At 40.4% G+C, this 262026-nt stretch overlaps 5 protein-coding genes across 7 annotated transcripts in view; 4 read left to right on the top strand and 1 right to left on the bottom strand.

Annotated features, from left to right (window-relative positions):
- Positions 1 to 26358: 26358 nt before the first annotated feature.
- CDK19 (cyclin dependent kinase 19) lies at positions 26359 to 147359 on the bottom strand. Of its 2 annotated transcripts, none has more exons than XM_058020844.1 (13): positions 147178 to 147359; positions 128212 to 128287; positions 100612 to 100722; positions 90385 to 90525; positions 61932 to 61989; positions 60570 to 60701; positions 45478 to 45621; positions 45144 to 45213; positions 43907 to 43979; positions 40202 to 40299; positions 38628 to 38706; positions 33380 to 33646; positions 26359 to 30568 (listed from the first exon to the last, which is right to left on the bottom strand). In XM_058020844.1, exons 1-13 carry the CDS (start codon positions 147264 to 147266, stop codon positions 30437 to 30439), a joined length of 1470 nt encoding a protein of 489 aa, XP_057876827.1. In that variant the 5' UTR covers positions 147267 to 147359; the 3' UTR covers positions 26359 to 30436. The 2 variants fall into 2 exon arrangements, with proteins under 2 accessions (XP_057876827.1, XP_057876826.1); XM_058020843.1 differs by having other exon boundaries at positions 147128 to 147331.
- A 30386-nt stretch (positions 147360 to 177745) lies between these two features.
- Positions 177746 to 195403, top strand: AMD1 (adenosylmethionine decarboxylase 1). Its single transcript, XM_058021361.1, has 9 exons — positions 177746 to 178269; positions 187838 to 187924; positions 189172 to 189298; positions 189772 to 189874; positions 190690 to 190732; positions 190818 to 190962; positions 191967 to 192059; positions 192145 to 192300; positions 193241 to 195403. The coding sequence occupies exons 1-9, from the start codon at positions 178139 to 178141 to the stop codon at positions 193379 to 193381; spliced, it is 1026 nt and encodes a 341-aa protein (XP_057877344.1). The 5' UTR covers positions 177746 to 178138; the 3' UTR covers positions 193382 to 195403.
- A 17327-nt stretch (positions 195404 to 212730) lies between these two features.
- GTF3C6 (general transcription factor IIIC subunit 6) lies at positions 212731 to 219205 on the top strand. 2 transcript variants are annotated; one of them, XM_058020778.1, is made up of 6 exons: positions 212731 to 212798; positions 213747 to 213827; positions 216095 to 216158; positions 216708 to 216752; positions 216890 to 217000; positions 218565 to 219205. In XM_058020778.1, exons 1-6 carry the CDS (start codon positions 212733 to 212735, stop codon positions 218858 to 218860), a joined length of 663 nt encoding a protein of 220 aa, XP_057876761.1. In that variant the 5' UTR covers positions 212731 to 212732; the 3' UTR covers positions 218861 to 219205. The 2 variants fall into 2 exon arrangements, with proteins under 2 accessions (XP_057876761.1, XP_057876760.1); XM_058020777.1 differs by having other exon boundaries at positions 216887 to 217000.
- Positions 219206 to 221101: 1896 nt separating this feature from the next.
- Positions 221102 to 232198, top strand: RPF2 (ribosome production factor 2 homolog). The gene is made up of 10 exons (XM_058020776.1): positions 221102 to 221179; positions 222075 to 222207; positions 223001 to 223038; positions 223698 to 223737; positions 225532 to 225613; positions 225704 to 225780; positions 226100 to 226199; positions 230332 to 230434; positions 231347 to 231491; positions 231792 to 232198. The coding sequence occupies exons 1-10, from the start codon at positions 221157 to 221159 to the stop codon at positions 231969 to 231971; spliced, it is 921 nt and encodes a 306-aa protein (XP_057876759.1). The 5' UTR covers positions 221102 to 221156; the 3' UTR covers positions 231972 to 232198.
- Positions 232199 to 254702: 22504 nt separating this feature from the next.
- SLC16A10 (solute carrier family 16 member 10) overlaps positions 254703 to 262026 on the top strand; it is a 61620-nt gene continuing 54296 nt past the window's right edge. The window contains exon 1 of the mRNA XM_058020789.1: positions 254703 to 255066. Coding sequence (XP_057876772.1) covers positions 254703 to 255066 — 364 coding nt within the window. The remainder of the gene's footprint in view (positions 255067 to 262026) is intronic.

Below are 262026 nucleotides of genomic sequence, written 5' to 3'. Positions count from 1 at the left end.
TAGGCAGTGGTGCAGAAGTTATTTTTATCTGCTAGAAAGTAAACTAAGGCGCTATAAGCCATTTACTTTGGCAGTTTGGAAGTCTTGCAATGACACTGCAGTAGCTTGTTCATCATTTTACATTTAACAGACTTACAAACATGGTTAGCAGTGTAGCAAGCAGGCTGATAAAGCAGATTAGCACAGGTACCCAAGTTAAGCAAAAACTTTTGAGATTCTTCTGAGCTACAAGGAGGGAAATTGGCAATTCCCTGATTTCTCAGGAGTCCAAGCACTGTCTCATCAGTCTGGAAGAACCAGAGCTGTAGCAAGGTTGATGGGAGAGTGGTTTGTTGGCAGCTGCTGCAAATATGCTCAATATACCTTGTTTTCCTCCCTGCTGCTGCTCAGAGCAGGCCAGGCAGGCACGAAGCAGTGGCAGCAGCCCAAAGGCATTCACTATAGCTTTGACTATATTTTTTCTTCCACTGTGTCCTGGACAGAACTCTGGAATAATCATGAGAGGCTCCCCTAGAGAACTCACTCAGGATTTGCATTCAGTGCAATAAAGGCCCAGACAGGATTTTGAAAGCCCAGAGAGTGTCTCCTAGCTGTACAGTGGACACCCACAAGGATACACCCAACCGTGGTCCTTCAGTGTGCGCCACTTCAGCTTCACATTTTCAAAAGCTCTCCCTCCAGACTGTGCTTTTGTATTTAGTTACTGCAGCCATGCAGATGTTGAATGGATATGAAAACAGAGTGTTTCATCATGGAAACTTTCTTTACTGGTTCAATATGAATAAACACCTCCCTTGAATAATCCTAAAATCATACAGAAATTCAGAAAAGCAAGTTGAATGTTCAGAAAAGCAATGAAATCTTTACAGGTCTTTACTCCATCTCAAGTCTCTGGGGTAACAGAAGCCTGTTAGTCTGTAAGGAAGATGACAATGAGAATTTATCTGAATATTGTTTCAGTTTTGGACTACATCTACAGGATATACACATGGAGTTTGGCTTTTAGGGAAAGTAGAAGCTAAACTCCATGATAACTTCACAACAGAGCTCTTCAGGAATATCATATGAAAGACAGAGAAATTGAATAGGTATCATAAAAAGAAATTTTAGTAGAAGTTTAAAGAGAAATTCTGAAGAGGGTGCTGTAATGAAACAAAACACAGCACACTCAATATCCCACCTTTGATTTTTACTGAATTATTAGGAAAGAGGGCAGATCTGGATTAGGAATTAGGAAGAAATCCTTTCCTGTGAGGGTGGTGAGGCGCTGGAGCAGGTTGCCCAGAGAAGCTGTGGATGTCCCATCATCCCTGGCAGTGTTCAAGGCCAGGTTGGATGGGGCTCTGGGCAGCCTGGGACAGTGGAGGGTCTAGTGGAAGTGCTGTCCAGAGCAGGGGGAGTGGAACTGGATGGTCTTTAAGCTTCCTTCCAACCCAAACCATTCTATGATTCCATCATTATTCCTGTGTTACCAGTGATCCTGCACAGCCCCAGAGAACACACCAGCACACACAGGCTCAGTGGCAAACATTCTCCCAGTTCTGTCTGCTCTAAGGTTTTCACCACAACTTCCTGGACACTGATGTGACCATAAAGTGACAATGTGGCCTTGTGAGCTCCCTAGAGACCTCCTAAAACAGCAGCACTGGCTGCTACAGCAGTGTTAGCAGGGCCACCAAATTATTCTTTGCCAGTCTGTATTTAGTTGGGGAACTGAGAAGCCTCTTTAGAATATGTATCCTTCAGAACACTCTGCATTTTATGGTGGTTGTATTTGGATCTTTAGCACCTTTCCTACCAAAATATATAGATAAGAAAATGCTTCAAAGAGGGTGACGGGAACTCACAGTTCAATTTTGTAATCTTGTTAGAAGGAAAACAAAGAAGTGACTAGAATTTATGCTGCATTAGAACCCAAATAAGGAAAAAATACAATAACCAAATGGCTCTAAACACTAGCAGAAGCAGAGCTAATATAAACTAGAAGCTGAAGGTTTAAGCCAGATTCATTAAGCAAGAAAATAAGGTCCATGGCCATAGCAGGTGTTGTAAATAATTACTGAAACCATCAACCAAAGGAACTGATGGATTCTCCACTCCTTGAAATTTTCTAAACATTATCAAATTAGATGTTTTTCTCTTCCATGGATAGACATCTGTTTGCTATATAGAGATATTCTCATATACATAAATATTTATCAAATGAGTTATATAATAAACCAAGTTGAAAGTCTGTATCTTTCATTATGCAAATGATCAGACATGCAAGAAGTGCCTTCTAACTACTTACAAATATATTCAGTGAGAAAACTGATGAGGTGAAATTTTTGTAGCAGCTGCTTAGTAAAACCACGCTGGCAATTACTGAATTCCTTTCACTGCTGCCATGCCAATGCTTGGAGCTCTTTTGGAAAACTGGACTTTCTTTGGGACCTCAAGGAAAAGCATTGTGGCTCCTTAACAGTGCAGAAAAAACAGCAGCACACTGTGTTAGCTTAAGCTCTTTAGCATGATCAACCAAGGACACAGAACTGACAGAGTTAGGAGAAGTGACTGAGGATGATACCAGTACCAGGTGTCTGCTCTGTGCCCTCAGCAAATATATGGTCTGTGAAACAGCCTGGATGAGGTTCAGATTTCATATTATTTGGCCCTCTCTCTGTTGGCAGGAACATGGGCTGGAGCTGAGGGCCAGCAGTATCTTAAACCCCTGCATTTGTACTCCCAGATCCTGCCTGCTGGTGGGCTCAGCAAGGAGGAAGTGGCAGCAGAGATTTCAGAGCAGGGAGGACGCCAAGAACAAGCACCTCAGGGATCTGGAATGCATCCTGTGTGTACTGTACACTGCAAAATAACACCCTGGCTACTAAAGCAGACCATGTGTCAACAGGAGCTACTTGTTTTCTAATGCAATATGACTTTAACATATGGTAAAGAGTAATGAAGAGTAACTGAAATTTTTGAGAAAAAGTACTTCCTTAGAGCAAGAAAAGTACCAAAAACAAGAGACACATTTTATGTATGTCTCACAAAAATCAGATGGAGGCTATGTGTGGATATGCAGCCAGATGTTGTCAGATACTCTCACCAAAAATTCTACTTTGAAGTCAAAAATTTTAGACAACTTTGTCAACAGATTAAAAAACTATTGCCACACACAGTTATAGAAGCACAATTATTCTGCATACCATTTAGGGACATGAAATGCCATGGGTGAATTTGCATTCATTGGGCTGCTTGCATTTAGGCTATGAAGAGTCAAAGAAAAAGGAGGCTGACTTTCCAAAGACACATGCAAGCATCCCTCACTCAGAAAACCCAATCTCAGGCTGATGTTGGCTACATAAACACTTAAAGGTTTGAATTTTGCTGCAAAGCTGAGCCAGGTGAAATCCACAAATGGCTAGAAAGCAAATTCAAACTCTAATTTTACAACCCCTTGATGAAGCACAGCCTCATAGGAAACCTTGTGCCAAGTCCTGTGGCCACATCCACTGTTTCTTAAGAGGGATGGAAAAGCCACTCTCATGGAGCAATACACAAGATGGGTTTTTCCATGCAAAAGTAGAACAAGGGAAACAGAAGTAGGTGAAGATAATGCCAAAGCCAAGCGGCACAGATGGATAACACTGCAGCAAGGACCTTCCAGGAGAAGCCCTACCAAGTGATGGTCTTGTCTGTCCTTGAAGGCACACCACCACTCCTTGACAACAGAAGCAAGAAAAATTACATTGTTTGTAAATTCATTGGAGCAAACTTTGGCTATTATGCACTTAACTGTAACTGATTTCCTGTACAAGGCAATTTATATCTGGGTAGAGAATCCCACAACAGATGTCATTTCACACTCTGTAGCACACACACCCTGCTCCAAAAAGCCTTTGCATTTCCTGTGCCTCCCCTCACTGAAAGGAGCTACCAACAACCACTGCTAGCTTAACCTGATACAGCTGAAGCTGTCCTTCCTTTTCAGTTCTGGAACTGGCATGTGTGACTGTTCCAGATTTGCAGGGTCCTGTGTTCTTTAGACAAATATGAAAGTACAAATGAACTTTGCTGACATGCTAGAGAAGCCAATATCCTACCCAAGCATTTCAGCTGCTTTGCTTTGACTTTGATACACTCAGCTCTTCAATCTCACAGTGAAAATTACCCAGACCACACCAATTGTATTTTTTCCAGTTACTTTAGTCCCAGCTGACCCAGTTTATTCCTTTACTGGGTTTCTGATGCCTGCTATATGCCGTAAGACCACAGTGAGGCAGGTATGCTCAGCAATTCCTGCCAAGCCTTTGGGATTAACAGTTTGTTTAGTATTCCTCCTACACCCTGTCACGCTGGCCTGGGTGAGATTTCAGGCAGAAAGCAGTGATTATTCAGGATGCTGCTCCTGTTCCTTTTGAATTTGTTTGGCTGCCTCGAGAAGGACTGAACCAAGACTGCACAGGCTCGAGGACTTCCAGTCCTCTCAAGGCAATTATTTTAAGGTACTAAATATTGTTTCTGTTCAAAACAAATCACAGAGGATACACTGTGATGTGACAATAATGACCTTTGGAAAACTCAGCTGAGTTTTCCAAAGGGCATTATTGAAATGCACTTGATTTTAATACCAAATCAAACCGCTCAGTGTTCTGACAGCTCAAAACTCAGCAACTCAGAAAACTAAAGGAGTGATTTTGTGTGCTTACTATGCATCATTTGCTTCTCTAAGATTCCCCAATATACACACAAAAATCATCCCAGGACAGTTACTCCTAGCATAAGCTTGGCTAGATGGAAAAATTGGGTCCACCATCCTACAACACTACTTCAATTCAGATGGAAAAAACAGGGAAAGAGTTGTGAATAGGGACAGGGAAAGAAGTAAAATAGTGAGGCTCTGCATTTTCTTCCATTTGTTTGAGAAACATCAAGCCATGATTAATTTAAAGCATACATGAAGAAGATAGAGGGGACCAAAAAAAAAGGAAAATTTGTGGCTTTGGATGTGTTACCAAAGTTCTTGTTCCAGCAAGCTGGATCTCTTCCTTGGCAAAGAGAAATGAGCTGAATTTTTTTTTTTTTTCATTAGAATTTGCCAATTCAGTGATGTTGAAATATCTTGTGGAAAGGCTATGACTTTGGCAAAGTTTCAGAGGAGCCCACACTTGTCCTAAGCAGTCACTCAGCACCATTCCCTGGCTGCCCAGGACTCATCAGCCAGCAACACAATTTGCTCTATTTTCAACTTCTCAGGAGCCCACAGGCTCACCATTTCCAGTGTGTGAGACTTGCTGCTTTCTCCACTGCCAAGGTTGCAAGTCCCTTCCACAGAAAATCTGATATATTGGAGTTTTGCAGCTCGGTGGAACAAGACCAGAATTTTCAGATGCACCAGAATTTTCAGATGCCTTGTGACGGTGTCAGAGGATGCTCCCAGCCTGACAAACTCCTGACCCAGCAGTTGCTCCATTGGCAACAGGCACAGGAGTGAGCAACAGGCATTGCTGTGGCACATTGCAAGTGCCAAGAATGGTAGATTGAAGAGAGAGAAACAGCAGTGATGGATGGACAGAGAGGCTCACCCTGAACAGCGTTTCCTTGAAATGTGGAGGTGTTTCTCACAGCTTTACTGTGGCTTTTTGCAAATGGGGAGGGGAGATGATGGTGCTTAAAGAGAATTTATAATGTCCTCAGCAAGAAAAAGCATAAAACAACTATGGGGTAGCTCTTAATACCTCTTATCTCTGACTGCCTTTTAACTGGCCATCAGAAGCAAAATCAAGAATAAGTGGACAATGATGGTATCTACCCAAGAAGTCCAGCAGATCCATCTGCTGGGTGCTGCTGGTAGTAGGAATTCCTTTAAGGAATATTCAACACAACAGGTCCAAGTAGCTTGGGAAGAAGAGACACATCTCCTGTGCACCTTTACTGACAAGAGACACAGAGCTATGCGCAGACGGTTTCTATCCCACTGTCTCAGCAGAGACTGTGTCCATGCTAAACCCTGGATGCTGGCAGCAGCAGCAACACAAAACTCAGGCCCAGCTTCCAATCCCATCCAGAAAGCAGGGAATGAATGACCATGTAGGGAATAAAGCCGTGTACATTGTACTGTGACTTCCAGGGTGGTTGCCACCTCAACACTTTGCTCCCCGTGTGGACCAAAGGCAAGGTTTTGCCAGCAGAACAAGTCACTCGAGTATCTTGAGGAAACAGAGCAAGAGCTGCTTCTGCTGAAGGAGATCCCCCATGAAATCCTTAGGGGTTCTCCTCTCAGTTTCCCAGCTGCCTCCTGATACCCCTTCACTCTGTTTTCTCCCATCATCTCCCTTTCTCCTCTGCTCCATCTCCCTCACATCCTGAAGGAGCTGGTGGGCACTGGCCAAAGACCAGCTAGGACTTGTGAGCAGCTCTCAGAGGAAGCTATCCCAGGTGGGTGATGCCCTGCATGCTGCTGGTGGTCAGCTCCATGGTCTCCACTCTCTGACAGGTGCAGCTCAGAGCCGCTGCCTGTACACCACCACCTCTCACTGGCTGCAGTGGCTGGAACTCCATGGCTAAGAGCAAAGATCCTGTTCCTAGCAGGGTTCCCTCTGTGCTCACCCATGCCTTCACCTGCATGGGCTGTGGGCCCTCGTACCTCTGCTGAGGAGCGCAAAACAAGCCGTGGCTGTGCTCTCCTCCGCTATTCAGGCAAGAACAGCAGCAAGGCTGTGAGCTGTGAAACACCCCCACTGACAGCAGGAGGTGACCCCCACCTCCCCCCTGTCCCCTGGGTCATCACAACTTGCAACATGCCTGGATGACCTCAACAGCCTGTCAACACATTTGAATCAGAGCAGCAAATAGCATCTTCCTGCCTTCACACACCCCTGCTCTGGGTTCATGGGTTACTTTGCTGCAAAGGGCATAGCAAAACCAGGATCTTTTCTGCTCATGACACCTGGCTTTGACAGCCTGGAAGATGTCCAGCTGGCTGGAGCCTTTCACAGCCCAGGGACTTGAGCCCGTATCCTGTGGGACCTGGCTCTCTCCTGGGGCAGCCTAGTTCATGGGCTCACCCTCAATTCTCATTTCCAGGCAGTGAAGCCACGACTGCTTCAGCCCATCATTTATCACACAAACCCAGGGAAAACAGTGCCACTAGCACCAACCTTTCCTGCACACAGGACCAATACTGGCACTGCCACAGCGAGGGGAAATGAGGGATTACCTGCCAGGCTTCAGCTGCTCTAACACAACCGAGGAGGCTGTGACCACCTTCCCTGTCCTTGGAGCAGGAATCTCTGCATCATCTCACACCTGTACCTGGCAAAAGCACCATTGCCTTCCAAAATCTGCCGTGATGCTCCCAGCCGCCAGTAGATGGTGATGCTTTATCTCCATCCGACATGCGTGCACTGCAGTCAGGGAGGCAGCACCACAGACGCTCTGAGAAGAGATTAAAAAATAAAAATAAAAATAAATGCAAAAGTCAGGCTACAGACAACCTTCTGCTTGTGCAGATGCTGATCTTTACAGTCCATCTAATATCCCAAACCTCACTTGGGAACCCTGGCTGGATTTACAGAGCTGAAAACACGGCAAGTTCAGCTATGGCACTCGTTTCCTAGTGTGATCCTTTGTATGCACCTGAGTGGGCACATGAGAGGAGTGCTGAAGGCAGAGCTCTTTATCGAATCTGCATGGTCTGGGCACCAGTGAGATGAAGAAAATGTATTTATCTCTGAAAATGCAAATAACATCCTCCTCATCTCTTACAAAGCAAAATCCTGGAGGTGTTTAGTAATCACTTTCTCTCCAAAAACTCCCTTTATTTAACAGAGTTCTCTTCCCACTGGTGATGAAAAATAGTGTAAATCACTGATCTGCAGAGTCCTCTGTGGAAAATCTGCTCTCATGCTTCCATCTCTTCACAAATTGCCTTCAGAGCCACATTTGTGCAAGAACTGACTGACCATAAAGAAAAAATAGAACAGATCTGGCTGAAGGCTGCTTGAAATTGAAATGGCAATATTTTTGTCATTCCTGATTTATTCACATATCATTTACTTTGGGGCAAGACTGATGTGGTTGTGAGGGATGCGGTCCTAAGCACAGGCAAAGGGTGGCAGGATAAGAAAGCCCTGCCCAGCACAGAGCTGCATGGCCAGCCTGACACCTCACAGGCACACTGGGAATAACTGACAAAATATGGACCGCAGCAGATCTTTCCCTTTTATTGCTCCAATTACAGGCCTGATCTTCCTTTCTCAGAAGCTATGTGGGTTACACAGGTGATCATTTTGACTGTCCCAAAACCATTGCTAAAACACTCTCACGCATTTAGCTGTGAGCCACTTTTTGGCTGTTCCCATCTCCATTGCCAGAAGAAATTAGTTTGCAGTCTCATCAGCTCATCCTTGTTCAGCCTGGACCCACTCCATAGGTGTTCCAGGTTGTGGCATCAGTGCCACCAGGCTGCACAGAATTCCACAGCTTGGGAATTGTCTGGCTCATGACCAATGAAGGGCAACAGCAGACACCAAACTTCTGGACACCTCACAGTAGAGAGGGCAGGGTGCAACTCAAACTAAAGAGGCCGGGCTTGGTTTGGTAGTTTGCATGAAGCTTTAAGATTCTATAGGATCACAGAATGGGTCAGGCTGGACTACAAAAGGTCCAATCCCCCTGCCCAAGTGAGGTTATCCTAGAGCACAAGGCACAGGATTGTGTCCAGGCAGTTCTTGAATATGAACATCATGAGGGAGACTCCACCAGCTCTCCGGGCAGCCTGTTCCAGTGCTCAGCCACCTGCACTGTGAAGAAGTTCTGGCTCATGTTCAGGTGGAACTTCCAGTGCATCAGTTTCTGTCCATTGCCTCTTGTCCTGTTGCTTGGCACCATCAGGAAGAGCCTGGCTTCATCTTCTTGGCATCCTCCTGCAGATACTGATGGACATTGATAAGGTCCTCTGTCAGTTATTTCTTCTCGAGGCTGAACAGGCCCAGCTCCCTCAGCCTTTCCTTGTAACAGAGATGCTCCAGAGCATTCTTGTTACCTTCAGCTAGACCCGCTCCAGGAGCTCCATACCTCTCTTGTCCTGAGGACACAGCACTCAAGATGTGGCCTCTATAGGGCTGAGCAGAGGGCTAGGATCTCCTCCCTCAACCTGCTGGCAATGCTTTTCCTAATGTACCCCCAGATGCCATTGGCCTTCTTGGCCACAAGGACACACTGCTGGCTCATGAGCAGCTTGTTGTCCACTGGGATCCCCAGGTCCTTCTGCTCAGAGCTGCTTTCCAGCAGGTCAGCCCCCAGCCTGTACTGGAGCATGGGGTTATTCCTCCCCAGGGCCAGGACCCCGCATTTGTCTTTGTTGAACTTTGCACATCTCTCCAGCCTGCTGAGGTCCTGCTGAAGGGCTGCCCAGCACCCTGGGGTATCAGCCTCTCCAGATTTGTGCCATCAGTGAACTTCTGAGGAGGCATCTCCCCTTCATCCAAGCAGTGGATGGATTAATTAAACAATACTGGGCCCAGTATTAATCCTTATGGGCACCACCAGTGACAGGCTTCCAACCAGACCCTGTGCCACTGATCACAACCCTCTGGGATCTGCTGTTCAGCCAGTTCTCAATCCTCCTCACTGTCCACTCATCTAGGCCACACTTCCTGAGTTTGCCTGTGTGGATGTTGTGAGAGACAGTATAAAAAAATCCTTGCTGAAGCTGAGGTAGACCATATTCACGGCTCTGCCCTCATCCATCCACGTAGTTGTCACGTCACAAGAGGCATTCAAGTTGTTCAAGCAGGATTTACCTTTAGTGAACCATGTGGACTACTCCTGGTGACCTTCATATCATCCATATGGATAGAGGTGGATTCCAGAATGAGACTCTCCATCACCTTTCCAGGGACTAAGGTGAGGATGACAGGACTGTAGTCCCCTGGGTACTTGTTCTCACCCTTTTTGAAGACCAGGATGACATCTGCTTTCTCCTCAGGGTCCACTCTTGATTGCCACAGCCTTTCAGAGATGATCACAAATGGCCTCACTATGGTGGCCACCAGCTTTCTCAGCACTCATGCATGCATCCCATCATGCCCATGGACTTGTGTATGCCAATTTTTCCTAGGTGTTCTTTAACCCAACCCTCCTTGACCAATGGAAAGTCTTCCTTCCAACAGTCCTTTGCCTTGGTCTCCTGGGTCAGAGATTCCTAAGGGATGTTCTTGTCAGTGAAAATTGAGGCACAGAAGGCATTCAGCAACTTCAGCTTTCCTCAAGTCCATGGATGTAATCTTACTTGCTACCCTGCTTCCTCCTCACCCAATTCCAAACTCCAAAGTATGACCCAACAACATTGTTGGCAACTGCTGATATGAGCCCATAACGTTATTATGAAATCAGGGATCTAAAATCAGTCCATTTTGCAGTCCATGTAGCCCAGCAAAATGGGCAAGCATCTGAGGAGAAACTGGCTTGAGTAAAATCAAGCTTGAGTAAAATCAAGTTGGAAGCCTCAGCTGGCTTCCAACTTCCCTTCTGCACAGTTAGCAGCATGTTTCTCCCCTCAAAGCACAATTTTCAAACAACTAATTTGGACTCAAAATATCTTTCCCTCTCCCTTTAGGGTTTGAGAAGACAGAAACACAAATTAAAGAGGAACTGTTCAGATTTAGCAAGAGGCTGTAAGCATTTCACCCAATGAAGAAAATAAACACCAGCCAATAATTTTAGAATCCCATAAAACGAGGCAAAAGCCACCCAGGCAGACCTCAGAGAAAGACCTCCAAAATACATGTACAGAAATAGGAGATAAAACAACAAAGAGCAGTCAGCTCCCAGAGGCTCCTGGCCAGAACAGTAAGGATGAGTTTGTGCTGGCCAGGCCAGGAAGGAGGGAAAAGAGCAGCTGGGACTCTGAGGGTACCCTGGGAAGGAGCAATCCTGTCACCAGCCCCAGCCTGTGCATTTCTCACCTTCTGTGAAATGAAGCCCTAGTTTGAGCCTCTTCTAGGTGGGGAATGGCTGACTGCAGCAGCTGGCAAATGGCTCTGGAGAGAGTAGTAAAAGGCATTGTTAAAATTAAAAAAAAAAAAAAAAAAGTGATATCAACAGATACATTTGACAGAAAAATCACATCAGAAGCAGGTTATGGGGAAATGCCTGTGGTGAAATTGCAGCTTTGGGCTAAAGAGGCACCTGCTGTGCCCATGGTTAATTAATTGCCAGGGCATCAGAGGCTGCCAGAAACTCCTCACAGGGGCTGTGGCACGTGGCCATGTTATGAGATGGACCTTGCCTGTGAGCAACCACCCCTCAGAGCATCCCTCCAAGCAGCTTGCTGGGGAACAAAACCCCTTTAAGCCATCTGGTGGGATAAACACTCCCAGCTAGCTTGGATCCTGCAGTCCTGGGACAGGTGGAGGTTCAACAGCCTGTGCTCAGGAGTCTTCAAACCTTCATGACCTTAAGCTGGTGGCCCTGAGTCAGCCACAGGAGGAGCTGCTCATAGGAGATGTTTTCCATGTAAAGGTTCCACAAGGTTTTCATATTTTCTGCACCCCTCCTTTACAAGATTTTGTCGTAGAGCTGGGCCAGCCAGGAGCTGGCAGCATCTCCTCGCAGCTCTGTACAAGGCTGTGAAGGAGAAATGTGAGTCCCCAGACCAGGCACTCAGACACAGACCAGCAGCACCCACTTCCCTGGAGGCACAGAGAGGTTGCACCTGCCAGGCAACAGCTCCTGCCTTCCCTTCATGCTGCCTCCCAGCCTGCCATCAGTGGCGGCTCTGTCCACCCCTTTTCCCACTCCCCAAGTCAGGTTCCATCCTCCCATCCCATGAGAGAGCTGCAGGGATTCCACTGCCCGCAGCTCCATCCTTGTTTATCCCACTCTGCATCCCGCAGGCACCGTGTCCTCACTGTCCCTGCCCAGACGGGACCAGGAGTGTGCAAGGGGTGAAAAGCCTGGGCCAGCACTGCTTGAGGATGCTCTGTCCCAGTGCAACATCAGAAGCAGCACCAGGCCTATGAATCCTTTGTCTTTCTCTCTCTCAGCACTAAAGTTTTTCCTTACTTCCATGCCACCCCTCTTATCTCTCAATTTTAGCCATGAGTGTCCTGTCCCCATTTGTAAAATATCCTCAGGAAGCTATGTGCCACAAGAACAGCTTCCATTCTGAGCCCCTGCCACATTCCAGGGATGCAGACAGCCCTAACTCCGTGGCATTTCAGCATCAGATTTATTATTAATTATTGGTGTCATTATTACACAGCACCTAGGAGCCCTGGCCGCCTAGCAAAACCCTGCACTGAATATTAAAATGCTAATTTCCCTCCGAGATGAGAACTTGCTGGTGTCTCTCTGCTCATTTGTTTGCAAATGCCGTTTTCCTGTCGAGGCTGTATTCCCAGCAGGCATGGCAAGGAAATGCTTGCATAAACAGCCCCTGTTTAAGAAACCTTGTATCTCACACATTCCTGCATTACAGCCCTAATCGGGATTACTGTGACACCATAAGAAAAACGTTTCATTTTGTCTGAGGCCTTTTAAAGATTTGATGGGGCCTTCAGAGTGCCTCGGTGCAGCAGTGGCATGAGGATAGATTGTGGGAGATGCGATTTCCTCCTGCAGAGCACGGTTTGGGTGGCTGTAAGGGGTTATATTAAGGCACAGCTCATTTTTGTGGCCCTGTGTGAGCCCCCAGATGGTGTGCTGGTGTGTGACTGCTGCAGCTGTCCTGGCTTTGCCCTGGTGTTGGGTTCTGCGTGAGGAGCGGGTGGCAGCGCTGGCTCTTGGCAGTGCCGGCTGTCCTGGGCCAGGTGCCAGCACCCACCGAGCCCTCAGGAACCCTACACTGCTGCCAAAGGGCTCAGGCTGACACCCTGCTGGCACAGCACAGAAACCTCCCTGTTTTGGATTAGTAGGGTATGGCTAAAACACTAAAGACAGCTTGGTGGTGAGGGGCCTTGGGAAAAGCGGAGTACAAGGCTGCGGCTTGAAGCAAGAAATGCTGCTACTCCTTCCCACCCTGCACTGAGTGGCTCCTCACATGCAGCTCTCTGAGGAAAATCTCCTGAGCATCACCTTCCATTCTCACTGAGGAAGTATCTCTTGAAAGCACCTGAATTCCCTTCTCCTCAGCTGAATGTTTTCCAGTAGTTGGTGCAGCACGGGAATTCATGCTACATTTTAAGGTAACTAAGCCAAGCATTCAGTTATATGGCAGAGGGAGCTACAGAATTTGGCAACACCAAATGCAAGTACAGCTGAGTATAGCTCAGCTTAAAACAAACAAACCAATGAAACCGGGATCTCTCCCTGCAGGTATTTTTTGTGAGAGACTGCCACTATTATCCCTCTGCCATTGAGCAAGCCTGGCAGCCTTATCTCAGGTTGTGCAATACCCTGAAGATTTAGATCTCTTTCAACAGCTCCATACTGGGGGAATACAGACACACAGCCAGAAAGCAGCTTAGAGAGCAAGATGGACAGTTTGTATAGCCTTGCAGTGATAGTCACACACATGCACAGCACCTGCCATTTCATTAAGCTTCTTTTTATAATCATGGTACCCACCCCATTTACAAATACCTGCCTTATATTTAGGGCCATGTGTCTGCCTTCAGGTGCTGATACACAGTGGGGCTTGCTGCTCCTAGACAGGATTTCTACATAACCAGTAATAATCCCCTCCCCAGGTTAGGGATTCAATCATCTTTGCAAGTGTTTAAAAGTTTATTACAAAAAAGGCATAGCTAGCACACCTGAGTGAGACAAGAGAGTGAAACAGAGTGGGAAAATTTTGTGGGTAAAAAAAAAAATCAAAGCTAAGATGTAGCAAAAATCATTGCAGGTATTGGCTCCTGTAACTCTCAAGGCTAAAAGAAGTCACTGTCCCAGGAGCCAGAGGTGATTCCTGAGAATGCCTGTGTCCTGGCACCAGAACTGCTCCCAGCCTCATTTCTGAACTGCCCTCACATAGCTTTAATTCAGGAATGTTCAAAATGTACAAAAGGGTCTGAGCAGACTTACTGCCTGGTTTTGCACAGATAGATGTGCTGGAATGCCACAATTTCTCAGGAAAAAACCTGCCAAAATCTGTCTCACACAATTGTCCCTGCTCACAACGAGGGTCTGACACTACTCCAGCCTGCCCAGCCACAAAACTCAGCCCAATCTACTCCTAATGGATACAAAAAGAAAATGAGTAGGGAAATAAAAAAAAAGAACCACGCCCAGGATGGGCAATGCAGAGCAGTTTATTCCAGCCCAGCTATTCACAGAGGGGAAGGAAGGGCAGAGAGAAGGCAGGCTGAGCCATCAGCACAAAGAGCCCCCCTGGGCAGGTCCGTGCTCTCCTGCAGAAGCCCATCACATGCTGCCTGGGCTGCCCGGTGTCCTCACTGCCCGTGGGATTCACTGTCTGCAGCCAAGGGGCAGGGAGCTCAGAGCAGGGATCAGCTGCAGCAACCCTTGGCATGAGGGCCAATCTGCCGCTCCTGCTGATGGTGCTAATGGTGCTTGACCCAGCAGGCTGGGTGGGCCCTCACCGTGCCTCTGCTCTGCACACTAACTCAGCCTCCAGCATTATCTGACAGCTCAGACATGAAGAAGGCAAAATACCTGTAGAGTAATCTGGAAAACAGGTTCCCTGTGCAAACAGCAAGGCTCAGGCAAAACAGTGCTTATCTCCATGGCAGAGACAGGGGAGGGGAGGCACTTGCTGTAAATCACAGCGTTGCCCTTTCTGCCCCAGGAGCATGTACACATCCTCTTTGCCTGCTTGCCTGGGCCTCAGACCACAGGAGCACTCTGGCATGTGAATAGAACCAGGCACTGCTACTCAGAGGCACAGAACTCCCAGCTGGCCACTCTGAACTCACCATCATCTGCCCCATTGTGTCACTGCAGTGCCCAGCTGCCTGCTCCCCCTTGCCCACACAGACCCCGCTGCTCTGCCTGCCCCAGCCGGGCACTTCAGCAGCTCCTCCTTGCCTGCAGGGATCACCCTTGGCTGTGGTGCTGGTCCCGGCCTGGGCAGGTCCTTCTTCTCTTGTGGTCTTGCCCTGCTGACCCCACATCCAATGCTCCCCTGTGGCATCACCCTCATCTCATCCTCCTGTGGGCCTGAAGGAAAGGTCCTGGTGATGCCTGCTTTGGCAAGAGAGTGCCACAGCCCTGATCCAGCACAGCTCAGGGCTACAAAACTGCAGAGAACAGGCTGAGTCTGGGATGGGGGTCACTGCAGGCCCTGGTGGTGCTGGACAGAAGCTGGCATCACACAGAGAAGGTGCTGGCATCAGGATGTATGTCAATGCCAGGCAGGGGCAAATCAGGAATTTCAGGGCTCCTTTTTGAAGGTTTTACACCTCTGCAACCTGTCCAGAGCAATGAGGTTATGGAACTGGACAATAATGCAGTCTTCAGTCTCACCAGCTGGAACAACACAGTGATGAACCCTCAGCCCTTGATCCTGTCAGAAATATTGTCTCTGGACAGAGCAATACTATCTAACCACAGCAACTTTCCCTTTGCAGCACTCTCCTGGGCTCTGTCCATCCCATGGGATTTGCCAGCAGATGGCAGGCAACCCCTGGCAGAGGTCCTCAGCAGCCAGTCACAGAAGTCTTGGCCAGCTGCTTTTGGCTACTGAACTCCTCAGTAGTACAATAGAATACAAGTACAGTACCTTTCTGAACAGCAGAAAGGTCTCCTCCTAGCTCTCTGGCCCCTTCCCAAGTTCTATATTTGAGGAAGAAGAGGCCCATTGTCAAACACTCCATGCCTACACCAAGGAGCAAACAGATACTGCGCCACAGACTGCAGACTCGGGGCCCTGTACCTGCCCACTCTGGTCACTGCCCAGGACAAGGGCCAGCACAAATCACTTTCACAAATCCTTCATGACACCAGGGAGGGTCTCTGCTGGCACAGACTCTTGCCCAGCACAGCAAGCTGAAAATGGCAACAGCTGGGACAGGCATTTCTTTTTCAAGCCTCAAGAAGCTGTTAGCAAAATCAAAGCCAGGATGCAACAGTTTTGCCCTGAAAGCTCCCAGAGGAACCAGGGACAAGCCTGCTGTGAAAGGTCCTAGGAAAGGAGCTGGCTCAGAACTGTGTTCAAATTTTTTTGTGGTTTATGTGTTAGAGAGCATTTAGCTAAAGTCTTGTAGAGAAATGTGAATTTCACATTTGACTGTGGGTGTCTTAAGAGGGGAAAACCCACCAAAAACCCCCTAACAAATACACAGCACCCTCTTCCTGACAAGCCACCCCTCCACTGGCAGGCCTGCAAGCCCCAGCTCTCCCAGGCTTATCAGAGTTGTGGCTCTGGTGGGACAGAGCTGGCCCTGTGGCCATTCCAGATCTGTGGGCTGCTGGGCTAGGCAGCAGGGCCTCACGGCTCTTCTCCTTCCTCCAGCTCGCACCACACTCTGACCAGCTGCCAAAGGCTGTCACACATTCCCTGTGCCTCATTCCTGCTCTGGCAGCCGGGATGGGCAAGGCCTGGGCACATCCTGAGGTGCTTCTCACTGCAGGTCCCCATTTGCAGGTGCACATGCAGCAGCTCAGAGGCCACATCTCTCAGTGGACACAGCAGACTGCTGGATTTTTGCCCTCCCATTGGCATCACCAGGAGCCAGCTGGAGTGTGAGGGGACTGCAGGGCACAGCACCCACTGGCCTGGCTGCCTCTGCCCTGTTCACACACACAGTTTGCAGCATGGTGTGCACCCAGCATGGTTGAAAGGCTGCTCTCCTCTCCAAGAACATCAGGAGCTATGGCACAGCCCTCACAGGGCCAGCTCTGCCCTCACAGGGCCTGTGCTACCCCGTACCTCTCAACTTCCATACATGTTTTCCCAGGGCCTGCAGCAGCTGCTCCCAGCCAGGACAGCCATCACTCCTATGAGCAAAGCTAGATTTGGGTTTTGAGACAGTGACAGATCTACTGCCCAGATGCCTGGTTGTTGTCAACTTATTTCAAAAGTTCCATACCTTCTCAGTGATTTCTCATGGGCATCTCCTCACAGCACTGACCCCACCATCTTAACAGCACAGCCAACAAACTCCAACCCTCTTTCCAGTACAACCAACTAACTCCAACTCTCTCCTCACCCAGCTGACCCACTCTTTTGTGGCACTCGGCTTCTTACTGGACACAGCTGTGGCCTATTAAGGGCAAGCCTGTTCCTAATCTTTGGTGATTAGTACAGCTGCAACTCCTCAGGGGTGAGACTACCTTCTGCACTATTTTCTTACATTCTATCCCTCCATAACTGGTCCTGCTGCAGCCCCAGCACTGGGCAGCCCTATACCTTGTCTGCCTGTGATGGTCCTGTGCCCTCAGGCCAGTGGCTCAGAGAGATATCAGGCCCTTTCAGGGCTCTTATTCTGGGACCAATGCTCTTCAAACTCTTCATCAAGAACATAGAAAATGGGGTGAAATTCATCATTGGCAAATTTGCAGATGACACAAAGTTGAGCACTGCAGTTGGCACAACAGAGGGAAGGGATGCCATCCAGAGGAACCTGGATAAACTGGAGATCTGGGAGCATGAGAACCTCATGAGGTTCAAGAAGGCCAGGTGCAAGGCACTGTAGGGTCAGGACAATCCCAGAGGTGAGTACAGACTGGAAGAAGAACAGAGATCAGCCCTTGGAGAAGGATTTGGGGTTCTCATCGATGAAAAGCTGGACATAAGCCAGCTGAGCACTTGCAGCCCAGAAAACCAAACACATCCTGGGCTGCATCACAAGGTGTTGTCAGCAGGTCAAGGGAGGTGATTCTGTCCCTCTGCTCTCTCAGTCCCCACCTGGAGTGCTGCATCCAGCTTGGGTTTCCAGCACAAGATGTGAGCCTGTTAGAGGGAGCCCAGAGGAGGCCATGAAGATGATCAGAGGGATGGAGCACCTCTCCTGCCCAGACAGGCTGAGTGAGCTGGGATTGCTCAGCCTGGAGAAAAGAAGGCCACAGGGAGACCTCCTTGTGGCCTTCCAGTACCTTAAGAGGGCTTACAAAAAGAAGGCAGAGAGACCTTATGTGGGCAGATAGTGACAGAACAAGGGCCAATAGTTTTAAACTGAAAGAGGCCAGGTCTAGATTAGATATAAGGAAGAACTCTTCAGTGTGAGGGTAGTGAGGCACTGAAACGTTGCCCAGAGATTTGTGGCTGTCCCATCCCTGAAAGTGTTCAAGGTCAGGTTGGACAGGTACTTGAGCAACCTGATCTAGTGGAAGGTGTCCAGGGTGAACTGGATGATCTTTAAGGTCCCTTCCAAAACAAACCATTCTATGATTCTGCAGGTCAGTGGTGACAGTAGCACTACTGAGGTCCAACAGCAGTGACTGCTATAGGCTCATGCTGCCCAGCTACAAAGCAAAGAGAGAAAGCGCACTGGTGTTCCAAGAACCCAGTAGAGGAGTCAAAAAAGGGGTCCTGATCCCTCACTGGAGAGCCTTGTGTAAAAAACAAGCAGTGAGAAACTCCTGTGGAATGGCATTTGCTCACACTTCATAATACCACAGTTAACATATCATAAAATCTTAGCTTCATTTAGGTTGAAAGAGACCTTCAAGATCAGTAAGTCCAACTGTAAGGCAAACACAGCCAAGTCCACCAAGCTGAGGCAAAGTCAGCTGAGCCCATTCCCAGCAGGTTGGCTGGGTCTGGCACACACCACAAATACCCACACGCACGCGGCTGTTAAAGCAAGTTCTGATGACAGAGAAATGTGGGGTGATTCAAGAGAAAATAATGAAGCCACTCCCACCCTCCCGTGTGAATGTGACTCATATGGGCTCAAACCCCAGCCAGATACAAATCAAGGGTTCATAAATGAAATATAAAAGAGCACCCCCTGAGGCCTAGCAGCTTGCCCCACCTCTCTCCCCCTGCTGGGATGTCAGTCTCTCTGATGGATTCTGTCAGGGTTTGTTCAGATCCTCCCTAAATGACCCTGTCCTTGTTCCCTGCCAGCATCTCAAAGGGAAGCAAAAACGGACATTTTCAAGGGTTTCCTGGAAGAGGGTCTAGCTCTCACCCTCTTCTCCCCAAATGGGAAAGTCATTTGAGTCATTAGCTGGGAAGTCATTAGCTGGGAATCTTGCTCCAAAGCAGCTGCCACCTGGGACTTTGGGGCAAGGTCAGACTAGAGAGAGAGGAGAGCAGGATGATGATGCTGGTGGGTGCTCCGGGTCCCACTCTGCAGAGCACGGGGTGCAGCCAGTCCCCTCCTTGATGTCTGAGGAAATGATCATCCTTTAGCCCTACAAAAATATGCTGGAGACCTGCTTCTTGCTTCAGACCCTCTGCTACCTCCCTTCTCTCTGCAGAGGCTGACTGCCTGCCCACCAGATGATTTAAGGAGGCAGCAGCTTCCTGCTTGCACAGGGCTTGCACAAACCACACCTTGCCTAGTCCAGGTGGGCCATCTGGAGCCCCACACAAGCATAGTATCTGGAGAATTCCTTTTGCCCGCCATGGCCAAGGAATCCACGTTTCCATCAGCCCTTGCTCTTTAACTTGCAGGTCAATGAGATGGATTTCCTCAGCAAGACCTGTGTTCTGTTCCCCAAGTAGAGGATCCAGCTTCATGGCAGATGATGCCTGCCATACTGCTGAACTGCCTAACTCTGCCCAAGTAGGACTATTGTCTTCTTCACAGCTTCCTCAGTCGTCTCCAATGAGACACACCATGCTTTAATCCACAATGGTATATCATATGTAAGAAAATTTGAAGACTATAATCCCAAGAGGGCTCAGACTGTGCTCTGAAATACATACTGTCATGTTAGATATCCTGACAGACAATATCCAAGCTGTCAGACAGTTCCCCAGGACAGCAGACAGCACTGACAGCAGATATCCTCCCTGGCAGTAAAGTGAAAAAAACCATCCAAGGGCCCTCTGAATACGCCTTTTTTTTTAAATTCATCTGCCATTAACCATAAAATGGTCACCTCAGGTACAGATTGCCATGTCTCTGGACAAGAGAGGCTTTGTGTAGCACTGGGCAAAGCTAAGTCATAATATGAAAAAGGGAACTTTTGCCAAAGCTTAGAGCAGCCCTAGCAGATGAGAACAAAGCAGGGAAAAAAGGGATTGGAAGGGATCAAACCTTCCTCAAGTCCACCCAAATCCAGTGAACTGTCAGTTACTCTGAGACCCTCCTGTGGGACAGCACAGCAAAACAAGATCTGTATCTGGGGTTCTGCAGAGTAGCAGAGCATGCTTCCCAAAACTTCCCAAAGTCCTACCCTTACCCACACGTGGGACTCATAAGACTATCCAAAAAATCTCAGGGCCAAAAACATGTTGGAAGATGGGTACCGCAGCCCCACTCCATGGAGGCACGCAACCTCGGAGCTGGGCACCCCAGTGTGTCACCCTCCCAGGCAGGAGTGAGCTGCTCTGCACGTGGCACCTTCCTCTGCTCTCCCCGGAGGCCCTGGGGAGCGGCGTGCGTGGGGGGAAGCGATGCACAACATGCCCATGGCTGCTGTGCTGTGCTGGCACCTTGCTGCTGGCACCGGCCTTCTTCACACTTCCAGCTGCTCGTGCCCCACTTTGCAAGGCTGGCATTTGCCATGGGGTTCAGGAGGCCCAGCGAGTTTCTAGGAGGCACCATGGTGTTTGTAAAGTGTCCATAAGAGAGGAGCCCGGTGCCAGAGCCCCTCTGTCCCAGACAGGAGTGGCACACCAGCAGCACTACCCGCTTCCAGGCCGCCCCAGGTGCTGCCGGCACCGTCCCAGGACGCCCACTGCTGCAACGTGTGCGGACAGCTTGCACAAGGTGGGCATGCAGGCTCCTTCCTTCCCATCTCTGCACGTGGGCCCTGCTTTGGAGCCGCTCCATGGTGGCACGTTGCGTTCACCACCCCTTGCATGCACCACCAAAAGGGGACCTCTGCGCCCACACCAGAGCCCAGCGCACCAACCCAACAGCTCACATCCATCAACAGCAGCAAACCTCCACATCAGGTCTGTGCAGGGGCTGAGGGACCTGCCCATGCCACACACCACCTCCCCTTGCAGAAGGGATGGTTCCAGCTGGGAGGAGGTGGGTCAGGGAACTGCACTCCCAGCCAGCAGCTGCCAAGGAAGCTGTTCACATTACACGGTGGGGATGTCTGGCCCTGAACATGCCAGGCTGCCATACGTGGGGTAAACCTGAACCCTGCTCTGTGAATGCTCAGCACTGTTATATTTAGGATGCATAGCTATGCTGGCTACACAGGGTATCCTGTTTTCTCAGGGCATTTTTGGGAAAGCAGTTATTCCTTAGCTCCACATTTGGATATGTGCATGAGAGCAGCAAGGCATAGGAAACTTTCTTAGGTTTTTTGGTTTAAGAAATGATAGCAACTATCAATGTCAACATAGTTTCACTAATCACGCTGATCTAAACAAACTTAGGACATATCCCAATAATTTAAACCTGCATAATCCTGGAATTCACCTGTAGAGTAAGATCCTGAAATTCCAAAGCAAAAGTGTGTTTTGTTTTCATATTCACACATAGCATATCCAGAAATCATCTCTAATCTCACAGAAACAGGCGTAATTCCCACTTTCTTCCTGTGTCCCCTCTGTAAGCATGCCATGTTGCATGTACTGGAATTTCAGCCCACACAAGGACAACACTGAATGCTGCTGTGGTGCTCCTTTGAGTTCATTTCCAAGGTAATGGATAGGCTATCCAGAGTCAGGGCCACTGCATTGCTGGTCTCCCCACAGCCACACATGAAACATCCCAAAGGAGTTAGGCAGAATACAGATGGATTACCACATCTCTGATGCACGAGAAGCAGCAGTGATAATGCAGTCCTGGAATAACACAACCACTGTGTATTAATAAAAGCATGACGCACTGCGACTGATTTATGAGCTTGGCACGTTAGGTGGGAAGAGAATATGCCTGGTTCTGATAGAGCTGGCAGGTTGTTCCTTACATCCTCCAGCACACACGATCCACTGACAAGTATTTAATAAGATTTAAGTTAGCAAGTCACAGCTGAGCATGTCTCCACAGACAATATATGTAAATGTTATCGTGCGAGACTGAGTTCTTGGAGTTGGAAGTGTATGGCCACTGTTCAAATGATACATGTCACAATCTCAGATGACTCAAATGCACTTAAAATACCTCTAATATTGCTCTGGATGATAAGAGAAGCTGCTTTCTTCCTACTTTCCAGAACCAACTGTTTCAAAGTCACAGGGGACTTCAGCTTTCATCTAGCAGCAGCATGATGTAGTAGCAACTCTTGATAATCCCCATTGGGACATACCACCAGGGTGTGTTAGTAGATGTCCCCATTGTTTCTTAAATGAGTAGGGATTTATTTCTGTGCTTGTGGGATACTGCAAGCTACAAGAAAACTTTCAGATGCTTAAAGAAAAGCTCCATTATTACCATTACTCTGAAACCACAAACTATGCAGATTTTCATGCATTTATGGGTAGGTAAGACCAAAGTCTATAAAATTCTTCACATGATCAAGTCAGTCTGCTTGCTATGTGCAGGGAATTTCGTAAAGGTGACTCGCATCAACTTTGCTGAGTACACTTTCTACAGTTGTGATGATGCACTCATAAATATTTCTTTCAAAAGCAAGTGTTGCAGTTCCTACACCATGTCACGGTATGATCTGCCTCCTTGAATGTCCTCAGCTGCAGTGGAAGGACTGACACCAGCAAGGGAGATGCCTGATCTCCTTTGGGTCCTCTTCCATTGCAAATTAATGTTCTGAGTTTTACTGCCAAAACCAAACTACTGGAAACTGTCCTTCTTTCTTCTGTACCACTGCAAAAAAAACAAGTCATACAATTACAAAAGGTTGAAAACTGAAAATCATAATTACACTTTCACAAATTACTCATTCCACGTCATACTAGATAATGGCAAGATGTTTTAGAACAATAGATGTTTTAGAACTGCACAGCCTTGCAGCAATTATATGATCTGATAATTTACAATCATCTCATAATACTGTCTGTCAAACAGGGGGGCCACAGGAGCCTTTTGAATAAGACTTTAAGCCTTTAATTTTGCGGTGCTCTGGCTCACCTTTCAGCTAAGGAAGTGTGTTTTCTGTAAGAGCTGATTGCTTTTCCACAAACCTGTGTGGCCTGAACTTACAGGTTAAAGTTCAGTGTCCACCTGTGTAAATTGTCTGCAAGACTGAATTAACAACCGTGCCCCTGACCAGGTCATGAATGCACAGCTGAGGTTATCTTTTCAGAGCAGGGCTGTACCACATTGCCCAGACAAAGGCAGAAAACACTTTTAACAAATGTTAAAAATATATACTTAAAAGTATTTAGAATTTCATTATGAACTGGAGAACTTCAGATACCTAAATTTGATAGCATTAAAACTTTTTTACAAAATCTAAAGGCTGCATGCTTCCCACTCCTTTTCCCTCCACAACATCCCAGGGAATTCCTATTTGTGGATACAGGGAAGAATCTTACCAATGTAGGCTTACCTGCAGGACACAGAAAGGATGTCTGGACCATATCTCATTTGGCATATTTGGTTCATAATTAAAACTCTGTCTGCTGCTGATAGGTATGAAGAATTCCTTTCTTCAGTGCTTCACATATCAGGCTTTTTGGTATTTGAGACATTATATTTTGTGGGATGGAGATGGCATAAAATATATTATTGCTGGCTATCACATCATATCCAAGATTCAGTAGCAAAGAACTAATTTTTTAAAAGTAGTGTATAAATATTTTCCTTTACTAATTTATTTACTGTGTTTACTGACAGTGCAAGCAAAAGCAAAATTCCATTCTGGGAATGCACTGGGGCAAAGGTGTCCTTTCTGTAATGATTTCATATACCAGCTTTTTCAAACAACTTCTTATTGAACAACATCATAAGACATTTTAGCTAAGAGAATGTATTGCTGAATACTTCATCCAGCCACATTTTCTGTGCGTGCAATGCATATGTAGAAGTTAAATACTCTCAGGCTGTCCTCTTCAAAGGACAGACATAAGGCTTCAAAGAACACAAAATAATCATAGAAATTGCTTGTTACAGACCCTACAATACACATAGCAGTGTGCCAATACACCAAGCTGGAAAAATTGATCCTATTCCAAGGCAAGTACATTATATAAAAAAAATATTAGGTAGGTTAGTATTACTTTCTGACTTGCAATAATAATGATAGTAATACTAACAATAATAATTTTTTAAACACCTATTCTGGATTAACTTGGCAATCTGTTACATAACAGTTGTGGTACTCCCCCAGCAATTTCAGCAGCTCAGTTATGACTGTACACACATCTTTCACAACCTTGTTGGCGATTCTAATCTACCTCAACAACTGCTGTTCTAATAAATATTTCTTGCAAATGAAAAAAATCATTGTAGTAATTATGCCATAATAATTTTCTAAATTACTATAAACCCACCAAAATAAGCCAAAGCTTCTGGTTTTTTTTCTGTGATCATAATCAAGGATATGAAGCTCCCTGGAAAGTAAAAAAGCAGAACCTACTTATTAAAACAACATTAGAAGAACACCATCATTAACTTTTGCTAGCTATTGGAACACTGCTTGCTCAGGTTCTGTGATTAGCCAAATTAAATTGGTGTTTGGCACTAACATGATGCTTCTTGTGTTGAAAAAGCACATGGAAAGTGGCAACACTACTACTGTGTACTGTCCAGCAGTAAAACACCATGATATTACAGTGATTATTATTCATATTCCAGAGTGCTGCAAGCCCCAGTCATGAAACTACTGTATCAGAACAAAATGACTGTTCTTGTCACAGGGAGCTTGCAAGGGGCATGCAGGGAAGTGATGGATGCAGACAGACTGGAAGGTAGAATGAACACTGGAACAGTTTTCATGTACACAATAGATATGACTCCTTGCACAGCAGTAGTGAAAAATACTAAACTTCTGTATACATCAACACTGGGGGGCTTTAATGAGGGATGCAGAAGACACCAAGGAGGGAATTTTTCAGAATTTTATGCAACATCTCTTCAGAAACAATGAACAATTGGAAACAGAGGCTTAAAATGCTTATTTAGAAGTCTGAAAATGAAGGGTGCAGAGGCTGACCTGGTGGGACAATGAGACCCAGAGATAACTTACATAACGCCTTGTTTTGAGTAAGAGGGATGGTGTAACAGCAGGCTTTGGCAGTCATGAGCAAGTGAAGAGAGAAGCTTTACAGCTAATGCAACAGAGATGCCAGAGCCAAGGCAATAACACAAGGCAAGAAGCAACAAGTCAAAGCAAAAGACTAATAAACAACCCATTCTGCAACTTTCTCAGTGGCTGTGAAATCAAAGTTGTTTAGCTGTCAAGGACAAAAAAGGGACACCATTAATTCAGATCAGTATGATCAGGCTGGATTAGACTGTAAACCAAATGACCAGGCAGGAAAACCAGAGAGAGATGTGCTGTAAAAGAATGGAGACTGAGACAGAGCTGGCATAGGAGGTTTCAGAAACATGAAAGTCAAAGGTGTTTACTAAGCACAATCATATCAACAAAAGGACAACAGAAGCAGAAACCCTGAAGTTTACAGAGTTGGGAATATTCAGTTGCAGTGAGGCTGTCTTGAGGTGTCAGAGATGCAGACTGAGCTTTTTGTCAAAAGGCCACTCCTATTCCTACCCTTGTGTAAAAGGCATATCAAAAAACAAAGCCTCTTTCTTAACGCAATGGGCAGTGCAAGTAAATCTCAACCGTTCTTACCCATACAACTGTTACGGAAAAGACAAGTAGAATTTTTGGAAGAAGTTCATCCATCCATCCATCCATCCATCCATCCATCCATCCATCCATCCATCCATCCATCCATCCATCCATCCATCCACATGCAGATCAGCAAAGCACACAAAATCTCACTGCAAAAACCCACCAATAATGCTCTAGCTCATACTTTCCATGTTGCCACCTGAAATACTTGAAATGCTCCAAGATCCAGCAGAAGGAGAAAGCAGGAAAGCCTTTATTTCCAGAACAGAGTAAACCAGCTTTCTTTTTCAGAAGATGCATCTACAGGATTGTCATGCAAGTAATAATGAATCTCAACGAGTGCCATCAGTGTGGCATACCCGCACGCTTACAGGCAGAGAGCAAAACCTAAGAGAACACTCCATCCCATTCTGCTTTCCATAAGGCTTCATTCTATTTTGATAGACATAGCTGTGAATATCCTCGTGGGCATTTTAAAAACTGTAATTTCAACTCTGAGGTTTTGCAAGCTTTGTTTTCTGTGGTGCATGATATCATAAACATCCTGAATATAATTACAATTGCAATTTTGTGGGCTGTATTTTCCTTACTGGTAGCCCAAACTTGACGTTTACAAAAACTCTTCTGCACACTTACTTGATTTGAACTTTTTATTATTATTACAAATGTATATTATTTTATTAAAAAAATTCACACTGAAGCAAAGTCAATTCCATTTCATTACAACCAAGAATATAAAATAAATGCAATGAACTCATAGCTTAGTTTTAACAGTCATTTCAAGAGTGACATCAGGACAACTTAAAAGCAGTAAACTCTCAACTCTAGAATGAGAAACAAGTATTTTGCTTCGTGGTTTTGGTAGCCCATTGGCACGGGCACTACTGAATGTGGCCACCACAGATCTAGAGCGGGAAAGTTTTGTGGCAGCACCAGGCGCATACACAGTAATTTCTAATGGAAACTACAAAAATGAAAGATGCGTGCATGAAATTATTAGGAAAAAAAATAACTGAGTAGAGACAGGCACACTTCCACAAATAGTAAACATGGGAATATACAACTAGAACAATTTGAAAAGTTACTACCTTACATATATAAAAAGTTCTTTAAATTGCTGTTAAAAAGGACACGTTCTGTCCAGATTTTGTGTAATACTTTTTAGTGTCTACACAAGACAAATTTTTAAAAAAATTAAATAGCATTAATTTACTACTAAATATTTAGGAGATAACAGTGCATTAAGGACTTTTTTCATATTGTAATACACATCGCTCCTGTCTGGCGACATTTTTAGAAGATTACGTATGGCCTTATGTACAATACATTTATTTAATCCTAAAACAATTCTTTACTTAATGGTGTTAAAGTACCATTCCTGAAGATTATGAAGGGGAACTAAGCTTATTATGTTTATATAAAATATCATACATATTTGAACACTTCTAGCTTCCCGCCACCCCTCCCGCTACGAATGCACTTCCCTCCCCCTCCCCAGATACAGTGTCACAGATACAGTGCAGGAATCGCAGCTTTCCCTATATTTTTCCTTCATTGTGCAGTTTGTGCTACATAAACTTCACCAACGTGGACCAGGCTGCTCATCCCATTAATTTCCCACGTGTTTGTTTCCTCTGAGCCACAACATGAAAAGCTGTGCTCAGCAGCCTGTTCTCCCACCAGGATGGAGAAGACAGCTCTGTGCCTCTCAGTACAGGTGTGAAACACTTTCCTGAGGGTCTATAGGTTATGGGCAGAGACAGAGCTGAATAATAAAGAAACTGCACAGGCAAAAAAGAAACCCATAAAAATGACATGGTCCTGGTTTCCCACAACAAACTGCACAATTCACTTCTGAAAGCGGAGAGATTTTACCTCATGGGATAACCCCTAGGCAGCAAGGCTTCTTCCAATATGACTGCTACCAACCCTGGCAGCATGCATCAAGCTCCTAAGAAAAGGCAAATTATTTCACCCCAGTGAAGAAACTACAAGAGTGTGCAGAGCCTACATTTTGCAGCCAGTGCTGTTGCTTTTATTCCCTCTCCTCCTGGCTGTGAATTTTGGAGGAACAGAGGAAGACACCTCAGTTTCACCTGTGCACATAAAAGCTAGAGAGGAGTGGCATGTGGTCATCTATCAACCCAACCAGGACAAGAAATGCAAGTGCAGCTGAGAGAGGTTGTGGCAGTCACTCTAGAAGCTGGAAGTTCACTCAATTAAAGCACCTTACACTGCTGTGAAGTTCCACACTCTACATACAGATTAATCTACACCATGATTTTGCCTTATTGGCACAAGAGCCCACCTTAATTAACCAATGGTCCCCTGCCACCTCCTGATCTTGTATGAATTTTGATGATTAGCTGCAGGTCACAGCAGGGAAAAGAAATGTTAGATAATTGTAGTAGAAAAGACAAAATAATTTTGAGAGAACAGAAGGATGAAAAGAACACGAGGGGACAAAAATCACTCTGCCATAAGTTAATTGCTGGAAATGTGACATTCAAATCGCAGAAGCATAAAAGAAGCATTGGCCAAATACCCATTTGATCAAAAGTACCTCATCTTAACATCAGTAAGGGGGGAGACAGAAAGAATGTTACCCCACAGTCACTGAAATAAAGGAACAATTAAAACCTGTCCTTTCAGAGCACTACAGTAGGTATAAAATGTAGCATTTCAAGGGTTATACACTGAAAGTATCCTTTGGGAGATTATTTTTCCCCAGAAAGAATTTTTCCCTTCAATTGCTTCATTTAGTTTTTCACCACCTTCTTATCCATTTGATGACAAAAGCAGGTTTTAGCTGCTTTTCTGGAGCAGCTGGGTGTTGTCAAAATCACATGATGGTAGGTATTGCCAAAGCAAGCCAACTGCTCACACAAAGCAGGAAAAAAGCACAAGTTTGAGGAGGAAGGGGGCACTAAAGACGACTGGGAGATCAAACCAGTAGAACATATATGTGATGAAAAGCATTCTCCTCAGAGCAAACAGATTTACTCATCTTGCTACATCTGATCACAACTTCAGTGTGAATGTGCACAGGCACACCTTTTTTGTGTGTGGGCACAGGACAGGGAAGAGAACACTCTGCAGTATAAAAACCTGTTACCACTGACCATTTACACCTGAACTCCTGTCACCTCTTCTCTGGACACCAGCTGCAGAAGCTCTCTGATGTTACACTGCCAGTAGCTCTCTAAATGCATTCCTCCAGGTTTTCTGCCACAAGAGCCAGCCTTATTTCTGAAGGCTGAAGCAAAAACGAAGCTGTCCCAAATTACATATTGTGTCTCTCTGAATAACTGTGGTTCCAGAAGTTGGACAATAATCCTCTGATTATGCTTCTGAACTCTTGCTTAATTACTAGGGATTTTCTGCCAGCTATCCATCCACTTACAGTCCCTTAGGCACAATCAAAACATGTTTGCTCTAGGGAAAAAGAAACATTTCAGTGCAATCAAGCGCATCTGGTGTAACTAATCTGGTTAATCACAGCAATGCGAGGGACACAGAATATGCATTATAAACAAGAAAAAGGAACAATTTTCAAACTGCACAATAATTTCTCTTAATTATAAATTCCAGCATAAAATGATTAAATGCATTTGTTTTTGCAAGTCTTAGTACTTCTGTCACCTTTAAATTTTGAGAACTGACTCAGGAATGTGAAAGAAAGCTAAAATTTATAGAACTCTCACACACATTAATAAGCTACTTTGCAGAAATACAGAAAAAGCCCATCATCCACATTCCTACTGAGGCTTGAGGGCAGTAAATACTTTTTCCTGACTATTTTGGTGTCCAGCCTGGGAAGACATTCCATTCTTCTGTTCCAACAGATCCTGAAAGCATCTCCTTTTCATGTGACTGTCCTGGTTTCATTTAAAGTAATGCTTAATTTAAAACTAGTCAGAGCATGATCACTGTGATTTCAAGAATTCAATGTGAATGAGTTAAGAAATATCAGCAATCTTCTGTTTGGCGTTCAGTCCAGTAGCATGAAGCATATCTGTCGCTGCAGAGACTTGGGTGGGGTTTTTTTTTCTTTTTTCATTTTTCTTTTTTCATTTTATTAATTTTTAAAATTTTTTATTTTTAATACTTTGCCTGAAAACTAGACTAATAAAAACAGAATAGTAAAATACTCTGGAACAGTAAAATTTTGCTGTTCTTGACATCCATGAGCAAAACAGTAATATCCTGTGAAAATAACATAGTGCTTTAAAAAGGTGCAATATACCTGTATAGCTAAACTGGTTCGCCTAGTATAAAACTAACTATATACAAGCTTGAAAGCCTGGGAGTTCAAGATTTTAAAACTTTAAAATCCCATCAAAGAGATTGAAAAGACAGATTTATGGCAATCACTACAGCATAAGGAAGGTGCACCAGGAATCCTTCAAAATTCCAAAGGTTAAAGAAGTTAAGTGCTGGGTTCAGATCAGAAGGGTTCATTAGAGTAACCACAATGGAGCACATGCAAGGGCAGGAAGGAAGGAAAACTTCACAAGAATCTCCTTTATGGCAATAAAGGGATGGGGAAGGGATGGGGGAAGTCTTCAGTGAGTGAAGTTTTCCTTTTATCATCATGAATTTTAATTCTGCATCATAGTTTGTATTTTTGGTCTTCTCATCGTTATGAACTTCATATTGCTGGAGTCTTCTGGCTTCTAGTCCATTCCTTTCTGAGTGCAGCCTGGCAGGCCCCTCAGTACCTGTGAGACTGATGAGATTGGTGATACTGAGAGCTCTGCTGAGACGATGTGGAATAGCCCATTGTACTCTGGGACTGAGAAGATCCCTGAATGTTGCTTTGGTAACTCAGGCGCGAGCTGGAGTGCTGCAGGAAAAAAAGAGAGGGATCAAAGGAATGATCATCACAGGTCCAGCCTGCTAGGACTGTGCAGCTCAGGAAATTTTTAACTTCTCTGGTGCTCACTAAAATATGATTGTTGGGGAAACTGACTAAATAGTGCTACTTTTTAGGATCCCATAAAAGCCTACTCATCATTCTGATCTGCAATCAGCTTTAACACAGGACACAAAATCTACAAGAACCCTTGGAGACACCTAAAAGTACAGCATGTACACACCCATTTTCTAAAGAAAAAATACACAAGAGACAAAGAGAGCAGACTCCCTTTCAAAATTCATCTGTTTCTTAAACTTATATCTATCATTATTGTAAATGCTATTAATTCAAATGCTGTTAATGCTAAGGCTACAAACATCCGTCTCAAGATAGGCAATACTAAGTGTTATAAACATTTTATTCTTTTCTGAGAAAAAGGCAACCATGACTACTACTCAATTTATCTAAATGAAAAATTGTCCATTAAGATTAAATAATATAATATTAAGTGAGTCTTTTAACCTGCTACCTAACTACTGCAAACAAGGACAACTGCTTAAAAATGGGTATGGGTATGTACATAACCTAACATTCATTTTTCTGAGTTTTTTTTTTTCCCCTCCACAGTTTGGGACTGCAGCTTAGTGGACTCCAACCTCAGCAAGACAAATTTGTGGATCTTGCAGTCTCCAGCCCGCTGAATTTGCCCTTTCATTATCATAACCATTTCCCATCCAGAATTAATTGTGAGCTGCCCAATAATGCAAGATGCAAAATCACTTGGCATGAGAAGTACTGCTCAATGGACAGGAGACTGTCCAGCAAGGCAAACCCCACCACAATCCCATGATAAGGCTGGTTGTGTTACACAGTGCCTGAAACATGAAATTTTTCTCAAAATTCTAGGAAGTTTTTCAATTTCTAATGGAAAAAAAAAGAATTGTGACAAATTCTATGATTTTACAGGTGCTCTTTCTGGATGAAAAGCACCAGCTCACCATGGCAAGCAAAATACCCAAGGTCACATAAGGAAGGCTCAGTAAAACTCAACAAAGAGCTTTGCACTGTCATTTGTGGAAGCAACAGATGCTGAGGTTGGTGAATGACAAAAAAAACTTCAACAGAGACTTCAGACCACAAGCTAAATGAAACTCAAAGCAAAGAGAATCTTCCAAATAAGATAAAATTGAGTAAAATTACTGCCTTAAGACTAGAAGAATGCTTTAACTTGCCCATGCTTATTTTTGTTTCACATAGGAGAACTTGTTTTTAATAAAGTCAGACTTGGACAAATTGCAGACATTCCTTTCTGGAACAGAAGATAGTCAGCTAGAAGTTAAAGGCAGATAGTCAAACACAAGTGTAAAAATGGATAATCAGCCCATACAATTTAGTGCATGACGTAAAAGAAACATACAGATGATGATTTTGAAGCCTGTGCTGTTTAAGTTTAGAAGGAAAGCATCACAGAGGGCAAAAAAAATCTGAAAAAAAGAATATTTAGACTACTAGCAACTTGTAAGAGGGAAGTTTGCCAACAATTCAGAGAACTGGATAAGAATTCTATGATGGATATCATCAAATGCAGCACACCAGTCCTCAAAGTATAGACCAAGCCAGACCAGCCATAAATACTGTGCAGTCAGACAGATGTACTGACCTGTCCAGGCCTCAAGCCTGTCTGGAACTTTTCAAAAAAGAAACCTAGTTGTCTTTCCCCTTAAATTGCCCTCAATGCCTTCATGACAATTTGTAACTAAAGGAGTTAAACAAAAATGGGAGAAATATGTCTGGCACTGAGTAATCAATTGTCTGTGGAGAAGATCTGGAGGGCTAAGTCAAGACAACTGTAGAGCTGGTGTCTTAAACCCTACTTATTTTAACTTTAAAGCAGCCTGAAAAGACCATTCTCCAAAGCAGGACCCTCTTGGAGGCTAGGAGCCAACAGAATCCCCAGCATAATTTAAAATTTACCCTTAATATCTAACTTTTTTTTTTCTTTCAACTAATTACTGCTCCAGCAAGTATAAACCTTGAAGTACTGAAGATCCTGGAAAGTTCAATGCTTTCTATATTTAATGTAAGTAACTTTTTCAGTAGAAAATATAATTCTAGTAATCAAAGACAAATATGCTAATTCAAAAAATATTCAGTGACAGTGCTTTCCTAATTAATGCTACTGTACCAGAAAACATGAAATCTGTTCTACTTTGGTCACATCAGAAACAGTGCATGTCTTTGTGCCCTAGTCTGGCATGAATCAAATGGATGAACTGAACCAAATTGTCATTCCTGTGCTTACGTGCATTTTTTTTTTCTTTAACATTAGAAGTAGTCTTAGAAAGATACCAGAATAAACTACAGAACCACTTCATACATGTGACAATAGGAAGAATGAAATGGGAGAGCCTGGTTCAAACTTTGTTCCTTCTTCTCAGGATTGTCTCACATCTGTGCCTCACATGGGATTTAATATTGCCAAGACTCAAGTATACTGAACTTGATGCAATGCAGCATTTACATCCACTGGCTTCAGCAAGATTCCTCTAAAATATAAAGTTAAGCAAATATTTAGGTGATTCCTGGAGTGGACTAGTCCTCAACACTTTACAGGGTGCAGTGCAACTCAAACTGGTATTCTATTGAGAATTACTAATCACAGAACAAAACCTCAGCATGCCTCAGGTTACATCTAAAATTCATTAAAACGCTATCTGTTCTTGCAGCTGGGAAGCGGTGAAAATGACATTTTGGCCCTCAGCCCTATAGCATCAGAAGCAGCAACATTTCCAGAGGTACCTGATAATCTGAAGGCATGACAGGCCCGCCTGAGTTAGCGCCTGAAGGCCCTATGCGTGGTTTCTTGTTGGGAGGCACCTGGCTGAGGCCGGAGTCCTGGCTGTGCTGGAGCCCCGCGCCCGCGCCCCCCGCGGCCGCGCCGGCGCCCGCCGCCGTCCCGTTGGTCTGGCTGCTGCTCTGCTGCTGCGGCTGCGGCTGCTGCGGCGCTGCCTGCGCCTGCTGCTGAGGTGCTGCTTGCTGCTGATGCTGATTCTGCTGCTGCTGATTCTGAGGGAAGAAGCCACACAACACGGTCACTTGCTGTGAGCTTCATGGAGCTGCCAACCCCCTGTCACCGAGGGGGAGGCAGACCCTCATGTGATGGGAAAACACAGCAAGGCTGAGTGCTGGGAGAAGTTCACCCCCAGTACAGACCTGCACACCTGTGGGGTGTCCCACTTGTGATCATTTTGCTTTTTTTAATGAAACAAGCAGGACTTAAATTGGAAGGACAGTCAAATGCCTCTTACAGCTACCTAGGTGTCCTGGGTTGCAAGATGTGGGTGGAGTTGTATATTCTGTTATCATCTGCTAGAGGTGGGGCAGTTATCTTCTGTTAATTGTGCAGTTTTTCTTTATCCCTTTCACAACCAATCCTCCCCTCTGGGGAGACATCTGCTGTCAATGGGCCATTGAGCCTCACTGATGAAATTACATCATCCCATTGTGAGATGCCCAGCACAGGGGGAGGAGCTAAGCATTCCTACCTGGATATAATCTGTGATTTGGAACACCATAGGCAGCCTTTTCCACTGGATTCCAAGAGGAGCAGCTTTCTTCTCCACGGGATTCCCAGAGGAAGATCAGGCCCATCTACACTACCACTGAATGTTCAGAGGAAAACTACACCCTTCTACAGGATCACTGTTTCAGCAGAACCACACCTGTCACTGCAAGAGAGCTGCAGCCACCATTTAGTCAGACTGCTACCAACACCCTGACCAACAGGGTGTCAGGTCATATTCTAACTCTGTCAGTGTTGGGGGTTTTTTGTTTGTACTATTGCATTTGTACTTTTATTTTTCCTAGTAAAGAACTGTTATTCCTATTCCCATATCTTTGCCTGAGAGCCTCTTAATTTCAAAAATTTCAATTATAATAATTCAGAGAGAGGGAGTTTACATTTTCCATTTCAAGGAAGGCCCCTGCCTCTATTAGAGGACATTTATCTTTTTCAAACCAAGACACCAAGTGCTCAAAGAGGATAAAAGGAACCTTTTATAAAGCAGTAATAACCTAATGAAATAAATCAAAGCACCCAGAATTTCACTAGTGCTCAGTGGCAGACATGGGGAACCCAGAATAAGTTGTTCTAAGTGGTTCAATGGCCTTGTTCACACAGAATCAAAACCACATTTCAAACTTTCACTTTTCACCTGAAGAAGGCTGACAGCATTACTGCCAGAAAGGTAAGCACATTGAGACCGAATGAATTTTATCATATCTTCCTGGTTGCAAGGAAATTCTGTGGCAAAACCAGAAACAGGTTTCATTACCATTTTCGTTTCCCATGCTTTTAAGCACCTTGTAAAGAGTGCTGTACTGGGAAGGGGGCCCAGCATAGTGCACAACATATACGATCAGAAAATCTTACTGAAATAGCAGAAAAGTGAAAATAAACCAGAAATTTTGAAGACAAAAGAGGAGGAAACCACTGAAAGAAGAATCTGGCAAGGGAAGGAGGAGACTAGCAAAGGAAGAGAAGCCAGATAATTAAGATGACACTGGTTCCTAGAAGGAAAATAAACAGAGAAGAGTGTCACAGAAGGGAAAAAAAGGTTGAGAGGAAAAACACAAGAACAAAAGATATTGAGAGCCCTTCTGGCTTCAGAAGGCTACAGACTAAAAGGAGTATTTGAGAAAGTGGAGGGAAGGTCAGAAAATGAACTGAGTGCAACTCTGTCCTCCATGGTTGCAGTTCTGGGAGAGATGTCACTTGCTCATCATGACAAAAACCTTCAACTGACATGGATTGAATTAAAAAACCTTGCTATCTTTCCCCAAACATACTGTAGGGAACATTCCAGGATAGGTTTGGGGTTTTTTTCTGTAGAATATCTGCTTATATAATGACCAAAGTTTTAGTATGGCAGCCTTTTAATTAAAACCTTACTTTATTAGTTTCTCAGAAGTTTCTCAGCCAGTTGCCACTAGCAGAAAATTCCTCATGTCCCCTTCACCTTGAGGCTTTTAGTTACCTCAGATAAATGACATAAAAGATCTGCATCTATCCATTCATCACAATAGTCTCCCAAGATACATTCCAACAAAATTTGCAGTGATGTGTTCATTTAAGACTATAAAGAAGACTTGCATCTTCAAGAACTAAAGAGATGGCCTGAAATTCCATTTCACATTTAGCAGAACCTATAATGTATCCTCCTGCATGCAGTCTTCAAATCCCACCTCACTCCAATTCTACTTCCTGGGAGATTTAGACCTCAGTAATCTAAAAAGTTAATGAAACTAGCTTGTAAAAAAAAAAGCTATCAAGAAGCAATTTATTTTTAATAATGGTTTTAGCTTCACTTACGCAAACAAAACACCAATAACTAAGGTATATTTGTGTTACAATTCTGAAATTTGTGTATTCATAGTAGTGTTTGGATGCAAGTAAGTTAGTTACTATTGGGTGTGGCATTCACATTCTCTGAACAGAGAGAGACAATTTTCTCTCTCAGGGCTTTTTCCTGGAGAAGCACAGAGAGAAGAAGAGAAACAATTCTTATCTCTACTTGCTGCTCCTGTTGTTTTGCACACGTGGAATGTTTTGGGCAGATTGTTTACCTGAAGTGATTTGTCAATTGGATTCTGCTGAGGATTGTTTTGTTTCCTTGGCCAATTGGCTCAAAGCTGCATCCTGGCTGTCCCAAGACAGTCACGAGTTTTCTTTAGTATTCTTTAGTATTCTTTGTAGTATAGTTATAGTATAGTATAATGTAATATAATATAGTTTAATAAAGCAATTGTTCAGCCTTCTGAATCAATGGAGTCAGATGCCAATAATTCCCTGAGTCCGGGGTGCCCTGTTTTTGATAACTGTATGAGATAAAAAACTTCAATTTTTTAATGTGTAAACAGATATTGAAGGGACTCACAATTAAAGGCAAGAGCTTGTTGCAGGTCCCAGGTTTTGTGCTTCAAATTTTAGCACAAAATTTAGTTGACTAGCTGGAATTTGCTCTTGTGTGGAACTACTACTGCTACTGCCTGGCTAGAGACTGACCTGCCCTGTCAGTCTCCAGCTGAGGCCTGGCTGCACCACCTAACTGCACAAAAAATGGCTTTTTTGACAAGCAACAACCTCATCCTCAGGTCAGTCTGGTTCATGGCAGTTCCTAAATGACTAAAATCATGAAAGGCCTACACTTAGCAACTCATTGCCATATGTCACCTCTCAGGCATAAATTACCAAAATGAAATTTCAGTCCTAGCTAGAAACAAACCTAGCAGAAACTTGCCTAACAGAATTTAAATGATAAAAAAAAAAAAAATTCACTTTGTTTCACAAACCCTCATTTTAGTCTTGCTAACTAACAATTAACCATTTTGAAGAATGGATGCTTATGCTAAATGTTATTTAATTCAGATGAAAGTTCCAAATAAGCAGAGACAACTTCTCCAGGTTTCCAAATGATTGTACAGATATTTTCAGTTTTAAAAACAAACCAGTAACAAACCAGTCTAAAAAAATAAAACCTTTCATTTACAATAACATCACAAAGCAACAAAACATGGAACAGATTCAACTTTCAGAATAGCCTTTACCTCCACATTTTCTACACTGAGTAATCTACATTTCTACATTCAATGAGTAATGTGGGACTTGTATTACCTAAATGGTTTAAGAAAAAGTTTGATTTGGAGTGCATATAAATACCTGACTGTCCTCAACAATCTCAAAGATCATTTATATATTGGCTGTTTTAAATATAAACATGCCATTGTCATCACCCCTGCAACATTCGCAGGGAAAAGACAGATATTTCCTTTCAAGTACACTGACTTAAATATAAAAAAGCCAGAGTAATTTTAATTCATAAGGTTTCTTTTGTTTTTTGAGGCTGTGAGAGTTGAAGCAAAACTAGTAGCTAAATTACAATAAAATTAGTATCATGAATTTAATTTTATTTTTGTTCAGGGGTCTGTTTCCTCCTCTGAAAAAAACCATCTGGACACAAAAATCATGGATACTAACACTTGTTCCCAGTAAAGAAGAATCTGCAATATCGGTTTTGAAAACAAAATACAGGTTTAAACTCAGCTAGTCACGCTACGCAGAAAATTGAAAACAGAATATTCATGTCCTCAAATGGTTTCTCTGAAAGACAACAGCCCTTCTCACATAGTTCTCAGATAACTACAGTTCAAGACTGTTCTCTTCACATTTGGTTAGCTATACATCACTGTTGGTGCCTCATTGTGCCCTGTTCCCTGAAAATAACACGCTGTTTCCTACACTGTGGCACCATTGTCCGGCCTTCCCAGCACTATGGGACAATGGCTGTGGTCACACAGCACAGCTGAGCTACACACACCAAGCAGAGCAGATTATGTTGCAAACACCCCAGAATTTATTATGCACACAAACAAGTTCTCGCTCATGTCTATGGGGCTATGGAAAAGAGAATATTCAGAGCAGATTGTTGCTACCAGAACAGTTCAGAATCCTTATTACTCCTTTGTCTGAGGGCCCTTAGAACACGATCAGGAAACTGCATGCAGATGGATGAAATGTTCTGATGTAGTGCCAGAAGCAAGCTGCCACTATTAATTTGAGACCCCGACAGCCATCTACATTCAAATGGCTGGATGGATGCCAGTCATACAATGAAAATGCCATTCTTTTCATATGCTCACAATGTATTTTCTTCATGCGATGCTGCAGGAGGCAGCAAGGTCTTCTTGGAACACAGCAACTGAGAGCAGGCTGCAGCTGACCAACAGCCCATCCAGCTCATTCCCCACAGGTCAGGACAAACCGTGCTGGTGATACTACCTGAGACACCCCGAGGCATGTGAAATTCTTCAACTGTCTGAGAAGCAGTTTTAATAGAGCTTTGCCTGGGAAACACATTTTTGTTAATTCTTTATGTTTCATTTTTGGTTAACTCTTCGTGTTTCATTAGTTTTCATTTGGAACCATGATGCTTTCTTATTGCATACTTGAAAGTAAAAAAGCCCCAACCAAACAAGAAGTTTACTATACCTTATCCCCTTTCTCTTCAGGTTCATCTTCATTGAGGAATTCTCTTTTCGGATATGGAATCTGGCAGCCAGCAAACACACTGAAACACAGTAAACACTCCACAAATATGTACACATGGCATACATTTACTTAATACTGTGTTAAGAACAAGTGCGTACAACACAACTTCATTTCTTGTATTTGACAAACCTTGTTTCCACAAGTGAGTGGCAGTGTGAGCACCCAAAGTAGGTGTTGATTGTAATGTCAGATCTCTTTGCTGTTGGCACAGGGCTGTCATTTAGAAATCATGGCATGGTTGAACATGTCCAAATGCCAGAACGACCACTTGTTGATCCAGATGGTAAAATGAACAACCACAGTGTCAGAGGTTCCACAACACCCAGTTGGAACATGCATGGCTCACTGAATGAAGGGACTGATCCAAAGAGTATTAGTGTCTTATGAGCCTGCCTTGGCTTACAACAGGCTTCAATATGTTTGCCAATCACAACTGCAGAGTTACTTTCCCTAAGCTTCTCAGGTCTTGTTTAGGAAAAAAAATCACTTTAAAATTCATCTGACCAATGGAATTTGGAACATTCCTTAATGTTTATGGCAGAGATCTTACCGTAATGTTATCCTGTAATCCACGGGGAGCTACAGTTCTCCACAGGATAGCATCAGATAAACACTAAGCAGAAAATTACTGGTAGATCTTGACCAGTATCAGTTTCTTACATTTCTGTGCCAACATTCAGAACACAATCAACATGACGTGGTCTTTAAAAGGGTGTAAACAGTTGTGTAAAAGGGTGTAAACTTGTTGCTACATAGTGTTTCATTTTTTCAAACAGAAAAAGAAGTATTAAAACCCCAACTAGTATCAACGAGACTCCTTTTTTATTCCAGTGACTGTTCCTTCCTTTTGGTGTTGCCTGCTAGTTGAGGAAACAGTGAAAGCAAAGGTAGAAGTCTACCTGCATCAAGTTCATACAGATCATAATGCCATGCACCACCATGCTTCTGAAAACTGGGAAGAGAAACTGACAAAGTCTGCCAGCTGGAACTGAGTATGTCATCTGAGCTTTTCATGACAACAAAATATTCTCTCAAGCCTTCTGAACAAGGGATTTGTGGGATTTTAGACAGTCATTTATCTCTTCACTTTTCTTATACTGTTACCCTGTGAAAAGAGGGCATGAGAATGGGCTGTAGGTGAGAGAACTGTCCCACTGCTAGGGAGAGGCACAGTCAACCAGGCAGTGGAGACCAGTGCTCTGTGAGGCTGTGTGAGGCAGAGATTGATTCACTAAATGCTGCAGTAATGTTGTAACTCTGGCTTTGGTAGTGTGTTCAGAATTACAACACTACTGTGGTACTGGGTTATTTTTCATGACCACTCAGTTCTGACAGCAGTACATACAGACACTTCTGTACTACACTTGTAGTTTTTACTGAGCATGGCTGAGCTGTTACTTCTTGTGTACATAGGTAGGTATATATGTGAATTTTTCAGCTGTCATGTCATTCCAGGGACTAGCATATAGCAGAAAGGAGTCACCCCAGATGTTCATAGAAGAGGGAATACATACTCTGATGTAGGCAGAGGATCCTCTTGAAAGTAGGGGTCCTGCAAAGCCTGCTCTGAGGTAATTCTCTTTGTAGGGTCCATAGTAAGAAGCTTCTGAAGCTGCAAAGCATAACAATAAAAATAGCAAAAAGCTTATCAAACTATCATTTTTCAAACTATGACTTGTATGTCTTGGATCGTGGATTACTAAACTATTTCTGGCTTGTCCAGACAGGCCTAAGTTAGCATTGCTTGTTCAGTGAAGTTCCCAAGAACTGCAATGCATATCCATCAAAGTACTGTGGTTGTGAAGTACTTCTCATGTAATAAACAGTTAAGTGTAGCAGTATTAATTGCTCAGGCTGAACCACTGCACTAAAGCAATGCTAAATTCAGCTATTACAGGTTGATAAAACATTATTTCTAAATAATAGCTTTTTGTTGTGGTACATGTATAGCTTTTATACTGTTCTACACTGCTGACACAAAAGGAAAAAAGTGTTAGAATGGACTGAACACGACTGATAGCTTTAGGGAGGGAAACAATAAATCTTCATTTCTTGCACTGGCAACATTCCAGAATCAGAGTACTCTGCTACTCATGCAGCTCCCAAACCCACTCTAATTGGTACAAAAATGAGAAGGAACAGACCCTTCCTAGTAACCTTTCTTCCTTGCTAGGGGGAAAACAAGCACAAATTTATTAGCTAGAATTCTTCTGACCGCAGCAGGCTATGAAAGAGGATTATAATATATTAGTAGTATAAAATAGGAATTATAGACATAGCACATCATTTAAAATAGTTACTTATTTATCACATTCTGATAAACTTACAGCAGGAAATTTGGGTGCTCACATTATACAGCATCCTGCTCTCACACAATACTCTTTCAATTCAAGCCAGTAGTGAAAATAAATTTCCTTCTGTAAAGGACATCTCAGCTCAAACTCTCTTTCAGGTCTCCAACAAAAACTGCCTGGATATTCAACAAAAGAATGTGATTTTGGCATGAGTATTTGGGGCTTTTTATTCCAATAAATTAAAAACCTGACATACAATTCTATATTCTATACATAGATGTGACAGTAAACAGCCTCAGTAAAAGCACTCACCCTCCTCAAGAAAGGAAACACAAGGAATTTTTCAATAGTTGAAGTTAACCCTACTTGATAGAATAGGTCTCAAAACTCTCTGTACTTTTGCCATTTCCTTCCCAACACTTATTCATATACTTTATGGGCCACAAACCTCAAAAGACTCACAGCAAAACAGAGCCATTTGGGCTGTCTCTCCACCCATCAGTTCATTTGCAACTAGCTCCTAAATGGGTTTCTGCTGCTTGCCTAGAGATACAACTCAAGTTATTCCTGCATTGTATACACCTGGAGGGTTTGAATGGGCACTTATTTACTGTATTTTTGTGTGGTCAGATAACTCTTAACCTTACATTTTCTCTGCATCTAATGACATGTTAGCTCTCTACATAGTGACCTCACACAATACAATACAGACAAGAGTTTGGTACTCAGTATCTTTACTTCAAATCACCTTTCCCTACATGAAAAGTTTTTGTCAGCTAGAGCTGGCTCCATTACAGGTTATACAAATTTCCGAGTTCCTCCACAGTGACTTGTAGAGACAAAAATGCATAATCTGTACAAGGTCACTCCTGGTACCAGATATCATCGTTGACAGAAGAGCACAGGGCATCAGCCTCTGCCCCCTGGACTCCTTCCCTTAGCATTCCTGCTTCACTCCAGAGGATACAATCAGCTAGCCCATTCCAAGTAATACCACACACAATATCACTCCCAGCAAGATAATCTGCCTATTGCTGATGCTACTGTGAACCAACTTGGAGAAAATCTGATTATCTATAGCTTCTGGGAAAATGAATTTTAAAAAAGTCTGGAGACAATTTGTTTTTAGGGCAGCAGCTGCTAAGACAACATAGGAAACAAAACCAATGAGACTAGATTTCATCAAAATCTCATACTTCCCAGCAGGTCTCAAGCTCTTAGGCTCCACTGGCCTGACATGACAGCTATGAATACTATGCTTGTAACTCTTCCAGGACAGCAAGAACAGATGCATCTTCTTGAATGGAAAACATTCTGCCTTTCATGTAGACCTTATCATTCAATGTCAATCAGCAGAATGGCATAATATCATTCTCTTTGTCAAGAGTCACTTGCTATCCTGCACTGATCTACTTGATGCCATCTGTTCCCCACGAACCACACTTCCTCTACTCATTAGCACAGTCACAATCAATGACTGCTACAAAGCAAACATCTTCAGAGGTCACCCTGCAAGATGGAGATCATCTCATAAAAATAACTACCTTGGATATGAACAAGGAGTTTTAAGGAGTCTGCTTCACAATATATGTACCTCCAATGTACAGCAATGAGATATCAGGAAGGTATCCCATACTAGTGGGCATTCTTATTCAGAGCTTTGGGAGACTGACCTATTTGAGATCAGCCTCTGCAGCTGATCATTAAGCCACCCTTATTCACTCCTTGAGCTGTGAGAAAAATATAACAAACTACGTTACTTAGAGAACTAAGTCTTTGTCACGATGTTCAGAAAGAAGGGCAAAGTACGGTTTTGTTGTTCTTCAGAGATCTGCTTAATATTTCCCCAAGGAAAAGCAGCCAATTCACCCAAGATGATTCTGAACTCAGTGTTCAGCCTTAGAGAATCAGTAAAATAAGATGACAGCAAGCAGGTTTTCTGGTGGACTCCACTTTTGGTAGGAAAACATGGAAATTCATGTGCTAACTAATGATGTCTCTAATTGTCATCTTTTCAGTTAGGCTTACCCTCCAGGTGATTCCAATGTGTGCCCAGTAAGCTGAGTTTAAGAAATTTTAATTCATTTTTCTTCAAGTTGCACTGTTCTTATGGAAATTCTTCCCTTCCACCTACTTGGGACCAACCTATTCTGTTTCCACAGCTATTTGTGTCATCATCCAGCAGCAACTAATGAGTCAAAGAGCAAATCTTTGCCAGGATGTAGAGAGATGATTGCTATGCTGAATTTGTAACTGAAAACAGACCACTGAAAGTCAAGCTGCACCAAGAGCCTCATTACAGAGCTCCCTGTACACAGCATTAGCAAAGTCACTTTGAACTTCATTCCTAAATTTAGACAGCACTAAGTCATCACAGAGACATCCAGAAATTGTGCTGTATTAGACAGAGCAACCCTGTGTTGGCTGACAATGCATGACTCAACTAGGCAACCAGCAAATATATGTTTAGGGATTTTGTTTGGAATCATCCCCAGAACAGTGGTGGACTACTGTTAGAGGGAAGAAAAAGAAAACCAAATCACTACAGGAAATAAATTTCTCCTTTCCTCTTCCCTTTCTTCACAAAACTCTGTAGATTTTGGGGGCTCTTTAGGTCTCTGAAGCCATACAGAATCAAGACACATATTAAACTCACTCTCTTATTTGCACAGCAGGCCTAAAGGTAAGGCTGGGTATACAAGTGTCTTGCAGATCTTAACTAGAGAAGATTCTCAGATCTTCAATTCCAGCAGTTTAAGCAATTTGTGTATGAAGAAAACACATTTCAAAAATGGCCAGTTAGTGATAAATAGCTTTCTTTAACATTGGTGTTCATTAGAACGAGATAGGAAAACAGACACAGATATTACCCTCAGAAATGCAATTTCATTCCTGTCATCACAGCAATTTTCAAGTTGCACCTACCAAAAGAAAAACTTTGCTGTCAGGCTTGACTTTGTGTTTCTCCATGTATTTTATGAGGCTACTATTGGCATATCTGAAAAATAGGTTAAAGAAAAACATGTCTGAAATAATAGTGCATTAAAAACATGGAACTCTATCAAGTGACCACAGAAACATCTCCCAACCCTCAGGAAGTAAACTGTAAAAAGAACTGCTATCAGACGACATGTCAGATATTCATCTAGCAGTTGCACACATAAAGTGTGTTTTTCACCAGCAAGAGTGCTATCAACTGTGTAAAGATTATCTCCATGAAACATGCAACTTTTATGTTATATGGATAAGCTGTTGATAAGGACAATGACAGAGACACAACTTGAAGCTGATACTATATTTTTCCAAAGCAACTCTGCCACAGAAAGCATTCAGCAGCTCATCACAGCTCAACATTTAAGCTATTGTTTCTGGTTAGAACTTGGCAGAACAGCTAGATTACCATTCTGTCTCCCCAACCTCCAGAAAACCATATAGTCCTTACAGATCCCAAGCTCAAAACTGCCCTAAATACCTATGACACGTGCCTTGCCTTTAATTCACAGCTCCAGAGGTTATCTGCAGCCACTTTCAAAAAAAAGAAGCTTCGTATTTTGTGTAAAGCCAGTGTAATGAATCCTTGTCAGAGCTGGAAACAGAATCCAAAACTCCCAAATCTATGTCCTCTACCTTACTTTAAGGAGTCCATGTGACTCATTACCAGCTCTGATCTATTATCACCACTTGACTGATTTAGCCAAAGCACCAGGAAACAGTGAAAGTGGAACATTCTCAGATCCTGGACAGGCTTTGAATGGCAATCTATGTTACCTTCAATAGAAATTTCTGTCCAATACATTGCTGTCCCCACATATCCACTTGTCAAAAATACCAGTGCTTCCCTATTCTTCTCACACAAAATGAACAACACTGTCTTGAATATGTAATAGAAATGGATTAAGGAAGCTCATTTGTCTGTGCCTGTCATAGATTAAATTACACTTATAGCAAATCCTTCCAGAGAAATGAGGAGGCCACTCAGTTCATGTTCTTAACAAGCAGCTGAGGGAGAGAACACCATTCATGTAAACCAGCTAATTCAAACAGGACAGCTGCCACAGTGTTAGAACCCAAATACTTCAAAATCCCCAAGAAGTCAGAGCATAGGAGCTGATCTCTGCCTCCCCCACATTCAATGAACTGTTGTTACATGATCATCACTTACGTTGTTCTTCTAAAATCTTTCTGAAGAGTTGGATATTCTGGCATCTTCCTTATGTCTTCCCAGTCTTTATCTTCAGTAGTGTGGAAAAAAGAGAAAACATTTACAATTCTGAATGTGTTGGTTAAGTAATACTCAGGAAGAAATAACTAGAGGAGTTGTTTGACTTTCTGTTTGTTGGCCAGTGCTATTGTTCTTTAATTGCCAGCATTTCCAAATCCATCAAACTGACAGTTTCTTCATACCTATACAAACAACTAGCAATTTCCTTTAGGAAAAAAAACACAACAAACAACTCACTAGCATTATGCCTGCTGCTTTAATGAAAATAAATTACCTGCAGGGAATCCCATTACACTGAAAATGCGGTCTAGCTGATCGTGATGAAAAGGATTACTTGTTTTGATGTCCTCCTGGCGACAGTGAAATATAGGTTCTGAAGTCAATAGTTCAGCAAATATGCAGCCAATAGCCCAAATATCTACAAAAGAGGGAGGATAACTAGTGAAAATTTGCTGTACTCAATTGTTCTATTTTTTGTTTCTGCAAGATTTCTCAACCTGTATAACCACATTAAGACAAAATACTTCACATTTAAAAACAATGCATTAGCATAACACATTAAAAAGGGTAAAATCTGGAGATATGCTTTCTATAAACCAAAATTAAACTCTCAAAATCCAATTTGCACCCTGGCAGCCCAGCACTTAAAATATTCACAGTTATGTCAGAAACCTACACAATATTTGCTTACAACATAGCTTAAAGGGCATTCAGCTGATCAAAGATACATTGCAATAATACTACTACCACATATTTCAGAACAATTCCAAACAGATAACTGAGAACCAAATAAATACTAAGGAAAAGACTAATGGCTCATATGTTTAACCAAATGGTGCAAGCTAGTTAAAATGAGGGAAAAAAGGTTCTAATTTTAATCAAGTGTAGAAGAGTGAGTACAAAACTTTGAAAAAAATTAAAATCCTACTCGACAACTGACTCCCACAGCAACAATACTTTAACTGTATCATCTACATCTCATGTACATAAAGAAAACAACAGCATGATATCTGACAGTTGGACTTGATGATCTTAGAGATCTTTTCTACCTTAAAGATTCTATATACTGAAAGAAAAAAACCCAAAACTTCTATTTCATAAAACTCTCATTAATATATACTTTTTTAGATTAAATCTATTGTGGACCAAAACATTAATTTACGAGAGAATAGTTTTTCAGATTACATGCATGCATTCTAGTTACTGCTCATTACCATTCTAGTTACTGCTCATTACCATTCATCCTAGTGTTCTGTATGACCCAAATATGGATTTACTGTGCATCTTAAAATGAAAGTGTGAATTTGACAGTGAGAAGAAGGTTTTTTTTGTCAAAAAAACCAAACTAAAACAGAAAAACCAACCAAGCAAGCAAACAAAAAAAACCCCAAAAAAAACCAACCCAAAACCAAGAAAAAACCAAAAAAAACCAACCCAAACCAAACCACCAAAAAAAGGATTTAAGGATTTGCTACACTGATAAATATGTGTCTGGGACACTTTGGAGATGGTCTTGAGAACAGATTAATAATAAGCATAGTCTGCTGAAGACAAGAGTGTGGAGACTTGAGTAGTAAGTGAAGTTAAATTAGATGACCCAAGGAAAACTTTTATATTTTTTTCTAATTTAACAGAATAAATGCAAAAAGCAATTTAATTTATAAGTCTAGGAGATACAAAATTCTTTAAACAGAGTTTAGTTTACTGGATTCAGACTGAAGAAAACAAGAAAAGCCTCTTGGTTGTTGCAATTAATCTGAGACTCCAAACCCCACTTGCTGTCAATGGTGGTGTCTAGCCCATGCTGCCTATGAGACACAGGGTCTCCTTAAGAAAAAGCACTGCTCTCCTTATGTAGGAAATAAAGAAATGAGCCATCACACTCTATTTGCCAAAACTGGTCAGCTCCATTTCCATCCTGTTACAGGTGTGGAGCTTGAGGTGTCCCAATACATAACCCTTTCTTCCAAGCTCCCTTACAGGAAAATCTGATAACATTTCATTCAGGCTTTACAGTTTTGACAGGGTATAACTTGCTCTGTGCATTACATCACATTCTCAAGGTTTTATCTTCCTTTGATTTCCCTATTAGCCTTATCTGCATGAAAACAAGATCTTCAGCTGTTGAGATTTTATCTACTCAGGCAACTAATGCAGCATATTAATCACAATTGCTGCCTGGGCAGTAGGCATAAATTATCTACTCCAGAATGGAAATTACTTATTAATTGAAGAATGAAATCTTCATTTAACAGTATCTCTTCACTCATTTTCATATGATAGCAAATCCTTTTGGAGATGGCTTATCTAGAGGCCAAAAGAATTGCAGCTCTTTTAGTTTTCATGGCTTTCTACAGTGCTCACTATCCATCACATTGTGAGGGAGAGGCTGGGCCACTGCTCATTATGACATTATTAACTGCTCTATCCAGACTGACCTTTTCCTCTTAATGAAAAAAAAGGTAAAATCTAGTAATCTAGTATTCTCTCTGACAGCAAACTAGGAAATCTCCCTGATGTGACACAGCAAACTTCAAAACAGTTTTTCCTTCATCACCCGCACTGTGTGAGAGAAGAGCCACTACAGAGTGTATAGAGAGTGCATTTTAAACCCTCTGAGAATTCAATTCAGAAAGACAAACATTGTACCAACTGGATGTTATATCTGTATAAACACTGGAAACTCCCAAGATGGTGTTATAATTTTCTGTGGGATAGCATTACTGGGCAAGTCAAACATGATACTACTTTAACTCTGACCAATTGTTATATTCTCTAGCAGTTCATATGGTGGGGTTCAACCCTTTATGTTTCCTGCCAGATATTCTTAATCTCTGAAGAATTAATATAAAGTAACCCAAAAGACTTGGTACAGAAAACCTGAATCTTTAATTTATGCAAGAAAATATTAAATATATGGAAAAGGCCTTGCAGCCATGCAGCTCAAGCAGGTCAGGGTCTTCTCTTCATGAACCTTTTATGTAACCTGATCTGGAACACATCCTTGGCATATATTGATACCATTCACAGTTAATGATTTTCTGCCAAGATTAGCTAGTCCTTTTGTTTGTTTCTTCTAAAAAACATTCATAATTTGCAATAATAATGTACCACATTGTGGCACTTTTCCTAGCAGGAATGCTTCAATAATTCTGCTATGTTTAAGCACTTCATAGATACAAGCAATCTTAATAGGTATTTATATCCTACATTGTTCAAAGTAGTCAACCAAATACATGTTTTAGGTCTAACTATGGGAAAAAAGTCCTTGCCTAGTGCCATCTAAGGTTTTCCATTTATGACCCTTAAAAATTAATGATTATTACATCTACTTCAAATATATTCCAAGTAGCACCTACTACTCCTCAGTAGTGGACACTGAAAGAGCAAACCTTAAAGTACACAAGTAATATTTTTCAAGTACAGTGTTTTATTATTCTAATGCACATCATCTGTCTCTAGCACAAAAGGAGCTTCTTATAATGTTATATTAAAAAATTAATTATAAATAAAACTTTTTTTAAAAAGTAAGCACCAATATAAGTGGCAAAAATTATCCAACAATTAATTCTGTCCTCTCCCCTCTACTAATGATCAAGATGGTGAGCGGCCTCACTGCTCCTGAGCCAAAGCTAAAACTACTGAAGGTGTCCATCTGTAATGTCCCAGACCCACTGAAAACTGGGACACAGAAGTCCTACAGAATTGCACTGGGTACTAATTGTTTTCCCATCTTGGGAGGAAATGTTTTCCCATCCTGATGTCTTGGGGGGATGCTAATAAGTTTACCAGAGTAACACAACCGTTCCTGTGAAGATGGTTCTATTTCCTACAGTCTCTTCCACTGTCAATAGGCTTCAGGACTGATCCATGGTAACTGGATCACTGGATCCATGGTAACTGGATTTTTACTGTCTGTTGGGCTGTGTTGTTTTGCTGATGTTCTCCTCCACCCCCAAGACTTACAAAGTCCTCACTTTCCTCAAGTTTACACTGGAGCCCAGTGCAAGCCAATTTTGTTCTCTGGCTCTGGAAAGAAGGGTAGGAGTGACTCTTAACCACACAACATCCTCAGGTTGCATTCAAACCTGTTCTCCACTGAAATATCCTTCACTATGACAATACTTCTCAAGTACCATATAATTTTATGAAAAGAAATAAACCGCAGCCTTTTATGGATGGACACTTGTGATTGGTAAACAGACTTCCTATATAAATGGCTGTGTGCACAGATTATTAAAATATTTGTATGGCTGTCTATGTCCCAGTTTTAAAATCTGGGACTCTGACAGCTTTATAGGTCAGCTGAGAAAATCCTGCATGTCCTGCTCTACTCTAGCACTGTAGCCAAGAAGCAAGAACAAAGGGATGCTGTTTCAATGATAGGGCTGATTAAGCAGACAAATGCTCGTGCATTCTTTCATTTCTATGGAACAATAATCTCATTTCTGTATTTGTTCCAGTATCTTGGAAACATTCTTTGAGAACAGGATGACCACTTAAAACAATAAGACAATTTATTAAGCAATAGCCTTGACTCATAAAAGGAAACATCTTTTCCCATGCATATTAAGCAAAACTTTTCAGTGAACACAGGACAGAATCCAAGATTAAATACATCATAATTCTTAACTACAACCAAGAAGAGAAATGAATAAATGGTCTCTTAGTCTTATAGAACTTTAATAAAATTCTCTTTTAAAAAAGCAAGTAAAGACTTGGAAAACATCTATTTAGGTGCAATCAATCAGAGGAATTCATCATTAGGTAGGTTTAGCATAATAGCATCAGTACTCAACCAAAGTGCTTTTTTCCTGTTGTTGTTTTGAACGTTTTGAACACAAAGTCTACACTCTTGGGCACAAGTGAATGCTGGTAAAGGCAGTGAAGAGCAGAAGGACAGACAGCAGAATACAGGTTCCCTGCACCTGCCAAGGGCTAATGCAACAACCAGGCTCCCCAAGAGCTAGTTAGCAAGACCTTAGCCCAAAGAGGGCTTTTCAGGCCACCTGTAAGAGCCACAGCATTTACTTAAGATCCTCCAAAACTTTCCATTCAAGGCAAGGACATCAATCACCAACGGACTGGAAACCTAAAATGAGGCTGTACAGGCAAATGTGTCTAAGTTTTTCAAATAGCCATCAATTGGTCTAATGAAAAGATAAAACCTCTTATTAAAAAAAAATTCCATCTCATGCTGAGCACAACAGCACATTCTAGACTTACCTGGAATCTTTATACGCAAGAGTCTAGGAGCACAGAGATAGTATAGAAAAATAGTTTATTAATTTTTATGCTGGTTTTAGCATTAGAAATTAGATTTAAGAAAATAATACACCCTTAAACAGGGATTTCTTTGGTCTGGTAAAGTGTACAGAACATGCCTGTTACATATGTTCTGTTATCATACATATACACAAGAGAAAGACCTTCCCATTCATACATTAAGGTCCCAATTTTGATGTGCTTCATTTAAACTTTAGTCAGCAAAACAGAAGGTTGAGGAAGTAGTTACCAGCTTTTTACACTTGACACCTTCTATGAAGAACTGAAAATGGGGTCAAACATTTTCATGTGACAGGCTTTTCAAGGGGAAGCAAAAATGTGCCAGTGGTTAAAGGTCAGAAATTTGCTTTCACTCATTGATGTTAGGAAATGTTGACCAACATACTGCTACTTTTGTTTCAGCAATAGCCATGCTTATACCTCCAAGGGTACAAGAGGTACCCTGGCAAGCTTCATGGAAATGAGGGAAAAAAGAAAAATGGCCTTTTAGTGACAACTCTTCAAAAGCCTGAGGAACGCAATGGATGACAAAAGGCAGCTTTGTAGCTTCGGGGCAACTTCCCACTACCAAGTATCAAACTGCAGCAAGTAAAGGAAGTATGAAAACTTACTGCAAAGGTCATGAATCTCTCTTATATTGCAAAGTATTAGGCAGGTCTAATACAGAAACTTTTAATATTTCCTCCTACAATGATGACAGACTAAAGAACAGGCAAGATTAGCCACTGTTAGGTAAAATGGTATTTACAAAAATTTTCAGGAAATATTCACAGCTCTGTATTTCATAAAATAATGTGAAAAAATTACTGACAATAACAAATAAGAAAGCAGTACATATTCTTTGAAAGGCAAATATACTTTTTTCTAATTAAATGCAAAAAATTTTAATAAACCAGCTTTTTTGTAGACAGTGGAACTCTTTGCAGGTAACTCCGCGCTAACTAAAGAGGAACAGTGAGTTTGTTATCTGTTGTGTGCTCTCACTTGGCTTGTGTCTTTAACTATTACAACTTTTTAATAGATCCAATGTGTCAGCACCTTCAGAGCTAACATAAGGTGAGCAAAATCACTGCTATCTGGTAGATTGAGTTGTAACAAGGAACATCTCTGAAGAATACTTTATTGGACTGTTTCAATTCACAAGCCATGACAGTCTTTTGCAGAAGTTATCAAAGCTTTTGAGGCCAAATTTATTTCAGTTAATGGTGAGGAATGGGCATGAAGAAACCTTGCCTCCCTGACAGTACCACTGGAGAAGCTTCTTTGTCCTTCCAAACAGAGTGTTTTACTTTACAATATCTTAACATGTTTGTTACTAAGGTTTTCAGCCTTACAGCTATTTCTAGTAAGGCACTGACAATAACTCCAAAGCATAATAAGCAACTCCATTGGATAATACATGAAACAAACTGGTGTGAAGAGCTATTCTGCTGTCAATCACAGTTATTGACAAGAAGTCAACATGTGAAGCAATCACACCTGTCCTGAAAACCAGTCATTCTACTCAATCAGTGCTGTAATGTTGAAAGTTTCAGTTGATATTGCTGAAGTAATTATGCTTGATGATCAAACTGAAGGATCAGCTAAAACAACTCCTCTGCACCAGAAGTATGCATCTTGCTAGGACAGCAGGCATTTGGTTTTCAGCCAAAATCAACTTTGAGGAGCCAACTTTTCAGATTTGGTAGCAAAAAGTACACTCATTATTGCATAGTACAGTGAAGGTAACATGTTCATGAAACCAACTTTCATGAGAAAAACTGTCTTCCTTCCCTAAGTAATCTTTCTTTTAAAAAAAATCTATTTTTTTTTAAACTGAGTTCACGGCATATGTTGCTCAGGAAGATTAGAGAATCAACATGCAGCTGCAAAGCTCATCTGTCTGGTAAAGGGCAAAGTCAGTGAGATCCTAGGGAAGAATAAGCTTACCCATGTGAGTTCCTATGGTTATTAACAGTTTGGAAGAACACAAAGCTGATACTTGGAGGGAAAAACAGTTAGAAGGAAAAAAGACATGGAACTAAAACTATGACCAGTATGGGGGATTTTTGGCCCACAAATCATTGATGATTCTTGATGTACATGGGACTAAGTGTAGACAGATTTTTAAAGGCACCTCTTGGTCAAAAGAGGGGTTTTAACTCAAAGCTATAGAAGACTAAAGCTATTGCTATAGAGGATATTCTGCCTTCTGAGTATTTTTATATTATTTTTCCTGCTCTAAAATAAGCCATATACAGTTAAGTCACAGTAATCATCATGTAGCAGCAAATCTGTCAAAATAGTAAACCAAATGGCAAAAACATCCTGTATGTCCCTTTCTAAGTGTTGCAAGGGGAGAGAGTCATAAGAATAGAAAAAGTAGTGAGTAACCAGATGTGGAAGTTTACAGGTCAATTTATCAAGCAATCCAAATCAGGACAATTAGCAGACTGTAGCTTTGTTGAAGATTTAGTGGTTTTGTTTTCCTTTTCTTTCCTTTTTGTTTTTAATGTCCAGAACGTGTAAATTTCTCAAGTTAATTGCAGATGCCAAGTGACATCCCAGGTTCTCAGACAAACAATCCACTCACTGAGTTAACAAAAACAATTTACAGCACGCTTGTACTGGAGTTCCTTATTATCCTTAACTGACCTTATCTTCAGGATAATACAACACCATTAAGTAGTGTCCTCATTTTATAGATAATGAAACAACACTAGGGATGGAATAAATTAAATGTGGCCAACTACACAGAACCCTTGGGACTGAATCAGTATTTAAAGCCAAGTCTTTTGAGACCCAGTTTACTGTTCTAAGAAATGAAACAGCCTGGCTCACATTACAGTACATGCATTGGTCTTACACCAGCAGAGACAGGTCAAAGTCACAGCACTGTTCTCATTCTTTTCACTGTTAAACTACTACACACCTCTCAGACTCTTCAGAGTTGACAATGACCACCAACTAATTGCCAGACTTAACATATAACATATTTGAGAAGCAAGATTAATAGAGGAGTAAAAAGAAGGAAGAACTAAAGCACGAAACAGTCAATGGGTAAAGTGTGCAACAATCCTGCAGACAGTATTCCTTGAGTTGCTGTCAGCATCCCAAGCTTCCCAAAATACTAATATAGTTTAAAAATGTTCTATTAGGTGATCTAATAATCCTTTACATAACTTCATATTTCTTAGATTATTGTAGTAGAAAATGCTTTCTATTTTTTTATAGAAGAACCTTTTATATTATTTTAGACATATTTTGTTATTTTAGAGAACAAGAAGAAAAAACAGCAGTAAATCATCCAGTACCTGCAATAACTAGATAACAGAGCAACAATTAATCCTTGGTATTGAAATATTTTGCCTCTCAGAAAAAGTATAAGAACAACTTTGATAATCAAAATTAAGAAAGTTTACCACATGCCAAAACAAGTTTACCACAAAACATCATCTGAATCCAATTACCCCTCATGTTGTATAACAGTTCCGAGGGCATGAACAAGGCTTCCTTCTTGGTGCAGCCTGAGATTTTCTTTTCAGCACACATAAATGAATATTTTCTAAATCTCTCTAATTTACTTTATTTTTCTAGTTTTTCCACAACTCCTTCCTCAAATCACAACCTCTCACAAACAAGACTGTAGATTCCTATGCAGCAATCAAATGCTGACTGACTATGGATTTCTTCTTAATATTTCTCATGGATGCTTAAAAGCAGTCCCCTGCTCCTGTGGCTCCACAGACAACAGGTGAGAATCTCCCCTTTCTTTTTTTCTGAAGAGTTTTCAGTTTTCTGGCTGATCCCACCTGTAATTTCTGGCTTACCAGATTTTCCAGATAGGTCTTATTTTTTTTTTTTTCCTTCCAACCCTCCCAGAACATGAGACCAAAAGAGCTTCAGGCATCAGTCCAAGATTTCCAGAGGCCCCACAGGCTGCCCAGCATGCCAACAATCTGCGCATGCACAGTAGGGACATCTGATGCACTCGGAATGTGTAGGACTCACTGCATAGGCAATATGGAACACATATGCACATATTTCCATCCTAAATCCTACATAATACACCTCAGAGATTTCCCTCTCTTTTATTCCTGCATGAGGTCAAATGGTATTGTTCAAACTCTGACGGATCCCAGCATACATTATAAATTCATTCCTTCTGATACACCAAATATTTTCCTGTGACATTTGCTTCCAAAGGCATTTTGGTATCTGCTTACACCTTTCACACATTTTCAGCTTCCATAACTGCATGGTACTCTGGAAATAGAATGAGGTGACAGTGCACTACCCAGGCTTTGAATTACAGTTTCTCTACACCTAAGTCTCATTTGGGTTGGGAAATGCAGTTACCACAGGGCCATTACTGACATTTCTGATGGCCTATAATTTACACAAGGGCAAAAAGGTACCTAAGAAATGGGGATTTCTCAGGTTTCCAGGTTTATTTTTTCACTATAAACAAGCCCATCCTTCTTTTTTTTTTTGGTTCAGGACAGTGTTTTAGCCTTGCTTAATGGGTGGCTGAATGATCACTTTAAAGAATTCTTTTGTCAACAAAATCCAAACCATCTAAAATACTATAAGTCATCTGATGACATTTATCAAACATGCTATTGCTTTAATTAAGGCAAGCAGTAAAGAGAGGTAAGATAACAGGCTTGTTTGATAGCACTGATAACTAAACAAGCTGCAGCTTGATAAAAACAAGTCATAATTATGTTATTACCTTGATAGGCTACAAGATGCCCCAGAATGAATCACATTGGAGACTGCCACATGTTTTCCTAAAAACCTATGATGAAAGAGTTCTTACTATTTGCTTTACCTACTAAAACATTCTTTTCTAATCTGATGTTCCCAGAGTGAAAAAATCCACTCTGATTAATGTCTCCTTTCAAGCTCAAAGTCAGCTTAACTTTTCCTTCATTTTAGCACAGTCATTTCCTTGAGTTTCCTTAAAATTAAACTGCAGAAGTCTTTGCCCATACATGAAAGGAGCACTGTATCTTGCCACTTACTTGAACCTTATTTTTTAAGTATTTTGAGTATTTTAAAGTATTTTCTGTTGTGCTGGACTTTCTAGTTGTTCAGTAATTTTATTAAAGTTTCCATGTTCGCAAGGAATTACATTTTTGCAGCTACTTGGTTTCACCTGAAGCTTGTTCAAGTTACTTTTGTTTGCAGGTTTTACATTTTTGCTAAAGTATGAAGACCTGATGAACACAGAGAAACATATTCTGGTTTTGAATTTTGATGCAGAAAATGCAGGAAACCTTCACAGGCTATAGTGAATTTAGTACAAATTCATATTGCAGTAATGGAATAAAGAATGAACTTTGGCTTCTACAACACCATTTTCCCAATTTGCATTCATCTGGTAAGTTACTTGTAACTATGGTACCAGGTATTACATGTGTAATATTACTTATTAATATTACTTTTAATACATTTACTTTTAATATTTCAATACATTTACTTTTTAACATTATTGTTGCTTTTATTAACAAGTAGGGCTTACATTATAAACATTCACAATTCAGGAAATGAAATATTCCTCTCCATGAAACCCTAACATGGGCTTTTTATTATCCTTTTAACACGCAGAAAGCAAAAGCTTTTTCTATTGTTCAACAACAGTATTTTCCTGATTCCTATATCTCTTTAAAAGATGATGTTATATATAGGATGAACAACTATCTGTTCTGCAAGGAAATAAATTAAAAGTAGAATATTTAATTAGTAGGAAGAGACAAACTGAATAAAGGACAAATATCACTGACAAATCACCCCTAAAATAATAAAATATGCTTATGTATGGTTTTGTGTAATATATAGCACTTTCTAAACAGATTTATTTAATTTTCCCTAAAGTTAAAGTATTTACTTTAATTTTCCCTCAAAGTTAAACCCATAAAATGTAACTAAGATCAGGTCCAAAAATCAAAGAAAAAAATCCTGAAGAAGTCAAAAGTCAAATTCCAATTTCAGTCTTTGATCTTGTATGAGAATTATTCCCATGCAAAGAAGCACACCTAAAGACTTTATTACAAGAATAAAACCAAACTGGACACTATAGTAGACAGTACCTAGGATATTTTGAATACACTGCTAATAATTAAATATATGTGAAACCAAAATAAGGAAGAGAGTATTACATGTAGAATACAAAAAATACATTTAAAATAAAGTAAAATCAAGACAAAGTCAGTAAAAACCTAAGCAAACATCTGAATCACTCTTGGATAATGTTGCAGAAGAGAACTGATGACAATGATTTCCTAGTAAATTCAAACAAAAATATTTCTCAGTTTGACAAAACTGAAAGAGAAAATTCTACTTTCAGCCTTATCTTATTTGTATTTATTAATCAATAAAAGTTATGTATTAGACACGGGAGAATAGCTGTGGAAAACAAGTAGCTATACTAAATAATCTTTTTTTCCCATAATTTGCTATATCTAATCACCTTCCTTCTAAATTATTGTTTCCAACTCCAGAGCAGTTAAATCTTTCTTAATTTCTGAGTTATTACTAAAAGCAACACATTAGACTTCCTGAGAATTGCATAATATTAAGAGATCTAAAAACTGTATTTCTTCCACAGAGATTTAAGAGAAAGTTTTAAGAGTTGCATCTTTTGCCAAAAACCATTAGCATTTGAATTAAATTCTCACTAGCATGCTTAGCTCATGAAAATGGCCTTATTTTAAGTGCACATAGTGCTGGAAGCAAAATACAAGTCTGGACTCAATAAACTGCATGAACATCATCACTACTGTCATTTTCTTACTCACTTCTTTGCCTTAAAGCTGCACATAGATCAGCCCCATGTGCCTTTTTGCTTTTCTCTTCTCTTCAATCACACACTCCTCTAATCCTTCAGTCAGCCTACAAATCTCAACTTGCAACTCTTCTTGTTGTCATTTCCTTATTTTTATTTTACTGCCCAAATAGTTTCGAGTCCCCTCAGCACTCACGCTGCATGCCAGGTACTATGTAACCATTCCCACCCCTCCTGGGTGACTCACTGGTGTGATACAAGAAATAAAAGCCTCAGAAATAATAAACTACTAGCAAAACCAGATCTCTCCAAAGTACCATCATCCCCTGAAGTTTCGTAGGAACTTCTTGCCTGTGTTTTAGTATAGACTAGAGATCCCTCAGGGCAAGAACCAAGTTATTTATGACATAATTAAACAAACAACAGCATTATACTAATTCACCCTTCAAAGAGATACCCTGAGATAGTGGTACATATCACTCACCCAAATCTCCAAACAATATGCCATCTATCAAAAGCAGGTAGCTGTCAGCAGAGGTAACTTCCCTGTACCACACACGCAGGTCACTCAGTAATCTGGTCCCTTCACATCAGTGTTTTCCACTATGAACATAGGGCAATTTAAGCAGCTAATTTGCAGGTATTGGAGGCAATCCCCTAGGTATTTTCTTTAAAACACTCCAGCAAACAAAGACTTAGTAGTTAGCAGCCCATTCTGCATAGTGGGAGATGCAAAGCAGGCCCTAAGAGTTTGCTCCTGTCACCATGGGACTGTGCTGTCTCAGGGTCTCTCGCTGGTCAGAGTGACCCCAAAAATTGTTAGAAAGTCTCTTTTCCCAGCCCGGCGCTTGAAGAAGGAGGCAGAGCTCTTCAGTTCTTGGTCTCAAGGTTGTTTATTGTTCCTTATCTATAAAATATTTTCTCCTGTCCAGCTGAGGTACACTCAGCAAGACAGTCCAGGCACTCTGCCTGCCCCCGGGGCAGTGTTATATCTTTATACTAAAAATATTGTATACTACGTATACAATGTTTACAATTACTTTCCAATACCTATCACCTATGTTAGACAGTGAGCTTCTACTCTAAACCAATCACAGCAGAAGATGGAAGCCAACAAGAAGAAGGAGAAAAGCAGGACACACCCACATCCCTCCATCTTGCTCCCCTGAACCCCCATTCTAAAAAACCCCAAAATCTACTTTTTCACCTCATGATAAATTCACTATTATTCTACTTAATTTGTCATGGCTTGCTGATCTTCATCTAAGGTTGGTAGCTTGCTCCACGGGTCATAATCAAAACCACAGGCGTTTTGGGCTCTGTGCCAGGGTCTCTGAGCCCCCTGGCAGGGGTCTTGGCTGCTCAGGACAGCCAGAGGGATGTCCTGGGTTTCAACACTGTGCCAGAGGCATGCAGGGGACAGGGGCATTACAAGGCTCCATCCCCAGCTCCCACTGGAGCAGATCCCCTGGGATGCCTCTGTCTCAGGTGAGGTAGAGCGGCAGAGGGAGTGTGCTGCCATGCAGGAGTCAGTCTGCAAGGTGACACTGGCCTCACACTGGGAGAGACACTCTGGTTGGGGCACGGGGACACGAGCAAAAGGAGCTGTGGGAGGAGGTGAACAGACCATGGGGCATCATGGAGAACAAACAGAACATAAACAGGGTCACTTCAGGGATACTGAAAAGATTTCTAGTGGACTTGGGGGTAAACTGTATGTGTCATCCCTCAGATCTGCTGCTGAGGAAGAAGAAGAACCTGGTTAGGGATATGATAATCAATGGCAGCCTTGGCTGTAACAACCATGAAACAGTGGAGTAACAAAGGCAAGAGGCAGAGGTACCCAGCATGGTTAGAAGCTGGAGAACCTGCTCCAGGAGAGGATAATGAGGGACATAGCTTGTTCAGACTGAAGAGGAGTCTAAGAGCAGCCCCACCAGAACCTACACAGAGGTGACCATGATGATGGAGCTAGGCTCTGACAATGGCATACAACAGGAGAGAGAGATATTATCAGCATAAACCAAAACAAAAAGTTGTAACTAAGTATAAAAAAAATTTCTTTGCTATGAGGATGATTTTGCAGTGGAACAGGTTAACCAGAGAGGGTGTGAAATCTTTGTTCTTAGAGGTTTTCAAGACATAGCTGGACAAACCCGCCAACAGACCAGGCAGAATACATAGTGGGCATCGTTTTGAACAGGAGGATGAACAAGAAACCTCCCAGGGTCCCTTTTGACCTGACTGAATCTGTCTGCAGTTATTACTTCTCTTTGGACCAGGTTTTTTGTTTTGAAATGGATCAGATTTTCCACACTTCTGATACTTCAGCTTTTGCTGCAGAGTTCTCCTAGAGTTCACAAATAAATTCCTGCACTGGAGAATTCCAAATGGAAGTTGAAAAGCAATAAAGAATTGGCAAATGCAAGTCTACATCAAAAAGTCAGGTATCAGTTCATTAATTCTCCAAACCTTTTGCTGTATATGGTAGCTGAATAAATAGGAGTTTTAAAAAAAAAACACCATGAGCCTTAAAAGTGCTGGTCCACCCAAGAGAACACTCAAACTGAGCTGCCAGTACAACACAGTATTTTGTAACTCTCTGAACAAAGGCCCACAAAGCATCTCCAAAAACTTCTGCAACAGAAAAATGCCTGCCAAGAAAGCCACCTGTGTACTCACAGGAATGATTTAACACTATTAACAAAGGGTCATGTTTTCTTTGCAGTTCAATATATAATCCAAGCATGCCTCCCATGCACTTCAATGCTTTAATTCTCCAAACAGCTGGGCACAGAGGCTGATTGTGCTTCTGGAACTTACTAGGGCAGAAAAGAACCTGGCTACCAGCATTTCCTGAACATGGAGCTTTGTAAGTCATCAGGAGGAAATGATTTGCAGATTATGCACAGCACAGGAGTCCAGCCTTCTGCTTATCAAGACATACATTTCATGGAAACATCTGGACATGAAACACTCTACAAAAATGCCACAGTTCTTTCCCTTTTGAAGTTTTACAACATTACAAGATTTCTAAATCAATAATAAGAAAACATATAAACCAATTCAAAGGATATTTTTGTTTCAAAACCAAAACAAACTAGATATTTAAAATGCCTAGGTTATATTGAAAATAAAAGCACAGACCTCAAAAAGTTTTCATCTTGATTAATCCTTTATGGATGGGATCATCTGAAGCTACTTCAGTGAAAAAACCTTAAAACTAGCTGGCCAGCTGACCATCCTCTGTATTATAAGGATACTGTCCTTACAGAACTTGCAGGCAAGTGTCTTTCTTCAGGACAACTCACCAATGGCCTTTGTGTAATGCCTGGCCCCAAGTAACAGCTCTGGAGCTCTGTACCAGAATGTCACCACAACAGGATCCAAGTCTGCCAATGGCTTCAAAGGTGAGTTAAACAATCTTGCAAAACCCATATCAGCTGAGGAATGGGGAGAAAAAATGAGAAGATTATTTAAATTCTAATACAAATAAATCAAAATTCAATAGTATTGTCCAAAGCAATTACAACAACAGCTCAAAATCATTAAAAATTACAAATCAAAGTTTCTAACAAAACAAAAACTACTTACAACAATACTGGATCAAATTTTTCTAAGGCTAAATTCAATTTAGTCCATTCCTAAAATGAAGGATAACATCTGATGTGTTTTGATCATGGTATTGTAAAACTTTACATAACACAGATGCCTGTTCATTTTTTTGAACTCTAACAGAAACTTAACCAAAGTCAACAGGTTAGTAGATCTCTAATGTACATTTTCTCCTTTATTTTTACATATGCTTACAAAACTGTGAGTCCTTGTGACAGCTATATATTTACCCAAAGTGCAAAATTAAAATGACTGCAGTGTAAATTGTTTTTGCACTATTTTTCAAGGCATGCCTCCTACATGTTTTGGAGGAATGAGCTCCAGAGTCAGTCAGCGGGCACTGTTACAGAGGTGTATTTTAAAACTAAGCATTCATTCTATGGAACTCAAAAATTCTCCTCAGAATGAGCCTGGTAAGTAACAGTAAGAAATGCTAGATGGGAAAGCACAAAATTTGGTACATTGTCAAACCCACACATTTTAAATCCAATTGAAATCTGAAACTTTTCTTTCACACAAACTTCAGCATTGCCACATGATTTATTTAAAAAAGGTAATATCCACATCACTGAAACTGAGAAGGGAATTAGATTTTGGATAAAGACCATCACAGCTACATATGTTACTCACCTTGACACCAAATAACTTTTGCATAACAAACCTTTGTATCTCTACAAACATGTGCAGTAATGTCATTTATATAAAAAATAAAAAACCAAACACCATTTATAAGTAACGATGCTAACTTATGCTAACTAATCATAGTAGAAGTCTAAAGAACCCTGGTCATCACCACTGTTCTCTGTAGTTATTACTTTTTTGTTTCATACAGATGCTTTTATGTTTCATGTTATACCCTTGGCAAGTTTTGAAAAGCCTAACAATATATTTGGAATTTCTTAAGTCTGTAAAGTCAGAGATTTTAAAACTGAACTAAAGGTTGTAGATACATACACTCAAAGAATACTGAAGATCCGTTTCTATCTTACACAGAAGATGCATTTTTTCTATTATAGTAATGTCTTAGCTGCACAATTAAATTTTCTCAAAAAGTTTACCTATTTTGACTCTTCCTCTTTCAGGACCTTCACCCATTACCAGAATGTTTGCTGGTTTCTGGAAAACAAAAGCAGAATTTTTAGCTGATCAGCCTTTGATGATTATTTTTGAGAATAATATAATATATACATTTATTTTATGATGAAAACATCTCTGGAAACATCTTTAGAAGTCTGAAAGTACCATACCTTTATCTTGCTGACATTTAGTTTTTATTTCTAGCTACCAATTTCACAATTAGAAAACAGAAACATACTTTGACATTTCACAGTAAGAAACGCCATCTTTAAGTAAATGTGCATTTCTATTGTTACTAGAATAATTCTAATCACTGGAGAGATTTTCTTCTAGAGGAAAGTTTTACATTAGCTTAACTTTTATGCTACACATTAATAATCTGGCAAGAACCACTTTTGCTGGTATAACTTATTTCAAGTGATGCCAAATCTTGGTATACAAATGCATAGTTGAGAGCCACTTTTGTTTTCATCCTATATAACTACATTTTAGAGCTGTGCTTGTTTTTAGTGTATGAATGATAAAAATCACATGGGTAAAAACACTTTTTTCCCCACAAAGTTGATTTCATGCTATGAGAATTCTCTTGAAACAGGAGTATTCACGCACAGCTACATCCCAAAAGGTTTTGATAGTGCAGACAGCAGCTTTACAAGTAGAACAAAACCTTTATAGGCATTTTTTGCAATCTATTTGTTTGCAACCAGCTGTTTGTGAACACCACATAAAATCTGCACATGACATCACAGCAATTGTTCTGCAATTAGGATCTAGGTTCCCTCAAACATCAACAGTCATTCCTTGGAAGCTTTTGTCCTATTGTGTTAACAGCTGTAAAAAGTAAACAAGATTGAAAACATTAAGTGATTTGAATGAAGAGATGCATAACAAAGCTTCAAAGCAGGATTTTTGGAATATTATTCAAACAATAATTATATCTAAATCCTTAATGCCTGCAGAGGGGTCTGCTCAAGCAGGATTTGTTCAAGAATCTGAAAGAGATTCAGAAAACCAATGTCAGAATCTCACTTAAATTCTCAGTTCCTTGCCACTATTTACCTGAAACGAGACACTCAAACTAGGGTTTCTAATTTGACTCAAAATTACACACCTTTAGCTTTTTTGAAAAAGGAAACAAACAAAAAAAGCACTCTACTTCACCTATTCTTTTTCCTTCCCCCAGGAAGCTGTTCTTCCCATCCCACACCCAGTGCTTACTTTGGTTCTTCCCTGGCTCCAACCACTGCCTCTCTTTCCAGATGCCTCTTTTATTCTTCCTTTTTTAATCTGTAATTCTCAACACCATCACTGACTTTTAATTCCCCAACATATACTGGAACCATTCGAGAGGCAATATGCACTCCCTTCTTGGAAAACACAACTGATTTCAACTGACTTTGAGCAAACACTCGCCAGCAAATCTAGGAAAGAGAAAGATGAAGCTCGCTCTGGGCTAATATTTAATGACAATAAAATCAACACCTCAAGGCAATTGTTGAACTCTGGTTGTACATTTATGTATTACCCTGAATTGAATATTCCAGAGAACAAAATAATCACTTTCTGCATATTCAGTAACCAGGCAGCAAGAGATGCATGCAAGTTCACATTTTACCTCTGTTAGAAATCATATGGATACAACTGTGCTAACCAAGAGAGCAGAACTCCAGTTTTCTTGATGAACTTCTTCCTAAACTTCTGCCTAGCAACTGATTCAGAGTTGGGTATCGTAAGTTTGCTGGATTGATGTGCCAAAGCCAAATGTATGAGGTTCAACAAGTCAAAGTGCTGATTCCTGCCCTTGGGTCACAACAATCCCATACAGGGCTGCAGGCTGGGGAAAAGTGGCTGGGAAGCTGCAGCTGCAGGCATTGGAACAGGCTGCCCAAGAAACTGGTAGAATCACCACCCCCAGAAGTGTTGAAAAAAATGAGGATTTGCACTTGCAGGCACGGTTGAGTTATACACATGGTGGTGGTGGTGTGAGGTTAATCTTGGACTCAATCTTAGTAGGACTTTCCAATCTTAATGATTCTATGAATCAAAACTACTTCAACAGACCTTTACACTCAGGATTGGATTTTAAGCACTATAAAAATGCATTTACTTGTCAAGTGAAGCAAGCTGATAAAAATGATTTTACTGCACTGATTTATAGGTGAGGTTGTTTCTAATAAAAGAATTAGGTTGTAAGAAATAAACATTCTAACTTCAGCAGAAAGGACTTTCAGAACAACTCACAAGAACCGTATTTTATCTCTGGCAATATAATATTCTCCAAATAGCAATTTATTCACAGAAAAAAAGCTCCCAACTCTTTAATCTGCTGACCTTATCCACAATATTCACAGAATATTTCAGGTTGGAAAGGACCTCTGGAAATAACAAGCCTAAAGCAGGGTTACAAATTACAGCAGATTGCTCGGGCCTGAGCCAAGTTGGGTTTTAAACTTCTCCACAGATGGAGACTCTCTCTGAAACTTCAGTGTTTGACCCCTGTGACAGTAAAAAAGGTTTATCAGTAGAGTATATTTACATCTACTGCCTCCTGTTCTACCACTGGATAGCACTGCAAGGAGTCTGGCTCACTTTCTTTATTCACACTTATCAGGCACATATACACATTGATAAGATCCCACATGAGCCTTCTCTTCTGGAGATTGAATAGCTCCAGCATCTTCAGCCTCAGAAAGATTCCCCAAAGCCCTAGGAGACTTAGTAGTCCCATGAGTACAGGAGATACACTAGGTCAGGGTCTATGGAAGCAAGAGATTTGTCCATTTATATATTTTTGAAGCCAGAATGTTTAGAAGAGATGTTGTTCTGATTAAAATTTAAATCTGTTCTAATATATAATCCACTGAGGATCGGAACCCTCCTTAGGCAGCCAGCAGAGAAACTAAGTGATTTATGAACTTAGCAGATGTCACGTTCATTAGCTCTTGTGAACCCCTCTGAGAGAGTCAGGGGCAGGGGAAACAGGGAAGAGATTAAATTGGAAACAATTAAAAACTTTAATTGAGCAAAAGAGCAAGCACTTCTCCTGAGGCACCACCCCCAGTGTGAAGACAGCAGGGATTTCATGGATGGCAACCTGATGCCTGCAGGATCCCCGCTGTGTCAGTAACACCTTTCATTGTGGCACCTTCCCGAGAGGTGAGAAGTCTTGGTTCCAACCTGTTTCTTAAGTAACAAGAAGCCTACATCCCAACTTCTTATTTCCCACATAAGCAAATTAACCACTTGATAATCTACTAATCAGCACTTTCTAAGTTCCTCTTGCTAATCAGAGCTGTTCTGGCTAGGAAAGGCTTTTCAATGTACATATGCTAAACCAGATGGGACCCATCTTCTTGAGATGCGATGTATAATATCCAGTTCCTGTGCCCATGAATTTTTATTTAATAAAAATAAGCAGCTTCAGAGGAGCTTAAAACATAGGTCAAATATTTTGTGGTTGTTTTATATAATAATGGCTTGAATATTGTAAAACTCTTCCCAGAGCCTTCACATTGCACATACCATGGTGAGAGAAACACAACCCTTTGGCTAAAAAAGAGGCACCAAGGCAGAGCAGCAGAATTTCAGGTATTCGGGTATCGAAGAAAGCTTTTGGTTTACTTCAGAGGGAATAATTTGGCACCAGAGATCCTCAGGAAACTATGTTAGGAAGGTTTCCATCATGAGGTAAGAGAAAGGACTACTGAAGAAGAATTCTAATGACCTCTGCGTCTTGGAGAAGGTAGAACATGTTAGCTCTACCTTAGTTCTTAGTAATCTCTGAAAATGGAAAATGTAGCATTTAAATATTAAAACATTTTACTCCAAGATCATCACTTAGATGACAATAAAACTACAGCCTAGTATACTATAGTCACTGGACAGCTGCAAAAATCAGACTAAAAAGCAGGAATGAAAAAGCCCCACACTTCATTTATGTTCAGCTATATATAAGTCATAAGCACCAGTCTGGTTCCTGACACAAATCCTACTGTCAGCCATTTGATGAAGAAAAGAGTGTTTTAGCTGGAAGGAACCATCCAGAACCAAGCAGCAGCTAAAAGACCAAAAGCTGGCACATACTTAAGAGTAAATTGTGTCTGTATACAAGAGGACAAAATTTTAATAAACAAAGTTTGAGAAGCCCTGCTTAAAATCATTATCTAACTCCTCTAGGGTAGTAGTTGGGTGAGACAACCCAACAAGGAGTACACTTTTCAAGCAGTTACATTCTAATTGATCCTCTATTTTCCTCATACTCTCCCCCCTCACTGAGAACACAAACACCAGCTGGGAAGCAAAGTGATGCTGCTGCATCTCCCCCTATCTAGTTGCTATAGGAACAACAGAAACAGTAAGAATTAGGAGTCTCACATTTAATATAAGCTATAAAAATGAACAGGCAAATCCCTGCTGAGAAATTCAGTTGAGGTTTGACTGTCTAAAAAAACATTTGCAAAAAGAGCAAGGTTAACAGTAACAAACAACTGAAGCAAAAATCTGAAATATTTGCAAAAAGGGATGAAGATGACGATTCTTTACAAGTCTTTACAATAGGTTCAATAAGCATTGATAATAACATTTAGTTTTCTACATTAGTGGGGGAGAGGGAATAAAGGAATATTAAAAATCTTGATGGGAGAGAAATTAAAATGTTGGATTAACAAGTGTGTTTTCACAATTACAAGAAGAGTCACAACTGGGACTCATACAGACATTTATGTGAAGATACACTTCTAATTTTAATATTTAGACAGCAAAACAGAAGAAAGGTTGAAAGAAAAGAAACCATCTATGTTATTAAAAGATTATAATAGTTCAAAACAGGAACAACAACCTAACAATAGATGGCAATACCTCAGTTTTAATGGTTGTTGTGATCTCCTTAAGTACAGCAGTGACACAATTCATAAGAGATTTGGTGCAGAATTACAGTCCTATGAAAAAATGTCCATAGGGATACACCAGTTTCCATACACAATTCTTTATTGTTTATATCCAAACAAATGTGTTTCCCTTTTGGAATGTGCCACTGGAAAAAGAATAATATCAAATTAGGAGGCTTCTATTGTAAAAGATTGCAAGCCTTACAGATAAAGGCTCTCCCCACAGTTACTGACACTGCCTTGCAATGAGGTCTTTTCAAGTCTCCATTATTTAAAAAAACAATTGTAAACAGCCCAGTGTTGATACATAAAGACACTTTCATTTCACAAGCCAGAGGAGAGCAATAATATTTTTGTCTCGGCTTTCAGCATGCTGCTCCCCAAATGACAAAGGTCCTGAGTGAGATGGCCATGTTCCACTCTGCAGGCACTACTCCAAATACAACTGAGTCTCTCAGTTCAAGGGTAAGAGGGAGACACTGATTGTTCACTGAAATTTGTAAACAAAGCTTTTGATCTTCTCAACTGTAAGGAAATGTAGTCATTTCCCTGCCTTAAACCAACGCTGTTCAAAATCAGACTTTGCTCAGATCAATAAATTCCCACATAGGTACTAACACTGCTGCTAACAATTGAGCTAATTAAATTTAATTTTAAAAATGAAAGGTTCTTAAAATATTTTATTATGCACTGCAAATCTCCAAATCATTACCACTTCCATTTAAAATATTTCCATATATTGAAATGCAGGTAGGAAAATTGTTATCCCCACTTCTCTTTTTTTTAAAAAAACTGTTTGATCAACATTTTTCTGATACTGAAGCACTAGACAGAAGTATAAAATATACAGTAAAATATCTTCACATCTGCTTCTCTTTAGCCTTACACACTGCAAACTCATATAAGAGTCACTACTCTGATTACATAACATCACTTTCAGCTTGGTTTTTATCAGTTGTTATCCTTAATGTTACAAAAACCCAACCATATTTCATTACATCTTTGGCCTAGGTTTGTAATTCATACAATTTTCTTCCACTATTTCCCTATTCTGTTGGAATGATTGACTTTGCAAAGTAGTATCTTTAGCAAATTACTTTAACAAAATAATATCTTTAACGTCAAGATAATTATAATTTCATTTGAATCAATAATGTAATAACACATATTATCAAATTATCAAAAGGCCAAACATAAAGCTGATTACAACAGCACATGATCTAAAGAGTTAGAAAAATCTCAAGGCATACAAAATGCTTTGAAATGGTAGATTATTCAACTGAACTCAAAACTTATTTAAATCTGAAAAGGAGGAAAAAAAAAAAGAGGTAAATACATTAAGTAAATAAAAAGAACACAGGAAACAAGGAGTACCACAGAATGCTTTTATCCCATCAAGCAGAGTGCTTGTGCCTCTGGGATAACAGATTTTAAAAGGAAAGAAAATGTTATTGCAGAGAAGTAATTGAGGTCGGTCTAGAGAATTTCTCTATAAGAGAAATTCTGCAGACACCAAGATCAGTGAAGAAGGAGGAGCAGGAGGCGATCCAGTCTCTGGAGCCAAAATTCTCCTGCAGCCTGTGGTGCAGACCATGAGATCCATCTGTAGCCTGTGGAGAAGCCCACACTGGAGCAGGTGGATGCCCAAAAGACAATTGTGACCCAGGACTTGTGATCCCATGGGGGACCCATGCTGGAGCAGCCTGTTCCTGGAATGCTGCACTTCATGGAAAGAAAAAAAGGAAGGACTCATGCTGGAGCAGTCTGTGAAGAGCAGAAATCTGTGGGAAAGACTCCTCAGAGAAGTTCACGGAAGAGTGCCTCCCGTGAGAGGGACACGGCAGTGGAGCAGGGGAAGGACTCCTGCCCTGAGGAGGAAGCAGGGGCAGAGCCAACACGGGATTAACTCGCTGCTAACCCCATTCCCTAGCTCCCTGTGCCCCTGAGTGTGGGGAGGAGGTAGAGAATTGGGAACAAAGTTAATCCCAAGCAGGAGAGCAGGGGATATGGTTTTAGGATTTGTTTTACTTCTCATCATCCAGCTCTGATTTTGACTGGGAATGAATTCAACGAATTTCCTTAAGTTAAGTCTGGTTTGCCTGTGATGGCAACTGGTAAGTGATCTCTCCCTATTCCTTTCTCTCACCCCATCCGCCTTTTTTTTCCTCTTTTCTCTCTCCTGTCCAGTTGAGGGCGCTTTGGTGGGTACCAGGCATCCAACCCAGGTCCAACCACCATAAAATGGCACACAAAATTTTACAGCTAAGTGTCATCAGACTGTGTCTCTAAAAAGTTCCCAAAATTAATTTTATTGCCATTAGAGGAATATTAGTGACAACAGATACAGATTTAAAAACGCATGGTTACTTTTTATCTCCACTCTTGGTCCTTCTGAAATAATTTTAAAATGAAATGTGTTCAGAACTGATAAGGAAAAAATGCTCTTGCGGGATTCTCAGATATGAAACTGCATATTCAGGCACAAACCATGCTGTCAGATTATGGTAGTGACTTATGCATTTCATAGCAGCTGAACAGATGCGGTCAAAACAGTCATTTCACTCCAGCTACCATGAATTCTATACCAACTACATTTGCAGAACTTACCTGAGACTGATGGCAAAACATATTACTAACTAGGAGTAGGAACAAAATGTACAGAATATACCTGAAATATTTCTTTGGAATGCCTTAGGTAAAGATTTTGGTTAAACATATTCCTTGCTTGTACTCATTATGTGTTGAAAGGGGAAATGTGCTGTTTTCATATAGAAGCTAGTTATCAAAGAAACCTTTTCATGTTTATATACTCTTATAAAACCTGGCATAAAAAACAAAGGTAAAGGAAAGCAGAAAAAAGCAAACTTTGGCCACAGTGCAACCATAGATCTGCATTTTATTTTTTTTTCAAAGTCCATGAATTAAGCTTAAGGTGATGTATCCTTCAACAAAAGCAAAGATGTCACTACACACGCTTCATTACAGACTGATTTCAACAGCCCAAGAATCCGGATATTCACCTGGAGGATCAGCCAAAATCATAGAGTGCTTTGAGCTAGATAGGACCTCTAGAGGTCATCTGGACATTTTGCAGTCCAAAACAAATCCAAATTTGAAGCTGCATCAGATTGCTCAGTATCATGACTAAGGGAGCTGCAAGTCTCCAACAGTGGAGGCTACCAAGCCCTTCTGGTGGGGAACACCTGGCACTGTCTGACAAAAAAAAATTGTTTCCCAGCACCTAATCAAAATGTCTCTTGTTAAAACATGGATCTGGTTCCTTCTCCTCCTTCTGCATATTCCCCTTAAGAGAGCTTCACCATTTCTACAGCCCTGGCAGCTCGAGTCTCCTCAAACCCCTCATGCTGCCTAGCTGCATGGTAGGACAGCTGAGGCTCAGAGAGCCATCTCTGTCACCCTGCTGTAACCAAGCCTACTGCACCTTTGGCTGAACAGCTCCAGAATCACATGTTTAGCCACAGAAAAACATATCTGAGATGACAGTGTCAGCCTGGAAGTCCAGTCTCTAGAACACACTCACTGCTGAAGTATCTCACCAAAGGGAAAGACAGACTTTTCCACTCTGCCTGCATTTTAACCAAATCACACACAGATATACATTCTAATTAAGTTGCTGCTTCTTCAGTTACTCTCATATATACACAATTAAATCAGTGGTCAGGTAGAATATTCATGTCTCTGTTTGACTTGATTTTTCGTAGGTCAGATGTTCTCTTGAGATGTAATTAAGCATATACTTCAAGAGACATTAATTCTTTAAATTCACTCCCCTCATTTCTATCTAGACCTTCCCCAGAAATGGCCAAAATATCCATGCTCCTTAGAAGAATACTCTGGTTTAAAATCCCTTTAGAACAATGGTTTCTTAGGCAATTTCTAGAAAAAATATTTGATTTATAAACTCAACATGCTTTGCTGAAGCAGGAAAAGACTATTCACCAACTCTATTCCCTGGTTAACCAATGGATAATATAGTTGCACCTATGCCATTGGAAAATTGACTGTACACACAAGGGGAATATGAAATAAGAATAATCACAAGAAGAGAATATAATTTTGGCCTGCATAAAAGTTCAGAAATGCAACAATCTTCCTTTCATACACCATTTCAGGTTTCTTATGGCTGACAGGGTGTTAAACTAATGCAAGACAAAAATGAAAACTCCAGACAATTTTGGATGCTGGGCATTGCTTTGATTAAAACAATCTTCACAATGTTCCAGTATACCAAGTTTCACCCCAATCGATGGCAATGCAGTTTAAGTGAAAAAGAAAAGGATGAAAAAAGTCACATTTGGAGAATGCCAAAACATTTGACACAAATTAAATTTTATGTTGCTATGCAACATTATCCAAAGCATTCTGCTGTTACCAGGGCTGCAATAGCATACTTGAACTTAAAATGTTACATGTAACCTTGAGAAGGACAAAGAAGGGGGAAGTCAGAAACAAAGACACAAATATGATCATAAATTTTCAATGAAAAATAAAAGGTCATAAAGCAAATGTTCAAATAATATGCTGAATTCACATTGTCCCTGGGATTTTCAACACATTGCAGTACACACTCCAGCAAAATTCCCATGAAGATACCCAGCAACCATCTAGGCCTTGTTTTCAGACCTTGCCTGGGCTCTTTGGGAGCACCAAGCATAGCACAGGTCAAGACAGGTTGTCCAACCTCGCTACCCCATTTCTGAACAGTAAGATGTGCAGGCCCAGAATGCCTGAGAACAGAAGAAAGACTCACCTCAGGATTACTTTGGAAGAATGTTCTGCTTTTAATGCATTACAAAAAAAACCCCAAAAAACAGAGGGGATAAATTTTGTTCTATAAAAGCACAGTCAAACTCTTCCTCTGCTGGGCCTTTAAAATACATCCTAAATGCCCCAAGATACTGTGGTCAAGCCAAGTCTTTGCATCTCTGCTATCAAGTTCTCATAACACATTCTTCACACATAATCTTTACTCAGAATAATAACCCAAAGGCAAATAAACTGAGAAGATACACGCACACATGAAACATTACCAACACTGCCATTTTCTTCACCTTTTTAAAGGCAAAAGCCAGGAGACAGTAAGTCTGACAGAACACTAACATAAGAAAGCCTATACCTGTATTGAGATTAGGACTAGAATTTAAGAGAAGGGGGAAATGACACGATGCAATTCTCACCTGTTCCTTGCATTACTTTGTTTCTGTTACAGCAGCATGAAAATTAGATACCATAACTGCTAATTCTTTCAGTTCAGGCACTAAATTCCACCACAGCCAAAATCTGTTATTTGTTTTATATTCTGACAACTCCTCTTAATTTAGTAGGGTTATTAAGACAGAAGCATGAAGCCACTATCCAATCAAACAATAAATGACAGAAAGTGAGACTGGTGACACCATCATAAAACATTTTCTTAACTGCCTTTCACAAAGTATTTTTGGCAGTAAAATTCCAATACCTCCATTCTCCCAAGAGTGTGGTAGAGTCAAATACTCAACAAAGCCTTTCTGACTGCAATAAATAATATAGTACCAAATGAATAGATATAAATGTAATCCATTTTCATTACAAACAAGCTTCTGCTTGGATAGCTTAGATTGACTGAATTAGGTTGAAATATTAAAAGCCCTTTAATGGAAATTTCAAAAGAGGAAAAGAATAGGGTAGCATGATTACCTGAAGTGGTTACTTCCATGCTGAGTGGGTCTTAACAAGTCCCCTTTTGTCTGCCTATGGGCATGAAAATTTAGCTGAAGGGACTCAGAACTATGGAATACATTTTTTTATTATTAGAGTATAAACTTGGCAAGATTTAGAAAAGCAATAAAAACATTTTACAGAACTTCAACAATCAAAGGTTTAGGTCTAATAATATTTAATATATTTTCATTAGCTCTTGTCAGTTTCTTACATGTGAAATTTTGCAGCATCAAACTACCTTTTTTAATCCATTTTCACATATGCTGTTTTTCTATGCTCATTATCTCAAGAATAAAAAAGTGAAATGCCATCTCTTCTCTCCTCCTTCCTTGAAGTTGAGTCTAAAGACTAAAACTAACCCTTACCCACATGAGCAATTCAAATGCCTGTTATACTGTAGCATCAACCTTCTTCTCTGTATGAAAACAATCTAGATCAGTGATTTATAATGTAAGCCAAATCCTTATACATAGTCTTTATTACAATATCTTAAAGCAAGTTCCCAGATTCCACTATTTGCAGGGCTAGGTTAAGCGTCTCTTTTTCCTCATGATTTGTCCAGCAGATCAGTTTTCAGGTTTCAAGAAGAAATTTTATCACCTAAATACAAGCCTTGTTCCTATAGCAATACTGACTGGGACTTAACAGTCCTCTGGACCTTAAGGTCTCAAACTCACCATCCAGTTACCATGTTTAGGCAATTAACTCATGTATCACTTGAGGCAGCACAACCTCAGCTGTCTTGCAGTAGAATAAAAGCAAATGCAGACCCCAAAGCAAGCAGATAGTACCACTGTTCAGCTGACATGTGCATTACAAACAAAGCTAAATAAAACATAACCTTTGAAACCCATCCTAACAGAAACTTTTTTGCTATTTTATCACCATCAGCCTGTTCACCTCAGGACTCAGATCAAATATCTCTTTATCTCTCAGTCAGTTCTCAGCTTCCTGACTTCTGGGAGACCTTCAGGCTCATGAAGACTGACTTTTAAGAAGACAAGCATCAATGGCCAGCTTCTTCAACAAAAGTTCAGACCTAGTCTTGCAACATTAAGTTAGAGAAGTCTTGTGCTCCTAGTTTTCTCTTGGAAGTTTTCCAAAAGTGTCTCCACATGAACAAGCAGCTATGAAGTCTTTTAAGTAACCAGTAAATGCAGCCAGCCAAATGGCATGCTAAAACAAGGTCACAGATAGTCATTTCCACTGTTCTTCAAAAGAGCACTTCTTTCACAGCATTAACCAGATTACAGGAGAGCAGAATCCCCATTCCATCTCAAGAGTTGTTCTGCCTCTGCAGCCCACATCTCCATTACTGTACTCCTCAAGGCAGGGTCCCTGGATAGCTGCAGTGCTCATCCCTGCTCATGTGCTCAAGGTGCTCTGTCATGGACGGGCCTGCAACAATTTCCTTGGATGAAATGACACTGATGAGATTTTATGAGGCAGTGAACCTCACAGGAAACACAGGAAAACATTTCTGGATATACTGCTATAGCAGCATTCAGTATTAGACTTCAATATTACAAAGTTAGTAAACAAGATAGGATGATTATCTGAAATCTTTTTAGGGTCTTTTCTTGTAGAAGAAAAAGTCAGAAAGAGGTAACAAAGGCTAAGTTTGCAGATAGATTCATAAGTTATAGTATTTCTACTTGTTTTTTCTGAAGTCTGGGATGGATTCATTACCTGCCATTACTCCCACACACAGATGAGATTAAGAGATACTAAGTAGCACATCTGCATGTGTTTACACTCACGATATCTTGGTAATGTTTCTCAATACAAATGCACCCTAAACTTTTGAATAATACTGCATTCCCTTTTTTCTCATTTTATCAGGAAATGGTAGGGAAAGGAGCTTAATGTTCAGCTGGGATTCAAATTTGTATGGTGTTCCTTTTGTGGCATAAGCTTCAATCATTATAAATTCAGTGTAACAATAAAGGTCTAGATGGTCTAGATGTGAGGACCTGAAGACCTAACCCTTAAATCAGCACTAATTCAGAACTATCAGCAGCTCAAAACAATTTAAAAGCATCTCATCACAACAATTATTCACATAAATTAAAGGTCATCTGTGTTTGGAAGGTTTTCCACCGATTAAAATAATTTTCTAACAGGCCAGGCAGGAACAAGCACAAACCCTTTCAATACAGAATGTACTTCCCAAAATTACCATAAACAACTGAAAGGCATAGATCTGGAATACTGCTATTCCAAACATGAGTGAACACTGCCTACACAACAACCCAATTCAAGTGTTTGTTTGTTTGTTAATGCAGCCTTTCTTGCACAAAGGGCACAATATCTAAAGTACTGAAAAACAGCTCCTGCTTTGGAAAGCTCGAGGCTGGGAAAGGCCGGCACTGGCGCAAACGGAGAGCAGCCCACGCTGTGTAAGGAAGACACAGCTGCACCTGCACAGCTCAGGGCTTTGGCTTCAGGGAGGGACAGAATTTGAACAGCAACCAGAGAGGTGTTTTCAAGCAAAGACTGACACATAAAACATTGAAACTGGGAGGAGCAAGGGACAGAGACCAAGGAAGGCTTCTCCAGCCACAGGCATAGCTGGTGAAGGCTGTGAAAGGTGTATAAGAACGAAGCAGAAAAAAGGCTCTGAATACAGAGACTGAAAACCTGAAATCGGTTGAAGAAAATGAAAACTATTTAAAGTTAAGATTTAATATGCCAATTAAAAAATTATGGAGACCACAAATTATCTTTTAAGACTCTTGAGCACTTATCCCAGCTATTTAGCTACTGTAGGTATAGTCCAAGATTGCTAAATTTTCTTGCCTTGGAAAAGGAAAATACATTCCTTTCCCAGATACCATATTATTTACACAGCTTGATAAATATTTATATTTTAAAAGCTATTATTGAAAATCACAAAGTTTCACTTTAAAGAATGACATTTGTAATTTGCGTTTTAGTATCAACTAAACAGTCACAGCCTCAAAGCAAAGGCTTTAAGTAGTTATGTACCCTGCCACCTTGGGCATTTTTGCCTGTTTATCCAGTTTCCAGATTTTCACACAGATAAACATCACTTATTCAGAAGAGTCTTTCCACAGAATACTTGCAGCCATTCATTTCAAACCAGCACCTCCAAAATTTCAAAATAAAGATGCTGCAGCAAAGTATAGTGGACACATGCAAGGAAGGTTCCTAACTCCACACCACCATGACTTCAGAGCTGGTATCACTGCTCCCTCCTTTCAGTCTATGCATCTGTTGCTAGCAATGAGATTGTGTTTGAGGGCCAAAAAACTTGACAAGAGCTTAGACAACCTGTTTTTGAACCTAATAACTCTGGCCACAAAGAGCTCTCACTGCATTTCTGTGCTAGTGGAAAGCTGCCAGGACCCCTCATATATTTGCTTGAATAACCAAAATCGGTAGGTTTTCAATGGCAAACTTCTCCGTAGCATAAATGAGTGAGATCCCACTTAAAAATTGTTCATAAACACATTTATTAAACATATATTTACAATACATTAAACAGTTTTGTTACATTCTTCGTATTTGTAATAGGCATTTTCACATGCAGAGTAACACATTTGGAGTAGCCTTAGATATTCATGCAGCTAGATGAACAAATCAGGCTAAATGAAAGCAGGAGCTGTCAGCAGCTCCACCTACATGCAGGTAACTGCCATGGGCATGCTCTTATCATGTGTGGCATCTTGCATTAAGCACTAAGCAACCTACTCCTTTTCATGGAGGCATAAACATTTCTTGTATTTACCACACAATACCCCTGGTAAAAAAACTGTGCTCACAGGCAAGTAGAGCAACTGAAGGGCTTTGAGTTCATATTCCCCATCTCACACAATAACATCTCCTTCAAGAAAACATGCTTATACTCTAAACTGCAAGTCTCAGAGCAAGAGGTTCCTCAGGTTAGAGACTACATTAATAGCTGAAATGAAAACTGAGGTGCAGCAGATCAGTGATGAAATCTCTCCAGATTAATAATGAGTTTATCCACCTGACCCAATATCTTACAGTGTTTATGAAGCCAAGACAGGATTGAGGTGATGACACACTGTCAGATGCATGAGTATTCCATCTAGGCTTCCATAACACATATGGAAGCTTTTCAGCCCTTAAATTTAAAATAACCTAGGTAAATAAAGAAGAATGTTTGTATTGAACATACCTGATACAGTGACTTGAAGTGTTAATGGAAATTACTACAGTTTATTAAAAGCTGCACAGTATCTAAAGCAAAATGCTAATCTTCTGTCCTAAAAACATCTTGATTTATGAATGCAAAACGAGGAAAAAAATATATTTGAGGAAGCAGTGATGGCAACTAGGCTGGAATAAGTTATACAAGAAGCAAGTTGTTTCTTTATCTCCTTTCTTCAGAAGTGTAGAAGAGCTTTTTTGGGGGGAAAGAAAATACAATAAATATATTTACATAGTGTAACATACAAATGCTACAACACGGCATTTCAGATTCTTAAAATTTTGTTTCTGTAGTATATTGCCAGAATCTTCATTTTTTATTTTACTACCTAACAAAAATGCAACAGAAGACAATTATGTTAAGAGATGCTTTCATGAACAAATGCATCAGGTATTAGTATTACTTGTCCTCATTAATGCAAACCAAAAAGCATTTCTTGGCAGGATATTAATGCGTGATGCTTAAATATTTTAGATGAACCAGCTTAAGACAAGACGTGAGAGTCTGTTAACTACTTTTGAAGATTAGGCTCTTTCCAAATGACACATATAGCACAAAACAAAGAAATCATTAAGTCACCTCAGAAAAATTTAATTTAACACATTAGCATTTAAATAAAGCCTCTTTAATGTCTCTGGAGTTATTTGCAGCAGTTTTACAATAGTTTTGTAGTGAGCATCAAGACGCCTTTTACACACTGAAGTAGCTGTGCTGTATCTAACACCACGTGGAATGGCTGATTAATTATTGACTTGGAATGCCTGCAGACAAGTTTACAGCACCAACTACTAAAAGTTTTTTCAATCAATTGTCAATCAAGGCTGATTCTAGATTGAAGTCTGTGGTTGAAGATTCTCAACTTTCATGCAAAAACCTTGCAGTCAGTAATACATATACTTTTGATAATATAAATATCACAAACATTTCTGGGAAGTTTGATTTTTTTAAGTGTACTGACAAAAAAGTTATTTGCTGTTTAAAAAAATAAAGTCTGCCAAATCCAAAATGGATAAACCCCCTTTTATTTTGTATACTATTTTCCCAATGATTTCCAAATGTTTTAGTTTAGAAGAATTGCATAAAGACTAAGACATATCAGAACTATAGATTGTAGCAGTTTAAACATATATGACTACTTTCACACATAAAGCTACTAATGGAAGCTAAAAGCTAGAAAAGATAGGGATAGAAGATTCAGTACATATAATTTTGAGTGGGGAAACACAGAAAGCTGTTTTGGGAAAGAAAAGCCTTAGAAAAGTCAGTCTCAACATCTTTTCTGAGGCAGAACCACCACAGTAAGGAGTGTCACTGAATTCAGAATCCAGAGACTAAGTTTTAATGAGTGGGTAAAGTTTTTGTATGAGCATGGTACTTTTAATGAGAACCTAAAACAAAGGAGAGTCACTCCACCTGGAATGTGTGAGCTTTTCCTGCATGGGGGTCAAGTTATGAAACACAGCATTGTACCTGTACCAGCCACAGGACTCAAAGTTACAGAGGCCAAAGGGAAGAGCGATAATTAAGATTGTGAAGGTGAGATAGAGGAGTATTTCAGGAAAGTCAAAGCTGAGTCAAGGTTATATGAGTAATGTTAAAGAAGTGGCAAAAGGCAGATCAACAGATATGGAACGTGGGCAGAGGAGAAGGAAGTTGGAAGCAAATGAAAGATTTTTGTCAAGAAAAAAAACCAGAAGAATAGTTGTGAAGGTTCTACGTGCCGAAAACAAAATCTGAAGTAGTTCAGAACTAATTATAATATTCTTCCATTCAATAATTATGCACTTTCAAAAAATGAAAAACAACCTGCATAGACATGCAATGGCTGTGAGATTCCTGAGAAACATTGTGATTCATGTCAAAAACATGAGCACGTTAAAGAGTGGCAGGTCAAGCTGCTCTAATGTTTTTAATTTTAATTTTTTTAAAATTAGACAACTCCAAACACATACCACACTTTTAAAGTAAGACACAACTGTACTTACTACAGCAAATTTGCCTCAGTTTACTAGATAAAATAACTATGTTTTCAGTGCTCAAGTCTTAAGATTTACCTCACTGTTGATGTTCCCAATAAGACTTTAGATATTCTCACAAAAATCAAGTTGCTTAAAATGCAAACAAACTCCCTGTGGAAATTTTTATTTTCTTTTTTCAAACTGCATAAGCAGGCTAGACACTCAAGTCCTGTTACTCAAAGCCAGATTATGACTTTTGAAAAGTTTACTGTGTAACAAAATGCCTTTGAGAAAATCCCTGGCTTTCAGAACACAACATCAGAGCACTTTATACTTCCTGTTAGTCTTTCCCATGTTTCGTATTGTCTATGCTCATCAACTGAAATTCTTCTCTATAAACTGCAACATCAATTTTGAGAATAGTCACAAACTTAGGACCAGGATTAAAGTTTATGGAAGCTTTATTTGAGGCAATAATAATTTTGATAAAGATTTAATGGCTGCAATGTTCCTACAATTAAAAATCCCAAAGCCATCAATACATTTAACAACTTGAAATCTAACATTAATAAGATTAAAAGAGACACTCACACCTTCAATTCTGAACAAAATTTTTTCTAAGACTGAAGTGCTACTTGCACACTGAAGCCTAAACTAGACATACACTGTAGGAGAACTGTGCCCAAAAGACTGCATTGTTCTACAAGCTCAGCATATGGGTACCAGTCAGAAAAACTCAATATCATACTGTCATTATTACTACACTGACATCTTAGTCACTTGCATTTAATAAAATCACTCTCAGAAACAATGTAAAGCACTTGGAAATTAATGAAATAGCTGTCCAGTTTTAATGCTAGTAAATAGGACAATTTTATATCACCTTATTAAGGAGTGAAATATCAAAGAACTATGCACTTTCTGCAGAATAAAAACATGCAGGTGAGCAGATACTACAGATCACCTAACGCAGAGTAAATCCACACCCTAGACTACCTTGCTGTAACTTGTTCATGTAGTCATACCCTCTGCATTAGTTTCAGGTTTTCAACTACATTAAAACTACAAAAATCCTAAAAATGGTTCCACATCATGTGCACCAAAAAAAACAGCTGTATAGTTTAAAATGTTGCTGCCTCTAACAGCCCACGCTGTCTTGCTGGAAACAATCACCCAGGCAGCAGATGGCTGGAGTGGATGAGCTCCTCTGCTGCAGCACTCCAGTCCACTTTTAGCACCTCAAAGGCAGCACTGGGACCATGGGCTGGGTCACACAGTGGAGAAGCACCCTCACCTCACTGAGCACCCAGCATTGCCCCCAGTGCCGCAAAGAGCTGGGCAGGGACACCGCTGCCATGCACTGGAACAGCTGGACTGAGCACAGACCCCTTTCAGAACAGCCAAACTGGTACTTTCCACACCACTCAGAAGAGCCACACAACAAGTTTAATGCAGTTTAGCTAATCTAGTTCAAGACTTTATGCATACTTTCTTGAGTGTCCCCATGAACACCACCCATGAGAGTGAAGAAGCGAGATTAGCATCTAGTATTTTTCCAATGAAGCAAAAAGAAAAGTCCTGAAGTGAGCAGAACTGTGGGGAACAGCACTTCAGTAAGCTACAAGTTATAAAGGAATTTAAAAAGGAGTGTAAAGGAATAGGAACACATATCCCTATAGAGAGGGGAAAAAATAAGAATCAAAACTTCACATTGCAGAAGGAAAAAAAGATCTTTAAATGAGATAAACAAGAAAACAGCTTGACCTCACATTTTTTCAAACATATCAAACCACTTGCAATGTACACTCAGGCACTCTTCTGGCAGATAGAAAAGATCACTTTTAGGTCCCCTAAAAGGCTTACTGTTACTGCAAGCTCTTCCCAATGCACCACGGAAACTGGCACCAAAGAAGAGCTCCCCACCAGAGCAAGGAGATGTGCACAGAGAAACAAACTTAAGTAAATCATGCATCCTAGAAAAGAGCAGCAGCCAGCCAGTAAATACATTTGCCGACAGCAAGATTACTAAGAAGCCACTGAAAATGTATTATATGATCCAGCTATAACCAGAATTTCAAGGACATGCCTTACCCAAAACCTAAATGGGTCTGCAATTCTACTTGGTTTAGCTATCAAGAACTCAAATTAATATTTACTTGATAAACAGTTTTAGGGCTGAGACTAGGATTCACACTCAAGAAACAAACTGAACTTTAAACATCTTATTTAAGAAATTGTATTTCATCTGAGCTGGCAAATAACTAATCATTAACTCACAGTTAAACAGCCAAAAAATCAGTTTTTATAGCATTAAAAATGAGCATCAGTTCATTAAAATGTGTCCTACTGGAGTTTGCATTTATTTAATGATTCTAACAGTCATCATCCACAACTGTTACATCAAAAGTAACTACTTGAAAGGTATATCAAAGTAAAAATGTACAAGTGCATTTCATGGATTAGAGAAGAATGCAGAACAGAAGACACACTTCTGAAAAATCTCGTATTTGGCAACAACTACAGTGTAAGACAAAATGGCTTGAGTAGCTGAAATCCCCCATTCCAAGAGGATTTTCAGGAATGCAAAATATTTGCTATGGAATTGAATTTTATTTTTCATTAGTTATGTTTGAGAACACCAGCTACACAGAACATTACCATGCTAAATTTTGGGATTTGGGCTCAGTATTTAAACTAGCAAAACAAGCAGGCATAAAATCCTAGTACAATCTGACTTCATTTTTATGACTATTTTTTTTGGTTAGGTAAAACACTTCAAAAAAAACCCCACAAACACTATCCCCAACACACCAGAATTGGTTAAGTAGAAATAAACTAATAGAAAAATAGCCTCAACTTATGTTCAAAGATTATTACAGCAGTAGGAGCCCAAATGTCACAGATGGAGGGCTAGCTTAGGGGTGGCAGGTAAGGGTTGCAGGAAAATATAATTAAGTCCAATATAAAGAACATTTTTCAGATGCCACCAGCTAACTTACACAGAATAAAAGAATTTCCACAGTTTTCAACTACTTCACATGGTAGCACACAAAAGTTACTGAACTGCTTGGAAGTGCTTCTACAAGCCACTCAGGGGAAACCAGAAGGTGACCTGTGCTCTAACACCACTGAGGTGCTGAACAAAGTGGAATGGGGTCTGTCAAAACAACTGTCATATTCACATGGGCTTTAGCTTCCAGAGGGAAGGAAAACAACAGAGATTAGCAGTTTAAAAAATTCTGTTAGTACTGAGGTTTGGTATTCAGAAAAGTGTGTATTTGACTACTTGCACTGTGAGAAGCCTTTTTTGTCTTGAAAGCTTTGCTGCTTCACTGTTAAAAGAAGTGACAGAATAATATAAGTAGTTTACCAGTGGTCCAGATATCTTGAAGGAACTCTTCCTGCATTAAATAAAATGTCTTGAAATTTTAATTCCGAGATGGCTTTATGTGAAATTCAGAATCCTCCCTAAAGATGAATCTGAAGGCCTAATGCCCAGTTTCTGAGAGGATCACTTCACACAGTAGGGTCACTTGACAGATTATGCAAAGAATTTCCTTTGTTTTAAGTGACATAACTGCGGTATTCGGTCTTAAGAGCTACCATAAAGCCAGTGATTTCTAAACATTTCCAGGCAGCATGGAGGCTGGAGAAGACAGAGGTCCTGAGAGAAGCCATCTGGGAAACACCAGCTGATCAGTCATTTTCTGCAGCACAGCCAGCTTCTTTGACAAAGTTCACACGTAGTAATATAAGAAATAAACTAACATCCTCTGCTAGTCACTGCAGCTTCCTGGATCATTAATCAAAGATGCTTAATTTAAATGCAAGACAATCTGCAATGTTACTGCAACTGCTTAGTAGAGGAGCAATAACTACAGCATATCTGCAAATGAAGAGAAATGCACATGAGAAAGCACAAGATGGCAAGCAACATGGAGGAAAAAAATGCCTTTTTTCTTTTTGTTCTTGATAAGTTGTTACATGAGTTGTATTCACTGATTGTAACATACTTTTCTTAAGCATTCTAATTTCTATTACTATAAAACAACATGATGCCAACCTCTGTAGCCTTATTCAGAAGAGGTAATGATTCCAAACAGAAATAATTCCATAAATGCACTTGCAGCCAATCCCATTATCCCAAGGGTACTTTCAGAGAAAAGTAGAGGAAAAAAAAAAAAAAAGAGAAAACAGAAAAAAATAGTAATAAATAGTAATACTTTTATAAAAGAAAAACTTCTAAAAGCAGCTTCTAACATTTGCATTTTTATTTAGAAGGCAAAACTCGGTTTGCTCACTCTAAACAGCCTGCTGCAACAGTAAGCTAAAATACATCACGTATTTACTAGAAACCTCCTTATGGCAGATGGTAAGCTAAAAAGGGACTATTAGAAAAGATGACGTTTTCAATCTGTTTATTCTGTATCAGGAAAAGAAAACCAAATAAATTCTAAAATTATTTTAATACTTTCACTTCCTTGTCATCCATTTTCCATCTCAGGAAAAGAGATAAGTTCACAGGCCATATGTCATCTGTTGACTTTAGCAGCAAAACATAGCCAAAAGAACATTAAATCAGTCCCTTTGTCTCTTCTGACTCATCTGAATTTATATCCAGTCAGAGTTTTATGAGCATAAGCTTGTTTCAGAACCTGAGGTAAAGCATTTCTCTTCAACCGTAATTATTTTTATTAGTAAAAAATAATCTACAAACATCTTAATACTCTTGCCACAAACCAAAAGGTATGCATTAGTCAGCCATGGAAAAATTGCTGTTTCCATGTACACAACACAGGTAACGATCTGCACATCTTCACATACTCTTTTTAATCATGTAAAGATTAGTTTTTACGACTGAAGGACAACAGCAAAGTTCCAAGTAATGAGAAATGCACCATTTTTAAGAAGTGCCCTCAATATACGCTCAGGATTAAAAAAAAAAAAAAAGGATATGCTGATAAAACTCAGTTTGTTAATCAGCATGTAAAATTTCTGGTTGATTTATCTATCTAGAAGCATGTAGAGACACATGTATAGGCACCTACATACTGCCTTTCCTCACTAATAAATAAAAGAATTTATCTTCTCTGTAACCAGATATGAAAGAAGAAAAATGTGTTGACCTTTCAGTTAGTAAATTCAAGTCACTTTCTAAAGTCATCAATGGAGTCTTATTTCTTGAAATATGTGGGTTTAGCCTGCATTTTCTTTCTTTTGGGAAATCTGCAAGCTGAGTATGATCATTCATATGGTTCTCTGATACTGTGGAAAGTGTCCTCCATTCCAAAGAGATCATGCAGATGGAAAAATAAATGATTGGAGTCCTGAACCCAAACACAGCTTGGGAAGAATACGAGTGAGGAGTGCATGTCCGGACATATTCCAGCACCCTTCCCATGCACGCACACACACGATGACACAGAATGGTGGGATTACAATTACAGTGGGTTTGAAAAGTTTAAAGAAACTGGTAGACAGGTTGACTCGATATTTATTCATAAGAGTCATGTGCATGCTCAAATGGGTGCAACAGGGCCAAGAAGCTTTTCAAGCCAGTACAAAATTACTGGCAGAAGGCAGGACCCAACAGTTCTACATTCCGACACAGCAGCTGCCTGTCAAGAGAGGGATGCATGAACCTGGACCTAAATTTACTTTTCATATCAGCACATAAAAATCCCATTTTAGAATTGCTAGTAAAAGGGGAGTTTCCCACACTCATCCATTTACATTTTATTTTTCAAACCCACAGTTTGCTTGCATAGCAAAATGCAAGTGAGAAATTTAAAAGCCACTTCAGTGCTGCTTTTTGCATAACTTTTCTAATCATTTACTGGAAAATCTTGGGAGCGCACAGGGAGGAAGTGGGGGAAATATTTAAGTGACATAAACTAGTAATAATGAGCATTTATTTATCAAAGGCTTTGTAAAGAAAGCATAAAAGCAGAAGCAAAAAGTGAATATCTATCTTATGGTGCCTTCAAACAACATGCAATTATTTTTATTTTTAGAAGAAGACCAACACACAGCAAAAATAATCACCTATATAAGCCATACCATACTAAATCAATTCCATAACACATTAAGCAGCGAGTTATGAAATAGACCCATAAACAGGTAACAGATTGGGAAACAGAGGCAAAGACAGGTTAAGTGAGTTGTGTAATGTGGGAACAAAGTTTTAGAGCAGAGTCCAAGTATAGGTCCACGGTAAGAGACTCCATATGTACATGCTGGCTAGAAAAGGATTACTATGAGAAAATGACATTTTTTTTTCCTAAACTAGAAGTCAATCAATTAAAAGCCTGAAAACTGTTAGAGCTTTATGGAACTTGATATAATTGAATTACTGAAAATGTACTAAAATGTTGATATTCTATAGAAACATTGTAATGGGTCATTTAAAATGCTTATTTTGAATAAACAAAAATATTTTTTTAAAACCCCATAAATTATCAGAGTTAGATGATGAAAATCCATTTAGTTCAATCATTTCTGAATAGGCTGTGCTTGTATGGAGACAGAACTTGCAGATTGCCACAGAAAATTATTTGTTTGACCACTTCAGTTTGGGCTTTCCCTTTGTGCTTTACTTCTGACAGAGAAAACCCAGGTTCCAGATGGCTGCAGTTTCCAGAAAACCCAGAGAGACAGTAATACTGCACTGTCCACTCTGCACAGTTCCACGAGAGATGTGGAGCAGGACCACTGGAGAAGACAGCCTGCCCTGAGTGCAATCACAGCCAGCTAGAGCCACACACCACACCGGCATCTCTTGGCTCTGCTCAAAATTCACCCTTGGAAAGATACCTTTGGCTTCCTGTTCCTACACCAGCTGGGTATCTGGTTAAGAAGCCAGAATCCAAGAGCTCACATATCTGAGCACCCTAAAGGCTGCATATAGATATTTACTATACAGACAGACATGCGGAGTCAAAATTACGACAGCCTCAATTTTCTGCTATGTCCTTTCACCAAAACTGCCCAGATTAGCTCTCCATAAATTCAGAAGGTGGGAGAAGCACACAGATCCTTCTTAATCCACCCCATAAAGAAACAGAAACCACTTAGCTTAAGCACACAATGAAAATAGCTTCTCCCAATATAGATGACATAGTGAAACAAACTACAGAACACAGATATTATTTCATCCTTCTTTAAGAGACAAGGAGATGGTAATAAAAAAAGCTGAATATAGGAAATCAGTAGCAAAGTCTTTACTATAACTTGATTCCTCCTCCCTCTCCTTAGTGAATTAGTGAAATTAGAGTGATAAGATTGGAGAGAATGGGTTACACTGAGAAAACCCCACACAGGCATAGATGTGCCCAGATTAATGTTATATAATATAAATACTTAAACAACTGCTCATTTTACAAAGTTACTTTATATGACCATCACAAGCAAGTTTTCTATTTCAGAATCCTTAGAGCAACCATTTAACTCCCTGGGGAGGGAAGAAGAAATCTGCATTTCTCTGCTGAGTTTGATTTCCAACATTCGTTTTTTAACCAGTCATTTTAATATTAAGCAATAGTCTAAAGAAATGCCCAAGGTATGTAAGTGGAATCTTAAATTAATTTCTCCATTTGGATTCTGTGCACTTCAAACATCCCACAGATAACACCTCCCTTCAGGAAAATACATTCTGTTACAAATAGAAATAGCTTTTATCAGGTTATAAAGGATATGGTCTCTATCTGCTTTTGACCTTAAGCAACTAATCTACACAAGAATTTCTAGAACAATAAAGTGCTCAAACCCTTTCGGTTGCTAACATGAACAGACATTGCAAACACTATATGGAAGATCTCCATTTTTTGACATCTTGGCAAGCTAAGACCTTTGCTGAAAATCCTGTATAATCTAAATATTTCCCTTCTAGGAGAGGAGGGGACAAATACCTCAGAACACTCTGAAATAGTGTACTTCAAGTGCTTGCTCTTACCTCAAGGTATGGAGGAGCACTGGTTAGACACCCTTTAAGCAGACAGCCCACAGTGTATATAGAGTATTTTAAAAAGCCAAAAGCATAATACTCAAAGGTTTTTTTTCTCTAATATCTATCTCTATTAACCTCTTGTTCATAATGAAACACTCCAGCAGCTAGCAAAGCCAGCAAATCCTCCCTCCTCTTGCACACAGCTTTCAGGAGCACTGCTATGCTGAAAAGGTAAAATTATCATTGCCCAATGACATGCAATTCAACAGCAAAATCCCACTCAAAGGGGCTCACAGGAAAACAAATGTATGGATTTTCACAGATTTAAGGCAATTCCAAGGTGTATAAACTGACACAAGGCTATTCAAAGAAATCAGTAACCCAGTGTTTCTGTCCCATAGTCTATACTTGTTTGAATCTTGCCAAAAAGGCTGAATGGTTTTTAACTGAGAGAAATTAAGAGCTTAGCTTAAAAAAAATACCTTAGCACCTTACAGCTACTCTCAGGATACAAAAGCCAGACTCAAAATAACCCAAATACTACAAACAATTGAAAGATACACAACACTAAATTAGTTTCCAATTTCTTGAAGCATGAGTACAAGTCTATTTGGTGTTTGCCTCAATTTGAGCACTTTCCTTAAACTGAACTTGCATTGGCCCTCTTAAACTGCTGTAAGTCTTGCATTACAAAGTTTCACCAATTTAATCTTATAAGAACACCTGCATTCCCTCTTAAGAATCAAAATAGTGCATTTTAACAATAAAATACCCAGATCTAATGACAGGTGATGCTGAACGGCCTCTGTTGAGCTTTCTGCCACCACCTCCTGCCTCACGTGGCCTCTGCAGCAGCTCCTGCACATCCAGCTAAGCCCCCAGTGTGGTTCCTCTGTGACCTAACCCTGCAGAAAACAGGCTCTGCAGGTGAAATGCTTCCTGTGACACTTGGTGTGGGTTTAACTCCCTGAATGAGCTCACCAGGAGCCAGGTGAGTGTCCCCTGCCAGGCAGTGAAGAGGGGAAGGAGATTGTGTCCTTGTGGTAACAGCCGTCCATGAGCTCAGCCCAAGGAAAGGACACATGGCAAGTTCACATTGTTCACCACTTTTATCACCCTGTCATGCACTTGCCTGCTACAGCTGATCTTAAAAATGATTTAACTAAATATCTTAGTAATTCTAAAGTTTTTAAGCAATGAATTTGGTATTCCAGCTTCTTCAAAAACCTCTTTGATTTAAGGCAGTAGTAAATTAAGATTTAAACAATGTTCTTCAAATACCTCTAAGCAAATACTTAACCTCCCAGGTTTCTGGTTTTTCACAACAACATTTGTTAAATCAATTACAGAGATAATTTCCATGGCTCAGGAGAATTTGACTAATATTATGATAAATATTCTTGGAGAATCTAATTTTATTGAGCAATGAAATAAACATAACATGACTTTTATGGATGTCACCACTTTTGGTCTTCATCCAAATAGAGGTTAAAAATAGTAAGAACAGAGTTATATTAAACCAAGGAAGCACAAGGTGTTTTGATGCAAAACTTGGTTTACATAACATAGAAAAATATTTTTTCCAGCAGCTGTAAATTCAAACAGCTAAGAGAAAACCACCAGAAAAACTGTTCCACATCTTAAGAAGACACTGAGGAGCTGGTATTTATGTATTATGCAAGGAACTGATGCCAGTGAAACTGTATCTGAGTATCATTCTTAGTAGCAAAAATTACAAGCATGAGCATACAAATAAAAATTAAAGATAAAAAAAAATAATCTTGGTTAATCCAGGATTTAAACTGGTTGCTAGTTATATTAACCTCTAATTTCAAGTGCAGACACAAGGACACATCCAGAATAACATTTTTTCTTGGTCAAGATATAACTATTTGACGTACCTGAATTCTTCAGAAATCCAGAAAAAAAAATTTAAAAGGCAAAGGATTCTGATTATACTTTTAAATCATTAGAATATCAAAGCAATTTTTGAAATGGTTTCCTTTGTCTTACTGGGGCATCCTAGAATCCATCAGCTTACATTTACTTGCAGACCAAGAACACACTAAGACTTCACAAATTACTATTCTTCTCCCTTCTCAATAATGCTAACATCATTCAAGCACTATAATTTCAGAACCAAAAAATAGTCTTTTTCACAGTGGAAACCATCATCTCCCAACATTCCAAAAGAAAAGACAAAGATATTAGACAACAGCTTTGCTGCAAGTCATCAGCAACAGGTAAGAACTGCAAAGCAGCAGCACCAGTCATGCAAAACACCTGGTGCTTCAGGCTGAAAATAACAACACCAGCAAGAAAGTTCTCAAGGCTATTTGTTGTTATTATCTTAAATACTATCTCATATTTCCTATCAAAATAACAAGTTCATGTATGGCATTTAAGTGTATATGTAATTAACAGTTCCATGAAGAGGTGTGTCACCCTTAGAGCTGGATATAGACTTCCCAGGTGTTACTTCTCAAGCTGGAGCTAATCACAGCTGAGCACTCTGCCAAAGCAGCACCTGACTCTTTAGGAGAGTAGTAATTGTAACGTGAATATCAGAGTTGTTCATGCTTCCTGTTTTTTGGTCCTGGCTACTATTCCAAAGGCAAACCACACCCCCCATCCCTCCCCAAATATACTAACATCTGGAATTTAACAGAAAAAACAATGATAAACAACCAAGGAACAGAGTGAAAAAAAAAAAGTTCCATAATGAAAACAAACCTGCTCTGGCCACTGTTGTTGGGTATCACAAAAAAATTAAATAAAATTCTGTTCAAAAAATGTTTGTCACTTGCATTGCAGGCCCTGCCTTACTTTTTACTTATTATTAAAAAAAATTTGGTCTACAACTAAAGTCCCTACTTACTATCAAAAACTCAAGAACAATTAGTGACTGTAAGCTTCTGGACGGACAGCCCTATTTTGACATGCTGGGGCAATTATGAAAAACCAAAAATAACCAAAATAAAAGCAGTGACTTCATACACAGGTTACCATACCTAACAGCATGGTTTGGCATATTAACCATCACATTGCTTTATGCCAAACATTCCAGTTAGAATGCAAGTGGAAGCACACCTGTATTAGTATTCTTTTCATAAACCACGGTAGCACTTCACGTAATTATGACAAGCGATGGAAAACTTTTAAGGGGAAAAGGGGAACTAAGACAAGGCAACTGGCTGCCCTTGTAATCTGTAATCAACTTCAAGAGCTACTCCAGGTCATGAGAAACTTCAAGATGATAACTCTTTTATAGTTCTCTTCCCACGGTCAGAAAAAATACCACATGGAAAAGAAATACTCCATGAAAAAACTACTCTTTCACTAGCTTTTATGCTAAGTTGCACGTAAGCCAAACAATGTAAAAGGGTATCAATCACTCTCCTATTTAGATGCCTTTTCAAAGTCATGTGAAAAGTTGTAAGAATGTTCACCCAACATGTATCAGCTGTCTCACGTACTGTTTTTGGATATTGATATCTGCAATTCCTTTACTGGATCTGGCATCATTGTCCGAGCTCAGATGACTCAGATAAAAACAATGTGAAAGCATAGTTTGTTTTCATGTTTAAAGTCACAACTGGGCTCCTGCAACAATAACAGGAAGAGCTGTAGGGATCGATACGCCAGATTACGAACAGGGCTTTTCTTGTCCTCCCCAAGGACACGCACGTGGGGCGCTCTGGGACAGGTGTCACATGCCACACTTACCAGGTCTCTGTGAAGCACCCAGTTTGCATGGAGGTAATGGATTCCATCGAGGATCTGGTAGAGGAGGGATTTAACCATAGATCTTGGCAACTGCATGGGCTTTTTATTTGCTTTTGAGGCACGGTGAAACTTGATAATATGCTAGAAATAAAACAAGTAGAAACATGAAGAAAGTTAGGTGATAGATAGGTGAGAAGATTGGGTGTTTTGGGATATTTTAACTACTAACACTAAATAATGGAATGAGATACAAAGTTGAACTTTGGAATTAAAGTAATAGTGATGCACTCACAATTCTCTTAAAATAGTTTTTATTCTCTGAGTTGCTTCAAAGAACAGCCATGAAGTTTTTGTGAATATCTAAATACTGGCTACTTACCTCCAGTAAAGGGTCTTAGACATTATCCTTCCTCCCTTCTCCCTATATGGCATCCTCTTACCCTTGGCAGCTAGACCAGAACCCTTCAAACCAGGAGTATCTACCAGAAGAAGGACCATACTCTTTGCTTTCATAGAGACTTCCCCTCCTCCTCTTCAAAAACACCCAGGCTAGCATAGTTGCAACTACTATTCCTCCCAAAATCAGGATCCCAGTAGACAGATTAAATAAATATCCTAATAAATATTTCAAGGGGGAAAGTATAACTCCAAAAACCCCATATCATGACATTTGAGTGAGATCATGTTCAAACATCTAAAAATGGTTATCTTCTTGCTCCCAATTTATGGTTGCTTACTTCACTGATGGTAACAAGCTGGTGGCTCTTGGATTACAGAAGTCAGCCTGCCCACTAGAGGACAAACACCACTTGAAACCAGAGAATGCAGTAAACAACCCCAGTATTAGTTGAAGGAATGAAAAAAAAAATTTGGAAGATTGCTGAGACATCATTAAACAGTCATAAACTATTAATTCTAAGATCAATGTGGAGATGATGGGTTAGGTCTGGTTTCGCTACAAGAAATAAACTAGAGTCAGGCCATTCCATCTTTTCAATCCTCGGAAAGATGGGGCTACGCAGGGCACAAATCCAATCTTAATATATGGGCATTCAGCAAACAACTATGTTCATTCAGATGGGGGGGGGAAATCTCCTTTTTGAAGGCAATTCAATGAAGCACCTCAAGTAACAAAATAGTTTTCAATTATGTGTCTTAAAAGGTGGAAATGATAAAGGCATTTTGCATTTTTACTGAAAACAATACAAAATGCTAGAGTAGGACTATTAATTACCCAATTTTTACAATAGGATTTGTCTAGCTGAGGATCTTCTCCCTTCCCAGGTTAAAAAGGTAACCAAAGACTGTGTTTTAATTAGACCACTGCTCCCTCCTCCACCATCCCCACTCCCCACCCAGTTTGTCACTACTGCTCCCAATGACAATGGTAATGAGTTAATGTTTACCCATGGTAAATGCTAACTCTGGCTGTCACCAGTAGTTTAACCACTGTCAAACTGTACTTAGCAAAAGTGTAAACAGTAGTGTTTAAAGAGAAGTAAGGCAGAAAACACCAAATGAATCGAAACAGTCTGCTTACTCCCAACCAACAACGTTCCCACAGAGTCTTCCACTAGTAAATGTACAGTATTTATGGCTTTGTACTAAAAAGCAGTAGAAATTTACAGGATTATCAGTTTTTAATATACTCATGAGGATCAATAAACAAGATAAGCTCTTAGTACCTGATCCTTAGTTGTGCAATCACTCTGGAAACTATATTGAAATGCTTTAAGGGATTATTTCCTTAGAAATTTTTTTCTTGTGATGTCACAAGAAGATACGGTCTCTTAACTTCAACTAGGAGTCCCTAGTACTACAAAATGCTCAGCAGATAGCAACCTTCATGTGTAATTACAATATGATTTATAAAGCAGTAATGATAGCAGAAACTCACAAATTAGTATATTTATTAATGCAGGAAATGAAAAAGGAAAAATAGAGAGGAACCAACAGGCAAAGGTCATACTCAGAGGCCTATAAATCCAGTCCTGCCCTTTTTCAAGGTGCATGTAATCACTAGAAGGGATTTCTACACCCATCTAAAAATCATCTACTACCCACACAAAACATTAGTCCTTAGGCACAGAGAAAATGAAGGAGTCTCACGAGACAGAATAGGACACAAGCCCAGATGTGTTGCCGAGGAACAACACATCTGCCTCTGGCTCTGCCTCAGATGCTCGGGTAAGTGGGGAGTGCGACAGTACCAGGTTGATACCATTGGATTTCTGTCCCTGCCCCTCCCATAGGGCTCCCAGTTAGAAAGGCTAAGGAAACAAGCTCCTTTCTTGAAAGGGTTATTGAATTGCAGAAGTGAATAAAAATGGATAGTTTTGCTCGAAGCAAGCAATATCACCACTAGGTGAAATCCAATTTCCTGCAAAAGCAAATAAAACCTGTTGTTGCCAGCTTACCCTTCTATGGAAGTTTATATCCAAAAGATCACAACCATCACAGTTTAGAGAACTGAACAAAAGCTAAAAATATACTGCAGGACCAAGTAGTGTAGGGAACTGAAAAGCTAGATTTGCCCCATGACATTGGAATGAGTCCACAGTGTTTGTCACCAAGCCCTACACTGAAAAAATGCCTAAGAAATAGTTCATCCAATTTCTTGTAAGCAACTAGCCATTTCATGAAGAAAGAACAATGCACCTAACAAACACTAAACAGCAATTTTAATGGCAGTGTCCATCTAAGAAATAGAAGAGCAAACAGACGCTGCTTCAAGTACAGCACGTAACAGCCAGAACCTGAGACCTAAAAAAGGCATGGAATAATTTACAGGAATTACAGCCTGCGTTTCTCATTTCCCAGAAAACTGGATTAACTACTAGACTTCAAAACGACACTTCTCTCATTCAATATATCTTTTTGCTGAATAGCAAAAAAATAAGACTATCCTGTGAGTCGAGTATAAATCTGAACCATGACAGGTATGAAGCATGTTGTGCCTCCCTCTCTAGGAAGCATGAGGTGCACTTGGACACTGCAGTTTGCAACCTTTAGGTATACTCAAGTTCTTTGGCCATGAAAGACAAAACATGAGGACTTCCAAAATACAGGCAAGTCAGAGACATGTTTGTAACAAGACAATAAGCAGAGCTTCAAAAAGCTTCAGTATTCCCCATGTCTTTTTTCAGTGCACCTGCTTAAAGATAACTCATATATCCTGACAGATCACCTAGCCAAAAATGCTGGAAAACACCCAGCAACATTCGGCAAAATTAATGAGGAAAGTTATTGTCAGTCCACACTATACCAGTTGCACATTACAGAACAGAAACCCATCCACAATGTCATGCAGACATAAATTCATTTTAATTACTTCATTAGAACACTGCAAGCTCTCTTCTAATATACTTTAAATCTTTCAAAACAAAAGAAAAACATAAGTCATAAGAGATAAACATAACTCCAAGCAATATTGAAATCTATTCAGCAAAAGCAGCAATTTTCCCTTTCTGTGCACCCATATTTCTGATTCCTAAATCTTAAAAACATGCTGCCACTGACTGGATTCCAAAAATGGTGTGAGCCAATTAGGTATTCACTATTAAATATAATGCAAAAAATTTTCTATTGCTTTTACAAATTTTGGTTTTAATTTAAACAAGACAGCAACTTTGTAGAAGTGATTTTAAGTCTTTATTCTAAATTAAATTAATACTTCACTGACCAACATTAGAATACACATTCAACAGAGGCCCAGGAAAGCAAGGAAGGTATAATTTGCTGCTTGCAATATCTGGGACTATTGGTTTTACTTACTAACTGCTTATTCCCAATTTTCAACTTTAAAAAATGTAATAAAATTGCAAGGAAAACTGGATGAATCACATTATTTCATTAAGATGATTTTAGTTCTTACAAAGGCAAGACCATATAAATGACAAAAAATGAAGAGGAGAAGCAGAGCTAGACATTTGGAAATAAACAATATTCAACCTAGGAGTTTGACTGCCTTCTTCTATGTTACCTAGTGCATTGAAATTGCTTTGAAATCTAGCTGGTGAAGAACTATGTGCATTTTCTAAATTCTCCATCACAAACAAAGCAAACATAATGCATAACAACACAGAGCAAATTTAAATCCCTAGGATTTACCCAACAGTTAAGTGAGCATTCAATAAGATCCTAATTTTAGTCTGCTTCCAAGTCTTTCTGTGTTTGTGTCATCCCATTCCCAATTCCAAGAACTGCTGCTCAGTGTGACAGAGGTTAAAACAAGCAAACAAACATGCTGGACCTAGAAACTTTTCCCAAAACTAGCAAGCCAGCTAACAGAGGGATTTCATGCATGTCTGACTAAATGAAGTTACAGTGAGCTCCCACCTCAACACACATGAGTTTATCAATAGACACAAGCCTCTAGAAAACCTGACTGCTTAAGTTCTACTGCTTAAGGCAAAGCTTGCTGAAAATTACATGCATCTCCTTCAAACTGAAAAGCAATCATGCCAATGCAGATGCCTCTCCCAGCTGAAGCAAACTGCTTGTGCTCCCACGCTTCAGCAAAACCCCTACATTCTATCCAATACCTAATCCAGCCTTTGAGAACAAAACAGAATTATGTCAATGTGCCAATAAAAAGTAAAGTTATGTTTTAATATTGAGGAGAGGAAAGCTTGGATACATGTAACATCTGTACTAAGGCAAAGAGGATTTATTTTATATGGCTTCCAGTCTCATTTTTAACACAAAACCACCTCAAAATACTACATTTACTTTAAATGTAAAGCATTCAAAAAGGATATGAAAGAACAAATCAAAATCTTAAGGTGGTATAAAAACTAACCATGCACTGTGTTTCCATGATTTTCAAGAAGAGAAAGCAAACCAAATAAACCCAAGTAATTTGTTTGCTGTTCCAAAAATAAATCATAGTTTGATATGCCTACACTTACGACTCATTTCAGACATCAGTTTTTTAGAAAGTAACAAAATTTTGTCAATGTACTTATCACAAGTGAAATAAAATAAAATCAAAACAGAAGTGGATAGAACTACCTCTACAGCTACCACTTTAGTTTCCAATTTTGGAAATATTACAGCAATTAATATAAACTGTCCTTCAAAAGAGAACGGGAAAAAAGCATGCTTGTTCCCTCTAAATGCTGCCAATGCATGGCCATCATCAGTATCTTCTTTAAAATGTCATTAATCAAACTGCCTAATGAAATACCCTATTTCAAGTGACAAGAGGTGAACATTTTTAGTAACAGGGAAAGGAACTTTAATACATCAACTTTTGCTAATGCCAGCTTGCTTTAAATATCTAAGCTTTGAAACACCGATCAAACACATCCCATATAACACATCTCCTCAAACAGATCCCAAATAGTTTTTCTAGGTTTTGCCTGCATCTTTCTAGGTCTTATAGTATCTTTCAAAAGATACTATAAGATCTTTCAATAATTCTTTTCAAATTATTGCAAAATAACTTTACACAATGTTAACAAAAATCATCAGAATTCAGCTACCCTTTCAGTACACATAAAAGTGAAATACACCACTCTGTTCACTTTAGTTTTTCACATATTTATGCTTTTGAACCTTGCCTTTGTTTTGAGGCCAGCTCCTACCTGTTGTTTCCTCCCCTTCTCACACTCTGTGGTGCGGAAAATGAGCCCATATAAACTACCTTCAAATTCATACAAGTCTGGCAGAAAAAGCAAGTGTATGTTTTGAGAATATGACAAAGAGCTACGGTCAAGGAATGGCACTGCCCTCTGCAAGAAATCCAACCATGACTTTGACGGTCAAAAAACCCCATCCATTTCACTTGGAAGGAATCAATCATGACAAAGACCTATGCCAGACCATTCCCTTGTGTCTCCACAAACCTTATATTCTTCATCCAGCCTATACTCATACATACGTATACAAGAGAGAAGACTGCATGAAAAACCACCTGGCAAAACCACCTGAATTACACCAGAAGTGTATACATGGCTTAGAAAATCAAAAAGTTAAAAAAGACATTACACTGAGAAAAGTATTTTTATGTATATAAAGATATTTGTCATCAACTAGCATCTGAATTATATTTATGATTAAGAGCTAAACTGAGGCCTGTTGAAGAAAGAATTCTATCTGATTATACCATATTTAAGGAATACGTTAAAACTCAGCTGTTAGACAATATTCATGTGATTAAACAAATGTACAGGTTTATTGTACACATCAGTATGCAACACTCTCCCAATTTCATTTATAATGAAAGATTATTCAAAATGTTGTTAGCTGAAATAAATATACTTAATTTGTAGATTGAGAGCATCAAGTAGTACTATGAAATTCACACATAGGAAGAAGTTTCTCCTTTCCATTATCTGATGATTATTTTTAGGTACTCATGACTGTCATGACTACTCAAGACTCTCTACCCTACATTTTTTAAAAGCAGAACATATACATAACAAGTAATTAATATAAAACAAAGACAGTCTTGCTCATCTATTTTTATTATCGTCAACAAGAATTCCAAGATTAATTTTACTCCTTTTCTCAGTAGCATTTACTCGGTTTCTCAGTAGCATTTAGTTGTTAGAGATCACTGGAATATAATAGTAAGAGAGAAACAACCAAACCTAAAAAATTCATGGTTTAACTGGTCTGGGATACTGAATGTATCATCACATTCAATATTACCAAATCATAGTTAATTATTATGTACTTATTAAGAACCAGAAGTGGCTTTTGTTGCTATAAAACACATTTAACACATTTTTACTATGATAAAAATGTCACCCTTTTTCAGAATGAGGTCAAACCCATCCAGAAGCATCTCATTTAAATGACAACATATATTTCCAGAAAAGGGGATTGTAAAAATTTGACTTTATACAGACATACTAAATGAGTCAGGGAATTAACTCTGTACCATAACTAGGAAAAGGTATATAGATAACCTGCAAATACAAAAAGTTTTTTTTTTTTTAATTATAATAAAAACATTGGTTAGAATCAAAAATCCTGCTTAAACTATAGGACTATGAAAATGAAGTCATCAAATGTGTGTTTATCTGTGGTACTAAAAACATGTGCTTTAGCAAATACTTTCATTATTAGAAATCTGCTTTTAAAGGGAACAAAAGAAAAGTTCTAAATATTGTAACCTCTACAGTGGCTAAAAGCAACTAGATTGACAAAAAAACTTCATCTCCAGGACATTTGTATCAAACTTTTCCTGAAGTCCATTTTAGCAATCATCATGCATTTAAAACATTTGATATCAATTTGAATAATGTCTTTAAATGCACTAGCTTTATGCAGAAAGTTCTGGACAGCAGTATACTGTCTAGAAGTATAAAACTATGGTGATAAAGAATATTCATGAAAGTTCAATAAAAAAAGAAGTTATCCTTTTGCTGATAAGACAGCAGGAATTCTGGCATTGAAAACAAATTTCTGACTATTAAAAAGTTAACATCCTACAGCCTGAGAACTCTGGCAGAGACAAATAGCCAAGAAAAATCATAACACTGTGTATTACACTAAGAATTCTGGCAATCAAAGGAAACTAGTTATAAATCAATTTGTCAAAAGAATTCCTATATTCTTAGATATTCTCCATGGTAATCTCACGGTTTTGTGTTGTTTTGTATAATGTAACTTGAGAGATAAGAAAAGAAAGTATCTTTGATAGGATTAGTTATTAAAACTGATTACTATCTTTGTAGTTAAGAACAGCATAATCAGTGTTCACCAATACTTGCCTAAAGCAGTTCAAATTAGCAAAGTGTCTACATTCCTTGGTAATGGTATCAGCAGAAGTTACAGACCATTATTAATATAAAATTTCAGATCTGAGCAGTTTCATTCTTGGGAATTAAATGAGAAGTAAAAAAAAAAAAAAGTTCTTGCTCACCATGGAAGAACTTTTTAATAAGTTTAATTAGCACCAACCCTTTAGAACAGGACTTTTTTTTCAGTACTAGAAAATTAACAGAATAGCACAGCATCTGATATAGTTGATTCATCTCTTGCCAAATGTTTCCAGTACAGAAGCTGAAAAATATAATGATTTTAATTAATCTAATGATTGAATGTGATGAACATTTATTCTTCTCACTGAAGCCAATAGGTGTTACTAAAACCTGGACAGCTTTGAACAGAAACAGTTTCCATACTTACTGATTTTGGCAAGGAAATCTAAGCTACCTACATTTGAAAACATTTGTCTTTGGAAATCTACATGTCTCTAGTGACAGCACACCTTCCATTCCAAAACTTAAATCTTCATATAGCCATGATAAATAGGCTTATTTTGTCTTTATGTAGTGCTGGCAAAGCACATGGTGCTAAGCAATTAAAAAAAAAAAAGTGCTAAACCCCTACTAAAATTTCTACCCCAGAGAGTTGAAAGGGCACAAGCTGTAAAGCACAGGAAATGCAAAACACAACACAACACAGACAGAATGACAAGTGGTTGGTATTACTGAAATGCTTTACAAAATAAGTGGATTTTCAGGAGGTTTTTGAAGGAGGATAGTGAAGGATCTTTACGTACGTTAATTGGGAGGCTGTTCCATGTGTAGGAGGCAGCGTGGAAAAAGACACAAAGTTGGGAGTGAGCAAAACAGACAAAAGGGGAATTAAGAGCGATGCTTGGGAAGTGCTGACAGTAAAGGAAATGAGGACCAAGGTTAAGCCAGAACCAAGAGTGCCTTGAACATAGCAAACTTAATGCAAGGGAGGAAAAAATTCCTGGCAAAGGCTTAAGAAGCGAGGAAACATGGGCAATTATACAGGAAAGGAGAAATGACTTTGTGCAGCATGTCCCATAGAAAAAAAATAAAAACAAAAGAGAGTTAAGAAGTGGGAGACCAGTTCACATCAAGTACCTCATTGTAACAAACATTTCAGTCTTCAATAATAGAAAATAATTAACTTCACTGAGATTATATCCAATACCCAGCCATATGGGAGGGGTGGCAAGAACATCAAACTGCAATGATTTTTCTTCTAAAGCTGTTAAATCATGTGAAAAATGACTATGTAGTGTAAAAACCACACAACCAAAGTAAAATCAAATGGAAAAGGTTAGGAAAAAAGATGTTTAAAACACATGGCAATAAATGCAGCAGTAAAATGTGTTTGTTATGACTGTTCCATAACATAAGTAAACTCATTTAATGCAGAAATCAAGTCTGTCATACAGAGATTTAGCTGATGCACTGCTCTTCATCATCACTACCACCAGTTATGTGAAATACACAAACTCACAATGTCCACTGAACTTTGATGAACAAAACTTGCAAAATACAAACCTGCTAACCCATAAGAGAAATAAATACTTTTCAAACTTTTGAAGGGGAACAAATTACCATGATTTTACATGTTCTGAGACAGAAGTGTCTTTTAGAAAGGTCTAAGTTTACTATCTGTTCAATTAAAATCTTGGGTCATTTACAAGCTCAAGAGCCAAGAATGAAGAAATTGAGCAATTTGTCACTAACATTTGTAATAGCAACACTTGTATTACTGAAGCCTTCAAAAGTAATACTGGAATTCATAGTACCACTTCCTCTCCTTGCCAATATTTCAAAGCAATCATAAACATACTGGTTACACTTCATGTTTGATATCTTTCAGATTTAAACACAAATCCAGGTTCAAGTAACTCACATCTTATCAAAAGATGTGGAGCTTGAATATTTTCCAGTTCAAGTCTCAATGTCATTGATGTCCATCTCTACAACAGACTAAACCAAATCCTATCATACTTTGCTAGAAACTTAAAAACAAACATCTAAGTCTCCACTCCTCTTCCATGCAATGAGTGTCCATCAGTAAGCCCAATTAGCTTACTTGTTATTTTATTTCCACTCATACTGTCACAAATTATATGTTTAAAATATAGATGACTGAATGTTAGTTGCTTGCAGTCCCTCTCAGTGAGAGGACTCATCAAATATTAAATACATTCCCAAACACAGTTTTAGAAGATCTCAATTTAGGAATGCTTCCTTTAACTCCAATTAAAGCTTGCAGAAGAATCTTTTTCACTTCAAAACCCAATCTGACTCAAAAAAAAAAAAATCTATGTAGTCTTTGGCAAGCTTTAAAGTGTAAAAGTAACAGGATTATCAGTTAGACCCTTAATTACAGAGTAAGAAATTAATGCATCTCTGCCTATATGAAGGCACATCACATCCACACCAGTTTGAACAAATTCTTATTGCACAATCTCAAATACTCAGGGAAATCTGTACTTACCCACAAATCATGCTCAGCATAATCAAACAGCAGCCAAACCTTTCTGTCACTGTGAGAAAGGAAAACCTTCTGCAATGCAATCACATTGGGGTGCTTCAACTCTCGTAAAAGCTGCAGAGAAAGAGAGAAGCTCTTGTTACTTCTGTGCTTGTTAAGAAAAGCAAACACAGCAACAAAACCACCAAACAGGTCAAATAGCAAACAAGTAACCCTAAAACAGGCCCTAGAAGGAAAGACACCACAGATTCACCACATTATCTTCCAAACATCAAAATCAGGATATACACAGCCTCTGTGGCATGGGCTGCTGTTCTAACAGCACAGCTGCCCATCACTATCTACCCTTCTCTGCCCATCCCACCTATTCATCCTGCTTGCCATCAGTACCTTTCTTTAAAGAAGTTATTACACACAAGTATAACCGTTTTCTTATCAAAGGTGAACATCAGGATTTAAGGATGCCAGAATGAAGCTTGGTCCAGTTCTTTGTCTGGACAACACAGTTCTTGATCACCACATAGTTATTTTATAATCAATAATTTTCTTTTGCTTTGGATCCCTACCTCACTTGCCTTAAGGATCATAGGTTGTTGTTCTCAGAAAACAGGGTGTTTTCAAAGAAAAGTCTGCCAAAATGGGTTTACTACTGGTTGTTTAAACTATTATTCTGTAATCTGGAAATAATCCCACATTTATTTATTGCTTGAAAGAAATTATTGATAGTTATTGAACTTATTGATAGTTATTGCTTGAAAGAAATTATTAATAGTTTTCTTATTGAAAGAAAACTAGGTCTCATCACTAATTAGCATACTAAAGCAGGCACTGCTGCTGAAGTCATCATCCTCTGCCAGATTAAACCAGGTTCAGGAGGAGTTGTGAAGCTGTACTTCCAAAAACAATTTCTATGGAATCACTTCCACCCTCTCCACACTGTAGTCACCAGAATGATTGATCATTCCTATTTTATCTGGAAATTGCTTACATCTGCAGCACTAGTATATACATTGCCAAAAATCAATTCCTAATGGGAAATTGTAAATGGAGTATGTTCCAAGGCATATTTGGGAGAAATGAGTCTTCTATCATTTCACCCTACAGAAAAAGTCTCAAGATTATTTTATTTCCCCTAAAATCAATATTTTAGGAGAAATAAAATACTGATTTAAAATTATATTATCTTTTGACTATACAGATATCTGTCAAGACAAGAAATCTAAAGAATATAATAGCTGCTTAAATGTATTCCAATTTCCCAGCAAATGAAATAATTTTTTTACCATGCAGGAAGTGTTTTCTTATTTTTCTCTCTTTCCCTAACCCTGAGCCTCCTTTTCTGCATGCCAAACAAGCCCAGTTCCCTCAGCAGCTCCTTGTGAGACTTGCTCTTTGTTAATTCTGGCTGTCAAGGCTGCATGCCACAGCAGCCAATGCTTCAGCAGCACAAGAGAAACCAAGGAAATGTTGGCTCTAGGAGTCCAACACACCACATCAAGAATGAGAGCTCTGTTCTAGCTATGCTAGACTTGCAGTGGTGCTCCACTACAACTACAGGAGGCCAAAAATGATAACATAAGGTACAAGGGATGGGCATGAGCCACAAACACAAGCCGTTGGTCAGATTTATGTTAAAAATCATCTCGTCTAGAAATATGCTACTGCAGGAGAGAGGGTGACCACAGGGACTGAAGAGATGTAACTCTTAGGGACATAAAGAGTGGAGATAAGGGAAGTCATTCTAAAAACACTGGAAAGATGTGATCAGAAAGGAATATTGGGCAGAACCAAATCCACAGCTGTGGAAATCAAAAGACAGCAAGTTTGAGACAAGTGTTTCAAAGACGAGCATCGATCTAAGACTGAGACAAAAAGAAACTAGGAACTTCAGAAACTGTGTTTTCATTACAGCAGACAGGTGGAAGCCAACCATGTGAAAATTTGCGTGACACAGTGAAGCTACTTATTTGCACCATGATTGAATCTACCACCTACCCTAACAACTTGTATTAGTGACGCACCTTTATGTGATATGATTGTTATGTCCATGCATCACCATAAACACCTTTGACAAATGTGCATTTCACCCCTACCAAGAACCACATGGAGAGCTTCAGGGATGCAGTAAATCATTGTCTGCAGTTTTCCTGCTTTATAAACTTTAGACAAACAGAACAGATCAATGAAACAATACCAATATTACTTTCTTAGGTCTTCTGCAGAAGTTAATCAGTTTGAAGATTTGGCTGGATAAGTTTGAATTTAGAAGGAAGAAATTACTAATTGTCCTAGTACTTGAAAGACTCCAGCGTACTTGACATCTTCTATTACAAGATAGCAACCGGAACAAAGGAAGGCTCTGCAACTACTATAATTTATTAGTAAATGAACACAGCATTGTATTGAATAGTACTTTAACCTAATGTTCCTCTAAAATTTAAGTTCCATCATACACAACTTGAGGTAAAATCTACTAAATCTACTAAAAACCTGTGTCTCAGTTATGATACATTCCCTTCTTGTAACAGCACACAATGCAGTTTAGACAGAAAGACAGTGAGAAGGACTTCATAGCGAATTATCAACATCTGTGCAACTTTGACTGGCCTGTACAATGGCTTTCATCTAAACAGATTATGATGATTATTATGGAAAGCATTAACAAGAGAATTGTACATTGTTTATCACCATTCTTAGCTGACTGCACAGCTTAAAGTTTAAAATTATGCTTTTGGATAGCCCAAATAGCATGGAACAGCTTCTAGGATTTCCAAATAGTATCTGCTATATGCAGAATTGCTAGTAACTTCTTCAACTGTCTGATGAATAATAAGTTCTCCATGACAGAATTTCTGTGAGAACTTCCCTCACAAGTCAATGTCTCTTATAGCAGGGGAAGGTCATAATGTGAAAGTCTCTGATGCCTGAAGAAAAGTTAAGTTGGCAACAGTACTGGTATAGAAGCTTGAAGCCTTGGAAATGTAAAATGTCAGTAGTTATGCTGAGGTAGACTTTGCATAGAAAATCCAAGTAAAGAGTAAAGGCTGTCTGGCCAGAGAAGGAGCACAAGAGAGTATACAAGATTAAGCAAGTAAAAGTGGGATATCATAAAACAAAGAAAAAAATCTGTTATTTTTACCTATGTTTTCAATAATAGTTATGATAACTGACTATGGAATGAACACACTGATAAAAGAAATGCCTTACCCTTAAGAAAGTAAAAACTAGCACAAGTCATTTACAAGCAAAACTCAGAGGTGGTATCAGATGATTAGCAAATAGATCACATACATCCAAAAAAGGGGCACAAAGGAGACATTTGGAGACTTGTGAATCCAAAGCATGCCAAAAAAAACAATTTTCAAACAATGAACATAAAGAAAAACGTGTGAAAACAAACTATCCTTTCTTCTCTGATAATTGATTTTCTACTCAAGCAGAAGGTCTGAGTTCAAATTTCAACTTTATAATAGTTTCAAGCACTTCATCAGATGGGAAAGATGACAACTGGAATACATCCAAGGTGAGAAAAAAAAATACCCTAAAGGGGCAGATCTCAAGGTAAAATAGCTCTATGTATTAACTATTTGAAGAGTTACCAAAGAACAAGTATTGTGTTTATTAATAAAACCCATCTCAGTATCAACATCATGAGTGTGAATGAAATTATCTGAATAAATAAAGGCAGCATTTCCAAGGAAGAAAAGGAATGTGATAATGCATCATCTTTTATGCTACTTTATTCTGTGACTGAGTAAACAAAGAGTAACAGAAACAAGATTAAATCAAAAGCACAAAATCTGAATTCATACACTTAAAAACCAAGAATTTCTACTATAGACTGAAAAGTCATCAGGTGCAAGTAATAAATTGTAGAACTGGATTGCCATAAAACAATGAAGAAAATTGAGATGGTAAATCTGATATTAGATATCCTAGAGGTCCTTACAGGAGAGAATGGAATGTATTTATATCAATACATAAAAGGCTTCTGTGATTTTTTTAAATACTATATACGTTTTTCTCTGCTCAAACACCTCTCCCTCCACACCCACACAAAAGATGAACTCTCCCAGAAAGAGGTAAAGGGTGACCAAAGGAGCAAAACAATCCATCTCTCAATGGGGAATTCTCAATTACTGTAACTTTCTCAACTACTGTAACTGATCAAATATTGAAAGAAATAAGATGGATACCCACTAAAACACAAACATATGAGCATCAATGGTGAAAGAAATCATTACACTAATAAACATGGCTGAAAAACAGAAAGACAGCTAATAAGAGCTAAAATCATCCTGCAAGTTAGCATGTCATGAACAGGAAGTTTCAGGAATAGCTTCTCAATAGCAGGGAAAACCATATTTCCTTTACTTCTTTAGCAACACTGGACAACAAATTTAGTTGATGAATTTGATATAACTCACCAGTAAGATTCCCTAGACAGTGTGTGCTCTTGTAGAAGCCTTCATGAAAAATGGGTTTAGTGAGGTTTTACTGATCATCTCCAGCACATGGAAAAGATGACTGACAGACAGCAAGCCCTACAGCAATTTGGTTTAAACGCTTGAACTGTGCCTGAAAATCATCTATCACCATAAAATGCAAGTTCCGTTTACAAGAAGTAGACAAGCAACTAGGAAGTCTCTTGATCTTTTGAGCTAGGTAAAATTCTCCCTTTTTCCTCCCAAAGAGATAGACAACTTCTGTGAATGGGAGAAGAGCTGCAGTGTTACCAATATAAACAAAGTGATCAATTTTGAGAGCACTTAGCACATTTAAACACAAGTCAAAAAGTATATTCCTCAAGGAAATCTTGCCCAGAAAAACTTTTATGCCACTGGATGAATAATGCTTTCAAGCTACCACTTGAAAAACGCAGGGTAAGGACAGACACTTCCATCTTGCTGTGAAGGAAACCTAAGAAAAATTAGAGAAAAGACAAAGACAAACCAGTGCTGTCACAACTGACACCAGTAAATCTTGCAGCAAACATGTATTTCTGTGTCAGTGATGACAAAACCTATAACCTTAAAAAATTTACTCAGGGGGCAATCTCATCTAAGAGGTGTACCCACCTCTCACATAGTTTACTTCAGTCTTTTGATCTATGAACTTCAACTGATCTGGAACAGCACTGGTAGTTTCTGTGATGGAAATGCATACTGTACTGCACTGAACCATTTTCAAGGTTAGAACAAAAACATCTAACAGGCAGAAATGTGAATCATAAGAAATCACAGGAAAGGCCAAAGCATGAGGCTGATCGCTCATAAAAGCATTTGCACATTACAGAATTTTAAAGCTGCCTCCTCTGTGATGAATCTATTTGAAGCCCCTAGGGTCACTGAAGGATTTTTTTTTAATTGAAGCTGGGCTTTTCGAAGGTACATAAAGATCATAATTTTATTTCTTTTAAAATTCCAACTGGTTTTGAGGCTATTAATCAATACTAGATCCCTAGATCCTCTCCTCAGCGTTGACAATATTATCCTTTCTACAGACCCTATACTGCCTATTACCATATCAAGCTCATGCTGCAGCTTTTCCCTCAGGGAGGTATATATGGGCCTCTCTAAAAAAAAAAAAAAAACCAAAAAAAAAAACCAAAAAAAACCCCCAAAAAAACCCCAAAACAAAACAAACAAAAAAAAACCCCCACAAAAATAAATAGGCAGCTATTTATTTTATCTAACACGTAAGAACCATCCCTTTGCTAACTGTGCTACAGATCTTGAAGTTATCAAGAAAAGAGAAGGGAATTCAAATTCAAACAGGGTACCACATTAGAAAACTACTCAAAATTCTAGTGGTGCAGTTGATTCTGAAGTCAGGGATTTTCCAGTTCAGATTCCCATTTCTCCTTGGAAAATTACAATTACAGAGTTACTGCATAACTGAAGAACCAAAGGACTTTATACTAATACCTTCAAACTGAGCAGGTATAGAGGGTTTGTTTCCAGCTCTAAGTTCTCCATGGCTGACCCTTTTATAAGAGGTCTCAGGAAGATGCAGGCAACATAAAAACAGACATGGAGAAATATAGACATATATACACACACACACAAAAGCAAACAAACCAAAAAAAAAAAAAAAAAAACCACACCAAAAACCCCAAAATCCAAAACAAAACAAAATAAAAAAACCAACCAAATAAAAAAAAATTAAAAAAAATACATCCAAACAATCTAAAAAGAAAGGTAAAAGTTTAAGCATTAGCTTAAGCCTCTACCTACTTTAGAAAGGACATATTCCTCATACTCTGGTCTGGTAAGTCCTTGGACTGCCTTTGGCATGCAAAACCAAGTAGGGGAGGTAGAGTAAAATGCCAAAAATTAACAACTGCCATTCTTACACAAACTGCTAGGAGTGCTGCCTGAGTTTACTCCAGGGCACACTGCAAATTAAAATTAACAAGCTAAAGTAATTCAAAACAAACTCTAAGTAGAGCCCATGCAGATTCTCTTCTTCCCTCTAATTCATCCTATACACGTATCTGATTTTGACCAGTTTGATCCCAAGCAGTCCTTCAAATTAAAAGCTCCCTCCAAGTGTGCCTTACACATTCTTCAACCTTTTTTCACACTTGCATCTCTTCAAAGCATACAGTCTCCAAGCTGTGAGGCCTTCAGACTACCAGAAGAGAAAGATCAAGTATTTTAAAAAAAAAAAAAAAAAAAAAAAAAAAAAAAAAAAAGATGACAATGAACAGAATCTAACCAGTCAACTGCCAAATGTCAGGACAGCAAAAAGGCAAAAATGTGCCCCACCCTCCTCCTATGAGAAGGATTAAGAAAGTATTTATTCTATAAATATTTTCATTTCGGGAGCTGAAAATGATCTGGCATTGCTAAATAACATTTTTATTCTGAAACAAAAGCTTGGCAAAAGACATCTTGAAAGTATTACATTTTAACTCCGCTAAAGAAATAGAAACTAGGATAGCTGCATTTTTAATTCTTAATGTCTCCAGCAAAAAAAATCTTTGGCATTTATCTTGAAACACACAAGCAGAAATACAAGTATAAAAATTCTTTCAATTACTTACTTACCAATATCATAGACCAGAGCACAGATTTCTTAATAATAGAGACAAAGGACAACTGTAAAATTACTTCCAATGCAAGAAATTTCTCAATTTTTAATACACCTATATAAGGAAATTCTGACATTAAGAGCACACAATTTGCTCCAGTGCACATATTATATATCTAATTTATTTTCATATTTTTTCAACAAAATAAATCTGAATTATAATTGAACTTGCACATCTTCCTAAAGGAAACTTCATTTCCTTTAGGACAATTGAATTCGACACTCTCTTCTTTTAAAGGTAGCTGTGTATTTAATTTTGGTCAGTCTGGCTCAGATTTAGCAATAACCATTTTGCTCTCAACTGAAAGGCATAGATAAGTTAAAGCTCTGTCTCTCTCTACAGAGATTTTTCTCCTTATTTGGCCTACAATAAAAGAACATCCAACCACTCAGATAACACCAACAACTAAACTGAAAGTAACTTGCTGAAAAAGTAATAGTGAATGTTGGTCCTTTCTGAAGATTTTAAGACACCCTGAATTTGCTTTTAGGCTGACGAGAATTTTTTTCTGTTACTGAAAGGATAAAGGAATTTCCCATCAAACTAACAAAGACTCTTAAACCTAAAGCTATATTAAAATGTGAAAATTGGAGAGAGGGAATACAACACATTACAAGTAGCATCACATCATTCCTAAACCCACACATTCACTCTGGAGTTTTAAACTGCAACTAGTTTTCTCTTGCAGATTTTATTCTAACATTTCCACACTTCTGAATTCCTGACAACTAGTTATCACCTTGCTCTAGCACTGTATCTCATAGTGAATAAACAGTGATGGCAACTGAGGTGCTCTAAAACTCTTGCAGAAAGGCAAATAGGATGAGTAGACATTAATGCTGATAATCCATTTTTCAAAGATTTTCCACTCAAGAAGATTTCAGAAAGTTAAATGGTATATGAGCCAAAGCAAGACAAACAATTCTGTAGCAAAGAATGGCCAAAAAGCATGTTTTTCCAACCTCAATGAACTATGGCACCATAGTGATGCATCTCTCAAAAGGTAATAAATTTCTAATCTATACAAAATATTGGGCAGGGATTGCAATACTATCCTGCAAAGATAATATTTTTACAGTCCATTTCCCCCCTAAAGTTTACTTATCTCCTCTACTTAACTGATTCTTTGATTAATTGACTTGATTGACTGCTTCCATTATTAAAGCAATTTTTTCATTTTTGTGATAATTTGCCATTTTCCACATTTTATACAGTATAAACACAAATTGTGAAACAAGTTATTTGAAATTACCACTAAAAAAACCCAAAAACCACAGATCTTGAAACTTCCACGTGGTGGTGTTCACAGGGATGCTAGGATGAGGGAAGAGACGAGAATCTTGACTCCATGTTTCAGAAGGCCAATTTATTATTTCATGAGATATATATATTAAAACTACACTAAAATAATAAAAAAAATGACTTCATCAGAAGGCTTGAAAGGAAAGAAGTGGAATGATAACAAATTCATGACTCTCAGAGAGTCCGAGCCAGCTGACTGTGATTGGCCATTAATTAGAAACAACCAACATGGACCAACCAAAGATGCACCTGTTGCGTTCCACAACAACAGATGATTATTGTTTTTCTTTTCCTCTGAGGCTTCTCAGGAGAAAAATCCTAGCAAAGGGATTTTTCAGAAAATATCATAGCTACGCTTCCACCTAGCAACTTCTTGCATCTGAACAGTGACAATAACCAGCCTCTCAACTTAGTGAATGTGTTTGTTGGGCTCAGAGAAAAGTGCAATTCTGAGCCTCTACTTCTTATCCTGAAGTTCTCTATCCTATGGCATGAAAATTGCCCACATTTGCTAGAACCAGTGTGCATCAAGTGTGACAATGCTGAGCTGATCCAGCATCTATATCCAAGACCCAAAGTTTCTGCCAAAACCACCTGTATAATTCAGTGTGTGAGGGGCTTTTTCAGATGATGCTTAACAGATCTGGCTCCATAATAAATTGGTTGTGCGACTGCCAGCATCTCCTCTTTCAACAACAACCAAGTGGCAAACACGGCTTCAGTCCTCGCCACTGCCCTGACCTGCTGAACACAAGGGGCTCAGTGCCTGGAGAGACACCTCAGGACAATATTCCAGGTAAAAATTGTTCCAGAGAGGTGACTCTCTACAGCCTAAAGGAAGGAAGGAAGGAATCCCAGCCCTTTCCCAGGAAAGGGCCAAAAAATGCAGCTTCTCAAGTATGCAAGCTGCAAGTTACAAATCCAACTTTACAATTTAAATTTACCCCTGCTTTGTAAAAGGACTTGGTGTATTATTCAAGGTCAGGTGTGCTGCTACTCAGTACTCTCACATCCATGTTCTCAACTTGCAGACAATTATTTCTCCAATACAGAGGTATACAGGAATATAAATCAACAGTTATAATGAGACAACAGTCTAACAATAATTTATCATGTCCAATAGCATTTTAATAAGGCACTCTTCTGATAAGACAAAGCACTAACAAAACACACTTTTGGAATTCAAAAACTGTTGGGAAAAAATAACTAGCTTAGCTTAATTTTGTATCCAGGGGCTGTATGCCAGATCAGGTATCAGCTATCTTGTGTCATGGTTTAGGAATGGTATTCTCCAATTTAGTGTTCCCACCAAAACCACTGCAAACCATGTCAGTTGCTCATTCCTCGCTCTTCCCCAACCCCTCTGGAAGGCTGGAGAGAACTGATAGCACAAAAGGCAAAGTTCAGGCTTGAGACAAGAACAATTTACTGGAAACAGCAATAATATTAATAACAAAAGTGTGTGCAAGAGAGGTGAATGATTCATATGGAAATGCTCACCACCACATCACAAGGGATCTGATAAGACAGACCCAAAAGGGAGCCCTTCCCCCATTCCTGGAAAATGGCACGAGGTGGTCCTTGTGCAAAAATTAACCCTGTCATGGCCAGAATGAGGACACCTGTCTGCCTAAAGCCAGCATAAAGTCCATGCTCTGAGACACTCAGAAGAAACTCAATTAAGTGCCTATGCCCTAATCTGGACCAAAGAAGAAGGTTGATCCATTAACAAAACAGTAACCTCCAGCTGGGATACAATGCTGTTACATACCATTTCCATGATGCTGAATCACAGAAAGCAGATTTTTCATGGCGGAATAACACAGTCCTGTAAATTCCATTAAGTTCTCCATGACACTGTTATGTGACAACTCATATGTACTTTAGCATTTAGGTTTTAAAAGAAAATAGTACTTTTGTATAATTAATGTGGGAAAATAAAAAAGAAAAAAAGGGGTAAAAACCCAGCTAAGTAACCAACTAAACACAACCCTAATGGTTATGCTCATATCCTTCATATGCCTCCTTCTACTCACTCAAGACTGGGATACAGGCTTTTAGATACATGATTTATATTTATGCTTTTCTTTAAATAGAAAATTAAATCAAATCAGAGGTATGAATTCAAAACATATTAAGCATATTAAATCTCTGCTCCTTATGGGAATCAAGTTAAAACCGCTTCAGTTCTGAATGACAGCATCCATTAAACTTTGATGTACTTCAACTGATGTGCTTTAATGTCTTAGATGTGTTACCTCTACTTAAACAAGCTAATACACAAGCCTGCAGTTGCAAGTGTAAATTGAGTCTAATACCACACTCCAAACGAGAAACATGCCTGCAGACAGCAGGAGATAATGTATTATTTAGGGTTTTAACTTCCTTTTATTAACTTGGGCTTGTTTAAAATAGTAAAAGTTGTGCACATAGATCAGGTCTCTTATATACTGTTTCCAAATAAAATTTAGAAATATTACTCTTTCAGAGTTTTTACTCAAGAATTCTTTCTATAATTACTCTGTTGACAGTTATTTACAATAAATTCAGCATTTCACTCTGGAAGCACAACACTAGAACATTCTTAGAGTTCATTAACACAATCACCCATTAAATTTGTTCTGCTTTTGCTCATAGGTTTCTACTTTTTACCCAAATCTTCTGCACTCTTCAGCCACACATTAGACAAATCTAATGTGTGAAGCAAGCTAAAACAAGATGCTCACTGGCAGTCTCCCAAGTCATTAAACGCCTACCATAAGATTCTTCTCATACTCTCAGGATCAGACTGCAACTGGATAAAAAATTCAGTTTGTAATCTATAGCCTGCTATTTCCTCATTCTTCTATTAAATATAAAAAAATCCTTTAATGAGACAACAAATGCAGCAAAATCACATTTTCCTCAGTAAGTACCAATACAGGTCAGGAAGGCTCAAAAGGGTGACTTAAAGCAAGTTACAGAATTTGGTAAGAGGGACAGAAATATAAACAAGGTATGGTAAATATGCTCTTACAGCAACCCATAAGAAACCAGATCAATTTTGTAAGAAAGCTTTGGAAACAACATTAGGTTGCTATCAGATGAAGAAATTAGTAACTGGTTAATATTTACCAACATAAGAAGTTAAGCATGTGGCACTAGGCATTTATCTTCCAATGAATATAATCCTTCTCTAAACAGACTTTGACTCCAAGCAAATGGGTAGTGAGCTGACTTTTTGCCTAAGGCAGCAAAAGCCATGTGGCCCTGAAAACAACCTACTACAAACACTCACATCAGACTTTCTTCCTGAGAACTGACTGCTGACACTGCCCCAGATGTTATGAAGAAAGGACTAATTGGAAGTCTCTCAAGACCTCCAAGAGAACTCCTCCAGTATCTCATTAAGCATGCAATTAGCAGCAGCAAATAACATTTTCCTAATCCCAGCAAAAACTACAGCACTTGTTTACATGCATCCTCCTTCTGAAACAACAACTTCAGACTGCTTGAAGAAAAAGAACTTCATCTTTTAGAAGTTAAATAAATTTCTTACACAATAATGCCATGACCCACTAAGAATACAGCAAGCCTCCTGCATGTTTACTGCTTCTAATTTTCTAGTCTGGGCACTAGTGAACACCTGATTATTCACATAAACCATTTAGCCATTTTATAAGAACACCACTGCAATAAAAATACAAAATACATGTGTGTCCCTAGTCAAAGAAGTAAGAGCTGCTGTATGTGATTTAGACTCAAAACTAATTTAAAGTCTGCTTACTATCCTACCCCAACATAGCTGAGGCAAACACCAAGGAAAAGAACAGGCTGAGCAGTACACAGACAGTACAAGCCTCTTATGATATGAGCAGTCAGCTTCCAGCAACCTACCTGATCAGGGATTTAAGAACCAGAGACTGCTATCTTCCTTCAGTTGCCTTAGTTCTTCTGTTCTGATAAACACTGAATAACAATCCCATAATTAACTTTCCCATCTAAGTCTGTGAATTTAGACTTCTCACATCTTCCTTCAGCTTCCCTCCCTTCCACCCCACAGCCTCCAAGCCTACTTTGTTTCTGCTCATACAGAAGTAGTTTTCTGTTGTCATCTTATTGCAAAAGTTCCATACCTTCTGGGTGATTTCTCATAGGCAGCTCCTCACAGCACTAACTCCTCCTTCTTCCTCACAGCACAACCAACTCCCTCCTCACCCAGCCGACCCCCTCCTTTATAGCATTCATTCTCACTGGACACAGCTGTGGCCTGTTAAGGGCAGGCCTGCTCCTAATCTCTGGTAATTAGCACAGCTGCATCTCCTCAGGGGCGAGATTACCTGCTATGTTCATTTTCTCACATTCTCTCCCCAACCCCAACCCCCCCAACAGTTTTCTATCACCAACTGTTTCTATTCCCCTTCTCTCTACCTTTACTAGTGCTACTGTATCCTTTCTAAAGTGGAAAGAGACCGAGATAGCGCAAAGACACTCATCATCTGAACATAGGGATTTATGGAGCTGACCAAGTGTGATTTGCTCTCAGGTATTGACTTAAGAAACTCACTGGAAAATCATTTTAGTGACTTTGAATTTGCTTTTTTGACCGCTCCTAATCTTGGAGCTCTTTACAGAAGATGAGTGACAAAGATTCTCCCCCTACCCTCAACTTGCACTGAAATAATGGTCATTCAAGAAGCCACTGCTGTCTGTAAATAGGTAGGATAGTTTCTCTCCCATTTCCACTGCATTAAAATTCAAAGATGACAGGCATAAATGTAATTTTATTACACAAGCTGCACAGTATTATGAGATCTTTTGCACTTCTGCACAGGTTAACAAAGAAATAAAATCAGGCTAAGCAAATTTTGATCATCAAACTGCCACCTGGTGCTTCTTTTTCCCTTGGGAAAAAAAAAGCTATTTGAGCACACTCTGTAGAAAAACCTTTAGAGCTATTAAATGATGCAGGTCAGAGACAGCTCTGGCACTAAAGCAAAGGAGAAAGCATCCCTCACTTCTTTCCTGCTTAATTCAGTCCCTGAGAAGAAGGCCGACTTCTTATGGGGCAGTGGACATGAAACTCACTCCAGAAAGAGAGATATGAAGAAGGTGAAGGAAAAGCTTGTCAGAAGACCCATCCCAGGGAGAAGGAAATCAGCATGGCAGCCACAGGAGGAGAGGAACACAGGTGCATCTTACCAGCTGCTCTGCTCAGCAACACTGAGCAGGAGAAACGGCAGAGCTGGAATGAGAGTGAGTTATCCTCAGTGAGTTATCCTCACTGCAAGACCTTGGAGAAAGATGCTACACCAGAAGGGAAGGAGGGGAGGAGAGAAAAAAAGCAGGGGACACTAGCAAAGCTGAAGACAGAAAAAAAATATGTAAGTGAGGTGAGGAGTGGGATATGGAAGTGTAAAAAGGAATGAACTGTGTGGGAGGAACATAGAGAAAGAGTAGTGGAGGGGAAAGCAAAGGGCAAATACAAAAATGTCAAGGGAGGAGAGATGCACAGAAATGTGTCCAACATAGCAAACGCTCCTCCTAACCTCAGCACAAAGTCCAGAGGCACACCAACCCTCTGGCAAAACTGTCCTCTTGCTCTCCTCTTTTAAGCATTAGCTCCCATGACAGTGAGGTTACTTATGATGGCAGGCTGTGCTGTGAGCAGAAGGTCAGAAAAAAGAAAAAACGAGGCATAAGGGAAATGAACCAGTGCTGGGAAAAGAAGGAGCATAAGGAAGAAACTTCTATTTCCAAGGACAGAAAACGGAAAAATAAACAGTCCTCGTCAAATTCTTTTATTCTTTGAGCACAACCTTCAGGAATAAAACCAGTTGAAATAATTTGTACAGAAAGGGGTGGCAGAAGAAGAGAAGGGCTCAAAGTTTATGTCAAGGGTGATGAGAAGAACCTGGAACTGGCAATATGTGATATAATTAAGCTGCAAAAATGGAGGAAATTGTCATAAAAGCAGGTGAAAAATCTGGAGAAGGTGATTAAGATTTTATTATAAGTAGTCTAGAATACAAAAGAAGCAGCAAAAGTAGTAAATATTGCTGCCAACAGAGCCTGTGAGAAAATAAGGAAATGCAAGGAGAATCAAAAACTGTATCAACAGAAGAAAAGCAAGCAGGAATGAAGTCACAAATGAGAAGTTGTGAATACTTACACACCAGATATCATAAAGAGGTCTAAGCAACAGACTGTGAAGGAATTGAAAGAATAAACTGCACAATAAAGAAAAGGTTTGGAATAAAAATTAGAGATAACATTTGAAAAGCCAAGAGTCAGAGTTGGAGGAAGGACAAGTAAAAGATTACAAGTTACATGCAAGAAGTCTGGTTAAAAAGATTAAAAAACCCTAGAATTAATATTTTTTTCCTACTCAAGACTGCAAATATTTTACAATGGTTATTGAAATAACTGAATGTAGTAAGACATTTTGTCCCAATCAACATGTCACTACTATACAATAGGATAACTCAGCCAAATCATCTAAGAAGAGCAACATGCACTTTTGTTTCCACCCATTATGACATTTTCCACCATTAGATAAAAATCAAAACAGCAAGTCCTTTATCAGAGGAAAAACAAAAGCGAGAGCAAGACAAGGATTCTTCCCTTATCCTATTATTGCCAAGACAAAAAACATGTTTTTGCAATGTCCTACCTAAAAAATAGAATATTTGCCCTTTTATTTGGCAAGAAGCATGGAAAAGTTCAGGCAATGGGCCAGATCTTTTGTCTAAAATGCATAACATTATAGCTCAGCTTTGCTAAGGACTCACAAACAGTGCCCTGAGAATCTGGTCCCAATGCCCTCTCTCCTTTTTTAATACCCAACATCAGATTTTTATCCCAAAGGTATAAAAGTAGATTTACACAAACCTCCCCCTAAATCTCCTATAAAAGACAGGAGCATATCTTATGCTGTGAGGACTACAATAACATCCCAGACTAACAAAGCCATATCCATAAAGAAAACTATGGATTCAAGAAGAAAACTTCTTGAATCCATACAAGAAGTTTCTTTAGCACAACTTTTCACTCAAAGAAGGCACACTGCTGGCAAACGCTGCAGTGAAAGAGCTTGGGCACTCCTTGCTCCTCACTGTCACCTTCAGCTCTTCTCTTTCTTGCCACTGTCACCACCTGCTTACCTCAGCACACACAATCTGTGTCCCCATTTAAGGAGCCCATGGTGGGGTTTCATGTATACACCATTCTATATGGCTTCCTTTTGCCCCAGCTTTTAATAGCACAGTCCCTAGCTGACTTGCTGTGCTTGGATTTTGCCACCAAAAAAAAAAAAAATCAAGTCTAAGAAAACACATCTCTTAGAAAAGTCCTTCCATCTCGAACTCCACTGCAAGCATCCTTCTACCCCACTGCCTTCAGATTTTTAGGTATTTTAAATAAACAAATAAATTAATGTGATCTGACACAAATGTGATGGAGCAATGGGATTCAGTGGATCATGAAAGAGACGCTACAAATATCAAATAGAAAAGACTGGATGATATAGAGAAAAAAGGAATGATAAATGGAAGTCTCAAAAGGCACACGGATGAGTGCAATTTTATAAACTGCAAAATTTTTTAAAACCCTCATTCAGGAAAATCCATGCAAGGAAGAGTCCTTCCTTTACATTTTCTTCACTATTCACAGCCTATGAATTGAACTGTATGTAACAACAAAGCAATTAGTTTAAATACTGCCAGTGCTCTCACTGGTGATAATTGGTTGCTTCTTGTAGGAACATCTGTTCCATCTTTCTTAAGAAATGAAGTACAGAGCCTGTTACCTAGACAACAGAATCCTTCTGAGCATCATGCACTGTAAAAGGGCAATATCAGCCTAAGTCACTCTGCACACTCGCTCTCCCCACTGCTCCCTCATTGCCACTAATGCAGCCAAATGCTGTGACTTTTTAACATTAAGCCCATATTTATTAGACTGCATACACTCAAGCCTACTTTCACATGCACTAAAAGCAACAGCTGTGTCACTGTCCTTTGGCCAAGCAACAGTCACTTTGAGGCTCTGTATTCAGCCAGTTTCCACCACCGTGACTGCCAAGCTGTCAAGCTGAAAATGCTGCAGCTTATGAGTAGTCTGAGAGCAAGTCTTATCAAATCTAGAATTGTCAGCTCAGTCCCCCAGAATGTGGTGCAGAAACAGTCACTTTCACTGCTACCCCTCTGGGTTACTGGAGCTACTCTAGCACTAAAGGGACTCATCCCTTACAGACACTCACTAGTGTCCTCTAGCCAAATTCAGGAGAGAAGTAGCAGACTAAACTTTGAAGACGCCTTTTGTTGCCTTAAACTCACCACAATTCTACAAATATTGATAAAATGTTAACAACAACAATGAAGTGCACTGGATGACCAAATTCCTTTGCATGCTTTAGCAAGATGGATGCATTTATTTTTTTCCCATCTGCACGTGGTGGAAAACCAACAAACACAGAAACTGAAATTGCAGGATGATTAAGGTCGGAGAGGGGCTTTTCACAAGAGCATGTAGTGACAGGACAAGGGTCAATGGCTTTATACTGAAAAAGGATGAGGTTAGATTAGATATTAGGAAGATATTCCCCATTGTGCGAGGAGTGAGACACTGGCACAAGTTGCCCAGAGAATCTGTGGGTGCCCCATCCCTGGCAGTGTTCAAGGCCAGGCTGGATGGGGCTTGAAGCAACCTGATCTAGTGGAAGGTGTCCCCACCCATGGCAGGGGGATTGGAACTGGATGATCCCTCCCAACCCAAACCATTCTATAATTTTATAAAAATAATCCCAGTGAGAAAGCACCATAGATCTGTTTTCCAGGCTCATCTCCGTTGGGGAAAAAAAACCCAAAAATGCATGAGCTCCAAAAGTACTGAGGATAAAAAAGAAAAGCTTGAAAATGGTCTGGATTTGAGATGCTCAGAAGAAGCAAAAATTAAATCATCCATCTGGCCTTAGACTGAAAATCTGAACAATGGAGATAGCTGAAAATTATTAAACATAAAATCACAGTAGAATTCCTTATTTTGACTGCACGGCTTTGAGCAAAGTTCAGAGAATTTAAAATGTGAAACAGTACAAAAGACAATTTCACAACAGTAAAGTATTTCTTAGGCACACAGTATAATATTTAGAGACAGAAAGTAAAGCAGCAAGGATCACCCATGCTGAGAAAAATTAAACAGACTAGGTAAAACCTAGGCAAGCAGAAAATCACTAATACACAACAAATATAACATGTCAAAAAAGAATAAACAATTATAAGTCTGAAGTGCAAAGATATTAAGGCAAATGAGGATACTGAACAAACCTTGGAGTTTGGTCAGAGAGAGAGAGATCATTAATCACAGTAATAAGAAGCTTTTTTAGGGTAGGAGCTTAGAGAAATCAAACCCGAATGGATCCAAGATAGAACTAGCAGACACAAAACCACTATATTGCCTGTAAATATTAAAGACATCTGGAGATAAAGGAAAGCAAGGGAAATAGTACAAAAGGCAACTGAGGTAAAAATGAAACTGAAGTAATCTAATAAGCAAGTGAAAATATGGAAAGACAATGACAGTTGGGAAATAAACTTTGCAGGGGCCATGGGATGGACTAAGTTCAATAGCACAGAAAGAAAAGGCAGGGACTCAATGTCTTCAAGAACTGGCAGTAGATCTCCCATTTCATAACTGCCACCAATCAAAAATCATTCTACTAATAGCTTTTTTCAATATTCCACATATTCAAAAAATAGTAATTTTTTCCAGAAGTATAGCCTGCCTGGACTACATTAACTTCAGTATGCTCAAGTGGTGGCACATGAAAAAGCTCAAGGCCAAGTACACTCGTGGCATATTCACATACCCACAACTTGCTACATCCACAATGTGCAGGCAACAGGCAGGCTCCAGGAAGCATCCTGACACTGCAGTGACAGAGGAAGCATGAGTGTGATGCTCTTTCTACAAGCCAGAAGCATTTTGCCAATTTGATGGCCAAATGGAGCAGAGACTCCAAGACTATGATGCTCATATAGTCTTTATCAAATTGCATTTATCAAAATGCAAACACTGTAAGATGCATCACAGAATTAAAGACACCAGGCTATCCACTTTGTGCTGTACTCTTAACTAGAGTGTCAAGACAGGAAAGGCTTCCTGCATCTTAAAACCCCCCAACATTTACATCTCAAGTCATCATAAAGACAAGAAAAATCTCAGTAGCATACAGTAGAAGCTGTATTTAAAAAGAGCTACTGTTCAGTTTACCACAGAAATAAGACATAGAGGTGCACAAGAAAACAAACACCACACTGAAACTCTTCACATAATGGAATTCAATTAAGTCAATAAAGTTTTAGTAGAAGGTGACATTTTGCCTTCAATAATAAAGCTGACTACAATTTGCACACAAAAACTTGCAGAGTAAAATATGACTGCAGACTAAAAACACTATTCACTTAGGCACACACAGGGCTGAAGACAATACCAGGTAATTTATTGGGGAAAAGAAGCAACATTTGATCAAATTCCTAGAATTTTTTCTTCTAGTGATGATCCATTTGCAATCCAGCCATCTCTGTTCTGTATTAAATTTATCCAGTTTAAGCACTACCAATAGTATTTCATTTCTGCTTCACCGACTCCATAGGAAGCAACAAGTCTCAGGCAGTTTATGGATCTGGGACACCAGAGAGACCAGCAAGGAGGACATTGTGTTGGGAGTACATTACAGAACCATCTGATAAGATGGGGAAAAGGGTGAAGTCTCCTCTAAATTCAGAGAAGTCTCTGATCCACAAGCCATCATTCTTATGAGAAGACATCTACCTCCTTGACATCCACTGGAATTGACTCAGTTAATTTTGGGAAGCTATCAGGAACAGCTTCTTGATATACATATTGGAAGGGCCAATAAAGGTAGCACACAGTTGTTCTCCAACAAGGAAGAACTGGTTGGAGATTTGACAAGGTAGCTTTGGCTGTTGCAACCTTTAACTACACCTGAGGTTATTCAGCATAGAGAAGAGAAGGCTGCAGGGAGATCATCTGCATCTTTCTAGTACTTTGTACAAGGGGGCTTATAAAAAGGAGAGGGACTTTTTACATGGCCAGACAGTGATAGGACAAGGTAGAAAAAATTTAAATTTAAAAAGAGAGGAAAGATTTTTTTAGAAGTTAGGAAGAAATTCTTTACTAAGAGTGTGGTGAGGAACTAGAACAGGATGCCCAGAGAAGCTGTGGATGCCTCATCTCTCCCCGTGTTCATGGTCAGGTTGGATGGGGCCATGCTAGTGGTGGCTGATCTCTGGCCCAAGGCAGGAAGGATGGAACTAGGTGATCTTTAAGGCCCCCTCCAACCCAAGCCATTCCATTATCTCATGATTCTAAGACCCTGAGTGAAGAAGGCAGAGCACAGACATGGAGCTTCAGAACAGCATACTACAGCTTACTGAAGAAACTGGTAGGTAGCCACAGGAAGCAGTTCTGAAGAGCAAAATTGCTCAGGCAAACTGGCAGGTCTGTTAAGAAATACAAGTAGACCTGTCTGGCTTAGCAGACTGTCAGAGCTCAAATGCCAGTGTACAGAGAGGTGCAAACAGGGACAGGCTACATGGGAGGAGTTTACAGACCTTGCCCAGGCATGTAGGAATGGTGTCAGGAGAGCTGAAGCTCACCTTGATTTGACACTTACAAGGGACATCAAGTGCAACAAGAGCTTCTGCTACTACACTGATTATGAAAGGCTGAATAAGAAAATGTGAGCTTGTTTCTTAATGAAGTGGACGATTCAACAATAGGAGTTCCAAGTTAAATGTAATCCATCATCTGATAACCCATGCCATCACCTCTCAGCCTGAGGCATAAAAGTAGCCACATGTATGTTAAATTAGAGACATTCTAGTTATGCAAAGTCAATATATTAATTCAAACAATTTTACAACTCCACACAGAATAAACTGAAAACAGGTACAAACTAATTTTACTTTACTGGGAAAGCACAAATGGAGGAGCATAAGGAATGCAATGTGAAAGAAAGAATGAGAAACAGCAAACTGAAAGTTTATGGCAAATTCAGAAAAGAACATGATTTACAAAACATTCCAGCTGAAGCTTTAAAATGTGTAAGTATATATGTTGTGTAAGTATATATGTTCACTTGTGAACACATACACAGAGTCTTGCAGGGAGCATCTAAGTTTGGCAAGTAAGTACTTAAAAATCTCTTCTTTGCATTATTGGCAACTCTGGTTTTCTTTATCTGAGTGATAAAGCAGCTATTTGCTTTCAGTGCATTGCTGCCTAAAGCTTAATCTGAAGCAGTTTGGTTTTGGGTTTTTGTTCATTTCCTCTGAAGGCACCATTTGTGTATTCTGAGAATATTCAGAATCTGAACAAAACAGCAAATACAAAGTGAAAATAACTGAGCCTAAATAGCACTGAAGTCATTCTCCCTAGTCAGCTGCACTGGGAATGTGGATTACATCCTAACTGATGTCAAGTTTCAAGCTCATAAAGATGTTTCCTCAGCTCATACCATGTTAGAATGGGGTAAAAGCTTTCTTTTTCTTCTTTTTAATGTACTTGCCATAGATGTACTGATATTGCTCTCCTGCTTTGAGCAGAAACACAACTTCAAGAAAAGAAAAGGAACTTCTGCATGAAAATAACTTGCACATTTTGCATTTAGAAATCAAAAGGCAGCCTCTTCCTTTTCCTTTCTCCTCTGCATACTCTTTGTTATTAAATTGCTGAAGGACATAGCTATAGTTAAGACAATGGAGCTGACTAGCTTCAGATGATGCTCTACTTTTGTCCAATTTCTTGGTATAAAATTGTACTACAAGCTGTGAAACTTTATTTTCATAAACACTACAGTGTATTTATGGTCTGATAGAAACATCAACTTAATTGATTAAACAAAAATAGCTTTATTCCACATATTTACTACTTGTGTACTTTTTTATTTAATGAAGTTAATTGTTCTTTCAGAAGCAATAAAGAAGACAAAAAATATCCACAGAAACCTTTTGAAGAATAACTGAAGCAGGAATTTAAGTACTCCCTTACACAAAAAGCATTTAAATTACACAGATTATACAAGATTAGATCATTTAATACAGAGAGCTCTTATTCTTCCTATGGCATGCAAAACACAAGTTGTCACGTAGCTGAACCAAAAAACCTTTTTCCAGCTGATTCACAATGCATAGACACTTCTAGCCAACACATGCCTTAGCTCTCTAATAAAAATCCCTTTAAAAAAAAGTTTTTTCAGTTATTTCACTACCTCCAGCTATTGAAAGAGGGAGTGGAGTTTCAAAGTTTCCATAAGCAATCTTTTCTAATTAGGTAGTAGAGAATTTATGGGGAGATTTTACATTGCCAAATGTTCTACTCATTTATTCTGTCTTGGCATGGGAAAAGAAATCCTGACATTCAAAAGGAATCTCCTACAGCAAATGTACTCAGGTACACAGACTTTTTAAAAGCCTTTTTTTACTCAACCTTGCCTCCAACAAAGCCAGGGACCCAAGTCTACATAAGTCTACACAGTAGCAAATACTGTAAGCCACTGTGATAGTCATGGACAAAGAAAAGGCCAACATAGTTGAAGCACAGAATTTGTACCTATTATGAAATTTTATGCAACTTCACCTGAAGAGAGCCAATGGCATTACAAATCTTCTAAGTGTTTTATAAATGCAGAAAAGTTACCATTATTCCTGTACAGCTGACTTTTTCCATGTTACTAAGAGATGCAGAGACAGGTCAAAGAGGTTTAAGGCCAGCCTGGTCCACACTCTCAAATTAAGTAACTTCATGTTGAGTTCATGTGACTAAGCAGTTTCCATACAGGGAGGTGAGAGCAGCTTGTAAATGATGTGCAGCATCTGACAGAGGTAAAAGCAAGTAAGTTTTACCAGCTCTACCAGCAAAGCACAACGTGTCCCCTTGAGTCCTGTGCCACGCTGCCAATGGCAGCAGAGGAAACGTGGCAAAGGCACAAAGTGCTTCAACATGGAGATGGTAAGTCTGGCTGATTTCCTTGGCTCAGCTTCAGCAGCACAACATCACAGCATAGCCAAACCCAAGAAGAGAGGGACACAACCCCAGAAGAACTGCCCACACATAAAGGAAGGCAATGGACAGCAGGAAGGCAGAAAAGAATGTAAATATAGTGAGAAAGTATCACCTTCAAGAGAGCTGACAAACACAAAAAGGTTACAAAGATATATTATTAAACCTGTAAGGCTTCTAAAACTTTGCCCATGCTCAGGAACCAAAATATTTGTATGCTGTACTACTTTGGAACATATACTGCATAAGCAGGTAAAAGAACTGAGAATGATTTGTGCATGCTAAATTGTTCAACTGAGCTTTCAGTAATTCATTTAACATTATAGTCTGAATTTATTTTAGCCTGAACCCATAAATGCAAGTTTGAACAACAAAGGCCAACTGATGCTCCCACTAGTGTGCCACAGCATACTGGCACCATATCAAGGCCTCCCAGAAGGAGTAGCCTCCCCTAAGAACCAGCACACAAAGGCACAGGATGTGGCAACTAAAATGGTTACAGGACCCAGACCCAACATTCACACAGGGTAAAGCAGCACCAATTTAGGGCACTCAAAAAACACTAGGCTAGCAATGCTGGTTTGCGGCTCTGCTTCTCCCATTTAAATAATCTGCAACAGCCTGGTCTCTTTTTCCCCTACAGGAAAAAAAGAATGAGCTATAAAACCACCCTGATACAGAAAAATTGAATTAAGTTCAGAATTAAGGTAACTATTTACAGAGAAGAAGGCTAGAGTTCATAATTTATCCTCGGAAGAAGGGAAATTCTTACTGGTGAGGGTGCAAAAAAAGCTAGAAAGGACCAGAAGTTGAACAAAGAACATCTAAGTCTTGACTCAAGTCTCTGGTTCATGTGAAACCTTTCGTAAAAGTCATTTTTGTCTGCAGACTGTGTTAGCTGTTCTGTGAGAATATTATGGAAGATACCATTAAAAACCTTACTAAAATCAAGATAAACAGAATTTACAGCATTCACCCCATTCACCAAGCCAGACATCTTATTATACAGCACAAATAGTTTGGTTAAGGATTATTTTCCCTTTGAAAATCCATGCTGACTACTTCCAATCACCATCTTGTCCTGTATGTGTTTGGAAAAGGTTTCCATGAGGATTTGCTTCATCATCCTCCCAGAGACTAAAGTGGAGCTGACCAACTTGAAGCTCCCCTGATCCTCCTTGGAAACAGGAGTGACACTTGTTCTAAGAAGAGATAATTCATAATAATTATTCCATAATAAGAGATAAAGATAATTCACCATTATCATTCTAAGATAACTGAGAGTAGTCTCATAACAAAATCCAAGCAGGTCCCAGCACTTGTGGGTGCAACCCATCAGGTACCACAGCCTTGGCAATGTCCAGTTTAAGTGGTCCCTAACCTGGACCTCCTCCAGCAAGGCAAGGCTTCCTTCCTCAGCTTCCTCTCTTGTCTCCAGAGCATGAGACTCCTGAAGGCTGGACTCACTGTTAAACACTAAGACAAAGAACATATTGAGTACCTTGGCCTTTTTCATGCCATTTCTTCCCATACAGCTGCAGGCTCATATTTTCTTTGGTCTTCTTTTTGACATTCATGTACTTGTAGAATCCTTTCTTGCTGCCCTTCTGGTCCCTTGCAAGATCCAACTCCATGTCAGCCTTGGCTTTTCTAAGCCCTATTCTTGCAAGATCAAACAGCAACTCTATACTTCTCTTGTTCTGCCTATCCTTGCTTCCAATTCACATATAATTCCATTTCATGTCCAGGTTCAATAAGGAGCTCCTTTCTCATCCACACAGGCCTCCTGTTGCCCTTGTTTGCTTTCCCCCTTGCTGGGGTGGAACTTTGTTAAGTTTGGACGGGCTGATCCTTGAATATCAACAAGTTTTTCTGAACCCCTCTTCTCTCCAGGGCTGTGTCGCACAGAATACTTCCAAGCAGATACCTGAAGAGGCTCAAGTCTGCTCTCCTAAATTCCAGGGTCATGATCCTGCTTTTTGACATGCTCCATTCACTTAGTGAATCCATCTTCAACCCCATCATATTAGCTAAATAAGCCAATAACAATTGCACTGAAGTTCTTCCATGCTCAGGGACAGGATACATATCCATATATTTACAATTTACATTATTGGTGAGTGACTAAGAAAAGGCGTATTAGTATTCTTTTTTTCTGAATTAAGTTTTCCCAAAATCCACAATTAAAAGTTTATAGTCTCTTTACTGTGAAAAACAAAGTCCTTGAATTAACTTGAATGTATTCTCACGGGAAGTGCAGCCTTTGGGACAAGAAGTCTGAGATAAAGTTGTATTACCCTCGTGCTTTTTGATACAGAAACACCAAATTCCATTACCACTACCTGTTTGCAGATTTTAAAAGTCTTAGTTTGTGGTTCTTAACAGATGACAGCCAAGACATTCAACAGGAAAACACAGCCTTAACAAATTATACTCCTCTGGTTTGTTTCTTGTGTCTTCACTTCTTGTTTTAAAGAACCTACTTAGATAAGGTAAGAAAAAATGTAAAACACAAAAGCAGCTGAATTAAAGTTTTCCTTTCAACCCACCTCAGGTTCCAAAATAAGCTAATGCAAGCCTGGAGCTGAAAGAAATGTCACATTCATTAACTAAATAATCATCTAAAAATAGAAACACTATTTCATTACTCCCATTCACATTTTACAGCTCTGCTCTTCAGAAAATGCTGTTGCTTAAGCCAAGCAACAATCTGCCTCATAACAAGAACACAGAAATAGTTATCATTTCAGTTGTCTTCAGACCACACTTGAGTTACAGGGAACTAATTTAGTTTTTACACACTCACAGAATTCTTTAAGATATAGAGTCCTTTCTAGTATTTTGGTACTCAATACAGCAGAATTGGCTGAAATAAGGATTCTTTAAGCAGGGATCATCGTACAGCTGAAATAAAGCAACAGTCACTTGCCACAGGAACCATGCCTATATGATGTTTCTACTGATATAAACTTTCTTCCAGAAAAAGCTCCTACAACTGAATAGCAGTAAGAGAAACTATGGGTTTTGAAGTCCTAAGCAAAGACAGACCAACTTGATTTGTAATGTCAGAAGAGAAGTCATCTGCCTTTTCCTTCAGGGAAAGCTAGCCAGCAGATCCTATTATAGGTATCTATGCAATAAGACACACAAAATGGTCTTGGACTGTAAAACTGAATGTCTTTCAGTTCAGCAATATATTTCTTGAGTACAATGTCAAGTGTCCAAAGTTTACAGAACCATTAAAATATTCTGAACATACACACACAGAATGAGCTGCACTGGTGTCTCTGTCATTCTCTCATCTTCCAAAGCGTGATTTGGGTTTGTTTTGCTGCTGGAGCAAAGGGGAAGGGTTAAGTGCCAAAAGAACTACTCATGACATTTTTTAAATGGCCTCTGTCCAGGCTGATAATCTTTATTTAATCAGTAAACATTACCCTCCTTGTCACCTATCTAAGCCTTTCAATACAAGATAAGCTATTGATGCATTATTTAAAGTCTGTTTCTTTTTATGGAAAACACACTTGATTTTGGCCATATGACAAAAACTTAGTAATTTTTTTCAACTATTTCACAATTCTAATATTTGCCCTGAAATTTCACTGAGGCAAATGCTGATGTGCTGCATCAGCTCAGGTTACAGAGTTTTACAATAAGGTTTGACGAAGAAATATTAAATCTAACTCATGGAAGAATTACCAGAAGAACCACTGAAAGCAGCCAAGTAACTCACACAGTAGATGCCAAAATTCATAAGCTGTACTGACCTTTGTATAAAGCTTTAATAATTTTTTTTTTTTAAGTGATGTATCATGGGAGTTAAAACATAATTTGGCACTCTCTCCTTCCTTACATTGTTTTGTCCAGGTAGACAGAACCAGCTCCATATCACAGTGCTATCATGCCCACAAGAAAGTCTCCTTCAGACTAATCCACACATCTCCACAGCAGTAGAATTTAAAACAAAGAACAAGAATCCAAGAAACAAAAAACCCCTCAATATTGCCCAAAATTACTTTGTAGTACCAAGAATATAACCTAGCACTGATGTTAAAAGGATTTCCTATTTCCTCCAAAGGCAGAAATATTAGCAAAAAAAGGTCACTGAGTAAATCCTGTGTAAAGTGACTGACAGCAATGCAGCCACCTCTCAAATCCATGAGTGACCTTGACCTTATAGTGATAAGCACTTTAAAAGGACAGCAGTTTCATCTGTTACGTCTCTTCATACAGAATCACCATGGACACTACACTAAACACAACCCAATGGTTTGTTCAGTTCATGGACACCATGAGTTTCTAATGCCTCACATTGCATTGCACATCTGAATGCTGTATTTCACTGCAACACTATCAGATAATAAAAAGCTTTAGGCACAATTCTAAGATACATTCAACAGCTGACTGCATAGTGACAGCAGTAAGACAAGGTAAATATTTAATCAAGCAAGTGCACTCCTTTTGCAATGCAAGAAATACTTGCATTACAAAATTCTACTCAGTATCCTGCATTTTGTCAGTAATGCACATTTTCAGACATAAAAAACATTTAAAGATCAAATTCTACCTTTATTTACAAACACTTAATTTTTACCCAATTTGAAGGAATAACAGGTATGTAATAAAAGACACATGTAAAAAAATATAATTAGAGCTACTTTTCATTTTGTTATGAAATTTCCCTGTACTTGGCAAAACAAATTTAAAATGAGGAGAACAAAAAGTTCTCAGATACTAAAGAACAACCAGTCACCATTAGTCTAAAATAAAATACATTATTAGTAAGTGGACTTCAGATGGTAGTTCTAATCCTTCAGAACCTTTTTCTTTCAAGTCATTTTAAAAACATTCCTTTTTAAAGTAAGTCTTCATTTAGAAGTTTGTATTTATTTCCCTCTCAACACATAAAAGAAGATGAAACAAAATTATATCAGAAAGAGGCATTACTATTACCTGAAAAGAACTAAAAGAAAATTATTATTTTAAAAGCTTCTTTAAAAGGTTCAGATCTGAATAAAATTCTATGCTTGCATACTTTAAAGAAAACATTTGGATAATCTCCACATTACTTAATTCTAGGAAAATAAAATACCTGTTGAGTAATAATGTCAGTAAAATGACTTTCATTTATGTACACTTACTGCAATCTCTCTACAGGCCGACATGGATATCCCTGTACCTTCAATTTGCTTCAGTGCATACTCCTTTTCATCTTTTCTGTACACACAAAAAAAAAAAGAGAAAGAAAAATATATTTAGCTCTGACTTACATTACACCAATCAATATCAGTATAATGATGAAACACTAATTTGGTCTGGATCAAGAAGCTGAAAAGCCAATCTGCGTTTATGCATAAATTACATTTTGATATGAAAAGCAAGTTTTCTTTTAACAAAAACCTTACAGTTCCCAAACAAAAACTTCTTTATAAACAAACTTGGTTAATATCTATTTCTCTCTGAAAACAGACATAATATCTGTAGATAAGTGCAAACACAGAATTTTAGAGGACACTTTCTCTGAAATTCCAAGACACTGTCTGCTACTGTGAAAGCACCACAGTCGTATCCCATGCCTGGAAAAATTCTCCTAGAAATATCTGGGAATGGCAAGCTTTTTTCTTGATTTTATGAGCTACTCTCAATCCACTTTTATTTCTGAAATACTACTATTTTAAACTATTTATATAATAAGCACTGGCTACTGACAGATCTCTAAAACACACGTGAAATGTTGTGCTCTGATGTACAAAGCCAGATTACAAAAAAAAGCTCAGCCCAAACACTGTACTATCCTTTTAAATAATTACAGCTTGAAGTGATTTATAGGGACCACCAAAAGAACAAGAGGTAGAATCTTGAAGCTTTCATGACATAACAGAAGCAGCCTACAATATGGTTTTGCAGGATTCAGCTGTCAGTGACAGATGTTGGTAGGCACCAATGCCCACAGTGTTGATGCCCCTTTGCAGACTCACCAGTCACAATTCAACAACCCACAAGCCCCTATCCAAATTCCCTGTGGCATTTCTGGTAGACCTCAGTTAGCCCTTCTTCCAGTCCCAAACCATTTTGGTTTGCCACACAGAAAGATTCTGAACTTGCACTTGATTCAGTCTCTCTGGCTTTCAACTCCAAGCCTGTGCCCTGCCAGCTTCAGCCTGTTTCCCACCTTCCACCAGACCCTCTCCCTCCAAAATTCATGGGATAAGAAGTGACTGAGTGGCAAAATGTGGGGACAAGACAACTTGAAAATAGCTGTCTACACATATTGTAAGTAACACAGGCAAGCATTATTCTCAGTAATTTTCAGAAACAGCTAAACCCTCAATGCATGTCTATAATTAACATTGAGCTACACTTTTTGAAATAAAATTTTAACAAGAAAAATTCCAGATGCTTTCCAACTACACATGAAAACGTGTAATGCCACAGGTAATAAGATCACACCTTATCTCTCAGGAATTGTTTCTGATTTCATTAATTAGTCCAAATTTTAAACAGTAAATAATAAATGCCCATCCTCTCTTATACATGGTCCTGCTATCTATGCATTTCCATACACTGCAAAGTATCAACTCCATCAACTCAGGTTGTTTACAGAGACTGTGAAGACAAGATGATATTGCCTGCAGAACCAAAACCAACTCTAGACATACAAAATTGATCATGGCATTCAAACTATGGTCATGTTTAAACTATGCAGCACAGACAGTCCTGTGCACAACTATCAGCTGGAATGCCAAAGCAACGTAGTCACTACAGCACTGCATCACATCCTTCTTTTGGCACATCTACTGAACCAGGCACAGGACCACAGTGATATGGCTGTCCTTGAACTAGCTCTACATGCACAGCATTGCATGCAGTTACTCAGACGGTCACAGAGTGGAGGTCACTGCAGAGACCAGGCGTGACACTCGGCACCCGCTGCCTTCAGCAGCACTGCTGAGTGCCACTGCCACGGCGAGGCTGTCAGCACTTGGCAGAAACTGCATGCAGGACTTCAGGACACAAATGAGAAATTATGAAAGGTGCTTTAAAAAAAAAACCTAACCAATCCAACAACCTAAGGTATTACAGCATGTGGGAAAAGGACACAGTCGTATTGAGCTGCAACTTAGATAGTTCTAAAACACTAGGTTTTGTAAAAAATGAGCAAAAACGGGAATAATGAAATGCTTATTTATAATAAGTGGGTGGCAAGGATAAAGAACTCCAAAGAGATCGTATTCTTGACCTGATGATTTTTTTTTATGATTTTTTTTTTTTTACCAACAGCTTTGGAATTATAAACACGGCCTCCTTTAGATACTATTTACTTGCTTTGGCAGAAATGTAAGTCTATACAAATACTTTTCCAAGTTAGCTGTCCTTATTATGGAAATATAATAGCTAATTAAAGCACTTCTCAAAGATGTCCACCAAGTGGTATTTTAGCTAATAATATTTTCCATTCAAAATAATTTGAAAGAGAAAGAAGTATATTCAAAACTTCAAAAGCAAGTCAGCCAGTGCAATCTGATGAAACAAACAATTCTGGTTATTCAGTGAAGTGTCCAAAGAAAAGAACACATAGGTACTTTATTAGCTATTTCCCCACTTGTAAGAATTCAATAAATAATATCAAATGGTGTGTGTGATACGTGAGTACACTGTTCAACTCTCTAAAGACCAATGCTCTCACAAAACACTTGAGACAGAAGAAAGTACTTGTATTTCATTTCAGAAAAACTCTGCTGAACTCTAAACACATTTCAGTAAATTGTATGGAATTACACAGCAGGAAAGTTTTTATAAATCCTTTTCTGACAGATCCTACATCAGCACATTTTTTACTAGAGTGAAGCAACCATGGTTAACACCAAATCCAAACAACAACCACAAACCACACGGCTCTGGTATGAGGCAAAGACATCCATGCCAGGGATAGCCAAGCAGAAAGCAGGGGCTCTGCCCACAACCATTTTTATCTGGTCTGCAGAAACACTGTCCCAGGAATAGGTCAACTAACTTGAAGGTCTTAACCTGCAACTGTAAGGGAATTTGTCTGAGGGCAAGAAGCAAGTGGCACAGACCAAGGTTTAATCAAGCAGGTTGTATCAAACAGCCACCCCAGGCTGATGGTGGTGATGTGTTCACTAATCTGAGCAAAAAACAGAGCAAAGCAGAACTCAAAGAGAAATCATACTTCAGGAAGGTGTGAGTTAACATTTTTATTAATGCTTTTCAAAATTGATGCAGAAGAATTTGCCTGATAAAATAAGCACCACATCACACACCTTACAAGGCTTCTCTATGCTTCAAGCCCCATTACCCAAAACTAGGGGTTAAAGATTAAAATCAGCATTGTTTCTGGTTTCAGAAGTATTACAATTCATGCTCTTCTAAGAGGGATTAATTTTTACCAAAATGACACTGCCAATATGAGATACTGCCCTCCTGAAAACTTTCCAACTGGTATTTCAGACTGCCATAGGCAGCACTCAAACACAAAGGTCCCCATGTTATCAGTACTTGCGTGCCAGCATGTATTGAGAACATTCCTCCACTATAAAAACCTGGTCTTCAAGTTTTTCTCCCTCACATTCAATATCCCATTCTGCAATCCTTGAGGTTACTGTCAACATTTTAATTGGCACTATGTAAAGGAACACTCTGTCCTCTTGCCCCAAAAAATTGTACTTGGTACAATACTGTAGTACTTAATACAGAAAACAAAAATACGATTACTACTTCTTCTGGGTAACATTTTCAGTTTCCATTTTCCAAATGCTTTGGAAAGAACAAAGTACCAAATTCACTTTTTAAAAAATGTAGCTCAGAAGATTTAGAATAATTACAAGATTTCAAAGGAGCTAAACTCTCTTAACTATTGCAACTTCAGAGACCTCCCATCATATGAGAAACTACTTTACAAACAAGTGAATGGAAAACTAGAAACAACTTGCCCAAGACCATAAAAAACCAGGAGGATTTGAAAATAGTGCATGGTTCAAACAATTATTTTATCCCAATTATTCAAATTTGAAGGCTTTCAATGAGGGTATCTCTTGAATTCACAGGTAATTTAACACACATCCCAACTTCAGAATTAATTATCCACATCAAGGAACTGGCTTGAAAGACTGCAATCACTCTGAAGCAAGAACTTTGATCACATCAGTTAATACAGATATTATCCTTACTGTATATACTAATAATAGCTGCCTTAAATTAAGTCCATAATACCATAAATAAATAATAATTTAAGTGCACATTTTCTTAAGGAAAAAAAAGTGTACCATCGAACCATTTCAAGACTTAGCTAGAAAAAGAACAACAATTCACCCCTGTAACAACACTAATGGAATTTAAATATTTGACACTTTGTAGGACAAAGCCTGGGAACACTATGGAGCTCAGTGCCCTTCACAGTACAGCCTGGAACACAATGTCCATAGGGGTATCTGGTTACATTCTGATCACTTTGTTTAATTGCTGCCAGACAGCAGTAAGTTAATCACTCAGCAGGAGATCACAAAGAGTTGCAAACCTTTTTCCCCCTGAGAAAAGGCAAGCCATGACACTGAAGTGCAACTAGAAGTCAACTGAAAACCTCATCTGGAACACGGCAGCCAAGCCACTAAACAGATCAGGCTCAGCACTGGTTACCCTAGGCAAGCTTCTCATGGATTTAATTCTGTACTTAGCACATGGCCCTAGCCCCTTACAAAGGTAACAGTACCAGAAAACAAGGCTATGACTGACTGGAAAAAGGGACATAATCCTTTCCAAAAAGTAGTGAGTTCTTGTGTTTTAGTGTTTTTATGGATATGGAAGCAGTCACTAAGTCAAAAGAATTACTAGATCAAAAAATCTACACATGGTGTCTCTAGGGTGCATTTTCTATACCACACCAGGAAAATAATGTTCTTTTACTACTATCCTCCAAACCTATCAAACCTTATCCAGTCAGCAGCTCAGCCAGCTCATTTTCATCCATGTGACAACCAGTCAAAAATGACAGAGGCTGTGAATCTACAGATTGATCTTAATTTATTTCTAGCCAGCAGTATACACTGTATTTCAATGTACTTCCATTAGATCATTTTGAGACCTATATAAGAAACTCAAAATGTGAAACAGTAAGGATGGTAAGCAGAAATTTTAAAAGCCCTTTAAAAGGTTTGTCTTTCTTCACCTTCACAGGCAGCAGCTAAAACTTCATGGCAGCTAGAGGCTGCTCCTCCAACCCATACAAGTTCACTTCAACCTGAACTACAACTGGCTGCTTTTGGCCACGAAAAGAATGGATGAAACCAGCAGGTGTGTACCTCATCCTGCTGCTGTGAAGAGTTTCAGTAATATCTGTGGACTGCATAGCTGGCCTCTGTGCTCATGCATCCCCCAGAGGTTTGATGGGAACTTTCCTGGTGTTGCAAACAGAACATCACATGTGTCAGTCACAGAAAAGGACTTCTTATACAGAAAGAGCAGACATGTATGTCACCTGGGCCTGGGCTTTCCTCTCTGTGACAATGTTGCAAAATAGGGAATATGTAAAATCTTCTTATAAGACAGGATGCTCTTTAATGTTTGATTTTTGTATACTTTCAAGCCTAATCAACAAGATGGGAGATTCAGTCTGTGACACAGACAGCAGCCCACAAGCTCTATGTGATGTGCAGGTGTTAGAAAGACAAATTACTGACTGGTAGAATTGTCTTGCTAAGCTTTAGGGCCTGGCAGGTTTCAGTGATCTCACACCCAGAGGGAGGTTAAAAAAGCTGGGGAGAAGGATGTACCATTCACAGCAGACACAAAGAATGCAGAATTTATGGGCCACAAGGACATTGGGCAGAACTTCTTCCCCAGATAAGGAAGAAACAAATAAACCTTACCCAGCAACTGTGCTGAGTCAGCTGTGACTGGGTAAAGGGGAATTCTGCAGGGGGAGATCCCAACCACCACTCACAGATCACTGACCCAAAAACCCATCAGCCCAAGAGAAGAGAAACACCATGGGACTGATTAGCATGAGAAGAGAGACAATCATTAACCAATAGAAGACAGAACACTAATTAATACAAGGATTATGTATCATGTAGCCAATAAACACTAATTCCCTTGTTTGCTGACATGTATAAATAGCAAAAAGGTTTTGATAGTTATTGTGCTTGATTTGTGGAATTACACTGGGCATCCAGACTTGCAGAACTCTGGGAAAAAAAAATCAATGTCTCTCTCAAGCGTGTAGTTATTGGCTTGCTGCCCACTGGGTTACAAAAACCAATTCTTGTGGACAACAGCAGGGTGGTAAACCAACCTCCCCATCAGGCAGTAAACATTCAATCTTTAAAAGCTGAGCTCGTACCTTATCTGAAACATCTACAAGTAAACTTGAGGAGTGGGAACAATGCAACAAACTTGTATCAAACAGGACCGTCTCTACTACACAATATTAAAAAGATCTAGAGTGAAAATAGAATGTCCAAGGCTGAGCCTGGTAAACAAAAGGAAAAAGCTCTTTGGAATGGAGACAGTATGCTACAGCAAATACTGCATTTGGGTTTTTGGGTTTTTTTTCTTTTTTGTCTCAAGTACTTACAATCTCCATTTTCAAAAAGGTGCTTAAATGCTTCTCAGCTTCACTGGCGCCACTGCCTGATGATACCTACTGAACTCCTCTAGGTCTCACTCCAAACATCAGATGACACCAGATAGCTCAGTATGTACACAGAATAACACAAGGCAGCAGCACTTTTCTCTATCTTCTGCTACCTCCCAGACCTCAAGTCTACCCATGAAACCCTTAAAAACAACCTAAGAACACATCCAAAAGGCAGAAGTCTGTGTATCATTTTAGATGTTACTCTTCTCAAAATGCAATACCAGATTCCTGAATGCTGTATGGTTTACTACTCCATTTTTCAATAATTGCCAATGTCACTGACTTGCCAATATCAGGCATAAATGCATGCCAAAACACGGCTAACTCGGGAATCACAATGCAATCTGTGAATTTTTTGAATATTTAGCTTTTTTTCTTGGTTGGTTAAAGAAAAACCTTTCAAGAAAACAGATTTTTTTGGTTGAAATTAGCATTCTAAGCTTAAGTCTACTATAAATTGGCAGAGACTTTCAAATACAGAGCAACTGACTACTACAATTAGGCTTTTTGAGAAAATACCTGACTTTCATCACATACACTATGAGAAATAGGCAGAAGAACCATTACATGCAGCTTCACCTGCTGGAAAATCTATCATGTTCCAGTCAGACTAAAAGAGCTCATATTAAAAGTACAAACTGCATCATATTATTAATAGACACTCTGTGCTATCACAGCACCCCTTGAGAAATTGAAACAGATTTTGCTTTATAATCTGTAGAACAGCCCCAAACATATCTCTAAATCATACTAGTAATATGGCTATCCTTCCCCTTCTTTACTCCTCTGTAAACCAGGCTATGAACTCAGGGGGGAATGTGCATGTTAAAAAACAAAGTTCTTAAAGTGATGCTAAGCTACTTGTCATTAAACACAATGCCCTTGACATTGCCTGCTTCCACAGAGCCTCACAAAAGATGCTGAATACCTATAAATCCCCCACAAACTTCACCAAACATAAATGATGCGTTCTTCATGCATGAGGAGACAGCTGATTAAAAGGACAAAAAGTGAATCTGAGCACTGATAAGGTTTTCTGTCATTTAAAAAAATGCCTTTTCCCAGCTATGATTTCACTAGACTTGGAGTGAGGAGTAGAGGTCTCTCAGTATCAATGCGAGGAGAAAAAGTAATCCACTAGCACCACTACACATAGCTTAACCATATGCTCTTCTCTTTCTTCCAGTAAAATTTCTAATTCAGAAATTTAAAAGCATATCTTGGTAGCATAGATACCTTCTAACTGTTAATAACAATTTCAGATTAATTCACATCACAGTCAGTCTAAGGTCTGTGTAATACCAGACCACTGGAAATCTTACTAACCTAATCTATTAAAATTTATCCTTTACACTATAATAATAAAACTTTGTATTTGCAAGGAAAGAGAGCACAACTACAGTCATTGCCACCCTCACTCCAAATTTACTGATGAAAATTCAGAGACCTCAACCAGCTACAGTGTTGTTGCCATTGCTAAAATTAGACTGATTCCTAAGTATCTGGAGTGACTGAGAACTGTGAATTTCATACAAGTACATTCATAGCAGATTGGGGTAAGCAGACTTGACAGCCTGTTTGTAAGGGTAAAAACTAAAGTGTTCGCATTAAACCCTGAAAGCTGTAAAATTATTCTGCTGCTCCAGGTAGCTTCTTCCAGAATTTGCTATATTTAAGCAGAAGAGAGAGCTGCACCTGATTTTATTTCTTTACAGACAGGATTGATTACAGATAATGAATAGATTTAGGAAATATCTCTCTGCCTGAAAAGATACTGCATGTGAGGATTTGCTACCTTAAAACAAGGAACAGCAGCAGCAAGGAGAAAAAAACCTCTGAAATAAAGAGGAAACAAATTTTTATTTGTCAGCAAATTATGTACCAAGATCATAGAAACAGAGTCCTAAGACTATGCCAAAAAGAAGAATCTGACACTTGCTTCATAAACTCACTTAAGAAAAATGCTTGCAACTAATGTAGAGAAATGAGCTGTCTGGTTTTGGAATTTTTTAAGTCCTAAAGCCATACTGTAACTACACTGTCCAGCTTAACATGCATCACAGCTCTTCCTATGTAGTGCTAAATCTGGCTAAATACTGCAACTTTGATAGGTGGGAAATTACTATCAAATCACCAAACAGTAGGAAGCCTGTACTTTGGGGTCTTTTTTAGCAAGAACATGTTTCAAATACCAGGCGCAGATTTTTTTTCTAAATCCCTATAATGCATCAGGTTTGCTATAGCAGAATAAGCAGAATTATTGACTCAATGTAAAAGGGGGGAGGGCAATGGCCTAAAAACTGCAGTTACTCAGTTTTTCTTTTCTGACTCATGTCATAATCAAATGCTTCCCCTAGAGCACATGAAAGCCTAGATTTATCAGAGATCTATCATAAATTTTCTGTTCTTTTCCTTCAGACTCCCTAACTCAAACCATCTACAATGAAATTATCAATTCTCCAAGCCAGACCTACACAAAAGCTTGCTAACACAATGTAGGTGTAATTCTTGGGTGGTAAATCAGCCTTTAGGTACTAAAGCTGCACCTAAGAAGCAAGACCCAAATTCCATATGGGCAGAGTGAGACAGAGCACATTTATTACAGCTGAAAAGTTGCAAAGTTGAAACAACTCCCTCACAATGAAGTAGGACTGGAATGAATCTCCATAAAGTCACCCAAAGGTCTAATTTAATTCAGTCTGAAATGTAATTGTTTTTTTTAATTTTTTTTTTTTTTAATTGAGCATCTCAACTTTTTTTCCTCACTTCAGTGTCAGGACATGAGGATTTCTCAAAGATAGAGGTCGTAATTCCAGCCACTAAGACAACTTTGCTACGCCTCAAAAACAAACAAAGTCTTTAGTCAGCTATCATATCTGTTCCTGGGGAAAGGGAGGGGCATTCTGCTTCCTCTGAATTTTAGAACTCCATGTTCCATAGTCACAATAGGCTTCTGTCACAATCTGAGGTTTAAGAACGTCACTTGATGAAGTTTTATGCTGGTTTTTCCCCATCACTGAAGTGACACTAAAAGCAGAATAAAAGACATTCTACTCAGAACAAGTCTTTCGGTTGTTCTGAAGGTCAAGCTAAATTTGGCAATTTGTCTACCTCTGTTTCTCATTTGAAGCATGACAGAATTGGGCAAAGGAACAAGTGGCTATCCAGTACAATAGCTGGTTTTAATCAAAAGATATGAACATAAGCTAACTTTTGAAGTCTACAACACCCTTGAGAACAAGGCAACAACTGATACAGAAGCTCTGTTTTAGGAACAGACACATTCAAAGACATGAGCTGACACCCACTCTCAGCTGCACTGACGATAATTAACGCAAGCAACAAACACAGCATTTTTGAATGTGCAAGGTGTTAAATCTTAGCATGAATCCATGGTAATTCATTATTAACACAGGTGAGAATTTTCTCTAAACACCCCTGAATTTGCAGAATTCATTATTTAGAAGTACCTCTCTCAAAAACAACCAGCTTCAGAGCCAAACAAGAAATGTCACACCTGAGTGGTCCTTGTATCTCCTCAGGCTCTCAGGCCCCACAACATCACCAATGAGGTGGGAAAGTCACAATCAGAGGCAGAGCTGAATCCCAGCATAACCTGTGTGAATGCTTCCAAGTGCTCTAATAAAGACAGCAAAACAAAGGAGGGACAAGAAAGGAAGAAAACCTTCTGGCCACACAAAAAGGATTGATTCTGCTTTCAACTAATGCATGAGGAAAGCAGATACGCTGCTTCAAAATAGTGAAGCTTACCTCCAGATGCAGATTCCATTCCAGCAGATTTAGCTTCTGCCTCTAAGTCAGTGGCCTATAACTCTTATTTTCACTTGACTGCAAAAAGAAATCAATAGCATTTTCTACTTAAATCAGCACAGAGTGAACAAAAAAATAAACATACTGTACATAAGGCTCACTTTATGGGAACACATGTTTATAGCCACACTGTCCCAGCCTGCCCCCATGTTGTATCTGTGCTTTTATTCAGCCCAGAACCCTGATACTTAACTAAGCAACCTGACAATCCCAGCACACACAAAAGCTATGCCATTGCTCTGCCTACTGGAAAGCCTATCTTCAGTGTGGTTTCATCTACAAAATAAACAACTGTAGAATATTTCAGGATCCTGAATTTTGTAGAAAACAGATGACAACTGAGGAGAAACAAGCAGTTATACAGTGGCCTCATTTGTAAATATTGTTTTAAAGATTGCTAAGCCCAGAAAAGACAGAAGCAAACATGGACATGAATAATGCCCTTCAGGGATCCACTCTTTCAGTAATCTCAGCTTCTTCAATCTTTCTCACAACCAGAAAAAAATCAGTTGGGCTTTCCAATAAGGTAAAATAAAATAAATAAATAATAAAGGATAAAAAAACCCAATCACAACACACCAACCAAAAAACCCAACCCACACTTACAGATAACCATCTTGTAAAGGTCAGTCGACACTATCTCCACAGCATTGCTTCCCTCTGGTCTTATTAGACACGCTCGTATTCCATAAACTCTCTCAAACAAACTCCCACCAATAAATGAAAGGATTGTACTCCCACAGAAAAGTCTAAAAAATGTTAATAAAAAATTCAGATATAGAAGTTAAGTTTCAGTTGAGTTAAAGACTTTCCCTGGACTTTGTCAACAACAAATTTTGGTTTAAAATATCTCTGCACTTTTTTCTTCTTGAATCTGTTGAGATGATGAACTTCACAAGAGGTGTAATGATTTCTAATATGCTCACAACTAGCATTGTTATCTGTCAGTCATCTAACTTATAGTCAAGCAAACCATGCAAACCAAGCTCCCAGAGCTGGGAGGTCTTTTCAAGCCTATATTATTTAGAAAACATGAAACTCAAGTCAAGTTAAAACAATAAACTTCTTGTGTTTGCTACACAAGTAGAAACTGTTCTTCATTTCCCGAAGTCACATACTAAGTTAGCCAATTTACTCTAAACGCAGTTGTCCTGGACCAGTTTCAGCATTCCTTCAAGCAAATGCACCGTTATTGCAACAAATATATCTTTTTTAAGTTCTAACACTTTGTTGCAGTAAAAAAACAATAAATAAAATAAAACTGCAGTGTATGTCAGTTCTCAAATGGCAGCAAAGGAGCTCAAAGAATAACACATCTTTGGAAGCAGAACGTAAGAGCTGCCTGTCCCTGCTGCTTGCAATCCCTGCCCGATGACACACGTAGAGCTCAGCTCCTCCTGGCCCCAACACTGAGCAGCAGCAAGCACATGCAAACAGAGTCACTGCTCAACACACAACTCTGCTGCTACTGCCAGAGGACAAAGGCACCTTCTGACCCAAGTCTATGCAAACCATGACCTGATTAGGGCTGCAGAAGAGGCAAACAGCATTTCAGAAGGTATTTTCAAAATATAGGTGTAAATTTAATGTTACTGGTAAATCTCTAGTGCAATTTGGTTAGGACATTCCACAGAAACTTCGGTTACTTGTACAAACACATCTGCAGCATTATGAACCACAGCAATTTCTGGGGCTTTGCGGGTTTGCTGAATTTTTTTGGTTTCTTTTCAAATCATACATGATGTGAAAATACTCATGTTGAAAATAAATTTATGAAAAACACCTCTACATGCTTACTCACAACATAACACGTTAGACTGGATGACCCAGAAATACAACATATTAAATTGTTATATCAAGTAGTTCACACAAAGAAGCTTTCATTTTCTGACCTAGTCCATGGTCTGTCTTGCTTTGCTCCCTATTACCAGATGGGAGGCAGAAACGAAACTCTTCTTCCCCTTCAACCTCTCACTTCCTTCTCCTGCAGCTCTACTGGAAAACTCTTAACCCCTCACTCAGAAACAGGAACCTTCTTGCCCTCTTCATTTCTTAAAAAAAAAAAAAAAAAAAAAAAAAAAAAAAAAAAAAAAACCACTAAACTTTGAAAGTTTTTCTTTCACATCTTATGGGCCAATTTATGTACATTTCTTTCTTTACAGGCTTGGAAAAAACTCATCTGTTTCTCTCAAACACAACCCCTTCTACATCTTACTGACCCCCTTTCTTCCTCAAGCTCCTACCACCACCACATCACCAAAAGGTGATGATGCACTTTACAGCTCATTTCTGTACCTAGTTTCAGGGAGAGTAACAGAAGAAAGGACAAAATAGCCATGAGAGAAACCAGATGCAAGAGTCTGTGGGAAGCACTAAAAATTACTCATCACCACTTGCACTACCCTCTTGAGCAGGAAGCAAAGCCATGGTACAGTTGCAACAGCAGCTGTCATTAAGGCACAGATAAGTAGTACTCATTATCTCTTCCTAGATGGGGACTTTTCTACTAGAATGCATGGCAGGCAACTAGTTAGACAGGTTTGGTTTAGTTCTGCTGCTCCTTCTCACACATATTGGGAGTATTCAGTGGTTAAGTGGTATTTTCAGGACTTGCAGGTAAATCCAGTATTTAGGTTTTCTTTGCTTTTGAGAGATTTTAGCAAGGCACAAACACCTTCAACCATTCTACCTTCCTCAAGATAAGTTTCATCAGGAAAAGAAAAAATATGAAAGTGGAAAGCAAACCACAGGTTTTCAGATACTGATAAGAGATTTTCCTGCAGAGAAAAGTAATTGTATAAGATCTAATACATTGCATTCTGACTTTGGCCAACAATTCTGTGATTTAGCCTGTCACAGGCTTATATTAGTAAAAAGCAACTACAGCACAACACTAAACTTATGTTCAAGGCAATGTCAAATAGAGGAAGTAAGAAAATGTAAATATATAAATTATTATAGACTCTCGAATGTCTTACAAGTATCAACTTGCATTGGTAAATAATATTCCAGTTTCACATTCAAGAGAGTATAATCCTTGCCACATCAGTGAGTTGCCTCTCTTTTAAGAGCAAATGCAACTGCAGTACACATGTACTCATTCCCCAGGCATTTTGCCACCAACATTGCTCATTTGCAGCATTTAGCTAACTTGAGTGCAAGTTTCCTCTCCTGACAAACTCCTGCTATATAACTTAAGTAATTTAAGTTTTACTAAATAGGAATATGGGGAGAACAATACACAAATTAATTGCTATACAAATACTGACATAAGAGATCAAGCAGATTACCTTTACCGCTTCTACACTTTCCGTTTTCTACTACCACAGTGACCTGAGCCACCACCTTGACCAGATGCAACCTCTGAAAACGTAATATTAGCAGAAATACCAAATACACTAAGCTGCTCCAGCAGAAATCCTGTTTTTCCCATGGAGCCATGCTTCATAGCAGATTATTGTTTTCTCTCTCTCAAGCAGTATTTTTTTACTTCTGCTTCAAACAAAAAAATATTCATCAAATAAAAAAACTAAAACAATGGAAAGCTGACATGGCCACAATCACAAGCAGCATTCCTATGTTAAGGTTATATACTTGCCTTGGCTAGATACTTCATCCTTCTTTCTCTCCCCATATCCTACTTTTCATAGAACCATACAATGGTTTGGGTTGGAAGGAATTTTAAATATCACCTAGTTCCACTCTTCTGCCCTGTGCAAGGAAACCTCTCATTAGACCAGGTTGCTCAGAGCACCATCCAACCTGGCCTTGAACACTGCCAGGAAAGGGGCACTCAACTCTTATGTGGGCTTGGAAGCTGTGAGTTGAGAGCCTTACATTAATGATTCTGCACACCGGTGTCAGTCCAAGGAGGAAAACAGACTCCTCTTCAGTTACAAACTTACAGTACTGAAAAATAGGGGTAAGAAGAAGGAAAGAATATTTCATTTGTCTTCCCCTTCCTATGCCTGTGTTCCACAGTGATGTTTCTGGACTTGCATCGCTGTTGTCCAGTTCTCAAAAGGGAATCCCGTATTTGGCAACTAAGATGAAACCCGGTTTATACCAACTCTCTTTTGAAAAGTTACAGGTACAGTAACAATAAAGTAATCTGACAAGCTACAAAAGCATACTACTTCAGCAGCATATAAATCTACATCCTTGGTTTAGCTGATACATTGTAAGTACAGAGCCAAACCTTTTATGGCAGGAGGGTCTGCCAGGGCAGCGCCAGCTCCTGAGCTGGCAGGGAGCCTGGCAGCTGCCCAGGGTACAAATCCTGGCCCTTACTGCCACCCATTCGAAAGCTGATCACTTCGTATTTCTGGCATTCCTTCAGTAACAAGATTAAAAAGCACATACTTGCTTTTTGAAAGGTGTTCTAAAACATACAGATTAAACTAAAATTACAAACTTATTTTTTCTTTCCAAGTAGCTATATAGGTAATATTTATAAGAACCTTTGTTTCCCAAATGCAGAGAGTGAGTCAAATGAAAATTAAAATAGCCCCAGTTTGAGAAAAAGCAGCCACCTCGAGTGTTTGTTTACAGGTAAGCAGCAATAAATAGAAAGGTTGTATTTACATGAAGATACAGCTTTTGCAAGTGTTGCATCTGCTGTTGCTGCTACAGAGTGAAGAACAGAGTGGCCTATTTTCTACTTGACTCAAGCATCCCACTGTTCCTTGCGCTCCTGACTAACCAGCAGTGGTGCCTTTTCAGCTTGCTGACTCATGCAAACCTCCACCTGCAGCTGGACTGACATCCTGGTGAAGAAATACTCTATAGTGGCCTGGATTCAAAGATTGATTATTTCGAAAAAGTAAAGGAAAATAACTCAGGCATACACAACAAACAGAATTTCCAAACCTCACTTATCCTAAAACTTGCCTTTCATATGAGGAGGGGATACAAGAAGTGAAACAACTAAGCACAACATGGTAGCTTAAAATATCATCAAAGAGAATGTAAGGAACATAACGAGGAGAGGTAAGGCATGAAACAAAACTATATTTTCCTAACCATGACTGGAAAAATTGCATTCTTTACTTTACTAGACAGATGTGAATGTGTCCAAAGAAAAACACTTACAAAAAGTCAACATGATGCTTTGAAGCAGGACACAAACAAAAAACCTGTAACAGATTTTCCAGCTACATAAAGAGCTAAAAACCTAATATTGATGACTGAATTGCAATCATGATGCTTTTATCATGATTTCCTCCATCAAAGTCACTGGTCCAGTTTTACTGTACATGAAATAAAGGACTGGACAACTTATATAAATACTTGTTTTCTACACCTTCTGGACCACAGAGGTATTAATGAAAGTTCTGTAAACCCAGGTGCCTAATTTAGCTAAATATATAACACAAGTAGTACCTCCAGACCTCAGACCATACAAACACTACTGAACTAAATAGAAGCTGCAGCTGCTCAAAATCTCTAAAAACATAATGTTGTAGTGCATTCAAATGTAACACCAACATTGCTAAAATCTGACTCTTTAAAAAAGAAAAAATTCTTTTAACTTTCATAGAAACCAGTCAGCTCACTAGAAACATGCCCAAATGATATTCTACTCTAGGCTGAAAAAGCCAAACTAAGCTGTTACTTTGTCAAGAAACTGCTTTTATGCACAAGCCATTCACAGAGATCTAAGCAACAAAACCACTTTTTCTACAAGCATTTTATCGAACAGCTTGCCAAGCTCCATATAAACACATTTTACTATTTCATAAAATTCATATGCCAACTTTTTGAAACATGAAGTGACAAGTTCTCAGTGGAATTTCTGGAGAGCTACAAGGTTCTTATTGCCCTCAGCCTCCTGAGACTGTAAATTAACTATACGAAGCAAGAAGCCAGAAACTTTCTCTTTCATACAGGAATGCCTTGCAAAATACTGAAACAGTCTCTGCAGTCAGCTAAAGAAGAATTCCTTTACACGAGGCTCAAAAGCCCCCAGTGACCAGCACACAATAAATATGCACCACTAGTAGATTTCTTTTACTAATTTCTTTCATTAGGGACCCCTTAAAGTTCATAACTAATGCTAAATATCCTCCAACCTGCAGCTATACTTTAGCTAGGTGTTTACATAAGGAAATCATCCCATATTAATGGTTTTAGTTATTTTCTAATTTTTTCCTAAGTTGTTCACATCTTCCTTTCACCCAAGGATCTAAAGTTACACAAAAGCAACTAACAGTGAACTTACCAATGCCATAAAATGCAGACCAAGAAAAAAAGAAAAAAAAAACAGGCCACTTTCTAAGCTTCATGAAGTAAAGTCTCTGAGCATATAGTACAGTTGAATTTGTGCCATGTTATATTACATGTCAATCTATCTGACAGCACTGAAACTTTGCACTTCCTTTTACCAGTTACTTGTCTTACGGCTCAAGGTCTCCCTTTGATTATTCCCAGCTCTGACACATTAGCTATCTTGTTATCATATTTACTTTTGCTTTACTACCCATTGGCATTTGTCATACTATTGTAGGGATTTTGAAGACATGTTCTTTATCGTGCTTTGTAGCAGCAATGCAATTCCTGTGACGGATTTCCTTTGCAGATGATGGAAATGAAAAATGTCTGGTTTTTACTTACATCAAATTTCTTTCTTTCTTTCCTTCGTAAAACAGTAAACCCAAAGCTCTGCCTTTTTTTGCTGTTCTTACAATCAGCAGTTTTAGGTTTACTGTATCAAACAGCAACAAACATTTAACTAGCATTTTGGTGGTTTTATTATCACTTCCTTTCCTTATTACTGCCTTCTTGCTATCCCATGTATGTTTTACTATATATATATTTATATATTTATATATTTTTTATATATTTATATATTTATATATATTTACATATATTTATATATATATATAAATTAACACTTAGGAAAAAGAAGCAACCATGATCACTTAACACAAAAATACTGGAAGAACTCAGTGGCAGCTGTGATACCTGGAAAAGCTTTGATATTTCAAGTTAGCAATGCTCTAGTATTGCTATGGCTGCAGAGCAAGCTAGTCAGAATCAGAGCTCATTTCCTGGTATTTAATCCTTCACTGGAATTAGTGTCTACCTTTCAGTTATTAATCACTTTTATACTACAGCCTCCTAATTCAGAGTTCAAATTTTCAAGACACATATGAATGCCATTTGTTCCTACAGCCTAAACTTCTCTACTAATCTAAAGCAGCAGCCTGTCATTAACCACTTCCAAAGATTTATTTAAGAGTTGTCATTTTTCCACATTCAGTCTCTTCTTTTCCAAAGTTTCAGTTGGCTATAATGGAAGGCTATTACAGAAAGGAATCACCTCCAATTCACAGGCATATTTTAGCCAACCTTACAGTATGTTTAGAACACTCTGCAAACACAGCCTGTGTTTGTGCACCAGGCACGCACCACAGTGAAAAAGTGCTCAATGGCTCTTCTGAAAGCAAAGGATTCTATTTGGAACCCACACCTGCACGAGACTGTTGCTCAGGCCTCAGGACTGCTCCCCTTCAACAACTGCATGCCAGCCAAACAGTCCCAAATTGCAATCCTAGCTCCCCACTGCTCTCTTAACTACAATCCTGTGAAAACGGCATCCATGAAATACCTATCCCATGGTACCGAATTTCCTCAGAGAAGAGAAGAAACCTAGCTTAGCCAACATACATGGGCTTAACGCCTAAAGGACCTCTCTGGATCAAGCCACCAGCCAAGCGTTCGGGGACAGGGACTTGTATCCTGCTCTCACGGGACACTGATGGAGACACGCCTGTGCATAGGTACCAGACAGAAGCCACCAGCTCTGCCTACAAGGAGCGTCCCGGACAGGCCATCGAGCCAAGCGTGCCCGGCACTGGCATCAGCGGGTGCCCGGGGCTGGGACACACCAGGGACCGCCGCACACCCCGGGAGCTGCTCGGGAGGGAGCAGCCGGGGAGGGGCCGCCGGGAGCCAGGTACTCCTCCCTTCTCAATCCCCTGCAAGTAATCGGAACAGAACGTCAAATTACGAACGCGGTCACACAAAAGACGAAAGTGGCGACCTGGAACACGGCGTGCAAAGCAAAGACGACCCCAGGACACAGCCTGCTGACACCGCACCACCAGGGATGGCGGGGGGGAGCGGAGCAGAGCGGGACGAGCTTTAGGCTGAACATTAGGCAGGACTGCTTGCATAAAGGGCGATTAGACATTGGAAAGGGCTGCGCAGGGAGGTGGTGGAGTCCCCGTCCCTGGAGGTGTTTAAGGAAAGACTGGATGTGGCACTTAGTGCCACGGTCTAGTTGAACACGGTGATGTTCGGTCACAGGGTGGACTCCATGATCTCAGAGGTTTTTTCCACCCTAACTGGTTCCGTCGCTCCGAGCAGCCGGGCAGCGATGCGCGGGGCCGGGGCACCGGGGCCCGCTCCCGGCGCGGGGCGGGGATCCCCGAGCGGGCTCCGCGCTCCGGCCCCCGCGCTGCCAGAAACTTTCCGAGGAGGGAGGGGAAGGAAGGAGGGGAGGGAAGGAGGGGAGGGCGCTGGTGCGGGGGGAGGGGGGGTTGGAAGGGGGTTCTCGGCGCGGCCCTTACCCGTCCTTGCGGCGGGCCTTGTAGACGTGCCCGTAGGTGCCTCTGCCCACCTTGCATCCCTCGTACTCGAACAGGTCCTCCACCCGCTCGCGCTCGGCCGCCAGCTTCGACTTGAACTCGTAGTCCATGTCTCGCCCATGGGCGGGGAGGCACGGGCGGGCAGAGGGACGCGGCGGCCGGATCAGCACCCGCAGCTGGCGGAGCCCCCTCCCGGCGCCGCCATGTCCGGGGCTCGGCGGGGGCGGCGGGCGAGGGGAACGGGGCGGGGGGGGGCGGTTTGTTTTTGTTTTGGTTTGGGGCTTTTCGGCGGGGGGGATGGGGCGCGCTCCGCCGCCGCCACCCGCTTCAACTGGGCTCCTCGCGGCGCGGCGCGCGAGGTGCCGGGAGTCGTAGTGCGGCTGCGGGAGCCGGCCCCGCCGCCGCAGGCGGGACGCCGTAGCGGCAGAACTACAACTCCCGGCATGCCCCGGGTCGCCCCGGCCGGGCGGCGTCGGCGCACTGCCCTCTCCGGAGACACCGGAGCGTTTCAGCGGCCGCTGGGAACTTGCTGACTCTTCACATTTCGCGCACAGGCGGGAGCAACGAACGCGGCCGGACGCGGCGCCTCTGGCTGGCAGGGAGCGAGGCAGGGAGGACCAGAGGAATAGACTGTAGACACGCACCCCATACTGCGGGGCGCCGAACAGTGCAGAGACTTGTTTATCTCGCCAGCCGCCATTCACGGTCCGGCCCCGCCCCCCTGCGGGATGCTGCCCCGTGATTGGTCAGTGCTGCCCCGTCGTGCGGCGGGCGGGGCCGGGCGGGGCTAGGCCGGCCCCGGCGCTGTGGCGCTGCGGGTCCATGTTGGAAGCGGGAGGTGTTGGGTGATTCGTGCAGTCGTGTGCTGCTAAATAAACCGATCGCTTACAGAAACACAGGGGCTCATACTGTGCGCTCACATACAAACCAGGTGGATTGCTGCGTCTTTAGGATACGATGCCGTAGCAAGGCTGTGCCCCTTCAGCCCCTGGCAGAGAGATTTTTAGACAGACGCGGCGCTGCTTTGAGGTTCGGATTTCATCAAAGTACTTTGAGATCACAGAAACGTTCAGGCCTTTTAATACTATGTCTCGGTCTGTCGAAGATTCTGTTTGTGAGAAGCGTCACTCTGCAAGGTTACTTGTGTTATGGAAGTGCCAGGCAGAGATAACTGTATGAAGTCACACAGAATCACAGAATCGGGCTGGAAAAGGCCTCTGAGGTCGAATCCAGTCTGTGACCAAACAGCGCCATGTCAGCTACAGACCGTGGCATTAAGTGCCATGTCCGTTCTTTCCCTAAACATCTCCAGAAATTATGACTCCACCACCTCTCCAGGCAGTCCATTCCAATGTCTAATGACCCTGTCTGTAAAGAAATTTTCATAATGTCCAACATAAACCTCCCGTGGTGCAGTTTGAGATGATCTCTCATCCTCTCAACTGTTGTCTGGGAGAAGAGGCTGATCCGCACCTACAGCTTCCTTCCAGGGAGCTCTAGGGAGTGTAAGGCCAACCTTGACCTATCTTATACAGCCTGCAGGTTACATCCCCCTCTAGAAGCAAAGGACAATCCCCACCTTGTGTGTTCAACCTCAGATTACTCCTGCCAGCAGCAAGTGAATGAAGCAGAATTAAATGAGAGGAGGGCAGAGTAAAAATGGCATCTCTCCTTACACAGAAACTATCTCAGTTCATCACCTGCTCTGCCAGCATTACTTACCACAATGGAAAGTTTTTCCACATGCTGGATGGGAGGGGTAGAGGAGCTGATGAGAAGCTGTCATTGCTGACAAAGCACAGGGAGGTGTCAACTGCACGATAAGGAACGGTGCTATATATGATTACTAGTGCATAGCTAAGTCATGAGGTCATAGCCAGAAGTTTGTTTCTCAAGGAAAGGCAGGAGTGTAACCATTTTGAGGTGACTATTTCTTCCAGAAGGCAATAGATGATTCAGAATTTCCCTTGGGACAGGTAGCTAGCAACTGAAATTCTCAGAAAACTTCATCACTCCTATACCAAAGTAATATTTTCCAGAGAACTGCAAGTGCTTTGCAGTTGCAGATGTGGATCTCTCTAAGCAAGGCCTGATCATGAGCTGGCAATTTTCCTGAACAGGAGAAAGAACACCATCGATCTTTCAGTGACAACATTAAAGACATTTACTAAAATTAGAGCTAACTATTTAAATTTTGCAAAGTGTTCACATCTTTGGTCACCTAGTAATCAAAAGCAACACTGAGAAGAAAACAGACATAAAGAAGAAAACTTATCTGTAGAAGGTTATTTTACTCAGATTTATTCTGGCAGTTTTAACATCAAGAGAAATACGGACTACCTTGCTGTTGATAATAATAAACTCTTCAGGTAGTTCCCATTGCCCTCTTTGACCAAGAAAAATAGCCATTATTGCCCCTTTCCACCACTAAGGTGTTTGTTTTTACTCTTTCAACTTTACAATGTATTGACAAGACTGTCTTTTGTTAAAATTTATTTTAAGTCCACAGTGCTGGTGAGGGAGGGCTAAGAGCACCCTCATTATGGTAACCTGGCACTTGTAAGCCAAGGCAGCATAATTTCCCCTCCAGCCTATACTGTACACAGCTCCCTAGTGTTGCAAGCAGCCATTTTATCCTTTCTTCCCTAAATTAATTGTGCTTTGCCAGTAAATTTTTTGGCCCTCGCTGCTGCTACTGGGAGGCTGTCCGAGAGAAACCTCTCTAACAGCTGGAAGCCTTTTTAAAATGTCAAACCTGCTTTTCTTTGTGACCAGTACCATGTCCATCTTTTCTTCCTGTGCAAATGCTGTCCTGAAGTAGCCTTTCCCGCTCTCCTGTGTGTGCGCCAGCCAAAAGTATTTATAGACAGCAGTCTCATCCCCACACAGCCTCGATTTTGCTGGACTAATCAAGCCATGCTCTTCTCATTCCCCTCGTGAGCCCTGCCAGTGAAGGCTGGGCCGGTACAAATCAGGTAGTGAAAAGCACAGAACGTGATCTGTGCCCTGATTCCTTCTCTCCTGACTCAGCCCTACTTCTACTTTCTGAATCCCTCTGTTGGCCACACAAAAGCCACTAAAAGTGTAGAACCAATTGAAAAGCTTCAAGCACAGGCCAGCTTGGAGTCTGGTAAGAATGAGGTTGCTGTCTCATTTGAGCAGTTTTATTATGGTTGAAAGATGGAAATGGGCACATTTGTTTCTTCTTGAGATTGGAGTATACAGCAGGATTCCGTTTCAACTTCAAAAGGTGGAAAAAACTGTTTGTGTGGGCACAGGCTGTCAGAGCTGCTGGAAAACAGCTGCCTGGTATCTCCTCTCCAAATGGTTCCCAGAGGAGGAGCAGCAGCAAGCAGCCATTTACAGAGCAGTGTCAGTAAATTGAGAGAGAAAGAGAAAGAGACAGAAAAATACTGCGACAATTCATTGCTCTTCCAAGTTAGTGGAACAGTTGTGGTACCAGTGACACATATTTAATAGCATTCACATTTTCTTTTAAAGCGTTTTACTGATTGTACTGATCTGGTCAGAAGAGAAATTTCTGTAACGTTTTTAATATGCAGTTCCATATCATTTGTTAATGTGCTGATGCAGAAAGTTTGAGTAGCCCCAGCAAAGAAAACAGAAAATTATGGGGTTGCAGATTGCAAGCAGGACTTTTTTCAGCAGCCTGCCAGCCTGAATGAAGATGCCACATTGTCACTCATTAGAGTCACCATTTCTTCCAAATCTCAAGTCACTGTGGTTAAATTTCGCTGGAGGTGAAAGATATATCAAGCAAGACTGAAAGCTGAGGAATTGAGTATCCTCACCAGATCTCTAAACAATTTTTCAACACAGATAAGAAATTAATTTCTTGAAAAGGAAATGTAAAAAGGAAAAATTTGGTTTTTAACACTTCAGTGTCAAGAAAGCGATACATTAAGGATTTTGTTCTTCTTTGTAGATTGCCTTGCACTTAAAATACACTCCTATTTTCTTTCCAGCATGTTTCATTCCTTGGGCAATCTCTTAGAATTCTCTCTTCATTTGTTAGTGAAACCAAAAGATAGGTGATGGGATTTTTTTATTTTTCTTGGCCACATTTGGAAGTAGCAGCACCATTTCTTAACTCACTCTCTTTGTAAGCTTTTACTTGTTAATCTAATAGGAAATTTTTGATTCTTGGGGATCAAGATAGCATTTTTTTCCAGTAGATCTTGAGTGGGATATTAATAGACACATGCACTCAGTGTTGACTTCTGTCTGTCACATTTAAAGCCAATGTTGCTTCACTTCAGAGTAGAAGGATGGCTCTCAGAATTCCAAGGGATACAAGCAGAGAAATCTTAGGATGAACAGAGGTCTCTGTATTACCATCTCTTCATAAGCAGAGAAAAACTAACAGACTTGTTTCAGAATGTGTAGAGATGTACTTGGGATTTTAAAACATATTAGTGTCAGTGTGAAGAGCCTAATGAAAGTGGGACAGAATACCAGAAGATTTCTAATAGGGACAGATTAGAAAGTCCACAATTGATTCATATCCATTCAAGTTCATATGTTATGATTCCCAATAAAACTCTGAATTTTGGAATTTTTTATGTCAATTAACTTCTAAACCCCTATAGTTAAAGTATTAACCGTATTATATTGGTTTAAATAAGGTAGATAACTAAGAGGCTCTATCATGATTTTACAGTAAATCTGGAGAGCGTGCTAGGAATGAAAGAAGGGAGCGCTGACTTCTGCACTCATGATATAATTATTTGGCTAGCTCTGTTTTGTTGGGGGTTTTCTAATTTATTTTTATAGTACTATAATCCAAATAGTACTAAATGAGAAACCTTGTGCTGCTTTTCTTGAGCATAATCCAAGAACCTGGTCCCAGAATAGTCTGTAGTGCTTTCCTCCATGGTAAGAGAACACTTGCAAAAGCTATTCCCTACCTTCTCTTTACAAACTAGCAAGTATGAACACTTACTTGATAAAATCAAAGTAATTCAGAATTCAGCAAGTAAAAACAGTGGGAGACAGCACAGTAAAATAGTTTTTTATGTGAAATAAAGTGGTTAAAGTGAATGAATTGAAATAATTCTGCATTGCTCTCTGTGCTAGAGTTCATCGTTATGCCTCTTTACCTCAACCTTATTGCTCAAGCAGTGTAACCACAGGTATATCTTTCTTAGAATATCCATTTACTCCCTGTGAGTTGTGAAACAAGATGCACAAGCTTGTTTCATTTGGGGAGCAGCATGCAGTATTGTGAGCTGGCTTCAGTTTGACGGGAAAAAAAATAACAAAAAAGCCAGAGGATACTACTAACTAATGCCTTTGTGTTCACATTTGAGAATCAGTATGACAGCTGGTTTAGAAGGCAAGCCAATACCTCCAAAGCAGAGATTTAGAGAAAGCCTTGAATTCCAAAAATGTAGAAGTTGCCCATAATTATGGAGAAGGCATAAACTCTAATTCCAAATATAACAGCCTAAAATTTCATCCTTTGGAGCTGCGCAGTCAGTGTAACTGAGTTTCCTTGTCTTCTCACTGGTATACATGGTTTCAGTATTCCTGCATTGTTTGCATTCTCATTCTAGCACTAATATCTTCCATCCACTGTATTTCCTTGCCAGTCATTAAAGTTTTTGGAAGTTAAGTAATTCTAAACTTTGCATTAGAATCCACTGGAAAAGACAGTACCACGTAATGGAAAAGGAAAGATGTTTCTTTGCTCACTCTTGAAGCATATAAGGGGGAATACAGCTAAACTGCTCTGATGGCTTTCTGCTGTTAAATTCATTCCCACAGAAGAAATAGAGTTGTGCTAAAAGGATAACCTGAACCACATTGAGTTGTACTCTTAGGTTTTCAACTTTTTCCTTGGATATAATAAGTTTTGGCAGAATCCATCCTAAATGCAAGCTACAGCTACATAAAAAAATATTTGATGACAGGTCTATACAATGTACATCATTTATATAGAGAGAAGATATATTATTCTTTAGTGTTGCTCCTAGCTGATCAGATTCTGATGCCCTATTACAAATGTTTTCAACAGCAAATGTTCATAAGGGCATCAATAAATCATCTTAGGGTAGGAGACATGGGACAGGAGTAACAAACACCAGTTGTACCAAGTGAGATGTATATATGGCAAAACCTTTGAGTGATAAAGACAATTATATAATCAATTATCTGAAGATACTGTGTAATTAAAATTAAAATAATTAGATTTTTTTAAGAAAATATCAGATGAACCTCTGTCAGAAATTTTGTAGGAAATGTGGCATTAACCTGATGAGAAATGAGATTTCTTGTTTTTCTTTCCAGACCTATTTTCCCATGTCTTTGTTATTCTATGTGGCATAAGAAGGACCCTCAATTCATGGACTAACCAGTTAAAAGACAAAAGACAAAAGTAAACTTGGAGTTTTCATGACAGAAAGGTTATCCCACAAGGATTCATACCTAACACTGAGCTGTTCACAGTTCATAAATGACCTGGGAAAAGGCACGAATAATGATGTGACTACGTTTGAAGAACGTATTTAGTAATTCAGATCTAAAGCTGATTGAAAAGTACTGTGAGAGGCTTCCACAACAGTGTGAGCAGTGGTAGTTGAAAAGCAGTATTCCAGAGCATAAAGCAGCATTATGCACAAGGGGATGAAAAGATACAGACAAGACAAATTCTAAAAGCTACTGTCAACCAGGAAAAGCCTTGCAGTCACTGTGAATAGTTCTCTGAACAAAGTTCAGTGCTCAGAAGTGACTAGTAACACAAGAAAGATGAACTTCTTTAGGAAAAGGATAAGAAAACTATGTAAAACACATTTATAGTGCAGTGCACTACTTGTATATTGTTTTCAGTTCTAGTTACCCAAACTCAAAGTCCATAATCCAGTAAGAATTACAGTAACATTCAGGATTGAACAACCAAAACCCAGAAAATCAAAATGGCAAAATACAAATAGATTAACAGCTTTTAAATACAAAATATTGTCTTAGCAAGTCTGCAGTACTTAGATTACTGGAAGATGGGAAGGCATACATAAGGGATTATTGCCCTTTTCAGATACTTTTTAAATCATGTGCTTGTTGGGCCTCTGGTCTTGTCTACTACAGCCATTCTTATGATCCTGTGGGGAGAGGCTAAATACATTTGGATTTATTAGCTGGGAGGATAAATGATTTGGAGGAGGGGAGGTGATAAAGGGTAAAAATTAAATTGAGACAAAAGGCATATTTGATTAATATTGTGCCATTTACAACTATTGCGTACTATGGTCCAGAGGAAACTTCCAGCTCAGGAATTCGCTGGAACACAATTTGTTAGAATATGAGGAGCTATGCTAACAAAAGAAATAAGTGATCCAAGAGCTAAATCCTTCCTGCCTGTGAATGATTTTGTGTAACTATGGTGGAATTAGATTTAGAAAAACCTAAGAACTTCTAAGCTGAGAGCCTCAATATGTTGCTGAAGTTCTGGTTTTCTTATTTCCACCCTAATTTTATTATTTCCTAACTCCATCTGTGCCTCAGTGGCAAAATCCTAAATTATCTAGATTCCAGAACTGTATTTACAGCCAAATAGGAAATGACAGCATTGGCTGCTGGCTCACAATGCTGAAGAAGTTGAGCAACTCTGAATTTTAAAAGAAAGCCAGATGGTCTAATGAGAGTAGAAACCAGAAGTTCCATTGTCCTACATGGTTATATTTCTTCGGGGAGCAAGTTTTCTACCTGTAATGCAAGGTAGAATATTTTCCCATCTTTAGGAGAACTTTTTTATTAAAGTATTACTAAAACTATCACTTAGCTTCACTAGCTCTGTCCATCAACCAGTAAAAAATTTGCACTCAGTCAAATTTCAACCACCCTAAAAAAAGAACTGGCCAAAATCGTTTTATACTTCAGGCTACATAATTGCCAATACAAATCAGGGAAAAAAATGTCCTGAGTCAAATTCATATTGTTAATGCCATATTTAGAAAAGACTGAAGCTCTGACTGACCAAGAAAAAATATTTTTTAAGCCCTTGCTACCAGACCTCAAAAACTTTACTGTCAAACCCCTACAGTGCTTTTGGCTGGATGAAGTATCAAGGAGAAGGTGACTGTGGCCTCTCAGAAGATGCAGAAACAAGACTAGGAACATGGGGTTGATGCATTCACAATCACTCTTATTACAGAACATAAATGCCCTTGCTGCTAACTTCTCATCAGTTGCTTCTGTCTTACCGTCTCTCCAATTTTACAGTCAGTAAAATTAGAACAATCAAAAGTGTTAAATCAATGCACCCAAGCTGAAGTACATTTAACTTCCACATTAATGTTTCCTTGAAGGACAAAGTGCCCTTGCTTTCCTGTAGCCTCTGGTAGTGTATTGTGTCTGGTTGGGAGGGGGTTAATTTTCCTCACAGCAGCCTGTGGGGTGTTGTGTTTTAGATTTGTGGCCAAAGCAGTGTTGATAACACCCCCGTGTTTAAGCTACTGCTGAGCAGTGCTCTCACAGCATCAAGGCCTTCTCTGTTTCTCACTCTGCCCCCACAGCACGTAGGCTGACACGAGCTGACCAGAGAGATCCTGCACACTGTGTAACACCATGCCCACTTCTGGCACTGGGGGGGAGGTTTTGCAAAGTTCCCATTGCTTGCAGACTGGCTGGGTATCAGTCTGCTCGTGGGAGGTGGTGTGTGCCTTTCCATCACTTACTTATTTTTCTTTGTACTTTTTTCTTTCATTGCCTTATGACCCATGCCTTTTTCTTGCTTTTGCCCCAATTGTCTCTCCCATCCCACCTCAGGGGGAGTAAGGGAGAAGCTGGGTGGGTGTTTAGTGGCTGGCCAGGGTCAACCCACCACCTGCAGAAAAGCTCTGAGAAAAGAATGAGAAGGAAATGGGATTCATCTTACTGGACTAATTGCTTTGCCATGGCTCTCTTCTTCAATGCTGTAGGTGGAAATAACCAAATTCTTATTGTTAGGGACTTGGTAGAAGAAGTTATAGTTCATTTTCTCTTTCCCATCTGCTGGTGCCAGCAAGAAGACAATATGGATCTCAAAGGGATTAACAAACCAGTAATCAAAAAAAGTGCTACTTCTTCTAACCTTTAATGCAGGCATAGGCAACCTATAGCTCATATGTGGCTTCTGCAAGAGCTGCACCAAATGACAGACAGATAGCAGGCAGTGCAGCTGTGGAAGTTCCTGTGCCTTCTGTATGTCCAGCTGTCAGAAAAAGCAAACAAACTGAGGCCAGTAAAGCCAAAATTACGCTGCCACCTTGGGCACAGCTCTACTCTCCAGCAGAATCCTTACCAGCAGTCTGTAATGTTATTCTAAAATTTGACCTCTCCTTAGTGTGATGGAGTGTCACATGAACTTGAGCTTTCATCTCTTATCTTCCATCATCTGAAACTGTTGTGTTTGATTCTGCACAGACCCAGCCTGATACCATGACATCCAAACCAACATTTTCTCGTGACTGAAGTTTTGCTATTGATGGGTAAACCTGTGATAAAACAAGCTCCTCCAGTAACCCTGAGACTTCTGAGGAACTGCAGGAATTTGGATGCTACACATGCATGAGCTTTTCAGGACTGTTGGAAAGCAAAAAAATAAAACACGGAAAGGGGTTTTTTTTGTTTGTTTGTCATCTCAGAGTAAGGAGACTCAATTTTTAGGAAGTGCATGTAGTACACTCTAAATAGAGCTTCAATAGTAAGTTAACAGAGACATGTTTAACTCAGAGTCTGTTTTAAACCACTTTGTTAGGAAAGTAGAAAAAATGCATCATGTGTTTCAGTTCTTCTGGCTATAAAGCAGGAACAATCATCTTTAGACATCCTTAATAGGGCTGTCTCAAATCTAAATAGTAACTGTGGGCACTCTGAGTACTAACCTTTCCTTTATTAGTAGTACTTTATTATTGCAAAATTATAGCTGCTAGTGCAAACAAAGTTTTCTTCATATAACCCATTGAGTCCATCACTTGCAATGGATTCTCTGGCATAAGACAAAACACTGGGAGCTGTAATTTTATCGTGCTTGTTGTAGAAGTAAGCATGCTTGAAATAGAAATATTTGTGCTATCAATGGTAACAGAAACAATAACAGTGGACTGGCATCAGATTACCAAACTGCTCTCAGTAGTGTAATCCCGACCTTTGTATGTAATTAATTGGATGCTTAAGGGAAAGAAGATAAACTAGGATAAAGAAAAATTGTTGAAATGGTGGCTGTTGTGCTGGTTACACTAAAAATCCATTTTGGTGCCAAGCTCACTTCAGTCTGCTTAATTTTGATGTGTTGCTTTTGACTCTAGTTACTCCCAAGTAGAGATCAAGTTCTGCTCTTAAGAAATGGAAAGCCCTGGCTTCTTTGGATCTGTGCCCCATTCCTTACGCTTTCCCCATGTCCACACCTCAGGTTCTCTGCCCATCATCAATCTTCCCTTCCCCCTGTGCCCACAGCTCCTTCCTCCTGCCTCCCAGCTACCAGCTGGGTGAGAACCAAGGGGCTGCTTTTGAGCTGAGCATGTGCTGGCTGCCAGCAAACCCAACACAATAAATAACCTTTGAGCTCAGGCTGCAGCCTTTCAGTCGCAGTAGTAGTTTGAAGGAAGTAGTCTTTCCTTTACTGAGCTGTTATGTTTCTTAAAACTTGGAGGAACTTCATAGCCTGAAGTTTTCTGTTTCTGAGCCAAATGTAACTGAAATGAACTTACAGATTCTAGAGTTATTAGAGAGGGTCTGACAAGATGGGTAGGCAAACAACATGTTACCTAAGCCCTGTTTCCTGAGGCTTACAGTCCCAGAGAAGTATCCTTTGACAATGTAATAGATACAGTTCCCAGAAGTTTATAAATAAGGTTTAATGACGGAAGGTATGGGCAACATGCAAAATATTGATCTCAGGAGTTTCCATACCATTTACAGTTTTCAAGAGAAATCTCCAAAGCCATTTAGGAGAAAAAGCACGGTGGGGTTGATTTATTTGGATTCATACAGAAATTAGTAGACACTGGGAGGAGTTCTGGCTTTCAGGAGCCAGAACATGTGTCCTTATATATGTAATGTGTCCTTTTTATATAATCCTACACAGGATTATATATAAATTAAAAAGGAAAAAGAAAAACAGTATTCATAAGTCCATACCATACAATTCTACTGAATTAAAGATTTTCACTTACTTTAGGACTTTATGCATGCAAAAGATCTTCTACTTGAACATCCACAGATGAGAATCATTGGCAGTATATGTATAACTATACTTTCTGCTATTATTAAGTGCATTATTTTTTCACATTTTGAGCATTGTAGGCTGTACCTGACCTGAATTCAGATGCAAAAAGAACTGGTTTTGGCACAGTGCAAGTAACATGATACCTGTTCTAAAACCTGATAAAATTGCATTCTTTCTTTTCTGTATAATCTCTTTTCCTTGATATTATTTGAATATTGATTCCACATGTCATGCTTATCCCTTCCAAAACACACTAAAAGTGAGGGGGGAAAAGAAAAAAAAAACCAAGCCAGATGCAAATTCACCTTGACATGACCTAGATGGAAGAAAGACAAAGACATGTGCTGAACTCAGTGGCATTCCTAATGAATTTATTTATGACTGGCAATAATTTGGATTGCATTGCAACTGTGTCAGGTCCCTGAAATAGTAGAAAAATCCATCTAGTGTCAAAAATGTGTTTCAGAAGAACTTAATGTCTGAAAGCATTCTGGTGGTCATACAAATTCTGGGTAAACCGAAAATAGAGGAGTAAAGTTGGTAAATTACCAATGAGGAAATAATAAACAGTGACTGTAGCTCCTGTTGGTCAGGCAGCAGAGCACATCACACACTTTCATAGAGAAAGGGGCTAATAGAGAAGTTCTGGACACATATATGAGAAACAATTCTGGAAATAAAGATAAAATATGGAAGAAAGCCTCAGAATATGGGAAATTTGATTTCCCAGCTCAAACTGGTCATGTGTAAAATGCAGCTCTAAGTGCTGTGCCCTGACCACTGCAGAGCTTTCAGCAGGCAAGTCACGTAAAATCCCTTCAGGACCTCTTTCCTACATACAGAAGCTATATGGACTTATTTCATGCACTATTAACCAAACAAGTTCAATTTTTGTGTGTGGCTTCTCTCACATCGACTTAGAACTATTTTTATCAGTTTGCTTTATGACTATACATTTACACCAGAAGCACAAATTAAGTTTGCAAACACTTGCTCCATTCACAGTCATTATTTCTCCCCAGCCCTTTATCACTGACCACCACAGTTCTGCCAGACTGACCCCAAACAGGTCCCTGGTGCCAGCAAGGCTGGCAGGCAACCTCCAGGGAAGTATCCAAGGGGATGAGCCAAGGAGCACCTACACAACAGGTGTGGGTGCAGTAACCTGCTGCAGGATGGTGACAAGCAACCAGGTGCTGGATCTCCATCAGTTCCAGCTGTGTTGGGAAGGAAACATCCATCTGCAGCCCTGCTGACAGCTGAACCAGTGTAAACAGATCTAAACCATGCTAAAGCCTTGACAGCACACAGCCTTGTGTAATATACTTGCTCTATTGATTGGAAAAATCAATAATGCTAAGCAGGTAACCCCCCTGTGCAAGCATATTTATAGCATTCTAAAGGGTTTTTTTCACTGATGGGATATTCCTATAAATGTCTCTCTAATACAATAAGCAATTTTATCATCATCTACAGCATGAAGTAGTGTTGCATCCTGGCCAAATATATAAACATACAAAATTAACATCTTTATCTATCATCTCATAAGGCCATTTTAATTTAATATTATCTAATTGCACTGCAATGTAAAATAGTACAATTTTTAAGTAATTTTAGGATGCCTTTATTAGCCAAATAAAACAAAAGGAAAACAAAAACTACTAAGCAGGGCCAAGTGAAGCTGCAGGATAGCTGGGAGGGTCGGGCTGTAAGTTATTATGTTGTTCCCATGCTGTGTGACATGGAATGTGCCACACTGAGGGGTGCTTATAGCCCCCAGCTGGAGCCAGATCCCCTGAATGCCCTTTGGTGGCAATTTGAAAGGATACAACTTGAAACCAAGAAAAACAGCAGAATAAATTGATAGTTTCTGATATTAAATTCCTTCAATCACAATATTTTATTTATTACACAATATGTTTCAAAATTATACCCCTTATTTTAAAAGTATCTTCCTTAAGAAACCTAGCCAGAATTCATTGCCATACGCAAATATAAATAGAATGCATCAATACATAACACATAAAATTATTACCTTTTTCAAATCATGAGATTGCATTAACATGGGTAACAAGGCTGCTTACCTGCTTGGATGCTTCTATCAGTGCATTCGGTTTGTGGGTGTAACCTTCAGGTGCAGTTTAGCACCATGCCTTCTGCATATTTACATGCCACTGTAAAGGTCTGCTCTTCCCTTCGCCTGAGTCTCACAGTCCTCAGAACTTACTGTCCTGCTGAGCTGTGAAGCTGTGGACAAGCACAGTGGATCTGGAGAACCAAAACCTGCAGGCAATAATGCATATTTGAGCACTTGCCAGTACCCATGGTGGGCAAGTAACCCCGTGCTGTGCCTGTCAGCCACACAAATTTCTAACAGAGTTAAGAACTGAATGACAGTCTCCCCAAAGGCAGCATCAGAGTCAGAGAGTTCAGAAGTGGCTTAATACTTGCTAGAAGCTCCACCTAGGCAATCCACAATGTCTTAGGAATGCAAATATTTTGCAGCACTCTGATCCTGGCAGGAGGTTTCTCCTTTGTAATCTTATAACAAATCCAAATCACATAATTTGATCCAGTGGGACAACTTCTGCATGAGAATAGCAAATTCAGATATCTATCTTAGTCAGAGCATTTGAAGCTGAAATCATTCTGAAAGCTCCACTGTAATTAAAATATATGTGTGTGTGTGTGTGTGTGTGTGTGTATGTGTAGATATATATATAAAGAAATAGCCTGCTAATATAAAAATAGCAGTACCAGCATATGAAAGCAAGACATTTAATTTCTTGATTTAAATAACTTAGATGCAGCATTAAAAAACTTTAGATGAGACTTAAGATCACACAGGAAGACCTCAATCCACCTACTATTTCTAGCCAAGATTCCAATGATTGGAATAAAAACATTTGGACAGGCAAGTACCAAAAAGAAGTGGCAGGAGCTGATCTCCCAGTAATGAATGGTATAAGGGTATCCCAGAGTAGGGGCAAATTCTGGGACAGCACATTGACAGCCATAATAATTATGCAATCTGGCTGGAGTTAATGGGATTATGACTTCCCTCCCCTCCTTTTCCTTTAGAATAACCTTGTGTAAGAGAGAGTTTGATGGAAGATGTGAAGATGTGGGTTTCCCAGCTCAGGAATCAGAAACCTCTGAGAAGAACCCTGAAGACAAACTACCCCTGAAGCAAAAAACCAGCACTTCCTACAGAAAGTCAAGACACAAAGGAAACTTGAAGTACACCCTGTCTCAGAAAAGATTTGACAAAACATGACTCCCAACTGTTCAGCAGCTCAAAACATCAGGACCATTTAGTACTGTGGGCGGGAAGGCAGGTCTCATCATCCTTGTGCTCTCTTGTCTGGTAGAGGCCACCTTGCACCATCACCCTTGTTGATAAAAAATAAGGGAGTGGTACATCCCTTTTTTTGTCAAAACACACCAGGTCAACTCCTGGTCCAGAGCATTTCACACAAGTTCCTCACTGCCCTGAGTTCAAGCAGTTAAATGTGTGGCTGTGCTGTAGAGGAGCTGCAGACCCTGCCTTCACACTCCCTCAGTGAGATGCCTGTCTGCTACTGCTACTGCACTTATGCAGAAAATGCAGGAGCACTCAGCAACCGGTCCAAGGTGTGTCCTGCACAGACACAAATACCTTGTAGTCATTTGCATAAAGTCTCACATACTGTGAGACAATTGGTACAGCCCTGGAAGAGCTGAACCAACCCAGTGCTCAGAAGCCAAATTTGTGGCTTGGAGGTAGGGTTTGACAGAAAGGTACTCTTTCATCTCACTGGTCGACTTAAGGTTTCTCTCAGATCCAGTTGTGAGTCCGAGAAATTTAGCACACAATACAGAGAATAAGGAGTTTGTTGTCTCTATAGTTTTTTGAAGCAATGTTGCTCCTGAGCTGTGTGTGGCATATATTCAGAATGTTTCCCACCTTTGCACAGTCCCCATATTATCATCTGGCAAAACTAACCACTGTACCCTCATACTAAGAATGCTACTTTTGTATTATGCATATTACATTATCTTAAATATTGTCAATAATCATACATACTCTTGCTTTCTTTTTAATATTAATGTTTTCCATTAAATGCTCTTGGGTCATTTAAAAAAATCTATAGCCATATTATCTTCAGATTGCCTTGTGTATTATGGCACTGTAAGAAACTGGGTGTTGGAAATAAAATGTTAAGCCACCCAAAGCAACTGCAGTTAATCATATTTAACACCTGACTGAACTGGGCTCACCCAGAGCTTTTGGTAGAGTCCTGCTCAAATCATTCTGTACTATTATGTGACAGCCCATTAATAACTGCAGTTCCTATTAAAGTTGGATGTAATTCTAAGAAGCCAAAGCTCTTTGTATCTAGTTTATCTGGTACAACAAGGCCTCTCAGAAGGGTTTATAATTTATTTTTCTATGACCTACAGATTGACTACTGATCCTTAATCTATTTGCTTTTGATTGGTATATCATCATGACAAGCTTATGAGAGGACACTGCAGAGAGTAAACTCTGCTGTCAACCTCCATAGTGATGCTGTAGTTCTGAGTGGCTTTTTATTTACAATCTTGAACCTATAACGAATACATCCTCTACAGCAATCAAAGTGTTAACTTTTGTCATCTCTATCCATATTTCCACCACAAAACTGATGTGAAAACTCAGCTTTTGTGTTGCCTGAATGACATAATCCCCCCAAACAGCTCATATTTGAAATGGATCAAAACCCCCAGCTCTGAAGAGCAAACAGAGTGCAGAGGGTTAAGGCAGAGCAGGCTTCAGTGTGGAGAGACACGGGTTTTTTTGAAACAGGGTGGGATTAGAGCAGCTTTACAAAGAGTCAAGTACATCAAGGAAAGGGGATAGGAGCTCAAGGATGTTCTAAAGCATATTACTTTAAAATGTATGATTTTTCCTTTGTGGGAATGCTTGAATTTGACTTTTTTTTTCACTTGAAAGGAACAGCCTTTTCTTTTCTTCTGTCTCTTAGCATAAGAAAGGAAGGCTTTTAGTAGTAGCTGGATTTTTTTTTTCCAGCTTGCAGACAAGGGAACAAATCTGATTTCCTCAGAATATATATTCTACCTATAGAAAAATGGCCCTTTCATCCTTCTGGATCTTTTTAATCCCTCCACATAATTTTCTTAGGTTCCTAAGCTTTTTTCACCCCATGAGGATATGCCCTTGGGTCATCCTGGTACATATGGTTGGGAACCTGCAGCTGTGTGTACCTGGGCCTTTGTCACTGCTGGGGACATTACAATGCTGGGGACATAACCACTGCTTCCTGTCCTGAGTGTGACACTGACTACACTGTTCCAGTCCTCCTGCTTTAAGATCCACTACATCAGTTCCCCCTTTCATAGGACTCACAGGCAATCCCCAGCAATTTAGCTTCCCTGCAGCAGTGCCTTTACCCCAGCAAGCTGTTTGCAAAGGGAATTCCTGCAGGGAAAGAAGTTTCAGGAATTTCCAAATTCCTTCCTGTTACTAAGAAAATCTAACAAAATCTCCTTTGATGGAAGCTCCTAGAAAACTGCATTCTCCATAATTGCTGAAAGATGGATGCAGATTAAGGGAGAAAATGGGTTAAACAAGAGATAATAAACTTCCAGAGCCTCTTTATTCCACAAAGAATGCTGACCATGAGTATACACAGTAAAGGGAGAAATATCCTGGGGAGATCACAGGAGAAAATCCTGTTGCAGAAAAACAACATGCTTCAATAAATCCAGAAAGGCAGATAGGTGCATCTGTTATCAATCAGCTCTTTAGACAAGTTGAGGAGTTGTGGAGCAAAAGAAACAAGCTTTCCCTCAGGCTCAAATTCCTCCTTGGAATTTCTCAAATGTCCATGGCTGCAGAGCTGTAATTCCCCGTTTCCCTGAGAACAGCAGCTCTCACCACGTTCCTTACCAGCCTGGTTACGCAGCCAGCCGGGAAACCAGCAAAACTCTGAGTACCTGCACACAAGCCCCACTGGGAAAAGGCAGGTTGGGCCCATTCATCTACCAAGCCAAAAAGTGTTGAGGAATTCTGGATCACATACATACTTGCTCATTGTTTCTTTATTTGCTTGCTTTCAACAAGGATATTTAAATTGCAAAATGAACTTCCTGTGAAGTTGTTCTACCATACCAGTTTGGCTTTTCTCCCTGAGCATGGACAACTGCAGAGTGCATTCCCGGTGTGCAGCGTGCCCGCACACTAATGTTAGCAGCAAACCCTGGCAGTTTCGTTTAGCATAGGAATAGCTTTGCTGTGTAATGACAGTGCTGAGTGGAAAATAGACCTTTCTTCACAAACACTTTCATTTAAATCTTGGCCACACGTCCTTGTACAACACAAGCTTGACCACACGTCCTTGTAACACACCCTGGTCCTCAGTTCTGACTCGCAGTCCCCTCCTCAACCCTAGCTGCCCTTACCAGCCATGCACTTGGTCTCTAATTCCAGGCAGCCCCATCTGCCTTGTCCTTTACTTGTCACGGAATCACACAGCATCAATTTGATTGGAAAAGGCCTCTGAGGTGATCAAGCCCAAGCTCATCCTCTGGCACCGCGCTCCCTGGCAGCTCGAAAAGAGCAGGGCCTGGAGTGATATATCCCTTTTCTAAGGGCTGGAAGAGAGGGGGAGGGAATTCAGAGAGACTATTCTGGCTGAGCAGTGAGTAGATACACATCAGTATTTTGGTTTGGAAGGTCTTTTGTTCTGCAGATCCCTTCCTAGATGTGTGCACTGAGATCATGTAGGTGGCAGCAAAAGGAGCATTCCCCAGAAGTAGCCTGCATGGGTGCTGCATGTTCTCTTTGCTTCCAAAGTGTGTTCTGTACTCCTGGATATTTCCAAACCCTCCTCTAGCCTCTGGACTCTGACCTCAAACCAAGGAGAATTCAGTAATGAATGTAGTTAATTTGAAACCGATTATTGTTTCCAAGGTCAATAATGGGAAGACTGACTATCAGCAAATAACCCTCCTGAGAACACAATTCTGAAGGGATCCTGTGTTTCCCTTAACCAAACAATGCCACAGAAACTGACCAGATGTTTGCCTACTCAATGTACCAATCTACTACCATGCTTTTCCTATTGCTTAAAGCAGGCCTCACAAAACCTGAACTAAAAGTACACAGCAGTCACAATGGCATGCTTATTTCATTCAGACCAGGCTTAATAGAGTGTGTGCCTTCTGAATTTTAAGAAAATCAATTCATCTTGCATTTGCTAAACCATAAGTTGGATCTCTTCTTTTTGGTTTCTGTGTTTGGGAAGAAAAGGCCAAGTTTTACCATCCACCCTTCAATACAAAACAGTCAGAGAAAAATGTTTCCTGTGAGTGTTGTAGATCTTCCTTGATCAGCCAAGGTTTACATCATGGACAAATATGCCCATTTGTATTCAGAGGATGCAGACTCAGGATGCGCCCAACCTATTTCCCTACCACAACCTCATCATCCCCCGCTTCAGATTCCTCTGCTCCCCAGGCACCACCCTGATTCATAATCTCAAGAAAGTAGGAGATGCTTGATAATCTTGCAGACCTGCACAACAACTGTGTTCACTGTGGATTTTCCAGCCCAATTGATTGCCTACTGTCTGGCTTGCTAACTTCTAGAGCATGAATGCTATTTGCTTATCTGTCATCAGAGTGGCTCTCACTTTGGTGTCTCTTTGAAGAAGACCAGGGCCAGCACCTCTTCAGCATGCAATTTCATTTATGTGGCTTTCTTCACTCTGAATTTCTTCATCCAGGGCTAGTCACACAAGACCTGCAAAACAGTTTCACCTCCTGGTGCAGTGGTTTTTGGGCCCAGAAATATTTTTCCATAGTGTTATTATTTCCAGCTCCTCAAAATTAAATCATTCTTTTCCTATAATGAGTCATCATTTTAGAAGGACTCGGTTAAGATCCATGTATATGAAAGATATGCAGATGAGAAATGCAAGGTATATCACCTTTCACAGACTTTGTGCTGATGAAAGTTGCAAAGTATGGATTGTTGTTAAATAGAAAGAGAAAATAAAAACTGTGCAACAGAGAAATGTGTGAAACTGATCCTAATGCCTTGAATGGAAAAATTCTGCACAGAGGAGTGCAGTGCAAGTTAGCACAGGGTGACATCACCTTTTGGTGTGGCTCCACCCTGCACAATCACACTTGGTGAGGCTGGGTTGTGTCAGGCTGAGCATGAGTGTACTCTGGTGTTGCAGTGTCAGCTGTTGCAGGCTGACAGCAGAGATTTTCATGGAGCCACATCTGTAACCCTGGGCTTGTCTGTTACCACCTCCACTTTGACTCCGAGTCAGATGCAGACATCAGAACTGCAGACATCCTAAGTTAGATAATGCAAATTCCAGTGCTGGTGCAGTAAAGATGGAAGATAAATGGTCTCGGGTCAATGTTCAGCAGGGGTCTTTCTTACCATTTCAAAAAATTTTTCTAAGAAACTTTTTAATATTTTCTCTCCAGTAAAAATGCATCTGTCTTTCAATCCCTGAAACAGCAAGGCATGACTTTTATGCAGACAGTTTTTCATCCAGTCTATGTGCAAAATTCTTAGCAGTGTAAATAAATCATATTAATAAAATAAATTATTCCATAGACTATGATTTATTATAACAGAGTTTATAGGTTCCTGAAAATAAGTAATAAAACTGTTGCTATGCCTGCACAGACGGTTCATTTCTCTGCTCACTCTTCCCAGACTGGACATATAGTTTCACTGCCACACTTCCACTTACTTTTCCACTAGAACAAGTAGATCCTTTGGTGTACCTAGAAAATTTAATGAATCCTTGTCTAAAATATGTTGGGTGATTCATGCCCTAAGCCTACCTGTTCTGCTACACTGACCACCAAGGGAAGCCCTGGCAGACTCATCTTGCTTATCAACATCTGCATTGCATATGTAAAAGTTAAATGACATTCATTTTTCTGGTGGCATCTGCAATTGCTTCAGACAGTTCCTAGCAAAACTGTCATCTTTTAAAGAGCTCAAATACATGTTTTTTCTGAAAGCCAAGAAAGCACTTGAAAGTCATTTGACCAAAGGAAAACACTGATCAGCCTTTCCACAAATCTTTTTGCCACAGAGCAATGAATGTCTTAAAACTGTCCACAAAGTAAATGCACTCAAACACAGATGAGAAGAGTGCACCAACAGGGAAACAAGCAGAAATCTGGATCCAATGAACTGAGGCAAAGGAAATAGACAGAACCTGGGCAGAACTTACTGATGTTCTATATAAATAATACTTTATAGTTTCCCATGTAAAACCCAACATGGAAAGTTTAGTATCTCAACTAAAATAGAAAATTAAACTGAGAAACAGAAAAAATTCATCACTTCAGTGATCCTGTCAAATGAAGTGTTAGCATGCTGAATTACATTATTTTCCTGACAAAAACAGACATGGATACAAAGAAAGAGAAAAAGAAGGAGAAATAAATTATTAGATTATCTGTCTAAATCTTGCCATTTTTCTTATAAAAGTAGAAATTGAAGTGTCAATGCTTTGTTTTAGATCACAGAGTCCTAAAGTATATATATTTGCATATATGATGTTTACAATTTGAAGTTATCAACCTCTTGTACCCCAACAATGGGAGGTAACTATTAGTTAAGAAAATTGGTACAACATCCTACCGTTGTTTATGTGGACCACAATTTGGTTATAGAGAATCTAAATCAGCAGAGTTCTTCAGATGAAAAGCCTTGAAGCCCTTGTTGACACATGAATTGGAGACCAAAAAGATGGTATGTAGGAGAAGAAAAAAAAGTTTTTTAATAGGTACAATCAGGTTGTGTTTTGACACATGATATCCTTTTCTCTGAACTGGACAGACATGGATTTGACAGACAGACCACTGGGTGGATAAGGAATTGACTGGATGGCCACACTCAGAGCTGCAGTCAATGGTTCCATGTCCAAGGGGAGAGCAGTGACAAGAGGTGTCCTCAGGGCTCAGTATTGGGACCAGCACCTTGTTTAACATCCTTGTTGGTGACAGACATTGGGATCAAGGGCACCCTCAGCAGGTTTGCCAATGGCACCAGGCTGTGTGGTGCAGTGGACACACTGGAGGGAAGGGATGTCATCCAGAGGGACCTTGCAGGCTCGAGAGGTGGGACTGTGCAAACCTCATTAAATTTAACAAGGCCGAGTGCAAGGTCCTGCACCTGGATTGGGGTGATCCCAAAAACAAATACAGGCTGGGTGGAGAATGGTGAGAGCAGTCCTGAGGAGGACTTGGTGTGATGGTGGATGAGAAGCTCAGTGTGACCCAGCAAATGTGTACTCAGAGTCCAGAGAGCCAGCTCTGTCCTGGGCTCATCCAAAGCAGTGTGGCCAGTAAAGAGAGATAATTCTGCCCTTCTGCTCTGCTCTCCTGAGACCCACCTTGAGCACTGCATCCAGCTCTGGGGCCCCCCAATATGAGAGGGATGTGCACCTTCAGGAGTCCAGAGGAGGCCACAAGGAGGAGGAGAAGAAAATGAAGAAGAGAAGGAGAAGGAGAAGGAGAAGGAGAAGGAGAAGGAGAAGGAGAAGGAGAAGGAGAAGGAGAAGGAGAAGGAGAAGGAGAAGGAGAAGGAGAAGGAGAAGGAGAAGGAGAAGGAGAAGGAGAAGGAGAAGGAGAAGGAGAAGGCTGGGAAAGTTGGGTCTGTTCAGCCTGGAAAAGAGAAAGTTCCAAGGACATAGCACCTTCCAGTACCTAAAGGAGTCTGCAAGAGAGCTGGAGAGGCATTTTTTACAAGGGCCTGTAGTGACAGGACAAGGGGGAATGGCTTCAAACTGAAAGAGGGTGGGTTTAGATTAGATATTAGGAATAAATTCTTTATTGTGAGGGTAGTTAGGCACTGGAACAGGTTTTCCAAAGAAGTTGTGGATGCCCCATGCAACATTCAAAGGGTGGATGGGGGCTCTGAGTAACAAGCTCTAGTGGAAGGTGTCCATGCCACTGGCAGAGCATTGGAACTAGATCGTCTTTAAGATCCCTTCCAACCCAAACCATGCTATGATTCCATGACTGTGTGTTATAAGTTCCAAATGCTAAGAAAAAAAGCCCCAATTTTTTATCATTAAACTGATGGTATTGCTTAAGGTGTGTATTTTCATAACCAGGCAGAATATATGCCATAATATAATTGCACACAGAGACTGAAATCACTGGTGAGAGATAACCTGTTGACCAAATGACAAAAAGGCTCCTGCACCTGCAGTTAGCAGTAAGTATAAAAGTTCAGTGTACATCTTCCACCACAGCTGGCATAGCTGCAGTCAAAGACAGCTGTGCAATTTAGACCTTAGCTAGTATTTTGAAAACACAGAGGGAGGGGCAGTATTAAACTACTGGAGAAATATTTATGAAAGGTAAGGACACAAAGTAGATTCCAGCTTAATTAGGAACTACTGATCCACAGGGAAAAAAATAAAAGGAAAAAAAAGGCTGCAGTTATGAAAAACTGATATTTTTGGACAGCACCTTGTTGGGCTTTATGATGAGCTCCAGTTATGCACAACACTGTGTAATAGCTTTGTTTGCCAGTCTCCAAAACAGCCAGATCACTTTTTATATCATCCAGAAATATGCTCTCTTCATTTTATCTTAGAGAATTTATCTTAGAGAAACTTTCAAAAATCAGTTACAACCTTTGTTTAAAGGTTTTATTTTTGAAATGCTGACAGCAGCTTAGCTCTAGCATTGTCTACAGAGAATGCTACTATAGAGATACTTAAATGATGCTGTCACACAGAGTAGAATAAATTATTTCAATTGCAAATCAGCTAATTATATATTAAATCTGGTACCTACTCCTCTTTTATATAAGAAAGGTTTTTTATTGCTCTGGATGAAATGGTGTGCCCAAAGCCATATAAAGAGCCATTTTGTTTTTATCCTATCAGTATCACTCAGTGTCTCAATTTAAGATTTGTATTTCTAGTCATGTGATAGCCTCAAGTTTTCTTTTCACTTCATTTTAGAGTTTTGAAATTTTCAATGTACACATTGACAAATATCCCAGAGGTCAAATCCCAATTTATTAATGTCTGAAATCTCATTATTTTTTAATAAATCTCATTAGTTTAAGACCTAACTGATGATTTTTTATGCTTAGGCTTATTAAAATTGATGATAATATGACCAATGTAAATCCCTTCTTTATATAAATGAGCAATTAGAAACAATGTAAGCAATTACAAGTTATATAAATATGTTTTCATTAATTTTCTGATAAACATATGAAATTTTCCCTGTGGAAGGCTGATTATAAATCACTCACAATCAATCTCTGCAGAAGCAACCAGCATAAAGGAGAGTCAGCCTGGCTTTCCTCAATCAAGTCTAGAAGAAATGAACTTGCTTTACCTCAAAGACAGAATAAGCAAAAACAAAAGGAACATAACTTTAAACTGAACTTTAGATACACCTAGGTCCTCTTGGGAGAAACATGCATTTCAGTGTTGTGTCCCCAAGAAGAATCCTTTCAGCTTTAACCATAGGCCTTGTATATGGGATCATAAAAAAGAGATGCATCCTTGTAGCTCTGTGTAAGCAAAACTCCTCCATGTGGTTTACATCACATGCTTCCGAGGCTGGTTCCTTCAAACAAAGTTTTCTATGCAGCCCAGATTGAGTATTTTAAAGGTTGGAGCTTTATCTCTTCTTTAAAATATAATCACCTTTTGGGGGTTGGATTTTTTAAACAGACTTTTTGTCTTCTCTTTGCCTACTGCACCTTTCTTAGTTGAGCTGCTTATCAGAAGATAATGAAAAGGTCTATGATATGAACTGTTAATAATCAAGGAAATGAGACACATAAACTTTTAATAAATATCTCTTATATGTTCATTCAGTATTAAACTACAGTATTAGTATTGGTTGTATCAGTATTAATTAGTATTAATTAATTAGTATTAATTGTGCCAACACAATTAATTAATTAAACTAATACATCTTATTCTTTGTGATGTCTCACCATGGGCAGATGGAGGGAAGAAGGCAAAGCACATGGCAGCCTGAATTCCTATTGCAAAAATAAGCAGAAAAAAAATCTGGTTTGACAAGAAGATCAAAGATGAGGAGAAAGGGCACAGTTCATTTTCCTCCCTGGAACCCCTTCTCTGAAGGTCACTTCTGATTATTCTGTACCCTGGTAACAGAAAACAGTAGATAATATTGTAAATTACCATTCCTTCCTTCCAGAGGAGCTAAGAGAAGCCTGGCTCTCTCATTCTGTCATGCCTGCTAATACTTCTGTACATTAATTGCTTCTTAGATTTGTGTACTTTTGTTGACTCCACTTTAGTTTAAAAGGTAAATGTGTAAATGTTTGCAGGAGCAAGGCCTGAGTTTGTGTACTGACTTCCTTTAGACTGGACTCAAATGACTGATATGACATGGGGCTTTTGGAGACTGGGGAAGGGGAGAAAGTGGGAGTTTTGCTCATATGTGTGATTTCTGTTTTTCAGCAACACAATCTTCTCAGGGAGATTTAAGTGAGCCTTTTCATTTTCAGGAACACAACTACAAGACATCTCAAGCAACAGTTCCCATATACTTTTTAATTGCCTAAAAGTAAGGGCTGACACAAGTTTTTAGAACACTGAAAAACTAATAACAATTAAAAAAAAAACAAAACAGGATTACCCAATTCTCTTTCTTCAGTCCCACTTTGAAGATCAGCTGTAACGGGTTTAGATTTTGTTTGAATAATGTAATATCTTTAGTAAATTAGGTACAAATAAAAATTGAATGTAGCTACAACTGATCTAAAGGTATTCCTAAGCAAACTTCATAGATAAAGATAAAACATTTATGTTGTGAACTAAAACATTTATTTGTGAATTAAATTCATAATTGCATTCAGTGTATTACATTCATTAATCAAATGCATATGAAAACCTATATAAACATGATAGTAATTGCAATGCCATTGACCAATGACAGAAGGGGGCTTTGACAGATGAACAACAATTTGGTAAGGTAAAAATTGATTTGGCAGAAGATCCAAAAGCAAACAATATTCTCAGTTTCACAAAGACAAGCTTTGAGAAACCAGAGAACTTATTTGTGAAGTCAGTGACTGAAGAATTCAAATATCGAGGATAATACAATTATTTGAATTGAAAAGGATTAAAGTATGTGGACTTTGTCTCAAGAAAGCAGAAAAAGTTTTACTGAAGAGAGTTGAATAAATAACCACAAGCAAATCCCAAAACATTTGCAAAATGGCAAAGAGGCTTAAGCACATAGGAAATGTTATCTGAGGGATGAAGAAAAGGAAGGACAAAGTGAGAATTACCAAAAGTCAGGCTGAATTAGACTTTCAAAAATATATGAAAATCAAACAACAAAAAAGATTCTTCATCAACGTAAACTAAAGACAATAAAGAAAAGGACTGTAGTGCTATGCAATAAAAAGTACAGAGGAATGGAAGATAATCTTGACAAAATATAAATTGCACTTTACTACTGATCTGAAGTGAATGCTTTGCCTCAGATTTTAATGAGTGCATTGACTGACCATGGGAGTAAAGTCAGTTTAGACAACGGCAGGAGTGTGGGGCAAAGCAGCATTCAGAACAAGGACAGAACAGAAATCAAGAAAATGAGTGTAAGACCCTGCATCTTCTTCACCCCATTTCTGAAAGGTACTGATGTGTGAGCTCACGGGTCTACTGCCTGGTGGCTGGAGAGGAGCAAATTTCACACCCATCATTAAAGTGATGGTTAATTTCAGCAGTGGAGTTTTTATGGCCTATCACCATGATATCCAGGCCTGTAGAACACATATTAGCTAGCAGCAAGTATAACTTGGGACAAAATTGAAATTGCTAAATTTTTCATTTAATTCATCTTTTCCAAATGTAATGGATTGATTATTCCATTAGCCAAATATTTGCAATTGGATCTACAAACTAAACCTTAAGAAGCTTAAGTAATTTAATGTTTTTAATAAGACATACACTGTCCAAGTATTAAAGTTATGCTATTTCTGCTTTACAATTTCATACATTCAAAATTTTATAAGAGCTACTTAATTGTCAACGCTTCCTTTTTTTTTTTTCTTTTTTTTTTTTTTGTCAGCAAGTATAATTTATCATGAGATAAATCATATGACAGCACTACACTTACAACTATCAGTCAAATCTGAACTAACTGCAGAGGAAATCATAGTGGCACCCTGAAAATTGTTTCACAGGACAATTCTTCACATTTACCTTCCTCATTTAATTTAGAAGGATATTTCCTGGCTCTAGGTAATAAATCCATCTATTCAGTAGGGAATAACAGCATTAGGTGCTGAAATCACTATTTTGAGCTAAAAATAGCTCCCATTACTAAAAAATAATTTCTGCTTTTTGCTATGACAGTTTCTATTGCTACCATGTAGCAGAACAGCCCAGATTTGCTGAGAAATTCTGTTCTGAGACCTTTGACTCTCTGAACTGTGAAGCTGGCTGCAGTTTGCTGTCCTTTCTGTAAGCAGAAACCTGAGAAGCGGGGCAAGTAATTCAAAATGGAAATGGAGGAGCAGGGCCAGGCTGGCAATAGTAGGGATGAATGCTTTTGTTTCTAAAAGAAGTGAAAAGATGCCTTGAAAGTCATGCCTTGTCTATGCCTACACTGGCTCTGCAGCAACTTGCTTTCCTGTTCCTTTTGTAACAATTGAGGAAGACACTAAGGCAGTGCTGCTCCTCACAGCACACTAGTTTTTGCTTTCCACAGTGACATAGCAGAGATGCAGAGAATTAGCATTAATATAACTTTTACATAAATATTAACAAGGAATGTTCTCCTTCACAAAGAGTGAGCACGACCCGTTACTGCCCGGTGGGTGGAGGGCTGGTAAAGGCGGCTTTAATTCTGCACTCGAATCTCAATTTTTCTTGGCAATGCCTCTCGTGTAAGTTGGCTGCTCTAAATTTGCTGCCACAGCCTCCTATGGATCATTCCAGCTGCTCAAAATAGCTGTCCAAAGTGAGGAAACCTCTACACAAGAAGCATTCCCTAGGGAGAAATTTCCACAAGTCTACAGTTCCTCTGTGCTACTGGGAAAGAGTAAAGAGACTGGCTAAGAAAACAGAATTCATCATTGTCCTTTCCATTAAAAAAAATAAATTCATATTTTCTCATTTTTCATTCTGGACATGGTTATTTGTTGACACCAAACTTACCCCCTTCAAGAATATGGATAAGACCAATATGGGTAAGTTAGCTTCACACCAACTCTGTGAGCTCTGTGCTCTGCAGCTGGTTGTAGCAATGAAATGGGGAGCAGCTTCAGCACCATACAGGCTTGCATTCTGTTTCTGACTGCCCCAAAGCTCTGTTTTGGTATGCAGAACCTCTGAACTCTGACTGTTGGGCTTGGTAACACACCTAACATTGAAAAAAAAGAAGGGGTTACAACAATAGTCACCACAGGTTTTTTGTAACACAGAATTTCCTCCTGCACACAGGGCAATGTACCTGGCCAGTTACAGCCTGTTGTGCCAGCAGATTACTACAAAGGAACAAGATCATAAACAACTTTTGGCCCCGTGTCTACAATCATATGATGATATCTGAGCCTTCCTGTCTTCCCAAGCCATTCTTCCTCCAGATTCAAATGCCTGATTAATGTTATCAAAACAATTTCAAAACTGGTCTAGTTAAATTAGTGCAACCCCTTTGAATGGATATTTTCAAACCTGTTGGTCCTTCAGCTCCTGTTCTGCCTTTTATCTCTGGGTAATCTCAGTTGTAAACATGAATTCAGCAAACATCTTTCCAACACTGACTCATAGAACCTCCCCCTAATCCAAAACAATCTCCTTCTGTCCTTCCTGAAACCTCAGCCTGTCTCTCGGACAATACTTTGTTCATGTCTAGTTGTCAGTCAAGTTCAAAAAAGAGCTTTCACTGTTTCCCTCCTTTCCCTCCTCCACCTGTTTTTTGTGTATCTGTCAGCAATCCAGACTCCCATGAAGGAAAGCCTGCAGCCTTCAGCATTAATACAAATCTCTTTTTAGGTCATCTGGCCTCAAATATACAACATCACCCTGCTACTTTTCTAACACATCAGGAAAAATACTATTCCATCTTACTCAGTGTTGAGATCACTTCCCTCCTTATGTCAGCTGGTGATACTGAGCTGCATTGCCCCTTTCTAAACTTTCAAACAAGTACTTCATGTGGTTTCATAGGTTATCCATCCCACTGAGACGCTTCCCAGAAATAAAAAAAGAATGTACTTCATTTTTTTAAAAATCTTGCCCTCCTCTGAAATATCTCAGAAGCATTCTTACAGGGAATTGGTGTGCCTTAAAACCAAGGGACAACAGTCACAGCTACTGGGTTGGGGCCACTCTGACTGTAGTGAAGTCTGTCTGGTAGCAAGTGCCAAGTTCTGAATTGGAAAAGTCAGAAAAAGAACAAATTGAGGGGGCAGAAAAGAGAACTGTCAAGACTTCAGGAAATTATGAAGTTTGTGAGCACGTGGTCCAAGAACGCTGAGAGACCACAGCATAGTCAAGATCAGGAAGTCAGAAACTCCATACGAGACAGTATCCATGACAAGAAATAGACACATCTGGTTGGAGCAGTGTCACACAGATCACTCGCAAACAGCAAGTAGGATCAAACACCTGACTGAAAACTAGAGAGGACATTAAATCAACAGAAGACAGAATTAGGAACTAGTACTACACATCTAGCAAGAAAGATGGGTACTGGTATTAAACGTAAATGTGGAATATGGCTGGACTAAATTCATAAACTCTCAGATGTAGTGCTATTAGCACTTTAAGCAGATTTAATTCATTGTGACTACTGAAACTAGTGGTCCTGCACTCCCCATCCATAATTTCATGTGCATGCCCAAGCACAACTTCTTATTTATACCAATACAAGCATCTATGTAGCTGGGACACAAACTGCCTTGGGAAACTGATGCAAATTAAAGCTGATCACAATTAAAAACTATTAACCATCATTAAAACTAAGTAGTCAGCATTAAACTTGATGCAGTCCACTGCACAGCCATGCAAGTGCTCATACTGGCACAAGGAAGGAGGCAGCATGGAGGTACAGAAAAACGGCTGAGAAAGGAAAACCCTTTTTATTTAGAGTTGTCACAACTCACACTAAGTTAATAAAAGCCAGTGAAGCCCCAGCACTGGAGAACATGGTTCTCTGCCAGCTATTAAGGCTGTGCCATGGGAGCGTACAGCGGCAAGCAGCTACCTAGGGAATGATTCACGTCCAGCTGCCTTGGCAATGACTCACTGGCTCAGTGACTCACTCCGCTGGTGGACAGAGCCCACTGCCTATTATGCCGTCCGATACTGTCTCACTGTCTCCTAGCAGGGACTCATTCATCTGTCCCCAGCCATCTGCTGCTGCCTGTCCCGTGTAGTGCGAGTACCGTAGGCTCTTCGGGGAAGACGGGATTTTCTGTTCTTCCTTTGGTCACTTGCGAGCCTTTCCTCAGACTACGGAGTATTGCAGCATTGAGTTTATAATGTGTTATAGTATCGCTAGAAAATGCTTTAGGAGACCATAGACATATGTGGTTTTCAACAATTTCTTCTAAATATTAGAAAAAGGAGTCGCAGGCTGTCAGGACCCGCGCACACAGATCCGCGGTCGCTCCAGCGTGCGCGCACAGATGCACATGCCCTGCCCGGTCACTCGCTCCTTGTGCCACACACCCGCGTACCAGTGACTCCCCATTTCTCGGTCACACATGCTGGGCTCCTGGAAGGGGCGAAGGGAGCGGGAACTACGCCTGAACGCTAGGCTGAATTCCTCTTACGAGCGAGGGAAGCGCCTTACGGCGGGCGCAGAGGGAAGGAGCGCGGGGTGCGGGCGCTGCCGCCGCGGCCCCGGAAGAGCCCAAATTCTCGGGCTCGCCCCTCGCTACGCGCCGAACGGTTTCGGGGGATGCTCCCCCGCCGTCTCCAGGCCATGTTCAGCCCTGCTTGCCCTGGCACGGCTCCCTGCCGACCACAGCCCGTGCTTCCCCCCTACGTTCGGGCCGGCGCGGTCCGGGGCCGGCGCGGTCCGATCCCGGTGCGGCCGCCACAGTGCGGCCGCCACAGCGCGGCCCGAGCGCTGCCCCGGCCCGCCGCCGCCCGCGCTCCGTCTCCCGCTCCCTGCGGGCCGGCGGGCGGGAGGGCTGCAACGGGAGGGGCCGGAGGAACCGGCAAATGCCTTGATGGGCGTCGCCGCCACCCTATGGGAAGCGGGGGAGGGCGGGCCGGAGCGGCGGCCGCCCAATGTGCAGCGCGGCCCGGCGTGATGCGGCTACCTGCGGGGCTATAAAGGCGGCTGCGTGCGCAGTGGCCCCTCGCTTACACAGTATGGCCGGCGACATTAGCTAGCGCTCGCTCAACGCTCTTCTCTGTAACAGGGGAACACACGGACTACAAGGAACCGAACCGCATCGCCCGCCCGCACCCCCGCTCGGACTGTAACCCGCTCACACACGCTCACGCCGCATCCGCCGCCGCGCACTCCGGGTGGTTTTCGCCCGTTTAAAAAAAAAAAAAAATCCTTCCTTCTTCTACTTATTCCTCCTTTTTTTTTTTTTTTTTTATTAATATTACACAAATCCCCCCGAAGGTGAAACCCGCCCGGGACGGACTGGGACCCGGCGGCGGCAGCAGCGCGGCCCGTGCAGCAGCAGCGAACGGTGGCGGCCGGGGGCGGCAGTTTGGTTGTCGTTTAATTTCTGTGGTTGTTGGTTGCCGAGTTGTCTCACCATGAAGGAGAGCGGTGCACACTTCTTCGAAGGGACCGAGAAGCTGTTGGAGGTGTGGTTCGCCCGGCAGCAGCCCGCGAAGCAGGAGCCGCACCAGAGCAAGGGGTCCGGCGACCTCCGCACCATACCCAGGTCCGCGAACGGCCGGCGCGGGGTGGGGTCGGAGCGGGGAGAGGCGGCGGCGGGGCGGGAGGGTCCCCGAATGGCCCGGGTGTGGCGGCGCTTTGGGGGACGATGGCGGCCGCGCCGGGGGAAGGCAGGTTCCGGGGTGGCCGTCGGTGGGGGCTGGGCTCCCGGGCTGCCGGCCGCCTTCCCGCTCTCCCGGTGACAGCCCCAGCATCTCCCCGCGGGGGATGACCTTCCGCCGCCCTCCAGAGACCCTCGGGCAGGGAGGCTCCCCTCGTCCCGGCGGGCGGGAGGTGGCGGTGCCGGGGACGGAAGCCATTCCGCGCCGCCACCTCGTGCAGCCCCGCGCGGTTCCCGCTGGCAACATGTGGCGGTGGCGGCGGAGCGCGGCGCGGGGCCGGGCGTGTGCCGGGAGCGCCGCGGAGGGAGCGGGCGCGGTGTCGCAGTGCTGCTGGCGGCCGGGGCACAGCGGCGGCGCCCACCGCTCTGCGGCGGCTCGTCCCGCTCCTACGGCCAGTTTCGGGATGAGTAGGCTCGGGAAATCCCTGGCCGTGCCGTACTGCGGACAGCGGGGACTCAGGAATCCCCCTTCCCAGTAATGCAAGCTGGAAAGGGAGCTCCCAGTGGCTGTCGCGGAGAGGGTCGATGGTTCCCTCTCACATGGCCGGTGTGGCGGCGACCTCCGGCACTGCGTAGCCGGACAATTCCATAGAGCGGCTCTCGCCGAGGGAAGCAGGCGGCACCCGGGGACCCTTCCCGTGCCTCCCAGCGGTGCAGTGGGCACCGGAGCGAGGGAGGCACCGGGAAAGCAGTGCCCCCGCCTCCCCCGGCAGAAGTGTGGCTGGAGCCGCGATTTACACGTGAGTGTCCTGGCCGCGCTCCCGGGCCGCGCCGCCGCTGCCGTCGCTCTCCCCCATTGAGGAGCCGAGGCCAATGGGAGCGGGGCGCCGCGGAGGGCCGGGCCGCGCCCGTCACCCAATGGGCATGTGGGGAATGCGCTGGCGCCGCGCTCGGCGCCGCCCGCGGCGGGGGAAGGAAGGCCCGGGGCCCGCTCCGCTCCCGGCGCACGTGCTCGGCACCGGCTCCCGCCGCTCCCCGCCCGCCGCCCGGGAATGCGCCCGCGCCGCCTTTGTTAGCGCAGGGCCCGATGGCCACCTGCCGGCGCACGGGCGGCTCGGGAGCCCTGCTGGGCACGGGCCGTCTGTGCTGCACATTGCCGGTACTGTGGTGTGGAGAGGACAGCGTAGAATCACTGGAGCTAGGTGGTCTTTAAGGCCCCTTCCAATCCAGACCATTCTAGGATTCTGTGGAATATTTAGACCTCTGACTGTGAGGGTCCAGCTGTAGATCCACAACATATACACTTCTGGAAGTGTCAGAAAATGGTAGCTGCAAGGTTGAAGTACAAAGCAAAATCTGCAGAACTATGGCCGAGATAATTTTTATTGCAGTGACAATGAAAATGGTATGTAGATGGGACCAGTTGACATAGTTGGGAAAGGTAGGCTTGTCCTAAGCAAACAGGGCACATCTGAAGGTTATACTCATGTGAGTAGTTCACCTTCAGTATGGTCAGCTGTTCAGGTTCGGGTGGTTGCTGGAGGGTCTGGCTCTCAGTGTATCCAGATCTGCTTGTGCATATCACTGTTACCCAATGGTCTCTTGTCAGAGTTTGGGCAAGAGAGCTTGTAATAGTGCTCTCAATGTTTGGAATATGCTAATGATCTCCATTCAGCGATGTATCCTATTTGTTTTTCCCTTTGTTTTGGTATTTCTCGGGAAATTTCCCATGTGCATATATTGGTAGAATTAGCTATTCACAGATCTGAATTGGCAGTGAGCAGATAACTGCCTCTTTTTTAAAGTAATGAATAGCCCATGTGTGTGCATGTCTGAATGCTCATGGTTAGTGGAAGCTTCATTTTTTTTGTACCAGAAGCACTGCGGAGTATTTTTACCTCTGAGGTAATTTGCTTGTGTAACTTTGACTTGTGAAGCTATTTAGATCTTTCTGAATAATGTACTTAACATGGAAGTCATCAAATGTGGTTTTATGGCTCTTTGAGGCTTAGTGGCATAGCAGGTACGGGGTAAAAGCTTGTATAGGTAATGTCCAGGCAATCCTGGAAGGAAAATCCTAGCTAAAATACTTGCAGATGATGTGAGCCCCTTAGATGCTGAAGGAGTCCTGTAGTGTTTGACTTAAAATGTGAAAGATTGCAAAAGTACTCGTTTGCCTTTGTGTTAATATGGAGATGTAGTTTAGAGACGGCATTCTGCGAATGCTTTCCTCGCTGACGCATTCGTGCTCTGGTGCTCCATTTGTCAGCTGAGACTCGTGTTTGCAAAACTGCAAACTTAACTTTTAAACCCGGAGCATTTCATGTAATTGCAGTGTGGGTACTGGGATAGTTCCTTTGTGTGGTTTAGATAAGGCTGTAAAGTTTTAATAGAGTGGATAAAAACTGTTAACTGTTGAACGTGTGGCCTTTAACACAGTGTCAGTGCTGTGAGCAGGCTTTGAAGACTTTTGTGTTAATTGGCTCTTAATACAACATGTTAATCTAAGGTGCTTGCTTTTCTTGGTAGGAAACTGTGACATGTCTGAAAGTGTTTCTAGCATGAAATGACCTTGTACAAACATTTTCTTTTGGAAAACTGTCAGAATTAAATTACCTGTTACAGCTGATACATTGTGTTCAGGACTTTCATTTGCATCTATCCCGCTATGCTAATTCTTTAAAGGTGATTGAATGGACTAGTTTATGTTGAACAGAATCTGAAATCAAAGCTGAAACTGTAGAACAATAGCTAAATTAGAATCAAGTTGCAAACCAGTTGAGCTTGCCTTTTGTATTGTAATACCTGCTTAGTAGTGAAATGTGAGCCATTCATCTACTGAATGACTAAGCTGGTGTTCAAAGCTAAAAATTTCCATGTTGTGTGTGCTTGTTAGGGATTAGATATTTTAAAGTCTTTGCTGGATATCTTGAGCAGATGCAGCTGAGACTTTTTCCACATTTTTTCCCTCCTATGGGCAAACTCGCTTTCTGGATAAAAGTTTGGATTATGTGTAATGTGTTTCAGAAAAGATCTTTGTCAAATTAATACCTTCAATAAAGGTCCCAGCTAAAAAGTATGGAACTTGAGCTTTTACTTGGTTATTAAGTTTTGGGGTGTTTTTGCTCACTTGTTAATGAATTATGCAGAAAGGTCTTGTGGTTGCAATAGTTACTGGCAAGCATCTCAGTGTGCCTACCCTGCTTATGTCCAGTAGTGAAATGAAGTTAATTTTTTTGTGGTCTCAAAATAATTTGCTTTAATTTTATTGCTTGTTCTCACTATGCTTTGTAATTTTATTGCTTGTTCTCACTATGCTTTTTTCCTAAAAAAAATAGCCTTAAACTCTATATGGAAAACAGGGTTTGCTGAAAACTTGCTGCAAGCCCTGGATTTCCATGGTGACTGTGTAGTGCATTCACTCTCCCCACAGTAAAATAAGCTGTTTATTCCTTCAGATGGTGTGCAGCTATGCATTTTCCATCTGAAGGACTATCAGGGTCTCGAATTTACAGAAGTTTGAAACCATAAATAAATTATGCCAGTGTTAGAAGTTCATATCTCAGGCATTCAGCCCTGAGGAATACTCTGAAATTGAGCTTATTTATGGACTTTTAATCTGCTTCTTATTTGTCTATATTACGTGGAGACACAAGCTGGAGAAAACTGCAGCAATGAGCAGTATGGGGTGACACCGATAGGACATTGTGATCTGTGCTCCAGGAAAGCTCCCAAGCCCTGAGGCGCTCATGGGTTGGTAGGAGCCCTGCAAATCCTTGCTGTGTGCTGCACCCTGTAGCCCGAGCGAGCTCACTGCTGCAGCGTGCTGTGCCATGATCTGCTCCTGCCGTGCTGGGGAACAAACCTGGAGGGACTCTGGGAACAAGACAGGGCTGTGCTGAGATATGAGCCTCTATCCCAGTGTACTTGTGGGGCTTTTTTTATGGACGATGCAAGCTTATCTGGAGAACTTCATGTAGAGTGCAGTCTTCCCCTTATCAGAATGGATATCAATTAGATTTTAGATCTGGTTCAAAACTACTGGTAAAATGTTTTCTTGTTACTTGAAACTGTACCTAAAGAGTGGTTTCACACGATGGAAACAAGCCCTTTTATTCTCACTTCTAGTGATTCTGATCCTGCTTGCGGAAAGTGAAGACTTATGTTGAAGCCTTTCTGACATTTTCCTATGTTATCACTCAAAGTGCTGAAGCATTTGGGTACTCACTGGCTGGCAAAGGTCTGGGCCCTTGTGAGACTCTGTAGCAAATAAATAAGCAGCTCTTGGTGTATTCCTCAGAGGGCGTTCCTAATGGTTGTTTGCTCAGCCGGGAGAACTGGAAGACTTGGGGCTTTTGGTAGATACTTGCTGTGTGCTCCTTCTGGAGAAAATTACACTCAAATTTGCCCTGAATGTTGCTTGTCAAATCCTGCTGTGCCTCCTGGGGCTCATGCTTCCTCAAGCACTTTGGATGTCCTTGGATAGGAGACTTGGGAATACCCATTGAGTGTCTTTGGATGTAAAGGATGGAGTCCCCATTCCATGTGACTGCAATAGTGGTGTAAGACCCACAAGAGGAGAAATAGAATGCCTTCAGAGCCCAGCTGTGGCCATCTTTGTGCCATTGCTGAAATATCTTGGTTTCATTTGGGAGGGATGCTCTAAGTAGTTGGCTTGGGACTTTGTAGGTAAGAAGGATTTTGTGAGCAGTACTGCATAGAGTCGCTTTCAATGTGGATGCAGTTTTCCACCCAGGTGCCTGTCTCTCAAGATTAAGTGCATGTCCCTGGAAGGCTTCTTAGATTTAGGATAAGGGAGATGTGGGCAGTCTCTGTGTATCTGTGCTCAGAGCATATAGAGGGTGTGACACTTTTGTGCACCCCACAGATATTGCCTACGTAAACTTATCATGTTGCAAGGGTCTTAGCCTAAACTCAGGCTGTGGTTCAGGGTAACCTATCTTAAACAGCAGTTTTTAAATTTTGTTTCTAAGAGGTAATAATTCACATGCAGCTGTGTGCAGAGAAATACACAAGCTGCTGAGAGGTGCTTTAAAATGCTTGTGACTTCTGTGTGGTTTGTACTGTTGCTGCTTGTTTTGGGATGCTTGAAAGCAATGTTCCAGCTCTGCTGACGCTGATGTTTAGCCAGCTTCATGTGTCTTGGCTGTCTCCCCTCTGTATAGGCAGTTTAGACAGTTTTAGGCTGTCTGGATCGTGGTATTGGCAGGAATTTGCCTATTTAACTGTAGCCTACTAATGAGGTAACTGATACCTATGTGGCTCCTAAAAACACTTAGTAGGTAACAGGTAGGGGTAAGACTTTGTTTTAATGTCAAGCATTCAACTGCAGAACAAAGTCTTACCTAGTCAAGATTAAAAACCTTATGGTACTATAGAATTGTCAGCTGTTCTATTTAATGAAAAGCTATGCAAGAGTATGTATGTAGCTTAAACTGTCTTTAGAAGTTCCATATGATTTCTTTCCTAAGAATTCCTGCCCTACTGCAATACAGCTTTTCTTCACAGTGCTGTCTGGCTGCCTTAGCAAGTTCCTGGTGGTGGGGTGGTGTGCTTGAGGAGGCTGTTGGTTGCTGATAGGAAAGAGTGCTTGATGTAGTTCTTAATCTTTTCAAATTGCTGTTAGCACATTCCCAGTTGGCCTGAAACAGCAGTATTGTGCCTGGTGTGCTTGACTCCTGTTAAAGAATGTGTTTTGCCCCTGAAGGTAAAGGCTCAGAAGAGGCCAATAACTTGTGTGCAAAAGCATGGTTTTATCTGTCAAGGAAAACTTCCTTCTGAAATAAAGGAGCAGATATGATGCTTTGGAACTGGGTTGAGAGGAACTATTGACTATTCATGAAGCATACTTCCTTCAATTAAGCTACTTCTCAATTATAATAGCTCTTCCCTACACATACCTGGTTGGCAGTTTGAATGGAGCTTATTTGTACTCTGGTAAAAAATCTGTTGATAAGGCACTAAATATTACAACACAGGTATAGGAGTAAATTGTTAAGCTTGATTTTTTTTTTTTCTTCCCTTTTGGGATGTTCTGCTAGTCAGGTGTAGAACAAATAGCTTTTTACCATTCAAGCAAGGACAGTTCTTCACACTTGAGTAGATGTATTCCATTTTCATTTGCTGTTCTCTGAGAAGGTGCAGTCATTTAAGGTGCATTGTGATTGCCCATTCAAGAAACTAATTTGACTCTGGATAAGTAGCAGTTATTTGAAAATTTGGAAAGGGGATCTTTCAACTTTGGAATGAAGTGGTCCGTGAGCCTACATAAGTGAGAAGTCAGTCTCATGTCAGTGTCTGCAGGTCTGCTGCAGAACTTGCTTCCAGGAAGAGCTGCCTGTGACTCTTGAGTATAGGAAAGCAATTTCCAAACTGGCATTGTTCTGATGTCTGGCTATGGGAAATAATTTAGGAAATAGTAATGCCTTGCACATTGAAGGGGGAATTTTGAAGAGCAGAAGTCCATGATGGCACTTCGTTGAGAATCAGTCTTACTTGGGTACCCTTTTTTAGTTGCAGGCTTTGCTTCCAAGTTAAAACTTAGCTATGAAATTAGTAGTGTTCTCAAATACTTAAATTACTAGCTTAGCAGATTTTTACTAATTGTTGAATAGCTGCAATAGATGTAGTGATAACCATTGAAATACTACTTTAAAGGTTGATTTTGTTTCTTCATTCAAGTGTGTGTAGATATTGTTTGTCTCAGCTAGTGACAATTATATGGAACAAAAAAAAGGGGGGGAAGAAATACAAGAGTTAGACTTGTAGTGAACTTAATCTACTTGGGACAAAGTAGTCCCAGATGTTCTTCCTTAGCTGTGCTTTAAACAATAGAACATGCCAAATACTAAGGTCATCTTGTTTAAATAGATTATGTTGGATCAAATCCAGCCTTTCTTTAGTTTTCTGTACTTAGCTTTAAAATGCAGACAGATACAGGCCAGTATCCCTGCAGAATTTCTCCCTAATGTGGCCAAGTCTCATCCTGGGTGCTGCAACCCTTTGTTAGTCTATGTATGCTTCTAGAGCAAGCCTAGCATCCTGTCTGCTTCTAAAGTTGTAGCGTTTTTCCTTAGTGCTGCTCCAGACAGGACAAATTATGACCTGGCCCTTTATTTCTGTAAAGGCTGAACACAGCATTTAGGGTATGCTTAGCCATGGTTTCTGTAGTATGATAGTGAGCACTTGAGCAAAGCTGTGATATGCAAAGGTCTTGTGCAACTGCAGATTTCAGCCATGGTACCTAAATACCAACTGTGGTACCAGTAAGCATAGCAGGGCTTCCTTTGCATTGTGGGCTCTGCACCTCACACTGAAGAGTCACTGTTGGTGCTGCACTGACCCTTCACTGAACTACCAGGTTGTGACATCCTCCTCCTCTGCTAATGTGTCTGGAGCATGGACATTTCCCTGAAATGCCTGCACAGAGCTGCCCTACAGTGGTGCTTAAAGAAAAAGGGTCACCTGCCTGCCTGAGGCTGAGGTTTTGATTGTCTGACCGGGTAAGAAGCTTGTGAAGGCTGAGACGTGTGCTCTTGCAAAGCCTAAGATAGCTACATGCCCATTAATGCTTGGACAAGTACAAAATCAGATTTGTAGTAATGTACAAATGGGGTTAGTACAGCTCAGCATCAGGGAACTCTTCCTCACCTTTCCCAAACGCAATGTCAGACTCTGGGTGTTTATTTAATGGCAGATAAGATGGTGGTAGGGATGCTGGAATGGTTTGAACAATATAATATGTTACCTAGTTCAATTTACAGGAAGAGTGACTGGCAAACTTAGGCTGGAGCCAGAGAAAAGTTAATCCTTTAGTACTCTTACTAGCCAAATTGTATGATTTTCCAGGAGCATTTAGAAGATAGTTTATATTGTATCTATTTCACTCTTTGCATTTACCAGCCTTTTTAAGGTGAGCAGCCACTTGAGTTTTAGGAACAGAGCTAACTCCAGTCAATGACATAAGTATAGAGCTGAGTAAATGTGTGGGACTTGAGCTGAGCACTCAAAATAACCTTTTTAAAATGACGTGGAGATTTGAGTGTCTGTGCTGTCATGTCTGTGTTTGCAGAAAAGCATTTCATCAAGGGTCACTAACTGGGGTAAACCTCACTTTGATTTTAAGTATCTGGTTATACTACAGAATTTCTAAATTAATCAGATGTGCATTGATTATGAGTGTTTTTTAAATGGATAGGATTTTCTTAAATGGATGGGATTTTCTTAATGTGTGTTCTGGTTGAATCATATATATGAATATTGCTATTCTGTTGTACTTTAAATGGGAAAGTCCTCAGGTATTATTAAAGGTACAGAATTCAGTTTCAAAAGGCATTCTCCTGAATGAATTAATTAATTGAGGGAGAAGTTAAGGCATTTATTTGCTGACTGTTCAGAAAGGCTGAAGAATATGTGGATTATTTCATTATATATGTAACAGAATCTAAAACTTCAATTTCATGAACTGACCAGTTTTCTGAGGGGAAAGACTGGTGGCTGCAGGAGAAAGTGTGTTGATGGAATTAACAGTGAGTGCTCTGTCCTGGCATACAGCCACAGACAGGGCTTTTGCAGTGTCAGTAAAGGGTGAGAGGTCTGCCTCCTGAAGAAGGATTAGGCTGACAGTTTTATATGGGCAAGCTGAGCTTGCTTGGTGATGAAAAATTGGCAATTTTTTTGTGCTCCTAGCTCCTGCAGTTTTTCCAGCTCTACTGATGAGCAGCTTAGTTTTGTGCTGGGTTAGTAAATCTCTTGGATTGTGACTTCTCTGAGGACAAGAGCCAGCACAAACCTGCAGGTGGAATATGCTGTGGGCAGGGAGAAGTAGGACAGTTGGCAGTCGTGTAATTTTGTGACATCAGGAAGCTGTATCTGTTCCTGTCTTATTTATAGCAAAATTGACTACACTGAATTCTACTAGTCTGGTGTAGACACAAGACTGAAGTGACAACCAAAGTAGTTTTTGTGCAAGCCCATCATTTCTCTTGAGTACTTGAAAGCCTTTTGGCTTAACTTGAGCTCTTGTTTTTTTGCTTATTTTTTTCAGATTCTTTGTGAAATGAATAAGTAAAGAATTGAAATACTAAACCTCTGCCACCATATGGAATTCTATTACCATAGCTACAATTTGCACTGTATGAAGGAATTCTGTGATCCTGGTTTCATTGAATTCAGGCCATTGAAATATATTTGTTTTCAGCTTTTCAGCGAAAAGCAGGATTTAAGGTTATCCTGACTCACCTGGTTAGAAGCTTGAGGTTCTGCATGCAGCAGATCATGGTAACAGATTTTTTGAACTACCGAGCCATCAAGAGCAAAGAATGGAGTATTACTGGGTTGTGAGAATCAGTCCCTGTATGAAAGCTCTTCCCATTTTGTGCTCTCAGATCCAGTAACTCAGGACTCTGGTCTTGTTCGGACTTTTTACCCAGGGCTTCAGCAAGCTTTGGTTTGTTTAACCTGTTGTTTGTGCTCTTCTGTAACTTCTTCACAGGATTGAGTGGGACAAACTTCTGGAGAATGTGCATTGTTTGATCATAAGTGTGACAAAAACTGACAAGCAGGAAGCTTATGTACTCAGGTAAGGCATTGGCTCATTCTTTTAGTCCCTAGGAAAGGAAAAAGCGAAAGCTGTCATTTGTGATTCACTGGGCTGAGAATCCAATCTTGAGTTAATGGCAGGTTGATGGCTACAACTTGCAGGGATCTCCTGCTCAGAGGTGCAAATCTCTTCATAGTTGTGTTTCTCTTTCCCTTTAACCAAAAGGATGGGCAGAGAGCTGTGGTGGCATCACTTAATTTTTTCCATTGGTAAAGTGTCCCCAGTACAGAATTTGAGTATTACTTCAGCAGAATAGGCTGTAGGTGTCACTTATAGATCGGCAAAAAAGCCTTACTGGTAGATCAGCCTTAGCTGTGCATAAACACAATCAAGTGGAGCAGCTCTTCCAGCTGTAAACTGTAGCTTTCCTGGAACCCTGCAATTTTTGTTGTGTGTGCAGCAGTTAGTTGTAAGGACACTACTTTTGCCATGTGTTTTTCATCTTGCAAAATACTTTCTTGCTTTTTGTACATGAACTTTACAGACACATTTGACATTCTCTGGTTTACTTCAGATTACAAATACTGAAGTTCTTGTACTCTAAAAGATTGCCTTGAGGGCAAGGTTGTGCTAAGAGCAAGCTAGTCAAAGAAACTGTGTTCAAGTCTTGTTTCTTCAAGCTTCATATATTTAAAACAAAATTCTGGAAAGAGTAACTAGTTGTACTGCATCCTGGATTAAATTTAACCTTGATTTTGGATTTGTAAACAGCATTCCAAACTGAGTTACTTGAGCTAATTTTTACTCCTGTTGTTCAGTTACCTGATAAAAAGATACTTGTTACGCATGTTTAGATGTCCTGGATGTGGCATCAATGCCTATCTCCAGTTCAGCTGGGCTGTAGTTAAGTATCTGACTTAGTTTATATATAGTTAATTTCTGTATCTTGCTTATGAGGCATATAATATAGCTGTGCCTGTGTACCCACTTCACAGCATGTTTGTATTTCTCAGGTAGTTTGAGGGTGTCTAATGTGTGTGCCCTTTCCTGTAGTGTGACAATTTTGTAATATCATGCTTGGAGCAGGTGTTTGCTTTGGAAAATCATAACAGCTCTCAAATGTTAGCTGCATTCTATTGATTTGATCTATTTGCTAAGTATGTTTGTGCCATATGCTGTTCACTTAGAGTAATGTGTTTGGTTGGGATAAGGACCAAGACGTAACAACTCCTTCCTGGATTGTTTTCTGTAGAGCACTGAATATCTTCTTAACCCCTCTTTTACAGTGAGAGTAGCATGTTTGTCTCCAAGAGACGTTTCATTTTGAAGACGTGTGGTACCACCCTCTTACTGCAAGCACTGGTTCCCCTGTTGGAGCTTGCTAGGGAGTACAGTGGGTTTGACTCAATTCAGGTAAGGTGTCAGAAATCTTCCTTGGAATGTTCAAAAAGCTTTTTGCTGTTATTTCAAATGTATTAGTATAATGCATATACATTTTTATTAAATATTCTGAATCTGGATGCTTATGTATGCTTCCCATAATGGGAAGACTGTAGTGTAAGATTGCTCTGCTGCAGCAGCTGCCCTTTTATTTGTCTCTTAGTGGGTGCTAACTAACAAATGCCACTGAGCTGAGTTACTTAAGAGTAACTGTGCCCACTCTGTCTAGTGGAGAACAAGTTTGTAAGGAAGCTGTCTCCTGAAACTTAGGGTTATTCCTATCTGAATTTCTGTGCTTTTGAAATGGGAATACAGGTAGCAGTGTTTTGACAATGGAAACTTGGGTCCTGTGAAAGTTCATGATAAATGTTTGCACTTTTCTAGATTCTTAAATTCAAGATGGATGGATAATACTCAACACCTAAAATGAACCTTTATTTTTTCAGAGCTTCTTTTATTCACGTAAGAATTTCATGAAGCCTTCCCACCAGGAGTACCCACATAGGAATTTCCAGGAAGAAGTGGAGTTTCTTAATGAAATTTTCCCAAGTAAGTTGATACAACTTCAACAAAGTTGATGTTACATGAGAAGTGATGAGCAGTTCAATAGGTACAGGCTGCCAGACTAAAAATTCAGCAGTCCTTGCATAAAAGTCAAAAGCTATCAATACTTATTTTCTGGGTTTCTGATACTAGCTTGCCAAAACCAAAATTTAAATTATACTAAGCTTGACATTTAACACCTAGTCTAAACTGGGGTCATCTTCAGACTTCTAGTCACTCTGCAGAATTCTGAAAGCCCTATTAAAAAGCTAGGATGGTAATTTAAAGTAAGTAATACACTGAAGAAAAATGTGGGCTTTTCACACATTGCTATGTGCAATGTGTGAAGTGTTATGAAATGTGAAGAAGTTACTATGCTAAAACCTGAATTCAAACATTTAATGCAGTTTAGGAGTACAAGAAGAATCTTTAAATTTAAAGTGACAGGATTTTGAAGGAACATGGAAGCTGTGGTACTCATCTGAGTCACTTGAAAATAAATTATGATCATAAATGCATTTAATAGAGGCTTTAAGAGTTTCAAGGTTTCTCTCTCTGCATAGCTAAACTGTAATATCAATATCCTGATAGTAGCCTCTTAGCTGGGGTGTGCAGACCCATTCTGAGGAAGCTTGCTTTTCTGATTATTAACTTAGCATTCCCGAAGTTAAATGCCTGGTTATTTGGTACAGCTGCTGACTGCATCAGTGAACTTCATGGGGTTCTGTGAAAGGCCCCTGTCTTCAAATAGGAAATAAAGATAATATTATACATAAATGTTCAGCTGTGTTAATTAACTGGAGGCCTCTTGTCTTGTCTAGATGGAGCAGCTTATTGCATGGGGCGTATGAACTCTGATTGCTGGTATGTATGTGAAGTGTTTGAAGTCTTTACAGTAGAACCTGGTGCTGTCAATAAGTGTTACATACTTGATTTGTGCTTTATGTAGGTACCTGTACACCCTGGATTTCCCAGAGAGTCGGATATCCAATCAGCCTGATCAGACACTGGAAATTCTGATGAGTGAGCTTGACCCAGTAGTTATGGACCAGTTCTACATGAAAGATGGTGTTACTGCAAATGATGTCACTCGTGTATGTTTGCTTGAAAACTTGAACATTTTGGGAAATGGTGGAAATTGGGCAACAAAATGCTTCATTCACTTTCCTTTTAATACAAGGTTTATTTTGTGGTAGGAGAGATGTCATAGAAAGTATTGGGTTAATACTTTGGGAGGAAAATGGATTTAACCCAAGAGTATTTTTGGGGACTATAACTTCATGTTTTCAATGCCCTTCCTTTAGTGAAAGCAACAATATGCAGTGCTTTGGGTGATGGGAAGCTTTTACTCTGAGGAATGTCAGAGTAGGGATAAAACCACAATTTGAGTAACTTTCAAGGATGTAGATTGAGGAGTAAGGCTTATGCTGGAGCTAAGGAATGCAAAGGTTAAGTAGGTATCAGGGTTAAATCAGGGAGCCGTTTGGATGAGGGGAAGGGCAGATTTGGGGTCTAAGCATAACTGGATGTGTTTGCCTCCTTTACCCAGATGGGGAAGTCATGTGATGTGAGCAAGTTTTCCTGACAAGTACACTGACTTAGTCTTGTTTTCCATCTTAGGCTTTGCTTCTCACACTGTATTTGCTATTGAGATTTGGCTGTAGCTCAGGTACTGTGTGGTAAATCAAAATGCTTGGGATTGCACTCCTTCCTAGGGTATAAACTAGTATATCCTTTCTCTGGAGTAAATGTAAACAGCCTTCACTTTGTGGATAGTGCTTGAAGAGAAGCTCTGTTTTCCATTTCAGCAGCAAAAGCAAATATGTTTTGGAGTTCCAAGCTGTTTCCTTGTCTTGGATGGAGGCAGCTGGGCTCTGTAAGAGGCAGTGTGGTACCTTGCCTGCAGCTTGTCACTGCCATTAATGCTGTGACAGGATGCACACAAAGCTCATCTACAGTGGTACATGTACTCAGACTTACCTGTTTTTGGGAGAATTCTGGTGTCTTCTTTGCTAAATGGATGCTCATTCTGCCTTTGAGGTAAATCTAAACATGTCTAAGGATGCATGATAAACAGAGTTGTTTGACTTTGTTTCAGATGAGTGGAATTCGTGACCTGATACCAGGTTCTGTTATTGATGCTACAATGTTCAATCCTTGTGGGTATTCAATGAACGGGATGAAATCGGATGTAAGTTTTGCACTCATTAATAATTAGCATTGGTAAATAAAAATAAATAATATTTGGTGGTAATAATACCTTATTTTTTTTTCAGGGAACTTACTGGACTATTCACATCACTCCAGAACCAGAGTTTTCTTATGTTAGTTTTGAAACAAACATAAGTCAGACCTCTTACGATGACCTGATTAGAAAAGTTGTGGAGGTTTTCAAGCCAGGAAAATTTGTGACAACTCTCTTTGTTAATCAGGTGAGGTTTCTTGCATTGTCTTATCAGCTGATGAAATACATACAGACACAAATGAAGCAAGGCTAGAGATTTTACTGGAGATTAATAGTTTCTAGTTTGCCTCTATATTTGAGTGGTAGTTTTTAGAAAGTAAATACACTCTTCAGTCTTGCTATGGCATGTACTAAATCTGATCTTCAGCAAATTTCAGAAACAGTAAGATGCAGTGTCCCAGTCCCAGAATTCTAATGACTTCCTATGTAGTTCTGTACAGGTATAATTTCTTTCCTTGGCATTTTCCTGGATTTGCCTGCAGCTGTCAGTTGTAGAACACCTGCTGTTAATAGTGTTGCTCAAAATTATTTGGGTTGGAAGGGGCCTTAAAGATCCTCTTAGTCCCAGCCCCATGCCATGGGCAGAGACACTTTCCACTAGACCAGGTTGCTCAAAGCCCCATCCAACCTGGCCTTGTGGATGTCCCATCCCTGGCAATACTCAACTTCTCTGGGCAACCTGCTCCAATGTCTCACCACCCTTACAATGAAGATTTTTTTTTCCCCCAATGCCTAATCTATACCCACCTTCTTTCAGTTTAAATGTTGCCACTTGTTCTACCACTACATGCTCTGGAAAAAAGTCCCTCCAGCTCTCTTGCAGCCCCCTTTAGGATACTGTAAGGTGATATAAGGTCTCCTCAGAGCCTTCTCTTCCCCAGGCTGAACAAGCCCAATTCTCTCAGCCTGTGTGCATAGGAGAAGTGCTCCACATCCCATAATTGTTCACAGAACAGCAGTACTGTATATAGGGAGCAGAATCACTGCTTGGGAATGAAACTTTCTGCTCCACTGTCAGGAAGAGTGTTAAAATATGTTAGTAAGAACCACATATGAAATGCAGTGTGCTAATCCATCTCTAAATGACAGCTTTATAAGTAACTTCCCACCTTTTTTTTGTTTTCCAGAGCTCTAAATGTCGCACAGTGTTTTCCTCTGCCCAGAAGATTGAGGGGTTTAAACGTCTTGATCACCAGATTGCCCAATTCAGTGATTATAATTTTGTTTTCACCAGTTTTACAAAAAATCGCCAGCAACAGCACAGTTGATTAAGAATGAAGAAAAAGCGCAAAAAGAAATCCCATATAAAAGGTGGTGGTTGCTTTCTAGTTAATGATTCAGGGGGCCATGCTTTCCACTCCCACCACCTTGTAGTTGTGGAAAGCCCTAGGTGTAATCATAGTATAACCATTTTGAATTGTATGCATTATTATATCAAGGAGTTAGATATCTTGCATGAATGCTCTCTTCTGTGTTTAGGTACTCTATGCCACTCTTGCTGTGAAATTGAAGTGCATGTAGAAAAATCTTACTGTATGAAACTTTACAACACTTGTAAAAATGATTCAGGTAGAATTGCACACAGTATAGTTTTTCTCCAAGTATCACCAAAAATTCCCCACAGACAAGGCTTTCGTCCTCATTAGACTTCAGCCTCAACCTACTCACTGGGGACACAGTTCTCTGTTAAATTGTCACTCCTTTTTTTTTTTTTTTAATCTGTTGTGATTTCAGTCTAAAACAGTTTTTGATGAACTTCTATGATTTCTAATGAAACTGATTCCTAATTAACACTTTCATGTTTGGAGAAATTTCTTAAAACAGTTACAAATTGTTTTGCTACTACAGGTGGTGGTTGATTTATTTTTAAATCAGACTGACTTTCCATGCTCTGATACAGCTTCTGGGAGTTTGCTCAGCTCTCCTGTAGAGCTGGGCTGACGCGTTGGTCTTTCACCTTTAGTGACGTGGGTATCGGTACTAGAGCAGGCTAAACTGTCTCACCTCAATGGCCATTTGTCTGTCCACATCCCCGAGCTGTCACACCGCCACACAATGGCACAACTTGATGAAGGTCCAAGACTTGACAGGGGAAGAGCTGAGCCAGGCTTCAAGTGCTTTGGTGTTGCTGTGTGACAGCTTTGCAAAGTGCAAGTTGATATTGGCAACGGGCATTTTCTGTCCTAGTCACCCGTTTGTCAGAACAGGAGGCTGGTGCTCCTGAGCCCTGGCAGGTAGGGCTGGTGGAGGAGTGGGATTTGCCAGTCTGGGTGTGTTGATTGGTTTGGATTATTCTCAGTAAAACCTGTGACCTGCCACTTTGGACTGTAAAGAGTGCTTCTAAACCGGTCCAGTGTCACTTCATTTTGTTGTTCCAAGCAAAGCTAATGCCTCTGTCTTGTGACAGTCCTGTGACATTGTTGTGCATGTGACTTATGTTGTACTTGATTGTTGTGACTTCATCTGTTTTTTCCTCCTAATTGCTAAGGTGGTTCCTCTTACTGTGACTTGAGGGCATTAAGTGAAGGTATAGAGCAAGAACTGTCTGGGACACCTGGACAGAAGTGAAGTAGAATGCTATTCATGGAGCATGAAAAGTGTGTAATTCAAAGTCACTTTAATGAGTATTGACTAAAATGCAGGCTTTGAAAAGCTGGCACACTTTCAGCTATGTTTGTTTGCAAATACTGGGATTTTAACAGCTGTGAGATCAGCATGTTAACAACAAAATTGAGATTATTTTTCCCCTCTTGTCCTTGCAATGTTTTGACTCTTTCTGGTTTGATGCAATGGTTCTTTTGTTCCTTCTGTATTTATAAATGAAGCACTTTTTCAGTGCTTCTAAACTAAAGTCTGCTTGGTTAGAAATCAAGTGGTTGGAACGTTTTGATTTTTTTTAAAAGCATATTATTGATGTTCTTTACCGGTGTTATCGAATACATGCTGTAAATGGCACTAAAGCTTTTTGGTGTTAATATTGAGGACCAATATTTCAATGGGGGTTTTTTTTGTTCTTGCATTGTCCCAGTTGTTCTGACTTTTTTTGGCTTGAGGTCCTTTAAGTAGACTGAAGATCCCTTTTCAAGTAAAACTGAAAGAGAATGCATCTTAGAAAAAGAAGCATAAGCCTCGTCTATGAAAATGAAAGCTGTTGAATGGGTTATTGAACTATCTGGGTGATCAGGATGGGGGGAGTATGGTGTTTATAATTTCTGTGGTGTTAGACTTTGATCATTTAAAAATATCTGTACCACAACTTAACGCTTCAATAAAAGTTCGCTTAAATTGTTTGTAGTGATGATCCAGCAATTCTATCCTTCACTCTCTTCATGCTTTATGGTACCAAATGGTTTAATTCTGAAACAGATTTGTGTCCTTACTGCTTATTTGCACTGCTCCTGTAGGGGGTGCATCTCTACACACTGGCAGCATAAAATGAGGCAGCATGTGAAATGGAGTCAAGTGGAAATGTTATGCTGTTCTGCAGCTAAAACTGTTTCTCTAAAATAACTCAAAATTTATTGCCTACATTTAACCTATATCTTTTTCTTGAGCATTAAATATTCTAAATAGCCCTCTGAATTAAGACAACTGCTTCTAAGTAACAAGCTGGCGTGCATTTATATACTTAAGCTTAGACTGGCTTTGAGAGTTCAAGGTGAGATTTATCTCTTAAGGTGTAAAGTGGGCAGGTGTCTAATCTAGATAGTAACCTAGACCAGAAGCTAGTGGCTGGCAATGTCAGGGCTAAGCAAATGCACCCAGCACAATTGAAAATTCCTTGAGTTCATGTGGTAAGTCCTGCAGGAAGAGCAGCTGCAGTTTAATCATACCTGATTAAAGCTCCAGTAGTGCTGATATCCCCCAATCACCTAAGTATTGTGTTGGTATTGGTGGCTTAAAACTTTTATATTTAGTTACCCAGAACCTTATCTATGATGTTACATATCTCTAATGGGGTTCTGGATAGTAAATAGTAACTTGTAGTTATTTCAAGTACTTAAGACTTTTTAAAAATGCCCAACAAACTCTATGAGAATAATAAATTCCAATTTGCAGCATCAAGAGGTTTTTTTAACAATGTCAGCCATGACAAATGAGCAGTAATCTACCTCTGAAGGATACTGATGGAGCTGGTGAAATACCTTGTTGAGTCACTTTTAATTATTTAGCAGCTGCCCTGGTTAACTGGAAAGGTCCCAGTTGGCTGGAGGGCAGCAAATGTGATGTCCACCTACAAAAAGGGCCACAAGGAGGATCTGGCAGCCTGACCTTGTTGCCCAGAAATATCATGGATTGTATGATACTGAGTACTGTCATGCAGCACACACAGGATAATCAGGCCCAGCAGCATGTGTTTGTGAAAGACAGGTCTTGTCTTGTGATTGACCAACCTTCTCCATCGATGGCAAGCTGACCCACTCATGGGGATGAGGGAAAGGTGGATGGTGCACATCTGGACTTCAGTAAATCCTCAGATGCCGTGTCACAACATGCAGGAGAAACTGGGTGCACAAGCAGGCTGGGTCATCAGGCCCAGAGAAGGGGATGAGTGTGCCACATGCAGCCCGTGGCTGGTCACCAGTGGTGTTCACAGGGCTCAGGGCTGTGGTTGCAAAGCTGGTGGTGTCTCATCCAGTGGCAGGGGCGATCTCTAAGGTTCCTTCCAATCTTAAACCATTCTATGATTCTATATTAGACTGTGTGGGGATGGAGGGGATGGGCAGATTGAAGGTAGTATGATTGGGGCAGGAAAGAGGATAAGGCAGTTCTGTGCCTGAGCACTCTCATGTCCTGTCAACATGGGGCAGAAAGGGAGATGCTGACACCAGTGCTGTTACCAGGCCACTTGAATAGGCACCAAAAACCAGTGATTTTCAATCCTACACCTTTACTGTGGTGTAATGCCAAAGAGATGACACTGCTCTGGTACCTGTATCTGAGTGGGATGACTCTAAAACTCTACTGCCTGTCAGTCTGGCTGCTGCCTTGGTGGTGCAGGATAATGTGTGGGCAGAAATGTTGAAGCTCGCCAACTGGGGTGGTATAAGCTCGGGTTTCCCTAGCGATAATCCCAAAAGCAATGCCACCAATATATAAATGCACAAGACTTAGAAATAATGCTGAGGATATGCTCCCAAGGTGTGGAGTTCTCCCAAGTTATTTCAAGTGAACTGTTCCATTTTTTCCTATTGCTTGTTGTACTGTTATATTTTAAAAAAATAAGAGCTGCTGTTCTATTTTTTTAAAATTAAGCAGGCCCTAGAGAGTCTTGTTTCTGCAGCTGCCTGAAATCCCTATATTTATATAAATTTTGCATTCTCTATAACATGCTTAGTTCTGCCTTTGGCAACTGCTATTAATTTTAAATATATGTGTACAGTCACTTTTAGGAGCAAGACCAGACACATGAATACCATAAGCTCAGCATTTTTCATTCCTGGATTAGCTAGAACGTGAACACACATTTTTGTATCATTTAATTCCTAATGCAGACACTTTACCTAATCCCTAACTCTAAGTTATGTTGTTTATAGCCTTCCTGTTATTTTCCCCACATCTTTTTCTAGATTGTATTTATCCTCTCTGTCCATCACTCTAAATTTTTCTTAAATACTAAGATTTCAAAATAGTATGTAAGACTAATGGGCAAATTGGCTAAATGGGCAGATGCCCATTTAAAAACATAGAATCACAGAATTGTTTGGATTGGAAGGAACCTTAAAGATCATCTGATTCCAACCCCCCTGCCATGGGTAGGGATGCCTTCCAGTAGACTGACTTGCTCAAAGCTCCTTCTGGCCTGCCCTTGAACACTACTAGGGATGGGGCATCTCAGCATCTCTGGGCAACCTGTCCCAGTGTCTCACCACCCTCACAGGAAAGAATTTCTTCCTAATACCTAATCTGCACCTTTGCTCATTCTGTTTAAAGCAATTCCCCATGTCCTATCACTACATGATCTTGTAAATAGTCTCTCCCCGTCTTTCTGATGGGCTCCTTTCAGGTACTGGAGGGCTGAAAGCCTTCTCTTTTCCAAAAGAGTAAATCCAAATTTTCTCAGCCTTGCCTCCTAGGAGAGATGACACATCACTAATTAACTTGGTGTTCCTCCTCTGGGCTTGCTCCAGCAGCTCCATGTCCTTCCTGTGCTGGGACCCCAGAGCTGATGCAGCCCTGCAGGTGGGGTCTCACCAGAGCAGAGGGGCAGAATCCCCTCCCTCGCCCTGCTGGCCAATCTGCTTTGGATGCAGCCCAAGGCACATTTGGCTTTCTGTGCTGTGAGTGCCCATTGCCAGCTCATGTCCAGCCCCTCATCCAGCAGCCCAGAGGCATTTTGGGACTCTCCATGTCCCAGCCTGGCTTGCTATGACACAGGTCCAACACCTCATTATGTTAAACCTCATGAGATTCCCACAGACCCATTTCTCAGGCTTGTCCAGGTCCCTCTGGATTGCATCCCATCCTTCAGGTGTGTCAACTGCACCACTCAGGTTTGTGTCCCCTGCAGTTTTGCAGAGGGTGCACTAACTCTCTTTATCTATGTCATTAAAGAAGATACTAAATGACACTGATCCCAATATGGACATCCAATATTGCCCTCTGCATTAGAAAGGTGTGTTGTTCTGGCTTGAGTTTGCAAGGTAGCCAGAGAAATAGAACTTTCAACTCTTATTTCCTCTAGAAATGGACTTCTGGCTCCACAGTCTAATTTTCTTCTTCAATTTCATTGCCTTACTTCATGGGCAAAAGTAAGTATTTGGTACTTGTTTTACACTATTAAAACTGCTGCACCAACGAAGCCTTAGAGAGACAAGATAAAACCAGCCTAGCATTGAACAGAGTTGAAAGTTCTGGTTACAGGACTAAGTTTCAGCTTCCTCTCTATGTGGACAGGAGTAACACAGATGTAACAGAACAAGACAAAATGTTCCAAATCCATTGTTCTTGTTTAGAACTTGGAGCAATTTGATGCCTCTTCATTATCTGCTTCTTCCAGAAGAGGCACTGGCCTCTGTGCTTGCCAGAGATTATTTATTGAAACAAACCATATGCCAGCTCCATCAACACACCAGCCACTGTAGCTTCACAGCCATCTCCAGTCCCTAAATTTGGACTTGTTTCTTTCAAAGAGGAACTTGCTAAGTACCTGTCAGCTTCACTAGATTCATTTTTAACTGCACTGACCTTAAAAGTTAGGAAATATTCAGCCAAATACAAGGTCAGATTTCAAATACAAGGTTAGAATCCAAGCTATAAAAAGGTAGATTAAACTAAAGGATTATTTCTTAGCTGCTGTGATATTTTGCAGCCAGAACCCCTAACAGCCCAGGCAGCAATAACACATGTATTCCATTCTATTTCAGGATGAAACTTAAATCTAACCAGAGGGCCTAAGCCCTTGAGGGCTCTTGTCTAATGATAACTCTATCCAAACTCTGTTTTTGTTTGAAAGCTTCTCTCCTGTTTTTATTTCATGATGCTGTTCTAAAGCCGAGATAGTGCTGTTGCATTATCTTAGAGGAGAGGGAAGAATATGTATTTATTCAATTATTGAAATATCCTCAATACAATATCCTGCAAGACATGTCATCAAGTCTACTTATTGTATGTTCACTTGATTAGGCTTGGAGTCTTGGGCTCCTTTTAGGCTGCATTTTTCCTAAAGCCACATTATCAGCTGCATTATAGGTAGGGTGCTCTATCCAAACATCTCTCTCACAGCCCAAAATTTGCCAATTCTAAGGGTTCTTACAGACATGTATTTTTCAGATAGTGCAGAAGTTATTTTTTCATCTTATTTGATTTTTAAAATTAATTGTTTCTAATTCTCAAATCTTAAAATCTTATTTAGAGTGAAAATCTGACATAAAACCAAAAGTGTTGATGAAGTTGCTGATTTAAATAAAGGCCTGATTTATTTATTCCCCTAAACTGTTGTGAAATATGAGGGGGCTTAGAGGAAAAGGACAGAAAAATAAGAAAATTACTCATTCCCCTTACAGAAGGTCTATTTTTCCTAGTGTGCTGTAGTGAAAGCTGGCAAATATAACAAGAAGGTAAAGCTGCAAAGGCTTCAGGGTGTCATTGCTGAGGCTACAATGCCTGCAACTGAAGGATACTGAGCAGGAAGCTGATGGGGCTAGTAAAAGCAGTAAAGCAAACAGACAAACAGCCAGTGTTGTAATTGTCTGTGCTCTTGATTAATACTGGTTTTATTGTTAGTATTTCATTGGTTCAGCTGTGCCTGCACTGGTTTTAGGCAGATAATCAACTGCAAATTCACAGGTTTTAATGTTCTAGTTTTAAGCACGGTAAGAAGTTTACTTGTAGTCATACTCTGTTGTTAAGTGCCATGACATGAAAAAGCTGAACAGTTTATATTTGTGCCTTTCAGTTCTTCCATTTAGTGTGCTGCTACATAACAGAAAGATATATTTTCTGATTACCTGCTCTCTTAGCATTGTAATCTCTTAAATACTTCATTCCTGAAATATTTGAACTATGCAGACCACCCAGAAGGGCTCAGCAGAGAAGTTTCAAACCAGTAAATTTCTCTTCAACTGCTCATGTTACTATGTCAAGCAGTTGGTAAGAAATGAATCAACTACTCGAAAGAGCTATCCAGTTTGATTTTTCACAAAGAGAATAGTCCAGAGACATACGGAAATCATATTTAAACCAGCTTTAATAAAACTCTCTTAACTCATTTTTAAAGAATTGTAATTCTAGCTATTCTTACTGAATTTGGGTGACTGCCATCTCATTGAGCCACTGCTCAAGTTCTTGCAATAGTCAAGGCGAATTAATAGACAAAAAAATAGATGGTTACAGAAACAGATGTTCAGTCCATACTGAATATCTCAAAATATTCAGTGTTTTTCAGTTCCTGTGATGGCAACTCAAGAAATTTTTATAATCTCTGTATTCCATGTGTAATACACATTTTAGATACAAAGTAAATACACACTGGTATATCTTTATATATATAATTATGGAAAACTATAAATCACACCTAAAAACCAAGCAATTCTAGACTACCATTTTTGTAGCAGTAACTCAAGTTTTATTGTTTTGGAACCCTTTATTTTCAAGATTGTTTTAAACTCCATAGGCACTTTGAATTTTTTGATCGCTCTACCTGCAAATCTAACCAAATTGTACTCTAGCAGTGGAGCATGAGCTCTGAAACAGTGTGCTGGGAAATTCCTGTGGTTCCAGGAGCTATACATCTCATACAATTTCTTCATGGACCTCTAGCCATCCCCAGAAAGATACATTTTAATGCATTCTGGGGTGAAATGGGAAGATTTTAAGTCAGGCCTTTTTGTAGATGCTGGATTATTCCTTCTGCTGCCTCTGGGACCTTATTGGAATCAGTGGAATAGTTATGTTTGTATTGTATGCTGAGGAGAATAGAAATGTCACATGCATCTCCCCCTTAAAAGGATGTTCTGTTCCATACAAAAAAAAAAATCCATTCAGGATTTTGCTGTAGTGATAAGCAGCCTGATTCAAATTACATTGGATTTAATACACTTAAGTCTAATGTGATCTGAAACCACACAGGAAGACAGACAGCCGTCTCTTTAAATGCTTCAAGGACCAAGTGGGAAGGAGACATGACCTATGGGTCTTCTTGAGACCTGGGCTGCCAGTGGGTCATGAGGACTGCATGCAGGAATGGAAGTGTTTACTCTTTTCACAGTCCTGTAAACCAGTTATACAGTGTGGAAATTATGGTATTTACTTCATTTCACAGAGGCACCAGTGGCAACTTGAATGTTAGAAAAGGTGGTAACATGGAGAGGCTGAGTGCAATGATCCTTCATTGGTAGTTGCCCTAAATGCACAGTATTATGATTATGAGGATTCTTTTCATGAGACAATCTTAAGGTTACATAAGAATATATATATATATATATATTCTAAATCAGGTTGAGAGAGATTTGAACGACTCACTCTCTTCTGAGTGAAAAAAATAAAAAAAGGGGGAAAAAAAGATGCACTTTGGGAATTCCAGAGAAGCAGCAAAGCCAAGTGAATAAGTAAATGAATCATTTACTGCTGGTCACTTGGTATATCTGCTAATATGGGGGAAAGAGCTGATTGGAATAGCATAGAAGAAGGAAAGAGAGAAAATGATTTGTTGCTTCTAATCACAAATTCGGGGCTGTTGCCTGTTAATTCTGAGCTGATTAGAGAAACTGAAGGAGAAGGGAGATGTTGGCAGTGACCACTGCTCCTGTCAGCAATGCCAGATCTGGCCGTTCTGCAGCTCTTGCCAAGCACACAATCCCTTGCCCAGACTGGTCTAAGGCTGGTCTTTCCAGCAGTATCTTTCCATCTGGAATGCTCCCAAAATGAAGATGACAGAAGGGTATTTGTAATGCTTTGCCTTGCCTTTTCTGGTTTCCAGAGTGCTGCTGGCTGGATAAACCTAAAGGAACTGAAATGGTGCCAGTTACACATCATTATGTGCTTTAACACACTGAGTACAAGGGAGAGCAAGTCTAAAGTGTTACTCTAGCTTCTACAAGGGGAAAAACTCTCCTGCTTCCAAGGGACTGGCCATGATTTCATGCACAGTGGAAGTGCACAATATTATATAACCAGGACTTACAGACAGAAAGTTTTGGGGTTTACCATAATACTTTCTGAAAAATTATCCTCTTCAAAAATAAATTATTTTTGTGTCTTAAAATTGGTACCTGGTGGTTTTTTCATAAGTACATATGTACTAAATGGCAACATAAACTTCTATTTGTCTTGTTTGCAGGGGAATTCTGAGCCAATGATAGATGTTAATGATTGACCTTATGGCTAAGATGTTCAAGTCTGCCATTTGGATGTTATGTTCAATCCTTTAAGGAGGATAAAGCAAAAATATTGGATTAAAATACAGATATGACAGTACAAACTTAGGGACATCTTCTCTCATCTCTTATAATTTTGATGCTCAATTACAGTATGAGGACCCTGGCAGATTAAGCAGTACTTAATAGCAATATTTTAAAAAATGGTCATGTAGCACATGTTCAGATGAATGTACTTTAGCATCAGTCACCATTCAATCAATAACCTTTTATTCAGTATAAGCTACTCAAAATGCAAAAACAGCAAAAAAATTATGAAATTAGTTACAAAAGAAGGTGTTATAAGGTGATGCACTGGGGACCTAGTACAAATACAACACATGCTTGTAAGAGCAGAAGTAGGAACAGAAAGTCCTGAATTAATTATGTGTAAAGGGTATTTATGTGTTGCTACTGATTGTAAAAGATGATCCTTAGTGTAAACAACTTGCCTTCAGAATCTCCAGGACAGCAAATAAAGAGAGCTAAAAAAGTCAATGCATCAGAATTCAATATTTTCCATTTTCATTACAGCCTTGTATAAAGTGCCTCAAGTCTATCTACCATTTGGAAATACCTATGAGAAAATATAAATTATTCTCCTGTAAGAGCAGATCTTTACGGAAAAAAAAAATAAAGATCACTTCAGCAGTAAGTGCTGCTGAGGCATTTTCAGACAGCTAATAACTCCCTCCAGAGCTGCCTAGGTCCAATTTGGAATTTGAGCTGACAATTGTATCTCCCTCTTGATTGGTTGCTGGGAAGAAAACATCTATGCTTCACTGCAAATGTAAGTAATAAAGGATAGCAAGGTCTTGAAGCCTTAAAGGTAATAGATCTTAGGTTTTTTATAAAAATGCCTGCCTGCTTTTCTAGGGAAAAAAAATCCCCAACAAATTAAAATTATTATTTTTTAAAAATAATCTGTCCTGATAAATGTTAGAAGTCAAAAGTGTACATTCATACATACTGAAAATATCATGAGCTTACTGCAAGCTAGATGAGACAATTGTCAGCAATGAGTTTATTTTCTTACATAAAAGTGAAAATTCCATTCACAGCAGCTATAACAGTATAGATAAACTCTTTCACACTTCATCTCCTGACCTGCATTTCTGACTAGCTTACAGAGACTGCCATTTCTTTGCTCTGTTCATGCTTTGAGCCAGCTGGACATAAGTAAGACCAGCTTCTTTCCAGAAATCATGTGGCCACATTTGCACAGTCCTGAGCCCAAGCTAATGTATTCTGTTTCACAGCCAAACTTATTAACTCAGGTTCAGCAACACACAAATCAGAGCTACACAGCTGCTACACTGGCTGGCTCAGGGCACAGGCACAGTGAACCTGCCACTGTCTGCACCCATCCATGTGGATGTACCCTCAGATGACCCCAGGCACTGTGTACTGTAACAAAAGCTAGTTTTAGGAATTGGTTCTCCAATTAATGGCATTTTAATTGCATAACTGGAAATGGAGTAATGAAATCTTACAGGATATGGTAATGGAAGTTTTTGTAAACATCACCACAACAGTGTGGTGCCAAAGCTGGTCTGTGAACTAACTTAAAAACCCAAACAAACAGATTCATGCAAATATAAAGCATTTTAAGAAATCCAACTGTCGTGGGAAAGATTATCATGTTGCATTTCTGTCCTTGTTTTCCAAACACATTATCTATAAAACAGTAAGGTGAGTCAGGAAGGAAGGACTACTGAAAAAAATGTGGTAGCTGTGGCAGTGTCCTTCTTTCCGCTTTTTGCTTGCTGTTTCTGAATGGTATTCTTTAGTCAGTGTAAATGGTAAGTGTGCTTTGGTATAGATTCAGGTCCTTCTTCACCACTCATTACTCTTCCTTCTTCTTGAAAATAAAGGCAAGACATGCAGTGAGTGGGTCAGTGCATCAGCTTTGCACACAACTCCTCAAAATTACTTTTCCAGTAGCTTTAAAGTCTTAAAAGTCACTCACAATATTTTTCAGTCTTCCTACAGAGAATTCCTAAAGAGTCTTTTCCAAGTTCTGATCCCTTTGTGAGTAAAAGTAGTAATTGTAGGCATACCAAATGTCATGATATGTTAAGTAACAATGGGGACTTCACAGGGGTTTCCTCCTGTTGGGTTTTCATCTGCTGTCATTTATCTACTCTGTTATACTCCTGTGCTTCTCTGTACAAGAGACAGTGGAGTTAAATATCTGGAATTGGAAATAAAGCTGCTAAACACAATTTATTGCTCATAAAAGGTTTCACCTTTTGGGTCTAGCTCACTCCCTACACTATGTGCAGCAGTGGCCACCAAGTGAAGAGCTCAAGTACATATGGTGTGCTCCCAGCTGTCAGCTCAGTTGTGTCCTTGGCCTGATAGGACTTGCCCATGTCATTATTCCCAGTGGACCCCTCCTTCAAGTACTTGTCTAATCTCTCATTGAGTTCATATAAATTTTTGCCTTTATAGATTTTGGAAATGAATGTAACAAGTTGGGTAGCTTTTTGGTTTGTTGTTCTGAACCAAATTTGAGAGCCTAGAACAGTCATACAGTGAGACAGATCAAAGATCCTCCTAGCCAGTGCCCTTGTCACCTAAATCAGCCCACAGTGAATGCCTGGAAAAAGCAGCAGAACAGGCAGGACTAGCATGCAAAGCTATTTCCTCATTCCTTAGCAATCTTTATCTCAGGAGTTCCTGACAGAGAATGGTTACATTTCACCTGCCCTTTTACTATCCAGTCATGTGTTACATCTCACAGTAGGCTTTCATTTTTAGAACCCAAAAAAAGTGAGGCATGGATGTTAGATGATGGTACTGTTACCATCATCTAACTTCCATGCCTCACTTTCCATCTTTGATTCTAAAGGGACTTTTCTCAACAAATAATTTAGAAATATATTTCATATTTCAAATTTACATGAAAATACACTAATAGTCACCCTTCATTTTGGAAACAGACCATTTTCTCCTAACTTGTATCAGAAACTTATTCCTTGGCATTTTAGTTTCTTTTAAGAGCCACAGTCCATTGTAATCTGTTATGCAAACAGATATTTTTTTAATGCAAGTGCAAGTACAACAAGATCACTATTTCAGAATGGCTCTTCTATTAAAACAGTTTGAAACAGACCATGCACAATGGTGAAAAAAAATCAAGTCCAGGCTAAGAAGCCTAAAATTTATGGCACCAAAGATTTTAGTCTTATGACTCTGATCAATATGACATTCACCTACAGCCCTCAAGAGTACGCAGACAATCTTCTCTCCTTTGTTTTCTTTCACAGTGCCTGATTTTCCATATCAGGAAATGTTTGCCACCATCTAGATATTACAGTCCTAGCAAGATATATTTCTTATTTAGAATTCATTTTAACTCTGATTTGTCTTAACATCCTTCGGTAGTGCAAAGGGCTATTGTCACTTTCTCTACATAATTTATACCTGGTGTTTATTCTCCTTCCCTCCAGAGTCTCATATGCACAGTATCACACTATCCCCATTTAAAGTAGATTTTCTTAGTCTCCTTCCCTGGATTTGGGGGTTTGGATGTTTGTGGAGCAATACATTTTTAGTAATAAAGGAGATACACACAGACAAATAACTGAGTCAATGCATCCTTCTGTTGGTTGTACAATTAGACTTATTTATGATACCAGGCTACTCCTCTCTATCCCACCTCACTTTTGGCACTTCTGCCCTTCTTCTTTAGTGACACAGAATGCATTTAAGATTTCACTCACACAATAGGAACTAACACTGAAAAAGCAACATGCTTACACCTTTTAGTAATATCGCAGTAAGAAAAAACAATACATATAGTATTGACCCTCAGGCTTCAGCAATATGATTCTTACTTTTCCTACTGTGTCAGAAACATTTCTGCAGGTCAGTGGGCATAACTACACAAGCACTAAACTAACAGGAATTCCAAATTGCTGCCAAGTTACACTTCAATAAAAGCCTACTGAATCAGGACTCTGATGCTTCTGATGCAGATTAATTAATAACTGATTTTTATTTCCTGCACTGCAAACCACTCTAGCAGTTCTTGAGGTGTGTAAAAATTGCTTTTAACAGCACTTCACTAACAAGCAAAAGGTGTTCATGCAGATGGAAACCAAAACAAAATTCAATAAAAATATTTCACTTCAATAAAAAGTAAGCCATGGGAACATTGATCAAAATCAGTGAATAAATATGAAATAGAAATAACTTTGTGGTTTTACATAATTGTACACAAAAAAATTCCAAAGGTCATTTATATCAGTTTGTTTAAAATATGCTTTAAACAAATACTCTCCTATTAGGAAAAGCTAAGAGATTTGGGGCTGTTCAGCCTGGAAAAGAGAAAGTTCCAGAGGTACCTTTGAGCAGTACGTAAAGGGGGCTGCAAGAGAGCTGAAGACGGACTTTTTACAAGAGCATGAAGTGATAAGACCAGGGGGAATGGCTTTAAACTGAGAGAGGGCAAGTTTAGATTAGATATTAGGAAGAAATTCTTTGCTGTGAGGGTGGTTAGGCACTGGAACAGGTTGTCCAGAGAAGTTGTGGGTGCTCAGTCCCTGGGAGTGTTCAAGGCCAGGCTTGAAGGGGCTCTGAGCAAGTCAGTCCAGTGCAAGGTGTCCCTGCCCATGGCAGGGGGATAGAACCAGGTGACCTTTAAGGTCCCTTCCAACCCAAGCCATTCTCTGATTCTATGAAATATGGACAGGACAGCTGGGATTATATATGAGCTTAGCCCTGAATAATAATTATTCCTGGTGAATTTTGAAGTCAAGGGCTGTCAGTTGCTTTCAACCCAACGGGAGTAAGAATTTCTATCCTGGTATCTCAAATAACTGATGCCAGATTATCTGAGGTCCTGTAAAAGATCCCAAACTTTGACATTTCATAAATTAGCAAGTCAGGTCTATAGATAGACATCCCCTTCTGATCCAGCTGGATAAGAAGTAATTTAATTTACTCCCTATCTGTTACCACCTGCTTCAGAAGATTGCCACCTGCCAAGTTTACTGAGAGCCATCCCTGTTTCAGAACTCCATGAAGGACACCACAGCAGTTCTCAGCTTTGCCACACCACTCTCCTCCTGACCTGTCACTCACAGACGTGAAGATGCATCCCTTCCACATGTGGATACAGCACCAAGTTTCTTCAGGGTGCTCCCAAGGAAGGAGCATTTGAAGCTCTGAGCTGGCTGTGTGCGGGAGGCAGCATTGATAGCTTTTAAGAGCAAAGCTCTTTTTCCCTAATAAACAAAACAAAATGTGTCTCTTCAAGGACTTCTGCTGGACCCCCATCGAATAAGGCCCTGGAAGGAAGAGGATGCCCAGGAAACGTGTGGGAACTCAGGCAAAAATGCCAGGAGACCTCTGTGGGTGAACAGGGAGCACCTCCAAACTCAAACACAGAAAGTAAGCATAAAGAAGGTGGCATAAAGGACACATAACCTGTGAGGAATACAGACACACAGTTCAGGTATGCCAGGATGAGGTCCCAAAAGTTAAAGCCCGGCTGGATGTCAAAGAAAACAAGAAGTACTTCTGTAGGGGACAAACAAAAGACTGGGAAAAATGTGAGCCTACTGCTCCCCCTCCTCTTGCTACTATAAAATCTCACTCCATTATTTTAGACTAGACACAGTAAATAGAAGCAGCTCTGTACCCCTTACTGTACCTACCCTTCTTTTCTTTGTCTAATATCATTCCTATGATGTCCTCACAGAATGTTTAAGGAGTTCTGGAAAAGACAAAGGCACATGTGCAAAGGAAACAAACAGGTGGGAGTGGGGTTTTTTGTTTGTTTGGTTGGGGGTTATTTTTGTCAAAACCTGTGAGCTGGTTTGGCTTGCAAATTCCTAACTGAAAAGGCTCAGCAATGTAGCTGCAGAGAAATGGAAATTATCTTCTGTAATACTATCAGGAAATTGTTCTGGGGATGATTTACCTTGTGCAATCCCAGCTACAGCCAGAAACACACACTGGTCTCTTACAAGCTTTCTCCTGCATCTCTCTGCACCTTACAATGCTGTATTATGGCATTTCGATGTTTCACATGGTAGCATTTTACTGAGAGTCTCAGTACAAAGATTAGCTCAGATACAAAGATTAAATATAAGTTGTGTGTGTATATTTGCACACATATGATCTATTATAATTTTTTGAATGCTAAATCCTATGTATTTTCACCACATAATACAAAAGGCTTTCAACCAGAGACACTCACAATCTAAACAGACAGAAAAGAACACAAGAGCTTAAACAAAGGCTCTTATCTTACTCTGTGCTTTTATAAAACATTTAACCTTTTACTTAGATAGACTAGCGCCAGGGCCTCACAAAGAAAGTAATGTGTTCAGGAGGGAATGGAGAAAGGGCACCTCCCTTCTGCAAAAGGATTGAGAAGGAATTTCAAACATGAAAATAAAATCAAAATAAAATGGAAAATTGAGACAAAGTAGGAAGCCAGAATTTCTTCATTATGTGTTTCAGTGAACTTTCTGTGATTTCCTGTAATGTACCTTAACTGCAACAATGTTTATTTGCTAACTAGATAGTCCCAGCCTCTAATCTATGAGCGCCCACAAGTAAATTTTGCAAACTACATAAGATACATATTAATGTGCTTAAATTGGAGATGACCCAGGAAAACCAGTGCGTCCATATTACGTACGCAGATCTCAAACACGAGCATTTATTTTAAATTGACCATTTAGTTCTCCCTGACTCAGAATTACGTAAGAGCCACCAAGGAACTGGCCTCTGGCAGCACACACACATAAATCTGCTCAAGCACTGACAGGACTGTTAGCTGAGGCCTCAGAAACGCAAAATCTGGGTCCTCAAGACGTGTATTTCCATATTTATCTCATCAAGCAGTTCAATCTCACTGCAGATTCTGAGGACAGTCTCTTTTAAGAGATAAGTTGTCAAAATACTCCTGCCAGGATAGGAAAGACCAAGGTAAACTACTAATGCCCACGGCAAATTTAGCCTGACAAGGCAGTAATCTCTTCTAAAATACCTTTGGCACTAATGCACCAAAAATTTCCCATCATCCAACTGCATGCCCTGAATCCCCATAACTGGGAGACTGAGATGAACCCGGATTCTACACGACACTTAGGCTGATTTAAAAGCAAATAAATGTTCTTGTTCCTTCACAGCAGTTCATGCCAGTCTATGATTTACACAGGCTGATCTGGCACACGTTTACATTCCTGTGAGGGCTTTCTGTAGTTTTTAACCGTATCACTTCACCTCCCTCCAGCTATAAAAAGAGAATGATGGTATTAATGTAACATTACAGAGGCACTGTCAGTTATGACAATTAATTTTAAAAAATATTCAGAATAGAGAGTTGATTCTGCTTTATTGAGGTAGAGCCTTTTTTTAAAAACAACAAAAAATTTATTTAAATTGAGGAAGACCTGATGCAAAAAACTAAAGCTAAATACAGACAATGACACAAAATGCTATTTGAAATATCTGATAATTAACACTTATAGAAAATCTAACATCTGTTCCACAGCTTTTATTCCCTGCAGTCAAAGTTCAAGCCTTTGCAATTTGCCTGCTGAAAAGGTAACATGACCCAGCATCTTTTTCTGTATTTAGAACAAATCCAGATTTATGGGCTGGTTTTGCCACAGCAGTATACAATATTCCAAAACAAGCTCTAAGAAAAAGTAATTTAAAATGTGATGCTTAACAGAAAATGAGACAAAGCCTAAAGCCAAAGAAAAATCCTGCAAAACTTATTGACATTATTAAGATCTGTAATTTTTCTAGGAAAAGGAGAAATGCATTAGACCACACCTATATGGACATAGGTAAACACTTGATATGGTGAAATGCTGACATTTATGTCTATCTTATGGAAGTTAAGGAGAGGCTGGAAGAAAATGACAGCAATTTCTATTGCAAACAGTTTTAAAATAACATTTTAATTAATTACTTCAATATAATGAGTTGAAAGACACCTTTGAGACAAAATAAGAAATATAGAATATATAAAGAAAATGGGGAAATTTAAAAAAAAAGTGTAAAACTTATAATTATGGAGTGCAACATTGTAGCAAAATGTGGAATATGACGTTTTCTCAAGCATGGGTGTTCTTTAATGTTTGATTTTTGTATACTTTCAAGCTTTGTCAACAAGATGGAAGATTTAGTCCGTGAAACAGACAGCAGCCCACAAGCTCTATGTGATGTGCAGGTGTTAGAAAGACAAATTACTGACTGGTAGAATTGTCTTGCTAAGCTTTAGGGCCTGGCAGGTTTCAGTGATCTCACACCCAGAGGGAGGTTAAAAAAGCTGGGGAGAAGGATGTACCATTCACAGCAGACACAAAGAATGCAGAATTTATGGGCCGCAGGGACATTGGGCAGAACTTCTTCCCAAGATAAGGAAGAAACAAATAAACCTTACCCAGCAACTGTGCTGAGCCAGCTGTGACTGGGTAAAGGGGAATTCTGCAGGGGGAGATCCCAACCACCACCTCACAGATTACTGACCCAAAAACCCTTCAGCCCAAGAGAAGAGAAACACCGTGGGACTGATTAGCATGAGAAGAGAGAGAATCATTAACCAATAGAAGATAGAACACTAATTAATATACGACAACTATGAAACTTGTAGCCAATGAACACTAATTATTGTTTGCTGAAATGTATAAATAGCAAAAACTGTGATAGTTGTTGGGCTTGATTTGTGGAATTCCACTGGGGACCCAGGCTTGCAGCACTCTAAAATAAAATAATCAATATCTCTGTCACATGTGTAATTATTGGCTTATATTGTAATTATTGTTGCACACTGGGAAACAAATCCAATTTTTGTGGACAACAACATCCTGCCCTTGTAAATTAAGATGTTATCTCAGAAACCCTGGTCAGAAGGATGTATTTGATGGGGAGTATTTGAACCTGCCAAAATAACTAGAAAGCATCATGCAAAGGACACGAGTGGCAAAAACTAACTGCATATTTTATTATTTACTGAAAGCTTTCTAAACTAAAGGTCTGTACCAGAAGCAGGACATTGTTTGTGTTAATAAGATGTGTCTGTTACCCTTTTTTTTTTTTTTTTTTTTTATTTTAATAAAAGCGTGAGGGAAGGATGCCACTTTAGGGACTCCCATCTTCCAGTACCACATCTGCGATTCAAGAAAAACTCGCAGAGCGTTCGGGAGTGCCATAAAGCAGCTCGTGTTTTGGCTTTTCAGCGCTGAGGCGAAGCCAGGTTCGCTCAGTGCGCGGCGCGGCCCTGAGGGAGGCTCGGACCACAGGGCGGCGCGGTGCTGAGGGCGGCGCGGTGCTGAGGGCGGAGCGGTGCTGAGGGAGGTGCAGTGGTGCTGGGGGCGGAGCGGTGCTGGGGGCGGAGCGGTGCTGGGGGCGGAGCGGTGCTGAGGGCGGCGCGGTGCTGAGGGCGGAGCGGTGCTGAGGGAGGTGCAGTGGTGCTGGGGGCGGAGCGGTGCTGGGGCGGAGCGGTGCTGGGGGCGGAGCGGTGCTGGGGGCGGAGCGGTGCTGGGGGCGGAGCGGTGCTGAGGGAGGCGTGGGGCTGAGGGTGGAACGGCGCTGAGGGCGACGCGGCGCTGAGGGAGGCGCGGCCCCGAGGGCAGAGCGGCGCCGAAGGAGGAGCGGCACCGAAGGAGGAGCGGCACCGCCGGAGGAGCGGCACCGCCCCTCTCCAGCCGCGGGGCCGCTCCGCTCTAAGATGGCGGCGCGGGCCCCACGTGGTGCGCGCTGAGGCGGGCGCGGGGCGGGCTCTGGCGACATGGCGGCAGCGGCGGTGGGCAGCGAGGGCGGGAGGAGCGACGGAGCTGAGGAGGACGAAGTGGAGGTTGGTGGATGCCGACACCGGGGCGATCCCCAACCCTGGGGAAGGGTCCGGCCCCCCGCGGGGCGTGGCCCGATCCCGCTCCGCCCGGCCGGAGGGGAGGCAGGGAGAGGGGCCGGCCGCGGACAGAGCGCGTTTCCCTGGGGCCGGAGGGTTTCTCAGTCCCCACAGCCGTGCTGTGGGGTTCTGGCTGTTCTTGCTCGGGCTTCCCCGAAAACGGCGTGCTTAGAGAGCGCACTTGCAGTTTATGTCGCTTCCTATTGCTATAAAATCACAGAATCAGAGAAGGATTTGGGTTGCAAGGGCCTTTAAAAGTCATCTGGTTCCAAACCCCTGCCATGGGTAGCGACACCTTCCACTAGACCAGGTTGCTTAAAGCGTCATCCAGCCTGGCCTTGGACACTTCCAAGGATGAGGCATCCACAAATTCTCTGGGCAATCTGTTCCAGTGCCACACCTCTCCCCTCAGAAAAAAAAAAAAAAAAAAATTAATGAAAATTTCAGTATCTAATCTAAACCCACTCTCGATTTAAATCTCTTACTCCTTGTCCTGTCACTACAGGCCCTTGTAAAAAGTCCCTCTCCAGCTCTCTTGTAGGCCCTCTTTAGGTACTGGAGGGTGGTTTAGGATTTCCCCAGAGCCATACTGATGCTCCTTTTCCAAGGGTGAAAAAAGTGCTCCCCCATTGCTCGCTGGGAAGAAAAGACCAGGAAATTCGGGTGTGAAACAGCTGTCTCATGGAATAGTGAGTCGCGAAATTTCCCTGGGTGTTACAAGAGTTCTGTCTCTTGACAAAATGCAGCATAAACTCCACTTTGGGGTCTGCTTATCCTGAAAGGCTGTGTCTTTGTATGCTGTTCTTATTGGTAAAGATTGATTTCAGGGAGGCCTTTTACCCCCTGAGTTCTGTCATATCTGTTATAGCTGTATATGATCAACTTTTCTTGTAGGAGCAACTGGTCATGGTTGAGCTATCAGGAATTATTGATTCAGACTTCCTAGAAAAATGTGAAAACAAGTGCAAGATTTTGGTGAGTGATTACAGCACAATAGGAAAGGGGTAAGTTATTACGGATGTGAACAAGGGAGTGAGGCTGCTTCTAAATTTTTTGATGTAATAACGTTAGATCAAATCTTTGATAGAGAATTATGTATGCTGTGCTTGGCTGCATGTTGTGGGCTCTCAGAAACAGCATAAAGTCTTTGAATATATTATTGCATAAATATAAGGAAACTTGTTCAGAAGTATATATAAGCTTGGACCAGTATCTACTCTGATTTCAAGTTCTAAGTTAATTTTTCTTTAAATTATGTATTGCACATGTTAAAAAAAACCCATAAATGTTAATCACACTTATTCGAATAACTGGAAAACAGCAGACAGGTAAAGTAGAATATTTAAGTTTTGCACTGTATTTACAATGGGGCTCTTTGCAGATGTGTCCTGGCAAGTTCAAGTTTTGTAAAGGATAACTGGGTATTAAGCTTTTCATGAACAGTTTTGGATGTTTCCTTCACTGGAAGGTTGTTGTAAGAAGCTGTTTTCCCTGTCCTGTTCCTTTTGAGTTTTTTAATCACTTTATGTGTATAGGACAGATTTTATTTGCCCTTCAAAACTTATGTAGGCTATGAGGGTTGTATAGATAGTATTTGCAAATCAGCAGCACTTGTACTTTCTCAAAGTAGACCTTTATTATAGGCTGAAAAGATGGAAGAGAACATCTGAGTGTGCTACTGATCACAATAGATGGGTGGTAGTCAATTCTGAATGTCTCAGAAGTAGAAATACAATCCAAATTCATGAAATATTCATCCTTAGATGGATATGCAGGTTTCCCCCCTTGTGCTGATCTCATTCTCTTGAAATGTTACATGTGTCATTCATACTGATGGCTGAATGGCTGCAGGTGCTGCAGTGCTGCTGGTGGGATTCTTTCACATGTTGTGCTTTGTGATTCCCTTGTAACGTTACTAGTGAAAGGTTAAAGTATCCATGCTGTGTCCTACTTGTATCCATATCTACTTGAGTTCACTCCACAGAGTAAGCGTTCCTTGAGACTTTTCCTAAGAGACAGCTGTTGTTAACACTTTAATTAAAGTCTCTGCCCTGTGTTACTGTGTTTAGCAAGTTTTCTGTGTCGCTGGTGGCATCAGGGGAAGACAGTCTCCAAGTCTGCATGGTCCACAAAGGAATGCAAATCAGGCAAAGAAATAAAATTTTGACTGTAAAACCCCTATAATGCTATTCTTTAGTACTGATGTGTTATTGATTGCATTTATTTCTTGTAGAAGGAAAAAACCCACAAAAATATGTTCTGTGTGATAGCTTAGTGTTATTTGTGTTCTCAATTTATGCAGAAGAAAGGGAATCCCAGAGCTTCAATCTTGTTGATCTTGTATTTTTGAAACACAGAAATATATAAGAGGAAAATTGCACAAATTCATATTAACCTGTGTGATATTCTGTACTTTATGCAATTTACCATGTAATGCCTTATCTTCAAAACCTTTAGCAAGCGCTTGTCTTCATGTCCTGAATAATTCTGATGTTCACAAGGTACTATTCAAAGACATTTTGCTTTAATTAGTGTCTTCTGTTCAGACATTGAGTTTTGTCAAAATACAGTATGTAGATATATATTATATAAGAAAAATGGGATGCTGGCTTGTGTATTTGGAAAACCTGTGCTCTAGAGGAAGGGAATGAGCTGACAGAAGTGCTTCCTTACTCTTCCACTCCTTGTTTAAAAATATATAAGGGTAGCAACAATTTCCAGCCCCTTCACAACAGAGACACACAGTAATCACAGAAGCTTCTGTGACCTGCAGTGGCACTTCTGGTGCTGATGTAATGCCTTATGCTGGACTTCTTCGCCCTCTGAAGAAGTTATTTTAAAGTTATTCCACTTTCTAGAACTTGTATTAGTTGAAGCTTAGAAAATAACATAATCTTCATGCAAACACCTAAATTTTTGTTAATTTGAAATGGAGGTTACATTAATTTCCTAGAGGAAGTAACAGTACTTTAACTTAAATAGACTATTGGCTGCCATTTGATCTGAACTTGTTTTAATATACTAGAGCATATTCTATACTGTTCTGTACTAGGTTTTATTATGATTACTAAAAGAGTATAATCTGGGGGTTTTTTGTATTTAATATACTTAAAGAAACATGTGTGATGAGGAATTGATATAATCTAAATTCTGCTATGTCTGTCTTTGCTGGTCTTACAGTGAGAAATGCACCTGGGCTAATACAGACCTGACATTATGCAATTTTTTCCTTCTTTACATAGGGAATAGAGACAGAGAGGCCCATTTTACAAGTGGACAGATATGTATTTGCAGGAGAATATGAAGGTAGGAAAACTTGTGTGAATCCAATCTCTCCCTTTCACGTGACCCAAGGAACTTCCTTAACATCAGGTGGTGTTGTGCAGTTGGTCCTGTGAGATGCCGTAGTTGTGGGCAGTTGTATAACACCATGCAGAGCAGCAGCAGTCTGAGCTCACTGCTGAGTTAGCCATGCATCCGTGGTACTTCTAGGGAAGGTATGTGTGGAAGCTGACTGAGGTGCATCAGCCAGTATTACTGCAGACAAAAATGTGGGATATAAAATGCCTTCAAGTGCTGCTGTCTCCTGTGTGAGCAGGACTGGCACGTTGTGCAATCTGTAGTTCTTTCATTTGCTCTATGGTGACAACACTGGTCTGGGAGAAAATGGTCTGGGACCCTCCTTTGTAGTGATCCCAATGACTGTGACACTCCTGCCTGCTCTGAGTTCCTGAACAGTGCTGTGCCTCTGTGAGGGGCTGGAAGTCAGGACATTCCCACAGCTGGCCCAGTGGATGCATTGCCTGCAGCTGATACAAATTAGTCTCTAAAACTTTCTCACTTTGTTTTTCATAGATGCCTTGGGAACCTGTGTGGTTTTTGAAGAAAACACAGAGCAAGGTAATTGTTGTGATTTGATGTTCTGTTTGTTTCAGTAGCTGGGGAGGTTAAAAATATTTATCTTGTTTCAGTTGCCAGTGGAATTCACTATAATGATTGAGGTTTGGGTATTGTTTTTTCTCCTCTCTTCTTAGTAGATGCAGAAGGCAACCAAAAAGTACAGCTGAAGTACAAGTGCCACACAGTGAAGAAGTTGAACATGACACGGACCCTTCTGACGGAAAAGAAGGAAGGAGAAGAGAATGTTGGTGAGTGATTCTGCTCTTATGCATGTGGACATGAGTGGATTATGCTTAATCCACAAGGAGAGTCAGCCTTTATTAAGTGTTTGATTCAAGAGCATGCAAGGAAGTTAAAGGAACTTGCTTCTTTAGGCACCATATGTGTATATTTAAATTAAAAAGTTAAATACATTTCTGACCAGTGCTGCCTCCAGAAATCGCTACTAGGAGATGAATACAAAGAAGTGTAAGAGCAGGGAAAACATACACTGATGCTCCATGGGACATTCTTCTGTCATCTAGAAGTTTCAAAATCAGAGGTGCTGTTTAGTTGTTCTTTCTTGAATTTTTTTTTCCCTACTTCCATAATTTTTTCTAAGGACATTCTGAATCTCTGTAATTGTTGATAAGAACTGAATTGCACTTGATGAATTTACAGTTAAATGGAAATGAATGTAAATTGCTTGCAAAGGCGTACTTAGAAGACCTATTTATATTGATTTTCATTCTGTAGGCAGAACTTGGGGTTCATATGTTTGCTTTATTTATTTTTTTGTACAGAAGTCAGAACTTTTACATAGCCAAATACCGTGTTTGACTATGTAGTCAAATAGTATTATATATACTATATAGTATTACTATGTATAGCAGTATTCATTAGAACTGACCTACTGCTTTTTGCTTCTTTTTTTCACTCAAGTCAGTGTTACTGCTTCATATTTTAAGAATATATAGCCATTTTACCTTAAATATGAGCAGTCAGCAGGACACTGGCCATAGGAGGTATACAATGAAATGTCAATTAGAATCTAACCAAATATCAGCATTCCTATCACCACCAAGTACCACTTCTCTCTGTAGAATTAATTATGTAATGTTAAACTGAAAGCATTATTATGCTAGTCTAAGTAATATTAAATTGAGACTAGAGAGTATTTTGCTTAATACAAAGGCCTTTTTTATTCTGGAGCAGCAGTACTGCTGATAAGTACTGAAAACCACTTTGTTTCTGTACCATGACAGGAATTTAACTTGTGCATACAGAGAAACTGTAACATCTTGAGAACTGACAACATGTACTGAGTAAAAATCAAAATGGGACTGGAATCCCATTTCTATTTGGGGTTGATTTCAACCCATTGTTCCAACTTATTGTTACACTTGAGTTAAAGAGAGTGCAAGAACTTGTGTCCTATCTCTGTTGTCATTACCTATTGCCTGAAGATCTAATATTTAGGTGAACAAATATTCTATTCTCTTCATTGCATTCGTGAAATATTTTCTCTGCATTTTGATTAATGTCTAAGTTATTTTAAGAGCCTGAGAGTGGCATCAGACACCTAAATACAACAGGAACTGCCACACTGGATCAGAGGAAAGATCTTTTTAGCCCTGAATTGTATTTTCTGACTATGAGAAGTAGTAAATGGGTATGTGAAAAGTAATAGGAGAGGAATATGCACATCTTTCTATTCTAAGTGGTTCTTTTACTTTGATCTTGGTCTGGCTCAGCCTTAATAACAGTGAACTTAAGTTAAAAACTGCTGTTAACTCCTTTTGTCACTAACAGAATTTTCCTTCTTTACATCAGGTGGAGTAGAGTGGTTGCAGATCAAGGACAGAGATTTTTCCTACAGCAGGCTTAATATGATTTGCAGTTTTCTGCCTGAAAAGGATGATTCTGAGGAGTCAGCTCAGGCCCAAGATAAATTGACTGAAGAGTCAGAGGGAGAGGTGAGTGGCCAAGGCAATTCTAACATGAACTGTGACCTGGAAAAGCAGCCCAACTTGGAAATGGATGCCCCTGTTCCTTTGCCTGACAGCTCTGCTTCTGGGGCAGAGCAATCTCCTTCTGGAAATGCTGCCTTAGAGGACGTACCTCCATGATACTAAATCTGATCTTTTCAGGACTTCTTCACAGAATTAATGGGCCAACCTTTATAGACCATGACATGGTTTCCACCTGCTCTGAAAAATGGATAGTGGAAAAATAGACATTATGTTCTTGTGCATTGCTTTTGTGTTTGAATTATAGTGGGAAGGGCTTAATTGTTTTTTAAAATTACTGACTGGAAATGTATGTATCACTACCTCAAAACTGGACAAGTGGAAGTGGTTACATAATTAAAAGAAACTCCTAGCTTAGAAAAATGTTGATGTATTATACAGTCTGAAACATTTTGTAAAAAGAAAGAAACACCATTGTTTAAAATAAAGACCTGAATTTTTCAACTATGGCTTCACCTTGTGTGTCGTATTCAGCCACATACTCTGTCTGCTCTTGTACTGCAGTTATTGAAAGAAAACAAATCAAGTAAGTGTGGCTTATTGAATGCTCCTCAAATTGCTTAGTTTAGATTCTTTCTAGTGTCCTTTGTCTCCTTGAAGGAGTTTAGAAATCTTCCATGTGGGAAGGGACTTTAGGGGGTCTCTCATCTAGCTTCCGATGTAAAATAGGATCAACACTGAAATTCAGGGCAAGCTGGTCAGGGCTTTTCCACTCAGGCCTTGAAAACCTCTGCAAACTTGTCAGCAAATTAAATCCATGTCTTAAAGAGGCATCTGTCACACTGCTTCCCCCATTTTCTGTATAATACAATGCGTGTTATACAAAAGGAAATGTGGTCACCTCATTTTTCTTTTTCCTCACAGTAACTTCTTATCTCTAATCTTCCTCTTTGGCATTTTCCTGAAGGGTTTTATGCTTAAGATCCTGTACCCATGCATCAGTGGTTCCCAGACTAGTCCATGTGATTGTATTCTGCTGCCTAGCTAGTCTGTGGGTTGATACTGCTACATCATTTGTTCTGCCACACACTGTTCTGTATCACAGTTGAGTGTGTGGTGCACTCGGGATAATGTTTTCAAAAGCACAACAATTTTAAAACAGAAGACATTTTCTCACTGACCCTTCTTCTTTCCTACCTTTCTCTGCCTCCCTCAAAACAGTGTAACTGCAACAGTGCTGTGAGAATGAGAACACCTGATTAATTCCAGTATGATTATGTAATACCTTAATTAGTAATGAGCAGAGGAGAAGCTCACCCACAGCGTTGTTCACAGCACAGCATCAGTAAAGAGAAGTCATTAAAACAGTAATAGTTTCAAACCATCAATCCCATTATTCCCTTTTTTTTTTTTCTGTGTAGAAGCAACTTAAATCCTAGGGGAAAGGGAGGCAGGGAGAGGAAGGAAAGGGAAAATGCTCTGTGTGCCTTCAGCCTGGGTGTGGATATTTCACATGGTGGTGTTGCATTTGAGGTTTCTGGGAGACCGCACAGCCATCCCTCTGGATTTAACTGTAATCATGGAAGTTTAAAAACATCATCATTCACGCTTGATTTGTGTGGTGCTGATAGATAGAGGACAATTATAACTGGAATAATGATCCTGGGAATACACAGGCTCTTGAGTGCCGGAGGGAGGGTTTGTGGTGCGCTCGGTGGCAGCTGAGCCTCCTGCAGGGAGGGCTCTTGCTATGGCTGCTTCAGCCGCCGAGAACAGAGAGGTGCTTCGGGAGTTTGCTCTCTGACAGAGTGCAAACACAGCAACTCTCCCATGTTTTGCTAACTGGTTACTTAGTCTAGCAGTACGTATGGGAGGTGTTTTCCCCATGTACAAGGAGTATTCCAACAGCATTGGTTTCTGCCTTCTCAGCCTTTTCTTTCAGCATTACACTGAAGCTGTTTCTTTGTTCTAGTTTATCTGGTAATCAGTATTATTTTTTGAAAACATTTTATGTATATCACATGCAATGAGTACATTAATTTTAAGTGTTATTTCTAATGGTTGATCTTTTGTTCCTATTACTGTTAACCCTAACTTTTGCAACCATACAACCTCTGGGTGAAAACACCTTTTCCTGATATCCAACCTAACCCTCCCCTGACACAACTTCAGGCCATTCCCTCAGGTCCTGGCACTGGTCGCCAGAAATCAGTCTGCCCCTCCTCTTCCCCTCAGGAGGAAGTGGCGGACTGCGATGAGGTCTCCCCTCAGCCTCCACCGATCCAGGCTGAACAGCCCAAGCGCCCTCAGCCGCTCCCCGCAGGAATTCCCCTCCGCCCCGTGGGACGACGGCGCGGAGCCGCGCCCCGCGCATGCGCCGTGCCCCGCCCCGCCCTGCCGGCGGATGTGACGCGCGCGGCGGCTCCGGCGCGGCGTTCCGCACGTGAGGGCAGCGATGGATGCGCTGGATCGGGTGGTGTGAGTGTGCCGGGAACCGCTCCGGGAAACGGGACGGGCGGCGGCCCGGGCGGGATGCACTGCCGGAGCCTCATGGAAAACGTGCGGGGCAGAGGAAGCCGAGCGCCGCCGTCTTTTTAGTGGTGGCCAAACAGCCCTTGCTGAGTTGGTGGCTTAAAATAACCGCGGTGACAAGCTGGCGTTGAATCTCTGTGTTTGCACACACCTCAGAGAATTCATTTCTGAAGTTTCAGTGATGCATGGGGAGCAGTTGCCATAAACTAAAACTCCTCAACGTGAGGAGGAACTCCTTTACAGTGACAGGGCGCTGGAACAGGCTGCCCAGGGACATCCTGGAGTGTCCCTCTCTGGAGACAGTCCAAGCCCACCTGGACACGTTCCTGTGGCACCTGCTCCAGGTTACCCTGCCTTGGCAAGGGGGTTGGACTCAATGATCTCCAGAGCGCCGTTCCACCCCTGACGATGCTAGGATACCTCTGTGTGTGTGTGGGGGGGGGGGTATTGTTTGTTTTAAAGAAGAAAATAAAACTAATGCTTTACTGAGAAGATAATCTAGTGGAGAGCTGTAATTGTTAAGCCACGTAGCACTGATGTGTGTATGGTCTGTGCCCCTGCGCAGGCTGCGGTGTTTCACCTGGATGGTGCTCAGCCTTCCTCGCTGGTTCCTGACAACAGCTTTTATTTTGGGGGCTGTTGGTGGTCTTTGAGGAACTTTGTTTTCTTCTCACATTCACCTGATACAGGGCTTTTGGCATTGATTGTTATTCTGCAGGTTGGGGTTAGTTTGAGTCATTGAAACAAGTTACATTGAAACAATTCTTGTTTGGATTCACCGTTTTCTGTAGTGTCAAGTCTTGTTACATATATTAAGTTTTTAACTTTTAATTTCTTACAGAAAGCCGAAAACTAAGAGAGCAAAAAGATTTCTTGAGAAGAGAGAACCCAAGCTAAATGAAAACACAAAAAATGCTATGCTCATAAAAGGAGGAAATGCAAATTTAACAGTGACCGAAGTGCTTAAAGACATTGTAAGTTGTTGGATGTAGCATGCAACCTTCCTCTCTCTTTCTTACAATTTTCTGTCTCTGCTGCACTATCAGTATTTTCATACTCTCCCTGTACCCCAAATCTCAGAATGGCCAGTACTCCAAAGGTGTCATTACCTACTCCTTAAGGAAGATTGCTTTCTTCCAGTTTCTTCTTTGCCAGAAATGTTGAGCTTGCTCTTTTATTTTTTCACAATTGTCTAGTGTATAAGTGAAGTGCTGCCAAGTCTGTTTGAAAACAAGAGGATTAAGAGGATTAGGTACAGAATTGGGACTGTATCACACAGCTAAGTCATATCCCAGAATCCTGTAAGCTGACTTTGTGCATTGATAGGGAGCTTTCAGCCTCTCCTAAAACTAAGTTACCAAATGTGTCTCCTAACTCTATACCTCAAAATATTATAGGTGTTCCTACACTTGTTTTCTCTTTGCTTTGTTGTTTTCCTATTCTTTTATGCTTCTATAATCAAGTTGTTGTTCTCTCCCTGTTTTTCCTTATGCCCCTTAGAAGCAGAGGGATTGCTTTGATTTCAGCTGTTTCTCAATTATTTTTTTATTTCTCAGTTTCTACAAATAATTTCTTGTGCAATTAATTTGGAAACAAGATTGTCACCAGCTCAAAGGGTATTACGGTGAGCAGGCCTTTTGAGGTACCTTCTTCTAGGCTGCTCTGCATAGTTACTGTTTCACATGGTCCTGTAAACTGTTGGGTTGTAAAAACAGCAGTGCTGTACATGTTTTAGAGGTGACATGTGTTAAACTTTGTGTTTTGCAGTATGCTGTGAAGAAGCCTTTTGCTGTACTGTATAAAAGGTAAGGGATCTGACTTTGACATCTTTGAGTCTTCTGGCAGACAAACAGCTTTTACTTTGGGGTAGTTTCAGGGCATGAATAGACATTCAGGATAGCCTGGGGCCTTGAACAATGTCCAGGGTGCAGAAGATGACTGATCATAATTTTCAATAGACTGGGAACAAGCTACCTGAGATCAGCATTGGTGCTGAGCCCTGTTCTGTGGCAGCTGGTACAGAGCAGGATTCAGCTCTAAGTCTTGTTCAAAATGGGAACCCAGTGTCTGCATGAGTGTAGTGCAGAAACAACTGTAAATTGCTGTCTAAATTTAATGAATGAACAGGCAAAGGCATTTACTCATAGTGTCACTGGTGGTAGTGGTGGTGGTGTTCTGCAGGTCAGGCCCCAGGAGACAGGAAATGTGGAGGAAAGTACTTGGAATGGCAGAGATGGCACTGAGGCATTCCTGGCAGTAGTCATAGGACTTGTGATTTGAACTCAAACTGAGCCTTACTGCTGGAGTTTGTGGTAGAATGCAAAACATTTTATTATCAGAGAATTAATAAGAAATTATTATCTGGGCCTGTTCTGGGCTTTTTGGTTTTGTTTGTTTTTGTTTTGTTTTGGATTTTTGTTTGTTTTGTTTTTGTTTCTAACTTGTTTTTTTCTCCTCCTCTCAGGAAAAATATTACCAGGCCTTTTGAGGACCAAACATCATTGGTAAGTATAAACAATTTTTCTCTTACAACAGTTTTGGGCAGGCTATCCTTGTGTGCCAAAAGATGAACCATCAGCAAAGAAGAATAGCCTGTCTGCATAGAGCTTTGCTGGAACTCAGGGGTAAAAAGAGAGTCTATTGCTTTTGGAAGAGGCAGGCCACTCAGGAGGACCACAAAGATGTTGTGAGGGTATGCAGGGAGAAAATTAGAAGGGTCCAAGCCCAACTAGAATTTAATCTGGTTACTGCCATAAAAGACAATAAAGAATGTTTTTGCAATTAGATCACCAGCAAAGTGAGGGCCAAAGAGAATCTCCATCCTTTACTGGGTGCAGAGGGAAACACAGGGACAAAGGATGAGGAGAATGCTGAGGTACCTAATGCCTTCTTTGCCTATAATAGCAACATCAGTTGCTCTCTGGGTACCCTGAGCTGGAAGACAGGGACAGGGAGCAGAATGAAGTCCCCATAATGCAGGAAGAGATGGTTGGTGACCTCCTACACCACTCAGACACACATGTCTATGGGGCTACATGGGATCCATCAAGGGTGCCCAGGGAGCTGGTGGAAAAGCTCACCAAGCCCCTTTCAGTCCTTTAGCAGCAATCCTGAATGGCTGGCTGGCTAGAGGCTTTTTTTTAAAGGACAGGTTTTCAATTTGTGTGTTGTTGCATATTTGCAGGGCACATTCAAAAAATTTGAGTTTTTTACATCTCTTTAATAAAATATGCAGCTTTTAGAGAGTGCACAGATATCAAAACACAGTGACTAACAGAGCTGTATGAGCACGTGTTTCAAGGGGAGTCCCCTCTGCTCTGCTCTTGGCCTGTCTAGAGTCAGCATTTCTCAGGGATCTGGTGGCAAAACTCGGTGCTGAGCTGTGTGATTTGTACATGCAATTAGTCCAGCCTCTGCAAGTGTCTCTCTGACCTCCCAGAGGGTCAGAGCTGCAATGTCCTCTCTGAGCTGCTGCTGTTGCAGGAATGGGAGATGAAATGTCCTTGTGTGCTTCACAAGTGCCAAGTGCTTGTGGGAAGCACTGGGTAAGTTCTCTGTGTTTATGTCACTCTTGATACACAAGATGAGGAGCTGCCTTGGGAGGCAGAAGTGTATAAAAAGACTTTGGAGCTGGACATCTTTAGAAAGAACTGCTGTAATGTTGGCTGTGGACATTGTACCATAGTAAGTTCTCTAATCTGTTCCTCCTGGAGAAAAGATCTCTGTGATAGTCATCACTGGCTTGGTTTTAATTAGCATCTTAGTCTTAAATAATAAATTAACATGAAGTTGCTCTGTAGTAGGGCTCCTGTGCCAAGTGCAGATGTTGCTAGCCTGGCTCTTGAGGGAATTAACTGGCTGTTCAGAAGCTGTCAGACAAGGTCAATATGCTGCATAAAGCTTAGGTGGGAAACTACAGTGAGACATTAAAATGGTAGCCAGCTTGACAATACTTACTTGTCAGGCAAGGAGAAGAGGTTGAAAGTATCTTGTGGAAAATCAAATAACTAGGAATTACAAGAAAGGGTAATAGATAAAATAGCAAGAAAAAATTGCCTGACTTGTATTTTAAGATGCGATAGTAAATAAAAAAATTAATTATTTGAATCTTGAATCCAGCTGTCAGTTTAACATAAATGCTGAAAAACACTCATTACATGGTCAAAACTATTCTGGTAAGTGCAGTTGTTCTCATTAAGTAGCTCCTAAACCCATATGTTTGTGCCATATGCCTTTGCAGAATGTTTTAAACCCTGTGAACTGCAACTCAAAAGTTTGATTATATTCTTCAATTGCAGGAGTTTTTTTCCAAGAAATCAGATTGTTCTCTGTTTCTCTTTGGATCTCATAACAAGAAGCGACCTAACAACCTGATAATAGGTAATAAATCTCACTTGGCTTTTTTTGGGATGATAGGTGTACTTTTCAGTGAGTATTTAAATAGCTGGATTTTCTTTTTTACTCTCACAGGTCGCATGTTTGACTACCACGTGCTAGACATGATTGAGCTGGGCGTTGAGAAGTTTGTAGCCCTAAAAGATATCAAGGTAAGGAATTGCTAATTCAGTATTTCAGTGACACCTACTGGTGGAGTTTTTCGGTTGCAATTTCTTCCATTCCCTGAAATGAGTCACGGTGTTTAATAGAAGTGTTTAATGCAGTATATGAGGATTGTCAATTTGTGTACTCCAGAATGTTAATTTTATGCTCTGCTTTTTAATTTAGTTTCGTTAGTCTATTCTGTCCCTGTTGATGACAGGTCACAGCAGTTTTTCTTTCAGTGTTGAATGACTGGCCAGCTATTAAATCAATTATATGTTCCCTAACTGTCTGAATTTTTGTTGTTTTAAAATTCTTATTCCACAGAACAGTAAGTGTCCTGAAGGGACAAAACCTATGTTGATATTTGCTGGTGACATGTTTGATGTGAATGAAGAATACAGAAGACTGAAGAGCCTGCTTATTGGTCAGTATTTTGATTATTTGGGCAGTAGGATTGCATGGATCTGTAATAATGTGATCTGTTGGGAAAAGCTGGTTTGTCAATCAATGCTTGCTTATGTTCAGCACAGAAGGAAAACAAGAACTAGCACTTGTAGGTTTCGTGTCACATAAAATTAAAGTTAACTAATAGTGATGACTTTTAAAGGGAGGAAAAAAGAATGTCCTAAAAGATTCTGAAGATGAAACTTATATTCACTAGAATTCATTACTTAGGTTGTGGGAAAACTTGGTTTTCCAAAATGTACTTTTCTTATAATTGTACTGGGTTTCACTTTTCTAACCAAATGTTTTGAAGTATCTAAATTAAAATCAGTGGATTAAGTTCAGAAAGTGGGATGTTTTTTGTTTACAGAATAGTCAATTCAGTCTAATTCAGCTTCTATTTCTGTGTTGAAAGCAGTTTTTCTTGGGAATTCCACCAATTCTAACAAGCATGCCATTGTTTAGAATATTTGGAGAGAACACCTGCAGTAAAAATCAGCTGTAGATAAATTGTGCCCTAACTTTAAGGTTGGCTTGGAGCTTAGGGAACAAACTGGCATGAAGTTTTTTATTATCCTTAAGTTGGAGGCTCTGGAAGATAAAGCATATTGTAGCTTTATAGAAGCTATATGTAGACAAAGAAGTTACAGGATATTGCATCTCTTGGCACTGAAAAAATGCTTCTTGCTTGGCAAAACTAGATCTAGTAAGTAGGTGGAGTGATTTTTCTTTTTAATAGTTTTCCTAAAAGTAGATTAGGTTTTTTGTTGGTCTGTTTTTTTAAGTTCTGGTAAAATAATGAACCTGGCCCAGTAAGCGCAGTCTTGTTCTTTCAGTTCCTTTCTTGGGTTTCTAGATTTCTAGGCAAATGGGTAAAAGATTGCTCTTTAAAAACAGACCCCCTAAAAAAGAGATTTTTTTTCCTTAGTATTATTCCTTAAAGCAAGATGTTTCATCTGGAATGAGACTGAAAGGGAGCAGGAGAGGAGTAAATTTTCTTCCTCTCAATACAGTTGATTGGTTCTTGGGGATGGGTGAAAGGGTGATAACTGAGCTTGTGCATCTTTGAAGATGCCTGAATACAAAGATAAGTAAGTTTTGCTGCTGCATGCTTGTCACTGTAAATGGGTATTGACACAGGAAGCAGGTGCATTTTCTGAAGTGTATCTTGTTCAGGCATCTGTACAGTTTTGGGCATCCAGATGTGCTCAAACAGCCCATGATCAAACAGCTGAAATGGCAAACATGCATAGTAAGATAGTTGCCAAATAACTGAGCAGTCCTTCCTCTTTCTCTTGATGTTCGCCTGTCCTTTCTCCTCCCCTGTTTATTAGCCATGAATGACTTGGCAGTCAAATGTATTCCACACCCAATCTTTCTTCTTGAACATATGCCAAGTACTCCAGGTCTTAATTATGCTGCTGAGTTCTGTGAAATACCCAGATGCACAACAATAGTCAAAGAAAAAAGTTAAGGAGACTAAAGGCCCGAAGGTATCACTCAAAAATTAAAATCGTTTGGGTATTAATCTGATCTGCTTCAAAACTGCCCTTAACCAATAAGGAGGAAGTGATTTGTTCCATTTCTGCAAAAGATGGTTGCCTTAAGCTGCTACTCTTGCTAAGATACAAGAATGTCTTCATAACAACAGCTGCAAATATTTTGTTGCTGTACCAGTATTGTTGGGATCCCAGAGGGAATATCAGATAGCTGACAGCTTCTTGTTGCCAAAGCAGTGATGCCAGTGATGCTGAGGAGCAACCAAGCTTTCATTGGCTTTTGTGACATCAAAAGGGCTTATGTATGTTTGGACAATCATCTTACAGCAGTTTCTTGGTAAAGTTAAGGGCAAGGGTGAGTTATTGTCTTCGTGGTAACCTAATGCTACAGTCTGGGTAAACTGTGAAGTGGAAGAAGCTGTTTAGGAGAAATAAATGATGGATGCATTTTCTTTAGAGACCTGGAAGAGAAAGACATACCACTTTTTCTCTTTTGGTTTTCGTTGGTCTCCAAGTGGTAGTGTATTTCATTTAAATGATGTAAGTGTTGGAATGCATTTAATGACATTCTAATAATTATTTATGCCTGCATCTATAAGATGTTTCAACTCTTACAACACTGCTTGCTTGTTGTTAGTTCTGTTATTGCACATCTATTTTATCCTAAAAATGGCCAGATCACTATAGGGCATGCTTATACACTTTCTAAATGTTGGTTTGCAGATTTCTGCAATTTTAAATTGGCTGTCGCCTTTGGTCTTCAAACATCCTTCCTCACACAGACTCTTTTTGAGTGTTTGAAAGGATTTGAGAGCTTTTTCTGGCCAGGAAAGGGATGGCTGGGAAATGTTTAAACTGCTTTCATGCTAACCAAAGCTACATAGAATACAGCGTTACCAGCTTTTGGATACAAATTGATACAGAAGGAGTTACATTTAAAAATCAATTAAGAATTTAATCTGGAAATAGAAAGGTCCTGAAAAGCTCTCTGTATGAAAGAGTAAATTAGACTTTCTGGAAACATGTTTGAGGACCAGGGGCAGAGAGAACTAGGAATGGAAAGAAAGGAGAAAGCAAGTCTCTAGTCCAACCAAAGCAAGAGTTGTAAATTAAGAGTATATTTTAAAAACTTCAACTCTCTGGGTGTACTGAAGTGTAGGGTTTCTGCAGCTGTTTGGTGTTGCCAGGAAACAAATTCCTGACCACCTGCGTTTATGGGAAGAGATCATCCTGTGGGTAAAAAGATGTATGATGCCACAGGAAAATATGAAAGGGAGGTGTTGCCAATAAAACCACTGTGAATGTAAGCTTGTGTACCTGCAGAGAACTAACTGAAGGGAAAAAAATATGCCACGAGTGAACAAAATGTTTTATTTGCAACTTTTCCTCTAACTACAAGTTAGACTTGAAATAAGAGAGTATTTAATTGACCAAGAAAGTTTCCTGGGCTGACTCCATCTGTTATTTGCCAGCCAAACTGTGTTTTGGATACTCCAAAGAGTATAAGCACTCCAGTGCTTATACTCTTTCAAAAAGGTGAAGGAAAAGACAAGTAGCCAAGGGATCTGAAAGCAGGGCAGAGCAGAAAAGAGTGATGTGTTTTGCATCTGTTAGCTGTTCTCCTGTGTTTCAGCATTGCCCTGTCATGTTTATTAGCACACCTTGTTCCCTTGGTCAAGGTCACATTCTTTCTCCACCCTCTGCATATGTTGGACAGATTGCTGTGCTCATTGCAGGCTCTCTGATTGCACCGTATATTTTCATAGCCTGATATAAGAATCTTGCTAGAGGCAGCCCATTTTGTATTTAACCTGTATTTCAGCATTCTCTTTGCAAACTGGGCAAATATTTGAAGTGCCTTATTTTCATAGATGTGTTGCTTATTAATAGAGAAAACATTAGACATAATGACAAATACTGCTTTACATAGAGGACAGGAGTACCTTGTTGTGAGAGACATATGAAAGAAATTCTATATCTAAACTTTTTCCCAAAGTCAGAGAGAGAAAATGTAGGTAAGAATAGTGGAGTTTTGTTCTGCTGTGTACTGGTTTTGATCCCTCTTTCTACTGTTCCAAATCTGGCTATGATTAAGATTTAAGTATTAGGTTTGAATGATGTCTTTAAACAGATACCTGAGGAAATGGCTTCTCTGTACTGATCTGTGTTTGTCTGAGCCTTGACTGGCCTAAACACCAAATAAGGTGATTTTCCCCCCCTGATTTTAGAGATGGCTATTTAAAAGAATAGACAATGCAATTATTTTCATTAGCTCAATAATGGTAAGTTACTTCTCTGAAAGTGTTTTTGCTCTTTTCTATGCACTTAATACAGGAAGTATATATATAAGTAGCATGTATATTCCTACAAAATTATCTCTGGGAAGTCACTGAGTTCCTGTCAGGATATCCACACACATTTGGATTCACCAAAATGTGCGATGTTAAATTTCTGTCCTGTGTACCGGCCAGGCTGCAGTTGGAAGTAGGGGCTATTTCTTGAGATTCCTGTTTCAGAATGGGCCCACATCACATCACCAATTTGTTCCAGGTATCTGTTGGTTTTGTTTTCAGCCAAGAACCTGACATTTATTCCTTTTAAATACTCTCTCAGATTTCTTCAGAGGCCCCACTGTGCCCAATATTCGTCTGGCTGGTTTAGAGTACGTTCTGCATTTCACAGCTGTGGATGGGAAAATTTACATGAGAAGCTACAAGTGAGTATCTGTTTTATCTGTTTGTCTGGGTTTTGGTACAAAACCTTAATTGTGAAATTGAACTGGCTTGAGCTGCATTTAGAACATGCAATGTTGAGAGGTGCTCCAGTGTAATTTGTACAGCAGAAGACAAGCACATAAGCCCTAGATCTGCTGCCTCCTTCCTTGTTGAGCTCCTCCTGGCTCAGGATTGCTCTTTCATATGGCTTGGTTAGTAAGGTGGTGTGAATTAACTTAGTGAATTCTGGATACTGTCTTAGACTTGACAGCCTTAGTCTGTTCTCAGGCTGATTTCTACAACTCTCCTCACTTAGATGTTTGCCAGGGAACAACAGGGGATAGGCTGCAGACAGAGATGCACAAGGAAAACCAGGAAAAGGCAGGAGAAGGAAATCTTTCTTGTTGCATTGGTGTTCACCCTCACAGTCACTCCCTACCTTAGGAGACTGTGAACATTCATAGCTTGTGTTCCATGTGATTTTGATTTTTCTTAATATAAAATCATTTTAATCAGCCTCACTCTTAAAAACAAAGAACCAAAACACTTCCTCAGATAAGTGCTCAGATTATTTTGCTGTAAATTATAGTGAATTTTTTTATGTCTAATAATACCCAGGGTGCTGTTTTGATTTTGAAAAGTGATATGGCTTTCAGGGTACTGGAGCTGAGTTTTAAAAGTGATTCTGATTATACTAGTCCCATTAAAAAAAAAATTAAAATTACATTAGTCAGGTCATATTTTGGATGTGTTCAAATTGTAATGGGACTGATTTATTATAAACTGTTATTGATGGATGCCTTCCCAAAATACAATAGTATTTTGAACTGCAGGATTGAATAACCTGTTAAGGAAGATGGATTAATCTCTGGCACAGGGGACAATGTTGATTTTCATTGGTTTTCTCCTCCTAGAGTGCTTCTGAAGAAATCTGGCTGTAAAATACCCAGAATTGAATTGGAAGAGATGGGACCTTCATTAGATCTGGTTATGAGGAGGACACATTTAGCCTCAGATGACCTTTATAAGCTGTCTTTGAAACAGCCAAAAGGCCTGAAGGTATGTACCTTGGGAAGGGCATTGCTTTCAGATCTCTCTGAAGAAGAGCAAAGGCTGAAGTATTACTTGTTGTGTGTTTGACCAGAGCTTACTTTCATCGAGTCCAGCTGACATTCCTGGGGCCACAGCACTTCTGTGGTGCTCAGCTGGCAGCCAGACTCTCCTCTGGAAGCACACAGAACACACAGCACAAATCTTAATCTCTCCAACCAGTGTATGAGGCCTTGCTTTTGGGCACCTGATTCTCACCAGAGCCCTGGGACTGTACTCAGAACTATTAACATTGCTCTTCCCTTGCAGCCCAAGAAGAAAAAGAATATCTCCCACGATGCGCTTGGTACAACTTACGGCCGAATCCACATGCAGAGGCAGGATCTCAGCAAACTGCAGACGCGGAAAATGAAAGGCTTAAAAAAGAGGCCAGCAGAGAAGTCAGCTCAAGATGGTGGGGCTACTCCCAAAAAGTCAAAGTCAGCTTGACAGCCTGGGACAGTTTTCAGAACTCTTAGTGCTTTCAAATTTAGTATATATGTTGTAATATAAATTGTCAGACATTAAAGATTGAGCTGCTCTTAGCTTTAGTTTTGTAACAAAAAAATCTTTTAAATAATTTGTCATTTTAAAGGGAACACTGAGGTATTGAGCTTTAACATGGAGCTTGGTTATTTAAAATAAAAAATATGATATAACTTTCTTAGTTTTCCAAAGCTGAGTGTTTGTTTCTTGGTATTAACAATGTATGGGAGTCAAACGGGTGACTCATATCATGGACAATTTCACAGAGTGGATTGGAAGGGACTTTAAAGATCATCTGATTCCAACCCCTTTGCCATAAGGAGGACGTTTTCTACTAGACCAGGCTCAAGGCCCCATCCAACTTGGTCTTGAACCCTTCCAGAGATGGGGCATCCCCAGCTTCTCTGGGCAACCTGTTCCAGTGCCTTATCACCCACACACAAAAGAATTTCTTCCTAATATCCCCCATGCTTTGTGCTTTTAGCATAGAGGCATTTAAATTGTGTCTCCAATGAAGCACCTTGCTGGTGGGAGAGGCTTAAATTCCTCTGTGCTGCCCTTCAGGTGCTCTTCTGTTGAACTGCAATCCCTCTCCAGGCTTTGGGCTGTGTGGGATGGACTGAGGTTCCCTTCCCCCAGAAACTTTAGTTTTATTGCTGTTTTCTTGGGAGCCCTTGATCAGTCAGTTCTTACACATTCTTTGGAGGACCAGAGCAATGAATGTGCATAAGATGCACAGCGTCTCTGTTCATTTATTGTTAATGTATTTCAGATTTTGCACAGCTGCAACATTCAATACATTTTCTAAAGTGTGAGCTCAATATATATGTGATAGCCAGGCTTTGCTTCTGATTATTGCACTAGCAGAAGTGGGAGTGCTTAAGGTGTTTTTACTGTGTTCATCACCATGGTAGCAAAGTACCTGATATTTACTTTAGGCATAAATGAAACCTTTACAGGTTGAATTTCAGTCTTTGCTGCCTGATTTGTGCCCAGAATGGAAATATGTGAAGCAACCACTAAAGGTCCATTTTTTCAAATATTTTTTCTTCTTACCCTGCTTTCCTCCCAATTTCGTGCTCATGAGTTAGTGCAGACTCAGCTAGACTTGTATAAAGGGGATGAGAGTTTAAGAGTTTAATGAGACTTTGGTGTGGTGTTCTGTTTTTGGAACACATTGAAAAACAGGTTTTTTAATTTTGCTTGTCTCTTTGGAAGCTGTTTCTCTGCCCTGTAAGCATAATTGTTATAGAAGTATACACATATTACCATGAGCACAGCAAACTTGCTCACCCTACTTATGTTTTTAATACTTTTCTTGCTAGTTTTCTAATCAGTATCACATCAGAAATAGGTGGTTTGTTATTTTCAATTGTCTTCTGCATCCTGGATGGAAGCTGTTGGGCAGCTTTGCTTTCCTTACTGGAGGGCTGAGCTGGAGCTGTGGCTGTGCAAATGCCACCCATGACATTCTTGCAATGCTCATTTGATAAAATTTGTAGTGTGAAAACTGTGAAAAGGGAAGGGCTTTAAAAGTTTGGGTTCATTTTGGGGGCACAAGCATATTTATCTTCAATGTCTCTCTCCAAACCCTTTTCTCCAAACTATAACCATGTGTTTGAGAAATTGATGATTCCATAAACTTCTTCAGGATTGTATTTCCAATTGTATATTTCTGAAGTACAAATCACTAGGCTTTTGTCTGAAAGCTGTAGAAGAACCCTACTAGCAGTAGCTGACTAGTACCCTACTAGCAATGCTGTCTTTTACGAGGTTTGAGTTGTAGAAGTAATAGCAAAATACTATAAATTCGTAAAAGCATGCCCACAGTTTAAAAGACTGTAATTTTCCATATTTTCCTAATTTGGAAGCTAGTTTTGGTGCTTAATTTGGGTTTTAAAACTTGACTTCTTAGCAGTAATGTAGACCATCTAAAATCCTGCTACCTCTTAATGTAAAAAGTGTAACAGTTGTTCAGTAGCAGCCCTCAGAGAGAAGCTGTTGCATCCTGGTGTGTAGTTTTTTTTAATGCTGCTGCTGGGTTGTTCCTTGTATGAAGAGGAGCTTTGGACAGGGTAGGGCTACTACACCTTCCAGCACCTGAGTGTGGTTACTTAAAGCTTCAGGGGGTGAGAAGTTTTTGAGCATGGGAAATCAGTCAGGTGGGAGAACCCAGGTGCATTTATTAGCCCTTTGCAGGTGGAATGAGTAGTGCCAGAGGTCACTCACCTGTGGCTGTTTGGGTGAATGCCCTTTTTTTTTTTATAGCTTTTTGTACTGTTAAAATACAGTTACATGGTGGACAGAATGTGTTAGATATGCGAGGCAAGGAGAAATTCTTCTGGGTACAGTGTAAGGATATTTAGGTTATGCTTTTTCATGCCAATCACTTTCAGGGTATGTTGTTAGCAAGGATTAAAATTTACTGCATTTCTGAGAGATACTTTGTAGTACCCTAGTGCCATTTTGGTGCAAATTCTTGAGTGTGAAGTGGAAATGCTCTCTTGTTTTTCACAGCAGAAATGAGCTGCTCTGATCTCTGTATGATGAGATAGGATGAAGCCAAGCTCACAAATGAGATCACTGGTGCCCTTTGGAGAAGTTTCAGCCTTGCTGTGAAGCACTGATAAAGCCACAGGGTTGGTGGCTGCTGCACTTTCAGGGGTTCAGCAGGTACAACCACACATCTGCTCCATAGGCAATGTCTGCATTCCCAGTATCTGATTTAACTCAAGGTGAACGGTGATAGGAGGGCTAAAAATAACCTTTCTAGTGGAATGCTCTTATTTCCCAGAGTCTTTCAAAGTGTAGGGAAATTTGTCTGCATGAGGAACAGAATGTGCAGTACTCAAAGGGCAGCTGATGAAAGGGGCTTGCTCTACCTCAATTGCTCCTTGCTTCCAGAGTTCACCAGGCTCTGAAAACACCTAAACATGGCCCCAGGGGTTGCCTGGCATAGGCAAGGCATAACAGGCATGCTCATCCCTTTCCTCTGGCTTTCATCTTCCCACCTCCCAACCCACAGGAGTCAGCTTTATTTATGGCTTGAGCCTAGTAATAGCTCTGGTTTGAAGCAAACACATGTGGGCAAAGCTTGGCTCCTGAGGCTGTGCCTGTGCAGGAAGGTGAAGCTGCAAATAGGCAGTCAAGCCCACACTCTCTTTAGCCTAGCTGGCAGGGTGGCCAGGGCAAGGAGGGTACAATCTCTGCCTTCTGTGGACCCCTGGTCTCTGTGCTGATGTTGCTCAGATGTGCTGCTGGTGGCTTTACTGCTACTGTAATTATAAGTAACTGATGATGCACATATAATATACACCCTACCTGCAGTTTAAGGCTTCTTGGCTCTTTTTAGGTGTGGTGGAATTGTAAAAAGTAGGAAGAGAGGTAAATACTGAGTGCTGAAACCTGCTAGGTTCTTGGGATTCCCATATTTCTGGGAATCTGTCCTGGGTGCACAAAATCACAGCTTTAGCTCTGGGTTAGAATAATGTGACAGACTGAGCAGTGAGAGGTGTGTGTTTGAAAACGCCATATGAACTCTCTTCTCCTTCCTGGATTTGGTAGGTTTGAGCTTATCTTTACAGTTCCTTAGCAACCTTATTTGTTTTCAGTAAGTGCTTTCTGACTTTGATTGTGAGGGTTTCCCTCCACCACTGGCTTCATTGCAGCTGGGAAGGGTTAGAAAAGAGCATGAAAAGAGGACATTGCAGACACATTGAGTGTCACACTGACTGCTGCTTCCTTCAGCCAGGGGAAAAAAGGCTTATTCTAGATGCTATCAAATATAAGGGAGCAGGGTAAGGAGACCAGAGCAGAACTCTGTTAGAGACATTTTCATTATTAAAGAGAAGAAAGTGGAAAATGTTAGCTGTGCATAATATATATAACATAGCCATACATAATACATGTTAACATGTGTATTACATGTGGTGCAGAGAGTTCTCCCCTGTCCCCCAGTGTAATTTATCTCCTCCCTTTGAACTTTGCTAAAGTGCCTCTAGCAGTACTGACACATCCCAGATGCAATCCAAAAACATAGCTGAGAAATGGGTCAATTGCATCAGAAGTCAGATTTCCTAAAAATGTACAAGGAAAAGAGACATGAGGCTTCTGAATGTGAAGTCTCTGTAGGATTGCCTTTCTAAATGGATGAATGTTCCAAGTTAGCAATATGACTAACACTACATAGGAAGAACAGCTTTGCTGTCACACATCTATACAGAGCATAAGGAAAAATATGTAGGTAATCTGGGATTAAAATGTGTCCTAAATAACATGGGCATCATATACTCAGAGCAATCAGAAGACACAGCAGGTGTTCTCTGACCAAGACATTTCTAAGGTGTCTCTTCTTCATTTCTTGTTTTGTTTGACTTTTGGTGATATTCTGTTTACTTGACCTTCACCCGCCCCCCCTGCTTCTCTAAGATAAACACAAAGTAATTCAGGGGAAGTAGACACAAAGCTTTTAGTAGAATTTAACAGAGAATGTTAAATTCCTTGTAAACATTAAATAAATGTTTAGTAGAATTTAACATGGTTAATGACAAAATCTCATTTTCTTCCAACTTTCCCCCTTGATAATCCCATAATTCTTTCTGTGATGCAAAACAGCACCTATGAAATCTGGATTTCTCACTTCATCCATGATCCTGAAGTAAGCCAATATGGGCCCTCTGTTCTGTTTTGATTGTTGCAATTTGTTCCTCTTGACTCCTTTTACCCTCACAGCCTCCAAAACAAACATGACAGATCTGCAATGCCCTTTTTCCACTGTTTGACTTCTTTCACTGGCAAGAAATTGAGTTTCTTGTCCAGTATTTTTATGCACAATAAATGGTGTTTTTTACATATACAGTGCTGCAATGCAAAGCAAGGTGAACTTCAGAATCCAAGTTTCTCTCCCTGTTTCCCAACATTTAGATATATTCCCTGGAGAAGGCAGTCTCAGCAGCCATGCGGTGAAAGGGCTGTCACTTAAGGCAGAGCTCTATGATCAGTTCTAAGGCTGCTTTAGGCACTGACATTATTTCTCCCCCTTTTAAATGCACAAAATTAAACCACTGATCTCTGCTGCTGGCCTCTAGGCAGATGCTGCTGTATGCCCTGGAGTTATTGCTGCAGCAGCAGCTATCTGTGTTAGTTGCAGATAGGCACGCTGGGGCCCAAGATCTGTCTGTTGCCAAAAGATAGTTTAAAACCCTTTTCCCTCTCCACTTGTTTTTCAGATAAATGCATGTTTCTTGAACTAAGTCAGGCTCCCTGTTTTCCTGATCCAAAGTAGTCCATGAGTAGTTGCATCTTTTCAGCTTTATTGCAATTTGCTAATGTTTCTCTCCAGTGGCAACCGAGCTTCTTGTCCTGGAAGTTGCTCTCTCCTCTGGAGGAAGGTGAAGGAGAGACCACAGAAGTGGGAGGAGGAAGATTCAGGCAAAATATCTCCTCTCTCCCCTGGTGTGTCATGTTCTTGTGTGTGACAGAAACTAGTCTCCCAAATGCAACAAACAAATGTGAGATGTTGGGCAGTATAAATTCACTCCAAACATCTCTAAGCAAAGTTCTCATGAGCCTCTCACCTGTTTGGTGTGAGTCACTGCCAAAGATGGGCAGTCACAGCTGCTGTACCAGGGAGTGTGCCTTGGGACAGATTGCTGCAAAGAGTGTGATGTAGAACTTGAACTCACCTCCCATTGCTGCCATTTCATTTTTTGCCAGTTGAAAATAGATTATTATGAAGAATTTATGAGGGTCTCCAAAGGGCAAATGCAACATGCCAATAAATAGGAATGAGCTTTAAATTCATAAGAGGCAATAGACTTCAGCTCCTGTTGGCTTATTTTCCACACAGGAATAATTCCTTTCTCAGTAGAGTTATTTTAAAGAAATGTTAGGGTTTATGTGTTATGTTGTGAGAAGATGTTTGTAGATGCTTTACTTCTTTTTTATTTTTGTTTCTTTCTTTTTTTTCCCCTTTCTTCTCTGAACATACTTGAAATACCTAAGGATACTTCTAGGATATTGTAGGGAAAATAGTGGTACGACTCAAATGTGTTCTGTAGTTGATTGGTGAAGGGTTTCTCTTTGTGTTTCAGATGCTCACCTCCTCAGGGCTGTGCAGAAAGGCTCACTTGAAGAAAGATTCAGAGACCTGGTAACTGCTGGGCACTTCTCTCGTTCCTTCCAGAGAGAGAGGGATACCCACCCTTCCTGCCTTTAGCCTTCTCCAGTTTCTCAGAGGCAGTAGGTCATACATAATAATATTTCTTTAAAAAACCAAACAAACCCACAAACCAAACACTTTATAGATAACACCATGTGGGGAGTGCAACAGCAGTGCTGACATAAGGAGTTAGGAAAGTGCAGCTGTTTGTGGGACTGGCAATCAGGTCAGGGAATTGAATTCACTTGGAAAGGCAGGTGGGGGAGAGGGAAGGGGCTGTGCTTTGCTTTGAAGCCTGGATCAGCTCCCTGATCTGGCTCACAGCACAACTGGATGTGCACTGCTGCACTGGGGAGGCAGCAGAAGGCTGGGGTGGGATGGGATATGTAGGGGAACTCCTGCCACTGGAGTTCCTGCTTACAGCAGTATCTGCAAGACAGTGCCCAAGTCTGAGAATTACTACAGTTCTGAGTTTGCCCTTAAGGAAATGAATGGGGTTTGAGACCTATATTTGCCAGAAAGCTTCTAACAGCTTTCCCTGTGACAGTCTCTTTTAACACCATTTTACAGATGTGATAGCAAAGGTTAAGCAAACAGATTTGCTTTGGGAACAAAGATAAAATGTGGAAGTCGTGAATTCCTTGTTGGTGTGGTCTCTGTTGGTGGTTTCCATGTACCTTCCTGTGGCTGAAGCCTTTGCTGTCTCTGCTGTGGTGGAGCTGGCACAGCTGTCGGCGTCACTTGGTCGGGGAAAAGTTGACTCAAGTGGAATCGCTGATGGTTCTTCATTTTCTTTGCAAAAACACCCTCTCAGAAATGCTGAGCTTTTCCAACAAAGACCAACACCAGTTGTAAGAAAGATGCTAGGTCATCTCTGTGCCATTTTTAGCAAAACATGAAGAAATCAGTCCAGATTGGTTTTAAGGCAGCCTTCAAAATAATATTCAGGAAACTTCTCCTGCTGATCAGGAGTAACCTTCTGACAAAACTCCCTATGTGGTTTCTGGTTTAACTGGAAGGATTTTCTCCACTATGAAGATTTCTCAACATACAAGGTTTTTTGAGCTGCAGTAAGTGATTTTGTTTAATGAACTTGAATAAAAGATTAAGTTGTTATGTTTAGTTTGGAAAGTTAATGCTACATCTTAGCATGAGCCTCAAGTTTTTGATGGCAGATTTAGTTATTTTCTCCAGCTATGAAAAATATTTTAAATTTCATTTACATTTTGTTATCTATGTTACGGTTTTCAGGATGAAATAGCTGTTTAGGTTCTTAGTTACTTTTCTTTCAATTCCTGGAAGGAAATCTATTCTGTGGCCTGTGTGGTTAGGTGACTGAAAGGTTTAAGCATGTGTAGACAAAGCTGTTAAGAAAAGAGTATAGTTAAAGGCATACCATGAAAAAGTAAAAGGTGAAATTCTTTTTCAGCTGTGAGCTGCATAGGACACAATAAACCTACCCTAAAGATGATCTCATGCATGACATTCTGTCAAAGGTAATTCTTGTTCCTTTAGGGACTCATGCTTTTGGCAGGAGATTTATGCCACCTGACTGGTATGCCTGGAGAAAAAGATGTATTAAATGCTAGCAGAGAAGAAGGAAAAAGCTTGTTCAAAACTTGTGGTTTATGAAAATGGTGCCAACATTTGGTCAGAGCCAGCTTTACTAGGGTTGTAATCAATTCTGGGAGCTGAGTTTACAGGGAAGTTTTGCTGTTCTAATAAAAGGTAGAACAGGATGAACTTTTCAACCTAGTAGGTAAAGAACTAGGGGCCCAATTCTTTCAGCAAAACAAATGAGCGTTAAGAAGGACCAGCCAAATTATTAACACAAGGCAATGGGGGAAGTGTTTTCTCACAATAAAAGCCAGATGACTGAAATCAGGAACTATCAGATTTTCTATGTCCCCTCTTGGACACTGAACCAGACTTGGAGCCTTGCTCAGAGACTGCACATGGCTTTCCTGAATGGTGGTAGCTTCTACTTATAAAACAAGCAAGCTTTCAGACCTTGTCCTTCAAGCTCTCCTGTTTGCTTGCAGCCATGCATTGCGGAAGAGTGTTGAACACAGTCTGTCCTGGAGAACCCTGCTCCTTGTTTTCCCCACGTTGAGGGAAACCCTTAATGAGAACAGGCATTCCTCTTTGTTTGGGAATGTTACTCCTCCTTTGTGCTTTGTACATGCCAAGAAGTACTTGTTGATTAAGGTGGTTTGTTGTTTTAGATCGATAGTTTGGGTGTGGGATACATCCAGCTGCCATGGGCCAGAATATCTCAGTGAGCTCACTGCTGCTCTCACTTCCTGCCGAGGGGGAGATCTCAGAGAGATCACTAAGGTTTAGCACTTGTGTGAATAAAGATATCTCCAAGATGAATGTGTTCAAGTGACAGGAACCTTCCTTTTCCAAACAAACACAATGGTGTTTCATAGTCAGTCCATGAGAAAAATAAGCTGTTGGAAAAATGGAATTTCTCAGAATCACAATATTTGCAGGCTTTGTGTTTTTCCAAATCAGAATAAAAAGGCCAAACTTCCCATTGTATGAAAACTCGGGAAAAGAGAAAGTTGATTTGTCACCATTGAAACATTCATACCTTTGTACAACATTAACAATAATGCAAATATCAATCTTAATCTTTCGCAAGTTGAAGAAAAAGAAATTCAGTTTAGTGAAAGCACAATGCTTTACTTTGACATTTTTGCTTCTACACATTTTGAATTTCCGCCCATGTCAGAAGCCAAAAAAGAGCTACACTCAACTGGCATCAAGAGACCATTTCATCTGAGGGGAATAAATGATTGAGACACTTCCTTTCCCAAAGGTAAGATTTACCTCTTATATGCTGGATGGGTTGTCCCCGTGATCTCCTCAAACGTGAGAAAATTCACTGCAGCATCTGTGGTAGTGTGGAACTGCATTTGTGCTTCATCCTGAAAGTTTAAAATGAGCATTAAGTCTCCACTGAGTTCCTGCTACTTTGGGGAAGAGTATGAGAACAGGGAGAAACTCAATGGAGCCTTATTTCAATACCTCTCCTGTTATTTCCTAGTATAGAGAAATCCACAGTTTGAAAAATTCCTGAGCTGGAAGTAATCTTTTTAGTGTGTTTTGTTCTTTTATGACTCTTCCTATTGTTTGATTAAGTATGCAGTTTTGGCATGTTAAATACTCTGTATTGGTTAGTTTAATAATTTAGTTTTGTTGAGTGGCACAGGAATTACTGGGTTAAACTTGAGTTCTGATCATATTCTCAGATCTTCCTCAAGTCTTTTATTTGAGTATTATCAGATAAACATTTCCCTTCACCTGTTTCATGCCTATCATGACTTTACAGGCCTCAGCTTCCTTACCGATTTCTTTCCCAAGCTGACGTGTCTTGGTCAATTTAAATGTTTTTCACACAAACTGTAAATATTGCTTATTTGTCCTCTTTGAACTCTTTCTATTTCTGTTATGTTCTTTCTGAGAAGACAACTGTGTGTGATATCAAAAGTATTTTTACATGAGTAATTCAGACTTCTGCAACACTTTCTTTTTTATTTTCTCTTCTTAGATTACTATTCAGATGGAGGCTGAATATTTATTGCAGCGTTGTCTTGGCTATGCCAAGGCCAGCAGATGAAAGAGCTGCAGAAACAGGAGGATCCTTCCAAGAAAGCTGCAGCTGGGCCATTTTCTCAGCTCCAGACTTGTAAATGCCTTGCTTAGGGACAGGCTTAGTGGTGGACAGGGCAGTCACATTTTTACAGTTGCACTCAATGATCTCAAAGGTCTTTTTCAACCTCAATTATCCTATGATTATATGTACCTCTTAGACATGGTTTAGGGAGCTATTGCTATGTTCTTTCATAACTTGTAGCTTGATAACCTGTTACAATGAAGTTTGATTGGCGTTGTAAAGATGACTGGCACCTGCGAAGATTTTCCTAAGACTGTTGGGAAGGTGCATTTTAATGCCACACAAATTAAATGCATTTTATTACGTACAAACAATGGACAAAACTGACATCAATTAAAAAGGGAATGAGACCTTGCAATTGTATTAGAAAGGTGAAAAGTCATCCTTATAATCAAAAAAGGAAATCAAATGTTAAGAATTAGTATGGGGAAATAAGAATGAGTACAAGGAAAATGAAATAGAGTACAAAAATTTGCTGCTGTATAAATCCAAAGTGTGCCCATTCTCTGCCTGCTGTGTGCAGTTCAGCTCTCCCTGTCCTCCACCTTGAAAAGGGCTATAATAGAACTAGCCAGAGAAAGCCAAAGCTGATCTTAAGGTATGAAATGGCTTCTACAGGAAGAATAAATAGGTCTCTGCTTGGAAATATAACAGAAAATAAATACAAATATTGCAAAAATACAGGAATTAATGTATGATGTGGAGATCACAGAACCATTTAGGCTGAAAAATACCTTGAGGACTGTTGATCCAGCCATCTATAAACCCAGCACTGCCACATCCAACACTAAACCATGTCCCAGGTGCCACATCCACTCATCTTTTAAATACCTCCAGGGATGGTGATTCAACCGCTTCCCTGGGCAGCCTGTTCCAATGCTGGACAACCCTCTTTGTGAAAACATTCTTCATAATACCCAATCTGAACCTCCCCTGGCACAACTTGAGGCCATTTTTCTTGTCCCTGTTGTTCTTTCATTGGAAAAGACAGTTGTTTTGGGACTATGCAATGAAGTAAATAGGTGGCACATAAAAGGATGCAATTTTTTAAAACAGGCACTTAAGCTATGGAACTCCTGCTAGAAAATATGAGTGATAGAAAGAACTCCATTTATCATAATTCTACTAAGGCTGGGGAATACTAAGAGGAAGTTACTACTTTACTTCTTTACAAACCAGCTGGGCAGCGGAATGTCTGTGCCTGCATGAAGAGTTAGGGGAAAAGGAGGAAGACTTGGTAGAATAGAAAACTTAAAAAAGGATGGGAAAGAAGATGAGAAGTGTGAAGGGTTCTGGATTGAAAGAATGAGGAGAAATGTTTTGACTCTGAGAGGGGGGAGGTAGCTTGTGAAAGGAGTTTGGAGATAGAAGGGTTTGGGGCATAAAAAGTCACAGCTATGAAAAAGCAGATGAGAGAAGAGAGTCGGGGGATGACTGTGCTGTGCTATACAGGATTTTGATGGGATTACCGTGGTGCCTCCCTGCTGCCTCTAAGCAGCTCTTATCTGGAAACAGAAATTTGCAGAGACTTAGCCTTCCTCTCCCAGCAGCATGGGTTTTGCCATCCCTACATTCTCTTTTTGTCACTCCAAAGTATAAAAATTAAAGTGTAATTTCCAGATGGAGACAAAACTATTTTACCATCTATTTTAAAATCAATACTTCAGCATCGTGGATTCCCCCCAAAGTCATCTCCTCCTCTCCAGTTTTTCCCCTCCTTTTGCAGCGTGAGCTGGAGAAGTATGCACATACTTCTGTCCCGCGGGCAGGCTCAGCTGGCAGTGGCACCGTCTCCTTCGCTCAAATCCATTTCCAAATTTAGTCAGGGAGGTGTAGTAATAAATTGTGGACAAAGCCCATTCCCGGCTCGGCCAGCAGATGGCAATTCCTGCTTTTTTTAAGATATCCTTAGGCGGCCTTGAGGGCGTACAGAAAGAGGAGTTTGCAGTGGCAAAGTCTCCATAACACTTCATTAAACGTAAAAACACCTCTGGAAATTGTGCTCATGTTTACTGTCAGCTACTACCAAATCAGATACCAGAGCTACTCAGTGTGGGAAATCAGTGTTGTCATACATTAACGGGGAAAGAACTTAATACTGTTCTGTTCACCCAGCAGTTAACTCTGTTTTGCTGTTCTAACAAGCAGCACAGGAACTTTTGGTCCCATTTTAATGGTATTGCAGAATCTACATCGCTTTGGGGACGTTTTCTGTCACATCAAATGTTCCTGACATTCATTGACACTGAGAGCTGAAATGAAAGCTAATACAGGAGGGTGTTTCCTGCGGTTACAAATCTGTGGGAAATGACCGATTTCATTTCAGAAGGGGAAAAAAAAAAAACCAGCATGCAGGTGCAGATAATATATGTATTAAATTATAGACTTCTGGAGGAGGTTTGCAGAGAAGACTGCTGCGGAGAAATCAATGTAGACTCAAGTTAGTTTCTTTGCTGTAAAAGGAAAAAGTTTCAGAAATGATGTAAAAAGTCAGCAAAACAGAACAATGATTAATGGGCAAATACATTGATATTTTCCTTACCTGAATTTCTGTTTCGTTTTCACACTGAAATGGCTCTGTAGGACTAACTACAATGTCTTATTTAGGGAATGTTGTGAGTTTTATGTCTCAGGATTGGTAACTCCCAATGAAGGGAGGAAGAAGGGTTAAGAAGGGGGTCCAAGCTGACATTACAGAAATGACTGGGCCAGAAGGGGGTACAGAAGTTCTCAGTAAGTGTGGGGGGAAAAAATTCCTAAAATAATTTCTGGCAACCTTTTTGCCTGGAGAAACATAAATAGGATATGAAGCAAGCTTTATCTAGCTTTATGTGGCTCAAAGTTTAGTTGTCCTGACATAAGACTGAGGGCTGAAGGGAGGGAAAAAGGAAAATTATTGGAAGAGGTACTAGGGGTCCTGCCAAGAAGCCAGGTTTACTTTTAAACACTCAATATTTGAAAGTGATCAAAATACTGTGTTTTACTTACCAGGTGTACTGATACCATCAAAATATAATGAGTGAATTCATTCCTAGACCGTGAGTGTGAGTGACAGTTTTTAACTCAAGGGCTTTTCCCAAGGTACTGTACACAGACCAGAAGTGTGCGAAGCCTGCCCTTGTGTTCTGTCATTCGTGGCCTGTGCTCTGTCACACCCTGAGTTACAAGCCTTCTCACTGCCAGAAAAGAAAATGTTTCCTTGAGTGAGGGAGAGTCTGGACCACCAGAAACAAGCCAGTTGAAGCAGAAATCTGGAGGGACTGTCTGCCCTACAGGATTTGCTGCTGTTGGTGGACAGTTTAGACCTAGCCTACAAGGACTGTGTTCAAATGTTTGTTTAAAAAACAAACAAACGTGTAACTCTTACATGTTAATGGGTAAGAAATTATGGCTCTAAGCCTGTGCTCATTGCTTTAACAGCAAACTTGTTTCTGAAAATTGTTAGGAAACCATGGTATTAGGAAAGAGCAGGAGGAATTCATCCAGGAGTATGAATTAGGAGGGTTGGTTTTGGGGTAGGAGAGAAGAGGGTCATGGTGGTGAAAATGGAATTATACATGGGTCTGCACCTGGCAATTTGCTTGAGAAATCCAGAGTTAGGAACACTGTGTCTGTCTGCATCAACAAAGCTTTGAAATGTGGGAGATGGAGTTTGGATACAGCCAGACTAAGCTGAGGTCTAACCAGAGAACAGACATCAAGCTTCCTGTGGCAACTAGTGCTTCCAGTCAGTATCTCCTCACATTTTGGTCTCCAAAAGGAGGCTGACAGCTCATCTTTACGAGAAGCACACATCTTGACTAGAAAAAATCTGAAGTCTACTTCTCACACTGATTCTGCACATCAGGAAAAGCAAAATGGGAAAAGTTCTACTCAAATCCCTTCGGAGGTTACCTTAGACTATCAGTCCTACTGAGCAAGTTGAAGTCAAACACAAGGTTGGGGCTTTTTGTAAGTGTATGTAGTTCCAGGCTATGCTTGGATTCATTGCAGAACTGAAAACTTGCTTTTTCCAGCCAATAGTCCTGCAAAGTCATACTGAAACCAAAAAATACTGTGTACTTTGGCAGAGGTATTACCAGCCATAAAGATCTGGCAACTGCAGCCTGTGTAACAATCTTGCTAATTGTATTTAAATTGGAGTGGATCAACCCTTCTAACACTGAATAAAGAACTTTATTTTTTCCCAAGGAGAAAAGCAGATAGGAGGCTGGATGTATACAGGTGAGCAGGGTTTTAACAAGTGTTTCTGCAATGAGGTTTGACACCAGGTTAACTATTCCCATTTGCTATGTGGGTGCAAGTTATTAGATTGCATAAAGTAAAAGATGGTCTAAAGTTAAAGCTCTGTAGTAGCCCTATAATAATTCACATGCAAACACAATTTAAAGGTCTGTTTTTACTCCATAATCATTCATATATAAACAGTTTTATGTGAGAATAGTTGCTTTTCTTCTTTAACTTTTTCCACGTCCCTGGAATATTAAGCTAGCTCATGAAAAACAAAGTCCTCTTGTATATATGAATATGTAATGGTATATATAAGAAAGGGTTGGTACTACTTTAACTTCCTGCTTTTCCACTGACTGGTGGCAGCACATCAAATATCCTGCAGAAATGCAATTAGAAAAATGTCTTCAGATCTAAGGAACTACCGAGTTACAGTGTCTGGCAACAAAGTGGGTCACTAAAGGTCAGCAAACATTCCTTCTGTAAAACTAAGGGTCCCAGCTTATTTTTAAGATCACCTCCTCATGTTGGGGTGGCTTTTTTAGTGGGAGTACAAGGCATATTTTGATAATACAGAAACCTGAGATGACTTAAAGATTAATAGTGTTATTCTTCATAGCAAATTTACCTCAAATAGAAGAATTGTACATAATTTAGTACACAGTGTTCATGCCCAGTCAGTAGCATTATAGGTTTCATTAATTGTACAATCCTGTTAGTACACAGCAGTATCCTTCAGTAAATTCCAGCAAAGTGAATTCTGGAATGATGATAGCACTGCCTGTGCATGGTTATAAATCAGATTTCTAGGTGTCTGGGAATTATTAATGTGGTGTAAGTGGCTTGGGTTTATATTGTCTTATTGCTTATTTGGCCCAATTTGAACATGCAAGCTTTCCCTCAGAGGGTGGTTCTCTGTGTACTGTATTATTCAAACAGTTGGCAACTTCTTAAAGGTTTAGATGTTACTTGAAGAGCTTACAAGAGTTGAAGGCTTTTAGTAAAATAATTAGGTGGAGTGTCATTTCATTTTAAATATTACTATCCCAAGGAGTTTAAATAAAATGACCTTGATTTCACCCTGATGAGAGAAGGAGGGAAGTATTTTCTTCAAAGTGTTTCTAACTAAAATACAAGACACAAACAGACATCTAAATGGTTAGACCTTTTATATACTGAATAACTCTGCCTGAAAATGGATACTGCACCTGTTATGTCACAGTGCTGTGATCAGAAGCTTCTGTAATGCAAAATCTTTATTTTAAACAATTGAGAAGATTATTATGATGATAGAGAAAATTGACTGTTAATTTTATCTGTCATAGGGAATGCATCTAGGATTCCCAGAGAGGAATCTTAGCCTATGTGTATCTCTTGAGTTATGAAAAATGCAGTTTCAGAGGGAGGACAAAGAGCACCTGGGAGCCACTGAACCTGAACCATTCACATGTGGCTTTCAAAGAAATGCTGCACTATGAACGACCAGCCATAAGGTAACCTTGTACTCCTCATGGGTGAGACTGGCCAGGGGTAGGTAGCACATTGTCCTGCTCAGCCTAAGTAATAGGGAGGGCAGTTTAAGATTCCTTAATGAAATTGATTTGTGTGAATATATGCTGTACTAGAAATCTTTCTGTACTAATTTATTTTATTTTTGTATGTAAAGTAATGGTTATCCCATTAATCTGGTAGAGAGGGATTTTATCAGAGTATAAATAGAAAGTGCAGGGCCTATGAATGTGCTTACTTTTAAACAAGTAGTATATTTTTACTTAACCACAAAGTAAATACATATTTAGAGGAAGGCCACTGATACAGGATTTATTTAACTTTTAAAAAATCCCTGTCAACAGAAGGATTAATTTAGTTCTGCTTTTGAAAGAGAGGAGATATTTAATGGTGCTAACAAGAATTGTTATGTTTATTTCACAAAACGCAGTCATAGAAAACTAATGTTGCATTTTCACACACCTTTGTTGAAATCTATTTTACCCATATTACCAGGTATTAGATGAATTGTGCATTAAATAACCTATCAATTTGAAAAAAGTGAACCAGAGAGAGTATGTTTTGTTTTTTTTTTTACTGACCTGCAAAAGATTGGATTTTTCTTGTGGGATACGCAACTTCAAATTCAGGATTTCAGATGATAGTTCAAAAGTAGATGTAGACTGAGAACAATAGTTTAGAATTAAAAAAGAAAAAAGATAACATTTGTTAATCTTTCACATATTAAAGAAACTCTTCATGAGTAGAAAAACAGAATGGAATTAAGTCCTTCTGAACCAGCTGCAAAGTAAATGCATGAAATTATTTACCATATATTTTATGTCCAGTATAGTTTAAATACGTCCATGCAAATATGTACAGCCTGAAACTATTCTTTGCTGTATTTAGTACCCCTATAACAGTCTTAAAACGTCAGATTTTTTTTTAATGTTGTATTTCTCAATGGAAATCTGTTCCATTTGCAAAGGCAAGTAGACTTTCTACATGGAAGATTTTGTTAACAGTTTTCATATGCCTTAATATTTGAATTGACTCACTTAGATACACAGTTTTGCTTATCTAGTTAAGTAAAATGCTGACAGTGTTGTAAATCATACCTTGAAATGGGGCCACTACCACCTGCCAGCCTTTGCTATAGCCTTTAATACAGAAACACTTTCAAAGGGACAAACGGACAATGGCAATCAACAAAGTTCATTTAACTTCCATAGAAATTAGAATTCTTAAAAATCAAGTCAGCAAGATTAGTGTCACTTCTCTTCCTGGTGGTTTTTCACTCCGACTTAGTACTGTCAGAGTTAGTAGTTTTTTTCTTTTTCAGCTTTTTGCAGCCTGAAAAATTAGCTGAGTGGCCACTGAGCAACCAACTAAAATCTGCTTCTGGACAACAGTCTGATTTGGTTGATTTGGTAAAACATTTACTTCTCAGATGCTCCAAACTTTTGTTGAGAACAAAAGTGAGTTCTTGAGATTGCAAAGGTGGTCTGGAAGATATTAAATCTACATAAACAAAGGAAGGAACTCTGAGGTGCTTAGATCCTATGATAATGCAGGCAATATGAAATACTTGACCTGCACAGTGGTACCAAACCAAGCCTGAAGAGAGCCTAAAACAATGGCTTGAAGCTGTTCCTGCTCATTTGAAAGAGATGTTAACTTTGAAGCTGAGGGAGAACGCTGCCAGCACTGTTAGTTATTTCACTGCCAAGAGAGGTGAATTATCATGCTAAGACAATGTATTCTTCACGCTTCCTCATTTAGCAATAGGATCAAAACAAATTCCGAGTTTGAGGTCAGAATAAAAATTACCTTAAGATGTTCTTCAACTTAATATCCATGGGCAGGACTAATTTCACCAAATTTTAGGTGTTTAGAGTTCTCACTTGTACATCTAAGCTAGTCATCTGGGCTCCTTCACCATCACTCATAAATGTTAATGTTTGAAGTAATTTGCACCCCTTTTCCCACCTACCAACACTACATAGATGACATCCCTGATGAGGTGTTCACAATGGAGATAGTGACGAGGTGGGCTAGAGAAATCCTGCACTAAAAGTCTGCCATCAAAAATTTATCTTTGTGCAGCTGGGGATTGGCAAGGGTAGAGGGCTTTGATTGGTAGTGACTGTTACTTTCTTTAATTTGCTCACCTTTAATAGTAGCAGTTATGTGTCAACCACATTCCAGACAACAATCAAGTCAAGTCCCATCCACTCTTCACTGAATGATAAACTGAACCTGAGTTTAATTCTGTAAAGGAGCCAGACCTGAGCCATAAGGCAAACTTAAAAAAGGAAGATGTTAAATCTGGAATTGGTATTTTAAATAAATGCAGAAGTGGGAACTGGATGTGTTGCTTTTCCTGAGCTTCACCACTTAGACATTTAGTCTACTTTGTTTCCCTTTCTCATACTGGTTGGAATTAGGAAGGATCCTATATCTTGACAACTAATAGCCGTCTAGAAAATTTCTACTGTAGGTATTATCAAATTTAGACACTTTGAACAGTCCCCTCAGTAAACAAGTAAAATCTGTGGGTTTTGCCTTTGAAAATGTGACTCATCTGCTCAGCAGTCAGATGCAGCCCTGGTAGCTCACACGACTCAGCTGGAGCCCCGTCTGAAACATCAGTAGAACATCCTGTCTGGCTGAGAGAGGCATAAACACTGCTCACTGAATAGCATTTAATCAAATGTTGATCTTCACGCAGTTGGCGATACCATATGCTTTTGTGTTTTAATGGTTATCCTGTTTATCTCATCTTTCTGACCTAAGTCCAAATCCTTCTCCTGAATAGGTGTCTTAATAATACTAGCTGAAAATTAAAGAACAGAAAGGCTTAATCATTAATATCATGCACTAGTCTAACTGGCCACAAGATTTTATATTAGCCTCATGTCCTCTCTGCACAGTTCCTTTCTTTCTTGGATTTGCTTCTACTGTACTTGTTGAAAATTTGTGGCAAAGTTAGGCATCTTGCTGAAGACCTATTTTTTTTTTTTCTGGATGATGTAGGCATACTGTTTTCATTGATTACAGTACAAATTCTAATCAGATCAACAGAAGAAGGAAGAATTAATCTCTCTGAACATGTACTTTTGAGGCTTGACATTCTGTGCACTTTTGTGGAATACTACATGATTTTGAAAAGCTTTAAAAATAAAATGGTTTATGGAAAAGCTGTCTTGGTGTGTCACCAACAGCATGCTTCAACAATATAGCTAATTTTTTTTAAGTCATAGGTAATTTAAATATTCTTTATGGTCAAAGAAAATGCTGCCTGTGAAAGCTACTGAAGTCTTGGTCTATTTTCAATAGCTTGTGAGAAAGGGAGTCAATGTTTAATGGGGAGCTGGCTAGAATTTCAGATAGGGTTGCAGAAGATGCCATTTCCTGGCCCCTGGGGCTTTTCAAAGTCCACAAATGATAGGGCAAATTCCTCCTTTGGCATTGGTCTTTTATGTATTGATCCTAAAATAGGCACAGCCTAAGTACCACCATGGCAGATGTCTGTTGCAGAGCATTATGTCTTTTGTGTGCACAATTGCTGTTTGTTATCAGCTGTAGGGTATTAATAAAACATGTAAAATAATCACATTACCATAAACAGGAAGGAATCTTAGACAAACCCAAGGCCTTCCTCACATCACATTCTCAGCTTATCCATACTCTCTTGGCTTTTTTCCACTTTTCTCTCTTTTTTGCTGTTGGTTTTATGATTTTTTTTCTTTTTGTTTATAACAACAATGTAGCTGAAACATATTAGTTATCTATATATGAGGTATATCTTCTATATCTATGTAACCTCTTTATTTTCACTGTTTTATGGTGATTATCTCCTGCTCATCTTCTTTCTTTTTCCTTTTTAACTGTTTTTCTTGTGAACATACAGGGCTCAAACACACAGAGCCACAAAGGTAGCTCTCCTTTTATATACTTTTCCAGAATTAGTATTATTTTTTTTTCAAATAATACTTCTAAAATTCTTTGATAGCAATAATCTAAACAACAGTGCTTTTATTGTGAATCTTTGTGGTTACAAAAAAAACAGAAATCAAAAACTTCAGAAATCAAACTGCAGTCAAACCTGCCCATATTCTGTTTGCAAAGTACATCTTCTATGGAATATCTGACTATGAAGAGTGAGATTTTATTGTTCTTGTTCTTGGGAACTACTAGGGAAATAGCTGAGATCTCAAGAGACCTCTCTCAAAAAGGAAGAGGCTTAGCTATTGAGAGGAGCAGAATGTACCAAAGAGGTACAAAGTTTCTCTAGATACCTACTTAAGGTCTGAAAAGGAAGACCTCACAAGCTTAAATTTTTTAATATATAAATATGACATATTTTTTAGTTTAGCTAAACAGTAATAGGACAATAAGGTACAGAACATTGAAGAAGCCTTCAAAATAGTTATAGACATCACATTTACAAAAACTGTATGTTCTGGAAAATCTGATTTTCTGACTATGCATTCCCAAATGTGAGGAGAACGGGAAAATAATTTGTTCATACTAATCGGGGTATAAGAAACTTAATGACTGGAAAATAGAATCTATTTTAAAAAATGCACCAAAGAGGAAGCTGCACACAATATATTCATAATGGGTTTTCTTAAAGACACACCCTTTATCTTAAAAAGTGAGGGAGTCATATTAGTGTTTATAGGAAACACGCAAATGAAACTGCAGTACATAAATATTACCTTGAAAAAATACACAGAGAAGGAATTAAGTCTTGAGCTTAACTGAACACTGTCCAAAACGGAAAAAATACGTGGCAGTTCCCTCAAGCTGATTTGACTTTCCATCATGCACTTCACAGGCTCCCATTCAGGACTCCCATCTGAGGAGTCTCACTAAGAGTTAGAAACTTATCTAAGAATTTGTGGAGCCACGACCCCTTGGATCAGTCACATTAAGGGCCAATCTTGGATTTTACCTTTGTTTATTTCTATGCAACTGAAAGTTTAATTAAGTTAATCGTTGCTGGCACACATAAGAAAGATAGAATCTGACACTAAAAAAGCTTTGTTTGCTCTGTCATAACTGTTCAAAAATGCTAAATTGTGGTGGAGGAAGCTTTAATTATTTTAAGAAAGCTCAACAGATTTAGAAAACAGCTTCTGGACAAAGACTTGGTGGAGAATGTGAACTGTTAACTTTTGCACGTTAAATTGCTTATGAAACATTTTGAGCATAGTTAAGCTTATCATAGGCTTGGGGTTTTAATAAGCATCCAGACTTGTTCCTTGAGGGGAACAGATGTGTTTTTCAGTGGTCGGCCAAATAGTCTCTCTTTGCTTTGACAATCATTATGTATTTCATGGAACTGCATTGTGTTTCGTTGCTGGGCTTTTATTTTTTTCTGAATTCCACTGCTGTATCTTTATGTGTAATATTTTTATGTTTAACTCAGAAGGGCACGAGTAACAAGACAGTGAATGTGCAGCAAGATTAGTGCACCTATAAAATGCACTCCATTATAATCACAAATGCATTCAAGATCGTTATATGGTTTTCTCTCTTTAGCTACTACTACTTTTCATGTGGAAAGCAATGTGTGCTGAGCCAGAAGACATGTTCTTAAGAAGCTGTGCTTTGTTTTGGACTAAGCTTTGTTTTTCCATGTGGCCACTGGCAGGTAAAGTGGGGAAGGTGATTCAGGGATAAAAAAGGAGGAAGAGGCTTTGGCAGGCAGGCTGGGGAGCTGGATGCCACAGTAGGCATAGCAGTAGCAGCCCAAGCTCTCAGGGAAGAAATTGGGATGGTGCATAAATGCAAGAGGATGCTTTGAGCCCTCCAGATCTCACAGGGAAGGACAGAGCATTCAGATTTAATCTGCTGATTTTCTTTCAAGAAGCTCTCTGCCTCATCAACCCAAAGTGCTCAAAACGTACGTAGCTGCCAAACAGCAGAACAGATGCGCGTCTGCAAGCTTGGAAGCAGGATCATGAATCCAAAACTTGTCATTTAACACTCCTGACCTGTGCTTTTCCTATCCTCTCACTTCCCTGGCTGTGGGGAAGAAAGGTCAAGACTTGATGCCTCTGTGCAAATGGGAAACATGTCAAGAGCTGTGCAGAAGCAAGCACTTTCTCTTCCTTTCTTAAAAAGGAGCAAAGACAACTGGGCAGCAGCAGTTCGCGCACGGTGTCCCCTGGCACAGGGTGTCCCGAGAGGAGGTGGGCAGCCATCCCGGAGGACAGCGGATGCCCCGAGGGCCCCGGAGCCGGGCGCCTCCGTGCGGGGCTGGCAGCCCTTCCCGGGGCAGGAGGGTGGGCGCTGGAGCTCGGCAGGGGCCGAGGGCGCCGGGCAGGGCCGGGAGCGGCTCTCCCCGCGCGTGTGGCTGCGAGGGTGCGCGTGTGCGCCGGAGGGTGCGCGTTTTGGGGCGGCTTCTCCTTATCTCCCTGTTGTTTGCAAACGGCCGGGGCGGGAGTTTCAGACTTTTCCCCCTGGCCCGGCTGGGGCGGGACACCGCTGGGCGCAGCTGCCCTGCCTCGCGGGGAGCGGGCAGGGCCCGGGAGCGGGGCCAGGGGCTTGTTTACCGCTCTGCCGTACCTGTGTGCAGGCTCGGGGCGCTCGCCCGCCTCCCGCCCCTTCTCGGCGGCCGTTAACCGCTGACTTCCAGCCTCGCCCTCCGCTTCCCCGCTCCCCCTCCCCGGGCGGCCGCCGCACCGTGCGCTCGCCGCCGCCGCCACGGCGCGGTCCCGCCCCGCTCCACCCCCTCCACCGGAGAGCCAGAGCGGCGGGCGAGGTGGGGGGGGCCCGGAGAGGAGCGTGGCTTCGCCTGCCTTTCCCCGGCCCCCCTCCCTCCCTCCTCCCCTCCCGCGGCCAATCGGCGCGGAGAGAAGCGCTCTTGTCGCTGACGCCCCCGAGGGAGCCCCCCCTTTTAAAATAAAGCGGCGGCGGCGCGGCGGGAAGAGGGGCGTGTGTGCTGGCCTCGCTCGGTCCCGCACACCGGCGGGCGGACAGATAAACAGACAGAGCGAGCGCCGCAGGATGCCCGCAGCCCCCGCGGCCAGGGGCTGAAGCGAGCGGGGGACGAGAGGTCGCGAGGAGAAGGAAAAGGAAGGCGGGAGCGGCGCGCCTGGAGGGTCTCACGCCCGCTCCGCGGATGGCGCCGGTGAGCGAGCAGCTGGAGCCGCAGGGCGCGGGGGCAGACCCCGCCGCCGCGACCCCCCTGCCCGGCCCGCCGGCAGGCGAGGAGCCGCGGCGGGAGAACGGCGGCGAGTGGCGCCCCGGGAGCGGCGAGAGCGGGGCCCAGCCCCCGGCGGAGGAGGGCCCCGGCAGCCCGGGCTGCCCCGGGAGCGCTGCGGCGCCGGAGCCCCCCGAGGGCGGCTGGGGCTGGGTGGTGATGCTGGCCGCCATGTGGTGCAACGGCGCCGTCTTCGGCATTCAGAACTCGTGCGGGGTCCTCTTCGTCTCCATGCTCCGGCTCTTCGGCAGCAGCGACGACAAGCAGCTGGTCTTCAAAACAGGTGAGGGGCGGCCGGGAAAGGGCTCGGGGCGGTTTCCAGCCCGCTCCGCTTCGGGCCTTCCCCGCCTGCAGCCCGGGCGCAGGACGGGTCCCGGGGTCCCGGCCGGGGGTTCTCGCTGCCGGCAGTGTCCGAGACCCCTCCGGAGGGCCGGGCCGGGCCGGAGCCTGCTGGGACACTCGGGAATACCCCGAGGGGAAAGGCCGCTGTCCCAGCCGGGGTGCGCCCTCACAGCCCTGCCCCTGGCAGCACCTCCGGGGTGTCGGGGGACAAGCTGCGGGAGAGGAGCAGGTGTGCTCCCGCTTCTTCCACCGCTGCATCTTTAGGCATCTGCTGTTGTGCGTTATGGGTTACAATGCACACTTCTGGTCGCAGAAACCCTTATTGCCCTGCCCCCGTTAGCCTAAGGTTAGCCTAAATCAAGATCAATTAAGAGTGGGTTATAGTAACACTTAAAATGTGTCGAGAATGGGCTTGACAGTTTCCAAACCCGGCATTTTGAAGTGCAGATTTGCTGCTGCAACCAGTGTCATGCAACTCACCAGTGACGTTAATGATATTTACTAAACTTTAAAGACATTACCAGCCCTCTCACATGTTACTGATCTAAAGCACTTTAGGCACTAAGTGTCAATTAGTTAAGAGGTGAGCGTGCATTTTGTTTCATTTTATGTAAGTTTTCTGTGGGAAGTGTCTTGTGCTCTGACTTTGTAAGTTGAGGAAATGCAGTTTTTGGTCCCTGGCATAACAACAATTGAAATTAAGGGGCAGAATGAAAATTACATTTTATTATAGTAAATAATAAAGTTGACTTACGTACACTATAGCTTCGTGTTAAATTATTAAAATGAAATACTGAAAAATAAACACTGTCTTTTATGGTTTTGTTAATTTCTTTAAAAAATGTCTAGCCTTGCAGACTTGTAAGCCATCTAGAAAAGTTTTCCAGTATAGAGTGAGTGTTATAGACCTTTTGAAATTTATGTCTTCCCTAATACTTGCATAGGTGGGCCTAAAGTTGAGATGTCAAGAAGTTAATTTTCCTCCTGCAGCTTAATAACTATTTTTGTCTGAGGTAGAAAATCAGGGCAGGTGTTTAGACTAAAGTAGGAGAGCTGTAAAGCTGTGGTGGTGCATTAAGTGATGTCCTCTCCAGCATTTAAACAGCTTGCAGTGATGTACAAGGTGTATTCCCCAGTGTTCTTGAGCTAGGAAGATGGGAAGCTACGTTTGCACGTCAGGCTGGGCAGTGCCTGTTTCTCAGAAGGGAAATGCACATCCAGAAGTAGGTGCCTAGGCTCCTCAGCCTGCACAGGAGAGGAATGAGATTCAGAGAATGTGCTGTGAACATTTGCATGCTGCCCTGGGAGCTCCTGGCCAGTCAGAATTGCATGAGCAAATGGGTGGCTGATACTCTGCCTGCTCATTGTAGGGAAGTGTAAAATTGCTTTTTCCGAGTATCTGTTCGGTAGTAACAATTTCTTAAAAACTGTCTTGTACTGAAAAAATAAAAAAGGTCTTTAGGTGCTAGTGCAGTAGTCAAAATAATCAACAAGAGAAAATTTCAGCCTATCTCCTGCCTTCCAGAAGGGTAATTGCATCACTGATGTCTAAGTGAGGCGAGATTGTGGGTGTGCTTCACTCCTGTTTTTGAAGATTTGCCCAATTGCAGAAAACAGAGGGGGATGGGGGGGTGGGGGTTGGAACCTGGCTTTAGAGCCAACGTTTGCCTCCTGCGTAGAAGAGCAGGAAGAGTTCTGAGTCCTGGATATAGCCAGCACCTCCTGTATTGCTTTTTAAGTGATGTGAGGGGGAAAAAATAGAAAAAATAGTTACAGCTGCACTTTGCTTTGTCAGATGTACTTGAGTAATGCAGAAGGCACTAATTCTGCTGCTTTTTTTTTTTTTTTTTTTTTTTTTTTTTTTTTTTTTAAATCTGAATGGGTTCAAACTGGGGGAAATGCTGCAAGATAGCTGCCTTCCCTAGATGACTTGTGTGCATGTGAAGGAGGACTGCAAATACATGGAGTCTCCTGTCAAAAAAAGCACAGCAGATAAAAAACATTCCTTTCCTTTCCCTTCCTGAAAGTACCTTGATGAGTTGGGGTACTGGAAGGGAAAAGTCACTTATGGTTTTAGTGTTAGAGAAAAGTCTAGCCTGATCATTCCCATGGTATCGATTCAAACACTTAATCTGCTGACTCTCTTGTGTTTGGACTGATTGCAACTCAAACCTGGCAGTGGTAACTGAGTTAGTCAAGTTTAATGAATTGGAAAACTGGAATTTGTAATGAAAGTTTTCTTGCTGTGGGGCTTTGCTTTGGAAAGCAAAGTTTAATAGTCTAATCCTTCTGGAAAAAAAATATTCCTCTAATATCTGAAATGCTGCTTTTTTGAGAGGCACGAGTATTCCAGGTAATTTCTTTAAGGACCACAGGTGTCTGTGGAATTTTGCAGTTGATCCACAGCACAGAAGAATTCAGGTCTGTTAGTTGTTTGGGTTTTTTTGGTTTGTTTTTAGTTAGGTTTTTTTTTTTTAACTACAGGATTGCTTAGCTGTTGCCAAGAGCACATGTGTTGCCAGAGGTTTTTGTGTGCCTGCTCTTTTGAGACCAGTCAGTAGTCATCTCTTGCCTGGTGTTTTTCCTGAAAAGGGGAATTAAGTAGGTTATGATAAAAGCTGCTTTTGGTATCTCTTAATAACATAGTGTAATATCTTAAAAGTCAAAATGCAAGGCAAAATGGGAGGGCGTTACATATCATAGGCTATGCTGATTTTGTTAGTGTTAGTAGATGGGTGGATGTTTTTCAGTGTGAAAGGCAAAAAGGGAGGAGGCAGAATGGAGGAAGATGTAGTCAAGAAGTGACTCTGCCTTGCAGATGGAGAGTGGAAGAAACCAAAAGTATGAGCAGGGCAGTTTACAGCATGCAGCATCAGCACTGGATAAATAAGTTAAAGAAGTATTATTAACATTGTTACTGGATTTAGGAGTATTAATGGAAAAAACTTGTGGGTCATAGAGGGTTCAAAAATTCCTTCAAGGGACACCTTTTTATGAAAAAAATTTGAATGTAACTAGTACACAGTATTTTGGTATTTATATTAGCAAAAATCAAATTTCTTTGCTTATGTAGTGCACTATATAAGCAATTCCATTGTTTCCTTGCGTAGCCATTTTTTGTTCAAAAAGTACTTGATTCACAACTTCAGAAGAGGAAAGGCCCCTGGTGTAAGTAAGTATAAAACTTCTAGAAAGGTGTGCCTGAAGTCTCAGGAAACTACTCTGTTCATTGTTTATAGTTCATTGTGTTTGAGAAACGAGTTGGGTGGAAAAAACAATGGCAATGAAGTGCAGGAGGCTCGTGGTCCTTGGAAATAGGGCAGACCTGGCTGGCCTCTAGTGTTTAAATGCAATTGTAGTCTGGTCACCCTTGAAGGGAAAAGATTTGGTCCAGACCAGTCCAGGGCCTGACAGGAAGAGCACTTGGTTCCTTTCCCTATTGGAGTTGTCACATGGGGATGAGGGGCACTGAGCCAGTCCTGTTGTTATCTCAGATATTTGTGTGAGCCCCATCTAGTCCTGTGTTTTGCTCTCTTGACAGTTGCCTCTGTTGTATAGGTTTTTATGTGCATATGTACCCATACTTGTTTTCAAAAGGCAAATAAATGCTATGATTCTAATGGTAACAGAGATAAAAATTGTAGGCTTCATTAAAAAAAATATAAAACTACCAGTTCCACTACTTTAATTGCTTCTATGTTTTGCAATGTTTGTAGTTGTTCTATGATTTGAAGTGCTGGTTCTGTAATTCCACTGGATTTTTCTCTCATGTGCAAGTATTGAATATACCTGTGAGTACAGGTATCACCTGCACAGGGAACATGTACTGCTGTTAGAGTTCTGCATCTCTGTGTTTGCTTTGTTAGCCAGTGTTCCTGGAAAACACCCCCTCACCTTGCCTGGTTATCTGTGTGCTTGTATGCCTCTGGGCTTGGCTCTCTTAGGTGCAGCCTTTGGTGACATACCTGCATATCAGCATGATTGATTGGCTGCCTCAGCACTGTTGGCACCATCACAGCTCTTGGCCCTGGGTTGCTGAGAGTTTGATAGGGCAGGGAGGAGAATTCTGATTTTACTTTCACATTCAGGCTGTAATTCAGATACTGAGGAGATAATGTTGAATGACTACAAAGATCTACAAGAGATAATTTCACAGGAGAGTTTGAAGTTTTCCTTTACTCTTTTCTACAATCTTTTGATATCTTCCTGAGTTTCCCTCCAGAGATAAAGACCATCAGCAATTTTGATATAATTCAAGACCTGTTGTGTCCTTCAGAACCACACTTATGTTTCTAAATCTATGGGCTGCTGTATCCAGTAAACTGGGAACCTTGGCAGGCTGGACCTGTGTCACGTGGCTTATGAGAAAGCAACTGACTTCTCTTTTTAAGAAGTAGTAAGTCAAAATTGGAACACAGAAGTTATCAGAGTACACAAGTATAATTTGTGTGAGGTACAAGGAAGTGTATAACTGCATAACAGCATGGTCAACAAGGGTTGCATTGGAGTGGAGGATGTAGTTCCCCAAAAAGCTGGACTTCAGTATTGAACAGAAAAATGGCTACACAAGGAAACAATGGAATTGCTTATATAGTGCACATGATTATCAGTGCTGCTGTAGTCTACTTTCCTTCTCATGTTTGCTTGGCTGCTGAAACAAGAGCAGTGAAGCAACAGTGAGTTCTAACCTGAAAACTAACCTGATATATAAATAGTGTTTCATTTTATTCAGCTGCAGTCATTTTTGTATTCCTTTGACTGGCATTGTGATTATAAATACCTATGTAAATGAAGATTCTGGAGTAGTTGATATGATGATTGGGTAAAACTGGAAAGTTGAAGGCAATTTCTGTAGTATGCTGTCTTTGTTAAGACCAGAATGACTAATACCATTACTGTTTTTGCATGCACACATGCAATGTCTTTGTACCTTTGGAGCATTTCTCTTGTAGTCTTGTCAACTATTCTGCAGAGTGATTACTTAGGTTGTATTCTTGTGAGTTTTTTTTTTCTTATATAAAATTTCACATTGGTTAGGTTCTTCCTGTTCCAACTGCAGGTTAACTTGCAACAAACAACATTGTTAGGGAGAATAATCTTCCTAATATGCCTGAAAGCTAGTTTCCAGTTAATTTTTGTGGTTTTCTTTGGGGGCAGTACTTGAATTTCATAGTGATGAAACATCCCTCTAGAATTCTAAAGATGATTGGGAATTGTCGCTGCTCTGCATTAAATCCATGTGCCTCAAGTTATGAACTCTGGTGTGCTGCCTGTCAGACAAAACTATATCCTCTAAAATCTCCTTCATGCAAATCCACTGAAATACTAAGTTTTACTGTGCTCTACTCATGACAGTTTTGTTGCATGTGAAATACATTTCATACTCCCAATGTTATTTCTTTGTCAATATCTCTGTTGCTCTAAATCTCTGTAATGTAGAGAAGAAAGGTACTGTGTCATTTTACAAAATGAGGCCTTGCTGTTTTCTGGCATGAGTGATGTACTCTAATGACATTGTGCTGTCTATTTTGCATTATTTACATAACATAATGTTTTTCTTGCTGCTTATTATTAGTACCTGCAGTCAGTGAAGCTTAGTTCACTTTGAAGTTTTCCAATGTGCATTACTCCTTGCTCTTCAACTTTGTTTTGTTTAATTGGTCCCTGTAGTCTGTTCAATGCCATCTTACTCATCTGTTTTTTGGCTGCCATTCTTTGAGGTTTCTCAGATCCCTTCCTCATTTTTGAGTTGCCTTAAATAAGTGCTGTTTAAAGGGGAAGTTAGCAAAGTCTGTAACCTTTTTCTTAGATTTAGCAAGTTGTACCCATGCTTAGTGTTTGACTATCCATAAACATGTTTTCGTCTTTCAACGCAGTCTGCTTGCCTCTGGACACTTTCCATTTCCTGATAATGTTCAGTTTCTTTTATCATGATTTCTTTAGCCTCCTGAAAAGAGTGTTATTGAAGGCCATCTTGAAGTCTAAATATTATTGAGTTACTAGTCTTGAATTAAGCACTGTTCTTAAACTATGATAGCATAATATGTATATATGTCTATTTACTCTTCGCCAGTCTGAGTTAATTAGAGATAATAACAAACTCTAGCCTCCACTTGGAGCAATGTCTACTAGAGCAGGCATCTAATGACCTTGCCCAGTTGGGTTTTGATCCAAGGATGGAGACTCCACAGCCTCCAAAGTGCCAGTGTTTGGCTACTGTGAGCAAAGAAGATTTTTCTTACCTTTAAATGGAATTTTCTCTATTTCAATTTGTGTCCATTGTCTCTTGCTTCTCGTCAGAACACCACTGAGAAGTTTGGCTCATTCTCTTCACATCCTCTCATGGGGTATTTGTGCATGCTGAGATTGCCCCCTGCAGCCCTTCCTGCTTGAACCTAACCAGCCCCATATCTGCATCCCCTTGCTGGTTTCACAGTAGTAATCAGACTGCCTGCTCCTGCCTCCTTCCAGGCTTTTGACACTTGAAGGTCTCAGAGAAGATGAAGTCAATCCATTGTCACCTCCAGTGTCATGCTTTGTGCTGACCCCCTCCCACCTTTCCCTCACCTGGTAACATAAATACTGGTAAATAAAATACTGGTGCAGTAAATACTGCACCAGCACACACCTCCTCAAGTGTCTGAGTGCCTGCTGCCTGCCACACTCTTTTAATAGAATTCTCCACACCAAAGATCATGCTTTGAAATGAGAAAAACGTTCAGAAAATTCTAACTTTTATTGCTGTGTATTGCTAAGGAAAACAAGGATTTTCAATAAGCATCTATAATGCTCATCTATAATGCTCAGCAAATAATTACCCAATTTGAAGTTGCTTCTGCTCTGTGAACTTCAGGGAAGGAGATGCGGTGATTACTTGCATCCAGGCTAATGTAGCACTGAT

The sequence above is a fragment of the Melospiza georgiana genome, chromosome 3 (genome assembly GCF_028018845.1).
Source record: "Melospiza georgiana isolate bMelGeo1 chromosome 3, bMelGeo1.pri, whole genome shotgun sequence".
NCBI classification, from domain to species: Eukaryota; Metazoa; Chordata; class Aves; order Passeriformes; family Passerellidae; genus Melospiza; species Melospiza georgiana.
Note: the sequence above shows the minus strand (reverse complement) of the source record. Positions and strands in the feature narration are given on the sequence as shown.

Bases quoted from the DNA above. Each gene is read 5' to 3' on its own strand.
- CDK19 (XM_058020843.1), bottom strand. From the start codon at position 147,255: ATGGACTACGAGTTCAAGTCGAAGCTGGCGGCCGAGCGCGAGCGGGTG. The intron at 60,702-61,931 runs GTAAACTTTTTG...CCCATTCCTCAG, and splicing joins AAGAGGAAGAGTCAAAATAG to CTGATATGGGTTTTGCAAGA. The intron at 43,980-45,143 runs GTAAGTGATGAT...CCTATTTTTCAG, and splicing joins AAAGATTTTAGAAGAACAAC to ATATGCCAATAGTAGCCTCA.
- AMD1 (XM_058021361.1), top strand. From the start codon at position 178,139: ATGAAGGAGAGCGGTGCACACTTCTTCGAAGGGACCGAGAAGCTGTTG. The intron at 190,733-190,817 runs GTATGTATGTGA...TGCTTTATGTAG, and splicing joins CGTATGAACTCTGATTGCTG to GTACCTGTACACCCTGGATT. The intron at 190,963-191,966 runs GTATGTTTGCTT...ACTTTGTTTCAG, and splicing joins CTGCAAATGATGTCACTCGT to ATGAGTGGAATTCGTGACCT.
- GTF3C6 (XM_058020777.1), top strand. From the start codon at position 212,733: ATGGCGGCAGCGGCGGTGGGCAGCGAGGGCGGGAGGAGCGACGGAGCT. The intron at 213,828-216,094 runs GTGAGTGATTAC...TTCTTTACATAG, and splicing joins AAAACAAGTGCAAGATTTTG to GGAATAGAGACAGAGAGGCC. The intron at 216,159-216,707 runs GTAGGAAAACTT...TGTTTTTCATAG, and splicing joins ATTTGCAGGAGAATATGAAG to ATGCCTTGGGAACCTGTGTG.
- RPF2 (XM_058020776.1), top strand. From the start codon at position 221,157: ATGGATGCGCTGGATCGGGTGGT. The intron at 223,738-225,531 runs GTAAGTATAAAC...CTTCAATTGCAG, and splicing joins TTGAGGACCAAACATCATTG to GAGTTTTTTTCCAAGAAATC. The intron at 225,781-226,099 runs GTAAGGAATTGC...CTTATTCCACAG, and splicing joins TAGCCCTAAAAGATATCAAG to AACAGTAAGTGTCCTGAAGG.